The sequence below is a fragment of the Neofelis nebulosa genome, chromosome 5 (genome assembly GCF_028018385.1).
Source record: "Neofelis nebulosa isolate mNeoNeb1 chromosome 5, mNeoNeb1.pri, whole genome shotgun sequence".
NCBI lineage: Eukaryota > Metazoa > Chordata > Mammalia > Carnivora > Felidae > Neofelis > Neofelis nebulosa.
In genome coordinates, this window is record NC_080786.1 from 1,846,377 (window position 1) to 2,130,536 (window position 284,160).

At 45.1% G+C, this 284,160-nt stretch overlaps 4 protein-coding genes across 10 annotated transcripts; 2 read left to right on the forward strand and 2 right to left on the reverse strand.

Annotated features, from left to right (window-relative positions):
• The first annotated feature begins 815 nt into the window (after positions 1-815).
• Positions 816-52,287, forward strand: UBP1 (upstream binding protein 1). 2 transcript variants are annotated; one of them, XM_058729272.1, is made up of 16 exons: positions 816-991; positions 15,810-15,961; positions 25,135-25,211; positions 29,630-29,735; positions 30,185-30,291; positions 32,602-32,754; positions 32,855-32,965; positions 33,397-33,504; positions 38,732-38,835; positions 40,698-40,752; positions 41,005-41,098; positions 44,006-44,096; positions 44,833-44,948; positions 47,318-47,460; positions 48,181-48,232; positions 50,547-52,287. In XM_058729272.1, exons 1-16 carry the CDS (start codon positions 879-881, stop codon positions 50,582-50,584), a joined length of 1,620 nt encoding a protein of 539 aa, XP_058585255.1. In that variant the 5' UTR covers positions 816-878; the 3' UTR covers positions 50,585-52,287. The 2 variants fall into 2 exon arrangements, with proteins under 2 accessions (XP_058585255.1, XP_058585256.1); XM_058729273.1 differs by lacking the exon at positions 33,397-33,504.
• Positions 33,611-159,643, reverse strand: FBXL2 (F-box and leucine rich repeat protein 2). Of its 5 annotated transcripts, XR_009261576.1 has the most exons (17): positions 159,520-159,643; positions 139,414-139,523; positions 125,152-125,213; positions 105,349-105,403; positions 104,911-104,985; positions 99,024-99,118; positions 88,152-88,220; positions 87,956-88,051; positions 87,371-87,497; positions 87,174-87,248; positions 85,523-85,653; positions 83,663-83,759; positions 82,501-82,545; positions 81,861-81,917; positions 55,207-55,419; positions 54,317-54,544; positions 33,611-35,036 (listed from the first exon to the last, which is right to left on the reverse strand). XR_009261576.1 is itself a non-coding variant. In XM_058729274.1 (16 exons), the coding sequence occupies exons 1-16, from the start codon at positions 159,641-159,643 to the stop codon at positions 54,437-54,439; spliced, it is 1,539 nt and encodes a 512-aa protein (XP_058585257.1). In that variant the 3' UTR covers positions 53,606-54,436. The 5 variants fall into 5 exon arrangements, 4 of the variants coding, with proteins under 4 accessions (XP_058585257.1, XP_058585258.1, XP_058585259.1 ...); XM_058729274.1 differs by lacking the exon at positions 33,611-35,036 and having other exon boundaries at positions 53,606-54,544; XM_058729275.1 differs by lacking the exon at positions 33,611-35,036 and having other exon boundaries at positions 53,606-54,544; positions 83,663-83,723; positions 159,520-159,598.
• Positions 159,644-159,720: 77 nt separating this feature from the next.
• Positions 159,721-241,545, forward strand: SUSD5 (sushi domain containing 5). Of its 2 annotated transcripts, XM_058729279.1 has the most exons (6): positions 159,721-159,879; positions 171,345-171,470; positions 199,010-199,187; positions 204,159-204,277; positions 217,986-218,174; positions 237,864-241,545. In XM_058729279.1, exons 2-6 carry the CDS (start codon positions 171,437-171,439, stop codon positions 239,153-239,155), a joined length of 1,812 nt encoding a protein of 603 aa, XP_058585262.1. In that variant the 5' UTR covers positions 159,721-159,879; positions 171,345-171,436; the 3' UTR covers positions 239,156-241,545. The 2 variants fall into 2 exon arrangements, with proteins under 2 accessions (XP_058585262.1, XP_058585261.1); XM_058729278.1 differs by lacking the exons at positions 159,721-159,879; positions 171,345-171,470 and adding an exon at positions 188,789-189,159.
• A 5,205-nt stretch (positions 241,546-246,750) lies between these two features.
• CRTAP (cartilage associated protein) lies at positions 246,751-271,165 on the reverse strand. Its single transcript, XM_058729280.1, has 7 exons — positions 270,531-271,165; positions 266,225-266,374; positions 263,703-263,874; positions 260,121-260,249; positions 257,112-257,257; positions 255,480-255,563; positions 246,751-247,613 (listed from the first exon to the last, which is right to left on the reverse strand). Exons 1-7 carry the CDS (start codon positions 270,999-271,001, stop codon positions 247,560-247,562), a joined length of 1,206 nt encoding a protein of 401 aa, XP_058585263.1. The 5' UTR covers positions 271,002-271,165; the 3' UTR covers positions 246,751-247,559.
• Positions 271,166-284,160: the final 12,995 nt, after the last annotated feature.

Below are 284,160 nucleotides of genomic sequence, written 5' to 3' on the forward strand. Positions count from 1 at the left end.
CGCCCAAGAGGAAGAGCATTTTGATTGGGTGTTTAGCACAGAGACCCACGGGAGCCTCGGCCAAGCGCTTGCCATTATTGTCCAGTTCGCCTGTCAATCAGCCCGCTTTCCTGGATGAGCGGAAACTGGTAGCCCTGCTGGCACCGCCTCTTCCGGGGCCGGGGGCGGGGAGGCGGCTGGCCGCAGGGTCTGCGAAGCTGCCGCGTGGGCGGGGCTGCGCCGCAGGGCCTGAACAGTTTCTCGGTGGTGAAGCGCCGGGGGTGCCCCGGAGCGCCGGGCCGTGCGGGGCGGGCCCCGGCGAGGGGCGAACGCGGGGTTGGGGGCGGGGCCGGGGCGGGGCCGGAGGAGGCGGAAGCGGCGAGAGAGCTCGGGCCGCAGCCATATAGGAGCCAGCGTCCGGGCCGGCAGAGCGGCGTCGGCGGGGTTGGCCGGGGCGGCGGGGCGCTAGAGCCTGGGCGGGCGGGCCGAGGGCCGGGGTCGAGGCCGGGGATCGGGTGACTGGCGGGCTGAGCTCCCGCCCCCGCGCAAGGCCGGGGAGTATGCGGCCGGGGGCTCCGGGGCGGGGCGGGCGGCGGCGGCTGCAGCGCTAGCGGCGCAGGGGGTGGGCGGCGGCGGCATGAGGCGCGGGGCCGGCGCCCGCGGGAGGGAGGCGCTGCCGGCGGCCCGGCCGCTCCCGCTGCAGCTGCTCGCCGGGCTCGCCGTGCCCCGCTTGCGGGGTCCCGGACGCTCTCGTCCCGGCCGCCGCCCGGGCCGCCCGTGGTGACCATCCGCCGCGCCGCCCGAGGCTTCACCCGCGCCCTCCCCCAGGGCGCGCCCGCGGAGCTCCGGCCCCATCGCCTGCTCGCGGAGGCCGCGCCGGGCGGCGGCGAGGCCGGAAGATGGCCTGGGTGCTCAAGATGGACGAGGTGATCGAGTCCGGGCTGGTGCACGACTTCGACGCCAGCCTCTCGGGCATCGGGCAGGAGCTGGGCGCCGGCGCCTACAGCATGAGGTACCGGGCGCCCTGGGCTGGGCGGGCGGAAGCCTCGGTCTCCTTGGGGGAAGGCCTGCGCGACCCTGGGCCTCTACCGGGTGCGGCTGTTCCCGGCGGTCCCCGGGCCTCCCGGTCGCGGGGTCCGGGCCCTGCCGCGTGGTCGTCGGGGCCGGGGAGCCCCGCGGGCCTCTGCCCAGACGGGTGGCAGGGGGGGTGGCGGGGGGTGGGAGCGAGCCTGGCTCCGGGAAAGTGCTCCTGAGGGCTTCATTTTTGCTGGAAAACTGGCTGGCTGTTAGGATGGCTTGGCTTGGTGGGGGAAGGGGCTTCCTTTCCTGGCAAGTGATTTACAAGCCGCTTGGAGCTGGAATACAGTGTACGAAATAGTAGAACTTGTACTGGGAAAATACTCTTTAAGGTTTCGGTTACCCGTTCCTATTCTGTTCTACATTGTAGTCTTTCCTGGTTGCAAATTTTAATCACGGCTGTTACAACAGTAATTATGTCATAAGCGAAAGTGGACACGGTGGGGGGGAGCGCCTTAGTTCTGTATTTTGATTGCTTCAATGTGAAGTTTTTCGTTTTGGGGACCACCCTCTTAGGCTATTTTCTTTTGAAGAAGTCTTTAAGATGCAGTGATTGCACAACAAACAATAGTTTGTTTAGTCTCTGCTGCCTGTACCAGCAGCCATTCATTTTGTTTAATTTTGAAGGTTGCAACAGATCTGAGCTTAGTCTCTGGCCTTTATCCTGAAGAATGCCGTGCTTCTGTTTTTGTTTTCTTAAATAACTTCTGTCAGTTTGGTAGCTCGCTATTTTTATTTTTAGCAGCTTTATTGAAATACAGTTGATGCACTATAAATTCACCCGATTAAAGTGTAAAATCCCGTGGCTTGGCAGCTTTTTATGAAGGCTGATTCAATGAGATTTTCTAAGTAAGTTCTGTAACGTAATGCCCGTGTCTTTGAAGAGCTGTCCAGTCTCCCAGTAGCTTTCATACACCTCCCTGCGGCTCTGGGCGAGGACCGAGGACACAACCGTCCTGAGCAAAGACTTGTGGGTCAGGGCAGGCCGGGGATGGTGGAGACTGCTCCCTGAAGAAATTCAGCTTTTGGGTCTTACACGGGAAACTTTGGGCACTAAAGGACTCTCAGAAAGGAGGAGGTGTTTCTTAGAGCGTGGAAGTGGGTGGGGGAAAGCCTTTCGTCACCAGACTCTGACCCTGATTGGGTGGGTATGTGCTCCTCTCCCTGAACTTGGCACTTCCTCTCGGCACTTGTGCAACTTGAGGGCTCTGGGTGAGGTGGCTTATTTTCGGGAACAACTGTTTCACTTGAAGAAATTGATCTATTGGAAGTCATAGGGTCATCCCGGACAGGCGTCCTGCAGACCGTGATTCCCCACTTGAAAACGTGGGCCTCAAGCGCCACGCAGCTCCTGGAGGCTAGTTAAGGCACCTGAAGGGAATGTAGCGTTTTCGGCTGAAAAGCTGCTTCTCACTTCTCAGTTACAGGAAAAGGAGAGTTTGCTGCCAAGAACTTTGCTTATTGGGGTTATTTTGAGCTTTTACTTTTTTCCTAGAGTTTTGTTTGTTTTAGTGACTCAGCCAACTAACGAACTTTTATCTATGGTTTATTCTGTGGAAAGGAAAGAAAATCATGCTATAAAACATTTCCCTGACCTTGTTCTTAAAATAATGCCTGACATCTTACAATTACTGGTCTCTTACAATACTTGCCACGGGGAAACTTTCCATTGGATGTTTTTGGTTATTGTTTCACGGTGTACCATTTCATCTAAATTTCCAGGTATCTTTGAAGGCAAATGCCAGGTTTTCAAGGAGCTCGTTTAGTTTAGTTTTGTTCTTTCACATTCAGTTGGGTCCTCAAAACTGAGGAACCGATGAGAGTACTTGCTTGCCTCTTGCAAATTCAAGGCCCTTGATTTGAGATTCAAACTTGGGCAGTTCCGAAATGGACTTTCTGTGGATTAAGTCTGAAGAAAGATGTAGGCTGTCGCAAGCCTCCTGTGATTGCACTCGTCCTTCCCTGGCCTAGACCTGCAGCCCTGAGGAGGCTGGATCTCAGGGGGGCCCGGTGTCTTTTTAATGCACGTGTGCGGGCAGGCAGGCTCTTTTCCCCTGCATCGGATGGGAAGTAAGGCCGTTGCTGCCTGGCTTTCCCTTTGATCTGTTCTCCCGTAAGTTCAAGAAGTAAATTTGAGGTGCAAAAATGGACATTATTGGAGAACGGACTTCTTAATAAAATGGAAAGCTGCCTACAAAGTAAACTTTTCTTTCGTGTTCCAGAGTGAAGTGTGCTTACCGTATTTGCTCTTTGGGTGGTTTAAGCCATTTTTAAAGACTTTCTAAGAAACGGGTTTCTGTGGATTTGGGGGAAGACGGCTTGTAAAAAAGACGGTTTCTCTCGATGGTCTGACTTAAAAATCTGTTTGCATTAGGGCCCCTGGCTGGCTCCGTCAGTAAAGCATGCAGCTCTTGATCTCGGGGTCGTGAGTTCAAGCCTCCCGTTAGGCACGGAGCCTGTGTGAAAAATAAAAATAAAAGATAAAAACCCGTGTGCGTTAAACAGCGCAGGCTAACGGTGTTGGGGGACGTTGTGGCAATTTCTCGTATTACCTTTGCTTCTCCTTTCCACTTGACTTTGGTTCGCGTGTTTTCTCTGCTTCTCTTCCTCCCCCGTCCCCCCTCCCCCCTCCCCGTGTCTGCGGCTGTGCCACGTGTGTGCACGAGGTGTGAGCGGCTGCAGACTCTGTTGGAAGCAGCGGGGCGGCTCGTGAGTGTTTCCGAGAGTGTTTGCGCTCGTTACATCCGGAGTCTAGAGACGGATGAAGAGATCCTAGGAACTTCTTAACCAGCCCCTCCCTTGGAAGCGGGTAACCCGGAGCCCACAGACGTTACGGGGGCGGCGCGCGTCAGCTGCCGGTGGCACTGCCGTTCCAGACCGAGGCCGAGGTTCCCCTCGCCGAAGGACGGAAGTCTGAAGCCCCTCGGAACTTGGAGTCTGGGTCATTCTGTTTTGCGAAGTGAGGGGCAGACGACCACGTGGCCTCTAGAAAGTGACTCTTCAAAACTTTCTCGAGGGGGTCTTTGGGGCCACCTGAGTTTGGCTGACGCGAAATGTATAGTTGGAGCAACGTAATTTTCAGGACTTAAGTAACGTGAGCTCTTTAGATGACACGTAACGCATTAAGTCACCACCTCAGCGAGGGGCACTGAGGGGACCTCGGGCCCGAGGCTTTGACCCCGCTCGTCCAGAAGACGGCCCTGGGGGGCCTCAGTCCCGTCAGCACAAAGGATCCAAGGACACACGGCCCCGCGGTGCCAGCAGCGAAGTTCGTGGAGGCGGAAGGACGCCGGCAGGACGCGAGGGGCGGCGAGCCGAGGGGAGAGCGGTGCCCGCCGGCTCTCGGGCTTCGTCGTGTCGTTAACCAGGGGCCGGAATGGCTGCCGCTCGGGGTGGGCGTTTCTCGGAGGCCGAGCCTCGGCTTGCTGCTTTGGTCCCGGGGGTCCCGCCACGGCACCCTGAGCCCCAGGGAGATTCTAGTAGGGTCGGGCAGGGTGACGAGTCCCGCGAACTTGAACCTTGCCCGACTTCGGCAGCCGTCTTGGCCTGTCCGCTTTGAGCCATCGCTCGCGATTCTGTCTTGGGGCGCCGCCGGGACCCTCTGGCTGCCTCCTGGCCGGCCGCGGCTTCCTCTTGGCGGCCTCCGGCCGACTGCCTCCTCGGACACGCTCACGGTTGTTTTCCAGGAAACGACGGCCCGCTTTGTTCGGTTTGGAGGGAATTTGCCGGATACCTAGGTCTGAATAATCGTAGTTTGTTTTTCTTTGTTTTGTTTTGTTTTTTATATTTATTTATTTATTTATTTATTTTGAGAGACGGAGAGGGAGTGGCAGCCTGAGCGGGGGAGGGGGGGGGAGGGAGGGGGGGAGGGAGGGAGAGAGATTCTCAAGCAGGCTCTGTGCTGTCAGCAGGGAGCCCGATGTGGGGCTCCGGCCCCACAACCTTGAGATCGTGACCTGAGGTGAAATCAGGAGCCGGAAGCTTAACCGACTGAGACACCCGGCTGCGCCTGTTAGTTTTTCTTTCACGTAAAACTGATACTTTGTGAGAGAAACTGCCGGGGCGGCCTGCAGATCAAGCGGTGGCATGACAGCTTTCCTTGGGACCACCCCGAGGTGTGCGGCAGAAACGTGTTCTCCCCGCCCAAGAGCCGCTGTAGCCTGAGATTAGTAATTACCGCGCGGCGGCGAGCCCTGCTCTGATCCGGGTCCGGTTTGGTGCCACTGCCCCGGCTCGTGCGAGGGCACCAGCAGTTCTGATCGCCGTCGGCCGAGCGCAGATGTCATCGGAGGGAAAAAGGCAGATCACGCTTTGCTGGGATTCTGAAAATAACCTTGACCTTCCGGACCCCCTGAAAGAGTCTCCGTTTCCTCGGGATTCCGTGGACCACACCTCTGCCCGCCGCTGGTTCGGCGCGTGCCTAGACTGGAGATGCGCAAAACAGGTGTTCTTCTAAAGGAAGAGCAGACCCGGTATCGGGGCTCGGAGAAGTCGAGTAGCCTGCCACCGCGTGGCTCAGCGAGCGGCGCGGCTGACGCTCCGGGGCCGGGCTGGGCTTCCCCTCGTTTCCATTGCACCTTTTGGCCGCCTGCCAGTCAATACGAGTAGTGGGACGCGCTCTTTCTGGATAGAAGGAAAACCTGCCCGGAAGGCTATATACGTGTTTCTTCTCCGTCTTGTTGTGTTTTGCTTCCCCCCCCCCCCCCCCCCCCCCCGCCCCGGACCTCAGTGAATTTACTAGTTCTGATCATTTGTAGGCCCTCAGACTTTCTAGTCAGTTTTTCTAGTTATTTTTCATGATCAAGATAAATATGAATAAACGTTTAAAATATGTATATTTTTTATCTTTATATATTTTTTAAACGTTTATTCGTATTTATTTTGATTTTTTTTTTTTTAGCGTTTACTTATTTTTTTTTTTTTAATTTTTTTTTTTTTTTTCAACGTTTATTTATTTTTGGGACAGAGAGAGACAGAGCATGAACGGGGGAGGGACAGAGAGAGAGGGAGACACAGAATCGGAAACAGGCTCCAGGCTCTGAGCCATCAGCCCAGAGCCTGACGCGGGGCTCGAACTCACGGACCGTGAGATCGTGACCTGGCTGAAGTCGGACGCTTAACCGACTGCGCCACCCAGGCGCCCCTAGCGTTTACTTATTTTTGAGAGACAGACAGACAGACAAAGTGCGAGCTGGGAAGGAGCAGAGAGAGGGAGACACAGAATCCGAAGCAGGCTCCAGGCTCCGAGCCGTCAGCACAGAGCCCGACGCGGGGCTCGAACCCCCAAACTGTGACATCATGACCTGAGCCGAAGTCGGACGCTTAACCGACTGAGCCAGCCACCCAGGCGCCCCAACAGTATTTGTAAATAGTGGTAGATTTGTTTCTTCCTGTATGGTCTTTACATTTCACATTCTTGCCTTGGTGTGTTGGCCGTGGCTTTGCTGTAGTGTTGTTTAGAACCACTAAAAACTTGATTCTTTGATCTTCTTACTGATTTTAGAGAAGGTTTCCAAGGTTTCATAAATAGATGATCTTTGTTCCTAGATGAGATTGGTCCTCAATTTTATTTTCTTGTACTCCTGTTATTTTTTTAAACATCAAGACCTTTTTTTTTTTTTTTAACATCAAGTCTGTATCACTTTCAAGTGAGTTGGATAGCTTTCTCTCTTATGGGCTAAAAGTTGTATCTATGTATTTAGATATGTAGACTGTATGCCCAACGTGGGGCTTGAACTCACGAAGAATCTCACGCTCTACAGACCGAGTCAGCCAGGTACCCCTAGAAATTTTTTATGAGATGAGACTTAACGGTTTCTTCAAGATTTTGTAAAGCTCACCCGGAATGCAGCCTGGATTTGGTGATTTTAATTTTTTTTGCACAAAGCAGATGTTTGGACATGTAATTTATGCAGTGGACATAGGAATATTCAGAATTTATGAACGTTAGCCAGTTGTGGTCATTTTACTCTTCATATAAAATTGCTTGAAGTTTTTAGGTTTTAAAAAAAAGATCTCTGTATTTGTGATTATTCCCTTTTACCTCACAGGAACTCCCCGTCTTTTCCTGCTTTTGTGACCTATTTCAGAGGTTTGTCTGTATCTTTAGTGCCTTGCATGAACCCAAATTTTGGGGAGCACCGTCAGTTGAGCACTTGAGTTTTGATTCGGTTCAGGGTTTGCAGGACTGGTTCTCAGGATCGGGCCCTGCACACAGAGCCCGCTTGGGATTCTCTCTCTCTCTCCCTCGCTCTCTGCCCCTCCCCCACCGTCACGCCTGCACCCACGTGCTTTCTCTCCCTCAAAATAAATAAACATTAAAAAAAAGAAACCAGTTTTGGTTTTGTTTTTCTTTTAGGTTGGGTTTTCTGTTTTATTTTTGTGGTTATTGTCTTCCTCAGGTTCTTGCTTGCTCTGGTTATTTTCCAACTTCTTTGGTTGGGTGCTTTCTCCTCCTGGTGTTTGTCTTCTAATAGATACATTTAAGGGTGTATATGTTTATCTGTAACTGTCTCAAGATTTGAAGGCAGCACCTTTGTCGTCATTTAATTCTATTGTTTTCTTTTTCCTTTTCCTATTGTCGTTCTTCATAGATCCTGGATATAGTCTTTGATTATGCATAAATGTCATTAATACTTCACCTCCATGATTTGTCTTCCCGTTGTCTTTTGGTGGCTTTTGAGCTGACGTTCTTGATTTTGAGATGGTCAAATCGACTAATGTTTTCACTTACAGAGTCTTTCTCTACTGTGAGGGTCAAAGATATTTTTACAGTCTTTTCTAATGATCTGTTACTTTATAGACTATGCCTAGGATTACAGTCTATCTGGAATAAATTTGTTTTTGTTTTTGGTATGGTATGAAGTAGGAGGCCAATTGCACTTTTCCCTACTTGAAAAGACTTTTTACTCGAACCTCTTCACAATGCCATTCTGTTCTAAATCAACTGTCCAGAAGTGTGGTGTTCTGTTTACAGATTCTGCATTCTGTCCTTGTGTTCCGGGGGAATACTCAACTAGACCATGCTTTGTCATAGTACTCTTGGATTTGGTTTGTTCATACTTAATTTGTTTGTTTGTTTGTTTGTATCTATATTTATGGCTGAAATGAGCTTTTCATTTTCTTTTTAGTTCCGTTTGTAGCCAGTTTTGACTCCAAATTACTTTACACTTATAAAATGAGTTAGGAAGTATTCTCTTTCTGTTCTGTTGAAGAGTTTGTGTAAGAACTGCCTTTGAAAGTCTGATAGAACTTGCCTGTAAAACCATCCCGGGGCAGGGATTTTCTTTGGGGGGAAATGTTTTAACCGTGATATCAGTGTCTGTAGGATTTTTTTTTTTTTAACAGCTTTTTATGTCTTGAAGAAAGTTTTTGTTTCTCTTAAGATTTTATTCTCGAACTCACAACCCCAAGATCAAGAGTCACATGCTCCACCAACTGAGCCGGCCAGGTGTCGTTATGTCTTGAAGAAAGTTTTGATGTTATCTTTTTTTTTTTTTTTTTTCTTAAGTTTTTTCTAAAGTTTATTCTTGAGGGAGAGAGACAGAGACACAGAATCTGATGCAGGCTTCAGCTCCAGGCTCTGAGCAGTCAGCACAGAGCCTGACAACGGGGTTTGAACTCCCGAGCCGAAGTCAGATACTCAACGGACTGAGCCACCCGGGCACCCTGTGATAAGTTCTCTTTCTAGGGCACATTCATCTTATCCATGTTTTCCAATATATTGGCACAAAGTTGGTAGTGATATTCTCATCTTTTTAGTTGTTATGTCATTAGTTATAACTTCTTTTTCATTATACTTGTGCCTTTTTGATCTGTCTCTCCTAGACATATGTATAAGTTTTTTAGGGCATATTGGACCAGATCTTTTGTGCCCTTAGTATTTGTTTGTCAGGACTACGAGAAATTCCAGATTTTCAGGTCGCTGCTTTTCTCCTATATTTTGATCGACAGTAAGAGAGAGACAGAGCACAAGTGGGGGAGGGGCAGAGAGAGAATGAGACATAGAATCAGAAGCAGGCTCCAGGCCCTGAGCTGTCAGCACAGACCCTGTCCCCAGGGCTCGAACTCACAAACCGTGAGATCATGACCTGAGCCGAAGTCGGACGTTCAACTGACTGAGCCACCCACGCGACCCTGCCCCCCCCCCCCCCCAATTCTTTACCCATCTCCCGCTTTCTTACCAGTTCCTAACTTCCTTCCATGTTGCCCTCTGGAATTCTCAGTTTGTCATCAGAAAATCCCCTTAGTGGGGCACCTAGGTGGCTTCGGTTCAGGTCATGATCTCACGGTTCGTGGGTTCGAGCCCTGCATCAGGCTCTGTGGTGACAGCTCAGAGCCTGGAGCCTGCTTCGGATTCTGTGTCTCCTCTCTCTGCCCCTCCTCTGCTTGTGCTCTGTCGCTCCCTCAAAAATGAACATTGAAAAAATTAAAAAAAAAAAAATCCTGTAAGTGGTCAATGTTAATTGGTTGAATTGTGCCCCCCCCCCCCCCGAAGGATATATTGGAAGTCCTAGCCCACAGGACCTCAGAATGTGACCTTATTTGGAAATAAGGTCTTCATACAGGTAATCAAGTAAAAATGATGTAATCAGGGCAGGTGTCGGTGTCCTTATAAAAAGGAAACATTTGGGCACGGAGGAAGACTTAAGGCACACTGGTTGCTGCTGACCATGTGACTGGAGTGATGCGTCCACAAGCCAGGGAACACAAAAGATGTCACCAAATCCCAGAAACTGGGAGAGAGGCCCAGAGTAGAGCCCGCTCACAGCCCTCACAGGGCGCCAACCACACTGACACCTTTATTGCGGACTTCTGGCCTCCAGAGCCGAGGGACACACGTTTCTGTCTTAAGCTATCCGGTTCTTGGTGCTTTGTTGTGACGGTCCTGGGAAACTAACGTAGTCAACTCTGTCTCTTAATGATGACTTTTCCTCTGAAGCCCTCTCAGGCGGTGGTGGTCTGTTTCCACAGGCCTAGGGAAGGACCCCCTTCCTTTCATTGCCATCTCAAGCTACGCTTCCTGTCTCCTTCCTGGCAAGACCTCCCAAGTTTGAATTTCATGTTACCAAATATCAACCAGTCACCCAATTATTGCAGTCATCTTAGTGATTTCTGGGTCATTCCTCATTTCGGCGCCCCCACCCCCCGAGAGAGAGAGGGGAGAGTGCGAGTGAGCAAGGGGCAGAGAGAATCCCACGAGAGGGAGAGAGCGTGGAGCCCAAAGTGGGACTCGAACCCGGGAACCATGAGATCGTGACCTGAGCCAAAGTTGGACACTTAACCGGCTGAGCCACCCAGGCACCCTGGGTCGTTCCTCATTTTTAAAATTTTAGGTCCTGGTTCACTGTCACTATCTGACACTATTGCTGTTTTAATTTTTGGTGATTCAGAAGACACTTAAATGGGCCTTCTAGTAGCCTGACATTTCTGTTCCTTGTATCTTTCTTACAGTGGTATTATCTTTAGCTACTCAATCTTATGGTTAGACCTTGACATTTCCAATCGTGCAACCCACATATAATCTCAAATTCAGAGTTAAGCGTTAACTACCACCTTCTACCCTCTCAGCTCATTCCTTTAGGATCCTCCTCTTGCTCTGTCATTTGGCCCATCTATGGTCGTTGATTCGACTCAGTTCGCCTTCTTGAACACCTTTTTTTCCTCAGCCACTTTTAATTTCCATGTGCAATTGTTGTAATTACTTCTTCCTTGTTAATATTCCGTCTCTCTTGGCCCTCTTGCTTTATTCCCCTCCCACCTTTTTTATTGCAGCAAAACTGTAACCCTGATTAAATGTGACACCTAAGACACCTAAGCAGCTGAATGTGGTCTAGAAAAGCAGTGAATGGGTCTTACTTGAAGTTCACAGCCTCGGCATTCAAGTGCATCCTTTTGCCACAGCTGCGACTGTGCTGCTCCCACGGTGGCCTCATCCTCTGCTCCCCACCCCTAGCACTTGATGATTCCAGGACACTCCAGGACCCCTCCTCATCTCTCCCACCTCTTCTCCCCATTCCCGCTTTCCAGTGATTGATTCCCTTTTTCTTTAAACACAATATCTTTATTTTTATTTAATTTTATTTATCTATTTAGACCCAAGTTTGTTAGCATATAGTGGAATAATGATTTCGGGAAGATTCCAGTGATTCATCCCCCATGTATAACACCCAGTGCTCATCCCAACAAGTGTCTTCCTTAGTGCCCCTTACCCATGTAGCCCACCCCCCACCCCAACCCCTCCAGCAACCCTCAGTTTGTTCTCTGTATTTAAGAGTCTCTTCCATTTTGTCCCCCTCGTTTTTATATTTTTGGTTCCCTTCCCCTATGTTCCTCTGTTTTGTGTCTTAAAGTCCTCATATGAGTGAAGTCATATGCTATTTGTCTTTTCTCTAATTTCACTTAGCATAAAACCCTCCAGTTCCATCCACGTAGTTGCAGATGGCAAGATTTCATTCTTTTTGATTGCTGAGTAATACTCCATTGTGTATATATACCACATCTTATCCTGCTTTGGTTATCTGGGCTTCCTGAATCAGTCAATTGGTATATTTCATCAGTTCTGGAATTGCTCAGCCTTTAGGTCAAATACTGTCTCTGTGATATGTTTTCCTCTTCTGGGAATTCAATTCAGTGTAAAATTGTCTCACCTTGTCCTTTGTTTCTTAATGTCTCCTTTGCATTTTCCATAACTTCTTTTTACCTATATATTTCTGTTTGAGCTGCTGTTAAAGCTAAGTTCTTAATTTTATCAATTTTATTTTCCAGTTTTAGAAGTTCTGTTTGTTCCTTTTTATTTTACTGTCCCTTAAAATTTTCTCTTCCTTGCAGATCATTTGGGCTTGTCTTTTATTTACATTTTCTTAAATTTATTTTGAGAGAGAGTGTGTGTGAGTGAGCAGGGGAGGGACACGGAGATGGAGAGAGAGAGAGAGAGAGAGAGAGAGAGAGAATATCTCAAGCAGGTTCGATTTCACAAATGGTGAGATCGTGACCTGAGTGGAAACCAAGAGCCAGTCGCTCAACCAAGTGAGCCACCTAGGTGTCCCTGGGCTTGCCTTTTGTATTCCTTTATACAGAGTAAGCATAATTTTATCATATAGGTCCAATAATTCCAGCATCTGAATTCTTTGGGGGTATCAGTCTGTGTCCAGTTAGGAAAATAGAAACCATTTAGATGTTTCAAGCAGAGAAAGATGTAGTGAAGTAGTTGCAAAGGTGCTGGAACAGTTTGGGGAGGAGGGCTTGTTACCTGGTTGTGCCTGGGGGCATGGCTGCCTTGGCCTAGAAATTTCCTGTAGCCACCCTCTGTGCGCCTGCCCGCCTCTGTCTTTTCCTACTCCCTTTTCACTTCCCACCAGTGCTTCCCTTTGGGATGACTTAGCAAGACTCCAGCTGGCAAGAAGTCTTGTATGTGTAGTTTGAGACCTCGAACCCCTCTGCAACAGAGGCGGAAAAGAGCTGAATACCAACAGACAGATCTGGAACTGGGTATATGCCATCTGTTGTTTTTGCTGTTGGTTCTTGCTCCCAGAGTCTTGTTTGTCTTTGTGTGCCTGGTTATTTTTGGGTACTGGCATTTCAAAATTACTTGTAATAATTTGAAGCCTTGAGACTTTTCATTTGCTTGTCTGATCCCTGGGAGCTCTACCTGTCTGGGATGTGGGATTACAAAAACAGTTGACTCCTGGGACTTTCTTTCCTAAGGTTTGGCTTAGTAGACATGAGGATGTTAAATTACCTAGATACCTGTTTTTTTTCATTTTAATAATGATTGATTATTAGGGCTGCAGTTGGTTCATTGATTCAGCAGGTATTTGAGGCTCTAAATGTTGGGGTGAGTCAGTGAAGTGAAACAAATTTGGGAGATGGTTGTATACTTAGGGGTGGTACAAACTTAAGTCCTGTGTACTGTGGGAAGGTGATAAGCTCTGTGGGAAGATAGAACAGGACAAGGGGAGTTGGGAACACGGATGGGCGGACTGCAGTTGGCAGGCTGTCGCTGTGAAGGTGACATTTAAATGAAGTGAACTAGACGGACATCAGCAGAAGAGTAGCTCCAAACCCAGCACCAGTACAGACGCCTTGAAAGAGGCAGGGTGGGAGGCTGGTGTGGGGGCCAGGGGCAGTGAGGACAAGTAGAAGAGGGAAGAAGAGCAGAGTGGGGCCTTGCCGGGACCCTAGTTCAAATGAATTGGGATTTCAATAGCAAAGGATCTTTTTTTTTTTTTTTAAAGATTTTATTTTTAAGTAATCTCTACACCCAATGTGGGACTCGAACTTACAACCCCGAGATCAAGAGTTGCATGCTGTACTGGCTGAGCCAGCCAGGTGCCCCTTTTTCTCATCCTTAAAATGCTTACGTATATACAACATAAGAATATATATATATATATAGAGAGAGAGTATATATATATATATATATATAGAGAGAGAGAGAGAGAGAGAGAGTATATATATATATGAGTATATATATATGCGTATATATATATATGAGTATATATATATATATATATATATATATACACACATACTGATCTACCATGGAACAATCATGATTGTTTTTCATGAAGACAGTTGCTCTAAGTCTTAAAGCACTGTTTTTCAGCCTCCTGAAAAGTTTTTATATCTGCCGCAAAGTTTTAGATCTGTGCCCCTCGGGTGACCCTCAGGTTGCAGTGTTGAGAAGAACGCTAGAGGATTGAGGACCAGTGCTGACGGTGTGTTTCTCAGTTATACTTAAGTGCTTAGGAGCGTGTTGGCAATTCCCAGGTGCGAAGAGGGCTAGTGGGTAATTAGTCTCTGAATAATCAGTCTGGTGCTTTAATAGAGTGTGTGCAGGGAGGAGCGAACGCAGTGCAGCCTTTCTCTCCCAACTCATTTATTTACACTTTTGGTTTTAAATTGAATTTCATTAAAATGGACTAGCCAAATATCTGAGTATGTTAACAGCTTTGGGGGGGGGGTGGGGAGCAATTCAGACAAGCCCTTGCTAGTGGTGTTGATAAAGTAGTTATTCATTTGGATATTTTGTTATTACTTTACTTTTTTATGGAGGAAGGAACATAGAGACATTATCAAGATACAGGTGTACAGAACAGCGATTTATCTCCAAAGCAAATACCAATAATTCATACATTAATGGTGGGAATGTAAAATGGTGTATGTATCCTCTTTGGAAAGCCCTTTGGTAGTTCCTTAGAAAGTTAAGCAGAGTAACCATATAACCTGGCAATTCTCCTAGGTTTACACTAGCAGCAGCAGCCCTGATGCCCCAGAGTGGATAAACAGACTGATCCATCTGTTAGATCCGTCTAATTGAAGGGAGTATCATTCATCCCTAAATGGGAATGCTATAGCAGCGGGACCTTGAAAACCTCAAGTACAAGAAGCCAGTCTCAAAAGGCCATGGGATTCTCTTTGCATTAAATGTTGAGAATAGGCAAGTGCATGGGCACCTGGCTGGCTCAGTAGGTTCAGTGTCCGACTTCAGGCTCAGGTCGTGATCTCGTTGTGGTTCATGAGTTCGAGCCCCACGTCGGGCTCTGTGCTGACAGCTCAGAGCCTGGAGCCTGCTTCGGATTCTGTGTCTCCCTGTCTCTGCCCCCCTTCCCTGCCCACACTCCATGTGTGTGTGTGTCTATCTCTTTCAAAAATAAATAAACATTAAAAAAAAAAAAAAAGAATAGGCAAGTGCATAGAGACACAGTAGGTCACTGCCAGGACTAGGGTTAGGGTCGGGCAATAGGGCTGGGGAGTGACTGCTAACGGGCATGAGATTTCTTTTTGGGGTGATGAAAATGTTCTGGGATTAGATAGGATAACTGCACAACTCTATTAATATGCCAGAACCCACTGAATGATTAAAAGGGTGAGTTTTTATGGAATGTAAGTTATCTTTCTGCTGTTTTTGTAAAAAAGCAAAGCAAGCACATCCATGTGTTTGGGTTAAAAGAGAAGAATATAGGCAGTGCCCCAGAAGGCCCCCCCCCCCCCCCGCATCCCCCCAGCCGGTGTGCCAAGTTATCCTTGGGGAGATAGCAGCTGCTTCTGCAGCAACTGTCTGCTTCTCAGAAGAAGCCACTGTTTCAGACGAAGCCTGAAGCTTTATGCCCAGCATTTACCAGGCCTAGCGGGGCACTTTTTGTAAAGTACCGTCTTAATCAGACGCTTCTTTGTGATTTTATGGTGCCAGTGTGACCTACCTTTCAAAACAGGTAGCTATGCACTTGCTCTTTTTTTTTCATAGAAATAATATGGAGTTTAAAGTTTTTAAAGAGTTTTTTGAAGTAGCATACATATTATTGTTAGATCTCTTGCTTAATCAGCATGGACTTTATTAACTATTAAATACTTCTTATTTTATCTGCCTAATCATAGCTGCTCTCCCACTCTCCCCCCCCCCCCCCCCCCGCCCCGACCCACGCTGGAGAGATGGGTTATTAATACTATCTTTTGGGGGAGCCAGATTAACATTAATACTTCTCTCATTCTACATGACGTTTCTGGGCTTAAATTTTATGTTATTTATTTTTTTATAAAAGTTTATTTATTTATTTTTTTAAGTAGCGCCTGGACCTCACGCGGGGCTCAGACTCCCAACCCCAAGATCAGAAGTTGCATGTTCCACCAACTGACCCAGTCGGGTGCCCTTGAACTTAAAGTTTTAAAAGAAGCTACCCCTACATGTTTTTATATGCTTTCAAGTATTTTAAACTCAAACTCAGGTCAATGTTGATTCCTTTGCCTTTCAGCGATGTCTTGGCGTTGCCCATTTTTAAGCAGGAAGATTCCAGCCTTCCGTTGGATGGTGAGACTAAACACCCACCCTTTCAGTATGTGATGTGCGCCGCCACCTCGCCAGCCGTCAAACTGCACGACGAGACGCTCACTTACTTGAACCAAGGTTGGTATGGCTGGATCGTGTTTTGCCGGAAGAACTTCGATATATCCACGGTGGCACTACAGCCTAGTCTGCTGGTAACAGCTTGAAATTCGATTATGTTTCTTAAGTTCGACAGCTTCAGTTAACAGAAATTGTAGGAATTTTACTGTGAGCCAACGAGGTAAAAGTTTGTGGAAGCCGATTTGCATCAATAAGGTCTGTGGAACAAGATCTATTACAGGGTTTTTCAGACCAAATCCAGAGGAGGAGCAAGTAGGAAAGGATGTCAGTTATTTTTAGGAACCCTGGTTTCAATATGGAACTTGAGAATGAATCAGAAATCCAGCTAGCAAGGAACCTGGGTCTCAGGCCTGAAGCAGGTTTGTGCTGAAAATAGACAAGCTGCACCAGGATGGAGTCTGTGGCTAAAATAAACCGTGTCAAATTTTGTCCACCCGTATCTTGTCTGCACTTGATGAGAATATTATGTTTTGGTGATCTGAAAATGAGAGCTGGCAGAGTGGAAAACGGATGTGGGTGTAGAATTTACTTTTGGAAATTATAAGGGATTTTTTCTGAGGTACCTTTAGCAGTCTGGGCATGGGCCAATGTGACTGACCAAATTAAACAAAAGTACTTTGTTACACAGCTCTTCATTTGTTGGATATACATAATGAAAGCATGTTGCTCCTTTAGTTTTCTTTTAAATCTAAAGTTTCCTTTTTTTTTTTTTTTTTAAGTTTATTTTTTTGAGAGCGAGAGAGTGAGCAAGGGAGGGCGGGGGGCGGTGGAGGGGAGAGAGAGAGAGAATCAGTCCCAAGCAGGCTCCGCACTGACAGTGCAGTGGGGCCCAGACTCACGAGCCGTGAGATCATGACCTGTGCCGAAATCAAGAGCCACCCAGGCACCCCTGAACTTTTATTCTTGTAAAAACAGTAGTACATACTCTCATTGTAGAAGGATTGGGAAATACCTCAAGAGATAAAGATGAAAATTGACTGTAGCTGCATCCCACCAAGAATACTTTTTAGTATTTTAAATGTTATTTTAGGTGTATTTTCTTGTGTATATTTCAACAAAATTGGAATTAACACCTGTTTGCTTAAGATATATTATGATTATTTTTCCATCATTAAATAGGATCTTTAATTCCTTGAACTGTGAGCTGTAGATTTTAGATTATTATGAAATAATAGTATTCTGAAATATGGAAGAATAACTTATGCTAGCCTTTCATTTGATCTATAAATTTAGGATCCATGAGGTTTTACAACCCAGGTTATTCTACCATAGCACCCATAGCAGTACCCTAACTTTGGTGTTAATATTGTTTGGGTAGGCCTTCTGTTGTTTGAGACTTAAGTGTCCTATTTGCAAGAACCTTAAGTGTATATGGTAACCTGTTTTAGATATAAAAAAATATCAGAAGAAACTATGTAGGGGCGTGGATATCCACTGTAGCTGTATTTCTAATGACAAGGGAGTCACGTGCATTTCTCTTACTTGGGGAATAGTTGAGTAAGTTCTGTTGTGTGCATACCATGGGATGAACGAGTACACCCAGACCCCTGTTTAAAGGAATGTGTTGGATGTGTCTGTCTGTTGGCCTGGGGAAACATCCATAATTTATCACTGTTACTATTAAACTGGGAAAAGATCTCTCATGTTGATAAAAGTTGCCAGCCACCATCTATAGTCATAATGTATTAGACTGACGTTTGCTGAGTGTTTACAATGTGTGAAGCATTGTACTAAGTACTATACGTGTGTTATTTAGTTCCCCAATAACTCCTGAAGTTTTATTAACCCATTTTAGGAGTGCCTGACTGGCTGTCCGTAGAACAGGAGACTCTTGATCTTGGGGTCATGAGTTCAAGCCCCCTGTCGGGCATAGAGCTTACTTAAAAAATGCATTTTACAGATTCGTAAGACAAGGTGAGAACAGTTGATTAAATTGAATTAATGGATATGATGCACTTACAAGCTAGCCAACACATAGGAAGTCCAATATGACCTTTATTGCTGTTCCTGTCACTTACAACTAAGTAGCTTTAATGGTTTCTGATCACACTGGAAACCAACTATTTAGACCTTGGTTGATGTGTTAGTTTCCTGTTGCAGCTGGATGAGCAGTTTTTGCAAATTGCGAGAACCCAACCTAGTACTAGATACCGGTTCCATGACTCAGGAAGTTTGCCAGGTTTATTGGAAAGTGTATTATTACAAGCTTTTAAATAAGCCAGTCAGAGTTTTAAACTGTAGAAATAGCATTTTTGCACTGCTTAGGAACTGTGGTGGGCAGAATAATTGTTCCCCAAAGATGTCCATGCCCTAATCCCCAGAACCTGTGAATATTTTACCTTATATAGCAAAAAGGACTTTGAAAATGTGGTTAAATAAAGAGTGTTAGGGGCGCCTAATGGCACATGTGACACTTGGTCTCAGGGTGGTGAGTTCAAGCCCCACATTAGGGGTAGAGATCACATTAAAAAAGTAGTAATAAAGCGTGTCGGGATGGAGAGATTATCCTGGATTATATATAGGTGGTCCCAGTGAAATCACAAGCGTCCTTACAGAGAGGGAGGTAGGAGAGTCGGAGTCAGATTTGAAGACCGAGGAAGAGGCCGTGAGCCAAGGGATATTAGTGGCATCAAAAACAAAACCAAAAAACCCCAAAAACCACAAGGAAGTGGATTCTACCCTAAGGCCTCCAAAAGGAACACAGTCCTGCTGACTGCTTGATGTTGGCCCAGTAGACCTATGCTGGACTTCTGAATTCCAGAGCTGTGTGATAATAAGTTTGTATAGTTTCAGGCCACTGAGTTTGTCGAAATTTGTTATAGCGGCAGTAGACAACTATGACGTCAGCCGAAGCAAATGTGTACCAGGTGGCTGATCTCCAGGCTGGTGCGGAGTAGGCCACTGCTGTGTGTATCAGAGCTGTTTCCACAAGGTGGGCATCATCTACTCTTAGAGTCTAGATGAAAACACTTGCATCATATGGTACCGCCTCCTTGCTTACCTCTGAAGGCCTTGCCAAAGCTGGGTCTCGAAAGGGCATCTCACCAAGTCTGAGCTCTTGTGCTTGTGCATGTGTGTGCGTGTGTGTGTGTATGTGTGTGTGTGTGCCCTTGTGCATGTATGTATGTTCACATATGTGAACTGTACACACATGTATAATGCATATATGTGAATATAGTGTATTTGTGGAGCACCCGTTAATGACGGAGTAAGAGGTATCCTAGACTGTTGCGATGCTGTCAAACAAGGAAACGAATGTAATGCATTGCGGTTACTTGCAAAGGAGTCATAATGCAATTTAAACAGCTCTAGATTGAATTAGTTCTTAATTTCGGCATAGACCGGTAAGCCATTTAAACTAAGAAGGATTTTGAAATCTTATTACCTGTAATATTGCACAGTGGTGGATAAAGCATTATATTAAATGAACCCTGTGCAAAATGATACAATTGTATAACCAGCCCTTGCAAACCAGGCTGTTTTTCTCTTTGGCATAGCACTTTGGGAGTGTTTATCGTAATACGGTATTTATTCAGCTGCTAAGGAAAAGATGGTTAATTCTTGGCATTTTACTCAGGGCTTTTTGAATATAAAGTTTACTCCCAGGAGAGGGTCCTGAGGGCCTCGTGTTGGAGAGAGTACTGATGGACTGGCTGTTGGCAGCTTCACATACGCAGTGGCTCCCCAACTGTAGCATGCTTTGGGGTTACCCGGAGGGCTTGTCAAAACATGATCGCCGTGCCCCATAGAGCTTCTGTCTCTAGAGGTCTGGAGTAGGGCCGGAGAATTTGCATTTCTGACAAGTTTCCAGGTGATGCCGCTGCTGCTGGTCTGGGGACCCCTGCTTACATATTTTAATCACTTTGAATATTCAGGCAAGTATGCAAGCTTCCTTCACCACTGCCTTATGGATGGGTCTCCTCAGTTGAGTGTTGGCACGTGCTTGTGCCATTCTTTGGCTGTAGCTCGGTCACTGCCGGTAGGTAGCCTACCCTTAAAGTTCATTGCTCACCTTCTGCCTCTTGGGCAGCTATTGCTGAAGAATATTTGCCATTGCATAAAACCATAAAGAAAAGATAAATTCTGTGTAGTCTTAACGTCCTAGGCAGGTGTAAATTGGAACGAGTTTTTCAAGTTGTATTCGATGCCTCGGAGCGTCAGTTTTTGTACTGTTTTGAACAATAGAAGTACAGAGTTTAAAAACTATAATTGTGTCTTCCTGTTTATGCTTGAGCAGCTAACCTCCTCTGCCCTTAGGTGACAAGAATTAGTCTCACTTTGCGAAGTGAAAGACTGTAGTCTAAATGCTGCGGGGCCCCGGAGGGTGGAGTAAAGGCAGCTGGCTCTCCCCTGGGGTGGGGATCTGGCTGCAGTTGGGCCGCCCCTTGTCTTACAGCTGCACCTGAGTCCTCAATGCTTCCCTCCTTATGGGAGGGATGTGACTGCTGAACCCCTTGATTTTCCCAGGTCAGCTTTTTGCTGCTGTCGGATGAGAAATACCTACTCATTGGAAGGCCAACTTCTATTTGGAGAACCCAGGTTTTAGGCCCTAGGAAATAGCGTGTCTGTTGGATTAAAAATACTGTTAATTTTTTTTTTTTTTTCAACGTTTTTTATTTATTTTTGGGACAGAGAGAGACAGAGCATGAACGGGGGAGGGGCAGAGAGAGAGGGAGACACAGAATCGGAAACAGGCTCCAGGCTCCGAGCCATCAGCCCAGAGCCTGACGCGGGGCTCGAACTCACGGACCGCGAGATCGTGACCTGGCTGAAGTCGGACGCTTAACCGACTGCGCCACCCAGGCGCCCCTAAAAATACTGTTAAAAAAAGAGAAGAGAGAGACGAAAACCAATATGTAAGAAATAAAAACTTGGAAAGAAAAAAAAAGAAAAATACTGTTAAATGATAGAAGTTTCAAAAAAGAATATATTTCTTGTTAATTTCATTTTACAGCTGTGCATTTCCCTGAGGTTAGCTGTGGTTCTTGTTATAGATTAAAGTTCTATATTAGGACCTTAGAAATCAATTCTTTGAACTTAGCCATGGGGAGGGGAGGGGTGAGGGACTGTCACAGCTTGGGCTCCATTTGCTCTGGAGTCCATCTGAGGAAGCTAGACTGGGTGGGGATGTGAACTCACAACAATTATAGTTTTCGACTGTCAGTGCTTTTGCATTTGTAAGCCAAAAGAATAAAAAGTCAAAACTTCAGGGGTGCCTGGGTGGCTTAGGTTAAACCTCGGACTCTTGGTTTTGGCTCAGGTCATGATCTCATGGTTCTTGAGATTGAGCCCTGCATTGGGCTCCGTGCTGACAGTGCACTCTGCTTAGGATTCTCTGTCTCCCTCTCTCTGCCCCTCCCCTACTCTTGCGAGCACGTGTGTGTGTGTGTGTGTGCGCGCGCACGCGCGCTTATTCTCTCAATAAAACTTAAAGTCAAAACATTAAAGGTAAGTTCAGAATATAAAGTTGGAAACAGGACTAGTGGGAGCCTGGGTGGTTCCACTGGTTAAGTGTCTGACTCTTGATTTTGGCTCAGGTCATGATCTCACGGTTCGTGGGTTTGAGCCCCACATTGGGCTCTGTGCTGACAGCACGGAGCCTGCTTGGGATTCTCTTGTCTCCCTCTTTGCCCCTCCCCTGCTCTTTCACGCAGGTGCATGCATGCTGTCTCTCAAAAATAAATAAATAGACATTTTTTACAGAGTTTAAAAGAAAATAAGAAAATTAAAATAGGACTAGCAAAGCAGAGTACTGCTGTTGTGTTAACTGTGTACTCCATTGATACTGGAGTCTTCTTTATATTTCACTTAAAACCTAGACATGTTTCTGGAAACTATATTATTAAGAGATTTATGGAAGGGGATCAAAGAGAAGGAGAAATTAAACCAATGAAGGCCTGGTTGTTCACTCAGTGAATATCATCTCTTTTTCAAAGATTTTATTTTTAAGTAATCTACACCCAACGTGGGGTTGGAACTCACAAACCTGAGATCAGAAGTCGCTAGCTCTACCTACTTAGGCAGCCAGGCGCCCATAGGGAAACCATTTAAAGAGGAGCAAGTGTTACAGAGCCTGTTGTAGAAACTTACTTTGGATTTGAGAATAGAAATCGACAGTGCTTTAATACAGGAGCAACGAAGCCTGAGATCTGTTTGTGAAAACATTGAACTTTGTATTGAGCATAGAGGTGTCCTGTTAGGTTGACTAGGAAAAACCATACAAAAGAAGACAGGAACACGGAGACGTCCTTATTTGATTTTTTTTTTTTTTAAGTTTATTTATTTTGAGAGAGACGGAGACAGCGTGAGTGGGGGAGGGGCGGGGGGGGGGAGGGGGTGGGAGGAATCCTAAGCAGGCTCCTCGCTGCCAGTACAGAGCCCGATTCGGGCCGAACTCAGGAAACTCAGATCAAGACCTGAGCCTCAACCAAGAGTCAGAGGCTTAACCGACTGAGTCACTCAGGCACCTGATTTGATTTTTTTTCAGTGCTGAGAATTTTGAGATTTTGAGGATCATAAAATAATCCTCACAGGACAAGTTTTCCCTCCCTCCTGGGCAGGTTATTTCTCCCCTGTCCTCACCTACTTGGTTTTTAATTAAACATTTTTTTATTGATCTGATAATTAACACAAACATTTTGTTAATTTGCCTAAATTTTTGTGAAGTTGAGTGTACTTTTAAATGTATAATAGTATAGTTTTCAAAATACCTATTCATATACTTTATTTTAAAATTTATTTCTTACTGTTTTTCTGAGTTCAGATCCATTGTTAAGTATGCTGCAAATTTAACTTTTTAAGAATGTCTTTTGCCATAGTATTATCTAGTGGTAATCTCAATCTGTTGAAAGACTTAAGGACTTTTTCTTAGTAACATACTATATGTAATGGTTTTCCTTCACCAGCCTTGGAGTGATTTGGTTGTGATTTAATAACCTTTTGTTGTATTTTGACCATATGATCTAGTACCTTCTGTATATATTTTTTTTTTTCAACGTTTTTTATTTATTTTTGGGACAGAGAGAGAGACAGAGCATGAACGGGGGAGGGGCAGAGAGAGAGAGGGAGACACAGAATCGGAAACAGGCTCCAGGCTCCGAGCCATCAGCCCAGAGCCTGACGCGGGGCTCGAACTCACGGACCGCGAGATCGTGACCTGGCTGAAGTCGGACGCTTAACCGACTGCGCCACCCAGGCGCCCCCCTTCTGTATATTTTTATACAAGGTATGCGCCATTGGAGTGTGGACTAGATCATAAATATCCTCAGCTTCATATGCATACCAGACACACACCTTTTTTTTTTGTTTTTCAAGTAGATTTATTTTGAGAGGGAGCATGAGCAAGTAGGGGTGGGCAGAGAGGGGGGGAGAGAGAGGATCCCAAGCAGGCTCCACACTGTCAGCACAGAGCCCGATGTGGGGCTTGATTCCATGAACCATGAGATCGTGGCCTGAGCCAAAATCAAGAGTCGGACACTTAACTCACTGAGCCACCCAGGTGCTCCTGTAAGCACTCTTGATTTTCTCCATATCAGATTATGCTGTCGTCGTTACTACTTAATGATGGGTAATTGAGAAATCATTTTTGTGGTTGCGGAGTACATTCTTGACTGTTGGCAACAGCTTACATTCCTAATGATACAGGTTGGTGTGTCGATGTCTATTTGTGTTTTCTTATGGACATTAAACAATGAGAGAATGTGAGTTGGGTCCATTGGGCACAAGGAAGAAGGTTTTAGATCAAAACGTGGTCTTGGCTCGCACGAAACTCAGTACACAGATGTTCACAGTGTCGCTACTCTTAATGGCCAAGAAGGAGAACCAACCAGATGTCCGTCAGCTAGTGAATGGCCAAACAAAACGGGGTACGTTGTTGCGATGGAATATTTGCGGTAAAAAGGAGTGAAGTGCAGGCACACCTCAGACAGAGGCAGCGCAGGTTCTGTTCCAGACCACAGTAAGTGACCCTTGCAGTAAAATGAGTCAGATGAGTTTTTCGGCTCCTCAGTGCACATGAAAGTTCTCTTTACACCATCCTATAGGCTAGTCAGTGTGTAATAACCATGTATATATTTTAGGTAAAAAAATACTTCATCGCGGGGCGCCTGGGAGGCCCAGGCAGTGAGGAGGCCAGTTGGTTCAGAGTCGGACTCTTGATTTCAGCTCAGTTATGATCTCACAGTTTGTGCGTTTGAGACCCGCATCGGGTTCCACGCTGAGAGCGCAGAGCCTGCTTGGGATTCTTTCTCTCTCTGCCCCTCTCCTCTCTCGCTTTCTTTCTTTCCCTTTCAAAATAAATAAACTTCAAAAAAAATGCTTTATTGCTAAACAGTGGGTTACAATGACAGTTCACCATAACAAACACAATAATGATGAAAAAGTGCAATACTGTGAATTACACAAATTGAAATACTGAGAATGACAAAACGTGACAGGTACAGCGCGAGGACTCTTAGTGACGTGCTGTTGGAAGGGTGGTGCCGATCGACCTGCTTGATGCAGGGGGTCACAAACCTCCCGTTGTAAAAACCGTGGCATCTGCCAAGGGGGATGCAGCAGAGTGCAGTGAAAGGATATCTGCCCGTTGTCCTGCTGGGACACGCGTGAACGCTGAAAGCATGCGTAGTCAAGGAAGCCGGTGAATCACATACCGTGTGACTGATTATGTCCGGTGTGAGCCGGGCAAGTCCCTGGAGACAGAAAATAGAGTGATGAGTGGTTGCCAGGGGCGCAGTGGGTGAGGGTGGGAAGTGCCTGCTGAGGGGTGCAGTTTCCTTTTCGGGGTGATGAGAATGCCCCATGGTTGGTAGTGGTGATTTCACAATTCTGAATATGCTAAGCACCAGTCAGGTCTTAAAAGGATGAATTTTATGGTATGTGAATTGTATCTCAGTAAAGCCGTGGTAAAAAACTGGTCTTGGATTATGCTTGTGTGTATAATAAAATGTTAATGTGAGAGTCTAGCACATGAAAATAAGCCGTCAGAGAATCTCTTCATTCTTCTGTCATAGTGTACGAAGGAAAGGATGATGTGGTTTGTAGGAAAGAAAGATCAACCTGAATGGTTTCTCTAGTTGAGAGGCCATTGAAGTTTTATGTTAAACAGCGATGTTCTTTGTGTGGACTGTCGGTGATACACAGTTTCTTTAAATTCAACAATTTGTTCAAAATAGGTCAGTCTTATGAAATTCGGATGCTGGATAATCGGAAAATGGGAGATATGCCCGAGATTACTGGAAAATTGGTAAAGGTAAGGATGATCCATTTTGATTCCTAACAGGTATTGTTTGCAGTGACTGAAAAAAGTAGCAGGTTTGCTGTAGAAGGTTTAGGTTTTTTTGCACGAGAGTCGTTCTTTTAAAATCATTTAATTTCACTTTAAGAAGTAATGGCTATACTGCAACTCTTGACGTTTTGAACTATATTTTGTGTCCTTGTCTATAAAACAGAAATGATAGCAGTTACTGGGTTAAGTAAATGTGAAAGCCCTTTGGACACTAAGGCACCACAGTTGCAGCCATGGGGGAGAAACCCACCACCACAACAGAGACTTTTAAGTTTTTCCTTTAAAAGTAAAAGAATAATGTGGGGGGAAATGTTAAGTGTTCATATGACACTTTTAAAGCCCTTTTATTTCACCTCTTAAAATCTTTCTGAAGACTGGAAATCTCTGTGCACCCTGTGTCCACACTGAGACGTATCTGAATGAGGGCGGTCATTCCAAGTGTAGGAGGCATAACCATCGGCTGGCTAGTCCATTCCTTTTAGGATAGATCTTCGGGACCGTCCTGCTCCCTCCAGTGTCCTGCAGGGCATCCTCTAGCCTCTGCCTGTCACACAGAATGGTGTACTATAGATTCGGTGGCATTCGGTGGCATTACAGGGCAGGACTTCTGGAAGAAGCTTGAGGGAAGGCAGAGCTTCAGTGTGGCTAAGTGTCAGCGTGAGAGAAGCAGACCTTTGTTCTCTTGACGCTTCCGTCTTCCCAGAGAGGCACCCGGGGGCCTGGGCACTGCTGGACTCTCGGTATGGAGAGGCGTTCCATGGAAAGACTCCCCTCTGTGGGTCTGCCTTTTTAGAGGGTGAGCGCGGGAAAGGCAGCTTGGGCCCATCTGGGAGAGCCGGAGCATCTTTGGGATGTTTTAGTGCTTCCTCCCAGACTTCCGACTCCCAGGGCTCCCATCTTTCCCGGACCAGAGGGAGACAGCTCGTTTCCCATTCTCACATTCACCAGTTTGTGCTTTGAGTCTGTCGGGTCTGTGCTCGGTCCGTGGGTTTGGTCCTTTCCCCGTAGGGTGAGTCAGGTCAGATTAACAGCTCTCATTTTCTAGTGTGTAGGAAGCTTCGAAATGTCAGAGATTCTCTCGGGATGCCCTAGTCCTACCAGGCTGGCTTGTTGTCAGGCCACCGGGTGCCCTGGTTCACCTGCAGGCAAATCTGCCAATTGTATTTGTGAAAATGCCACCAGGAGTATATATTTTAAGGGAAGATGTGGGTGAATTCTTCTGTCACTGTGAAAGTTACATTGGATGACTGTGAGAAGCCGCTTTAAAAAAAATCGATGTAGAAGTGTTGAAAAGTTGTTTAAATTGTAGACTTCTGTACAAAATGAAATAAGGCATTATGTGCCTGGTATTGAGGTCCTTAAAACTGGACGTAAAAATGGTAGACATTAATAAAGAGCTACTTATATGGTAAAATTTAAATATAACCAGAGGTAGAATGGTGCGATGATGCAGCCACATGTGTTTATCACGTGGTTTATGATAAACACACGTGTATCATGGGTGCCTGTGATAAGCTACTCGAGAATACCAGTCAGGTTAGCTTGGAATGGCAGGGTTAATTAAGTTGTTGCTTGATTGCTTTGAGTTCTGCCTCTTGGGTTTAGTTCCAAATTAAAATATGTAAAAACCTCTAATTTACAAGATTCGTGCCAGTTAAGAAATTAAGGCAAAAACAACTCTTCATTATGAGGTAAGTGAACTGTTGACAGTAGAGAAACCGTCTCCCTGTAAGTGCAAAGTGGGTGTTTTGCTGTCATTAAACAAGCATATTCTTCCTCGACAAGAGCACTCATTTTGAAAGCATCAGTTTTCCTAAACAGTTAGCTTACAGAGTGGAAAGGTTAAGTTTTAAAAGGTCTTGGGGCGCCTGGGTGGCTCCGTCGGTTAAGCGTCTGACTTCGGCTCCGGTCAGGATCTCACTGCTCGTGAGTTCGAGCCCCACGTCGGGCTGTGTGCTGACGGCTCAGAGCCTGGAGCCCGCGTCAGGTTCTGTGTCTCCCTCTCTCTCTGCCCCTTCCCGCTCGTCCTCTCCCTCCCTCCCTCCCTCTCTCTCTCTCTCTCTCTCTCTCTCAAAAATAAACATTAAAAAATTTTTTCTAAGGTTTTCAATCAGTTTCATCTTCCACGTGATAAGCCACACGTCTGATATTTGGTGGCTGTGCCAGAATACATCAAGTTAGAGCCCGAGAGCTTGCCTGGGACTCAGAGCAACAGTCTGCTCCTGCCAGAGGACTGCAGGGTGAATTTCTTAAGAATCCCACCCTTTTTTTATCTGCAATATATATCCCGGAAGTACTGTGCAGCAATCTGGTGTCTAATTTCCTGACTCCACGATCTTTGAGTCTGCTATGGTGGGGGCATCTTAGGGAACAAATGCCGGGTCGGCAGAGGTGCTTTGGAACTTGGCTGTGCTCAGTAGCCTTGGTGATGTGCTCACTTTGCTCATTCTTGCTGTTAGGGCCCCTTTCCCCTGCTGGCTCTCTTGGTGTTTGACTTTCTTTTCCCCTTCCAAATTCACGAGTTTTTTTTTAATAGGCTGCCACTTCTTAACTCTGGTTCTCTTTTAATATTCTTTACTGTGCCATTTTAGTCTGGCCTACCAGAATGAGGTTGAGTCAAGCTCTTAAATCCAGTACCGATATTCTCATACTATTTTCATCTGAATGTGTGGATTCGATCTGGTTCTCCCTAAATACGAAAGAATCAAATCATGACATTTCTGTGCTGCACCTTATTCTGAGTTCGGCTTGTTGGGCCACGTGACCCAAGGACCCCGCCAGCCCGTGCACCTTCCCCGTGAGGTCTTCGCTGCCCACGGGCGGCGGTGTCACGTGGGTGCTGGTGGACGGCCTGGGCAGGCCCCGCAGACGTGGGTTCAGGTGGCAAGGCGGGTGGCACAAACCAGAGCTGTGACTGTGCCTTTATAGATTTCCACTTTGGTCCCAGTGACTTTTTTGGCCTCTTTGTAAACTACAGTTGACCCTTGAACAACAAGGGTTCGAACTGTGCGGGTCCACTTAGGAGCAGATTTTTTCAATATACACAGCGTAGTGCTGTGAATGTATTTTCTCTTACGATTTTTTAGTCTAAGTTTGTTTTCTCTAGCCTACTTTATTGTAACAATGCACAAGATGTGCGTTACTCAGCCGTTGATGTTATCGGTAAACTGGTGAACAGTCGGCTAGTAAGTAGTTGTTTTGGGGGAGTCCAAAGTTACACGTGGATTTTCTACTGTGGGAGGGTTCAGCGCCTCCAACCCCCATGCTGTCGAGGGTCAACTGTATTTCACATTAAAATACTGCTGCTCTTTAATAGTTTCCTTCAAAATATTTCTCCATTCTGCCACATTTTGGGCAGCACCCTGGTGGGTAGGGAAGGCAAGGCACTAAAGCAGTATTTATATGTGTTGCTAACAGATTATTTCCTAGTCAGACAAGAGCGTAGACTGGAAACATGATGATCTTACTGCATCATGAGAAAGTTGCTTATAAATGCGTCAGAAACACTAATTAGGGTAAATCTGGTATCTGAAGACATTGCATGACCTGTTTTCTTGTTTCTGGAACCAAACAATCATTGGCACCTGAAACGTGTGGGAAGTGAAGGAGGGATGGGTGGAGAGCAGAGAACTGGCCTCAAGTGTGTGGAGTAAAGTCTTCCCTGGGAACCGGAGTGTTTGGATGAAGTTTGCCTGTGGGCGGAACGTCCCCCCACTGCTTACCTCAGATAACCTCTTGCACGTAAATAGTAGAGAATGACTTTAGCATATATGTTCTTTTCTTGGTGGGTGTGGGCACATTCTCCCACCTGTCCCTTGACTGTCTTTTTAGTTTTTCATTTTATTGAAGTATAATTAACATGCAGTGTTATATTAGTTTCAGTTGTAAGGTACAGCGATTCAGCATTTCTATATATTAGTACTTGTCTTTGACTATCTGTAAAAAAAAAAAAACAAAAACACCTCAGTTATTAACTATTATTTTAAATAGTTTTGCCATTGTGCCCGGGTTTCTGTCTGCTTATACTGCCCTTTCATTTTTGTAATCTGATGTTTTCTTCATAGAAGTCAAATTCTTGCTCTCTGATTTTATGGACGTGTACCTTAATTTTGAGTTGCGATGTCAACTTTTTAAATAAAAATTTTACCTAAGTGATCATTTTATTTGTGCTTTTTATTTCTGGGTTGTAATTCTTTTTGCACTGAATAATTATACCCATAATCCACATATTCCAAGAACAAAGCAGTTCACTTAGAAAATGTTGAAAGCAGAATTTTCCTTGCATGCTCGTCTATTGTAGGTTAATGCATAAGAAGTGAAAGCACTTCTGCATTTTAGCTGGAATAGTTTAAAAGCGCTCATTTTCCCCACTTACTCCATAGAGCATCATAAGAGTTGTATTCCATGACAGACGGCTGCAGTACACGGAGCATCAGCAACTCGAAGGCTGGAAATGGAATCGCCCAGGAGACAGACTTCTCGATTTAGGTACGAGTGGCTGTCAGAAGACTCTGGAGAGACGGCGGTTGGTCAGCCGTGCCTGTCACTGTGTTGGCAGCATGTTTAACTGTGAGGAGAGAGTTTTGGTGTTAGCGGGTCCTGCGTGCCTTGAGTTGTTCTGTACTTAGAAATGAAGTGGGTTTTTTGGTGCTAAAAGAGCCTGAGTCAGGAATTTTGAGTTTGAAACCATTTATTTAGTTCTCGATTGGCACATCCATCGTGCGCTGAATGAAGTGAAATAGAAACCATGGGGGGAGAAAGTCTCGTGCACGTTGGGCGGGCTTGGGTGTTAGTGTGGTTGACCATGGGAACGTTGAAGGAAAAGGTTCAGCGTGGAGGTGTTGAATGATTTCATTTGCACATAATGATATTAAGTTGTAAGCTTTTCAGTGATTTGTAGTAGATGAGTTTCTGTGTAACTTCTTCTTAAAATACAGATATTCCAATGTCTGTGGGAATAATTGACACCAGGACAAATCCAAGCCAGTTAAATGCGGTTGAATTTCTGTGGGACCCTGCAAAGCGCACGTCTGCTTTCATTCAGGTTTGGAGTTTTACCTTATCAGAAGTCCACCAGCCTGGTCATCTGAAGGACCACAGATGAGCTTGAATTCTTCACACACAGTGTTCTCTTCCTTAAATGCTTGTTTGTAAACTATCTTATAATGTCTTCTATATGTGTATGTTTTTCAACCTACGTACACATAACTGTATACGTGTGTGCATAAAGTGAAGTTGGGGTTATCCTACTAAATCCGTCATTTATAGACTAACCTACTACTCAAAGTACTTTTACCATTGGTAATAACACTAATCAAAACTTCTAATTAAAACTTCTTTTTCTCGTAAGATGTATTTCTCTTGAACAAAAGCTCCTGGGTTTTTTTTAATTTATTTTTTAATTTACATCCAAGTTAGCATATAGTACAACAATGATTTCAAGAGTAGATTCCTTAATGCCCTTTACCCATTTGGCCCATCCCCCCTTCCACAACCCCTCCAGCAACCCTCAGTTTGTTGTCTGTATTCAAGAGTCTTATGTTTTGTCTCCCTCCCTGTTTTTATATTATTTTTGCTCCCTTCCCTTATGTTCGTTCATCTGTTTTGTATCTTAAAGTGCTCATATGGGTGAAGTCATAGGATTTTTGTCTTTCTCTGACTAATGTCACTTAGCATAATACCCTCCAGTTCCATCCACATAGTTGCAAATGGCAAGATTTCGTTCTTTTTGATTGCCGAGTAATACTCCATTGTATATATATACCACGTCTTCTTTATCCATTCATCCATCGATGGACATTTGGGCTCTTTCCATACTTTGGCTATTGTTGATACTGCTGCTGTAAACATTGGGATGCATGTGCCCCTTCGAAACAAAAGGTGTTTTGTTTTTTTGTTTTTTTAAGGTTATTTTTATTTATTTTGACACAGAAATAGAGAGCAAGCGAGGGGAGGGGCAGAGAGAGAGGGAGACAGAATCCCAAGCAGGCTCTGCACTGTCAGCACAGAGCCCAACTTGGGACTCAAACTCATAAATCACGACATAATGACCTGAACCAAAACCAGGAATCGGACGCTTAACCAACTGAGCCACCCAGGCACCCCCCAAAAGCTGCTGTTTTTAAAAGGGTAGGATTAGGGCACCTGGCTGGCTCAGCCCATAGAGCATGCGACTCTTGATTTTGGGGTTGTTAAGTTCGAGCCCCACGTTGGGCATAGAGTTTACTTAAAAAAATTAAAAAAAATTAAAGGGTGAGATTGAAGAAAGTGTACAGCTCAAGATTCCTTCTGCCATTATTTAAAGACATTCTAATATTGAAAATGTCAAACCCCCACCAAAGTAAGAGAAGAAGAATGAATCCTCAGTGTATCCACCACCTGGCTTCAACAGTTACTAGTAGTTTCCTTGGTTTTTGTTATTGATGGAGCACTTGAGAGCAACTCCCAGGCATTTCATTTCACCCTAAACACCCATTTGTATCCCTAAGAGATGAGTTTTTTAAAAACATAAATATAATATGTGTAAAATATACTTAGTAGTAATTTTTATACCCTCTCTGTTCAAATTTGTGTATGGTGTTATTAAAACAACTGAGTTAGGTAATCTTCATGTAGAAAGGGAAATTGCTTAATTGCTGATGAGCCTAAGTAGGCTCTCATTTGTGTGAACTGTAAAGAATCTTTACTATTTTTGTGTTTTTGTGGCCTACCAAATAGTATCTCCCATCAGCTAATAATCACTAGGGACATGGTTCATATTAGCTGGCCTTGTACTGGTATTGGAAGAGGAACAGAAGTGGTGGGAAATGAGCATTGTCCTCAGTGCACTTTGAAGGCTGACAGAGGAGTTTAGACCACACAGGCAGGGTGAGTAGTGGGCTCTGGGGAAGGTGGCCACTGCCCAGGTGGTCGGTCTCACAGTTGGCGTATGTAGGCCCGGCAGTAAGGTGATGGGCTGGCTGGACAAGGTGGTGGCGGGAGAGGGCGGACAAACAGAAGCTCTCAACGGTGAGGTGTCCGTTGCCGTGGACCGAGCCGTGTGCAAGGCCGAGGACCCTGGGTCTGAGAGCACCATTCAGTCCAGAGTGGAGGTAGAAGAGTACCCGTGATGGGAACAAGTCCTGCATTAAAGGACAGGAGGCGTTGGACTGGGGAAAGTCCAGAAAGGCCCAGTTGGATTCGTGAGAGGAGAGCCATACAGAGAAATTCATGACAGGCATCTGGCTAATATGCGGGGCTTGGTTTGAAAAGATCTTGAATTTATGGCTGTGGCAGGACGTCCAAGAAGGAGTAAAATAGAAGGGGACTCCGTAGACGGTTCTTTGAGTCCCTTTCAGCTTGAGTTGTCTTCCAGGTGCACTGCATCAGCACAGAATTTACTCCCCGGAAGCACGGAGGCGAGAAGGGAGTGCCTTTCAGGATCCAGGTGGACACCTTTAAGCAGAATGAAAACGGAGAATACACGGATCATCTACACTCCGCTAGCTGCCAAATCAAAGTGTTTAAGGTAAGAGAAAGTAGGCTTTTAGTAATAACTAAGGCCCGGTGTTGCTTGTAAATTTTCCGTCTTCAGCCTGCTGGACGAAACCCTCTGCTTTGTGTTTAAGCCTAAAGGTGCAGACAGGAAACAAAAAACGGACCGAGAGAAGATGGAGAAGAGAACCGCTCACGAGAAGGAAAAGTACCAGCCGTCCTACGATACTACTATCCTCACGGAGGTAACGCCCGCCCAGCAGCGCTCTGGTTTCTGAAGAGAAACACGCAGCAGTCTGCGTAGCAGCACTCTGAGGAGGGGTTTCGCTACAGAGGGTTGGGAAGACTGGGCGGTGGGTTGGCATAACGGGAAGATGTTTCATTTAAATTGGGGGATTTTAATAGATTAGTTTCCCGGGTGGGGTCCGGAATGAAGATGCTGAAATCCCAATCAGGTCTCAGAAACAGACCTTACAAACCTTGAAAGTTGTCAAGAGATTAAGTCGGGGCCTAGAATGTCTGATTTTTGTCACTGCTGGGGTTTTGCATTTTCTTTAACTTGGAATCCTGCTAGTCATACATTTGTTTAATTGGACTGCAGAGACATAAAACAGGGTATTAGATCTTTCTTTGTATAATGAAAAGACATTGATCCCAATCTTTGGTGTTTGTCCAGATGAGGCTTGAGCCTATAATTGAAGATGCAGTTGAACATGAGCAGAAAAAGTCCAGCAAGCGGACTTTGCCAGCAGACTACGGTGATTCTCTGGCAAAGCGAGGCAGTGTAAGGGACTTCTGCTTCTCTTCTCATTGTGCAGGAAACCTTGTGCAGTGTTAGATATAGGATCAACTTCCACCGAAAAGTAAAGCCAAATTTGTTTTTGATGTCCTTGTCTTGATTTAATTTGCTTTTGTTTAGACTTCCTGCTTTCTGTTTGTTCCTCACTGAGGAAAATTTCCTAAATCTAACACTTTAAAACAAAGTTGACCATATTGGGTGGTTTTGGAAGGAAAAACGACACTCAGAAATGTGTTCCCTCCCTTCCTCCTTCCCTTCCTCCCTCCCTCCCTATCTCTCCTTTGCACACACACTTCCTTCAAGAGCATTGAAATTAATTGAAAATACTTTCTTTAGTAAAAGAGTTAACCATTTTTGTGTAATTAAAAAAGGTTTTGCTTTCTCATGTGTATAACTGATAAGAAAATGCAATGGATATCTAGACAAATGGTGGCAGCAAGCTTGACATTAACAGGCAATACTTTGTGTCACATTTCCCTGCATGTAGTATAAGAATGTGTGTCTGTCTGTGCTTTTAAAAGCCTGTTTGGCAGCACTGGTAGAAAAAAGTCTTTGCATCAGTGTTTCCTCTTGGCTCCTGCATTGTGACTTTGTGCTTCGGGCCAGAACAGCGAGTGCATCTTGCTACACTGAGACCTGGTTCTCCCAACATGCAGTCGAGGGTTTTGGCTTTGTCACCTTAAGCACAGCATGTCTTTATCTTACAACACAGCTCTTCATCTAACAGCCCACAAAGCATTCTCCTGTTACTTAAACTTAGATCACCGGGTACCCGCAGTAAATGTAAACACAGAGCATTCGGTAATTTTTAAAAGTAACTGTCATCATCTGTATTCATGGCTACTCTATTCATCATGGCAGTGTTTGTAAAATCAAGGTGCCAGACATGACGTTTTCACTCTTAACACGTGTATATGTAATTCTCTGTAGAATATGAAAGTCACAGGCCTTATCACAGGACCCTCATTTCCAGATTAAAGCATTGAGTGAAAACATTTCAAGTGCTTCTTTGTGCAGTAAAACAGAAAAGTGGATGTCTGGATAGGGAGCGCACATAATGCGTTTTCTTTAACTGGGCTTTTCTGATTTGGATCAAGGCTTGTGTGGACAACTATATGCTCCCTCCCCAGGGTCCCCTGGGCCCCCTTCAGTTTTATATTTTTCAATCTTCTTTGCATTTCCCAGCAGAAGACTCACCAATCGTTCTTAGTAAACTTTTCTGGGGAGATCCTGGTAACTGAAGTCGCTTTTCCTTTCTTGTTAGAAACTATTTAATGAAAAGGAATGTGTTCTGATAACTCGTAAATTGAGGAAATCTATTATAGTCCGGAGCTAATCTGGAGGTGGTAGAATTGTTGGTAAATTATTAATGACTCTTAAGTCTAAAGTATGCAAAACGTCAGCAGTTCACTGGCCTGGGATTTCACATCTTCCTAGCGCGTGTTGCTTGCTGCCCTGGGCTGTATTTAGTTTGGTTAAGATACTCGTAGGGGGTGGCGAGAGCTCCTCTTTGAAACCTGTTGAAGAAAAAGTAAGGTACAGATTAGTCCCTGTAAAAAAGCCCACAGCGTTTCGTATATTCGTGCGAGTACCTACAAAGGCAGGCCAGCATTTCTTACAGTTCTTGGGTAGTTACACTTGGCCTTCGTTAGGAAAGCACGGCAGGCTCACCTATTACCAGGTGCTGTTTGAAATGGTCCCACGCTGAGTAGAGGCCCTACTGTTGGCTCTGGACAGCTGCTGCACGACAACCCCTTTAATGTGTCTGTTGGTCTTTGTTCCTGAGCTGTGTTTTACTGGCTCAGATCAGGCTGCCAATGTCTACAGTCTAAAACGGGCCGGCATTTTCCGGTCTACCTGGGGAGGGACTTTGTTCACGGTGCACTGAAACCGTGCCCACACCAGTCCAAGCCAGGTATTGCTGGAGCCATAATGAATTACAGACTTGCCTCAGGAACGTAGGCACTGCACTGTTGCTTATTTTATTTTATTTTATTTTATTTTATTTTATTTTATTTTATTTATTTAAAAATTTTTTTTAATGTTTATTTTTGAGAGAGGATGGGGGAGGGGCAGAGAGAGAGGGAGACGCAGACTCTGAAGCAACCTCCCGGCTCTGAGCCGTCAGCACAGAGCCCAGTGCGGGGCTAGAACTCTCGAACCGTAAGATCGTGATCTGAGCCGAAGCGGGATGCTGAACCAACTGAGCCACCCAGGTGCCCCGCTTTCTTTTATTTTTTATTTATTTTTTATTTTAAAGATTTTTCTTTTTGAGTAGTCTCTGCCCCCAGCGTGGCGTACTGAGATCAAGAGTCGTACCCTCTCATGACTGAGGCAGCCAGGTGTCCCCCACCCCCCGCTGCTTAAAGACAGGGAAGCACGACAGGGCAGAAGAACCATTGTGAAGATCTTCGTGGGTATGCCCTTCCCCTCTCCAGTCGAGACTGCAAGAGAAACCTATAGAATAGAGAGCGGGCCTTGGTGCTTCATTCGGCCTGGCCTTTTAAGAACTTGGCACCCATCGTTTTCTTAGAAGCCGAGGCCTCCCAACAGGACCGGTTTTCACTGGTTTCCTGGTGTTCAGTGAGTCGAGCCTCGTATTTATTGGGCAGGTTTTAGAAGTAAGCTGTTAGCATCCCTGCTTTTCTACTGGTGAAGGAACCTCGTGTAAAAGTGAAATAGGTGTGTTTATGGAGGTTTCATAAATCTGGTGTCCCTGCCGTATTACTGTGCCGCGTTAACTCGGAGCTTTTGATGGCTTCATTTCCTCAGACAGCTGGCAGTGATGAACGGATTTGGGGAGACTTAGTACTAAACGGTTTACCTTATTTAGATGTGCATGTTACGCGACATGGTCATAGTTTTTATGGTGTGGCAAGGGAACCATCTTCCAGGCAGTGGAGAGGACCGTGAACATGCGACACCTAGAACTTGCTAGATCTGCCAGGTGGGCTCCTCCGACTGCAAGATGAGGCGGTGTTACTTTGAGAGCTGGAAAGAGAAGCGGCCTAGTTGCAGGGGAGTGGGCACTGATGCGTAAAAGGCCACTTAGAGTGAAATTGGTGTGCATGCGGTGAGTTCAGTGGTGCTGTCTGGGCAGATGAGATTTCTTTGTGAAAGTTGGTAGTAGTTGGAACACTCTGGTCAATTTTCCCATTTTTGAGGGGACACGTAATGGGTGGTCGATTTAAGATACAACTATGACATTGCTTTTTGAAGTGTATCCTGCCGAATTTAAATACCGTAGCAATTTAACACCCAACTGTTGTTCATTTAAAAAGTTCATGATGGGGCCACCTGGCTGGCTCAGTCGGTGAAGCGTCCGACTTTGGCTCAGGTCACGATCTCACGGTTCGTGGGTTCGAGCCCCATTTTGGGCTCTGTGCCGACAGCTCAGAGCCGGGAGCCTGCTTGGGATCCTGTGTCTCCCTCTCTCTCTGCCCCTCCCCTGCTCGCTTTCTCTCTCCCTCTCCGTCTCTCTCTCTCAAAAAGAAATAAATGTTAAATAAAAAGTTCATGATGGAGCTCTGTAGTTACGCCTGAAATTTTATCCCATTCTTCCTCCTTGATCTGTTTTCTCTTCCACTTGCCATAAATAATTTCATCTCAATACGACAGACTCTTACGCCTGAAAATCTTTTAACGATCACCCTAATTACTTCTTTATGACAGACTTATTCAAACTGAAATTTAATATTTTCTCTGACCATAAGGCTCTTAAGTCTGTTGAGAAATGTTTTTGAAAGTAAACTCTACACCCAATGTGGGGCTTGAACTCACATCCCAGAGATCAAGAGTTGTGTGCTCTCCTGACTGAGCCAGCCAGCTACTTACTGTTGGTACCAGTTTATCAAAACAACAAAGTATACAATTATTAATAAACAGTTGTTAAATGTAAAAATAGAAATGTTATTGGAAATGCCTGTTGAAGGAGGAGACAGGGCGGAACGCAGTCACATTCTACATTTGTCTTTTTTTTTTTTTTTTTTTTTTTTTTTTTTGTAGAGAAAAGCAACTTTGTTTAGAAACTTTGTTTAGACGTGCTTACTTTTCTTCAAGTGGTGTCATTCAGGTCTTGCAATTCCTTCTAAGTCATTTGCCCCAAATCCCAGTGACCTGTTTTTTATGATCCGGTCGATTACTTGAGTAGGTGTCACCTGACGCTAGGTATTCCTGAAGTGTTGGAAGGCAAGGAGTTGAAAACTACCCGACATAAACAGAAGCATTGTTTTAGAGTCATGTACTTTCTGATTTATCCCGATATCTTTGGTCTTTTGCTTTGTTTGGGGGCGGGTCTTCTGTCCCCTGGCCGTGGTGAGACATGATGGCTTTTTTGTGTAAAACGTGAGAAGGGTGATTGCGAAGGGGGCCTGGCAACCGAGGGCGTCCTCCCACGGACTCATTCTAGGGACCCTGTCAGGGAGTGAGGTGGACTCCTGCTCAGGTTTGAAGCTCCTACTTGGTTGCCCTGACCTGCTCAGCACACTTTTGACTTAGCTTTTCCACTTCTCCTAATTGTAATGGCGCGTGTCTGTGTCTTTGCTCTGTCTGTGGTCAGAATGGTGCCTAGGCTGAAAGCTGTCCTAGTTCACCATGCCCCTTTCAGAAAAGAGAAGCCAGAAGCGTGTGTAGACATGTGTAGACCAGTAGAGAGACGTAGGCAGCACCGTGCACAGTTGATGTGTTTCGATGCTAGGCCTGCCTTGCCTCGCTTGGTTGGGGACTGTTAACCTTAAAGGAACCCGGGAGGCGAGTGGGTACTGGTGAGGGTGCTGCTTGGGCAGGAGAGCAGAGGAGCACTAGGGGGACAGAGCCACCGTCCTGGTCACCATACGTGTCGGATGCTTACGAACCGTCCTTGCCTCTGCAGTTCCTAAACCTTGATAGGTGCCCGCGAGACCCTTGCTACAGAGGAAGGGGAGGGGTCTTGAAAGCCGGCTGTGCATAAGTGTACATTTCGAATGCCTGCATACGTTTTCGCTGCTGTCCTCACTTCAGGCCTTCCCTGTGATGAGTCAGTGCATAGACGCAGGTGGCACGTAAAGGCCACGCGGCAGTAAATTTGATGTTTCTGTGAGGTTCCTTGATGAGTGTCAAGTGTCTTGTGTTTTATGACCTTGCATTTGGCCAGACTAGACAGTGACTTGCAGAAATACTTCTTGCATACACTTCTAAAAGCAGCTCGCTAATTGATTTCTGTTTCTGTCCTTAGTGCTCTCCGTGGCCCGATACCCCCACAGCCTACGTGAATAGCAGCCCTTCCACAGCGCCCGCCTTCACCTCCCCACAGCAGGGCACGTGCAGCGTCCCAGACAGGTACTGCTTCGTGCCGGCGTGCGCCCGGGGCGGCCCGGGCCGTGCCCCCTCGCGTCCCCTCCTTGGTTGACGGCGTCTGCTCGTTGACACGGATCTGAAGTCTTTAGTGGTGGGGTCCAGCCGCCTCGGTTTGAGAGGAAAGTCGTCTCTTCCTTGCCTGCTGGCCTTTCTGTTCTCAGCCCTGGTGCCTCACACGTTCACAACTGTGGAAGTTGTAGGAAAGGGGGCGTTTTCCAGATATATCCTAGGTGAGAGAGAAGGAACATTAGTGGAGTCCTGGATAGAGAAGGACAGTGAGTTACCACGGTGGAACGGGCTTGCAGGTGTTGAGATTGCCTTTCTTAGGACGTACATTGGTCTTGAATCGCACCATATCAGGGCTGTTTTCTGCCCTGTTCCTTTGCCCTCCTGCTACACACACTACCTTTATTGGTGAGTCTTTAAACTTGAAGAGCTTTCCGTTTCTAAAACCTTACTGTGGTTTTAGACCCGGAGACAGTGGACTCGTTCCATGTTCCTCTCGGTTGGGATTGCACCTGAGACCCTGGGGCCTGTGCGTGGGGGTGCCGCAGGCGCCCTCTGCCGAAGAGCTCATGCCGGCGGGTCACATCGGAGGTCCCCTGTTGCTGGAAGCTTCTCGCTGGGAAGGAAAGTTACAGGAGACTGCTGAGGGAGAGGTTCTCTTCCTTCCACCCTGGCTGCCCCGACGCGGTCCGTCGCGGTCCACCCTGGCCACCGTGAAGGGAACACCAGCCCCCGGGGCCTTAGAGACGGTGCAAGCTCGTCTCCCGCAGTCGTGGAGCTGGGAGCGTGGGGTTGGGTGGCTCTGGCGGGGGCCCTCCGCCATGGCGGCCGCCTGTGTCCTCACGCCATGGAGCGGACGCCCGTGGGACCTCGCCTTCCTGGTCCCTGCCCCACAGCCCCGCCTCCTTGTGCGGTCATGCAGGGAGTGGGGCGTGGGGATCAACATCCGCATTTTGAGGGAACACAGGGACCCGGTCTGCGACAGGGTCTGATGAGAAGACAAGCAGAGGAGTAGACTGGTGGGCAGCTCAGCTCGTAGATGTTTGCGCTGTAAGAGGAGGAACGTCGGGGAGACCAGGGACTGGTGTGTCCCCATGTGGGGGCCCTTCTGCTGTCACAGCCCGGTCCCGAGTCCTCTTGGGTGGCGTGACGGTCATGACGTCGGGGGCGGGTTGTGGGCTCCCGCACCTTCCGGGAGCCGTCCCCATCCCAGTGGGTCCAGAAGGACGGTCACCAGTCAGTGTCAGAACTGAAGTGATTGAAGGACAGATGCTAAGGAAGGAGGCAGAGCACAGGACCAGGAAGGCGCCACCCTCTCTGTGGAGTTGCCTTTGCTTTCATTTTCCCTTAGGAACCCGAGGACAGCGGCACCCGTCTGTTCCTTCCGCTGCCTTGACTGTCCCCGTCTTTAATGATGGATAAATGTGTTAATTAAGGGACACTTTCCGTGTTGGCTTAGGGTCATTATACCATTTCTTGTAGCTCCTTAGTAAAGTGTGTGTGTTTTGCAGTTAATTTCAAATTGTTCATCTTGGATTCTCATATTTTTTTCCTTACTAAAATGAATGCGTAGCCTTCATTTTCATGAAGCCCTTGGAGAGAATGTTTCATAAAACTGGAAGTTCTTACTAGAACTGCTGGAGAAGGAGGAGGCGTGAATTAAACAGCCTCCTGGCTTAATTTCATCGTCCTGTTCACTCCCTGACCGGTGGTGCCAACATTGTTAATTTGCAGATTATATGCTCTGTCCCACAGTGTTAGGGTAAATTCACCCTTTAACGTCTTGACTTAAAATATGTGTGTAATAATCCTCCTTTCCTTCCTTCCGTTCTCCCTAGCAATTCTTCTTCCCCAAATCATCAGGGAGATGGAGTTTCACAGCCCTCTAGTGAAGTAAGTATCTTTGTCCTGAAACCGTCAGAGGCTGTAAGGGTCCTGCGTTTTTAAGGCTCTTCCAGGGCCGCGAGTCATTGTTCGGGTCTCTGGGTAGTCAGACCTGTGCTCCTCTTGGGTCTTCTTGGACTTTAAACTTGCAGGGTTTCTGTGTTTTGTTTAAATGTTCTTCACAACATGCCAGGGACTTGGATTATTTTTTACTAAGTTTGAATTGTTTTTTCTGTTTATGTTCGTTTTCTTTGTTAATAGCAACTTCAGCCTTCAGCCACGATCCAGGAAACACAACAATGGCTGCTCAAAAACAGATTCTCTTCTTACACAAGACTGTTTTCCAATTTTTCAGGTATGTTTTGTGCGCGTGTGTGTACATGAGTGTTTTGTACTTGTTTCTGGACTTTCATTAACCTTAATTTTTAAGAAAAAATGTGAAGTAATTCTGGATTCATAGTAAGTTGTCAACACGTACTGGGAAGTCCCGCGTACCTGTCACCTGGCCTTGCCCAGTGGTAACACCCTGCATACCTCTTGTACTGGGAAACTGACTTCGGTACAGTCCATGGCTTCACCAGTCTTACGTGCCTGCCTTTTGGTACAGGTGTATATGGTTCTGTGCATTGCTTTTCATTTTATTAAATCTATTAAATTTATTTTGAAATAATTTTTGCTTTACAGTAAGTTGCAAAGATCGTACAGAGATGTTCTGTGTGCCCTTCACTAGGTTTCTCACATAATTTTAGTACGACGTCAAAACCAGGAAATTGGCGTGGGCGTAATGAGTCTGTATGGTTCTGTGTCATTTTATCACAAGCGTGCGTTCGTATAACCACTACCGAAGTTAGGATACAGAGTTACACCAGCCCCACGAGGATTCCCTTCGTGCTACCGCACCCCTCACCCACCGTGCCTACTCTGGCAATCCTTAATCTGTTTTCTGTCTCTTGGATTTTGTCATTTTGAGAATGTTGTGATGTAGATGGAATCACACTGTATGTGACCTTTGTGATTGGCGTCCCCTCCCCGCCCCTCAGCGTAATGCCCTTGAGTCCCTCCGAGTGGGTGTATCAATAGTTTATTCCTCTTTCTGGCTGTGCAGTAGTATGAGATGTGAATCTACTCGGGTATGGTTTTTGTACACTTAAGTGTCTTCTTGCAGAGCGAGCTACGCAGACGGGCTCTTAGAAGGGGCCAAGCGGGGCTTTCTCCAGGCGGTGCAGCAGGAAGCCTGTTTTAGAGGGACACTGATAGATGCGCCACACGGGGCGGGACCAGCACTTCCCCGGCGTCGGTGGCCCTGGGACCCTGTGCCTAAGTACCATACCCTGGCTAAACGCCCCGGGAATCCCCGGGCCGCGGTACCCTTGTGGTGACTCTGCCTCGCCCGCAGGGCCGTGGGGCCACGGCGTGAGCCTTTGGAGAGGACAGGCCTGTGCGTGCGCCCACCTGGCCCAGGGGAGAGCTTGATTTCACAAAGACGGGTTCTGTTCTGTCAGCCCCTTGCCGCAGTGCTGTGCACGATCAGTCATTCCCGTGTAGCTCCTTGTCTCTTTAAAATGAAACTACCGGATGAAAGTCTTGCTAGCTGGTAGCCACATTTTTGTATGACTGTACCTTTTATCTGTGAGAAATTGGAAATTTAAAAGTGTTAGCGTGTGTGGGGAAGATGCGTCTGGAACCCTCGTGGGAAGACACACGAAGAGCCAAGCACATACCGCAAGCCCTGGCAGTGGGAACCCCGGGAGGGCCTTAGTTTCTGTTTGGAGAGTCTTGAGCTCTTTTCACCGTGAGTGGCGCTCACGCGGCTCGGCCGCCCGCTGTTTCTTGCCCTGGAGCTTCCTGGCAGTAGGCCGGGGAGGAGGGTGAGGCCACCGGCTCTGAGCCCCGGGGCATTCACCTCCGGAAAAGGCTGTGCACGCGAGCGTCCGTCCTGTTCCGTGTGCACGTCCAAGGAGATGCACGCACAGCGTCTCTGGGCACGGCTGTGGGCCCCGGAGAGATCGGGAAGCCGCCAGTCTGTCTTCGCTCCGTCCAGCGACACCACCGGGGCTCGCGCCTCACGGAGCCGGGCTTCTCTGGTCTTTTATAAGCCGGAGAGTTGCCAGGCTTTCGTGTTCAAATAGAAAAGGTAACTCCTTTATCTTGTGTCATACCTAAGTGGATCTTTTTTACAGGGAAGTCATGCCTTAATCCCAGAGGGCATTTCAATTCTACCAATAAACTAAATCTCGAGTGTTAATAGCGGGCGGGTGGGGGGAGCAAGATCATGGACACATTTAGACACACAAGGTAGAGGACGATGAAGCTCCACGTAACCGTCCCAGCCTTCGGTCAGTCTTGCTCTCTACCACTCCCTCTCCCCTTTTGTGTCATATTTTAAAGCAGATCTCGGATACCGTGACACTTACGCTCACCAGTGATTTATGGGGGAGTTCTTAGTTCTTAAGGTATAACATGCAATTCTGTGCCATGCTTCGTGTTAAGACCGGCTGCGGCGACAGGCTGCAGGGGGCCTGACTTTACAGTGCGTGTTGCGATACGAAGAGGCCGAGTCCTTGCTCTGCTACCATCTCGAGTGACTGGGTGGGTCCCCAAAACTTGAGACTTCCATTTCCTCTTGTCAAATAAAACATTATTGTTGTGATCTCAAGGTTAATTATCTGGGGTCAGAATCTTGTTTATCTACACAACTGCCAGATAGCCAAAACAAGGTGGGCAGTGAAGTCATGTACTAGGACCAGACACCCCTGGAAGGCCCCGCTCACCGATCCGATTCACCCGCCTCTGGGCCTCTGGACTCCTTTTTTTCTTTCTTTTTTTTTTTTTTAATGTTTATTTTTGAGAAAGAGAGACCACGTGCGAGCATGAGTGAGGTTGGGGCAGAGAGGGAGACACAGAATCCGAAGCAGGCTCCAGGCTCCGAGCTGTCAGCACAGAGCCTGGCTGGGGCGGGGCTTGAACTCACAGACTGCGAGATCATGACCCGAGCCCAGGTCGGATGCTTAACCGACTGAGCCACCCAGGCATCCCAGCTGGGCTCCTGGAACATGGAAGCGTTTGTTTTAGGCTCTCTGGGACAGGGACTGTGTATGCTCACTCTTGTGTTTGTGTAGTTTGTGTGTGCGGGGATATGGAGGCCACGATGCGATGGTTTTGAGGGGGGGTTCACTGTGTTGAAGCCAGGTGCTCCAAGCGGCCAGTCCTGCTTGTTTTTTCCGCGTCTCTGAGAAGAATCTCTCTTTTTGCTGTTCTCCAGGTGCCGACTTACTAAAATTGACAAAGGAGGATTTAGTACAAATTTGTGGTGCAGCCGATGGCATTCGGCTCTATAATTCACTCAAGTCAAGGTAAAGTACTGTGTTTAAAAGGAACGGTTTGCTTGAAGTCAAGACGTACCCTTCTTTGTGGGGAATTTGGGCAGAACGTGTTCCCGTGGCAGGTTGGCGCGTGCCCGTGTGCTGCGGGGCCTGGGCCCCATCGTGCTCGCAAGAAGACCGTTTTGTGTGCACCCCCAGGGTGGGCCCAGATACGAGGCAGGCACTGGCGGGGGCGGAGTAGACTGTCAGACGGTAGGAATGCACATGGGCGGAACTGAGTTCTTGAAGACCACTGGGTTCGTCTCCAAGAACACAGACTTCTCGTTTAGGTGAGCGGTACAGAATCCGTGGTTTTCCAAGGTCAGGTGACTACTACTGAACACTTGCTAGAATGTAAACTCGTAATTGTGAATGAGAACGATGGAATTGTAAATTATTCTGGCTCTTAAGGCCCATTTACTGTCGTTGCTGTTTCTAGACTTGTGGTACGAGAATTCCATTGAAGTGGAATCTTATGATTTGAAATTGCCGAGTTAATCTTAAAACTTAAATTTACCGGCATCTGACAGACCATGTCGATGGTTTAGAGCCTGGGCCATCAGATTAGACCACCTGTGATAGTTGGTGTGAGGGGTGCGTTTTTACCTTTTTCTTCGTGAATTCTTTCGTGTAACGAAATAACGCTGAAAAGCCTCCTAAGGAGATAGAGCTTACACTCCGGTAGTTATTTGGCTCTGGGCTGACGAGTGGCCTCTTCTGGTTGCAGGTCGGTGAGGCCCCGCTTGACCATCTATGTCTGCCAGGAGCAGCCGAGCGGCTCCCCGCTGCAGGGGCAGCAGCTGGCGGGCGGCGGAGGCGAGGGCAGCGGCGGGACACCCTACGGTGGGTACCGATGGGCACTGGTGGGCACCGAGGGCGTCGTGCCTTCCCGTCCCTCCCTCTCCGACACTGCGGTGGGAGCAGGAGGGCCCCGAGCAGGGCCGTGACCCTGGTCCCGGCGAGACTGCCCAGCCGCTCGGAGTCCCGACCGCAGGGAGAGGCGGCAGTGTGGGGCCCGGCCTGGGTCGGGGGGGGGGGGGGGGGGTGCGGCGGGAGGCCACCAGCCGCCCTTGTCGGCTGTTTCCGCCACACCTCCGTCTCCTCTGTGTGTGGCCCTTGGCGCCAGAAGTACCTAACAAGCGAGACCAGCCCGAGTGCTCTTTGGAGTTTTGCTGGCCTTTATTCCTCCCCGCATCTCACATTTACTGAAATGGCGACTATGACGGCAGCAGCTTGGTGAGAAAACAGGAAGGTTTCTCTTTTGTTTTTTCCCTCTATTTTACTGACTGGCTTGGCGGGGGTTGGGGGGCGGAGCTTAAAATACCCCATGTGCAAAGATTCGTGTGTGTAACAGTACTAAGCACGTGGACTTGTCTCCGACAGGCAGCTGGCCAGCGCTGGGTGCTGAGTGGCTCCCTGTGCTTGTGACACTGTAAACACACTCGATGCCATTATGGGTGGGCTTCTCAGCCTAGAGTTTCCTTACTTGTGTAAGAGATTGCTGTAGAGCAGAGACGAATCTCGGCCCTTCTCTCCTCTTCTGTGTATGGCCCTTAAAAGCAAACGCAGTTCTTTTAAAGGATGTGTTTTCTCATTTGTAAGGCTGGGTGTGTGGTAATACTTCCTCCTTCCCACATTCCAAATCAAGGGCAGCACACCCCAGACTTTCCGGAGAGAACTGTAGTATGGCATCCACAGTGGCAGTCATTTACCCGAATACTGGGTCGCGCTCTGAGAAACACTGTGTTTGAAAAATCCCAAGGAAAGCCTCACTCTTGTGAGCTTTTCCATTTTCCATTTGACTTTAAAGCTGTGAATTTTAAGACTAAAGAAAGAAAGTCTTTGTCTGACAGGATAAAATTCTAAGGAGCTCTCCGTGTACCATCGAGATTTTGTGTATCATTTACATATACAGAGTCAGGCCCGTCATACTTGGGAAAGTGTTTGTGGAGGAATGTGTGGAAACAGCGGCCATCTCAGCCCTTCATCAAGGGTTTTCTAAGTTTCCAGCAAACTTTCATAAGAGGCCAGGTAGTAAAGGTCTCCACTTTGTGGACCATGGGATCTCTTTCCCACCGGCTCTGCCACTGTGGCCCCAAAACCACCACAGACCGTATGTAGCGATGGATGGGGCCACACGGTGGTTTTGAAAAGAGCAAGTGAGGGCAGGGTTTGGCTCACACAGGCTGTAGTTCGGGGGCTCCGCCCTAGATCGGCTCTGTGCTTTCCTTAATTGTAGTTCCACATTCTAGGCTTTTTGTAATGTGTAATTAGCAGAGGTTTCCATTATTGTAAACACAAGAAAACCCCCTTGTTCGGGGAAGCCAAGTTCTAGCACTGCCTGGGGTCTGTGGCCGAGTGGGACCTACAGGGGCCGTGCTCACTGCAGAGGGACTGGGTGTTGTGCACGTGACAGCTGCTGCGGGGTTCCACGTGGCAGGGACACAGGGCCCTGGGTAGCCCGTGGCCGTGACTCGGAAACAGCAGGAGCTTTCACCGTCCACGTCCCTAGCTGTTTGTGTGGGTCTTCTACGCGGTTATTGGTTTTAGGGGGACGGGGGGCAGCTTTTATTCCTTAGGGTATACTCCCAGTAGTAGGATCACTGAGTCCAGAACAGTGACAGGGTTGGTTCTCCTTATATGTTGTTAGAAACACGTGGCGGTTTTGAAAACCGCTCTCTTTGGCTGTAATTTATATACCATAAAATCCTTCCATTGTAAGTAAACCATTTCAGGATATTTTTAGTAAATTTAGAGTTTTGCAGCCATTACCGCTATTGAGTTTGAGTCCCAACATTCCAAAAAGTCCCCTGTTCCCATTTGCAGTTAATTCCTGTAAGAAAAATGAAAACCTCAGATCCTCTCGTACAGTTTACGGTTAATGGTTATTACATTGTTTGTGCGGCATAGTTAATTTTTTAAAATTCTATACCTATTTTTAAGTAATCTCCACCCCCAATGTGGGGCTCAAACTCATGACCCTGAGATCAAGAGCCGTGCACCCTACCAGCTGAGCCAGCTAGGAGCCCCAGCACAGTTCCTACAGTATCAGATTTCAGCAGGTAGTAATGGGGGGGAAAGAAATACTAGTTCCCATTTTTAATTTGTATATGTATCGTTTTTACTACTTTGAAAGGGTGATCTTCCTATGGATGAGGTGGAAAACAGATCAAAGATTACTGCTAAAATGCTGTTCTTATTTTTTATTTCAGTTTATCATGCGATCTACTTGGAAGAAATGGTTGCATCAGAAGTTGCTCGAAAACTTGCATTGGTGTTTAATATTCCTTTCCACCAAATTAACCAGGTCTACAGACAGGGTCCCACCGGTATTCACATTCTTGTTAGCGACCAGGTAACTTGAACTTGCTTTTGCACACTTTCTCTGTCTCGTGGAAGAACTATGGGAAATCCTGCGGTCTCTTGTGCAAGTACTCCTGAGAATCAATTTCGGAGTTGGGATCAAAGCTGTAAGAATTTATAACAAGAGTTTGGGTCTCCTGGTGACATAAGGACTACAGATCCAGGAGACCCGTGGCTCAGGCACCTCCACCCCTCACCCCTTAGACGTTCACCGGGGAACTTTGGGGTTAGCAGGGCTTTGGCCCGTTTTATGCAGGGAGGCGTTTGGATGTATCTTCCTTTTGTCCACTATTTGATGACTAATTTTTAAAAACATTAAGGTTATTGTGTCCCTGGTGTTCAGTGACAAGTAGGTGATAGAAGAGTGCTTACACCAGGACTTTCTCTTAAGAGTCATTATTCACAGGGCCCGGGGTGGGGGTGGGGGAGCTCCCAGGGGGTCAGATGAGCTGTTTCGATGTCTCAGGGGCTCGTCATGGGCAAGCGTCGTCAGCATGGGGTCCTGCCCAGTGCAGCAGGTGTAAACTCTGACTACTTCACACTGCCTTCGTGAAGGCATTTTTTTTTTTTTTTTTTTTTTTTACACCACTGAGTTCTGTGTGCAACAATACATAGATTCTGACATTTTCCTGTAGCTTCTAATTTTACTCTTTTCTAATCAGCTCAGAAAAGACAGTTGGATCTTAATCATTTATCTGCTTTATCTTTCTAGATGGTTCAGAACTTTCAAGATGAGAGTTGTTTTTTATTCTTCACAGTAAAAGGTACTTTGCATGAGTGCATGTGTCTCAAAATGCTGGAATCATGAAAGCGTGTGCCTGTAATCAGTTGTCCTCTTGTGTGGTTACTTTTGAAAATGCTGGCTTTAAGAGTTTTAAGAAGATTTATAAAAACGAATCAAGAGTATTTCCAGTGGTTGTAAGGGAAACTAGCAAATAAGGAAAAGGAGTCAGTCCTAGATTATTAGGGAAAAAAAACTTCAGCCACATTTTACTGAGCACCTTGTATCAGACAGCTTTTGGTGCTAGAAAGGTCTTGACCAAAGCAGACTCATGGAACTCCTAGCGGAAAGCAAACCAGAATTGGCCGACAGATGCACATAATTACGAAATCTGGTAGGTGCCGTGAAGGAGTGGGAAAGTAGGGGTGCTTGTGTTTTGGGAGGAGCTGGGTTGGGGAACATGGAGCGGCTGGGCGAGGGGGTGTCGTGTCCATAATGCTGAGACTGGAGCAGTGAGGGGAGCTGCCCGCCTGGGGAACCCCCCAAGGCGATGTGAGGGTGCGTGCGAACCTGAGAGAAGGCCACGCAGCGTGCGAGGCCCGTGAACCAGGTGGAGTCAGAGTGGGAGGTGTTGGTCAGGTGTGTAGGACCTGGGCACGACAGATTTTGTTTGAAACGTATTGGGAAGTCAGTGCAGTTGTTTAAACAAAGGAGTATTTGTGTAAATGCAGTTTGGTTTTTCTTCCACTCTTGCATCTCTGGAGACATGAGAATGGGGCGAAGCTGGAGGCAGGAGAGGTCACCTGAGTCTGACACATTTATGGGCAGGGCCCTGCTGGGCTCTACACTGGGGGAGGGGCAGTTGTGGCTCCTGTAAGAGCCGCTGGGCAGACGGACTGTGGTCCCAGGAGAGAGCCAGGAGTGACTGCAGGGAAGCGGTTAAGAGTCCCGTTTTAGGTGTGCCGGGAAGGTCAACTTGGCAGTGATTTGTCCCCGTCTGGGGCTGGCGGGAGAGGCTTGGACTTGAGATGTAATTTGGAAGCCTTCGGCACATCAGCAGTGGCTGCAAGCTGTGGAAATGATTGCGGTCATTTAGGGAAAGGATATGGAAGGAGGGCCTGGAGGGGGCTCAGGTGAGTTCCACCTGGGGGGTTAAAGGAGGGGATTTTTGGCTTGTTTGTTTTTTTAATGTTTGTTTATCTTTGAGAGAGACAGACAGAGTGTGAGCAGGGGAGGGGCAGAGAGAGGAGGAGACACAGAATCGGAAGCGGGCTCCAGTCCCCGAGCTGTCAGCACAGAGGCCGACGCGGGGCTCGCACTCACGAGGCATGAGATCATGACCTGAGCTGAAGTCAGATGCTCAACCCGCTGAGCCACCCAGACGCCCAGGAGGGGATTTCTAAATGCAAAATGATAGTATGTGAAGAAGAGACTTTTAAAATAAGTCTGGTGGGTTAAGATCTGAACCCAGCCTTAGCTGTATCCCGGAGAGCCGAGATTTCCTGTGTCCCCCTTTCCTGGAAGTCACTCCTGCAGGGACAGTCCACACCAGCACCGAAGGGATGACTTCGCCTGTGCTGGTGCCTTGCGTTTGCCGTCAGCCACCGCCAGGGTAGCCTGAACCAGGCTGGCTCGCTCCATCGTTCACTGTCCCGGCACCTCGGGCCACTGCTCCCGCGCTCGGCTCTCGCGGGGAAAGCTGTGCGGCGTTTCCCCTGCGGAGCTCAAATCGTCTACGACAGGAAAGCCGTAGTCCAGTTGTATGTTTGGGTCTCACGACGGCCATGGCTGTTGCTCGTGTCAGACGTGACGGGCCGTCTCCTCCAGTCTCACCCTGTTTCTCAGACTTTCGTCCCCACGAGAAAGTTTCTTTCGTTCCTTGATGAATGCCTGTACCGCTTCTTGCTATTTCCTAAGACACACTAGGCCATCAGACAAAAGTAGCAATATTTTCAGAATGTTTCAGACAGGCCTCTGAGGAGCTAAGAAATTACTTCCAGAAAAGATGGGACGGAGGCCCTCGGTCTGTGTGGGTTGTGTGGAGTGGCCGTTCTCCGGCCCGGCACGGTGTCGTCACCTGCTCTGCCGCCAGCCCCCGCCCCCTTGCTTCCGTCACTTTGGCTCCTGGTCTGGATCCCCCAAGCACCCCAGAGCTGCCCGGCAGCATGGGCACAGGGCGCCAACGGGCATATGGGCCGGATGTTAAAAAGCGAAATCAAAGGGAAGGTGTCCGTGTTTTTCTCCAGAAATACTGGGAAGGGAGGGTGTAGCTTTCTAGGAGTTTCGGTTTAATAGTCTGGATCCTCCTAGGCCTGGCGAAAGGAGTTGTGTGTAACGTGCCTTTCCTTTTCCCACAGCAGAGAATGGTGACGGTATCCACATAGTTTTGAAGTGATGTCTTACTTAGTCTGAACTGTATTCAGTACCAAATAAAGTCACGCTTAAAAGTGTGTGAAGACTGAATCCAAGAAGTCTTGGGATTGGATTTTACCGTATGAAATGTTTCATATTGAAAACACAAGATGACCTTTCTAATGAGCTGTATGAGAGGCGAATCTCCTCACTGTCACTGCCATAGCCAAGCATCCTCGTGAGAGTGAGCACGTCGGGACGGCACGCGTGCAGCTCTGGGGGCCACGCGCAGGCCCGGCTGCCTGCGTCTCTGGCAGAGGCCAGTAGGTACAGTTCTAGAAGCAGCCTTTGCTGGCTCTTTACACTGTATGCGGTTTGGCAATGAATGTAAACACGTACCGTGGGCATTTACCTTTCTGTGCCAGTTCGGCTTTTATTGCCTGAACCTTATGCCGACCCGGGGCGGGGGTGGGGGACAGTGCCGTCGTGGAACCAGCACGGAGTCTGTCTGCAGAGGCCACGTGCTGACACCGTGATTGGTGGTCAGGTAAGAGTCTTGGCACCTTCTCGGAAGAAATCACGTAAGGGTGTGTGTGACGGGATCATGCCAGATCGGGGAAAACCCGAGCCGGGAAGGCGGGTGTGAAGCAAACTGCATTATCAAGAGTACCTTGGTGAGAGGATCAGTGTAAATCCTAATAGGTACAAAGACTTTTGTGTTTCTGCTTCGTCACAGATTTCTTGAAAAACCTTTTTGCTTCCGCTTCCATTTTTAGCATTTTGTTTCTGGTTTTTATTTTTGAAGCCCCCATGCCTTTTAAACTCATGTGGCGTTCCTCCCTTTCCCTGTTTCCGACCACCCCGTCCCTCCTCGCTCTGAACCGTCCTGTCCTTGTGTTTTTAAAGCCCTACCCCAGACCGTGGAACCAGGTGCCCCGGGGAGGGGGAAGACTATGGTAGTTTTCTGACTTGCCGCTGAGGGGTCTTTGTTACCAATGAGTTGAAATTATCGCGGCAAAGCAGATGTCATAGATGAAACACTAAATTGTGCCGTAAAAATTGCCCACGCTTCTGAGATATTGAGCTCTGGTACAATCATGGTAAACGTTGTGGTGATTATTTAAGAGGCTTTTTGCCACGCCACACGATGGCCTCTTTTTCTTAAAAAGGGTGCGTCTTCCACAAAACCAAATGCTTGTCTCTCAAAGGGAGTCCACGGCTTCTGCGATTTTCTCCTCGTTCTCGCTTCCCTCCCCACGCGCACCAGCAGGCGGCGCCTGTGAAACCTGTGGTGGGGCGGACCGTGTTTTTAAGCTTCGGCTCCCCTTTAAGCTATAGCGCCTCTGTCCACGTGCCCGGCTGTCTTGGTTCTGAACGTGTTGATTCTTACCTTTGTTCGGGCAGAAATAGGAGTAATTTGGACTCTGAAATCCCTCCCAGAAGACAGACCACTTCAGTGGGTAAAAAGCTTTGACGGTTTGTGTTGTATTCTTCAAGGGGATTAAGACGCACGGTCTCTAAATACTTTCATCTTTAGTTTGAAAATATCTGTAACTCTGTAGACCCTGAAGCGGGGGAACGTTCCTTTCTGTCATCTCCCTTTGCTTTTGTATGAACACATGTTTTCTGTACCAATCACTTGGGAAAGAAGTGAGCATATCTCTTGTTTTTAGAGTCCTGCTTGTCTATTTAGCATTCCTTTTTGAGTCTCAAGATACACGGAACAATAAATGTCATTTAATGCTGTGTGCTATTTCGAATTCCTCATCAGGTGTTAGAAATGGGGTTGAAAACACTTTAAAAGCTCATCGAACTTGCAATTCTACCAAGCAGCATTGAAAATTAGTCTGTCCCAGTGAAGCAGGTTAAATTATGGCACCAGCAAATTTGCTACTTTGGTTTTTTAATAGTAGGATGTATACATTTCAGTAAAATAAATGTTTTCCGATTGTTTTGCACACGCGTGTCTCATTTAAACCCTAGTTCCTGACCGTGTCCCCTCGAGTCCAGAATTGAGGGGTTCCGGGCATGTGCTGAGCACACCGAAGTCCAGATGTTACGAGAGGTGAGGCCCGTCGTGTGGTTTTCTCTTCGGTCTGTTTTCTCAAAGCTGATGCGGCAGATTTTTCCATCGACTGCTCCCCACACGGAGAGGAAGCGGACCCGGCCCGCGCCTCTGGGAAACCTCACCTGGGCTTCTCCTGAATGAGGTCACAGGTCACTGAGGAGGGAGGCCAGTAACCCCAGTGGGCTGTGCCCTGGCTCAAGAGAGCCCATGTATAGAAAGCCCTGGTCATGCGAATTTTTAAAATAGAGACTACAATCACCGAAGCAAGTCTGTGTTCCCTGCTCTTTGTTTACTTAAATAGCTTCCTTCCACAGTCACGCCGCCAAAGTGGTATAAATGTATTTTTAAACAACTGCTGTGGTGTGTGCACACTTCCGGCCAGGGAATGCCAGAGGATGTGTCCTCGGGCGCTGAAGTCATCAGGACTCGAACGCTTATTCCGAGACCTTGTTAAAGTGACTTAAGGGGTCGCGTAGGTACTGCCTTCTCTCCCACTGTACCCTAAATGCTCCTGACCGGTCCCTCTGACCGACTGCTGGTCTGGGGGAGACAAGTGCCCCGGCTTTGCTGTCCCACCGCAGCCTCCCATGAGCTCTGTGCTCTTCGTTGTGGGGAGCGGTCGCTAGGAAGGGTCATCAGCTGCCGTGAACGCTGAAGTTTACAATGTGAGGGTGGTGACGGGTTTCTAGTCTTAATATCACACGTGTGGACAGCCCAGAGTGGAAAGTAGAGCTTATCAGATTTTAAATAATATTAGGAAGGTCTGAGTTGGGAAAGTGGTTTTGCTCAGATTTGTCTGCCATAAGATTATAGCAATAAAACCCTCTGACTTAAGCATTGCTATGGTTTATTCATTTTTATATTATGAGTCTGAAAGGTGCCAACACTTTACTGATCTGAGTTTTAAGTGTGTACAATTTTTGAATAGTTCTGGTGTAACTTGATTTCTAAGATTTTAAAATAAACTTGGAAAAAATCACACCCATTCTACATGCATCCATTCATTATTTTTAATTGATTACATTGTAGATAACTTAAGCCGTCATTCTGTTTCTTTAAGGTCCCCCAGGTCTTGCGAGAGGTGGCGTGATTAGCTCTTCTCCTATAACGAAAACGCGCTCTGTGCCGCGGCACGGGCCACAGCCCCTGTCTGGTCAGGCAGCGACACGACCTCCGAGCCGTGTGTGTTTAGCTCTCGGTTCCCGAAAGTGTGTGTGACAAGCTGACAGAAGGGTGAAGACCCTGCCCCACCCAGTTCAGAGTCCTCATTTCTTTGGTGTCTCGTGGAAACCTGCTAACTTGCCTCCCACCCAAGGCTCTACATACAAAACTAGCAGGCATCGTGGATTTGCAGTACAGTCACTTTGAGAAAGCTGCTATTGAGTCTTCAAGTGGAAAAGTCCTGCTCGTCAAAATGGAATCAGTGTGAATTAAAGTAGGCCGCTGGCTTAAGTATCAGGTAGAAGATCAACAGCTTATTTCTTCTGCTCGATTTGTGCTAACACTGACGGTCGGTCTGAGGAACGCCGACAAAGCCAAGGGCGGGACTTCCTAAGAAGGCCCCCACTTCTCCCGTGTGGCCCAGCTACCCCGAGGCCGCTCTTGCCTCGTGCCACCAGACCCCGGGCTGTGACGGGATTGCCTCGTAGCAGAATAAAGGTGAAAACTCTCACCGGAGTCACTGCGGTCCCTACCGGAGTCTTTTACCTGAACGTGCCTTTCCCAGTGGAGAACCGAGAGATCTGGGCGAAGGTGGGGGCAGGTCGGGAAGACTTGGGTCTTCTCTGGAGGAAGGGACACCTCGCGCCTTGGGCTTGGCCGCTGCCGTCAGAGGATGACACAGCACCTGCACAGTCGCTGTCCGCTTCCTCCCACTGCTGTCGGCGGGGTGACGGGAGCAAAGTAGGCGTGGACTTTGACGTGAGGGAGCTGAGCCTGGAAACAGAAAAGCCCGACCTGGAGTCATCGCTACGCGGGGGTTCTGAGGATTAGAGGCACAGTCCTAGACGAGCCCACGGGTTCTCCACATAGAATCGACCCCCTTCCCCTCGGGCAGATAGTTCAGAGAGAATTCCCGGTGCAGGCAAGAGCTGCTGCTGACACACTGTCCCCCTAAGCCAGCACCTTCCAAAGAGCACAGAATACGTGCCCCGGTGTCGTCACCAGCCCTGGATGCAGACCGAGCACGGGCCTCACAGCTTTGGCACCCGGGTCAGCTCTGGGAGGGAGATGCAAAGCTCAGAGCGCATTCAAGAAAACAAGGTAAACTGCCTGGGGGGAGGGGAAGCCACATTCTCCTGAAGCCCTCTGATCTGGAAAGTAACCAGGACCCCGGTCTCCTTCCTGCCGGTAACGGCCGTAAGGCTCCTTCCTCAGGATTCCGATCAGACTACGAGGAACCCCAGACCAACACCGTTCTGGAAAGTGGAAACTGCCAGGGTGAGGTCTACCATGGAAATTTTGGACAGGGAGACTCCTGTTCAGCCTGCCAGTCTGCAGAATACGGGCTGAGGGTAAAATGTGGGGAGCGGACGTTGATTCTTGGCGCGTTCGCCGTTAGCTTCGAAAGCGCCAGGGGACGCGTGCCCCCCGCTTACCCGCATCCGCTTGATGCCCGCGCGGGTGACCTGCTGGCAGTCGTACAGCTCCAGGCGCTCCAGGCCGCGGCAGTTCTCCAGGTGCTCCAGGGCCACGTCGGTGATGAGGAGACAGTTGTCTAGTTCTAGGACCCGCAGCCTCTCGTGGCCGCAGGTGCTGTTGCTCAGGTGCAGGATCCCATCATCTGTGATGAGCTCACAGTGGGACAGACTCTGGAACAGGGAGGAAAGCGCGGATGTTCGCAAGACCCGAGGCCTAAAGCACGGAAGCTGGCCTGAGCAGGGCCTTGTGGATCAAACACAAAGCCTCGGGGTCCTCCGGCCATGGGTTTGCTGTTCTCTCATCTTTCCAACTGCAGGTGATCCAGTTAAAGATGACGCGAGAGGATCTTGACTCCCCTCCTCCCGTCAGCACCCTGATTCTACGGGTATGTAAAGGACAACCTGCTCTGACAAAAGAGCCCTAAAAGCTAGCTGAGTGACTCACACACTGAAAGAGGGCCCGTGTCACAGCGGGTGGGAGAAGCTGGGACACCGTCTCGCCATTAAGTCCCACCCCCAGTGCAGAGACCCACGGCTGGGAGAGAGCTCAAAACCCGGAGTTTCTCCCCGGGGAGCAAAGGGCTTGCACCCCACGTTGGGCATCCCAACTTTTAAAATCTGTGCCTGAGAGACAGGCCCCTAAAACATCTACTTTGAACACCACCAGGCTCACATCCACCAGGCCCACGAGGCTAGTGATTCCAGAAATGGCTCTTAAAGGGCTCACACACTTGGACTGCCCCGCCCCAGAGCCCAGCTTGGAAGTGGCCCATTGAGGGGCGCCTGGACTCTGTGTGGGAGCACTGGCCTGAGGCCCAGGCATCTGGTCTGAGACACACTCGGGGCCTGCTGGGAAGCTCTAGGCCCAGGGACTGGCGGCCACCGCCTTCGTGCACTCCCTCTGTCTTGCTCCGACTGAAGAAGGCTTAAAAAAAAAAAAAAGACAAGGAATTCTAGGCTTTTTTTCCCCAATTTCTCTTTCTCGGTGGGCATCTTCTCTACAGCCCCCCCTCGGTCACTCAGCCAGTGGGCACCAACTTCTCCCTCTCCCTGTGCTGTGCTTCAGAACACCATTATCTGTCCGGAAGGAACTTCTGTGTGTCCAGTGCCTGGGTTTCCCACCTGGCACCCTGGTGTTCCAGCTGCCAGAGAACAACACCTCTGCGTCTCCTGGCTCTGGGGGCCAGCGGGGCTTCTGCTGGTGGGCCGCACGGGAAGAGATGGTAAATGGCCAACAGCCCCAGGGCACAGCACGAGACAACAGGCCCAGGAGTCCTGTCTACGAAAGAGGCCTCGTGGCTCACCCTCGCAGCGGCAGCCTGAGGGGCAGGCTTCCAACAAACCCATCTCAGGGCTGCCCGCCCTCCTCCCCGGGGACCTCGGGAGGCGCCCTCTTCTCCCCCCGCTGCCACACTCCAGAGCGCCGGGATCTCCTGGAGGGGAGCTTTTACGTGCATCTCGTGTCCTGGTCTTTGGGGCCGGCCACTCAGGAATGCCCCTTGGTCACCTGGCCCTGCTGGCCAGAGGGGCTTACGTTCCTGGGTCCCACAGGACTTCGATCATCAGCTCTTCCCTGGCAGGCTACCGCCCCCAGGACGTTTCCCAGAAAGCAGACCGAAACGCACCCCCGCCCGATGATAAAGAGCTGTACGTGCTTGAGCTGCAGCTTAGTCCTGCAGGGTGGGCTTCGAGTTTGGCATGTGCCCAAGGCCTACCACGTGTTCTCAGGGAACCAGGCAGGTGCACGCCACCTCTGCACGCACGGTCCCCCCGCCTCACTACAGCGTGCCGGTATTTCCCACACAGGTGTTTATACACTTGTGTGGAGTCCTGGTCTTTGCAACTGCCACCGAGAGGACACCTAGATCACCTGGCCCTGGTGGCCAGTGGAGTTCATGCTTGCAGTCCCAAGGAACTGTGTACAATGCATATTTTTTAAGCTGCTGCCCGAGTATCTTCCAGTCAGCCTGAATCTAGGTGCTGAGCTTCTCCCTTTTGGGACACTGACCGATCTTGGCACCTCCTCAACTACTGGGAACCATGAATAATAAAACAGGCTGTACAGACACAAAGGTTTGAGAGCCACCGATAACTGGTTGAACAAGAAGGTCCATCTTCTACATGAGCTCACTCCTTCATGAAGAGGAGAGGCCTTTTTCTCTAGGAACCTCAGGAAAAACACCTTACTAAAAGATAAATGCGGTGCCTGGTTGACTGCCAGCTAAGCATCCGATTCCCGATCTTGGCTCGGGTCATGATCTCAAGGTTTCCTGAGTTTGAGCTCCAGATAGGGCTCTGGGCTGAGAGCATGGAGCCTGCCTGGGGTTCTCTCTCTCTCTGCCCCTCCTCCACTCGTGCCATCTCTATTTCTCTCTCTCAGAATAATAAACATTACAAAATTTAAGAAGAAGGGTAAGTAATGGTCATAAAGATGCTCACCATACCCTGGAGGAAAATGGATCAATACACAACTTCAACAAAATATAAGAAAACACCAAACGGGGTCATGGAGCTGAAGAATATAGTAACAGAAAAAAATCACTAGAGACTTCAAGAGCAGACTAGATAAATCAGAAGAATCAGTGAACCTGAAGACAGAGCGGTTAGACCTCACCCAAACAGAACAACAGAAAGAAACACAGAAATGAAAAAAAGTGGGGAGAGCTTAAGGGATATGTGGGACAACATCAAGTGGATTAACATTCATATCATAGGGCTCTCAGTAGGAGGAGAGAGAGAGAAAGGAGAAAACTTATTTCAAGGAATGGTGGCTAAAAACCTCAACCTAGGGCAAAAAAAACCCCAGACATCCAGATCCAGGAAGTACAGAGTTCTAAAAATATGAACCCCAAGAGATGCACACCAAGACACATAATTAAAATGTCAAAAGTTAAAGAGAACCTTAAAATCAGCAAGATTCAAAACTTGTTATGCACGAAGGAGCCCCCATAAGACTAACAGCAGGTTTTTCAACAGAAACTGCAGGACAGAAGGGAGTGAGTGGCGTGAAATTCAAAGTACTGAAAGAAAAAATACTTCCAACCAAGAATACTCTAACTACCAAAGTTATCATTCAGAGTTGGAGATAAGAGTTTTCCAGACAAGCTAAGGCTAAAGGAGTTAATCATCTTACTAAACCAACTCACAAAAAATATTAAAAGGACTTTGTTAAGCTGAAAAGAAAGGGCACTCATTATTAACATGAGAAAGGCTAAATCTCACTGGTCAAGGTAAATATGGAGTAATGGTGTAGTTAGTTTGAAGGCTAAAAGACAAAAGTAGTAAAAAAAAAAAAATTCTAAAACTACAAACAAGGGATACACAAGATAAAAAGATGTAAAATGTGACACTGAAAACAAAACAGGAAGGAGGGAGAGTAAAAATGTAGAATTTCAGAATGTATTCAAATATGTTATCATAAAATAGTTACAAATACAAGTTGTTGGGGCACCTGGGGTGGCTCAGTCCTCTGAGCGTCCGACTTTGGCTCAGGTCACGATCTCACAGCTCGTGGGTTCGAGCCCCGTGTCGGGCTCTGTGCCGACGGCTGGGAGCCGGGAGCCTGCTTCAGATTCTGTGTCTCCCTCTCGCTCTGCCCCTACCCCACTCATGCTCTGTTTCTCTGTCTCAAAAATAAACAAACATAAAGCAAATATAAGTTGTTATATGTAACAACCTCATGGTGACCACAAAGCAAAAATCTGTGATACACAAAAGATAAAAGGATCTAAGTGTACCACTAAAGAAAGTCATCAAACCACAAAGGAAGAGAACAAAAGAAGAAAGGAACAAGAGGAACTACAAAACAGCTAGAAAACAATTAGCATAATGGCAATAAATACGTAACTATCAATAATTACTTTAAATGGACTAAATTCTTCAATCAAAAGATACAGAGTACCTGAATGAATTAAAAAAAAAAAAAAAAAAGACCCATCTATATGCTGCCTATAAGTGACTCTCTAAGTGTAAGGACACACACAGACTGAAAGTAAAGGGATGGAAAAAGATATCCCATGCAAATGAAAATCAAAAGAAAGCTGGAGGTAGCCATACATACATCAGACAAAATAACACTTTAAAACACCATAATAACAAAGAAGAGCATTACATAGTGATAAAGGGGTCAATCCAACAAGAGCATAAACATGGGTAAATATTTATGCACCTAATATAGGAGCACCTAAATATATAAAGCATATATTAACAGATCTAAAGGAAGAAACAGCAATACGATTAAGAGTAGAGGGCATTTATACCCCAGTTACATCAATAGATAGACCATCCAGACAAAATCAGTAAGGAAATATCAGCCATACACAACATGTTAGAACAGACGGACTTACCAGATCTATACACAACACTCTATCCAAGCAGAACACACGTTCTTCTCAAGTGCACGTGGGACAATTCTCCAGAACAGATCACATGTTAGGACATGTAAGAAATCTTAATAAATCTTAAGAAGATTGAAACCGCATCAAGCATTTTTTCCAACCATGATGGTATGAAAGTAGAAATCGATTATAAGAAGTGGAAAATTTACAAATATATGGATCTGTAACATGTTACTGAACCACCAGTGGGTCAAAGAAGAAATCAAAAGAGAAGTTTTAAAAATGCCTGAGACAAATAAAAATGGAAATGTAATATACCAAAATTTAGGGGATACAGCAAAAGCACTTCCAGGGCAACCGCTTGTTGCAATAAAGGCCTACCTACCTCAAGGAATGAGCAAAGTCAAACCATCTAACTTAACGCCTTAAGGAACTACAGGAAGATGACAAAGCCCAACATTCGTACAAGAAGCGAAATAAAGATCAGAGAAGACATGAAGGAAAGAGACAGAAAAGAGCAATGAAATGAAGGGCTGGTTCTATGAAAAGATATAATTAACAAGCCTTTAGCTAGACTCACCAAGAAAAAAAAGAGAAGGATCAACTACATAAACTCAGGAACAAAAGAGGAGACCTTCTAAATGACACCATAGAAGTACAACAAATCGTAAGACACGAAGAACGATTATATGCCAACAAACTGGACAACTTAGAAGAAACGAGTACATTCACAGAAGCAAAGAACCAACCAAAACTGGGTCATAAAGAAATAGAAAATCTGAACAGACTGATTACTAATAAGGGATTGAATCAGTCATCTAAACTCTGCCAACAAAGAGAAGTCCCAGACCATACTGCTTCATTGGTGAATTCTATCAAATACTTAGAATTAATACCAAACCTTCTCAAACTCTTCCAAAAAAGAAGAGGGAACATTTCCAAACTCATTTTGCAAGGCAAGCATTGCCCTGCTAACCAAAACTAGACAAAGACACAACAACAACAACAACAAAAAAAAAAAAAAAAAAAGAAAGAAAGAAAAAGAAAAGAAAAGAAAATTACAGACCAATATCTCTGATAAACAGATGCAGGGGCGCCTGGGTGGCTCGGTCAGTTAAGTGTCCAACTCTTGATACTGGCTCAGGTCATGATCTCATGGTTCATGGGTTCAAGCCCCACATCAGGCTCCATACTGACAGTGGGGAGCCTGCTTGGGATTCTCTCTTCTCTCTCTGCCCCTCCCCTACACACTCTCTCTCAAAAATAAAACAACTTCTTAAACATAGATGGAGTAACCCTCAACAAAATATTAGCAAACTGAGTTCAACAGTACATTAAATCATACACTACAATCAAGTGGAATTTATTTCAGGGATGCAAGGATGGCTGAACATTCTTAAATCAATCAGTATGATATAGCACATTAGCAAAATGAAGGACAGAAATCCTATGATCTAAATAGACGCAGTAATAGAATTTGACAAAATCCAACATTCATTGATGATTAAGAAAAAAAAAAAACAGTAAAGAAGGGACATACCTCAATATAATAAAGACCATATATGACAGGCTCACAGCTAGCATCATACTCAATGGTGAAAAGCCTGAAAGACTCTCCTCTTAGGAAGAAACAAGGATACCCACTCTTGCCATGTTTATTCAACACAGTAATAGAAATCCTAACCAGAGGAATTAGGTAAGAAAAAGAAATAAAGATACCCAAATTAGAAAGAAAGAAAGAAAACTTTCACTATTTGCAAATGACACAATATTATATACAGAAAACCCTAAAGACTCCACCAAAAAACATTAGAAATAATAAACGGGTGCTTAGGTGGCTCAGTCGGTTGAGCGTCTGGCTTTGGTTCAGGTCATGATCTCACAGTTTGTGGATTGAAGCCCGGGATCGGGCTCTGTGCTAACAGCTCAGAGCCTGGAGCCTGCTTCGGATTCTGTGTCCCCCACCCCTACCCCCCCGCCCAGCCCCTTGCCCCTACCCTGCTTGTGCTCAGTCTCTCTCAAAAGTAAGTAAACATTAAAAAAATTTTTAAAGGAAACAAATTCAGTAAAGTCTCAGGATACAAGATTCACATAAACCTGGCTTCATTGCTGTACAACAATCCCTTTTACAATTGCATCAACAAGAATAAAAAACCTAGAAATAACTTTAACCAAGGAGGTGTAAAAGACCTGTACTGTGAAAACTACAAGACCTTGATGAAAGACATTTAAGACGGCACAAATGGAAAGATACTTTGTGCTCATGGATTGGAAAAAGGCAAACTGTTAAAATGTCCATACTCAAAGCAATCTACAGATTCAAGCAATCTTTATCAAAATTCCAATTGCATTTTTCATAGAAACAGAACAAAGAATCCTAAAATTTGTATGGAACCATAAAAGACCCTGATTAGCCAAAGCAATTTTGAGAAGAAAAAGCTGAAAACCTCACACTCCCTGGTTTCAAGCTACATTACAAAGAATGCTATAGTAATCAAAACAGTACAATGCTGGCATTAAAAACAAACACATAGGGCACCTGGGTGGCTCAGTTGGTTGAGCATCTGACTCTTGATTTCAGCTCAGGTCATGATCCCAGGGTCATGGGATTGAGCCCTGTGTCAGGCTCCATGCTGTGTGTGGAGCCTGTTTAGGATCTTCTCCCTCTCTCTCCCTCTCTCCCCGCTCTGCCCCTCTGCCCTGCTTGTGCTCTCTCTCAAAACAAAATAAAAATAAAAACAGAAACACAGATCAGTGGAACCGAATAGAGTCCAAACAATCAGTTAATTTACAATGAAGAAGCCAAGAATATACAACGGCAAAAGGACACTCTTTCTTTTTTTTTTTCTTTTTCTTTTTTTTCAACGTTTTTTTATTTATTTTTGGGACAGAGAGAGACAGAGCATGAACAGGGGAGGGTCAGAGAGAGAGGGAGACACAGAATCGGAAACAGGCTCCAGGCTCCGAGCCATCAGCCCAGAGCCTGACGCGGGACTCGAACTCACGGACCGCGAGATTGTGACCTGGCTGAAGTCGGACGCTCAACCGACTGCACCACCCAGGCGCCCCAAAAGGACGCTCTTTCAATAAATGCTGCTGGGAAAACTGGAGAGCCACACGCAGAAGAATGAAAGTGGACTCCTATCTTAATATAGCATATGCAAAAATTAACTCAAATTGAAGACTTAATGTAAGAACCGAAACCACAGAACTCCTGGAAGAAAACATCATAGGCAGTAAGCTCCTTGACAATGGTCTTGGTAATGACATTTTTGGAATGAGTGCCAAGAGCAAGGGCAACAAAGGTAAAAATAAACAAGTGGGACACATCAAACTAAAAAATACTGCACAGCAAAGGAAACCACCAACCAAATGAAAAGAATGGAAGAGGATATTTGCAACGCACATATCTGATAAGGGGCTAATATCCAAAATATATAAATAATGCATCCAACTTAGTAGCAAAAAGGGGGGGGGGCTGATTTAAAAAGTGGGTAAAGGGCCTGAATAGACACTTGTCCAGTTAAGACATACAGAGAGCCAAGAGACACATGGAAAGGTGCTCAAAATTGTTAACCATCAGGGAAATGCCAATCAAAACCACAATGAGAGGGGCGCCTGGGTGGCTCAGTCGGTTAAACGTCCGACTTCGGCTCAGGTCATGATCTCGCGGTCCGTGAGTTCGAGCCCCGCGTCGGGCTCTGGGCTGATGGCTCAGAGCCTGGAGCCTGTTTCCGATTCTGTGTCTCCCTCTCTCTCTGCCCCTCCCCCCATTCATGCTATGTCTCTCTCTCTCTCAAAAATAAATAAAACGTTAAAAAAAAAATTTTTTTTAATAAAAAAAAAATTAAAAAAAAAAAAAAACCACAATGAGATACCACCTTACCCCTGGCAGAATGGCTATTATCAAAAAGATAAGAAATGACTAATGTTGTTGCGGATGTGGAGAAAAGGGAACCCCTGTGTGCTGTTGATGGGAATGTAAGTTGGTGCAGCCACCATGGAAAAGAATATGGAGATTCCTCAAAAAATTAAGGGGTACCTGGGTGTCTCAGTCAGTTAAGTGACCGACTCTTGATTTTGGCTCAGGTCATGATATCACAGTTGTGGAATTTAGCCCAGCATCTAGCTCTGTGCTGATGGTGCAGAGCCTATGTGGGATCCTCTCTTTCCCTCTCTCTCTCAAAATAAATACATAAACTTAAACAAAATTAAAAATAGGGGCACCTGGGTGGCTCAGTCGGTTGAGTGTCTGACTCCAGCTTAGGTCATGATCTCACGGTTCATGAGTTCAAGCCCCACTTTGGGCTCGCTGCTGAGCGAGCCTGCCTTGGATCCTCTGTCCCCCTCTTTCTCTGCCCCTCCCCAGCTCGCGTTCTTGCTGTCAAAAATAAAACATTTAAAAATCTTCTAAAAAAATTAAAAATAGAACTGCCATATTTTCCAGCACTTCCACTTCTGGGTATTTATCTGAAGAAAATGAAAACACTAATCCGAAAACGTCTGCACTCCCATGGTTATTGCAGTATTATTTACATTAGCCAAGACATGGAAACAACCTGAGTGTCCACTAATGATGAATGGGTAATGAAAACATCACACACACACACACACACAGTGGAATATTATTCAGCCATAAAAAAGGATGAAATCTTACCATTTGCAACAACACAGATGGACCTTGAAGGCATTATACTAAGTGACATAAATCAGGCAGAGAAAGAAAATACTGTATGATGCCACATACATGGAATTAAAAAAAAATCAAGCTCATAGATACAGAGAATACATCCTGAAACCAATATTATACTATATGTAAACTAACTGGAATTTAAATAAAAATTTGAAACATTAAAAAAAAAAAAGAACACACTGATGATTGTCAGAGGTGGGGTGGGGGTGGGGTGAAAAGGGTGAAGGGGGTCAAAATGGACAAATTTCCAACCATTAAATAAATAAGTTCTAGGGATGTAATGCATAGCATGGTGACTGTAGTTAATGTTATTTGAAAGTTGCTGAGAGAAAATCTTAAAAGATCTCATTCTAAGAAAAAACTTTTTTAAATAGGGTGACAGATGTTAACTAAACTCTATCATGTTGATCATTTTGCAATATATACAAATATCAAATCATTACATTGTACACCTGAAGCTAAAATAATATATCAATTACACCTCCATTATACCTCTGAGTAGCAGTAATTCTGGAAAATTCAAACTTTACTGCCACAAGGCTTGAGAATGGAGTAAATCCTCATAAGTGTTCATCAAGACAGAGTTAATGGTTCTTAACAGAAACCTGAGATCAACCACCTACCTGCACTCAGACTGACCACTTTTCTGTGGGATCCTGGGTGGTCTGCCTAAGCAGGGATCCCCATGCCCTGGGGATGGAGTGGGGGTGCTCTGAGAAGAATCCAGTTCAATAATGAGCAAAAGAATAATAGAGCGTCCTGCTTTCAATTAGAGTCAGGTAGGAGCAGGGTGCTGGAAGAAAAGCAAACTGCTGGGTATTAGATTACGATGTGGACTGAAACCACATACGCCATAGATTCACTAATATTCTGGTGATGGAGGAATGGAATGAAAACCCACTCCTGACACAGCATGGCTATATCATTTTTATTAAATTGCTATTAATTTGTTCACTTATCATTAAAGACCTTTTTTAAAGTTAAAAAAAAAAAAAGATTTCAGGGAAATTTCAGAGTTTACTCCATTTAGTGCAGTTTGATAGCCCAGTTCTCCCCTTGAGGGAGACCAGTGCAGTCAACGAATCTGATGCCCACGTTATTTAGAAAAGTATGCACACAGCCATGACTCGGGAGACATACTGAGCACGTTTGATGGTTATGGTTAAACAGACCTTGAACAGTGTGATCTGACATTCCTGGCTTCTCTTGGGCATAAACAGACATAACAAATTCAGATTAATGTTATATAGCCAGATGGCATTTCTGTAATTGAAATTACAATTGTAATTTAAGTTCTCCATTTCAACAGTTTGAGACCTGACACTTTCTCCAAATGCATACAAAAGCAATATCCATCCCATCATAACCGTTCAGGGGCAAAAGAGGTTACACCAAAGTCCTATTACTCATTTGTTCCTTGGCTCTGTGGCCGGCCCTATGCTGCAACAGTGAGTAAGAACACGCTTTTCTGCACTGGTGGAGCTATGGTTCCAGAAATGAAACAGCGTGGCTTTAGACCCCTTTAGACCCTTGGACACGCCAAGGGTTAGGAGCCATGAGGGATGAGAGCGAGGAGCGTGTTGTGGGTGGTACTGCAGGGAGCAGGGGGAGAACGGCATGTCCTGCACAGGGGAAGGGAGGGAGCATCGAGATGCCGAAGGGCTGGAGGGAACAGGAGCTGTGCAGGCCACAGGAAGGAGTTTCACCTTGGTTCTCGGATCACTGGGAAATGCTAAGAAGAAGGCGGTATTCTACTTGGTTTTCAAAGATGCCATCGTGTACTATTACATACCCGCCAGAATGGCTAAAATGAAAAAGATGGAAAGTAAGTTGCCGGGGAGGACGCCGAGCGACCAGAACTCTCCTCCACCGCGGGGGCTCAGCTGTTGGGACCGAAAGGCACACACGTGTTCATCACAAGACGTTACAATACTGGTCGAATAGCCCCAACCTGGAAACCGCTCATACCGCAAGAATGAACAACGTTCACTTCCATGCCAGAATATGGGGAAATTTCACAAACATAATGGAGAAGAAGCCAGACATAGAGGAGTACACATCATAATTCCATTCCCACAGTTTGGATAATAAAGTACAAAACAAGGGCAAAACTAATCTGGGGTTAGGGTCAGAAGTCACTCCCCTTGATGGTGGTGGGTGGGTGTCTGTTGGTGACCAGAAGGGAACAGCAGAAAAGGGCTGCCTGGAGTCTGCTAATGTTGATTCTTCATCATTCAGCTCATGCGAGTGCGTTGATACATATACTGATGATAAGTGCTCTTTTCTGCATGTATATTTTACTTCAGTAAAAAATTAAAATTGAAAACAAAAACCACCAGGGGAGCCTGGCTGGCTCAGTCAGAAGAGCATGTGACTCTTGAGCTTGGGATCGTGAGTTCGAGCCCTATGTTGGGTGTAGACATTACTTTCAATAAATAAATAAACTTAAAAAAAAAACGGAAAAAAGAAAAGATAAAGCACCCTGTCAGATTATTCAGGATGTAAATGTAGATACAGTTGGGCAATTAGAAGCCTACTATAATCTTTGAGACAAGGAAATGCCTGCTGGTTTGAGCCCAATGAGTTCTGAGGATGGGACAAATAAGTGGATGGATGAGAGGTGTTTCTGCAAAGGGAAAAAAGAATCAAGAAAGACTGATATTGGCAACAAGAAATAGGCAGCTGAGTACAAATTAGGGGGAAGGGAACCTAGAAAGAAAAAGAGAAATTCTGTCAGACGGTGATGCTTGAAAGGTTCCTCTTTGAGGTCTGTTTGAACAAGGGAAATATTTCCTTTCTCATGAATCCAACCACACTACATAATTCTTCATAAAATAGTATTTATGTAATCAGTTACTGATGCTCATTCATTTTTAGCTTTAGAACTGATTTATGAATAAAGCCAGAAAACTTTTCAGGAGGCTGTTTAAATCAAGAAATTGAACTTGAAATTTTTTTAATTAAAAAAAATTTTTAAGTTTATTATTAGAGAGAGAGAGAGAGTACGCGCACAGGGGAGGGACAGAGAGAGAGTGAGAGAGAGAGAATCTCAAGCAGGCTCCACACTGTCAGCGCAGAATCCAGTGTGGAGCCTGATCTCACGAACCATGAAATCACAACCTGAACCGAGATCAAGAGTCAGACGCTTAACCAACTGAGCCATCCAGGAGCACCCCCCAATTTTTTTGTGTGTCTTTGTTGTTTTTTTGAGAGAGAGAGCCAGAGCATGAATGGGGGAGGGGCAGGAGAGAGGGAGACACAGAATCCGAAACAGGGTCCAGGCTCTGAGCTGTTAGCACACAGCCCGACGCGGGGCCTGAACTCATGAACTGTGAGATCATGACCTGAGCCGAACTTGGACGCTTAATGGACTGAGCCACCCAGGCGCCCCCCCCTTTTGAATTTTTTTTTTGAGAGAGCTGAAATTTTGTTAAAAGAAACCATTATTTACCATAAAGAACAACCAGAAACAAAGCGTGTATGTATGTATATTAATTTACATATACATATATCTGTGGATATACACGCATAGGCACCACGCGGATTAGAGGAAGAGGACGATGGAGATAGTGTAAAAGTGTCCGCTTCATTGTTTTAACACAGAGGAACTGAGGAATTAAAACGTTAACAGTTGCCTCTGGGATCAAGCAGATACTCCCATATTAATTGAAAAGCTTCTATACTGGCATGTGCAAGTACTTACATGATTTAAAACTGGTTTAATTTAAGGATAATCAGAGGAACTCTTGACCTGTTCCCTGAGTTCACAGGAAAATCTGCCAACATGGTTCACCCAGAAATAAAGAGCTAAGAGTCAAAGCCTTCTGCTTTAGGCCACGATTTATACATTATCTCATTTATGCTTCAGAGCATCCCTGCAGAATAGGTATTATGATCTCCATTTTACAGATGAAGAAACTGAGGCTCAAAGAAGATGAGACTTGTCCATTATAATCAGCTCAGGCTAGCCTTAAAGCCTCTCCCCAACCCCAGTATTTTCTTCCCCCTCCCCCACCCTGTATTATGCCCCCCACCCCTGGCATCCTACAGATTTATGACTGGTTTTTATTTCCTCATCTGTTCATGATAGGTATGTTAGGAGGAAGGAATATTCCAGAAAACAAGCTTACCACTGCCAGGCATTATCTGGAAGTGAGCAGCTGATACGAGCCTTCCTGAGAAGGTGGAGGTAGGGGAAGGGGAAGGCAGGGGCAAAGGAGCACAGCAGGAAGGACTGCTTTTAAATGCAACACAGTATAAAGTAAGTAAGGGAGGGGGGGGGTGGGAATCATCTCTCCGTCTCACAGAAAATTTCTCTAGAAGGAACAGACAGAGGTAATCCCTGAGGGGGTGGGGGAACGGGGTAATTAGGGGGTTTAAATAAGAGTGGGATTTTTCTCTTGTATTCTTGGCACTGAAAAAATTTTTTAATTTTTTCTTTTGAATTTTATCAAATGTTTTCTCTGCTTTAATTGATGCAATCGATAATTCTTCTTCTGTAGCCTGTTAACATGGTGGTTACATGATTCATTTTCAAATATTAAACTAGACTTGTGTCCCTGGAATAAACTGTGCTTGGTCAGGGTAATAAATATTTTTATATATTGCTGAATTCTATTTGCTAATGTTTTGTTAAGGAAGGGCATTTGCTTGTATATCTATATAAGCAATATATATTGGCAGTTTAAAAATTATAAATTCAATTACTTTAGTACTAACAAGGTTATTCAAATGATCCTTTATAATGAACGAGCTGTGTTGGTCTGTGCTTTTTTTTTTTTTTTAAGTTTATTCAAGAGAGAGAGACAGAGAGAGCAGGGGAGAGGCAGAGAGAGAGAGTCCCAAGTGGCTCTGCACTGTAAGCACAGAGCCCGAGGTGGGGCTCGAACCTACGAATCGCGGGATCATGACCTGAGCCTAAAGCAAGAGTCGGGCACCTAAACCAACTGAGCTGCCGGTGCCCTTTAGTTCGTGCTTTTAAATGTACTAGGTGAAGTGGTCAAAGTGATTTCTGGGAGGTGTTCCTAGCATTCCCTTACCATCCTTAATGTCTTCAGGGCTGGTGGTGATGCCCCGTGTCTCACTCAGTATGTTCGTGGTGTTGTAACAGAATGCTACAGACGAGCTGGCTTACAAACAACAGACCTCTCTCTCACGGTTTGGGGGCTAGAAGTCCCAGGTCATGGTGGAGGCATATCTGATATGGTGGCCGGAGACAGCCCCCTTCCTGGTTCACAGCCAAGGTCTTCTCACTGCGTAGTCCTCAAGTGGTGGATGTGGGAGGGCTCCATCTGGAGGCTGTTTTATAAGAGCATCTAACTCATTCATGAATCACCTCCCATTCAACATATGAATTTTTGGGGGGGCACACACGTTAGCAACAATAGTACCCTCTTTCATTCTTGATATTGGTAATTTGTGTCTTCTCTTGGTCTTGCTAGAGCTCTGTTTCAAAGAATTGGTTTGCTGATTTTCTTCCATTTTTCACATTTCAATTTCACTGGGTTCTCTCATTTTTTCCTTCTTTTCCTTATTTTGATCTTCTTTTTCTGGCTTCATATGGGTGGGAGTTTAAGATGACTGACATTTGTTTCAAAGTTTATTTTATGTATTTTAAGTAATCTCTACACCCAACATGGGGCTCAAACTCAACCCTGAGACCAAGTCATGTGCCCTACCGACTGAGCCAGCCAGGTGCCCCAAGACTTGACTTATTTTAACGTAATCATTTAATGCCATATATTTACCTGTTAGCATTGTTTTGCTATATCCAACACATTTTGATATGTTATATTTTAATTTTCATTTAATTTAACCTTTAAAAAAATTGCTCTTGGGGTGCCTGGCTGGCCCAGTTGGTGAAGTACACGACTCTTGATCTCGGGGTTGTGAGTTTGAGCCCCATGTTGGGTGTAGAGATTAAAGGATAAAAAAAAAAAAAAAAAAGAAATGCTCCTTTCCAAGAGACAGGTGTATTTGCTGGAGTGACATGGCCAAAATTTGTTCTTATGGTTGATACGTTAACTTTTGGGGGAACATAATACAGACTTGCTTTAGAAAAAATGGGTGAGGGGCACATGGCTGCCTCAGCTGGTGAAACACACAATTCTTGACCTCAGGGGCTGTCTAAGTTCGAGCCCTATGCTGGGTGTAGAGAGTACTTAAACATAAAAAAAAAAACTTCCCTTGACTCCTCCTTTTTGACCAATGGATTATTTAGAAGTGTGTTGTTTAATTTCCATATCTTCAGAAATCCTGTTACCTTGTGTTATTGATTTCTAGTTTGATCCTACTGTGGTCAGAGAACACATTCTGGATTATTTCTTTTTAAATTTTAAGTTTTTTTGAGGTGTTTTATGGATATAGATATGGCCTCTTTTTGTATATGTCCCATGGACTCTTGAGAAGAATGTGTTTTGCTGTTGTATTCTTTTTTATTTTTAAAAAATGTTTATTTTGATGTAAGTGAGCACAAGTGGGGGAGGGGCAGAGAAAGAGAGAGAAAGAATCCCAAGCAGGTTCCGTGTTGCCAGTGTGGGGCCCCACTGGGACTCTAACCCCATGAACTGTCAGATCATGACCTGAGCTGAAATCGAGAGTCGGATGCTTAACCCACTGAGCCACCTAGGCACCCCTTGATGTTGTATAATATAAATGTCCATTAGGTCTATATGTCCATATTCTATAAATGTCCATTAGGTCCTTAATGGTGTGGAGTTATTTTTTTTTTTTTTTTTTTTTTTTGCATCTACACTTACGTTTTTTTCCCCCAAGTTTTTACTTAAACTCCAGCTAATTAACATACAGTGCAATATTAATTTCAGGCATAGAATTTAGTGATTCATCACTTACATAACAATACTCAGTGCTCATCACAAGTGCCCTCCCTAATCCTCATCACCTATTTCTACCCATTCTTCTGCCCACCCCTCCTCTGGTAACCATCAATTTGTTCTTTATAGTTAAGAGTCTGTTTCTTGGTTTGCCTCTCTCCACCCTGCTCCTACCCCCTCACCATCATATTCATTTGTTTTGTTTCTTAAACTCCATGTATCAGTGAAATCATATTTTTGTCTTTCTCTGACTTACTTCACTTTAGCATAATACTCTCTAGCTCCATCCATGTCACTGCAAATGGCAAGGTTTCATTTTTTAATGGTTAATATTCCACTGTGTGTGTGTGTGTGTGTACATCTTTATCCATTCATTAGTCAGTGGACATTTGGGCTCTTTCCATAATTTGGCTATTGTTGATGATGCTGCTACAAACACTGGGGTGCATGCATCTCTTCAAATCAGTATTTTTGTACCCTCTGGGTAAATACCTAGCAGTAAAATTGATGGATCATAGTGTAGTTCTATTTTTAACTTTTAAAGGAACTTCCATACTGTTTTCCAGAGTGGCTGCACCAGTTTGCACTCTCATACTGGTGTTGAGTTCTATATCCTTGTTGATTTTCTGGCTGGTTGCACTATCAATTGTTGAGAGAATACTGACGTGTCCAACTGTAATTGTGGATTTTCTAATAGTTTTTCCTTCACATAATTTGCAATTCTGTTGTTTGGTGCATATACATTACGGATTGCATTGTCATCTTGGTGGACTGACCTTCTTATCACTATGTCATGTCTTTCTCCCTGGTAGTTTTCCTTGCTGTGAAGTTTACTGTATCCAACAATAATATAACCATTCCTGTTTTCGTTTGTTTAAAGTTTCTTTTGTAGATCTTTCCCTTTCTTTTACTTTAGCCAACCAATATTGTGACATTTGAAGTGAGTTTCTTACAGCTTATACTTGGATCACGTTATTTTATCCACTCTGACACTCTCTGCCTTTTAATTGGTATATTGAGACCATTTATGTTTAATGATATGCTTGGGCTTATGTTTGGCCCTTTTCCCCTATTCTTTCAGCTCTTCATTTCTCTGCCTTACCATGAGTTTCTGAAACATTTTTTAAAATTCCGTTTTGGTTTACCTACTGTGTTTGAGTGTTCCTCTTTTGTAGACTTCTTAGTGGTTGCTCTAGATATTATATTATGCAACCATAACTTATCACAACCTATTGGCATCAAGATTTTACCAATTTGAGTAAAATATGGAAACTTTACCTCCCTTTTAAAAAGTCCTTTCACCCTTCCTCATTTATAATATGTTGTCTTTTTTTTTTTTTTTGAACTCTAAGCCCAACATGGAGTTCAAATTCACAAATTTGAGATCAAGAGTCGTAGGCTCTAGTGACTGAGCCAGCCAGGTGCCCCTATCATATGTTGTGTTAATTACTTCTTCTATATGCACTGAGAACCACAGCAGACAAGGTTATAATTTTTGCTTCATCACATAAAATTTAGAAAACTCAGAATTTAGAAATTTAGAAAATTTAGAAATTTAGAAAATTTAGAAAAAATCTGTTGTATTTACACATTTTTCCTTGTTCTTTCCACTGTTCTTTCTTCCTTAATGTCCTAAGATCCCTTTTTTCATGATTTCCATTCTTTCCTTAAAATTCTGATTGTGGTAAAAACCACCTAACTTATAACTTACCATCTTTAACATTTTAAAGTGTACAGTTCAATAGTGTTACATATGCCTACATTATTGTGCAATGGATCTTCAGAACTTTTTCATTTTGCAAAACTGAAACTCTACCCATTAAATACTCCTCATCTCCCCTCCTCCAGCCCCTGGCAATCACCATTCTACTTTGTTTCTATGAATTTGACTACTGTAGATACCCTCATGTAAGTGTAATCACACAGTATGTCTTTTTTTCTTTTTAGATTTTACTGTGCTAAAAACACATAAACTTTATCCTAACACATTTTAAGTGTATTGTTGACTTAGGTACAATGTTGTACAGCAGATCTCTAGACCTTATTTATCTTACTCAACTAAAACTTTATGCCTGTTGATAAATAACTTCCCATTTTCCAACCCCCACACACCCTGGTAACCACCATTCCAGTGTTTAATCTTATAAATTAGACTATTTTAGACAGTGCATATAAATGGAATTGTGTGGTACTTGTCTTTCTGTGTCTGGTGTATTTCACCTAGCATAATGTCCTAAAGGTCCATCCACGTTGTCAAATAGTGCAGAATTTCCCTCTTTTTTGAGGGTGAATGGTATTATATTGTATGTATATACCACATTTTATGTATCGATTCATCTACTGATGGACATTTTAGGTTGTTTCCCCATCTTAGCTATTGTGAATAGTGCTACAATGAAAATGAGAGTGCTAATCTCTCTTCAAGGTGCTGATTTAAATTCTTTTGCATATATACCTAGAAGTGGAATTGCAGGATCATATTGTAGTTGGATTTAAATTTTGAGGAATCTCCATCTCGTTTTCCACAGTGGCTGTACCATATTGTATCCCTACCAACAGTGCACAAGGCTTCTGGTTCCTCCACATCCTTGCCAACACTTAAAAAAAATTTTTTTTAATAGCCATCCTGGCAAGTATGATATTTATTTGCATTCTCTTGATGATTAGTGAAGAGCATTTATTCATGTATCTGCTTGCCATTTGTGTATCTTTTTTTGAGAAATATCTATCCAAGTCCTCAGCCTATTTTAATCATGTTCTTAGTTTTTTTGTTACTGAGTTATATAGTTCCTTCTATAACTTGGACATGAATCCCTTAGCAGAGAAATGGCTTGCAATATTTTCTCCTGTTCTACAGGTTGCCATTTCACGCTACTGATTGTTTTCTTTTGCAGAAGCTTTTTAGTTTGATGTAATCCTGTTTGTGTAATTTTGTTTTTGTAGCCTGAACTTTTGGTGTCATATCTGTGAAATCACTGCCAAGACCAATGTCATAAAGCTTTTCCCCTATTTTCCTCTAGGGGTCTATGTATGTATGTATGTATGTATGTATGTATGTATGTAATCTCTATGTCCAAAGTGGGGCTCAAACTCGTGACTCTGAGATCAAGAGCTGCATGCTCTACAGATTAAGCCAGCTGGGCACCCCTCCTCTAGCATTCTTACAATTCAGATCTCATATTTAAGTCTTTGATTCATTTTTGAGTTGTTTTTTTTATGTATGAATAAAGTTCAGGTCCAATTTCATTCTGTTACATGTGGATATCCAGTTTTCCCAACACCGTTTGTTGAAGAGATTATCCTTTTCTCATTGTGTGTTCTTGACATCCTTGTGGAACATCAGTTGACTATATGCACATGGATTCATTTCTGGGCTCTCTATTGGGTTCCACTGATCTACATGTTGGTATTTATACCAGTACCATACTGTTTTGGTTACTGTAGTTTCAATATATAACTTGAAATCAGAAGTGTGATGCCTTCAGCTTTGTTCTTTCCCAGGATTGCTTTGGCTATTCAGGATCTTTGGTGGCTCCATATGAACTACAGCATCACTCTATTTCCGTAAAAAATATTTTTGAAATTTTGATACGCACTGCATTGAATCTGTAGATTGCTTTGGGTAGTATGGGACATTTTAATAATATTAATTCCTCCAACCCGGGAACATGGGATGTCTTTCCATTTGTTTCACTTCTTTCATCAATGTTTTATAGTTTTCAGTATGTAAGTGTTGCACTTCCTTAGTTTACTCTTAAGTATTTTGTTCTTTTTGACGCTACTGGAAATTGAATTATTTTTCCTAATCCCCTTTTCAAATAGCTCTTTGTTAATGTATACAAAATACAACCAAATTTTGTATGTTGATTTTGTATCCTGTAAGTTTACTGAATTTATTTACTAGTTCTTTAAGTTTTTAAAATGAAGTCTTTGGGGGTTTTCTCTATATAATACTAAGTTGTCTGCAAACAGGGATATGTTTACTTCTTCCCTGCCAATGTTGATGTCTTTTATCTTTTTTTTTTTTTTTTTAAATCTAACCTCTCTGGCTAAGACTTTTTAGCCTTAATGAAAAGGTATAGAATTTCAACAAATGTTTTTTCTGCATCTACTGAAGTGATCTTGTGATTTTATCCTTTATTCTACTGATGTCCTGTTGGATTCAGTTTGCTAGTATTTTATTGAGGATGTACCCATCTATATTCAATAGGGATATTGGCTTGTAATTTTCTTTTCTCGTGGTGTGTTTAGCTTTGGTACCAGAATAATGTTTGCCTATAAAATGAGTTCAGAGGCGTTTTTATCTCTTTAAGTTTTTGAAAACTTTTGAGAAGGACTGGCATTAATTCCTCTTTAAGTGTTTGGTAAAATTCACCAGTGAAGTTACTTGGTCCCAGGCTTTTCATTAGGTGGTTTCTGATGACTGATTCAATCTCTATACTGGTTATGATTCTGATTAAAGATTTCTATTTCTCCATGACTTAGTTTTAGTAGGTTATATGTTTCTAGGAATTCATTCATTTGTTCTAGGTTATCCAGTTTGTTGGCAAATAACTGTTCATAGTTATCTCCATGATTCTTTGTATTCACATCTTAAGTTGTAATGTCTCTTCTCGTTTCTGACTTTACTTGCCTTTCTCTTTTTTTCCATAGTCTAGCTGAGAGTTTGCCAATTTTATTTTTTCAAGAAACTCTGTTTCATTTATTTTTTTCTATTTTCTCCTTTTAAATTTATATCCGCGTTAATCTTTGTTATTTTCTTCTTTTGGCTAATCTTGGGCTTGGTTTGCTTCTTCCTTTCCAGCTTCTTTCTAGCTCTAAGTGTAAAGTTAGATTGCTTTAGGTCTAGTCGTGTATCTAGGTCATGGTTTTATTCATTTAGCCACTCTATGTCTTCTGATAGAGGAATTTAATCTGCTTACATTTAGAGTGATTATTGGGGTACCTGGGTGGCTCAGTCAGTTAAGCGTCTCACTTTGGCTCAGGTCATGATCTCATGGCTCGTGAGTTCGAGCCCCGCATCAGGCTCTGTGCTGGCAGCTCGGAGCCTGGAGCCTACTTCGGATTCTGTCTCCCTCTCACTCTGCCCCTCCCCACCCCGTGCTCTGTCTCTCTGTCTCTCAAAAATAAACATTAAAAAAATTTTTTAAACATTTGGAATGATTATTGATAAGGACTTGCTATTTTTAAAGCTAAGGAAGTTCATTTACAGCAGAGATAGGAGGCTGATATGATAGTACTCAGACTTGTTTTTTCTCACCCCCTTTCTTCCACTTCTACTAGGCTGCTAGGGGTCTCCTAGGACTCAGAAGTGTGTGTATGTGCATGTGTGCATGTATGTGTGTGTGTATGTCCCACATCCTGGGCAGTGCTCCCCACCAAAAGCCAGGGACTTAATGGAAATTTATGGAAACATTAAAAAAAAAATTAAAAATCCAAGCCACTTGTCTGTTAAAGTTAGGATAGGCCATGACCTAAGGAGTCCAGACACCTTCCTCTTCCCCAGGGCCCAGAATCTTGCCCTGAAATCTGTTCCAACAAGAACACTGAAACAAGAAATGTCTTTTCCTCCCCCTCACCTCTCTGAGTTTGGTAGTGTGAAACTGAAGGAGCTGGCCAGGCTGCCTTGACAAGGTTGCTTGATACTGTGAGTAAGGGGAACGTAGGGGGTTTAGGATTTCTGATTACAGGAGCTCCTCGACTGCTCCTTCCTCCAAAAAATCAGCTTCTCATAGAAGGTTTCTAGCATGGCCAGGGAGCTGCTGGCAGTCTCCAGAAAAGGGCTGCAATCCTTGGGACCTGAGCACCATAGTTGTAGGGACCACCTTTATCACTCACACAAAAGTTTCTCAGATTTGGGCTGGCTTGTTTGTATCTCACTTTGTTCCAAAAGAGGATTGAAAGTGGTTTCCCCTGGCTAAGCCTTGTGCCAGGTGCTATTGGTAGAGGAGAGAGGGAAGATCCTGTCTCTGTCTCCTGGGAATTTATGTCCAAATCACAATCCTAGACTACTCCTAAATTCCCATTGCTAATAGTGTAACCACTAAAAAAAAAAAAAAAAAAAAAAAAAAATTCAAGGCATAGAGATATGGCTAAAAAGCCAACAGATAAGTCAAAATACAATTAAATATTTAGTTAGCCCAAAAAGAAGGTGGGAAAAGAGGGGCAAAGAATAGAAAACAAAAGGCGAAAACACCCAACCGTATCAATATTACATTAAATATAAAGGACTAAACATTTCCATTAAAAGAGAGTTTCTCAAACTGGATAAAAGCAAGCCAGTCTTTATATATAAAAACATAGATAAGCTGGAAGAAAATGAGATGCCAGGCAAAAAGTAAGCATAAGAAGACACATTAATATTGGTAGACTTCCAGACAATGAGTTTTTTCAGTGATAAAGGACATTTAATAGTGATAAAAATGTCAATTCATCAGGAAGATAAAGCTAGCCATCATAAATTTGTATGCACCCACATCGGAGGATAAGACCTTAGTGAGAATAAACTTAAAGTCTTAGCCATGGGATACTGTGTACTGGGAGTGGAGTTTAGCCCCAGCAGCTGGCACAGGATTTGTGGGTCCCCTGTGGGCTTGGAGTTGCTCTGCTCATAGTTTCAGGAGTGATCCGAGTCTAGTGGAGCTCAGCATTCTAAGCTGAGATAACCAGAAGGCATGAATAAACCAGGGTCCCTAATTTGGAAGCAAAATATGGGCCAGCTGGCTCTGGGGCATGCCACGCAACACCGGGCCTTCGGACTGCGAGCCCTCACCTCCGCTTCTCACCGTCAGCCTGGGAGGTCTCACAGAGACCCTGGAGAGGGACAGGTCTGCCCACTTAGCAGGAGCCGTGAGGCCCTGGTCCTGCCTGCCACTGAGCCTCACGTCCTCTCCTCCCTCCCTCTGAAACCCAGCCATGGCTTCCGTCAGGCTAAGAGTATGTTCTGTTTCCAGCACACAAACGGCTGGTAAGCCCTTATCGACCTTATGCCTGCTCCTGCTTCGAGGCTGGCTCAGCAGGGGCAGCTGGGTGTCTCAGTCGGTCAAGCGTCCGACTCACGGTCTCACGGTTCCACGGGTTCGAGTCCCGCATGGGGCGCTGCGCTGACAGCGTGGGGTCTTCTCGGGATTCTTTCTCCTTCTCTCTCTGCCCCTCCCCCACTCATGCTGTCTCTGTCTCTCAAAACAAATAAGTAAACTTAAAAAAAATTAAAAAAGAACACCTGGGCTCAGCAGCTGAGAGTTAAACAGAACGACAGCTGTGCTAAGTGAAGGTGAATCGAGGATCAAGGGAGTGAGTTAATAAGTGACCAGACGATTTAAGGGAGAGGGAGGGGACATCAAGTGGGGACTGGCAATCCCAAGATGGTGGGTTCAAAGTACCCATTTAGGTTCGATTCGGGTTGCAGGTGGGTGATAGGAGTGGCTGGGAAAGACAGGAGATGCTGGTCAGATTGTGAGCTGCGACACTGAGACATCGACAGCACACAGTCTGCTTCACGCTGTTATCTTCCAAGACGTTAAATGTCTCACTTTAAAATGGACAACGTATTCACCTAAATGGTACCCAGTCCCTACTTTTCCTTTAGAGCAGTTGAGTAGCGTTTCGATAATGAGATTGTCTCATATCCCCAGGAGCGGCCTTCTAGCAGTTGGGTGACTTAAATGCTTGTCATTCTGAAAGCGCAGTGACTGACCAGGCCCCTGATGGCCTGGGCTTCCTACACAACATCCCTGAGCTCTGACCAATCTGGATGAAAGATAAAGCTCTACATCAATGAAGACAGGAATGGGGCTTTTGCTTTTAGGGTATATTCCTTACTCCTTAATATAATAAACTGCCTGGGGCACCTGGGGGGCTCAGTCGGTTAAGCGTCCGACTTCAGCTGAGGTCACGATCTCGTGGCTTGTGAGTTCGAGCCCCACGTCGGGCTCTGTGCTGACGGCTCGGAGCCTGGAGGCTGCCTCCGATTCTGTGTCTCCTCCTCTCTCTGCCCCTCCCCTGCTCATGCTCTGTCTCTCAATAACAAATAAATGTTAAAAAAAATTTTTTTTTAAATGTGTATATAATAAACTGCTAAAATTCTTCTTGGATAGCCTCTGGGACAAATGAGTTGCATAATAAGATTTTTAAAAGTCCCTCTGAACTGGCTCTGGCATTGAAAACGAAAGCAGGAAACAAAGCAAGTTTGAAAATCAACAGAACCTACCAGTGACACGGCCTAAGCCTACAAGTTAAAACTAGGGCGCGTCTAAGGACGGCCTCGGAAACTGAAATGTTGGGAGCTGAGACGTGATGGTCACCTGGCTTTGGACCGGTGGTCACTTCCGTCCTCCTGCTCGCAGATCTTTACAGTAAGACACAAAAGCCGTTTTCCAAAATTCTGAGTCTGTGGAGCCTTCCCCCCAGTAGTAACTGCCTCCTCTGATCTCTGCAGGCTGGGGTCGCGGTCCCCGAGGGGAACCCCAGAGAGGCCCGCCCCCAGCTCTGTCGAGAGACAGCACCATCTGAAGCTCCCTCAATAAGGCGGGCCGCCCGCTGGCCGGCACGGGGCTGCTCTCAGTGGCCGCCTGGCTCAGCATGAGGCCTGCGGGGAAGGGATGGGCAGGAGTCTCTGGGCACACTCACGGCCTGCCGGCCTCTAACCTCCGGGCGCGCTGCGGGCACGGGCGCTGCACGCGGGCGCCGTCCGCACGGGAGACGCGCATTTCTCCCCAGGCCCGCGCTCTCACCTGAGGGCTGCCCCCGTCACAGTGCCTAGCGCTCCCGGAGCACGGTATCCCCAAAACGAGGATCCAGGCCACCTCTCCAGAGTTTCAGAGTGAGCATCGAGTTGGCCTCTCCTGGTGAATTGTTTTTCATTTTTGAAAAAGTTTCCTTATTTCTTTTAAGTTTATTCATTTTGAGAGCGTGCGAGTGGAGGAGGGGCAGAGCGAGGGAGAGAGAGAATGCCAAGCAGGAACTCACAAACCACGAGATCACAACCTGAGCTGAAGTCGAGTCAGACGCTCGGCCGACTGAGCCACCAGGTGCCCCCTGATGACCCGTCTTTTATTCTCCGGGGCCTAGAATAGAGCCTGGCATGTGGTGGCCAACAGGGGTGCGTAGGCTGAATGGGGTGAACGTGTAACGGACGTAATCCAGATCGTTCCTTGTTCTGTCCCGGCGATTACGCATGATCAACGCTAAGCTTAGACTGCAACTGCCACGGTTTCCCTGCTTTTCTGCTAATAATCCTTCTTAGTTTTTATTGGGGGCTCTTGGACTTTTGGCTTTATTATAGCTCATCTTTGATTCTAAGTCCCATTTCTAGAAGGAGCTTGTAGAAGTATAGGGACAAGATGGGGAAGACTTTCAGTCACCAGTGTCCCTGCTGGGAGAACGCCTGACATCTGTCAGACGGACCCACTCCGTCGCCAGCGGGCCCCACACTCCTCGGGAGGCACAGAGCTAGTAGGAGGTTTGCTGTGCCGGGTGGGCCTCCACTTGGGCCCCTCCACCCTGATCTGAGATTTCTGGTGGATGCTGATGAAGGCCTGGGAGCCTGAGTGCAGGGTACCTCAGGGCAGGGCAGCAAGAACCCTGAGCGGCCAAGAGGAGGGGTTGAAGTGGGAAATAAAGCACAGGGCTCCTGAATTTCCCATCTCTGAGAGCCTGGGGGTCAAGGGGGATAGGAATGGAGATGGTCAAGTCAATTATAAAACTGGATCTGAACTAATTTGGGAGTAAAGGCAGCACTACAAAATTATCTGCATTCCATATGCAGACATGTAGGGAGGAAGACAATTTAGAGGGTTTGGATACAATCTGACTCCAGACCCTTCACAAAAAAAGAAAGTACCAGAGCTGTCCACGTCCAGCTGGACTTGTACCTGGAGGGAAAAGTATCCAGAGGAAATGTGACCGTAAGGAAAACTGGTGGGGACGATAACTCAAGGCCAAAGGAGTCTGAATGACGTTATAAAAAGTTCTAGCCCCTGAGGAGAGAGCAAGTTTCAAAGACCACAGTTTCTGTAGCTTAAGAAAAACCTGTGGTGTGCCTCAGGGGGAGGAGAAAGACCAGACTCCGTGGAGGCCAAGAGATCTGGGGCCTCTGAGCAGTCGTGCGACTTCGGGCAAGTTTCTTAGCTGCTCTGAGCCGCAGGGTGCTCACCGCTAAAAAGGGGACGTCCAGAGTGCCTCCACCCAGGGCTGTGGGGGGGGATTAAAGCGAGGCAGTGTGTCCAGGGGCACAGCACAGCTTACACGGGCTCGCCCAGTGAACGCAAGGATGCCTTCCTTGTCCAGGCTCGCTCGCCGTCTAACGGCCGCTCGTGAAATGTGCACGAGAGGTCCGCATGGCCAAGAGTCTCGGTGACACTTTTCACGGCTCATTTAGGATCCTGCGAGGTATTTTCATGCCCGTCCCCCTGTAGATACATGCGAGCAGGTATGGAATGCACGTATGACACAAGGATGGCCTCAATCTCTTGTCTAGATCTATCATCGAAACACGCTAAGTTCACCGTCCCTGAGACGATAACTGTGAACGGAGTGGTAAGGACGCGGGTCTCTAGACTAGGTTTGCATCGTAAAATGAAAGCAGGAACATTTAGATACCCTGCCTCCCAAGTTAGCCCAACTAACAGATCTTTGAAACCAAGAACGATGGCGCCTTTACAGAAAGGAAAACCAAAGAGACTCTCGGTGCCAGGGGAGAGCTCTTTCGTCCCTAAGCGGCGCATAATGTCACGAAAATCCCGAACTCACCAGGGCTTGCAGCTTGGGACAGTGGACGGAGAGCTGGATGAGAGTGCTGTCGGTTATCTGCAGACAAACACGCTGTGTCAGTGTGGCTTCTACGCCAGAACCTAGCACCTGATTTGGGCTTCTCCTGAACACGAGGACCGAAGGTGTAAAATGGAACTGAAAGCTCATCTCCAGCACACCCGGGCTGGGGGCTCCTCTCACTGCAGGCAACCTCAGACCTGCCCACTTGTATGGTCACTAAGCTGCTCTCTGGGCTCTCCTCTTGGGCCCCACGAGGGCCCAGGGACAGGGGACACACAGGAAGTAGGTAAGGAGGGTCCCCCAGGATTCTCCTCTGTAGAGTCACCCCATCACTGGACATGCAAGCTTAAGTCTCCCTTCGGCTCTGGGAAAGACGTATATAATATTTCGATGTCTGCAAACGATGGAGCTGAACGTCTCAGCTGTAGCCGGGATGGCTGAGAGGAGCCCAAAGTCCATGCAGCCCGCTGTCAGGCCCTCGTGGGTTCCCAGGCCCCGAGACGCACACGGCGGCAGGCGGGGTGCACACAACAGCCAGGTGGGGTGTGGGTGAGTGGCTGAGGCCCGCCGTCGGGACTGAGGGGCCAGCGCTAGCAGGGCTTGTCAGGAGTCTACTCACCAGGACGCATTCTTCAAGATCCATCTTCTCCAGATCGTGGCAATTCTGAAAAAGCCAATAAAACCACCCCCACCATGCGGTCAGCGGTCAGGGCAGCACTGGTGGCGTGCGTGCGTGCGTGTATGTGTGTGTGTGCGTGTAGTGGCCCCGCCTCCCTCACGCTCCTCCAGGAAGGGGCGTGCCCTGCTCCTGTGTGAACTGGCCCCGCCTCCCTCACGCTCCTCCAGGAAGGGGCGTGCCCTGCTCCTGTGTGAACTGGCCCCGCCTCCCTCACGCTCCTCCAGGAAGGGGCGTGCCCTGCTCCTGTGTGAACTGGCTCCGCCTCCCTCACGCTCTTCCAGGAAGGGGCGTGCCCTGCCCCTGTGGGAACTGGCCCCGCCTCCCTCACGCTCCTCCAGGAAGGGGCGTGCCCTGCCCCTGTGTGAACCGGCCCCGCCTCCCTTACTCTCCTCCAGGAAGGGGGTGCCCTGTCCCTAAGCTGACCCAGCGAGCCAGCACTTGTGAGCAGTGCCTTCTGAATCACACTCACTTAAACGGGAATGCGGCTGCCCTGGGCTGCACCTCCTTCTCTCACCCCGAAAGGTAGTGGCCTCCACCTTCCTAGCGGCTCATGGATCTCATCCTGTACATTTTAGCCACAGAAGAGGCTCTGGGAAGGCATGGGGCGTGGTGCTTGGGCACAGTGTGGACAGGTGAAGGTTAGGGGAGGAGGAAGGGAGCGTATCACCATCCCCACAAGGTCACGGGTTCCCGGCAGCAGGCCAGAGGGGACCTCCATGATGGTCACGTCTGCCAGGTGAGGCGGAAAAGGGAACAGAGGCGGGGCACAGCCCACCTGGAGGAGGCACCAAGAGGCTGGGTCAGGGTGCCCGGGGGGGAAGGGCACGTACCGCAGGGAGGACGTTCTCGTTGTGGTCCCACCTGACCAGGTGACAGTGAGGTCCAGACTGCTCCAGGACCTCCTGCGGGGCCACCTGAGCTTTCTGGGACAATGGGGAAATGCACCCTGTGCCCGCCATTCTACTTGGTAGAATACCAAGAACACCACTTGGTCAACTCTGACGGGACACGCACTTTGCACACTCCAAAACCACTGCGAGTCCTTTGGAAGTGAGGGCGGTGAATTACAGTTGGGTTTTGTTTTTTGAAAGCTCTGCCTTACCCGAGCTAGAAGTGTAAAGCCTGCATCAGTCAAATGGGAACACCGAGCAGCCTCCAAAATCCTGGGATGCGAAGCGCACGGGAGGAAAAGGTAGTGACTGGTTAACAAGAGAAAACAAACTTTGTGATGCACACTCTTGACTTTCTTCTGCTGACACACCTCCGCTTCTGGAACAGTCCTGAGGACTGCTGTCCCCTGCCCAGATGAGGGGAAGGAGGCTTAAGGAGACACGTGGCCTGCTCTACGGCCCAAAGTTCCAGCCCAAACTTGGGAGTGAACCCAACAATCTTTCCACAAAACCAGGACATTGTTGCTGCTGTTGTTTTTAAGCATTATTCCAATATTTGTTGAATGTTTTGTAAGTAGGCTCGAGCCCAACGCAGGACTCAAACTCACAACCCTGAGATCAAGACCTAAGCCAAGATTAAGAGTCAGACACCTAACCAACTAAGCCCCCCAGGCGCCCCCATCTAATATTTGTGGACTTTTAAACACAATTAAAATCAACTTTTACTGAACAAAATCGTCTTGATATATACTGAATTTAATGAAATTCCCAGTTACCGTAAAGGCAATTTTAAAACTTTGCAGCCAGTGAAAAAACATGAGTTAATTCTCAATGCCCATGCTTAACAGGGACAGAGGGATAAATAACACTCTGAAGTTAAATACTCCCTTTACAGCAGTAATTCTGACCACCTTCTGACAAGTTTTGATCATCCACATTCCTTCCCCTATTCAAAAATATCAAAATTCCCCAGAATCATCCCTAATGAAGAGACAACAGACAGTCCTTAGAAGATGGGAAACTGGCCGAAACAGGGGAAATGGATCAGGTTTACCGACAAGTAAACAAGGAAAGAAGTATCCTTTTTCTGCCTCTTGCACAGGGGTTAAGATGGCCGGTTCTGAGGTCAACGTTTCAAGTTCAAACTCTACTTTTACTTCCTACTCATCGCGTGACTCAGTATATTATGTGATTTTCCTGGAGCCCTGGTTTCTCCTCTGCCAGACAAGTGGGAATAGCAGTGCATGTCTCCTAGAGATGTGGGGAGGATCGAATGCGGTAACGATACGGGAGTTCAACTGACGTTAGCGTTAGCATTTTGCTGCCATTATTAAAGTTTTAAGATTCGGGGCGCCTGGGTGGCTCAGTCGGTTAAGCGTCCGACTTCGGCTCAGGTCATGATCTCGCGGTCAGGGAGTTCGAGCCCCGCGTCGGGCTCTGTGCTGACAGCTCAGAGCCTGGAGCCTGTTTCAGATTCTGTGTCTCCCTCTCTCTCTCTCTGACCCTCCCCCGTTCATGCTCTGTCTCTCTCTGTCTCAAAAATAAATAAACATTAAAAAAAAAATTAAAAAAAAAAAGTTTTAAGATCGACAGTACTTCTGGAGGATCAGAAGACCAATCGTTTTTGTTAAAACAAGACCTCCTTCCGCTAGGGAAGATGACAGATAAAGCGACTGTGATCTCCCCCCACTTCTGTCCATTTAGTGACTGGTTTGGAGGAGAATCTGGTAACGTCTGGATGTGAGGCTATCGTGGTGACACCGTCAGGGCACTCTGACGTCAGCGGCCGTGACAGGATGGGGCAAATCAGGCGGGCACACGGGTGAAGTCCGTCAAGAAGTTGCAGTTCAGACTCCGGGGCGGCGGACGGCTTCGCGCCCTCCGACCGTCCCTAAGCGAACCGGGTCACGCTCCGTCCCGCCCCAACCCGAGTGACGAAAGCCGCCGCCGCCGCCGCGGCCACCACCTCCTCCGTCACCACCCACTCCACCCGCTCGCGAGCCTCTCCCCTCCTGCGGGGGGACCTCCGGCCGCGGGCTCCGAGCTGCGAAGCCAAAGCGCGGCGCACTCACTGGAGTCGCGGGCAGTTGAGAGCCAGGGCCGTGAGGGAGGCGTCCGTGAGGTGGCTGCAGCCGGAGAGGCACAGGGCCTGCAGCCGATGGCAGCCGCGGCATATCTGCACGACTCCTTCATCCGTCACGCGCTGCGGAAAACCAGAACAGGAAGGGGCGTCAGAAGGCACCGGCGATGCCGGAAGGAGAGCAGCAAAACGCGATCTAGCGCTGGCCGGCGGGTCTGGGCTGCCAGTTACTAGCATTTCACCCTAACGATTTAAACGAAACAAGGTGAGGGGCGCCCGGGGAGGGGGGGGCTCAGTCGGTCGGGCGGCCGACTTCGGCTCGGGTCGTGACCTCGCGGTCCGTGCGTTCGAGCCCCGCGGCGGGCTCCGTGCTGACGGCTCGGAGCCCGGAGCCCGTTTCAGGTTCTGTGTCTCCCTCTCTCTCTCTGCCTCTCCCCTGCTCATGCTCTGTCTCTGTCTGTCTCTGTCAAAAATAAATAAACATTAAAAAAACGAAGAACATGCTTAAAAAAAATAAAGAATAAATACATACATACATACATAAAACAAGGTGATGCACAGGGTGGACCTGTGTTTGTCACCTCCGCACAGCTTCAACATACCTGAGTGCTACTAACAGGGAGTGAAACTTTAAAATTCCGTTTTCCTCCCCGGCATTGATTTGATTTTGTTTTTTTCAGGAAAAGTTCATAAACTCGTGTTAAAAATCACATTGGATAAAGAGCTCGTAGGAATTGCCCGGTTAAGTGACAGAACAATTTTTGGTTGAATTTCTACAGATTAATGCTTTAAATATCTACCGTCTAAATCATATATGTATATATTTATACCATGCCCCTAAATGTTTTAGAAAATAGCAAATGGCAGAAGTCACTAAAAGATTGACAAGTTGCTCGCACGTTGACACTGCACGTGAAGTCACCTGTCAGTGCTCTCCTAACACAATTCAGGGTCTGAACACTGAACAGCGCCCGTCAGGTCGTTATTTGTCCGGAAGGCGGTTTCTCTTGCATCTGCCACCATCAAGGATTCCAAAGACTCATATGATTCGTTCACTAAGTAGCGCGCGCAACGAATTTCTCTTACTCTTCTCAAAACTTATGCTCCCCTTGAGACACCCGCAGGACGCAGCACGCGGCCTCTTCAAGGGTCAACAGTGACAATGGCAGTGAGGAAGCAACAGGCGCGTTTCGCACGCTAATGCTATGACGGAAGTGACACCTTGATCTCGCATTTATCCTTTATCTTTCAATGCACCGTCACATCTGTCATTTCATTTCATCCACTGAGATGTGACGACCGTCATCCTCCCCATTTTAGAAGTTAAGAGAACAAAACAAAACACTGAGACCTTACCAGGGATTCCTTCAGGTTCGTGACTGGTTCACGGAATTCCTGGTATCTTACAACAGACCAAGACCCCAGTTGTAGGGGAAACGTCAGCGGCTCTGGATGGGCCATTTCGCTTCGACTGTCATTCTTTCATCTTGTGGCAAAGCGACAGATCGCGCGAGGACACAGACTGGGAAATGAGGGTGTGCTGACCCCCCACCCCCACCCCCCCGCCCCCTGCCTGGGTGCCTAGAGGCGAGGCCCGCAGCGGACCCCGGGGGAGGGCGCTCCCAGGGAAGCGCGTCACTTACCGAGCAGGACTGTAGGTTGAGGCTCACGAGCTCGTGGCAGTAATTCTGAATGTGCTTCAGGGCTTCGTCTTCTAACTGAGCGGACACAGAAAACAGAAGAGGAGGGAACCGGCTGCGGGCGCGGCGGAGAACCAGGAGGGACCAGCAGCAGCTCTCCGGTGAGGGGCCCACGCCGTGTGTCGCCGGCCCCTCGGTACCTGCGTGCAGCCCCTCAGGAGCAGGGCTTTCAGGCCGCGACAACCTCGCACCAGCGCCTCGATGCCGTCCTTCGTGATCTGGTCACACCACGACAGGTTCAGGTATTCCAGGTTTCGGCAGCCCTCACTGGGGGAACGAGAGGCGACGCAACGCGTGGGGAACCCGTCCCACAGAGAGATTACCGAGCGTGAGCTCGGTAAATCACAAGCCACTCAGGGAGAGAAAATGGCTCTGACCCGAGTCTCCTATTTCTTGTTCCAATGGGACCACTAGGTTTCAGACGGGGCGCCCCAGGGGTTCAGTCAGTTCAGCGTCCGACTTTGGCTCAGGTCACGATCTCATGGTCAGTGAGTTCGAGCCCCATGTCGGGCTCTGTGTTGATGGCTGGGGGCCTGGAGCCCGCTTCGGATTCTGTGTCTCCCTCTCTCCCTCTGCCCCTCCCAACTAGCACTGTCTCTCTCTCTCTCTCTCTCAAAAATAAACATTTGAAAAATTAAAAAAAAAAAAAAGATGGATGGAAAGGTTTTAGACACACCAGGATGCTCGTAGGTTAGGGTGTTTCTCCAGAAAGCGGGCACTCTTACCTGATCCCCTTCAAGGAGCTGTTTGTAATAGACACACAGGAAGTCAGATCCAGATGTTTCAGCTTGGAACAGAATCGGCTAAGGCTATAACACGTGCTGGAAAAGAGCAGACACACTAAAGGTATTTTCAACCATGTTTCTCTCCTCTCACTCTCCGCATGGTCAATTAGCCACCGAACTAACTCTCGTTACTTACCTGTCAGTGATTTTGGTGCAACCATTGAGGTTTAAATGTTCAATGTTGCGGCAGTTCTGTGCAAAGGTCCTAAAAAGAGAAAACATTTAAAAACTCCCTGGACAGCCACTAGAGGGCGCGGGTCACCATTCACATTTAGAACAGTGCTCCTCAAGCTAAACATTTTGTTTCATTGTGCAAAGAGCATTTAACATGAGACTTACTCTCCACAAATTTTAAGAGCACAATATATTATGGCTGACTTTAGGTACTGGTGCTCCGCAAACTTTAATGTCCACGTGAAACAGCTGGGGTTCTTCCCACAGTGCAGATTCAACGGTACTGCTAAGCAAACTGCTTAACGGTCTGTGTTTTTTTCTTTTCCTTCCTTCCTTCCTTCCTTCCTTCCTTCCTTCCTTTTCTTTCTCTTCCTTTCCTTTCTTCTTTTCCTTCCCTTCCTCCATCCGTCTCCCTCCCTTTCTTTTCTTTCTTTTCCTTCCTTCCCTTCTTCCTTTTCTTTCTTTCTCTTTTTTATTTCCTTTCCTTCCTTCTTTTCTTTTTCTTTTTTTCCTTCTTTCTTTCCTTTCCTTCCTTCCTCTCCTTTCCTTCCTTCCTTCCCTTCCTTTTCTTTCTCTCTCCCTTCCTCCCTTCCTCCCTCCCTCCCTTCCTCCCTTCCTCCCTCCCTCCCTTTACTTCCTTCTTTTCCTTCCTTCCCTTCTTTCTTCCTTTTCTTCCTTTTCCTTCCTTCCTGTCTGCATTTCTACAAAATTCCCAAGTGATGCCAGTGCTGCTGCTCTGGAACTACACGTTGAGAAGCAAAGCCTAAGACTGACTATGCATCGGTCATAATTCTCCTTCAACCCACACCTTGGTGGGTTGATATCTGAGGGTGGAGGCCTGGCTCCTTGTTACTTCTCTTTGTAGAAAAATCAGTTCGAAGCAAGGGGGTTGAATCGTTCTTGTGTTGTGCCATGCTGTCATTTGGTTATTTAAGAGCCTTCCTGGAGAAACCATCTTTGGCCATTGATAGGGTCAGTGGTTGATCAGTATGAAGAACCATCCAGCTACTGGTGCAAATACTCAGTCACAAAAGGCAACTTCCTCAATAATTTGTGGGTTGGTAGCAAGGTCAGAAGTGGAAAATTAAATATCTCTTCCTCTCCACCTACTCTTTAACATATCAGCTTGGACTGGCTCCGCTCATCTGCATTTTCCTGAGATACAGCTTCAATGTATCTTTAGGGGTGAGTCCCGATTCTTGCATACAGTAGCCAAATGTCTCCCAAACCTGGCCTCAAACCACATGTCACTCTTATCTGCTCCTTCTGCCCTGGTAGGGTGCTATGGAAGTGAGCTAGAGCCTGGTGGAATGCCGAAGTTGAAGATATGGAGCCCAAAGTCTGACCAAGGTGCTTAGAATGATCAGAGAAGAGTATTAGAGCAGAGAGAACTTTAGAGGGTTCCCCTCATGAACTCAGTAGAGTACTAATCAGAGCATATGCGTATGTGGAAACCACCCAAAGCCAGGGAAAGAATCCTTAAAAACCATTAAAGGGAACAACAGCCAGAGCCTACCCGGAGTCAGGAAAGTGCCCATTCCCACAAACCAACAATGCAAATCATCTTAATCTGTGGGACACTGGGTAGAGCACTGAGAACTCATTGCTTCAGGTATACAATTAGCCCTCGACGAAAACACTGCTTCAGTCCAACTTAACAAATTTAAAAAAGAAAAGGGGTTGAAGAGAACTATGTCCAAATAACTCAACTGTGTCCAGAACAAAACTCAAGAACAGTTATAGGAATACAAAATATTCAGCTACCAAAATAAAACTCACGATGTCTGGCATTGAACAAAAAGTTGCCATGCATTCAAAGAAGAAGGAAAACACAACCATAATGAGGACAAATTTTCAATCAAAGCTGACCCAGAACTGACACAAATATTCGAGATAGCAGACAAAGACATTAAAAGTTATTACAACTGTGTTCTGTAGAATGTAGTTCTATGGTGCTACCTGAAGATTAAACAAGTTATGTTTATTAAATATGCCATGTAGAGACATCAGAGATATTTTTAAAGACCCAAATTAAACTTTCAGACAATGGCTGAGATAAAAAATTTCCTGGATGGGATTAACAGCAGATGAGATGTTGTGGAAGAAAATATTGGTGATCTTGAAGACACAGCAATAGAAACTATCTAAAATGAAACATGGAAAGAAAACAAGAAAAAATAAAAAGAACGGAACACGAATGAGTTGTGGGACAACTTCAAGCAACCTAATATACATGTGACTGGGAGTCTCCAAGGAATAGGAGGTTAGGGAGGGCGGGTAGTGGATATCTGAAGAAGTACTGGCCAAAATTTTTCCAAAATTTATGAAAACTATAAACCTACAGATCCAAGAAACTCGAAGAATTTGAAGTACAAGAAATATGAAGAAAAATACATCAGGGCATATCGTAACCAAATTGGTCAAAAGCAGTGATGGAGTAATCTTAAAGCAACCAGAGAAAAAGACACATTATGTACAGAGAAAGAAAAATAAGGGCGACAGAAGATTTCTCACAGGTAACAAAAGAGCCAGAAAACAGAGGAACAGCATCTTTAAAATACTGAAAACAAAAAAAACCCTGTCAACAAAATTCTATGCGGAGCAAAAATATTTTTCAAAAGTGAAGGAAAAATAAGTTTTTTCAGACACAGAAGAGCTGAAAGAGGGGCACCTGGTGGCTCAGTCAGTTAAACCTCTGACTTAGGCTCAGGTCACGATCTCAAAGTCTGTGAGTTCGAGCCCTGCTTCAGGCTCTTTGCTGACAGTGTGGAGCCTGCTTCAGATTCTGTGTCTCCCTTTCTCTCTGCCCCTATTCAACTCGTGCTCTTTCTCTCTTTCAAAACTAGAAGAAGAAGGAAAAAAAAAAAAAAGAGCTGAAAGAATTAATCAGATCTGCGGTACAAAAAATGTTAAAGAACAGTCTTTAGGTAGAAAAAAGAGTGACACTAGATGACAATTTGTATCTGCACAAAGGAATGAAGAATTGGAAACAGTAACTACTTGGGTATATGAAGTCAATTTTTTAGTTATTTAAATCTCTTAAAAAATAATTGACTATTAAAAACTACTAACAATCTAGTGTGGAATTTATATTATATGTAGATTGAAAATGTGTAGCAATAATAGCATAAAGGCTGAGTGAGGAAAACTGGAATTGATATGTAATATAATTTGAGGGTACACTATAAGTCCAAGATGTACGTTATAAACTCCAAAACAACAATTAAATTATAAAATAACACATTACAGCTCTAATCCAAAAAAGGATAAAAATGGAACCATAACAAATTCTTAATCCAGAAAAAGGCAGACAAAGACGAAAGGGAAAGAAAAAAGTGTATGGGACAAATAGAAAACAAATAGCAAGAGAGTAGATATAAAACCAACCATATCATATCAATTATCACATTAAATTTAAATAATCTAAATACACAAATTAAAAAGCAGAGATTGTAATAATGGATCAAAAAAGCAACATCCAACCATACATTGCTTACAAGAAACTAACTTTAAATATAAAGATACAAATCAGTGAAAAGTAAAAGAACAGAAAAACATGCCATGCCAACACTAATCAAAGAAATCTGGAGTGTCTATGTGATATCAGATGACGTAGACCTCACAGCAAAGAATACTACCAGAAATAAAAGAAGGCCATGTGATAGTGATACAATGTCAATCCATCATAAAGGCACAGCACCCTAAATGTGTATATACCTAATAACAGATCTTCAAAATACATGAAGAAATAAAGTGACAGAACTGCAAAGAGAAACAAATACAAAATTATAGGCAGAGATTTCAATGTAACTGTCGATCAAATAAGAAGTCAGCAAATCAGTAAAGATATAAAACACTTGACCATCACTCTCAATCATCTTGATCTAATTGATATTTATAGAACACTCCACCCCACAGCAGTTCAAGTTCATATGAACATTTACCAAGACAGACCATATTCTTGGCTACAAAACAAGTTTTAATAAAATTAAAAGGATTCAAGTCATACAAAGTATATTCACAGATCACAATTGAATTAAATTAGTAATCAATAATATAAAAATCTGGAAATGCCAGATTTCTGGAAACTAATTAATACACTTCTCAATAACCCATGGTCAAAGGAGAAATCAAAAGAGAAACAGAATACAGTTTTAATGGAATGAAAATGCAAACAAAGAATTCAAATTTGTGAAATGCTATTAAATCAGTACTTTGGGAGAAATTTATAGTACTAACTTTCCATTCTAGTAAAGGGAAATAGGTCTCAAGCGAATGACTTAAGCTTTCATGTTAAGAAACCAGAAAAAAGAAGATCAAATGAACCCAAAGTAAACAAAAGAAGAGAATAAAAGATCAGAATGTATATCAATGAGGCAGCAAAAAGGAAAACAATAAAAAAAATTTTTAAACCCAAAGGTGGTTTTTTCAGAATATCATTAAACTTAATAAACCTGTAGCCAGAATGATCAGGGGGGGAAAACACAAAAGGGAAAACATGTATCAGAGAAACCGACGCATCTTCACTTTAAAATACGCTATTAATGTCAATAAAAAAGCCAAAGAATATGTAAATTGAAATAGGCAATGTACAGTCACTGTGACTTTGATTCGACATCGCAACTACTTCCATACAGTAAAAAGAAAAAAAAAATTAACCAACATCAGGAATAAAGAGAGGAGGTATCACTGCAGATTTTACAAATAGTAAAATGATAATCAGAAGGTGGGGGTGCCTGGCTGGCTCAATCAGTAGAGCATGTGACTTTTGATCTCTGTGTTGTGAGTTTCAGCCCTATGTTAGGGGCAGGGTTTACTTAAAAAAATATAAATAAAATGATAATAAGACGGTATTATAAACAACTTTATGACCATAAATTTAACAACTTGGATGAAATAGACAAAATCTTTGAAAGATAAAAATTATACCAAAGGTTGCTCAAGAAGGAATAGAAAACATGAAGAGTTCTACATATACTAAATAAACAGAATTTGTAGTTAAAAACCTGAAAAAGAAACATGCAGGCCCAGATGGCCTCAGTGGTGAATTCTACCATACATTTAAGGAAAAAAAATAATAAAATTCTACATAAATTCTTCCAAAATCCTGAAGAGGAGGGAACACTTCTCAATTCATTCTATGAGGCCAGTATTACTTGATACCCAAATCAGACAAAAAATCCCAAGAAAAGAAAACCAAAGAACCATATCCCTCATGAACATAGATGCAAACAAAATTAACAAAATTTTAGCAAATAGAATACACCAATATGTAAATAATATAATACATGATGACTCACATTGTTGTTTATCAAAGGGATGGAAGGTTGGTTTAACATTAAAAAATCAACCCATGTTTATAGCAGCACTATCAACAACGGCCAAAGTATGAAGAGAGTCCAAATGTCCATCAACAGATGAATGGATAAAGAAACTGTGGTATACACACACACACACACACACACACACACACACACACACACACACACAATGGAGTATTACTCGGCAACCAAAAAGAATGAAATCTTGCCATTTGCAACTATGTGGATGGAACTGGAGGGTATTATGCTAAGTGAAATTAGAGAAAGACAAATATCATATGACTCCACTCATATGATAACTTTAAGAGACAAAACAGATGAACATCAGGGAAGGGAAACAAAAATAACATAAAATCAGGGAGGGGGACAAAACATAAGAGACTCATAAATATGGAGAACAAACAGAGGGTTACTGGAGGGGTTGTGGGAGGGGGGATGGGCTAAATGGGTAAGGGACACTAAGGAATCTACTCCTGAAATCATTGTTTTACTATATGCTAACTAATTTGGATGTAAATTTAAAAAAATTAAAAATAAAATTAAAAATAAATAAATACTAAAAAAAAAAAAATCAGCCAATGTAATTCACCATGGTAACTAAACAGGTAAAACCACACAATAATCTAAAAGACACAGAAAAAGGACTTGACAAAATCTAACATCCACACTCAACTGAAAAGAAAAACCCTCAGCCAACTAGAAATAGAAGAAAATTTCCCCAATTTGATGATCATCAGCAAAAAAATCTAGAACTAACACCATATTTGGATGCCTTCTCCCTAAGGTCATGAACTGGCTAGGATGTCTGTTTTCACTATTTCTATTCAACAGTGTACTAGAGATTCTAGCCAGTGCAATAAGGCAAGAATAAGAAAAGGCACTGATTGGAAACAAAGAAGAAAAACTATCTTTGATGATAGGTGACATGACTCCTGTTTATGCAGAAAATCCAAAGTAACAAACAAAAAGCTACTAAAACAGAGTCTATTAAGGCTGAAGGACAAACAATCAATGTACAAAAATGAATAGTATTTCTGTTTGCTAACAAAGAAGAATCAAAAACTGAAATAAAAAACACTACTTATAATATTTCATAACACAGATAAATATGACAAAGTATGTGTATAATTGTTCTACTGAAAACTGTAAAACATGCTGAAAGAAATTTTAACACACCTAACTATATGGAGAGATATACCACGTTCATGAGTTGGGAGACTCAACATTGTTAAGATGTCAGTTCTCCCCAAATTGATCTATGAATTCAGCATCATCCTAAATCATGATCCCAGCAAGATTTTTTTTGTAGAAATTGACAAGCTGATTCTATAGTTTATATGAAAATGCAATCTAGAACGGCAAAACAATTTTGAAAAGAACAAAGTTGGAGGAAAAACACTATTTGATTTCAAACTTATAAAGCTGCAGTTAATCCAGACAGTGTGGTTTGGTATAAAGACAGACAAATAGATCAATGGAAAATATAGAGAGTATAAAAATAGTCCCACAGTTATTTGGACAACTGATTTTCAACAAAGGTGCCAAGGCAATGAAGTGCAGAAACAGTGGTCATTTCAACATACGGTGTTAGAATAACCAAACATCATATGCAAAAAATGAATTTCAATTTATACCTCACACCATATACAAAAATCAACTCAAAATGGATCATAGATCTAAACTACCAACCTCTAGAAACACAGGAGAAAATCTTTATGACTCTGGGTTAGGCAAAGATCTCATATATCATTGACAAAAATTGATAAGTTGAATTTCATTAAAATGAAAAACTTCTCTTCAAAAAACAGGTAAGAGAATACAAAGATAAACCACAGACTGGAAGAAAACATTTACAAAATACAAATCTGATAAAATTCTCAAAATTCAATGGTAAGACAAAAAACAATCCAATGAACAAAAAGGGCAAAAAACCCACATTCGAACAGATATTTCAGCAAAGAAAATACGTGGATAGGGGCTCCTGGGTGGATCAGTCAATTCAGCATCTGACTCTTGATTTCGGTTCAGGTCATAATCCCAGGGTCATGGGATCGAGCCCCGTGTCTGGCTCCATGCTGAGTGTAGAGCCTGCTTAAGATTATCTCTCTGCCTCTGCCCCTCTCATCCACTCATGCACTCTCACTACCTCTCAAAAAAAGAAAAGAAAGTATGTGGATAGCAAAAGTACATAAAAAAATACTCGGGGTGCCTGGGTGGCTCAGTCGGTTAAGTATCTGACTCTCAATTTTGGCTGAGGTCGTGATCTCACAGTTCGTAAGTTTGAGCCCCATGTCTGGTTCCACGCTGACAGTGTGGAGCCTGCTTGGGACTCTCTCTCTCCTTCTGCCCTTCTCCCACTCTCACATGCGCTTTCTCTCTCCCTCTTTCTCTCTCTCTTTCCCTCCCTCCTTTGTCCCTCCCCTGCTCGTGCTCTCTCTCTGTCAAAATAAAGAAATAAACTTTAAAAAAAGATGCTCAACAACATTAATCATTAGAAATACAAATTAAAACCACCATGAAATACCACTACACATATCTATCTATCAGAAAGGCTAAAATTAAAAAGACTGACCTACCAAATGTTGACAAGGTGGGGGAGGGACTGGAAGTACCACACACTTCTGGTGGGAATACAAAATGGTATAATCCTTTTGGGAAACAGTTTGAAAGGTTTAAAAAGTTAAACACACACCCACCAAATGATCTAGCTAATCCTAGGTATTTACCCAAGAGAAATGAACATATATGACATACGAAGTCTTATACACAAATGTTCATAGCAGCTTTATATGTAATGGCTGCAAACTGGAAAGAACCCAAATGAGAAATTAATAGATGGTATTATATCCATTAAATGGATCACTATTCAGCAATAAAAAAGAATGAATTACTGATACATACAACCACACGGGTGGATCTCAAAACAATGATGTTGAGTGGAAGAGGCCAGGCAAAAAGGAGTACATACTGGATAATTAGTTAAGCTTTTGAAAATTCAAACTAACCTATAGCAACAGAAAGCAGATCGGTGGCTGCCTAGCAGTGGGACAGACACAGGGTAGGAGGGAGGGAGGGATTATAAAGGCACATGAGGAAACGTTCGTGGGACATGCAATGTTCATTATTTTGATTACAGTGTTGGTTTTATGGGTATATACATATGCCTAAAATGATCAAATTGTACCCTTCAAGTACATACAGTTTATTGTATCTCAATTACATCTCAATAAACCTGTTAAAAATCCCCAGGACTTCATATATAATGATGGAGCAAGAGTTACAGACAGCATACATGTAAGATTATTAGTACTGGGGTTTTAATCTATTTTGATTATTACTGTATCTCCATTCCCTAGATCAGTGCCTGGCGTAGTCGGGCTCAATAAACATTTGCAAACGAATAGCCTCCCTCCATCAAAAACAACACTACATATGTGGAACAGAGTAGATGCCAAGGCTAGCTCTAGGTCATTACAAGAAAAAACTGGAGGGGTGCCTGGGTGGCTCAGTCGGTTAAATGTCCGACTTCCACTCAGGTCATGATCTCATGGTTCGTGAGTTTGAGCCCTGCATCGGGCTCTGTGCTGACAGCTCAGAGCCTGAAGCCTGCTTCAGATTCTGTGTCTCCCTCTTTCTCTGCCCCTCCCCTGCTCATACTCTCTCTCTCTCTGTCTTTCAAAAATAAACAAATGTCAAAAAAAATTTTTTTAATGAAAAAAAAAAACCCAGAGACATAACAAAATTCTTTCCGAGTCATAATTCTGGGATTATGCTTGTCAGTTTTTCTCACAGTAATCTGGTCTCACATATTAAAGATGTATGAGATATTAACATAGACTTTTACTATAAAAATTATGGTAAACCAATAATATTCTCAGTCTCACAGGATAGTTTTGCTAGTGTATATGGCTTTATTCTAATTGCCAAGGTAAGAATATATTTCTTTGATATTCCTTATCTATAATCCACATCTTCACATTTGTTTTTTTTGTTTTGTTTTATTATTTTTTTTTAAGTTTATTTATTTTTGAGACAGAGGGAGACAGAGCATGAACGGGGAGGGGCAGAGAGAGAGGGAGACACAGAATCGGAAGCAGGCTCCAGGCTCTGAGCCATCAGCCCAGAGCCCGACGTGGGGCTCGAACTCACGGACCGCAAGATCGTGACCTGAGCCGAAGTCGGACGCTTAACTGACTGAGCCACCCAGGCGCCCCCACATTTGTTTTTTTTAATGGAACCACTATTAAACTTATGTTCTCTACTACCAATTATCTTAGGACCTATTTGGTACATTGAAGCTCCATATTAAAATAGAACTAATCTATTCCATCAGTTTACAAAACTTTCGAAGTAGCAGAAAATTTGGCCTCATGACCTGAATTTCTTGATTAAAAAAAAAACAAAACACTTTGTTCCATAACATTTAAAGGGAGTATTATGATCCTTAAAATATAGTATGAACGGGGGGCACCTGCATGGCTCAGTCAGTTAAGCACCTGACTCCTGACTTTGGCTCAGGTCATGATTTCATCGTTCTTGAGATCAAGCCCCAAGTCGAGCCCTGTGCTGATGGTGTAGAGCCTGCTTGGGAGTCTCTCTCTCCCTTTCTCTCTGCCCCTCCCCCCCCCCCGCTTGTGCTGTCTCTCTCAAAATAAATACATAAACATTTAAAAACATGTTATGAGTCAATTTTCCTAGCAATGGTGCAGCAGATGTTTCAATGACAAATTACGCCACCTGTAATTTTACTGCACGTTCTCACCGGCAGTTGCGACTGACGTACATGGGGGTGATGCTTAGGTCTATGAGAGACAAAGTCCGTCCCAAGGTTCTAGGGGGCAGTGTGTATTCTAATGTAGCCAACCTCAAACAACAGTAGAGGCCACAAGGATAAAAACATAAAGGCTTTAATTATGTCTTGTCTCCAGAAAAGCAGGTGCCCTTAACAGCGGATTGCTAACATTTCCAATAAATAATGGCTACCCAGCAAGAGGTGGGCAAGCATGTGTTTGGGTTAACTATAATAAAAAGACTGTGGTAATCACACCCTTTTAGGAGCATGCAGAATTCCAGGTTATGTGCAGGACGCTTCTGAAAGAATTATTTTGCCAAGTAGGAGAATACACAAAAAGGTGGTCACTTTCATGAAGATGAAGCTAGCAAGGAAGGGGAAGTGAAGAAGGGAACAGAGGCGAACCATCGTATCATCGTGCCCCAGGCCCTTCGTGCGTGCTGTTTCGAGTGATGCCCGTGACAGTGTCACGCAGGAACCACAGCTGCCTTCGCTTTGCAGAAGAGAGAGCAATCCCCAGCGAGGTGAAATAATGCGTCCTCAGGCCACATCCCTAACCCAGGCCGGAGGATTCCAAACTTACGGTTCTTTTATTATTCTACACAAATTACCACAGAAACGACGTCACAGAAGAGCACTTAATATGCTTGGTTTGTTCTTGCTGATGGCAAGTCGGCTACGAGCTGCCACCACAGAGTGAATCACTGTGGATCCAACTTACTTCAAGGAGGAGTCCCCAACACCGATGCAACCCCGCAGGCTGAGCTTCCTCAGGAACCCACCGCATCGCTTGGAGATATTTTCCACTACTCGACCCTTGAATCAAGAAAGTCGGGAAAAACATCTTAAGTTTCATGCTGCTTATGCTGCAATGGCATAATAACCTGAAATTTAGAAACGGAATCGAATTTTCCCGGGCATAAAAGAAGCTATTTCGGAACATTCTTCCAACACCCCACCTTGTTCCTAGCGTATAAAGGAGCTGCAGGCATGGAGAAATAGTTTCAATTAAAGCGTTAAATATTAAAAAAAAAAAACAAAAAAATCCGTGCACTATGTTTTGGAAGTTTTAGCCCCGGAGCTAGGCCTCCCCTTACAGGGCTCACGGCTACTCCACCGATGACCAGGCTTTGTGAGGTCAGCTATGGGAACACTGGGTGCTGAGCAGGGGTCTACAACAACGTTGCTCCAAAAAACACCAAACTTTGTTGTAGCCGAATATTACGGCACTAGAAGTCTGAAGATGTATCATAAAAGCTCCCCCGCATTCTTCTTAGAAATCCCTATGTAAACACGTTTCCTTTGAAAAAGGAACTCGGGCTGGCAGATACGTTAAAGGGGAAAAAAAATGAACATCGATTAACACTTTCACTTTTTCAGGCACGATTTTAACACTTCCTTGTACGTATTACGACTCATCTGATATTCACGACAACCTCACGGGCTACTACTCGACAATGGAGACCATGAAGAATGTGTCTGGAATACAGAAGATCCCTTAGGAATCTCTCTTAGCATTACCATGCCCTGTGATTCAGGCCAGTAAAAGACTACAGGTCAATCTAGGTGGAACGACCAATGACCCATACACTTCAGAAAGTACCATAGTAACGAACCATGACTAGCTGGGGGGCCTGCTGGAGATAAAGGGAGCACAGAACGTGCAGTGAAAGAAGGTAGTTGTAAACACCAAGGACCACCATGCGACCAATTCCAGAAATGAAAACTGCAATTGTCATGAGTGTTTCTCCCTATTTTGTTATGAGAGTGTGTGTGCGTGTGTGCGCGTGTGTGTGTGTAGAGATAATACTTTTTTTTTTAAGAGAGAGAGTGTGAGTGGGGGAGGGGCAGAAGGAGAGGGGGAGAGAGAATCTTGAGCAGGCTCCGTGCCCAGCACGGAGCCTGACGTGGGGCTCAGTCCCCCAACAGTGAGATGGTGACCCGAGCTGAAAGTAAGACATTTAACTGACTGAGCCACCCAGGCGCCCCACGTTTGTTTTCTTTCCCCTCCTATTCCCTTATGTAAAATAAGATGTATTGCCACCAAACCATGGTATTTAACTGTTGTTACTTCTGCATCACGGTATTTAAGGTACAGGGTTCCAGGAAGAGTGAACATCACTCAGGACTTTCTTCCTCTAAGGAAGGAGTTGGTGTGTTTCCGTTGTACGCTGGGTACTTGTATCACATTAGGCGCAATTACGGTCTTTGGAGATTAAGTGCAGGTTGAGGAGACGCGTATGGGCGCCACATTGATAAGGGGTGAACCTGTGCTAATCCATCTTATGTGCCAACTTGACTGGGCCACGGGATGCCCAGATCGCTGGCCAAACAGTATTCTGTGTATCTCTGTGAGGGCACTTCTGGATTAGATTAATATTTGGATCAGTGGAGGGAGTAAAGCAGATTGCCCTTCCTAGTGTGGGTGGACCTCATCCAATCAACTGAAGACCTGAATGGAATCAAAAAGGCTGAGTAAAAGGTAACTCCTCCTCCTGCCTGACTGCTTGAGCTGAGACACTGGTCTTTTCTGGCCTTGGAACTCGGGGGAAACCTCAGCTCTTCTTAGGTCTGGAAGCTGTCAGCTCTCAGACTGGAATTTCCCACATCAGCTCTGCTGGTTCACAGGTCTTAAGACCCAGATTGGAACTACACGTCAGCTCTCCTGGGCCTCCTGCTTCCCAACTGCCGATCTTGGGACTTCTCAGCCTCCATCATCGCCTGACCCGATTCCTTACGCTAAATCTATGTAGCTACATACACACACACACACACACACACACACACACACACACACACTAGTGGCTGTTTCTCTGGAGAATCCTAATGCAGACTGGATCTATTACCTTCATTTTGCAAATAAAGAAAGTAAATGTTTACATCGCCAAGGTTACACTTTAGTGAGTAGTAGAGTTAGGGTTCTAACATGTTTATGTGATTCTAAAGGCCGTGTACCCCGCGTAAGTACTACCTCTATGAGGTAGAAAATACCGAAAAAAGGGCCATTGGGGTTTCTAAAAAAACACTATTATCCTTACTATATAAAATAGCAATCTGGGCCCTGAACTGTAAGCACTAACAATTCACTAGATCTCATCAAACCACAGGATCACAGGAATAGGGCTCACATATGTTGTTACCTGGCTAACTGATGAATAGATAAAGAAGATGTGGTATATGTATATATAGATAGATATATAGATATAGATACATACACAATGGAATACACTCGGTGATGAAAAAGAATGAGATCTTGCCATCTGCAACAATGTAGATGGAACTAAAGTGTATTATCCTAAGCAAAATAAGTCAGGCAAAGAAAAATGAAATATGATTTTGCTCATATGTGGAATTTAAGGAACGCAACAGATGAAATAGGGGGAGGGAAGGAAAAATAAGATAAAAACAGGGAGGGGGAGACTCCTAAGTAGAGGACAAACTGAGGGTTGCTGGAGGGGTGGTGGGTGGGGGATGGGCTAAACGGATGATGGGCATTAATGAGAGCACTTGTTGGGACGAGCGAGCACTGGGTGTTGTACATAAGTGATGAATCACTAAATTCTACTCCTGAAACCAATACTACACTGTATGTTAACTAACTTGAATTTAAACAATAAAAATTTTTTTTTTAAAAGATGGAAATCTAAACTTCGGTATTGCTAGCAGCTTTATTTATGCTTTCTTAAGAGTTAACAAATCTCTGTCTTTAGAGGGAAAAACAGATTATGACTTGGAAGTCCAAGATAAATAAATATTTAAGTACAGAATAAGACAGCAAAAACCCCTCCATACCAATGTCGGCAAATGGAGCACACAACATGTTTTTCTCCATTTAAATTTAGTTACATTTATATGAGCTTTCTATTCTTCCTTTCTTTGGAGGAAAGGCTTTTGTACTGGAATAAAAAAAATTATATTCAGAATTTTCTACTCCGCGGTTTCCAACTAAGAGGAAAAAATGAGCAACTTCTTCCTGAATGCAAAAGTCAAGTCAATGGCTGTATGTTATCCATTTAGATAGTATGTTGTAGGTGTGGGTTTTGGAATGAAGGGATTTAGAGAGAAACAAAGCCTAAATGGAGGGACCTTCGGAGTTGTAATTGTTAGGTGAGCATGCTACTCGGTTATTCCTCACTTTTGGCTGGTAGAATCCAATGGCACAAGAATATCCAACTTTCAAAGGCACGGAAAATGCCTAAACATCAGGGAAACAACACTTATTCAGGAAAGAGTGATGCTGAAGGAAAGGCGCCGAAGCACACGTGCCTTCTGGGCACTCTAGTCTGCCTTTTCTCTAAAACATGACATCACGTAATCCATCGTGTTCAAGGTGACTACTGTCCTCTTACTAAGTGAATGACCTTGGGTAAGTCACTCAAACATTTTGTGCCTCGGCTTCTTCAATGTGGTGTTTCTGAGGAGATTAAATGAACATATGTAAGTTGCTTAAATAGTGCCAGGCACACAGTAAGTACTGTTAACCTATTAATCCGGAACCTTGGTACCTTCTCTGTCTTTCAACATATCCATAAATCGTCATTTTCGTCCCAAATAAATTTGAGATGATTGGCTTATCCATGGAATGCTTCCCAGGGTGAGTATCCAACGGGTCCTATTTAGACAATACCGGGGGCCCCAACACTTGAATCCAATCTGGGTTCAAATTGCTAGCCCGCAAGGGTGACTAAATAGTGTTAGACTAGACTGAAACCCTGGTACCAACTGTTTCAAGTTTTCACAAGTAATGTTTTACATAACTGGTGAGCCGTAAGCTAGTCTCTCTTCAGTGGAAGTACGTACTCTTAAATATTTCTGCAATGTGTTTATAGAACGGCAGTCAGCCATCAGCTAAAATTCTGAAATCAAATAATGCATAAGGTAGTGCCACTCACTTGAAATAGCATTTTTAAAGCTCTGGACGTAAATGTTTTAAGTGTGCTTTCAAAAGGTTGTACAGTTTGGAAAAATCATCAAAGAACACTGAGGGGACAATAAGAACCAAGAGTAAGAATGCATAATTTGCAAATTGTAAAAAAAACAATGACTCTCCCTTGGCCAGCATAAATGACCGCAATTTTTGGAATCTAATGTGCTTCTCAACATCACTAAGTAAACACAATGAACAAAGATCTAGAGATTATCGGTCTGAAGGGGAATCACGTGTCAGCATGTTTGGGTGGGGCACTGTTGCAATCACTGCTATTAAGTCTGGAAAGAGTGTTAAAGAACCCCTAACCCAGGGGCCACAGTCCAAGCCAGCAAAGAGAATTTGTCTTTCCAGGTGGGCGTGAAGCCCTGAGGCCTTCCAAGCTCAGAACAAGAGAGGAACCCACAGTGGGAAGCGCTGTGCTCAGCCAGTCTGCCCCACTGGTCTGACACTGGGTTGGAGACTCTCCAGCTAATCCCCTGGAGAAGGAGGTGAAGGGGCCCCACACTGGCCATTAGCTCCCCGAGGTAACACCGGGTTAAGTAACTGGCAGGAAATTGGGCGCAACTCACCGTCAAGCGTGGTTATTTCCTTATCCGTTAAAAAAGACACAGAACGTACACTTTGGCAAAAACACTTCACGAAAATGCTATATGAGGAACCGAACCAAAATACAATTCCACTGACTATAACTGAGTTGGCTACCCCAGAAGTGAACAAGGTTTTCCTAACATGGGGTAGATAAACTTCAGAATCTCAACACCCTAAAACAGCTCTCTAGACAATTCCTGTGTGCAATGCTCTTTATTACTTCTCTCTTAGTTTTTAGTCATAAATTGGTATTCAATACTAAAGCTGTTTGAAAATAAACTTTTCTCATTTGCTCAGGCTGATCACTCCTAGATGGAGATGTTCCCATATTTCTAGGTAAATACATGAGAATCCTAGACTTAGAAAAGGCTTTAAGGATCATTTGGCTTCTTTACTTTACGGATAATAAAACTGAAGCGCTGAGATAGTCTGTGGCTTAAGTGGCTGAGCGGGAGCGATCGTCCAGGTCTCCAGCCTCACTCCTGGCCCCAGTTCTTCTGCTATTTCTCCATTCTTGGTGCTGAATGAGAATTCTCGGTGGAGCTTTCAGATCAATAAATGTGTGTCAAGAGTCTCCTAAGATTAAAGCACGGAACCAGGTGTTAATGATGCGGGAATGGGGCTTTAAAAAGCTCGGTGATGGGGAACCTGGGTGGCTCAGTCGGTTGAGCGTCCGACTTCGGCAGGTCACGATCTCATGGTCCGTGAGTTTGAGCCCCGCGTCGGGCTCTGTGCCGACAGCTTGGAGCCTGGAGCCTGCTTTGGATTCTGTGTCTCCCTCTCTCTCTGCCCCTCCCCTGCTCATGCTCTGTCTCTCTCTCTGTCTCAAAAATAAATAAAAATATTAAAAAAAAAAAAAAGCTCAGTGATACCACTAAGGTTATAAACATGAACAAGGAGAAAAGTAGTCTATTACTGATACAGAACCCAAAGCAAAATGCAAGTAGAATTTTGGTCCTCATGTATGCAGACACCTTCTTGGGTCTTTATATTAAATCTGACTAAATGCAGCAAAATTAAAAGGCAGGGAAGAGTGACCAGTTTACTCACCTTTTTAAAAAGTCCTATGTCTAAAATAAAGCTAACTTACCTCCACATCTGTCTGAAAGTTAAAAAGGTCTATTCTTTGCCAGTTGCTTCCATCCAGGGCTAAAATGTTCCAGGCCTGGGAGGCGGGAGGAAGAGGAGGAGAGACAGGGGTGAAGGCCACTGTTAGAGGAAGTCTTGACTCAGCCTCTGTATTTTCAAACTTTTATTATCTTTTTTTGAAAGATTTTATTTTTAAGTCCTCTCTACACCCAACGTGGGGCTCGAACTTACAACGCCAAGATCAGGCGTCCCATGATCTACCTACCGAGCCAGGCAGGCGCCCCTAAACTTTTATTCTTGATATACATTAAGTTGACAATCAAATATGGAATTATGTTAAATACGAAAGATGATATTAAAGTTAACTGCTTGCTTGAAAACTCATTCTCATTCTAATAAAACTTGGTATTTATTGATAAACATCTGGTTAATACTCTACCTTGGAAATCTGTGCACATCGGCACAAAGTTACTATATCCAAGAAGGAAAATATTCTAGGAAGAAAGGGGAGAAACAAAAAAATGAGACAGTATTAACGTTTTAGGATATTTACAACTTTAAAGATAAAGTCTAATGTGCCACCTGGATAGATCGTAAGTTTTTTCAAGATTCCTCAATTCACAATAGACAAGCTCACTACAATTCTACGTCACTACTGTGAAATGTTAAATGTCCACACGTTCCAAAGCTGTTTTAAACACACTACACAAATCCCCTTAAAACAGCACCAATTAAAGTCGTATGCCCTTTGTTCCAAGGACACGGACACGGCACACTAGATCGTAACTTGTTCTATCAAAAAGCCAAATCTCTAACCTCCCAGACACTAAGCCCAGGGAGAGCTAAATCCTTCTCATTTCCATGTCCCTAGCACACGTCTCATGTCCCAAACCCCTCTTTTGGTGGCACATGGACCCAACAGGCTCAGATGCCCGAGCCTCAAATAACGCGGTCGAGCAACACTCGGTGCTAAACTCCGTTTGGTTTTGGCACATTTGTTCGCAAGGCGGAAGGGGATGGAGCCCGGTCACCGGGAAGTTGTACGGAGGACCGGTTTTTCCTGAGCAGAAGCCGAGAACCACAGGAGACGAGGAAGGTGGGAAAAAGCAAGGCAGGCGAGGAAACGAAACCCTAGCTGACGCCAGCTGTGCCCTCGGAGGAGGCGGCACCTTCAGCCAGCGTGGCAGGCGTCCCAGCGAGGGCGCCACGCCGGCGGTGGAGGGAGCTGCCGGTGGCGGTCAGCGCTGTGCGGCAGCGGCTGCAAACAGGGAGCGGCTTTCTCGCGAGAAGAAAGGTGGGCGGGGCCGAGGTCGGGGACGGTAACAGGATCTCCGTTCTCATAGTTCTGGAAGGTACCCACGGAAGTCTGCGTCCGTGCGGGGCAAGGGGCAGGAGGGGGCTGGCCCACAGGCGCCTACAGAGCTCTTCGAGGCTCTGCAGAGGTGACAGTCGGTGGCGAGCCGAAAACCCGCGCGCTCAGGGAGGACCCGGAGCCACCGCGGCACGGCAAGCGCCACGGCGCTAGTGGGGCCGCAGGCCCCGCTGTGGACAACGGAGGCGCCGAGCGGCTTCGGGTGAAGAGCAGAGGCTAGAAGCACACGGGCCACGCTGACCTTACAAACCCCGGTGGGGCTCCGTCTACAGGAAAATGCCGGTGGCTGAACGCGCGCACTCACACGACGCCAAAGACGCTTCAGCGTGTCCGCCAACACTCGCACGGCCTGCGTGGAAACACATCGCGCCCCACCCCCGGGCCCTGCCGCCTCAAGGCCCACGTCCTGTGCCACACGACCCTCCTACGACGGGCCACAGCCGATCGCCAGTCCCCCGAGAGAACGAGGGCCCCGCGGAGAAAAGCCCACGGTAGGGCGGAGCGCTCCACGCTGGGGCTGAGCTCTGAAGCGTGAGCCGCGGGGGGAAAGAGGAGCTGGCCCAGCCTCCCTTGAAAGCCTCCAAGACCTCCCGCCTTGGCGACCACGTGCCGTCTCCTCTTGGCGAGAAGAGCTGTACTGATGATCGTAAAACTAGCTGAGTCCGATCGCGTGCCTGCCAGGTGCTGGCCGCAGTTTATGTTAGCCGCTTCACGGTCTCAACGCCGTCATGAGACGCTGTCCTAATGTGTTTCTTCCAGAGAGGTCAGTAACTTGCCCAGGCCGCACAGACTGTAAGAGCAGAGCTAGGACGTAAACCCAGGTAGTCCGGCCTGAGAGCCCAAGCCTGTGGCCACTCTCCACGCAGCCTCAGTTTACCAGGGCTGTTTTTCCTTCAGGGGCGGACCGGATGCCGTCGCTTCAACTGAACAGCAAATGAAGCAATTGTGTTTCCATAGAAAACTACGTATGGAAAACACGGATCTTCGAACGCTAGAATCACACTAACAGAAGCGAAATGCCCACACGTCCAGACACACACGAGAAGCAACAGCCGGAACGCAAGCTTACATCTCATGCTTACCAGCAAATTCCGTGGTGACTCAATGAAAAAGTAGACCGCCTGTAGTATTGACATTATTTCCCCTTTCCCCGTGACCCCACGAAACCATGTAGTTGAATCTGCGCAAGTTAAATAGGCAAGATGGGACTCCCAACTGCCAAAGCGCAGCCTAAGCCAAATTCCTGAATCATGTTTCAGTGAATAAAATAAATGCCCTGAATGGCAGCGCCGGGGACGCTGGCAATAGAAACGGAGCTCGCTAGAGGAGTTAGAGTCATGGGAAGTTGAGCTCTGCACTTTCCAAGGCAATCTTTTTTTTTTTTTTTTTTTTTCCTGGAAATTGCTTCCTACCTCGAATGTTATCATTTCACCCTTCATTAGGAAAGCATTGCGATGGCAACTTGGTCATAAGCGAATATATAGAGGGGTATCCAGGAGTGGATGTGCTTCTGGACTTTGTAAGACTCTTCGAATTATGAAGTTTTCTAAGTCTTGATGTCTGTTAACGTAAGTCCTTCAACTTGGTACTTCATCAAGATTACGTTGGCTATTCTTGGTGCTTAGAATTTCCGTTTCCGCTTACATTTTAGAATTGGCACGTCAATTTTCACAAGAAAACTTTATGAAATTTTTATTGGGATTACATCGCATTTATAGAAACTTTGGGGAGAATGAGATCTTCACAATATTAAGTCTTCCAATTCAGAAACATGATATATTCCCTTATTTATTTAGGACATCTTTAATTTCTCAGAGTAATTTTTGTAGTTTTCCACATAGATTTTCTGTTCATCTTTAGATTCCACCTGCCGCCCCCCAGTTATTTGATGTGTTACTATTAAAATGAAATTTTTTAATGTCATTTTTTTTTTAAGTAGGCTTCATGTCCAGCATGGAGCCCAACGTGGAGCTTAAATCTATGACCCTGAGATCAAGCCCTAAACTGAGACCAAGAGTCCAATGCTTAACCGATTGAGACACCCACATATTTTAAGTAAGCTTTATGCCCAACGTGGGGCTTGAACTCATGAACCTGAGATCAAGAGTCACATGCTCTACCGACTGAGCCAACCAAACGCCTCTTCAATGTCATTTTCTAATCGTTGCAAGTATACATAATCTCCATACATTTACCTTGTATCCACCAACACTTTCAAATTCATTAATATATGCTCTTCTCTAGTGTCAATAATGGTAATGAAAGACATCTTTTTCTCATTGCCATTTCAGAGAAAAAGCTGTCACTTTTTAGTTATTATGACATTTACTATACGGTTTTCCTTCCCCCTTCCTTTTCAACTTTTAAAAGTTACTTTGTTATACCCTGTAAAAGGTTTCAGTTTTGTCCATGCACGACTTAAACATCTCTTTAACATTCACTTATCTCCCCTTTGAAAAATTTATTAAAAGAAAACAGTACATATAGAGTTCCCATATATTACCCTCCACATTGACACACACTTTCTCCTATTATTAACATTTTGTATTCTTGTGGCACATTTCTGACAGTTAACAAATACTGGTACATTATTATTAACTAAAGTCCATAGTTTAGGTTAAGGTTCACTCTTTGCATTGTATAATTAGTTTTATGGGTTTTGACAAATGGATGACATATACCCACCATTACAGTATTATATGTAAGAGTTCACCAGCCTATAAGTCATAAGTCACCTGATTCACAAGTCCCTCCTTCTCACGAAGCCCTGTTAGCCACTGATCTTTTTTTTTTTTTTTTTTGAGAGACGGAGCACAAGTCGGGGAAGCAGGCTCTAGGCTCCAAGCTGTCAGCACAGCTGAACCCATGAACTGTGCAGTGCAGGGCTCGAACCCATGAACTGTGAGGTCATGACCTGAGCTGAAGTTGGATGCTTAACCAACTGGAGCCACCCAGGCGCCCCAGCCACCGTTTTTTTTAATGTCTCCACAGTTTTGCCTTTTTTAGAATGTCATAATTGGAATCATATGTGCCTGTTCAGATTCGTGTCCGTCACGTAGCAATATGCATTTAAGGTGCTTCTCTTTTAGTGGCAAGATAGCTCACTATTTTTTACTGCTGTATAATACTGAACTGATTCATCCAGTTAAAGCCATCTTACGTGCTTTCCGTTTGGGGTAATTACGAATAATTCTGCTATAAACATTTACATGCAGGTTTTTGTGTGGATGTTTCCTATTTGGATAAATGCCCAGGAATAGAACCGCTAGATGATGTAACTTTATGTTTAGCATTGTAAAAACAAAACAAAACAAAAACAGAAACCACCAAACTGTCTTCCAAACTGCCTGTGCCGTTCTGAATCTCCACCAGCAAAGAATGAGAGTTCCTGTTGCTCTGAATCTTGTCAACACTTGGTATGATTTGATTTTTAAACTTTAGCCATTTAAACAGGTGTACAGTGACATCTCATTGTTTTAATTTTCAACTCCTTAATGACATATGCTACTAAGCAACTTTTCATACGTTCCTCGGCATCTGTAGATCTTCTTTGGTGAGATATCTGCCTAAATGTTTGCCCATTTTTTAATCGGTTTGTTTTCTTGCTCGGTTTTAAGAGTTCTTTATGTATTTTGGACATCAGCCCTTTATCATATATGACTTGGGCAAATATTTTCTCCCAATCGGTGGTCTTTTTATTCTCTTAATGTTGTCTTTCTCGGAGAAGAAAGTTTTAACAAAGTCCAACTTGTCAATTTTCTCTTTCATGGATCATGCTTTTGGTACTGTATCTGAAAACTCACTGCCAAACCCAAGGTCACCTACATTTTCTCCCATGCTTCTTCCAGAAGTTTCACAGTCTTGCATTTTCCATACAGGTCTATGATCCATTTGGAGTTGATTTTTGTGAAAGGGGTAAGGTCTGTGTCTACATTCTGCCTTTGCATATAGATGTCCAATTGTCCCAAACCATTTGTGGAAAAAGGTACTCTCTCCATTAAATTGCTTTTGCCCTTTTGTCAAAGACCAGTTGACTCTGTGTGGCTCTATTTCCAGGCTTCTTATTGTGTTTCACTGATCTATTTGTCTACTCTTTCACCAACAACACACTGTCTTGATTACTGTAGCTTTATGGTGAGTCTTTAAGTCAAGTAGTGTCAGTTCTCCAATACTGATCTTCAGTATTATACTGGCTTTTCTGAATCTTATGACTTTCCACTTAAACTTTAGAATGAGCTTGTCAATATCCACAAAATAACTTGGTGGTATTTTTTTTTTAATTTTTTTTTTTTTAACGTTTATTTTATTTTTGAGACAGAGAGAGACAGAGCATGAACGGGGAAGGGGCAGAGAGAGAGGGAGACACAGAATTGGCAGCAGGCTCCAGGCTCTGAGCCATCAGCCCAGAGCCCGATGCAGGGCTCGAACTCACTGACCGTGAGATCGTGACCTGAGCTGAAGTCGGATGCTTAACCGACTGAGCCACCCAGGCGCCCCAAACTTGGTGGTATTTTGACTGGGACTGTGTTGATTCTACAGGTCAACTTGGAAAGAATGAACATTTTAACAACATTGGGTTTTCCTATTCAGGAATGTGTAACATCTCTCCATTTATTTAGATTTCTTTGATTTTTTTCATTGGAATTTTGGAGTTTTCATCATATAGATCCTGTACAAATTATACCAGATTTATACCTAAGTATTTCATTTTTTTATGCTAACGTAAATGGTATTGTTTTTCACTTCAATTTTTAGTTGTCCACTGGTATATAGGAAAGCAATTACATTGTACATATTAACATTGTATCCTACAAACTTGCTATAATTGCTTACTAGCTATAGAAATATTTTGTCACTTCTTTGGGATTTTCTCCATACATAATCATTTCATACACAAACAAGACCAGTTTTATTTCTTCCTTTCCCATGTATCCTTTTCTTTCCTCTTTTTATCTAATTGCATTAGCTAGGACTTCCAGTACTATGAGGAACAGGAGTGGTAAGAGTGGTCATCCTTTTCTTATTCTTGATCTCAGGAAAAAAGCATTGAGTTTCTCACCATTAAGTGTTAGCTGTAGGTTTCTCATAGATATTATTTTGTTTTAATGTTTATTTATTTTTGAGAGAGACAGAGCGCAAGTGGGGGAAGGGCAGAGAGAGAGAAGGGGACAGAGGACCCAAAGCTGGCTCTGTCACGACCCCAAGATCAAGAGTCACGTGCTCTACTGACTGAGCCAGCCAGGTAGCCTGGTTTTTTGTTTGTTTGTTTGTTTTTTTGATGCATACAAAAAAAATCAGGTAATTTATTTTTTTTAAAAGAGAAAACACATAGCTGCTTTTTATTAAAAAACTCAGAGATGAAATAAATCTACTGAGCCCTAAAACATTTCTTTCTTTTTTTTTTAATTAATTTTTTTTTTTTTAATTTACATCCAAATTAGTTAGCATATAGTGCAACAATGATTTCAGGGGTAGATTCCTTAATGCTCCTTAATCATTTAGCCCATCCCCCCTCCCACAACCCCTCCAGCAACCCTCAATTTGTTCTCCATATTTATGAGTCTCTTTTGTTTTGTCCCCCTCCCTGTTTTGGGATTATTTTTGTTTCCCTTCCCTTATGTTCATCTGTTTTGTCTCTGGAAGTCCTCATATGAGTGAAGTCATATGATTTTTGTCTTTCTCTAATTTCACTTAGCATAATACCCTCCAGTTCCATCCATATAGTTGCAAATGGCAAGATTTCATTCTTTTTGATTGGCGAGTAATACTCCATTGTATATATGTATATACCACATCTTCTTTATCCATTCATCCATCGATGGACATTTGTGCTCTTTCCATACTTTGGCTGTTGTTGATAGTGCTGCTATAAATATTAGGGTGCATGTGTCCTTCGAAACAGCCTATCTGTATCCCTTGGATAAATACCTAGTAGTGCAATTGCTGGGTCTTAGGGTAGTTCTATTTTTAGTTTTTTGAGGAACCTCCATAGTGTTTTCCAGAGTGGCTGCACCAGCTTGCATTGCCACCAACAATGCAAAAGAGATCCTCTTTCTCCGCATCCTCGCCAACATCTGTTGTTGTCTGAGTCGCTAATGTTAGCCATTCTGAAAGGTGTAAGATGTTTTTTTTTTAATGTTTATTTATTTTTGACAGAGAGAGACAGAGCATGAGCGGGGGAGGGGCAGAGCGAGAGGGAGACACAGAATCCAAAGCAGGCTCCAGGCTCTGAGATGTCAGCACACAGCCCGACACGGGGCTCGAACTCACGGACTGCGAGGTCGTGACCTGAGCCGAAGTCGGATGCTCAACCGACTGAGTCACCCAGGCACCCCTCATGGTGGTTATGATTTGTATTTCCCTGATGATGAGTGATGAGCATTTTTTCATGTGTCAGTTGGCCATCTGGATGACTTCTTCAGAGAAGTGTCTATTCATGTCTTTTGCCCATTTCTTCACTGGATTATTTGTTTTTTGGGTGTTGAGTTTGATAAGTTCTTTATGGATTTTGGATACTAACCCTTTACCTGATATGTCATTTGCAAATATCTTCTCCCATTCCATCAGTTGCTTTTTAGTTTTATTGATTGTTTCCTTCACTGTGCAGAAGCTTTTTGTTTTGATGAGGTCCCAGTAGTTCATTTTTGCTTTGGTTTCCCTTGTCTCTGGAGACCTGTTGAGTAAGAAGTTGCTGCGGCCAAGATCCAAGAGGTTTTTGCCTGCTTTCTCCTCGAGGATTTTGATGCCTTCCTGTCTTACATTGAGGTCTTTCATCCATTTTGAGTTTATTTTTGTGTCTGGTGTAAGAAAGTGGTCCAGGTTCATTCTTCTGCATGTCGCTGTCCAGTTTCCCAGCACCACTTGCTGAAGAGACTGTCTTTATTCCAATGGATATTCTTTCCTGCTTTGTCAAAGATTAGTTGGCCATACATTTGTGGGTCCATTTCTGGGTTCTCTATTCTGTTCCGCTGATCTGAGTGTCTGTTCTTGTGCCATAGCCTGTTTTTTTTTTTTTTTTTTTTTGTAGTGTTCTTGATCAAGTTGAGGAAGTTCCCCTCTATTCTTGGTTTGATGAGACTCTTGGTCATCATCATCTAATGTCATCTAATGGACATTAGAATTTATCAAATGCTATTTCTGCATTTACTGATGACCTTGTAATTTTTTCTTCTTTAGACAACTGATGTGATGGATTACCTTCATTTTGGAATGAAGCATCCTTGATTGTGGCATATAATTCTTTTTATGCATTGTTCAATTTGGTTTGCTAAGTTTGTTGAACTTTGCATCTATGTTCACAAGATACATTGTTCTGCAGTTTTTCCTTTCTATAATGTCTTTATATGATTTTAGTATTACAGTAATGCTGTCTTCACAGAATGAGTTAAGAAGTCTACTGCTTCTAGGGGCGCCTGGGTGGCTCAGTCAGTTGAGCGTCCGACTTCGGCTCAGGTCATGATCTTGCGGTCCGTTGAGTTTGAGCCCCGCGTCGGGCTCTGTGCTGACAGCTCAGAGCCTGGAGCCTGCTTCAGATTCTGTGTCTCCCTCTCTCTCTGCCCCTCCCCTGTTCATGCTCTGTCTCTCTCTGTCTCAAAAACAAATAAAACATTAAAAAAAAAAAAAAGAAGTCTACTGCTTCTATTTTCTGGATGATGTAAAGAATGGGCATCATTTCTTTCTTGTTTGTAGAATTCACCAAAATAACCATCTGGGTCAGGTGCTTTCTGTTTTGGAAGGTTATCAATAATTGATTCATTGTATTTAATAGATATATGTCCATTCAGTTTATCTATTTCTCCTTGTGTGATCTTTAGTAGTTTTTGTCTTTCAAAAAATTGGTCCATTTCATCTAAGTGATCAAGTTTGTGGACATAGAGGCATTCATAATACTCCTCGATTATTCCTTTAGTGTCCATGAGATCAACAGGGATGATCCCTCTCCCATTTCTGATATTAGTAATTTGTGTCCTCTTTCATTCTTAAACTGACCAGAGGTTTATCAGTTTTATTGATCTTTTCATAGAACCAATTTTGATTTTGTTGATTTCCTCTACTGTTTTCAATTTCATTGATTTCTGCTCAACTTTTTATTAGGTCCTTTCTTTTGCTTGCTTTAGACTTCCATTGATCCTCTCTCTAGTTTCCAAAAATGGAAACTCAAATTATTGTGCTTAATTACAAACAAATCCTGTATCTCTAAAACAAACCCATTGGTTATAATTATTAGGCATTTTATATATTGTTGGACTTGACTTACTAGTTTTGTTTAGGATTTTTACATCTATGCTCATGACAACTATTGGTGTATAATTTTCCTTTCTTATAACATCCTCATTCAGTTTGGTATTAGGGTTATGTTGACCTCATAAAACTGCCTCTATACTTTGAAAGAGTCTAAGACTGGTATCATTTCTTCCTTAAAATTTGGATATTTTCCAAAGGAATTGGAACAGGAGTGGTAAGAAAAGCTTTCAGGGTTTATTTTCTTCAGGAAAATTTTATTCCTAAATTCTATTCAACAGATAACTCCCCATTTCCTTCTTGGCCTTTTGGCTAAGATCAAGTGTAGTAAAATAACTTCAGGTTTTTAATTTCTTCCATTGGTTTTTAAAAGTTGTGTTTTTCAAGGAATTTTCTCCTTTAATCTAGTTTCATATAGTGGTTAAATGTGTTCCATAATTATGTCCATACTACTTTTATTTATTTTTTTTAATCTTTATTTTTGAGAGAGAGAGAGAGAGAGAGAGAGCAAGCGAGCACGTGCTCAAGTGGGGAGCAACGGAGAGAGAGGGAGATGCAGAACCCTAAGCAGGCTCCAGGCTCTGAGCACAGAGCCCGACGCGGAGCCCAACGCAGGGCTTGAACTCATGATCTGCAAGTTCGTGACCTGAGCCGAAGTCAGACGCTCAACCGACTGAGCCACCCAGGCGCCCCATACTACTTTTTAAAAAAATGTTTATTTATTTATTGTTGAGAGAGAGAAAGAGAGAAAGACAGAGAGAGAAAACACAAGTCGGGGAGGAGCAGAGAAAGAGGGAGACACAGAATCTGAAGCAGGCTCCAGGCTCTGAGCTATCAGTGCAGAGCCCAACACAGGGCTCAAACTCATGAACTGTGAGATCATGACCTGAGCCGAAATTGGATGCTTAACCAACTGAGCTACCCAGGTGCCCCTATCCATACTACTTTTAAAAATTGGTTATGTCTCCAGTTTTAGAGTAATTTCTCTTGTTTTTTCCTTTATCAGTCAAGCTAGAGAGTTATCAATTTTAGTAATAAAAATTATCTTTGTTGATTTCTGTTTCCTTAATCTATCCTATTATCTTCATCAATTCCTTCATTATATTTCTTCGAATTTTCTGCATTTTTCCAGTCATTTGAGATGGAACTCTTGATTACTGACTTTCTTCCTTCCTTTTCTAATGCATGCATTTAAAGCATTTCCAAGAACCATCCCACAAATTTTGATATGCCATACTTTCATTCTTGCTTAGTTTGAAATACTTTCTGATTTCCACTGTGATAACTTCTGATTCACGGAGTTAGAAATAGGTAGCTTAATATTTTCTTATTATTGATTTCTAGTTTAGTTCCACTCTGGTCAGAGAAAATACCCTAGATAATTTCAATCCTTTGAAATTTGTTGAGATTTACATTATGGCTCAACATAGAATCTACTTTGATAAATGTTTCATGCGCATTTTAGAAGAATGCGTGCTCTAAAGTTGTTAGATGTAGTGTCCTGTATAGGTCTGGTTGGTTAAGTATGGTTCACGTCTCCTATATTCTACTTTTTTTGTCTGATTATTCTATCAGTTACTATTAGTCTATCAAGGGTATGTTAAAACTCTACATATGATTATGGATTTGTCTGTTTTTCCCTTTAGTTTTGCCTTATATTTTTTCAACTTATTTTATCAGGTTCATCAAAACTTAAGATACCTATTGCTGTCCAATAGATGTTTTCTTGTCAAGAAATGTCTGTTTCTAATATACATCTTGACTTAACGTCTGCTTTGTCAATGTTAACGAAGCCACAACAGCTTTTACTTTCTATCAAACTTCATCTCTTGTCATTTTTAAAACTCCAATTTAAACACTTGCTATTTGTTTTCCATTTTCCCCAACTGCTCTTTGTTCCTTTGCTCTCCTTTTAAGAATTCTTTAAAATAACCAAATAATGAATGACGTCTCTGTATTTCTGGTGGTTGCTCTGAACACAATACATCCCCATTTCAATCCAGCTTAAATTAATATTATACCTCCAGAGCCACAATCACAATATACTCTCATTTCATCTTCTGTGTTAATGTTGTCATCTGTTTTACTTGGCATATATTATAAACCATACAGTGTTATGACTTTTGCTTAAAACAACTATAAATGGGGCGCCTGGGTGGCGCAGTCGGTTAAGCGTCCGACTTCAGCCAGGTCACGATCTCGCGGTCCGTGAGTTCGAGCCCCGCGTCAGGCTCTGGGCTGATGGCTCGGAGCCTGGAGCCTGTTTCCGATTCTGTGTCTCCCTCTCTCTCTGCCCCTCCCCCGTTCATGCTCTGTCTCTCTCTGTCCCAAAAATAAATTAAAAATGTTGAAAAAAAAAAATTAAAAAAAAAAAAAAAAAAGAAAGTTGCTAAGCAAGGAGACATTAAAAGTTCTCATCACGAGAAACAATTTTTGTAACTATGTATGGTGATGGATGTTAACTAGACCTGTTGTGATGTTCATTTCACAATACACACAAGTGTTGAATCATTATACTGTATACCTGAAACTAATGTCATATGTCAAATACATATATAAATTATTTTAAAAGTTAGATTTACTGTGTTATGGCACATAAAATCCAAGTCAAAGACCAGAAGTTACAAAATGCTTAAAGGATCTATAGGCACACTCAAGAGGGAGAGAACATGGCCTAGAACTTGGGGAAAGCCTTAGGTTGAACTAAGTGAAAGAGGGGTAAGTGAAAGACAGACATTTTCAAGAAGCAGAATGAATCCAGGAGAAAACAAATTAGAGAATGACAATTTCAGGGACTGGAACGAATTCAGAGTTCCCAGAGTTTGCAAGGAAGCTGGAAAAGAATGAGAGATGCGACAGAGTAAGAGTTAACAAGTATACATTTCTGGTGAATAACTTAGGTCATAACAATTTAAATGGGCTTTACACTAAAGGTAGTAAGAAAGGTTTGAGGCAGGAAACAGGCAGAATTGTAAGATAAAGAAATAACAAAAAAGAAAATCATAATAATCATAGTGAATAAAGTATTAGTTTAAAAAAAATAAGTTTATTTATTTATTTTTGAGAGAGAGAGCGTTGTGAGTGGGGGAGAGGGGCAGAGGTAGAGAGAGACGGAGAATCCCAAGAAGGCCCCGTACTGTGAGGACAGAGAGCACCATGGGGCTTGAACCCACCAACTGTGAGATGGTGACCTGAGCCCAAACCAAGAGTCAGATGCTTAACCAACTGAGCCACCAGGTGCCCCTAAAATATTAGTTTTGATCATTAAAATCCTAAATTGCCCTCTTGCAAAGATTATTACACTGGGACACTATTTGGCAAATTGGATTAATAAACAAGATACAGAAGATACAGTATTAAAAACAAGAGGGAAGGGGCACCTGGGTGGCTCAGATGGTTAAGCATCCGACTTCGGCTCAGGTCATGATCTCACGGTTTGCGAGTTTGAGCCCCGCGTTGGGCTCTGTGCTGACAGCTCAGAGCCTGGAGCCTGCTTTGGGTTCTGTGTCTCATTCTCTCTCTGCCCCTCACCCACTCTGTCTTCCTCTGTCTCTCAAAAATAAATAAATGTAAAAACAAAAAAATTTTTTTTAAAAGAGAGAAAAAAAACCAATGGCAAATTGCTAAGAGACAACCCAATAGGCAAAAAATATATTTCACAGAAGAGGACATACATGCAACTGATAAACAGATGCTCAGCATTACCAGAATTCAGAAAAATTCACATCAAGAGCACAATGTGATGCTCTCATACCCTTAAGACATGTAGCAACACTAAATGTTAGAGTGACTCAACAGAGGCTCTTAACTGATTGTTTGTATGAAGGGAAATTGGTAAGATCCCTTTGGAAAAACAATATTACTAAAATAGAGTTGATTATTTAGGGGTATAGCCTATGGCCCCCCAGCAACTTCTGAGAGAAACTTCTGTGTATTTGTAGCAGGAGCCATCTATGAGGATATTCATAGCAGCACTGCTTTTACTAACAAAACAATGGAAACCCAAGCATGTACCAAAGAACAATCAATAAGTGAATCTTGGTCCATTCGCACGATAGAATATTATACAGCAGTAAAATGAAAAACAGTGAAACAAAGCAACATGGGTCACTCTAAGTACCATAATTTTGAGTGAAAACCATGTCTCAGAAGGCACACTTTTTTTTTTTTTACAAAGTTAATACACAAGCAAACGTAAACACTATTTACTTTTAGGAATTTGATTGTCTAGTCAAATGTATTTAAGGTAAAAAAATTTTAAAGAAAAGAATCATAAATACAAAGTTCTTGACAATATTAACTTGACGGTGGGGAGGGGGAACAGGCAACACACGGATCAGTGATGAAAAGGACGATTAGCCAAGAATTACGAGTAATCCAATTCTGCAATCCAATTTAACTACAGTTAAAAAAAAAAAAAAAAAAAAGCTGCAGTAATCATTCCTGTATACACACCTGAGTGACACATCCCATAGATGTGTCTTTGCAAATATATTAGTAAATTCCTAGAAATGGAGTTTGTGAATACATATGTTTAGCATTTTGAAGATTTGCCCCCAGTGGCCCCACAGAATGGCTATAGCAGTTCCTATTCCCACCTCTGAAGTATCTTAGAGTGACTTGTCTTCTATGTCCTCACCAAAACCTAGCACTATCGAACTTTTGGGTTTTGCCAGATAAGTAATATCTCATTATTGAGATTTATATTTAAATATGGTCCTGACTGAGAACCAAGCAAACTGGCCATTTGTATTTCTCCCTTCGTTCATAACTCTCTTCAAACTGTTGTAAGAATAATCCACTTTAAGGGGCGCCTGGGTGGCTCAGTCGGTTGAACATCCCACTTCAGCCTAGGTCATGATCTCCTGTTTGTGGGTTCGAGCCCCGCATCGGGCTCTGTGCTGACAGCTCAGAGCCTGGAGCCTGCTTCGGATTCTTCACATTGTCTACCTCTCCCTGCTCGCACTCTCTGTCTCTGTCTGTCAAAAAAATTTAAAAAATTAAAAAAAAATCCACCTTAAAAAAAAAAAGAAGAATCCACCTTATTCCTAATACTTAAGCGTTTCTTATTTGTGCATTGAAGAATATGGCCCCTGCTTGTAACGTGTATTCTCATTATTTCACCCACCAGTGCGCTATGTATCTGCGGTAATGGTATATTTTGCCACATTTCACTACTCACGGGGCCAAGTTTACCAATCTTTTCTGTTGTAACTTCTGAATTCACAGATTTTTAATTAACAGCTCTCTAACATAACTTTCCAGGCATGAAGCTCTGGAAAAGAATGTACCAGTTCTATCACTCTTAGCTGTGGAGATTTGCTGGTGTTTGATGCCACACCAACGTAGGTAAAAATAAATAAATGCATACATACATGTAAAAAATCCAAAGGCAGCACGGACTTTTAGCGCATAAGTATAACCCCAACCTAGAAAGAGGAAAATTTGCTTCTGCCGTGACTCAGACTTAGATGCCAACCCTAAAAGAGTATATGACAGTATTCAGAGGTAATGAAAAGGAAAGGCCTTTAAGTCTCTGCACCTGATTTCAACACACATTAACTCAGTCATGTACCGCCTCATGCTAGGTAAAAAAACAATAAAAATGAACAAAGAAATGAAAACATTCGTTAACAAAAAGGAAAACCCTGCATAGCTGCTTAAACTTGAATTTGCAGCGTGTACCCCCCAAAGAGCATCCTACCTGTTGGGCTGCCTTGGGACACACAACAAGGCATCGCACACAGCAGGAGGCGGACGCCCCAGTCCTTGAAAAACTCCCTGGAGTGCTGAAGCCAGCCCGCGGGCAGGAACACCCACTCGATGATGCCCCGGACAGGAGGGGGCCCTTCGCTGCCCTGCTCCTCAGGGGCCCACAATGACACGTAAGCACTTGATGATTGCAACAAAAGCCACAATTATTTTCACTCGTGGAATTGGTTTACGAATTTTAGAAATGGAAAATTTTTAAATGTTTGCACGGGGCATTTTACAATTTTCCCTAGCTGACCAGTAAAACCACTGAATATATGTGATTGTGTAGCTGACTTCATTTGCCCAGAATTATCAGGCTCGGCTCTCCTGTTCGGGGCAATCAAACCTTCCTCTCACCGAGCCAACGAACACGATTGGTGCTTAATTCTGTCATGTATCCACATAAATTTTAAACGGACACAAAATGATCTAAATAATGGTGATTTAAGTTTTTAAAAATGTGTCTACTATGAGGTTTCCTTCATTATTATTTATTACTAACAAGAGCTTTGCCTTCTCTGAGTGTTTTAAAATATTTCCTGCGTTTAGCACTCCCTACCCCCTGAGGCGGTCTACATGTGTTTTCCTGTCACCATCAACACCTGAGTGCAACCGTAACAGAAGGAAAAACTCAAAGTCAAAAAGTCGATGCTGCCACCCCTAACCTGCGTGAGCCCTGGTAGCCGTCAGTTCAATATCACTTGGTAGCGAGCACTGTCCACTGAGACCGAATTAGCCCAGGGTGATGAAACGGAGCACCGGGTCTCGGTAACTTATCAGTCAGGTTATTTACTGAGATACTGTTAGCAGCAGTAGCATATGCTGAGATCCACAGCAGGGCAGCTTTCTTTTATCAGTTGTCTGCATAAGGATTGAGGACACTGTCAAACAGCATCTAGTAAGCAATTCAGGCGTTGAAAATTGAAATTAATTAACAACAATAGAAGCTAACATCACTTAACATTCGTTAACTGCCAGGCACCCTATGGGCTAGCTACAACCCCGTTCAGTAAGAACTGTTACTACCCCCCTTTTATGGATATAGGAAATTATGGCCCAGAGAGTTAAGTCACTAAATTTGAGGTCATACAAGTAGGAAATGGGGAGAGCTGAAATCCCAACCAAGTCTGGCTCCAAAAGTCATACAGACAATAACAATGAGGACAAAATATAACAACAACCCAACTCACTAATAGATATATGGGTTTCCAAAAACTAAAGATTCCCATTGTTATAATAAGCATTATACAACGGACTCCCCAGGAAGAGTAAAATTACAAGCTGGTCAATTGTATGAGCATAAAGGATAGAGAGGGAGAAGTGGAATACCTTTATTTTGTACGTGAAAACTGGGTACAAAGAGCAAAATTGGAAGAACTTGTTAAGTAACAAACTCAAAACGGGGTGGGAGAAGGAATCTGTGAATCAGTAATATTGGGCAGTCTTAAAACCAGCAAGAAGATGGTCAGATGAAAACCACCTCACAGATTTTTCTGGGTAGATTCAAAGTGACATCAAGAAAGGGAAAAAGCCGCACATAATTCCAGGTTGTGCTTGTTACTGGCTCCGAACGGGAAGTGGGGGCTTCACTTGATGTGACCAGTCATGGAAGTTAGAGAATTTAAGACGGTGGTAACAGATGCAGTAAAAAATGGCAGAGAGAAAACGACCCCGGCTGGAAGTAAACAGGAGGATCATAAAGCCAAAGGAATCACATCTACTGATGAAGTAAGACGGAAGGTAGACAGGAATTCAACAAGGACAGGAAGTCTGCACTGTCACAAAGATATCTGCAATAGAAGTAAAAAAGTGAGCCTGTGACCCACTGAGAGTCTGAAGACATCATCTAACTGAGCAAAATAATCGAGGCTTAAGCTCCAGGAGGCTGGTGACGACGATGGCTACTTTGGTAACTTGGTTCAAACGTTTCTCCAAAGTTCTGCTCAGAAAGCGCAGCTAGGAAAGGGAAGAGCTGCTGTTACTGAGAATACAGAGTCTGCGAATAAAACGGCAGACGCGACTCGAAGGCCAACCAAGACTAAAATACCACGGTTGCCTAGAATTAATTTTGAGACTCACGAGTCAGGGAAGACCTGTACTTTATCATTTAAATTCCCCTTACAGACTCCAAAATAAGAGCAGAAGTGGGAATACAAGCCTACGAATAGACATGTTATGAACACTTGGTCTCAAGTGGCAATTCCTTTTGAAAAACGATCTCTGTTTGAGCCTCGTGGCATGATTCAAACCGGCAACTGCAGAATTTATAATAGCTGAGTCCACCAGGGATCTTTAAAAGAACTAAAATCTCTCAAACAGTTCGGAAATCACACTAACACAGAATCTGATAAAATCCCACCCGCCCCCGCCCCCTTTTTTTTGTCAGGAGATGGAAACTGCTCCCTGGAGAACAGTGTCAAAGCTAACTCCATCCAAGGGGAAAAAGATTAACTTAGCAGCTTTGAGTCACAGATAGAAGCAGTATTCATAACAAGAGTGGAGTTTAATCACACCCCAGTGCTGAATGACTAATAATGGGTCTGCCTCAAGCTGGTTGATTCCCCAGAGTGAGAATCACATGTTCATATTACAGCTTGATGCCTGTGCTAAATAATGTTCGGACCAAGAATGAAACTGCACAGTTCTAGGGGACACCACGCACTCTGCAGTCCGTTGTGGATAGCATCCCGTCCGCTTATTTGTATAGTAACAGCCTGCCTATCCTAACCCAGCCACGTTATTTTTTTTTAAGTTTATTTCTTTATTTTGAGACAGAGAGAGAAAGACAGCAAGCGAGCAAGCACAAGCTGGAGGAGGGACAGAGAGAGAGGGAGAAAGAATCCCAAGGAGGCTCTGCACCATCAGTGCAGGGCCTGACGCGGGACTCAAACCCACACACGGGCTGTGAGATCATGACCGGATCCAAAATCAAGAGTCGGACACAGTGTGCCTGGGTGGCTCAGTCGGTGAAGCGTCTGACTTCGGCTCAGGTCATGATCTCAGGGTTTGTGGATTCGAGCCCCGTGTTGGGCTCTGTGCTGACAGCTCAGAGCCTGGAGCCTGCTTCAGATTCTGTGTCTCCTTCTCTCTCTGCCCCTTCCCTGCTCACGCTCTGTCTCTCTCTCTCAAAAATAACATAAACGTTAAAAAATTTAAAAAAAAAATTGGGGCGTCTGGGTGGCTCAGTCAGTTGAGCGTCCGACTTCTGCTCAGGTCATGATCTCACGGCTTGTGAGTTCGAGCCCCGCGTCAGGCTCTGTGCTGACCGCTCAGAGCCTGGAGCCTGCTTCAGGTTCTGTGTCTCCCCCTTTCTCTGCCCCTCCCATGCTCATGTTCTATCTGTCTCTCCATAATAAATAAATGTTAAAAAAAATTTTTTTTAATTAAAAAAAAAAGTCATACGCTTAACCAACTGAGCCACCCAAGCACCCCCCTGTTCGTTCTGAGAGCTCACGGTGCTTGATCAAGACCTCCCAGGCTTATATGAAAGATATATCATCCCTTTGTTACCACTTTCTTAACTTTAAAAGAGTCTGAAATGCCAGAGAATAGCCTCTCCTATCCAAACAAGTATTTTATTGAAATATTATTGCTGTAGTTTTCATATGATTCTGTCATGACTTAATTTTCTTTTTTATTGAGTGAAATGAGTTTATGACGACAGTGCCGCACGATACCCAGCGACTAACGGAACACCTTCTGAAGCCCCTGGAATGTGATCTTCACCACAAAGAAGCACTGTCTGCACCGTTTCTCCTTCAAGACAAAGTTTAACATCCTGAGGTGAGTAATATGTGATATTTACAGAGTAACTCTGTGGGGAACTCCGAGATGTAAACAAAACTCACACCCATTCCCTAAATGTTAACATGAGATCTAGCACAACCAGGGAACGGAGTCATCTGGTCTATCACTTACTGTATGTCAGCATTTCCCCAAATTTTGTCAATGGAATACGGAATTGATATGGAATATTAAAAGAGTTCCATGGTCAGTCACTTTGAAATGTCAGAACTATCCATCTGGGAGTATCATCATGTGTATTAAGGTTCTGAGAAGTCATGCGTAAAGAAATTGGTTTTGTTAACCTGTATTTCCCATACTTATTTGATCACACAGTTGTGGGGTTTTTTTTGTTTTGTTTTGCGGAACATCAGCGGCATTTGGGAAATGCCACTCAAGGATTACCATGTATACATGTATTAATTACTTGTACACAATTAAAATATAACATCCAAAACTAAAAGAAGATCTCTTTGATGATGGCAGAGCACTAAAGGAAACTGCAGTGCCTCGGGGTCAACAAATGTTGGTCGACAGCTTTATGTGGTCGAGCGAAAACCATTTACTGTATATTGTGATGCCAGAAAAACAGGACAAAAACCATATTTTATAGTACTGCCACTTAGCACATAATTTTCATCAAGTGGATAAAAATATAGCAATATTTGGACTGACAGAATTCTAAGCACTCAAAATTTTGACCATACTTATTTTAAAATTGATTAGAAAACATCCAAATGCCTGTGACTTCAGGAGCTCATAACCTTAATAATCATCTCTCCTCACATAACTGACTACATTGAGAACATCTACTGATACCAAAACAGTGGCACCTACTGAAGGTTATTACAATACTTACCACATTACAAAAAGAATCCAGACCAATGCTATGTACATACTTAGTACATTCTGGATTAGACCAAGTAAAATTTAACAACAAGCTGAACAGCATTCTATAAAACAAAAACAAAAAGTCAGTTAGCCTAATTCTGTCTGTTTTTCTATGCTATGGACTCATAGTGAGAAAGAAGATTGTCTTGGAACTTGATGACTGAATCAAATCTGAATTCTTTAAAGTTTATCTACATTTACCTTAAGAGAAGTTCTTTGGGTAACTTTTTGTTAATAAGGCCTTCATCGTTATTTGAGAAAACCTAAAAGAAAAAGAAAAAAACACAGACATTGTTAAAGTGTTTCTCAACTAAAAAAAAAAACCAAAAAACAGTCCACATGTTTTTTAGATCATAACAGTCCCAATTACTGTCCTACAGATACGATGACACTAATTTCATGAAGTCACCACACTTTAATATTAATGGATATAAAAGAGTTTACACCCTATCACCATTTCATAAAAATGCAAGGCAGCAATTTCTATGCTACATTGTATTAGAAGTTCTAGCCAAGGCTCTTAGGTAAGAAAAATAAATAAAAGACACCCTGATTGGAAAGGAAGAAGTAAATAGCTTCTATTCACAGATGACTTGATCCCGTATATAGAAAAGTCTAAGAAATTCACAAAAAACCATTAGAAACAATCAAGGAGTTTAGCACGGTTACAGAATATACAAATATGTAGTATTTTTATATAAAAATAAATTGTAGGGGCGCCTGGGTGGCACAGTCGGTTAAGTGTCTGACTTCTGCTCAGGTCATGATCTTGGCGGTTCATGAGTTCAAGCCCCGCATCCGGCTCTGTGCTGACAGTTCAGAGACTGGAGCCTACTTCGGATTCTGTTATCTCCCTCTCCCTCTGCCTCTTCCCCGCTTGTTCTCTCTCTCTCTCAAAAAAACAAACAAACAAACAACAACAAAAAAAAAAACCACAAAAAAATGAAAAAAACCCACACATTAAAAAATAAAAATAAATTGTATTAGCAATGAACCTGAAAATGAAATTAAACATTCTTTTAGTTTTATTTTATTTAAAAAAAATTTTTTTTAACGTTTATTTATTTTTGAGACAGAGAGAGACAGAGCATGAACGGGGGAGGGTCAGAGAGAGAGAGAGAGACACAGAATCCGAAACAGGCTCCAGGCTCTGAGCTGTCAGCACAGAGCCCGACGCGGGGCTAGAACTCACAGACCGCGAGATCGTGACCTGAGCCGAAGTCGGCCGCTTAACCGACTGAGCCACCCAGGCGCCCCAGTTTTATTTTATTTTAAAGAGAAAGAGAATGCGAGTGGAAGAGAGGGACAGAGGGGGAGAGAGAGAAAATCTCAAGCAGGCTCCACACTCAGTGCAGAGCCCTACTTGGGGCTTGCTCCCCCCAACCCTGGGATCACGACCTGAACTGAAATCAAGAATCAGATGCTCAACTGAATGAACCACCCAGGTGCCCCCCTGAAAACGAAATTAAAACAATCTCATTTACAGCAGCATCAAAAGAGTAAAATATTTAGGAATAAATTTAACTAAAGAAATGCAAGACATCTATTGAAAATTCACACAAAAACCGCTGTTCAGAGAAATTAAAGACAACAAACAAAACACATTTCACGTTCACAAATTGGAAGATTTGAGAGTGCTAAGTTAGCAACATTTCTCAAATTAATCCACAGATTTAATGAAATCTCTATCAAAATTCCAGCTGTCTTTTTTTTTTTTTAATTAAAGAGTTGATCCTAAGATTCATATGGAAACGCAAGGGTCGCAAAAGAGCCAAAATAATCTTGAAAAGGGAAGCAAAGTTGGAGGACTCACACTTCCTGATTTCAAAACTTATGATAAAGCTATAGGAATTGAAATATCATGGTATTGGCCTAGGATAGAAATATAGATCAATGGAATGGAATTAATAGTCAAGAAAGAAACCCTTATATTTATGGGCAATTGATTTTGGACAGGGCATTAGGATAATTCAATGGGGGATAAACAGTATTTCAACAAATGGTGTCAGGACAACTGGTGTCTACATGCAATAAAAATATAATGTCGACCTCACATTATATTAAAAAATTAACTTGATATAGATCAAAGAGCTAAAAAAATATATAAGAGCTAAAACTATACCCCTTAAAAGAAAACATAAGCATAAATCTTGGTGACCTGTATGCATGTAATGGTTTTGTATGTAATGGTTTTGTAGATATGACACCAAAAGTATATGCAATCAAAGAAAAAATAGATAAATTTGACTTCATCAAAATTAAAAAACCTTTGTGCTTCACAGGGCATCACTGAGAAAGTGAAAAGACAATGCATAAAATAGGAAAAAAAATGTCTGCAAATCACATATCTGATAAGAGAATTACATCTAGAATATACACAGAACTCTCACAATTGAACAAAAAGAAAAATAAACCAGTTAAAAATGGGCATGATGAGGGGCGCCTGGGTGGCGCAGTCGGTTAAGCGTCCGACTTCAGCCAGGTCACGATCTCGCGGTCCGTGAGTTCGAGCCCCGCGTCAGGCTCTGGGCTGATGGCTCGGAGCCTGGAGCCTGTTTCCGATTCTGTGTCTCCCTCTCTCTCTGCCCCTCCCCCGTTCATGCTCTGTCTCTCTCTGTCCCAAAAATAAATAAAAAAACGTTGAAAAAAAAAAAAATTAAAAAAAAAAAAAAAAATGGGCATGATGGGCACCTGGGTGGCTTAGTCAGTTAAGCATCTGACTCTTGAATCTCAGCTCAAGTCATGATCTCATCCTGAGCATAGAGCCTGCTTAAGAGTCTCTCTCTCCCTCTCCTTCTCCCTTCCCCTGCTCACGTGTGCATTCGCACTCTCTCTCTCTCTCAAAAAAAAAAAAAAAAGGGCGTGAGATCTGAATAGACATTTCTGCAAAGAAGATCTGCAAATGCCAATAAGCACATAAAAATAAATTAAGCATAATTAATCACTAGGGAAGGGCAAATGAAAACCACAAGGAGATACTTCACAGCCACAAGGGTGGCTAAAATAAAACAATAATGGCAAGAATGTGGAGAAACTGGAACATAAAATGGTGCAACCACGTTGGAAAACAGTCCAGCAGTTCTTCAAAGGTTAAACATAGAGCTACCATATAAATCAGCAATTCCAATCACAGGTACCTACCTAACAGAAACAAAAACACGTTTCCGCACAAAAACTGGCACGTGAATGTTCACAGCAGCACTGCTCATAATAAGTCAAAAAAAAAGTGAACACAATCCAGATGTTAACAGCTAATAAATGGATAAACAAAATGTGGTATATTCACACAATGGAAAATTATTCAGCAATAAAAGGAACAGAGTACTGACATACTACAACAGGAACGATCCTTGAAAATACTGTGCTACGTGAAAAACGACATACACAAAAGGCCACACATTGTAGATTTCATTTACATTAAACATCCAGAGAAGGCATATCCATGGAGAAAGAACATAGATCAGTGGTCAACTAAGACTAGCGTGACCGTTGATGGGTATGGAGTTTCTTTTTCGAGTCACAAAAACGTTCTTGAATTAGACACTTGTGACAAAGACACAACTTGGTGAATATACTAAAACACATGGGACTGTACGTTTTAAATGGGTGAAATTCACAGCACGTGTATAATATCTCTATTTTTTAAAATGTTTTTTAATGTTTTTATTTATTTTTGAGACCGAGAGAGACAGAGCGTGAGCAGGGGAGGGGCAGAGAGAGAGGGAGCCACAGAATCCGAAGCAGGCTCCGGGCTCTGAGCTGTCAGCACAGAGCCTGATGCAGGGCTCGAACACACAGACTGCGAGATCATGACCTGAGCCAGAGTCGGACGCTCAACCGACTGAGCCACCCAGGCGCCCCTATAATATCTCAATTTAAAATATGGATTTAAAAACCCACTGTCTTTTTTAGAAGCTGTTTATGTGACTTGTCATGCATTTCTGCCCAGAGCCATGATATGCCATCATGGGGGGCTTGGTGGGCTTGGACTCTATATTTTTCTAGGGGTCAGAATTGGCCCCTCTGTTCCTGATGCCACGAGGGATTAATATGCCTCACATTCCTCCTTGAGCCAGACCAAGCTGGCCCCCTGGGATGGATCAGGGAGGGAAGAGGAATATGCAAACGCCCTTAAGATTGCGAGATACTATAAAAGAAACAGAGAAAAAATAGCTCGCTCAGGACTGCACATAAGCAAACATAATAACTAGCCACAAATCACACGCGGATAGTATATCGACTGCCCTGGCAGGAATAGCTAGTTGGAAGTCTCACCTCAGGGGAGGACACTCTTCCCAGGACACGCAATCGGGACCCCAGCCGGGCTGTTCACCATGGGGCTTCCCCAGCCAGAAGGGTGCATACTGTATGTATCCAATTTGATGTAGTAAACAAACTTTCTTTGTTCTTGTCTATACTTCTCTCTATATATATGTTCACTACAGTTGTTTAGTTCTTTATATTCCCTTTCCCTTATAATTAATAAAGTCTTCCTCCATGAAACTCAAAGCGAGGCTATCATGAATTCTCATTGTTTACAACACCCACATGTGTCCTAATCCATCAAGGCAAACTGCAGAAGTAGGAAGTGCTGCAAATAGTATCCTACATTCATTTGCAACGCACTTTGTTTTTTTTTTTTAATTTTTTTTTTTTTCAACGTTTTTTTTTTTTTTTTATTTTTTATTTTTGGGACAGAGAGAGACAGAGCATGAACGGGGGAGGGGCAGAGAGAGAGGGAGACACAGAATCGGAAACAGGCTCCAGGCTCCGAGCCATCAGCCCAGAGCCTGACGCGGGGCTCGAACTCACGGACCGCAAGATCGTGACCTGGCTGAAGTCGGACGCTTAACCGACTGCGCCACCCAGGCGCCCCTGCAACGCACTTTGAACGATCAGTCTGAGCGATGTGTATGTGCGTACAGGAGTGCTGACCACAGACTCCGCCACTGGCCCTCCGTCTTGTTCTCCCCCCGGCACAGAGACGGCGCCGCGTCAGATAACTAGTAGAGATGACTGGTGTGCAGAAGGTAACTCGCACTCACTTTACATAGCTACCCTGTGGCCACACCACCATGCCCCTTGTTCGATAAGGGCTGAGGTCCGAGCTGCGTGGAGAATGGCGGTGCAGCGCCCTGGATCCTCCCTCCACCCGCTGGCCCGATACCCTGTCAATAAGGGACCCTGGACAAAACTCTGTATAAGTGGCATGGAGTGGTTTGCTTTGATTTTCACGTTAAAGTGACTTCTCAATCTGGAGAATCTTCTCAATCTGACCCACCTCCACCTTCTGACAGTGAGATACTAACATTTATTAAGTGCCTGTTGTATTCCAAGCCCCATTAAGCACTGTGTTAACCAGATAATTTACCTTTTACTAGTTCCTTGAAATGGAAAGTTAGGTTATTGATATGAAATCTTTCCTGTTTGTTTTTTTTTTTTTATGTTTATTTGAGAGAGAGAGATACCTTGATCAGGGGTATCTGAGCAGGGGAGGGACAGAGAGAGAGAGGGAGAGAGAACCCCAGCAGGCTACGTGCTGTCAGTTCAGAGTCTGATGCAGGGCTCAATCCCACACAGTGAGATCATGACGTGAGCTGAAATCATGAGTTGGATGCTTAACCAACTGAGCCACCCAGGTGCCCCCTTTCTTTTTAATGTAGGCATTTACAACTCTAAATTTCCCTGTGATCCCTGCTTTAACTGCATCTCATAAGTTTTGATATGTTGTTTTCATTTCCATTCACCTCAAATTATTTTCTAAAATCCTTTCTATTTCTGGGGTGCCTGGGTGGCTCAGTCGGTTGAGCGTCCGACTTCAGCCCGGGTCACGATCTCGCGGTCCGTGAGTTCGAGCCCCGTGTCGGGCTCTGGGCTGATGGCTCAGAGCCTGGAGCCTGCTTCTGATTCTGTGTCTCCCTCTCTCTCTGCCCCTCCCCCGTTCATGCTCTGTCTCTCTCTGTCTCAAAAATAAATAAACGTTAAAAAAAAAAAAATTTAAAATCCTTTCTATTTCTTCACGCATTTGTTGTATAAGAGTGTGCTGTTCAATTCCAACATATTTGAATTTTCCACTTTTCCTTCTTTTTTATTTTTTATCTCTGGCTTCATTCTATTGTGGTCAGAGTTCTCTGATGTCAATCTTTTGAAACTATATTTGTGGCCTAACATAAGATCTACCCTGGAGAACAGGATAGGTTCTAAAGGAATAGGAACAGGTTCCAGGGTGCCTAGGTGGCTCCGTCGGTTAAGTGCCCACCTTCGGCTCAGGTCACGATCTCACGGTTCGTGGGTTTGAGCCCCACATCAGGCTCTGTGCTGACAGCTCGGAGCCTGGAGCCTGCTTCAGATTCTGTGTCTCTTTCTCTGCCCCTCCCCCATTCACACTCTGTCTCTCTCTCAAAAGTAAACAAACATTAAAAAAAAAAAAAAAGGAATAGGTTCCTTGTGCACTTGAGAAGAATACGTATTCTGCTGTTGTTGGGTGGAATGTTCTATATATCTCCAGTAAGTCTATTTGGTTTATAGCGTTGTTCAAATCTTCTATCTACTTACTGATCTGCCATCTAACTGCCCTGTCACTGAAAGTCTGGTATTGACATGTCCAAGTGGTGTTGAGGATGGTGGTGAACGACACCATGACAATCTTCACGTACCTCAATAGCTGATAGAAGGATGGGCTTATTTTCTGTTATTACAAAGACGAGTAAATCAAAGTTACAAGATTTCAACTCGGCATAGGAAAGAACTGTCTAGCAATTAGAATAGCCCATACTAGAATGTTTTACTCTTTCAAGCAGTGATGCTCTATCCACAGTGCTCCCATGGATCACAGAACCAGGAATGCTGAAGGAAAAAATCCCTCTTTCAGTGGGAGGTTTGAATAGAACATCTCTAAGAACCAAGTTTAATTTACAGAATCTATCATCCAGCTTCTGCCACATACTCCTTTGTTACCTTGGGTATGTCATTTTTCTATGCCATGATTTCCTCTTTTTAAAATGGGGAATGGAACCTGCCACCAGGGATGCTGTGAGTTAAATGAATTCATATACATAAAATGGCTAGAACAGTCTAGGCAAATAGAGAGTGCTCAACAAATAATAGTTATGATGATGACTGTGAAATCTCCAACTATCATTGTAGAACTGTCTACTTCTTCCTTTAATTCTGTCAGTTTGCCGCACATACTTTGGGGCTCTGTTGTTTGGTGCATATATGCTTAGAATTATTATAACTTCTTGAGGAATTATCAAAATATAATGATCACTTTTATACTTAATACTTTCACATTTAAAGTGATTACTATTAAAGAAGGACTTAATTTTACCATTTTGCTATTTCTATATTCTGAAGTAAATCATTAGATAAATGTGAATTATGTCAAGATGACTGGTAGTGATGTTCAAATCTTTTATATCCTTACTGAGTTTTCTTGATCCTCAACTTCTATCAATTAGTAAGAGAGAGGTGTTATTTAAAACTATGATGTAGATTTGTTTCTTTCCACCTTGGATTCTGCTGAGTTTTGCTTCATATATTCTGAAGCTTTGTTAGGCTCATATACATTTAAGATTATTATGTATGTTTAATGAATTAACCCTTAAGCATTATGAAATGTCCTTTCTTTCCAGAAATTATCCTTGCCCCAAAATCTACTTTGACTGATATTAATACCGCAACACCAGATTTCTTCTGATTTTTGCATCTTTTTCATCCTTTTATACTTGCAATCTGTGGCTTTGTGTGTGTGTGTGTGTGTGTGTGTGTGTGTGTGTGTGTATTTTCAAACTTAGGGCCCATTTTGTTTTTTATTTTTAAAAACTTTTTTGAGTATAACTAACATACAATGTGACATTAGTTTTAGGTATACAACAAAGTGATTCAACTTCTCTATATGCTATGCTTTGCTCACCACAACTGCAGCTGCCATCTGTCACCATACAATGCCATTACAACATGACATATATTACAAGAATATGACTATATTCCCTATGCTGTGTTGTTGTGGCCATTTTAGTATATAACATTCCTGAATATACAATAAAATCTTCTAGATTATTGCTATAGATTCAAAGTTTTATATTTGTTGTGAAAGACATGTTATATAGATCTTTAAAGCAACCAAACAATATTTCTTAGTGTTCAATTAATCTACTTCTTTAATATTTTTCATGTTTTATTAAAAATTTTTTTAAATTGGGGCGCCTGAGGGGCTCAGTCGGTTAAGTATCCAACTTCAGCTTAGGTCATGATCTCACGTTTCATGAATTCAAGCCCTGTGTCGGGCTCTGTGCTGACAGCTTGGAGCCTAGAGCCTGCTTTGGATTCTGTATCTCCCTCTCTCTCTGCCCCTCCCTTGCTCACACTCTGTCTCTGTCTCTCAAAAATGAATAAGCGTTAAAGAAAATGTTTAATGTTTTTTTTAATTAAGTAAACTCTACACCCAACATGGGGCTCAAACTCACAACCCCAAGATCAAGAGCTACATGCTCTACCAACTGAGCCAGCCAAGTGCCCCTTTTATTATTTTTTAATTAAGATTTTAACTTAAATCCAATATAGTTAACACATGGTGTTGTATTAGTTTCAGGTATACAATATAGTGCTTCAACAGTTCTATATATCATTACTCAGTGCTCATCAAAAGTGTACTTTTAATACCCTTCACCTATTTTACCCATCCCCCTACTCACTTCCCCTCTGATATTAATGAGTACCCGCAGTTAAAGTTATTTTTTTTCAACATGGACATTTCTTACTTGATGCATATATACAATATATATAATTATATATTATATATTATATATTATATATGTATAATATATAATATGTATATTATATATAATATATAATATAATACATATGTATAATTATAGGTATAATATGTATAATACATATTATATATTATATATATCGTATATATGTATATATAAAACATTCCATCCTTAAAAAAAAGAGAGAATACAACACATTTTCAAGTACACACAAAAAAATCACCTGGTTAAATCACATAAAAAGAGACATAACAAATATTACAAATTCAAGAAGACTGAAATCATACCAAGTATATTCTCTTCCACAATGGTTCCTTGATCACTAAATTTTGCAAATGTAATTACCACAGGTCTGGTGTTGGCCTGCTTTTGTTGATTTTGTTGGGAGTCCTCTGGGCCTCTTGGATTTGGCTGTCTGTTTCCTCTCCCAGATCATGGAGGTTTTCTGCTATTATTTCTTGAAATAAATAATCTGCCCCCTTTTCTCTCTCTCTGGAACTCCTATATGTTATTACCTTTGATGGAGTCACTGAGTTCCCTGAGCCTATTCTCATGTTGCATAGCTCTTCTTTCTCTCTTTTGCTCAGCTTCATTATTTTCCATTATTTTGTCTTCTAGGTCACTAATTCGTTTCTCTGCTATTCATTGCATCAAGCCTGTTTCCAATTTCACTTATTGCATTCTTCATGTTTCTTATTTAACTCTTTTACCTCTGAGGAACTGGTCTCATTGACATCTTTTATTCTCTTCTCAAGCCCAGTGAGTATCCTTATGATTGATGCGCTAAATTCTCCATCAGGCATGTTATTCATGTATGTTTCACTTAGTCTCTGGCCATGGCCTTATCTTATTCTTTCATTTGGGATAAATTCCTCCATCCTGGCATTCTGTAGAAATCTCTGCCTTCTTCTCTGTGTTAGAAAGCCAGTTATATCTCCTGTTCCTGAAAGTAATGGTCTTATGAAGAAGAGGTCACATAGTGGCCAGGGCCTGGTGCTTCAGAGAGTGTCTCTGGTATATGCTGCGTGCATTCTGCTGTTGTGTTTTGGCTGCTCTATCCTTAAGGCTACTCACCTACAGAGGCTCTCCTTGCCTGCTGTGGGCAGTGTCGGTCTCTGGCCTGAATGTGGCGAGTTTTAACTAGGTGTGCTCTGGTCTGCTTGTTAAATGAGACCTGATGCTACTTCCACTAGAACTGAGGCCTTGAAGAACTCTCTGGTTGGAAGATATGATTTGTGCTGGTCTTCCGGGAGAGGGGCCCACCACACTGGGACTGAATCAAGCCAGACTAAGAAGGGCAGTCCTACCACAGCGCTGGAGGAGCTGGGGCTTGGTGTAAGCAAGTTAGCCAGCCAGTGTCAGCACTGCACTGCCTCCTACCAGTGGCTCTGTGTTTATGCTCTGTTCGTGAGGGGTGGGGGAGGTAAATGGCACCAGCCGGCTCCCCTGTCCCTGCAGAGGCATCTGTGTGTACGTTCTCTCCCAGAGACACTCTCCGAGACAAGTGAATAATCTCCCCGCTGTGTGACCTAAGTGTTCTTCAGATTGCTCTTTCCACACTGTCTGCCCCCAGATGTTTGCCTGCCTTCTCTCCGGGAGCAGGGCAGTGCCCTCCTGGCTCTATCCCAGCCAAGCACACTGAACTTTAAAACTCCAGACTTTAAGCCCTACTGGTTGCAATAATTCACTTGATTCCACCCCTCTCATTTTCCAAACCAATGGCTTTGGGGAACTGTTCTCCATGTGCTCTCTTCTCTCTCTTGTCCTTCTCCACGACCACTGCTCCTTCTCCTCTAAAGCACTGGTGATCCATTTCACCCTTAAACCACGTCTCTGCCCTTCCTACCTTCTTCAGAGTGGTCTCTTCTCTCCCTTTAGTTGTAGAGTTTGTTCTATCAGTCTTCAGGCCAACTTCTGGCAGTATTTAGGATGATTTTATAATCATCTAGTTGCGTCGTCCATGGGACGAGAAAGCCTAGGGTCCTCCTACTCCACCACCATCTTTGGTCCTCCTCAGTAATATTTTTGTTAAGAGTCACAGTACTCCATTAAAAACAAAAGCTCTCATCTTTTAAACAGATATGAGTTTCAGGTGTAAGACAGTGATTTGAGAATTACATGTATTACAAAAGCTCACCACAATAAGTGTGGTTTATCACTTACTGTAATTACACACACACACACACACACACACATCACATTGTTTTACTTTTTTAATTCCAGCATAGTTTATTGTATTATATTAATTCTATGTGTACAATTTAGTGATTCAACAATTCTATACATTACTCAGTGCTCATCATGTTAAGTGTACTCTTTAATCCCCATTACCTATTTCACCCATCCCCCTATGTTCCCTCTAGTAACTATCAATTTGTTCTCTATAGCTAAGAGTCTGTTTCTTGGTTTGTCTCCTTCTTTTTTCCTTTGTTCATCTGTTTTGTTTCTTAAATTCTACATATGACTGAAATCATATAGTGTTTGTCTTTCTCTGACTTATTTTGCTTAGCATTATACTCTCTAGCTCCAGCCATGTTGTTGCAAATGGCAAGACTTCATTCTTTTTAATGGCTGAATGATATTCCGTTATGTGATATATCTATATTTGTATCTCATACCATTTTTATCCATTAATCCATTGATGAACACTTGGTGTGCCTTTATATTTAAAGTGTTTCTTACAGGCGTGCCTGGGTGGCTCAGTCGGTTGAGCATCCGACTCTTGATTTTGGCTCAGGTCATGATCTCATGGTCATGAGACTGAGCTCCACGTCGGGCTCTGCACTGTCAGCCTGGAGACTTCTTGGGATTCTCTCTGTCCTCCTCTCTGCCCTGCCCCTGTTCATGCTCACTCATTCAAAATTAGTAAACTTAAAAAAATAAAGTGCCTCTTACATGCAGCACATAGTTGAGCCGTGCTATTTTATCCAGTTTGACAACTGCTAACTTTTAACTGGAGTATATGCCTTACTTATATTTAATGTACTTTTTGATTTGATTCATTTTGTCTACCATCTTGATATTTATCTTCCATTTGTCTTGTACTTTGTTCCTGCTTTCATGACTAATTTTTGATAAAACAGTATTATTCAATTTCCTTTAGTGTGTGGATTCAGCTGTGGCTCACAGCTGCGTATCTTTTTTTAATGTTTGCTCTAGTGTTTATAAAGTGCATCTTTAACTTATCACAAACTTAATTTCCTCATATGTTTTGCATTTATAGTTATATATATTACTTCTTACACTAAGTATCCAATACATTACTATTATTTTTGCTTTATGCAGGCATAATCTTTTGATCGTATGTTTTAATCATTTAATCTTACATTTACCTTCCTAGTGTAATTCACTCCTTCCTTCAGATCTAAGCTTCTTTTATTATCACTTCCCTTCATCACTGAAATACTTCTTTTAATGTTTCTTATTATATAGGTCTGCTATAGACAAATTGTCTTTGGTTTTGTCTCCCAGAAAATACGTTTATTTTTATTGCATTTTAAAGACATTTTCCTAAATATAGAATTCCAAGTGAGCATGTGTACCTTAAAAAAAAAAAAAAAAATCACTTTAAAAAGTTACACCATTGTCCTCTGGTCTGCATTTTTTCTGAAAAGATGTCAGCTGTCATTCATATTATTGTTTCCATTTATGTATTATTTCTTTTCTACCTTTATAAAAATCTCTGGTTTTTAACAACTTGACTATGACTTGCCTAAGTTTAGATTTCTTTGTATTTATCTTGCTTGGGGTTTGCTGACTGTGTCTACTATTACGGCCATCAAATGAATACTGTAACTGACACATTTTTCATTTTGGTTCTTTTTATAGTTTTCCATTTTCCTGCTAATATCTTCTGTTCATGTTCATCATCTGGACCTTCACTGACTTTGTTTCTCTTATCTCTTCTCCTGATATTTTGTTTCTTTGCATGTCCACAATGTTATTTCATGTCAGATATTGTACGTAAAAAACAGTAATTTACAAAGTTCAATGAAACTAAGAGCTGTTTCCTTGATTTAAAATATTTTTTAAATGTTTATTTATTTTTGAGAGAGAGAGACAGAATGCAAGCAGGGGAAGGACAGAGAGAGAGGAAGACACAGAATCTGAAGCAGGCTCCAGGCTCTGAGCTGTCAGCACTGAGCCTGACGTGGGGCTCAAACCTACAAACCATGAGATCATGACCTGAGCTGCGTTGGACACTTAACCAACTGAGCCACCCAGGCGCCCCAAGAGCTGTTTCTTTGAAAAGATAAGTTAACCTCTAACCAAGCTCATCATCAGGAAAAAAAAGAGATGCAAATATAATCACAAATGAAAGAGATGTTACAATGGATACCACAGAAATACAAAGAAATATGAGACTATTAACAACTATATGCCAACAAACTGGACAACATAAAACAAATGATAAAATCCTAGAAATATGCAACCTACCAAGACTGAATCACAAAGATACAGAAAATCTGAACAGACTCCCTACTAGTTAGGAGATTAAATCAGACAACTCCCAACAAACAAAAACCCCAGATCATATGGCTTCATTGGTGGATTCTATCAAAATGGAAATAATTAATATCAATCCTTCTCAAGTTCTGCCAAAAAATAGAAAAGAGAACATTTCCAAGCTCATTTTACAAAGCCAGCATTACCCTGATACCAAAACCAGACAAGGATGCCACAAGAAAATTACAAGCCAATATCCCTGATGAACATAAATGCAAAAATCCCCAACAAACTGCATTCACTAATACATTAAAAGGATCATACACCACAATCAAGTAGGATTCCAGGGATGCAACACCCACAAATCAATGTGAGAAGTCACATTAACAAAATGGACGATAATTATCATATGATCATCTAAAAAGGTACAGAAAAAGCACCTGAAAAAACTAACATCCATTTATGATAAAAGCTCTCAAAAGAGTGGGTACAGAAGAAATGTACCTCAACATAATGAAGGCCATGTATGACAAGCCCACAGCCAGTATCACTCTCAACGGGGAAAAACTGAAAGCTTTTCCTCTGAGAAACAAGACAGATGCCCACTCTCACTTTTATTCAACACAGTATTGGAAGTCCTAGCCAGAGTGATTAAGCAAGAAAAAGAAATAAAAAGAATCCAAATTGGAAAGGAAGAAGTAAAACTCACTATTTGCAGATGACATGATATCATATACAGAAAACCCTAAAGACCTGACCAAAAACCTGTTAGAACTAATAAATTCAGTAAAGTTGCAGGATATAAAATCAACATATAGAAATCTGCTGTGTTTCTGTGTACTAATAATAAACAGTTAAGAGAAATTAAGAAAACAATCCCATTTGCGATTTCAAATGCTTGAGAAGATGGCAAAGTAGGAGGAACCCGAGCTGACCTCCTCCCACAACACACCAAGGCAACAACTACATGTAATTTAACTCACTCTGAAAGTGACCTGAATACTGGCAGCACTGATCTTCCACAGCTAAAGACATAAAGAGAAGGCCACAGAGCAGGGTGGGAGGCGCAAGGACACGGTCAGGAATCAAACTTCCAGCATGGGGACCCACAAACAGCAGGGATATCACAGGCAAGGAGGAGCGAGGGGATCAAGCCCCACACTGGGCACTCCCAGCCCTGCGGATCTGCACCAGGAAGATAAGCCCCCACTGTCTGGCTTTGAACATCAGCAGGGCTTACCTCTGGGAGAGTCAGAGGGCTCCCGGAAACCAAGTCTGTGCTCTTCAAGAGCCTGCATGACGTAGCTCTCATTCCAAGACAGAGGAGCGGCAGTTTGAAGGCAGCGGTGCCTGGGTGACACATGAAGGAGATTCACAGACTAATTTTAGGATGTGAAGGAGCCGGGATCTGTAAGGACATTCTATGGGAATGGAAGTGCTGGCGGGTGTCATTTCTCTTGCCCTCTTTCAGTCGAGCTGGCCTAATGCTGTGGGAACCAGTTCTGACACCCTCCATCTCCATTCCTAGTACCACCTGCCCCACCCTGGACTTCCCCTGTGGACCTGCCCTAGCAGATGCCCCTCCAAACCAGCTCCCACCCTACCACACACAGCAGGCGACCCTGGACAGGATCAGCACTCCTCCAGAGTGACTCCCACCTTGGGGAAAAAGAGGGAGCCAGCCTGACCCACCAGCACAACCACAGCAGCTACAGCCGGGCCTCTCAACCAGCCCCGCTGGGGCAAGCCCTGTCCACCATGCCCCTGTAGCGGTCACAGACAGTTATTGCAGACAGCCCTGTCCACCAGCACGCCTGCAGCAGCGGTAGCCTGGCCACAACAGGAGTGTGCAGTCCACACAGAAGACACCCCCGGAGTGCCAGGAGAGACTGTGTTACTAGGCACCACAGGACGCCTTCTACATAAGGCCACCACTTTCAACACCAGGAGACATAGCTGACCTATCTAATACGTAGATACACTGACTCAGACAAAATGAGGAGGCAGAGGAATATGTTCCAAACAAAAGAACAAGATAAAACCCCAGAAAAATTGCCAAATGAATGAAGATACACAATTTACCTGATAAAGAGTTCAAAGTAATGGTCATAAAGCTACTCACTGGATTTGAGAGAAGAGTAGATGAACTCAGTCAGAATTTCAACAAAGAAACAGAAAACATAAAAAGAACCGGTCAGAACTGAAATATACAACAACTGAAATGAAAAATACAAGCAGATTAGAGGATACAGACTAGATCAGCAATCTAAAAGGGTAATGGAAGGCAACCAAGCTGAACAGTAAAAACAAAAAAGAATTTTAAAAAATGAAGACAGTTTAAGCGACCTCTGGGACAAAGTGAGCTTTACTAGCATTCACATTTTAGAGGTCCCATGAGGAGAAAAGAGAGAAAAGAGAACAGAAAATTTATTTGAAGAAACAAGAGCTTAAAACTTTCCTAACCTATGGAAGGAGAAAGTTACCCAGGCTGAGGAACCACAGAGCACCAAAAAGACCAACCTGATAGCCACAATAAGACACATAATAATTAAAACGGCAAAAATTAAAGATAGTCGTCAAAACAGCAAAGGGAAAGTAAACATTTAAGTTCAAGGGAAAGCCCAGAAAGCTATCAGCTGATTTTTCAGCAGAAACTTTGCAGGCCAGGAGTGGCATGATGTATTCAAAGTGCTGAAAGGAAAAAACCTACAACCAAGAATACTCTACCCAGCAAGGTTATCATTCAGAATTGGGAAGAGATAAGAAGTTTTCCAGAAAAACAAAAGTTAAAGTAATTTATCACCACTAATCCGACCTTACAAGAAATGCTAAAGGGGCTTCTTCCATCCAAGTACTAACCAGGCCCGACCCTGCTTAGCTTCCAAGATCAGACGAGATCGGGCGCGTTCAGGGTGGTATGGCCATAGACTAAAGGGGCTTCTTTAAGTGGAAAAGAAAAAGCCATAACCAGAAGGAAGACAATCACGAAAGGAAAAAACTTCTGGTAAAAGCAAGCTTACAGTAAAGGTAGTAGGTCAATCACTTACAACGCTAATATGAAGATTAAAAGACAGAAAGAGCAAAATCAATTATATGTACAAAAATTGGTCAAGGGATATACAAAATAAAAAGGTTAAAGTGTGACATCAACACATAAAACATGGAGGTAGGATGGATATTGTAGTGCTTTCAGAATGTGTTCAAACTTAGCTAAAGACTGCCGTATATATGGGATACTATATATGAACCTCATGGTAACTGCAAACCACGATACACGAAAAATAGAGGAAGGGTTCCAGGCATATGGGGAGTCATGATGGCAGAGAAGTAGGGGAACCAGGATTTTCCTCGTCCCTCAAACACAGCTGTATTGAGGTCAGATCACTTGGAACTCCACCATGGAGCCAGGAAATCCATGTGCACAGTGGCGGAAGGATCTCCACAGGTGGAAGGAGAGAGCTTGGCAGGATGGAGGTGCGTGTATGTGAAATTGGGGTAGATACAACAGCACAGGCATGGAGGGGAGGGGATCCTTTCTGTGGAGAGACAAAAGGAAGAAAAAGAGAGGCGGGGGGGAGGCTGTGAAATTGTGGTATTGAGTTAGCACAAGGGGAAGACCTCTCTCCGGGTCACAGACTGGGGAACAAGAAATACAGAGAGTCAGTTCCTATTTTGCAAACAGCCTTAGGAGCTGAAACTCAGAGGTTTCAAAGTGTAAAGGGTCTCCAGAGTGAAGCCAGAACCATGTGCACTCCTGGGGAGGAGGGAGCCAACGGTGAGCACTGCAACAATCTCAGGGGCGCCCTGGGAGAGAACAGTCCCCTTCCTCAAGTACTTTAGGAAGAGGGTTTATTGCCTCCTCCCCCCCCCCCCAAAGGACAAAAGACCCTGCAGGCGCCAGCCAGAGGCCCTTTGTCAGCAGGGCTGAGTGGTGCTACAGCAGAATGGGGTCTGTGTGGTGCAGGGTCCTTTAAGACATGGGGTTTTGAGACCCAGCAGAGTGCCTAGGAGGCGGGGGAGACCGTGGAGCAGGACGAGCCTGGGGGTCCATGCTACTCTGTGAGGGCTGCCTGAGCAGCAGGGTCTGAGACAACCCACCGGGGAGGGAGAGATCGGGGTGTCGCCATTTTTCTCCTCATCACCAACACCGTGGGGCTTCAGGACGGAGGACAGCGCCTCCCCACCCCACCCCCTCCCGTGGGAGGTGGGACCCGCTTACACCAAGTCCCCCCCCTCCGGGCCGGTAACTGATGTACCGGAGTGCAACGGACCGGACCAGCCAGACGGACGGCCTCTCCTCCAGACCAGCACGACCACGGCCACCAGTCCCAGCACCAACAGACAGCTGTTTTTTGCTTTTGTCTTTTTCTTTTCTTTTCTTCTCTTTTTCTTCTACCCTTTTGTTTTTCTTTTGGAATTAGGCTTATAGTTTCTGACTTATGCACATACATAAATTGTTTGATCAGGCATTTTTACTCTGTTCTTTTTACACCTTTTCTATCTCTTCTTCCTCTTTATTTTCCTTTCCCCTTCTCTGGATTTAGCCTTTTGGTTTTTTTGTTTTGTTTTGTTTGTTTGTTTTTATCTGTCTGGTTCTTCTTTTCTGCCCTTTCATTTTTGTCTTTTTATGGGATCAGGCTTCCCCCCTCCCGTTTTTCCTTTTTTCCAGGGTTACTTCAACAAACAAATCAAAGCACACCTGGTTGAAGGTCCAAACGCTCCACCACTACACGCAAGGAGGAGCTCTGCAGAGCACTGACCAGTGAGACAGAGCAGCCAAAATGCAACAACAGGACGCATACAGGATGCACCAAAAACACTTCCTGAGGTGCCAGGCCCTGGAGTGTACCCCTTTTGATACAGTAGTACACGCAGGTGCAGCTATTAAAACATACAAAAGACAGAAACGGCCAAAATGACAAAAGAGAAGAATTCTCCTCAAAAGAAAATTCAGGAAGGTATCACAGAGAATTGCTCAAAACATATAAACAATATATCTGAACAAGAATTTAGAGTAACAGCCATTAGACTAATAGCTGGGCTTGAAAAAAGCATAGAAGACAGCGGAGAATCTCTTGCTGCAGAGATCAAAGACCTAAGAACTAGTTTTTATTTATCTATTCTTATTTATTGCAATAAATAAGAAATGCTATAAATGGGGGCGTCTGGATGGCTGAGTCGGTTAAGCATCTGACTTCAGCTCAGGTCATGATCTCACAGTGCATGAGTTTGAGACCCACATCAGGCTCTGTGCTGACAGTTGCAGAACCTGCTTGGGATTCTCTCTCTCCCTCTCACTCTGCTCCTCCCCCTTCTCGAAAATAAACAAACATTTAAAGAAATGCTATAAATGAGAACCAAAATAAACTAGATACAGTGACAGCAAGGATGGAAGAAGCAGAGGAGAGAATAGATGGAATAAAAGATAAATTATGGAAAATGATGAAGCTGAAAAAAAGAGGGAAAGGAAATTACTAGATCACAAGGGGAGAATTAGAGAGCTAAGTGATTCCAAGAAACGAAACAAAATAAACAAAAACAGGTCAACGCCACGAAATGGCAAAATATCACAGTGAAATGGCCAAATACAAAGATAAAGAGAGAACTCTGAAAGCAGCTCGGGACAAACGGGCCTTAACCTACAAGGGGAGACACGTAAGGGTAGTAGCAGACCTGTCCGCTGAAACTTGGCGGGCCAGAAGGGAGTGGCAGGAAATAGTCAATGGCTGAATATGCAGCCAAGAATCCTTTATCCAGCAAGGCCGTCATTCAGAATAGAAGGAGAGATAAAGGCTTTTCCAGACAAACAAAAGCTGAAGGAGTTCATCAACACCAAACCAGCCCTGCAGGAGATCCTAAGGGGGACTCTGTGAGTGGAAAGCAGCAAAGACTACAAAGGATCAGAGACATCAGCACAAACATGAAATCTACAGATAACATAATGGCACTAAATCCATATCTTTCAATAGTCACTCTGAATGCAAATGGACTAAATGACCCAACCAAAAGACATACAGTATCAGAATGGATACAAAAACAAGATCCATGGATATGCTGCCCACAAGACACTCATTTTAGACCTGAGGACACATGCAGATTGAAAGTGAGGGGATGGAGAACCATCTATCATGCTAATGGATGTCAAAAGAAAGCCAGAGTAGCCATACTTATATCAAACTAGATTTTAAAACAAAGACTGTGACAAGAGATGAAGAAGGGCATTATATCATAATTAAGGAGTCTATCCATCAAGAAGAGCTAACAATTGTAAATGTTTATTGCCCCCAATGTGAAAGTACCCAAACATAAATGACCTTATTGATAATAATACCGTAATTGTAGGTGACTTTACTACTCCACTTACAACAATGGACAGATCCTCTAGGCAGAAAATCAATAAGGGAACAACAGCTCTGAATGACACATGGGACCAGATGGACTTATCAAGATATATTCCGAACATTTCATACTAAAGCAATAGAATACACATTCTTCTTGAGTGCACATGAAACATTCTCCAAAACAGATCACATACTGGGTCACAAAGCATCCCTCAACAAGTACAAAAAGACTGACATACCACGCATATTTTCAGATCACAGTGCTATGAAACTTGAAATCAACCACAAGAAAAAACTTGGGAAGCCCCCAAATACATGGGAGGTTAAAGAACATCCTACTAAAGAATGAATGGGTCAACCAGAAATTAAAGAAGAAATTTAAAAATACATGGAAGCAAATGAAAATGAAAATATGACAGTACAAACCCTTTGGGATGCAGTAAAGGCAGTCCTAAGAGGAAAATACATTGCAATTCAGGTCTATCTCAAGAAGCAAGAAAGGTCCCAAATACACAACCTAACCTTAGACCTAAAGGAGCTAGAAAAGCAGCAGCAAATAAAGCCCAAAGCCAGAAGAGAAATAATAAAGATTAGAGCAGAAATAAATGATATAGAATCAAAAAACAACAACAACAACAAAAAAAAAAAAACAGAACAATGACTCTAGGAGCTGGGTTTTTTTGAAATAAACAAAATTGATAAACCCCTAGCCAGACTTCTCAAAAAGAGAGAGGATGCAAATCGATAAAATCACAAATGACAGAGGAGAGATGACAACCAACATCACAGAAATACAATTATCAGAGAATACTATCAAAATTACATGCCAACAAACTGGACAATCTGGAAGAAATGGACAAATTCCTAGACACTCACACACTACCAAAACTCAAATGGGAAGCAACAGAAAATTTCAATAGACCCAGAACCAGCAAAGAAATTGAATCGGTTTTCAAAAAATCTCCCAACAAAGAAGAGTCCTGGGCCAGATGGCTTCCCAGGGGAATTCTACCAGACATTTAAAGCAGAGTTAATACCTATTTTTCTCAAACTGTTCCAAAAATTAGAAACAGAAGGAAAGCTTTCAGACTTATTCTTTGAAGTCAGCATTCCCTTGATTCCAAAACCAGACAAAGGTTCCACTAAAAAGGAGAATTACAGGGGTGCGTGGGTGGCTCAGTCGGTTAGGCGTCTGACTTCGGCTTGGGTCAGGATCTCGTGGTTAATGGGTTCACGCCCCATGTTGGGCTCTGTGCTGACAGCTCAGAGCCTAGAGCCTGCTTTGGATTCTGTTTCCCTCTCTCTCTGTCCCTCCCTGGGGGGGAGGCACTCACACCCTGTCTGTCACTCTCTCAAAAATAAACATTAAAAAAATTTTTTAAGGAGAATTACAGGCCAATATCCCTAATGAATGTGGATGCAAAAAATCTCAAGATACTAGCAAATCAAATTCAACAGGACATTAAAATAATTATTCACCATGATCAAGTGGGATTCATTCCTGGGCTGTAGGGCTGGTTCAATATTTGCAAATCAACCAACGTGATACATCACATTAATAGAAGAAAGGATAAGAACCATATGATCCTATCAATAGATGAAGAAAAAACATTTGACAAAACACGGCATCCTTTCTTAATAAAAACCCTCAAGAAAGTCAGGATAGAAGGAACATACCTGAACATCATAAAAGTCATATATGAAAGGCCCAGAGCTAATATCATCCTCAAAGGGGAAAAACAGAGCTTTCCCCGAGATGAGGAACACGGCAGGGATGTCCACTCTTACCACTGCTGTTTAACATTGTATTATAAGTCTTAACCTCAACAATCAGACAACAAAACTAAATAAAAGGCATCCGAATTGGCAAAGAAGTCAAACTGTCACTCTTTGTAGATGATAGTGGAAAACCCGAAAGACTCCACCAAAAAAACTGCTAGAGTTGATATAGGAATTCAGCAAAGTCACAGGATACAAAATCAATGTGCAGAAATCAGTTGCGTTTCTATACACCAATAATGAAGCAACAAAAAGAGATATCAGGGGATTGATCCCATTTACAACTGCACCAAAAACTATAAAATACCTAGGAATAAACCTAACCAAAGAGGTAAAAAAAATCTGTATGCTGAAAACAATAGAAAGCTCAAGAAAGAAATTGAAGAAGACACAAAGACATGGAAAAACATTCCACGCTCACGGATTGGAAGAACATATATTGTGAAAATGTCGACACTACCCAAAGCAATCTACACATTCAATGCAATCCCTATCAAAATAGTACCAACATTCTTCTCAGAGCTAGAACAAACAATCCTAAAATTTGTATGGAACCACAAAAGACCCCAAATAGCCAACGTAATGCTGAAAAAGAAAACCAAAGCTGGAGGCATCACAATCCTCCTACAGACTTCAAGTCATATTACAAAGCTATAATCATCAAGACAGTATTGTACTGGCACAAAAACAGACACATAGATTGATGGAATAGAGAACCCAGAAATGGACCCACAAATATACGGCCAACCTAATCTTCAACAAAGCAGGAAAGAGCATCCAATAGAAAAAACGGAGTCTCTTCGGCAAGTGGTGCTGGGAGAACTGGACAACCATACGCAGAATGAACCTGGACCACTTTCTTACACCATACATAAAAATAAGTTCAAAATGAATGAAAGACCTAAATGTAAGATAGGAAACCATCAAAATCCTACAGGAGAAACCAGGCAGCAACCTCTTGATGCAGCAATTTCTTACTCAACAAGTCTCCAGAGGCAAGAAAAACAAAAACAAAAATGAACTACTGGGACCTTCTAAAAAGCTTCTGCACAGCAAAGGAAAGAATCAATAAAATTAAAAGGTAACCAATGGAATTGGGAGAAGATACTTGCAAATGACATATCTGATAAAGGGTTCATACCTAAAATCTACAAAGAACTTAACAAACTCAACACCCAAAAACAAATAATCCAGTGAAGAAATGGGCAGAAGACATGAAGAGACACTTTTCCAAAGAAGATGTACAGATGGCAAACAGACACATGAAAAGATGCTCAACTCACTCATCATCAGGGAAATACAAATCAAAACCACAATGAGATACCACCCCACAACTGTCGGAATGGCTAAAATTAACAACTCAGGAAACAACAGTTGTTGGTGAGGATGTGGAGAAAGGGGAACCCTACTGCACAGCTGGTGGGAATGCAAACTGGTGCAGCCACCCTGGAAAACAGTGTGGAGGTTCCTCAAAAAATTAAAAATAGGGGCGCCTGGGTGGCTCAGTCAGTTGAGTGTCCAACTTCAGCTCAGGTCATGATCTCACAGTTCATGGTTCGAGACTCGTGTCAGGCTCTGTGCTGACAGCTCGGAGCCTGGAGCGTGCCTCAGATTCTGTGTCTCCCTCTCTCTCTGCTCCTCCCTTGCTCACACTCTGTCTCTCTCCCTCTCTCAAAAATAAATAAACATTAAAAAAAATTTTTTTTAAATGTGAATTGACTAAATGCTCTATTCAAAAGACAGAAGATGACTGAATGGATTAAAAAAAAAACCCATTTATATGCTGCCTACAAAAAACTTGTTACAGATCTAAAGATATATGCAGATTGAAAGTGAAGGGATGGAAAAAGATATCCTGTGCAAATAGAAGTGAAAAAAAAGTTAGGGTAGCAATACTTATAACAGACAAAATAGACTTTAAACAAACTGTAACAAGAGGCAAAAAAGGGTATTATTACATAGTGATAATGGGACCAAGCCAACAAGAGGATACAGCAATTATAAATATCTATGCACCCAGCACAGAGGCACCTAAAATATAAAGCAAATATTAACAGGCATAGAGAAATAGTAATACAGTAATAGTAGGAAGGTTTAACACCTCTCTTGTATTAATAGATAGATCATCCAGACAGAAAATCATTAAGAAAACAATGGCTCTGAATGACACATGAGGCAGATGGACTTAACAAATATTATAGAACATCCCATCAAAAAGCATCAAAACACACCTTCTTTTCAGTTGCACATGGAGCATTTTCCAGGTTGGATCACATGTTAAGCCACAAAACAAATCTCAATAAATTCAGAAAGACTAAAATCATAGCAAGTATCCTTTCCATTCACAGTGAAATAAACCTAAAAAGAAAAAAAAAGTAGAAACCAAAAGATAACTAGATAAAAATGAAAATGGAAATGCAACAGCTCAAAACCCAAGAGATGCAGCAAAAGCAGTTCTAAGAGGGAATTTCATAGTGATACAGGACTACCTGAAGAAAAAACAAAAATCTCTAAAAATAATCTAAACTTACACCTAAAGGAACTAGAAAAAGAACAAAGCCCAAAGTTAACAGAAAGAAGGAAATGATAAAGATCAGAAATTAAATGAAACAGAAATAAATGACATAGAGACCAAAAAATAGAAGAGAAAAAAAAATCAATGAAACTAAGAGCCGGTTCTTTGATCAGAAATAAAAGAAATAGAGACCATAAAACAGAAAAAAAAAAATCAATGAAACTAAGAGTCGGTTCTTTGAAAGGATAAATTTTATAAAACTTTAATCAGACATATAAAAAAATATTGAGAGAGATCAAATAACATCAAAAATGAAACAGAAGAAGTTAAAACCCACACCTTACAAATACAAAGGATTATGAGAGACTACCACAAAAAGTTACATGTCAACAAACTGAACAACCTAGAAAAAAATGGATAAATTACTAGAAACGTACAATCTTCCAAGACTAAATCAGGAATAAAAATTTTGAACAGAGCCATTTCCAGTAATGAAATAGAATCAATAATCAAAAAACTCCCAGGGCGCCTGGGTGGCTCAGTTGGTTGAGCATCCAACTCTTGGTTTCAGCTCAGGTCATGATCCCAGGGTCATGTGATTGAGCCCCATGTCAGCTCTTCACTGAACAGGGAGCCTGCTTAAGAGTCCCTCTCCCTCTCAGGATGCCCGGATGGCTCAGTCAGTTAAGCATCCGACTGCTGACTCCGGCTCAGATCACAATCTCATGGTTTGTCAGTTCAAACCCCACATCAGGCTCTGTGCTGACAGAATGAAGCCTGCTTGGGGTCCATTTTCTTTCTCTCTCTCTCTTCTCCTCCCTAGCTTACTCACTCACTCACTCTCTCGCTCTCTCTCCCTCTCTCTCAAACTTTAAAAAAAAAGAGATTCCCTCTCTCTCTCCCTCTGCCCCTCTTCCCCACTTGCATGCGCTCTAAAATAAAAAATATTTATTATCATAATCAAACTCTCAACAAACTAAAGTCGAGGACCAGATGGCTTCCCAGGTGAATTCTACCACACACATATAGAAGAGTTAATACCTATCTTTCTCAAGCTATTTCAAAAAACAGAAGAGGAAGGAATGCTTCCAAATTCATTCTACAAGGCCAGCATTACACCACTGGGACTGAAAGCAAAGAAAGACAAGACACTACAAAAGAAAGACAGAAAGAAAGGCAGAAAGAAAGACAGAAAGGAAATTAGACCACTGTCTCTGATAAACACAGATGCAACAATCCTCAAATATTTGCAAACTGAATTAAGAAAATACATTATAAGGATCATACACCACAATCAAGTGGGATTTATTCCCAGGAGGCAAGGATAGTTCAACATCTGCAAATCAATTAATGTTATACACCACATTAACAAAGCATAAAAATCATATGATCATCTCAATAGATGCAGAAAAAGCATGTGACAAAATTCAACATCGATTTATGATAAAAACTCTCAACAAAGTGGGTTTGGAGGGAACGTAAACATAGATCATGTAGGACACACCCAGAGCTAACATCATCTTACTCAGTAGTGAAAGCGGAAAGCTTTTCCTCTAAGATCAGAAATCAGACAAGGTGTACTCTCACGACTTTTATTCAAAATAGTCCTGAAAATCCTAGCCACAGGAAGCAGATAAGAAAAAGAAAAAAAAGAAATCCAAATTGGAGAGGAAGAAGTAAAACTGTCACTATTTGCAGATGACATTACACTACATATAGAAAACTGTAAAGACTCCACCAAAACACCGTTAGAATAAATGAATTTGGTAAAGTTTCAGTTCAATAAAGGATACAAAATCAACAAACCAGTTGTGTTTCTACACACTAATAACAAACTAGCAGAAAGAGAAGACAACAATCCCATTTACAACTGCATCAAAAATAAGAAAATACCTAGGAATAAATTTACCAAGGAGGTAAATTCACCCGTATTCTGGAAACTGTAAGACAGTAATGAAAGAAATTGAAGATGACAAAAATAAATGGAAAGATAGACCATGCTTCACAGACTGGAAGAATCACTATTCTTGGAATTTTTTTAATGTTTATTTGTTTTTTTAATTTTTTTTTAACATTGATTATTGAGAGACAGAGAAAGACAGAGCATGAGCAGAAGAGGGGCAGAGAGCAAGGGAGACACAGAATCCGAAGCAGGCTCCAGGCTGTCAGCACAAAGCCCGATGTGGGGCTCAAACCCACAGACCGTGAGATCATGACCTGAGCTGAAGTCAGACGCTCAACAGACTGAGCCACCCAGGCATCCCAGAATTACTATTCTTAAAATGTCCATACCACCCAAAGCAATCTACAGACTCAGTGCAATCCCTATCAAAATACCAATAGTACTTTTCATAGAACTAGAACAAAGAATCCTAAAATGTGTGTGGAACCACAAAAGCCACCAAAGAGCCAAAGTAATCTTGACAAAGAAGAACAAAGCTGTAGGCATTACAATCCCAGATTATATATTTCAATATACAATCATATCGTATAATTCAAACTATACTATAAAGATAATCAAAATAGTATGGTACTGGCATAAAAACAGACACACAGGTCAACAGAACAGACTAGAAAGTCTAGAAATGAACCCATGCATATATGATCAATTAATTTACGACAAAGGAGTAGAGAATGTACAATGGGAGTAGGACAGTCCCTTCAATAAGCGGTGTTGGTAAAACTGGACGGCCACAGGCAAAAGAAAGAAACTGGATGCCTACCTTCCACCACTCACAAAAACTAACTGAAGATGGATTAAAAACTTGAACGTAGGACCTGAAACCACGGCACTCCTACAAGAAAGCTCCTTGACGATGGCTTGGTGACAATTTTTTGGGCTTGACACCAAAAACAAAGGCAACAAAAGCAAAAATAAACAAGCAGGACTGTATCAAACTACACGCACACGAAATGTTGTTGCACAGCAAAGGAAACCATCAACAAGTGAACCTACTGAATAGGAGAAAATATTTGCAAATCATATATCTGATAAGTGGTTAATATCTAAAATATACAAAGAACTCATACAACTCAATGGCAGAAAACCAAAGAATCCAATTAAAAACATTGGCAGAAGATCTAAATATTTTTCCAAAGGCACACAGATAGCCAACACGTACATGAAAAGGGCATCAACATCATTAATCATCAGGGAAATGCGAATTAAAACCACTATGAGGTGTCGCCTCACACCTGCCAGAACGGCTAGCATCAAAAAGACCAGAAAGTACCAGTGTTGCCAAGGATGTGCACAAAAGGGAGCCTTGTACGCTGTTAGTGGAAGTGTAAATTGGTGCGGCTGCTACAGGAACCAGTACGGAGGTTCTTTAAAAAGTTCAGAACAGGAGGCGCCTCGGTGGCTCAGGAGGTTGAGCGTTCGACTTCGGTTCAGGTCATGGTCCACACTTCATGGGTTTGAGCCCCAACATCAGACTCTCTGCTGTTAGTGGAGCCTGCTTTGGATCCTCTGTCTGTCCCCCTCCCCCGCCCTTCCCCTGCGGTGCTCTCTCCCTCAAAAATAAAACAAACATTTAAAAAAAAAAAAAAGTTCAAAATAGAACTGCCCTATGATACAGATTCTCCTTCTGGGTACTTATCTGCAGAAAACGAAAACATAGCTTGAGAAGGTATCTGCACCCCCATGTTCACTGCAGCATTATTTACAATAGCCAAGATCCGGAAAAACCTAAGTGAGCACTGATGGATGAACTGATAAAGAAAAAGAAAATGTGGTGTATATACAATGGAACATGATTCGGCCACAAAAAGAAGGAAATCTTGCCATTTGCGACGACATGGATCTAGGGGGCATTATGCTAAGGGAAATGCGTCACATAGGGAAAAACAAGGATACTATCATCTCATGTATATGTGGAATTAAAAACAAACAAACAAACAAAAAACCCAAGCTCATAGATACAGAGGGCAGATTTGTGGTTGCCAGAGGCCAGGGGTGGGGAGTGCGCAAAATGGGTGAAAGGGCTCAAAAGGTAAAGTACTTGCAGTTGTAAAATAAATACGTCACGGGGATGTAACTAACATACAGCATGGTGACTATATAGTAATCCTGTACTGCATATATTTGAAACTTGCTAAGAGAGTAGATCTTAAAAGTTCTCATCACACACAAAAAATTTTTTTTGCAATCAGTATGGTGATAGATGTTAACTATGCCAACTGTGGTGATCGTGTCTCAATATATACAAATACTGAATCATTATGTTGTACCTTTGAAACTAACAACGTTATATGTCAATAATACTTGGATTAAAACAAACAGTAACTTACCTCCATAAAATGCAGTTCCTTTTTCAATTAGGTGGCTTAGGCTGGGGGTGGGGAGGTAAGGGGAACTGAATCCTTTTAATCTATGGTTGAGCTGGGTCTGAGATTTTAGTATTTATTAGATTCGGTTCAAGATTGGGCTAAAATCATTTTACGGCAAGTTCAGAACCTACCCTTCAGGGGAAGTCGGGATCTGAGCACTGGTGAATCTTTCCAGATCCCTGAGCTGTGCAACTTAGCTGCCTGCTTCCTGAACTCAGGGATTTCTCTAAATTACATTCTTGCTGCCAGCCAGGGAGCTGTCTTTGCTCTCCCAGAGCACCCTCTGCTGTCTGTGCCTTCAGGAGATCTGTCTCTCTCTCTCTCCCCTGTTACTCTGGACTCCACCTCCTGAAAGGCTGTTGCCTTGACCGCAGTGAAAACCTGGATGGCCGCAGGGGAGTATGTGTCAGCTCTCCCACCATGCCCGCAAGCCTGTGACAGCCCCACTGGACACTTGGTAAAAGCCTCCAGTGGCTCAGAGAGAGTTCTAGGAACTGTCCTGCCCCGCCTCTAGCCTTCGGAAGGCTTCATCCACCTCAGGACCATTCTTAGCTCTTTCCCTGACCCCAGGCTCAAGCATACTAACTACTTCCTTGGACTCAGCAAAGGCCCCTTGGAAAGAGGTGGCAGGGGGGTGGGGCCTCCCTCTGTGGCTGGGGCTCTTCAAAAATTCCAAATGGTCACTCCAGCCCATATGCAGTCAATAAAGTTTGGCTGGTTTCTCTTTACCGGTCTATCGCAGATTCTTCTTCCTCCTGCTGTCCAGCCACGGATGGAAGTATCTATGTGTGTCTGGGAAGGCTTTTTTTCTGGGAAGGCTCATTAGGTTCTGGGTTTTAATCATCGAGATTTCTTTGTGTCCTCAGCTCTCTGGTGGGTTTCAAAAGAACTGCCAATTTTCTAGCTTCTCTGCCTTTTCTCCCCGGTAGGGTGGAAACACATCTAACTTTTGCCATTTTCAACATCCTCATAGAAAGTGGGAGTCTTTCTTATTCTTTTTGATGGGAGAAAAACAGGGCGGATAAATGACTTGCACAAGGTTTAGAACTTGCAAAACAAACAAACAGAAAACCTGTAATTTAAACGTGTATTTCCTGACTCCAAGTCCAGCATTCTTCGTACTGCACGACAGGTAGTAAAAGGCTATTTGTACCCGCCATTTAACCTCTCGGTGTTTCTAGTCTGTAAACTGAAAGGACTGTGCTAGAGAAAGTCAACGTCTTCTTCAAACCTAATACTTCAAGATTCAATGAAGTTTGTGTTTCTAAAATCTATAGCATCACACTATTTCTGAAAGCCTGTGTCTTCAGATTTCACATGCCTAATGAGGATCACAAATTTATGAAGTCCAAAACCGACACCTGCTTTCTTTATCCATTCCCTAAACTTACTCTTCCCTTGGTCCTCATCCTTGTACATGATGACTCCTTCCTATCACTCAGACTCAAATCATGGAAACCATCCTGGACTTTCTTTTCTTTTCTATTCCACCATGAATCTATCAACTAATCCTACGGATTACTGCGACAATAATGTCCTATCTGGTGTCCTCTGTTTTTGTCCTTTCTCCCCTCATTCGAACCCCAAACGTATTTTCCACAGCGCAGACAGAACGGTCACACCATGTCAATCGTCTTTTTTTCAACGTTTTTTTTATTTTTTATTTTTTATTTTTTATTTATTTTTGGGACAGAGAGAGACAGAGCATGAACGGGGGAGGGGCAGAGAGAGAGGGAGACACAGAATCGGAAGCAGGCTCCAGGCTCCGAGCCATCGGCCCAGAGCCTGACGCGGGGCTCGAACTCACAGACCGCGAGATCGTGACCTGGCTGAAGTCGGACGCTTAACTGACTGCGCCACCCAGGCGCCCCGTCACCATGTCAATATTCTTACACTCTGCCAAGTGCTTCCCCTTCCCTCAAAGGGGAAGACGAAGCCCTTCAAATGCCTCACGGATCCTGTGTGACTTGGCCTAACTAGCTTGATCTCACCTCCTACCCTGCACGCCGGTCCCGCTACACTCTGGCCACACGGGTGTCCTTGCTGTGCCTCCAGCACACCAGGCATGATCGGACCTTCGCACCTGTGTCCTCCCCTGAAATGGCCTTTCCCGGGGCATCCCTGTGACACACCCTCTGTTCAAACGGCACCTCGTCACCTCGCCAGAGAGGCCTTCCCTGCCACCCACATAAAAAGCAACTCCTCCCTCCTCTCCTCCCGCCCTCTCTCACCCAGCTTTGCTTTGCTCCAAAGAGCTCTCACCACCTCATCTGCACGCTTACGATGTCTTTCTGCCACCACAACATAAGCTCCCTAAGGTCAGGGCCTTGCCTGTTGTGTTGTTGGGTACCCACTGCCTACAAGAGTGACCGGCACACAGTAGCACACAATCAATATCTGCTGGAGAGAAAACCACAGGCCAGAAAATTTAATGGAAAGATAATCCATAGGGGCAACGCTGAAAAGCTGGGTGTGAACCTTGATTCTGACTCCACAAAAACTTCCCCAACCACCACCTGTTGTGCTTTCTTAGACCCCTCTGCTTCCATCCCACCGTCTCATAGCCACCCCAGTGCGGGAAGTCGTAGTAGGAGACCCCACACAGGGTAGAGCTGAGACACAAAATGAGGCCAGGCAGCAGAGTTCGGAGAAGTGTAGCCCAATTCATGGCTGGCCGTATCCGGAGCTTTGGTTGCCTGCACAGTTGGTTTTTTTTTTCCTCTAACGTTTTTATTTATTTTTGAGAGACAGTGGGGGAGGGGCAGAGAGCGAGGGGAACAGAGGATCCCAAGTGGGCTCCATGCTGACAGCAGACAGCCTAACGCGGGACTTGAACTCATAAACCGCGAGGTCATGACCTGACCTGAAGCCGGACCCTTCACCATCTGAACCAGCCAGGTGCCCCTGGTTGTCTGCACTGTTAAGCGGGGAGGAAGGAAGCCAAGTAAATCCTGCAGGATGTCATTAAACAACATCATGATAGAGAGTATGTCATAAAATAAAAAACACGCTTGCTGGCTCAACTGATAAAACACTGACACTCTTAATCTCGGCAAAGTACATTCATGCCAGGCGCTGGGAACAATCTTCAGTTTGGAAAGAAGCCATGGTGTGATGGTTAAGATGCCAGACTTTGGAGACAGACTGGTTGAGTTCAAATCCAGGGCTCTGCCACGATGTGACATTGGACATGTGACCTCATTAAATGTGGGCCTGCTAAATGGGTATAATAATGTCAATCTCATAGGGATGTGGAAGGATTAAATGAGATAAATATGAAGTGATCACCCTAACACTGGACATTCTTAGAAGGGCTCTATGAAAAAGTTATTGTTACAGTTACTAAAAGTTATGCCCCACCCCCACCTCAGTGCAGACCACAGGGAGACCAATATCGTCAACAGAAGGAAAATTTATAAACCTCTTCTTTTCATGATCTGTTAACATGGATCTCATTATATAAGCATATAAGCTCTCTTAATTGTAGCATTTGATGGCAAAGAAACCAAAACTGTCTGTAAACTTGGATATGTTTTATTGTAAAGTTTCCCCCCAACCTTGTGCTTCCCAATAACTCTGAGAAGTCCTAACTACAGACAATACAGAAAGAGGGCCAAAATAGTGGGAAAGTCCAAGTGAATGAATTAAGATTGGGAAAACAGTAGGATACGATGTTATTTTATATTTCCCCCTTAAAAAAATCTGCTTTACACCCTAAAGTATTAGGCAACAGCAAAAAACATGATGACAACAGGTATCCACTGTCTATTTTGATCCATAGGAATCAAATTGCTGTCTTTTTGTAACAATTTTAGAACATACAACTAAAATATATGTAGAAAGTTACTACTAGGGAAAATCTCAGAAAATGTAACTTTATGTTTTAAAACAGATTCATTCTCTAAGTCTAAATGGCTTTATGTAAAACACTAGTCTTTGTGCTTCCCAAAAAGGATGTGCCAATTCCTGAATGCAAACCGAAATGACAGGAGAAACCTTCAAAGCTATTACAGTCATGAGTATGAACCCCAATCCAGTAATCTCTCTTCAGGGGAGGGAAAAGTAAGAAAAGAGAAGGCCTACTTTGTTCTGTAGCATCTAGCTCAGTGCCAGGAACCACAAAGTGCAAGTATTCATAAGTGCTCAAAAATATTAAAGTCCAAGTAAGAAAGCAAATTCTGTAACATACACCTGGCATATAAATTAGGGAACACACACTGATACTCTATACATTCCGGTGTAATCCAGTGTTTACATAAGCAGGTTCTGAGATAATCTGCCTGGTTTTGCAAATCTCGCCTAATTTATCAGCTGGCTGACCTGGGCAAGTTTCTCTACCTCTCTGTGCCTCAATTTCCTCATCCCTAAAATGGGGAAACGGTATATTCCTCATAGGGCTATTGTGAGGGTTAAATAAGACATGTAAGGTGCTCGGTAAAATATCTCACGTAGAATGTACACAATAAATGCCAGGTGTCATTACAGAAGCCACAGAAGCGAGTGGCTTAATTGAAGACATTTTCATTGAGAAACAGTTGAGCAGAGTTCCAAATTCACGTGCAAAGTCACTCATGTCAACAGCGAAAGTTGTATCTTATTTTCAAGCATTTAGTGAAGGGTCATGTTATGATCTCCGATGCAGTTTTGGGGTTCACACAGGCACCCTCATTCCGCCTCCTGTACCAACCATCCCCCCACTCCCCTTGGAGCCCAGGCATCGGCTCCTCACTCCCTTAAATCCTCTCCACGAATGAAACCTTAATGCTTAAAAACAGACAAAAAGCAAAACATCTCTAAGTGTAGGAAAGCAACCACGAGTACACAAGTATAGCAGAATGCTTTTAAAGTAAATAAAACTCTAAAAGGCACAATAGTGAATCAAGGTGGGTGAGGACGGAAGGGGGAAGACAAAGGAGAAGAAAAGAAAAATGGGCAGCGGGAGGAACAGGAGACTTCAGAGGGCTGTGAAAATTTAATTCCTGAACATTCTTACTTTCTCCTGGCTATAACTGTAAGAGCTTTTCTCTCATATACCGTATTAAAGTCACTGCAATATTTGACATTCCGATTTCTGTAAAATTCATTTTCTGAAACTCTTGCCGGCTCCATTAATTTGTCACTTAAAAGCCATTCAGAATGAAAAAGAAGCATACACAAAACAAAGCCCTGTTATTTGCGGGTAATGGTTTTTTCCCCACTATCAAAAGGCCACGCGTCTGGCAGTTGCTTTCTCAGAGTCAATGACAGATACAGACCAGCCAGCCGCCTTCTCCTACCATGCCTCTCCCTACTTACTGAAAAGACAAAGCCTGCCGGGTTCCAAATGGTAGGCTTTCTCTCCAGGCCAACTGGCACTTGGGGAGCCCCCTGCCATCTCGGCTTATCAGCACTTGCACTAACCCTGCAGAGAAAGAGCAAATCTACACGAAATCACTGACGGTTAGAAAACCTGTTTCTGAAAACGAGGCATTTCCTTATTGTCCACCCCAAACCCCCCTCGCAGGCGCTGTACCAAAGCTGTGTCCCCAGCAGAGTTCGTTCAGTTCCTCTGCTCTTACACCCTTTGGTGCCCCCCCCCCACCCCCCACCCCGGGGGGAAACCACACCTTTGGTTAGCAATTCCTTGAACCCTGTCTGGTCAAGCCAACAGGGGGGCCGGGTCTTCAAGTGAGGCTTTAAAAGCGAGCTGACGGGGGCCAGGTGGTACGCCCACTCACAAGTTTAGGGAATCAAAGTGATCACTTAAGACGTTCACACACTGATCACAAATCGAATCTCTGAGGGGGCTGCTCGCAGAAAAAGCCTCCAGCTCAGTGCCCCCATTTTTTCGGAAAAAAATCCAAAATTACACATCCACGTCTCCCAACTGCCAAAAGACCTGTACGAATGATGAACCGGGAAGAAATGCAGGTTGTGTGTCAGGTTATTTGCGTGTAATTGCGCAGGAACGAGACAGGTAGCACACAGACCGCAAAACAGGGTGGGCACACAGCTCCCTCTCTTTAAAAACAAAAAAAACCACACCCTCCCTGGGGGGCCTCCCAGGCTCGCCGCGGCCAAAGGCGTCACCACCGGGCGGGGGTCCCGGCGGAGGCCCAGACCTCGCCCTGCAGACAGCGCCGCGTCGCGGGCGCCACCCTCTCCCCCCCCTCCCCCCCCACCGCCAGACGGGTGCCGGGCGGAGGGGGGAGGGGGGGGTCCCCGGGCTCCCCCTCCCCCCGGGCCCGCCCCGCCCCGCAGCCCCGCAGGCCGCGGCCCGGCCTCCCCGCGACCCCGGCGCCGCCCGCCCGACCCCAGCAGCGGCGGCGCCGGGACCCGGCCCCGGGGCGGGGCCGGGCGGGGCCGGGCGCGGAGGCCCGGCCGGCGCGGGCCCCAGACTCACCATGGCCGAAGAGCCGCGAGCGCGCCCGCAGCCCGGAGTCACACGGCGCCGGCAACGCCCGTTGTCCTGGTGACGCCAGCTGGGCGTCCCGCCCCGTTCCCAAGGTGGGCTCCGAGGCGGCCATTGGCGGCCGGCGAGCACGTGACGCGCAGGGCGGGGCCGCGGGGCCCGCCCCCTGCGCCCCCGCCCCCTGCGCCCCCGCCCGGCCGGCGCCCGGGTCCTCGGCGCGAGGCCTCTTGGCCTTTGACCCTGGGCGTGGGGCCCCGTCGCCCTGGTCACCTGGACGCCCCTCACCTGACCGGCTGCCCCGCTGGAAGAGACTTTGGTGGAGCTGCTTTGTTTCGGAGGCAGATTACACAGGTAACGCGCGGTTGTGAAGGGCTTCTGAAACTAACGAGAGCAAGAATTAAGTAAGAATCAAGCCACGCTGACTCCCCGCGCACATGACCCCTGCTTCTCTCCTCGTTTATCTGCTTCCCGTGAAGTGTGCATTATAATATGCTGTATTCTTAAAAATGCAAGCAAACCAGGGGCGCCTGGGTGGCTGTCGGCTAAGCCTCTGAGTCTCGGTTGCAGCTCAGGGCATGACCTCGTGGTTGGTGGTTTCGAGCCCCGTGTTGGGCTCCGCGCTGGCAGCCTGGAGCCTGCTGGGGATTCTCTCTCTGCCCTTCCCCTGCTCATGCGCTCTCTCTCTCTCTCTCTCTCTCTCTCTCTCTCTCTCTCTCTCTCAAAATAAATAAACTTAAAAAGAAAATAGAAGCGAACCGGACGCACTGTTATAAGCTACTTCTTTTGGATAAAAATCATCTTTGCATGCCGTTGCGTGTGTCTACTCCAGGTTGGTAAATCAATTGGCAATTTGTTGGATGTGCTTAATATGGTTGAAGGGAACTTTCGATATCCTCACATCCAGCCCGTTAAATCTATGGAGATATGTCCAAAAGCCAATCTGGCATCTCCCTTTGAATGTCTAACAGGTATCTCAAACTGAATATAGGCCACATACGACTTTTGATCCAAATGTCATACTCACTCTCCAGTGTTCCTCATCCCGGCAGAAGTTCCCACTTCCCCCTTGGTTCTTCAGGACAAAAACCTAGGAATCATTCTCGATTCTCTCCTTTCCGCACGTTCTGGAATCTATCTTTAAATAAAACCTGAATCTGTCCTTTTGTCACTATCTCCAGCTCACAGTCACCATCATCTCTTGCCTAAGTTAGTCTCTGTGCCACCTGTCTTCTCTCCTACAGCCTACACAAAAGCAGCGTTTTAGTGGCTTCTCACGGCACTTAGGAAAAAGATCCAAACTCTTCCTGGTGGGGGTCTTGCCTCCTGCACTGACTCACTTCATCTCCTACCACTCTTCCCCCTTCCAGTCCACACTAGCCACGCCCTATTTCCCCGGGTTCCTCAATCGTGTCCGACACTTTCCTGCTTAAGATTCAGCAATAGCTGCTTCCCTTATTTGGAATATTCTTCCTCCAGAACTCCGCATTGCCCACTTCTTTGCTTGAAACAGGTGGGTTGTCTCCTCAAATGTCATCTTCAACGAAGCCTTCCCTGACCATTCAATCGGAAATATCTCACCCCAGTTCCTTTCTCACCTCAGCCAACCTCTCTTATAACTGTCTTGTTTTCAAAATACCTAGTACTCCTTGAGATCATCTTTTACAATTTTTGGTATATTAATTACTGCCCGTCTCTTCACCCTGGAATGCAAGATGTCTATCTTGTTCCCTCCCTATGTTCCTACTGTTTCGAACAGTTCCTGACTTATAGTGGATGTTCAATAAATATTGATGATTGATTGATTGAATGAATGAACATCTGTTCTCAGACTGGATGAAGATACAAAAGAGAACATGACCTGTCAAAATGGAGAGTGTGATAGAAGAAGAAAAACTGTAATTACTGATAAGTTTTATCTATTTTAACATAAAATATTCATATAAGTAGTAAAATATAAATGTACACTTTTTCAAAAGTGAACACTTATGTAAATACCACCTAGGTCAAGAAATGGAACATTGCGAAAAGCAACGAAGAACTCATGTGTCCTTTCCCAGTGTTAACCCCCCCTTTTCCAAGCGACCACTATCTTAATATTTATAGAAAACGCTTTCTTGCTATTCTTTATATAATTTTATAATTCATTAATTCTCATTTCTATAATGTATTCCACTGAATGTGTACACAAGAATATATCCATTCCACTGTTGATAGGCATTTAGGTTGTTTGGGTTATTTACTGTTTAGGACTATTTTATTTTATTTCATTTTTTAAGTGTTTATTTATTTTTGAGAGAGAGAGAGACAGAGACAGCATGAGTGGGCGGGGGTGCAAAGAGAGAGGGAGACACAGAATCCGAAGCAGGCTCCAGGCTCTGAGCTGTCAGCACAGAGGCTGACGCGGGGCTCGAACTCACGCGAGATCACGCGAGATCATGACCTGAGCTGAAGTCAGCCACTTAACCAGGTGAGCCACCCAGGTTCCCAGGACTATTTTTATTTATTTATTTATTTATTCATTCATTCATTCATTCATTCATTTATAATTTTTTTTTTTTTTTACTTTCTATGATTTATTTATTTTTTATAATTTACATCCAATTTAGTTAGCACACGGTGCGACAATGATTTCAGGAGTAGATTCCTTAGTGCCCCTCCCCCATTGAGCCCATCCCCCCTCCCACAACCCCTCCAGCAACCCTCTGTTTGTTCTCCATATTTAAGAGTCTCTTACGTTTTGCCCCCCTCCCTGTTTTTATATTCTTTTTGTTTCCCTTCCCTGTGTTCATCTGTTTTGTCTCTTAAAGTCCTCATATGAGTGAAATCATAGGATATTTGTCTTTCTTTGACTGACTCATTTCACTTAGCATAATACCCTCCCATTCCATCCACGTAGTTGCAAATGGCAAGATTTCATTCTTTTTGATTGCCGAGTAATACTCCATTGTGTATATATACCACATCTTCTTTATCCGTTCATCCATTGATAGACATTTGGGCTCTTTCCATACTTTGGCTATTGTCGATAGTGCTGCTATAAACATGGGGGTGCATGTGTCCCTTTGAAAAGCACACCTGGATCCCGTGGATAAATGCCTAGTAGTGCAATTGCTGGGTCGTAGGGTAGTTCTATTTTTAATTTTTTGAGGAACCTCCATACTGTTTTCCAGAGTGGCTGCACCAGTTTCCATTCCCAATTGTTTATTCATTTTTTGAGAGAGAGAGAGGCAGAGAGAGAGGGAGACACAGAATCCGAAGCAGACTCCAGGGTCTGAGCTGTCAGCACAGGGCCTGATGCGGGGCTGGAACTCACGAACCAGGAGGTCATGACCTGAGCCGAAGTCAGCCACTCAACCGACTGAGCCACCAGGTGCTCCACCCCAGGACTATTTTAAAACAATGCAATTTCGAGCATTTCTCCTTGTGCACGGGAGTACTCATTTCTCTGGATGAGGGTTTCTTAACCTTGGCAATTTCTTAACCTTGGCCAGTGGCATGGCCCCAGTTGTTTAAACCAAAAATGTTTCCAAGTGTTTCCATATGTTACTGGAGAAGAACTGCTCCCCGTTGATAATCACTGATCTAGGGTAAGAACAAGCAGAATTCCTGGTTTGTATACCTTTAGATTTACCACATGGTGGCAAAGTGTTTTCCAAAGTACTTTCAAGAGAAGTGACTTGGAATTAGCAGAGTAGAGAGCTCCAAGAATGGGTCCCTTGCAAGAACTGATCTTCCCAGAAAGAATCCAGCTAGCCAAAAACTGACACAGGCGACATTTTTGGAACTCCGGAATCCAATCAAATACATGTGACAAGTCGCGAGCGCCTCATGGGGGGAGAAGCAGCTGAATTTTGGTAGGAGGCACTGTGTAGTTTTTGCTTGCCTGCCTAGCATCCTTTATTCCTGAGCTCATCAGCAGCCTTGTGGACAATGGCCCATGTTCCTGGTACAATGTATCGGTGCCACGGAAAGCAACATGGACATCATTCTCCGAAACTGTGGTCGTGAATTTGACCCGTCTGGTGGTTGCTTAAGGGACCAGTGCAGAGACTGATCATTATTTTGCCTCAGGTTGGAGTAGCTTTCTGTGTGGCATCCGACAGAAGCATTTAAAGACATATGCTACCTGTTGCTGACTGGGGTAAGGAATGAAGGGTGAAGCAAATAGCATGACAGGCCCAAAGGCCTGGGTACCAGAAGTCCGAGGAGGAAGGTTCTTGGGAGACAAGATCAGTAAAGGACTGCCGTGTGCACTGGGGGATCTGGAGGGCAGTGTGCATGCCCAGGGACAGACACATACTCAGAAAAGACCCGAGAGGACTCTAGACTTATAGCTCTGACTGATCTTTGGACTACATTTAAGTAGGAAGTGAAGGCTAAGGCAGAGTTGTCATCAGCTTGGCTTAGCGTCGAAGGTGCATCCTAGCTCAGAGCCAATATGCAAAGACCCAGAAAGGTTTTTTGTTGTTGTTGTTGTTGTTGTTTTCTTTTTTCTTTTTGTCTTTAGGCACTTAAGGAAATACATTCTGTCCCCTGGCTGGCTGCTGAGATAACAGAACAGAGACTTCAGTGAGCATATGTGACAAGTAGTACAATCCTTTGCAAAAACAGTTTGGAAATGGAAAGCTGTGACCTTCCGTGATCCACACCAGAAACCCTGTGGGAAGGGAGAGAATCCGTAGAGATGGCTTGGGGGAGAAGTGGACAGGGTACAGAGATGATTTCTAAACGGTATGAGGTTTCTTTTTGAGGTGAGCAAAATGTTCTAAAACTGTGGTGACAGTGGCACGTATCTGTCAATTGTACGAAAAACCACTGACTTGCACAGTTTAAATTAGTGAAATGCATGGTATGTAAATTATATCTCAATAAAGCTGTTTTTTTTTAAAGCTATGTTGTTGGCTCATACACATGCTTTTTTTATGTTTATTTTGAGAGAGAGTGTGTGTGTGCATGAGTGGAGGAGGGGCAGAGAGAGAGAGAGAGAGAGGGAGAGAGAATCCCAAGCAGGCTCCACACTGTCAGCACAGAGCCACAAACCATGAGATCATGACCTGAGCCGAAATCAAGAGTCAGACACTTACCTGACTGAGCCACCCAGGTGCCTCAGCTCATATACATTCTTACTCTAACATATTCCTGGTAATTTATCTTTGTATCAGTATGAACTATCCCTCTGGGTCCTGAACTTTTCTCTTTGAATCCCATTTACTTTTCCCCCTGCTTTATTGGTGTATAATTGATAATTAAACATAATACATATTTAAGATGTACAACTTCATGATTTGATTTGATATAAGTATACATTGTGAAGTAATCATAACAATCAAGTAAATTAACACAGTCATTGCCTCAGAGTTACCATTTCCTTTCCTTTGTGTGTGTGTATGTGTGTGTGTGCTAAGAACATGTAGGATCTTCCCTCCTAGCAAAGTTTAAGTACACACAATATGTTACCGTTAACTAGAATCACATTATTGCACATTAGCTCTCCAGAACTTACTCATCTTGCATAACTGAAACTTTGTGCCCCTTGACCAACGTCTCTCCATTTGCCTCTACCCCCAGCCCTGGTAACCACCATTCTATTCTCTGCCTTTATGTATCTGACCACTGATAGATGCCACATGTAAGTGAGATCATACAGTATTTGTTTTTCTGCATCCGGTTTCTTTCAATTAGCATTATGCCCTCCAGGTTCATTTATGTGGTCATAAATGGCAGGATTTCCTTCTTTTTAAAGACCAAATAATATTCCATTGTGCAATATACAGATTTCCCTATCCTAAAAGTTTATATGGCTGTATTTATGTATATAATTGGGCTTTTTGTGACTGGCTTCTTTAACTTGGCGCATTTTCAAGATTCGTCCAAGTTGTAGCATATATCAGTACTTCACTATTTTTTATGGCCAGATAATATTCCACTGAATGGACATACCACTTTTTGCTTATACATTTCTTATTGACAGACATTTCAGTTGTTTCCATCTTTTGGCTATTGTGAGCAATGCTCCTATGGACATTCTTGTACAAGTTTTTGTAGGGACACATGTTTTCATCTGACTTAGGTATATGCCTAGGAGTAAAATTGCTAGATCATATGGATCAAACTCTATGGTTAAGCATTTGGGGGAGCATTTGTTTCCCAAAGTGGCTACCGCATTTTAATTTCTACTTGTAGTGAATGAGGATTGTAATTTCTCCACAGCCATGTCAACACTTGTTATTTTTTTCTTTTTTCTTTTTCTTTTTCTTTTCTTTTTTTTTTTTTTTTTTTTTTTTGAGAGAGAGGGAGAGAGAGCATGCATGTGGGGGAGAGGAAGAGGTAAGGAGAGAGAGAGAATGTTAAGCAGTCTCCATGCTGAACGTGCAGGGCTCAATCCTATGACCCTGGGGTCATGACCTGAGCCAAACTCAAGAGGCAGAGACTCAACCAACTGAGCCACCCAGATGCCCCAACACTTGTTATTATCTCACTTTTGATTCTAACCATCCTAGTGGGTGTGAAGTGATATTTCATTGTGGGTTGTTTTTTTTTTAAGTTTTTAAAAAATATTTTAAGTACAATTCACTCCCCAAGATGAGTCTTGAACTCACAACCCCCAAGTTCAAGAGTTGCATGCTCTACCAACTGAGCCAGCCAGGCCCCCTAAACTGTGGTTTTAATTTACATTTTCCTGATGACTAATGATGGCCGAGTATCTTTTCAAGTGCTTACTGGCACTTACTGGTTTTTTATATCTTCCTTGGAGAAATGTCTATTTATACCCTTTGCTCATTTTTTTCTTTTTTTTTTTTTAATGTTTATTTCTTTTTGGGACAGAGAGAGAAAGACAGACAGAGAGAGACGGAGCACAAGCAGGGGAGGGGCACAGAGAGAGGGAGACACAGAATCCAAGGCAGGCTCTAGGTTCTGAGCTGTCAGCACAGAGCCCAATATGTGGCTCAAGCTCACGGACTGCAAGATCATGACCTGAGCCGAAGTCAGACGCTTAATCCACAGGCACCCCTGCTCATTTCTAATCAAGGTAGCTGTCCTGTTTTCTTTTGTTGTAGGTGCTTTTGGTATCATATTTTAAGAATCTTTTGTCAAATCCAAGGTCATGAAGATTTATCTCTATGTTTTCTTCTAAGAGTTTTTAGCTTTTACATTTGGATCTTTGATCTATTTTGAGTTAATTTTTGCACATGACACGAGGTAAGCGTCCAACTTCATTCTTTTTCATCTTGACATCCAGTTATCCCAACATCGTTTCTTGAAAAGACTGTTCTTTTCCCCGTTGAATGGTCTTGGCGCCCTTTTGAATATCAGCAGACCACAGATGTATAGGTTTATTTCTGGACTCTCAATGTTATTCCGTTAACAACAGAGCTTTAAATTACATATCACAAAAATTGACAAACGTGACTGAGATGCACATTTTTTCAAATACACAAAATGTTCTCTTAATCAGGAAAGGCCACCACGGAGAGCTACAAAGCCTCCATACTATGCTACCATAAGGGGCATTAGTCACATAAATTAGGACATAATTGGTACCCCTGGAGTTGTGCAACATGATATCCCTGCCCAAAATTAATCATAGTAGGACATCAAGGATGTTGTCTGAAATTCTTTAAAAAACCCTACTGACTCTATGCACTGACCATGGTACCATAAAACTCGACAAATGACAAAACATAACCATACATGGAACACCTAACACGCAGATTTGAATCAATCATGGTTGAGGGATGAAATAAAAATATTTAGAACTAAACAGAATGAAGCAATATGGATGCATACTTGTGGGTATCAGCCAATGCAGTAGGTAGAGGAAATGTTATCATTGAATCATTAAGTAAAAAACAAAACAACTAAAAGCAGAAGAAACTAGAAAAAGTACACAAACCTAAAGCCCCTTGAAGAGGGGCTCCTGGATGACTCCGTCAAAAGAGCATGTGACTCTTGATCCCGGGGTCACGAGTTTGAGCCCCATGTTGGGTGCAGCAATTAAATAAACAAAACTGAAAGAAAAATTATGTTCAAGAAAAAACTAGTAAAAATGAAGGAAGTTTAAGACAACAAAGGACAAATCACAGGTTAGGAGAATATATGTGCAAAAAAAAACCACATCTGATAAAGAACTTGTAACCAAAATATACAAAGAACTTTTAAAATTCAGTAAGAAAACAATCCAATTTAAAAATGTGCAAAAGATCTGAACAGACACTTCACCAGAGACTCCATGCAGAAGGCAAATAAGCTTATGAAAAGATGCTCAACATCATATGCCGTACAGGAATTGCAAATTAAAACAACAATGAAATACCACTGTATACCTAGTAGAATGGTTAAAGGCTAATGGAGATGCAGAGCAACAGAAACTGTTGGGAACATAAAGTGGTAAAGCCACTTTGAAGACAGGTTAGCAGGGTTTTGTGTGTGTGTGTGTGTGTGTGTGTGTGTGTGTGTGTGTGTTTTAATGTTTATATTTGAGAGACAGAGCATGAGCAGGGGAGGGGCAGAGAGAAAGGGAGACCCAGAATCTGAAGTGGGCTCCAGACCCTGAGCTGTCCGCACCGAGCCCAACGTGGGGCCTGAACTCATGAACCGTGAGATCATGACCTGAGCCGAAGTCGGACGCTTCACCGACTGAGCCTGGCGACCCCAGGTTAGCAGTTTCTTATCAAACTAAACATACTCTTACCATATGACCCAGCAATTCTACTCTTTGGTATTTACCGCCAACGAGTCAAAAGTGTATGGCCACACAAAAACCTGCATAATTATTCATTATTGCCCAAACTTGGAAGCAATGAAGATATACTTCAGTAGATGAATGAATGGTACTGTGTTACATCTCTTCAATGGGTATTATTAGCATAACAACAAATGACCTGTCAAACCATGAGGAGACATCAAAGAATCTTTACTGTCTGTTGGTAAGTGCAAGAAACCAATCTGACAGCTTATGTACTGTAAGACTTCAAGTACATAACATTCTGGGAAACGCAAAAGTATAAAGACAGTTAAAAGATCAATGGTTGTCAGGAGTGCGGGGGAGCACAGGGGATTTTTAGTGCAGTGAAATGATTCCGTACGGTACTGTAATGGTGGACACATGTCATCCATTTGTCAAAGCCTTAGAACTACACAGTACAAAGAGAGACACCTTTATTATGCTAAGTGATGTAAGTCAGACACAGAAGGACAAATACCAAAAGGTCTCACTTATATGTGGAATCTAAACAAAATAAACAAGCCAAAGAGCAGAAACAGACACGTAAATAAAGAGAACAAATAGGTGCTTGCCAGAGGGGAGGGTGGGGGGATGGGCAAGATAAGTGAAAGGGAATGGGAGGTACAGGCTTCCAATTATAGAATGAGTAAGTCATGGCAGGGAAGGTTACAGTATAGGGAATACAGCGTTGTGTGGTGACAGAGGGTAGCCACACTCACAGTGAGCACAGCATAAAGTATAGACTTGCCCAATCACCGTGTCGCACACCTGAAACTAATGTAACTTGTGTGTCAACCATACCCCAATTGGAAAAAAAAAAAGACTAAACCCTAATGTAACCTATAGACTTTAGTTAATCATAATGTATTGGTTCATCGGTGGTAACAAATGTACCACAGTGATGCAAGATGTTCAGAATAGGGGAAATTGTGAGGGAATGGCCTGGGGTGGGGTGGGTTTGGGCAGGAGATAGAAAATATATGTGAATTCTGTGCCGTCTGCTCAATTTTTCTGTAAACAAAAGCGCTCTAAAATATTAGTCTCTTAATTAAAAAAAAAAAAAGTCAGAAATTCATCACAGGGAGAAAAATAGAGTTGAAGAGAACCAGAAAGTGGTTTTTTTTTGAGAAAATTAGTAAAATAGTTAACTCCTGATAATATTGATCAAGTCAAAAAGGGAGGTGGGGATGCCTGGGTGACTCAGTTGGTTGGGCATGCGACTTCGGCTCGGGACATGATCTCACGGTTCGCGGGTTCAAGCCCCACATTGGGCTCTGTGCTGACAGCTCAGAGCCTGGAGCCTGCTTGGGACTCTGTGTCTCCCTCTCTCTCTGCCCCTCACCCACTTGCACTCAGTCTCTCTCTGTCTCTCAAAACTAAATAAACATAAAAAAAAATTTTTTTTTAAGGGAGAAAGCGCACGTAAAAACATTACAGGCATTTTATGAGAAAAACAATAGATAATACCAGGAATAATTTTGCACTAATAAATTTGAAACCTCAGATGAAAATAGTCATTTTTCTCTAAAGTTGTAAATTTCAAAAATAAATTGTAAACTTCAAAAAAAAAAAAGTAAAGGAAATGTAGAAAACATAAAAAGGCAACTAACCACGTGAGAAATGGAAAAATCTAGGAAACTTCCCAAATGTATCAAATGATGTTACAGACAGGTTTTGCAAAAAACTCCAGGGAAGAGAAAAATGCTATCTTATATAAAATATTCCAGAGCCCAGAAACCACGGAACACTAACTTATGTTGTGAGTTTGGAAGAATCTTGTCACGAAAGTTAGACCCACGTAGACAGCAAAACAGTAGCCACTAAGCAGAAGGCAGGCTCACTTACACACACAGGCGTGAAAATCCTCACTATTAGTGTTAGCACATCAATTCTAGCAAAGTGGCAAAGCGCTAAGGGTCATCAAGCTTTCCTCACCGAATGCAAAAGTCATCTGGCCGGCCTGGCTTTCGCTAGCCATTCTCGAAGGCTCGCACTGACCGCCCCTGGGGGTGCACATAGGGAGGAAGCCGTGGGGTGCTGGTCTGGAGGGGGGCGGTATGTGGAGTGGGGGTAGGGTCGGGAGGATACCTACAGCCCAGGTGGGGGGATCCACAAGTGAGTCATCCCCAGCAACGTGTGGGCAGGCTCCCCAGCGGAGTCCGCGAGGCAGCCAGTGGGTTCTGTGCCGTGGAGTGTCCCGCCTGCTGTTCTGCCAGCCTCTTTGTCCCCCACCGACCCGAGCTGTAGAGCAGGCCTCGGGATTCTGGACGGAGCAGGAAAGGAGCGGCCTCTCCACAGCCGCTCACACGCTCTCACTCTCTCCCATGGGAGAAATCACCGGCTGGGAAGTTTTCTCTTGCACTGAGCTGTGCCCCCGTAGGAGACATGTGGGCGACACAGGTGAAGTGAAGCTGTTCCTCTTACCCTCTCCAGCGCATCTAATCCCAAATATGTATTTTTTCCTCCAACGGTGCCGGACTTCTGCACTCTCATCCATGGCTGATGGCCAATGTTTATGTTCTTCGGGAGAAGGAGGTAGAAACTCCTATTCCACCACTCACCGATGTCACTCTCCATTGTCTCTTCGTAGGATTCTATTAGACACACCGTGGGACTTCTGGGTCTGTTCGCCATATGAGGCAATACAAGATTGATCTCCCCCCCCCCCAATATTTTCCATCTTTTATCTCACTGTGCTGTGTCCCAAGAGATACTCTCAGCTTGACCTTCGGTTCTCTAATGATTCTTTGGCCGTGTCCACTCTGTTATTCAACCCATCTATTTGGGTTTTTGCAAATTCCAACAACTATGTGTTGTATTTTCAAAATCTTTTTTAGTTTTTTTTTTTCTCTCACAGCTGACTCTTCACGTTTTATAGTGATTTTACATTTTTTAAAATGATTTTTAGACTTCTGAAGGGTTGCAAAGATAGGACAGAGTTGTTACATCTTTCCCTTTAATGCTGACATCTCACACAACCAGGGGGCAATTATCAAAACTAAGAAATTACCGCTGCTACCTTACTATTAACTGAACTGCAGCTTTATTCAGATTTCACCAGTTTTTCACTGATGTCCTTTTTCTGTTCCAGCATCAAATGCAGGGCCTCACGTTGCATTTCCTTGACCTGCCTCATCGGTGTCCTCCAAATTGTGACAGTTCCTCAGTCACCTCCACTCTTTCATGGCCTTCATACTTTTTGAAGAGTACCGATCAGGTATTTTTGAGAACATTCCTCAATTTGTGTTTGTCTGATACCTTCTCGTGATTCTATTGAAGTCATAGTTTTGGGGAAGAATACAACAAAGCCTGTGGTTCCTCCTCAGTGCATGGCAGAAGAGCGTTCGTGTCAATAAGTCTTATTGGGGTGACGTTAGGGGCACCCAGTCGTTTAAGCATCTGACTTTGGCTTCGGTCACGATCTCGTGGTTCGTGGGTTCGAGCTCCGAGTTGGGATCTGTGCTGACAGCTCAGAGCCTGGAGCCTGCCTTAGATTCTGTGCCTCTCTCTCTCTGCCCCTTCCCTGCTCATGCTCTCTTTAAAAAAATTTTTTTAAACTAAGTCTTACTGAGGTGACGTTAAAGCTGATCATTTGGTGCAGGTGGTGTTGGCCAGGTTTCTCCACTGTATAGTGACATTTCCCTTTGGAGTTAATACATATCTTGTGGAGACATACTTTGAAGATATGCAAATATTGTTTTTCTCCTAAACGTTTGCCAACTAATTATAGTATTTATGGGCAGATATTCTTGCAGCTAGTGTGACTGTGGTGTTCTAACTGTGATGGTGGTTTTTCTCCTCCCTCACTCCTTTTACATTTATTATTGACATTCTTCTGCAAGAACGAGTTGTTCCTTGGGGGCCTGAGTGGTTCAGTCGGTTAAGCGTCCAACTTCGGCTTGGGTCGTGATCTCTCAGTTTGTGAGCTCGAGCCCCGCATCAGGCTCTGTGCTGACTGGTCAGAGCCTGGAGCCTGCTTCGGATTCTGTGTCTCCCTCTCTCTCTGCCCCTCCCCTGCTCGTGCTCTGCCTCTCTCTCTCTCTCTCAAAATAAACATTAAAAAAAGAAAAGAAAGAGTTGTTCCTTCTCCCCAGTTAATTTATTTATTCAATTCAGTTATTTGCTATGTTATTAGCTGTGTGATGCCTTTGAGTAGCCATTACCAAATTTTATGCAAGTTTTTAAACTTTCTTGTGCTTCAGAAAGAGACTAATCTAACTTATTTCACCATTACCAGAAATGAAAACTCCCTTAAACATTTCCTGTTTATGTCCCAGAGATAGAGGTAGATATCATAGCTATAAATACAGATAGATAGGTATGCTATAGATCAATAGGCATAGGTGCTATTGGCATTGAGTATATTTTAATTTATTACATGAGTGATATCATAACTGTACTCAGTAAATGTCTTTGTTTTCTCAACAAGTATGGCACAGGCTTCCATATTAAAACATACAGATCTTCCTCATTCTTTTTTGAATAATACCCACCAAACTCAGAATGATGGACAGGGAGGGTAGTAAAGGTTTGCCTTTTGACATGATTAGTAGTCAAAGGGTACCTCGGATTTTATATAACATTTTCATTATGTTATAAGGTGAATGAATTTGTTTTGAGTTGCATAATTAAACATTTGAAAAATGAGTAGCTATACTGGTGGAAAGGGCATTTTGTAGTCAGAACAGAAAACCTTTAGGTAAGGGAGCGTCACTTTTCCAGACAACTTCTTTGGCATTTGGGGACTATATTTAACATACTGTGTTTATGTTTTTTAAGATTTTATTTATTTTTTTTTAATTTTTTTTTCAACGTTTTTTATTTATTTTTGGGACAGAGAGAGACAGAGCATGAACGGGGGAGGGGCAGAGAGAGAGGGAGACACAGAATCGGAAACAGGCTCCAGGCTCCGAGCCATCGGCCCAGAGCCTGACGCGGGGCTCGAACTCACGGACCGCGAGATCGTGACCTGGCTGAAGTCGGACGCTTAACCGACTGCGCCACCCAGACGCCCCAAGATTTTATTTTTTAAGTAATGTGTGCCCCCAATGTGGGGCTCCACCTTACAGCCCTGAGACCAAGAGCCTCATGCCCCACCCACTGCAACAGCCAAGCGCCCTTAACATACTGTGTTTACAGTAACTTTTTCTCTGTAGCATTTCAAAACATCCTCCTCCTCCTCCTCCATTTTTTCCTCAGTAATTTGGTCAATATCACCAGCTAATCAATCCGTATAATCTGTTCACTGATAACAGAATCTTTTCCTCTGAATACTGAGTCATTCTTTCCATCTGTTTTTCCCTTTTGCTTTGTAAGCGAACATTGTGCATTTTTGCGGGACCTGGAAGCTGAAGTTAAGAATTGTTTTGTTTTTTCATATGAATGAAGATGAAGTTCCTTAAAACCAAGTCCAAACAGCTACAGAACAATTCTTTTATCCGCTCGTTTCTTCACACACGGACTATTTTGCAGGGCCCTCTTAAAAGTCAGTAGACAAGAAAATGTGCTGTCCTAAAATATAATATAATGAAAGACAGTGGGCTTCTGGTTATTCCCCCAAAGGTTTTCCTACCCTTTCTAATAAATTAAAGCAAGCTTGGCCACCTTTTCATGGATGGCATAGAAAGTAAACAGGGCGTGACTAGCGATCTAAGATGTAAATAATGCAAACCTTCTCAGAGCAGGGATGTTTTTCTGCAGGGTTTAGTCTGGCACTAAGTCAATGTCTGGTGGGGCTATGCACCTGTGCGGCGTCTCGCACGCTGTGGCTGTCCCCTCTTTTTTTTTAAAAAAATTTTTTTTCAACGTTTTTTATTTATTTTTGGGACAGAGAGAGACAGAGCATGAACGGGGAAGGGGCAGAGAGAGAGGGAGACACAGAATCGGAAACAGGCTCCAGGCTCTGAGCCATCAGCCCAGAGCCTGACGCGGGGCTCGAACTCACGGACCGCGAGATCGTGACCTGGCTGAAGTCGGACGCTTAACCGACTGCGCCACCCAGGCGCCCCAATGTGGCTGTCCCCTCTTAATCCCACTCCAGCTTCATCCCTAGACTTTGGCAGTCAACCTCCTCCAACTGGAATGTTCCTTCAGACTGCTTCTTGACTTCTTGTTTCCCCATCACTTGTTCATTGGATGAGTGAGTGAGTGAGTGAATGAATAGAAGCTCATTAATTTGCTCGTGGTCATGAGGGGCAGAACCCTTTTGTTTCTCTGTTCGGCACTCTGCTACCCACTGTAGAAAGTAAGAGAGACACAAAATTAATCCCTCTCCTTTTGCTAACTCCCTGTGTGGGTCCAAGTCAATTCTAGTTATGTGCCTGGAAAACCGTCTCGTGTATTTTCCTATAAATGTATCTATACTGTCATTTGTGGATGACTTAGTTATTGTTGATTTGCTAACTCGGCAATGAGTGGCTTTAGCTTCTGTTACATGATATTAAAATGAGACAATATTTGCACACAGCTTGACACACATCTTCAGACTGAAGCCTCAGATGAATAACAAATATTGAAAGAAGATGAGTTGGTATGTTGAACAAAAGGAATATATGGATTGCGATAAAAGCACATGTTTGTTTTTACCTCCCGCTGTTCCTCTGAACATTATTTAATGGAGATAATTGTCCCTGTGCCTCAACTCCCTGTGGGTCCATGATTTGTTTTCCACTTTAAGGTAAAGGTCCCACCACACTTAAGTTTACAACTAGTTTTGTTTCAGAAAGTGGCACTAGACACTTGATCAAATACACAGTCTTGCTTGGGATTGTCTTCTCTCCTCCTGTTTTGGCTCCCATGTCCCTGTGGAGGCCTCGCTCTTTGGGGATCGCTCATAGCTCTTTTCTCAGCTCTTGGACAGCTTACACAAACCTCTGTCCTCTTGTTGAAGTCTCCTCGCCCTTCCAGACAGCCTTGTGTGACAGGACCAAGACAACTCCATGCCAACTCTTTCCAGCAGGGCCAACATTTGGTCCCACAATCTGACAACTTTGGGAGTGTGGGGATAGAGGCTCCAGCCTGGCCAACAGGAGGCACTCCAGACACAAAGAACCACCATGCATGAGGAAAGAGGCCACTGGACCCAGTCATCTCTCCCTTGCTGGGGTTCACTGAACAACAAATGCAGGGCAACGGAATAAATAACCCAGCAAGTTGATGGCAGACTAAGAGGGGAATCCAGCCTTCTGATGGCTAGGCATCTTGGGCCCTTCTGTCACACTATTTTTTGAAGCAAATGTTAAAATATCCATGCCTTTGCTACACTTCGGTAAGATGCAGAATCAACATATGGGCTAAGATGCGAGATGTTTAACATGTCACATCATTAGACCAAGTTTTTCCTGGCTTGTCCCCCTGTTCCATGTATTTGATGACCGTTCTTGTGGAAACAAAGGTTTGGGTGCATAGCTCAAGAAGTACAGGCTTACCAGTGGTTCCAAAAGAGTCTATTGATAACACGCGGACTATCTGGAGGAGGTCTAGGACGAATGGCCCCCAGAATAGCAGTCGTCTTGTTTAATGGCTGGGGGTCACACTGAAAATTTGACCAAGAGATGCCCCGCTTTCCCAGAGCAAGAGGGTGTGGTTCAGCAGTTCCTCTGTGATCTTTAAGGAAGTGAGGCTCTTGATGTCAGACATGACAGGAGATTGGAGTATATTTAGCCTTCCTGCTACCACAAATTTGTCCTTGCTCAAGTCTCCTACCCTTTATTGGGCACTTTCTGTGCCATGTACTGAGCTAGAAGCTGCAGGTGTAAAGGAAGTCACAGCCTTTGCCCTCAAGTAGTTTGCAGAGCAAGGCAATGTGCTAAAGTACCACGTGTTATTAGCAATTATTATGGATAATCATTTTATCTGTAGAAAGTTTTTTGATTTACCAAGTATCCCGATCTAAAAACCCTGTACGTCAGATGGCCTTATCATGTCTATTTTATGGGTAAACAAACTGAGACGGAAGATGTAAAGTGATGTCTCCGGGATGGATATGAAGTTGCAAAACTCAAACTTAAACTCAGTTCCGCCGAATCCTTTCCCGAGTTGTCCCTCTCAGTGGTACGTGCATCTCAATAAGGATCAGTCTTCCGTGAAAGCTGCAGGAGTCAAGCCAGGGACCCCCGGAGATATTTAGGAGACTGGAGCGCTGGAGCCCTCCCAGGGTCCCTGAAAACCCAGCACAGCAGCAACCTGTGGGTAATACTCCCCTGGGAACAAGTCTCACCCTGAGGGGTAGCCCTGCAGCCGCCTCCTCGCCGCCTGGAATGGCCTTCCTGCCAAGTCCAAAGACTGTCTTCCTCTGGGGCCAGGGCTTCTGAATTGCTTTCTGTGGCCTCATTCCTACTTTTCATTAGATTAGGTGCAAACACTCTGAGTAAACAAAATAAAAATTCCCTAGCATCGGCAGCCCAGTGCTAACGGCTACACCCTGGATGATTTTCTTTTAGTTAATAATTCAATTGCCAAAAATGTCGGTGGGGTGGGGGGTGGGGGGGAGGGCTTGGCAGGGACTTGCCTCCAGCTGCAAATCAACTTCAGACCCCAGAGGAACTTGAAAGAACTACCAGTGCCTACAATGGTTCTTCAGTGCAGCCTGTGTTTACTCAGGACCAGCCCACAACCTCCATAGCCCCAAAGGCGGCCTGCATGTAAATGCTACATTGTGCGGTGATTTGGGGGTTATGTGGCTTCAGGCTGGTGGCAGATGATTTGTGAGGCTGCTTCAGATCCATCAGGTTTGAAATTCGACATTGGCTGGTATGTTTTGCTTTTATGCTCATTCATTCCTCCTTCCATTCATCAAAGCTTAATTAAATGCCTACTATGTGCTAGGCACTGTACTAGCCACCAGCTATAGGAAAACATAAAAGGACATGGTCATTGCCCTAAAAAAAAGATGATAAGGAGAGACCTGTGCAATCCCTTGACAAGTTCCCTATTCTACTCAGAGCATTAACGTGACCCTTGTCATGCTCTCTTCTTGGGATCCTCTGATGAGTTAAACTCAACAGGTTGGGGTATATGATTAATTCATCAGACATAGGTACTTCATAGAACCAGGTACTTCCCAAGGCAGCAGAGTTAACAACACAGAAAAACATGGTCTCTGTCCTCGAGGATATTCAGACTAGTGGGAGAGAGGGATCTGCCGGGCAATGGTTGCATTAAAGAGCCATAATTAGTAAGAGACAACCGTTCAGGCTATGGTGTAAGCACAAGGGAGAGAGTCTTGGGTGGAGGGACTGGACCAAGTTACAAAGAGGACTCTACAGACGAGATGATGGCACTGATTCAAGAAAGATGAGCAGGTGTTCATCCAGGTGGGCTGTGGGAAACGCAGTGTCCCCAATACCACGGACAGTATCTCATTCATTCTTTCATCAGACATTTATTGAGTGCCCATTATGTGCCAGGCACTGGAATAGGTACTGTAGGAGACATTAGCAATACACAGAATGGCAAGACCCCTGGAAACTTATTCTCCAGAGGAAGGGATAGACCTATAAATCTAGAACCATAATACAGTGACCTAAGGTGTGCAGTCAGAAGGTGTTCAAGAGGTTACTTATGGTTTCTTTCTCATACCTGGACACAGAGTGTCAACATTAGAGTCTGCCTTTCTAGAACTTAACCCTAATTTAATAGGAAGAAATGTTTACAGGGTATACAAGAGGCAACATGGTACAAAGGTAAGAGTGGGGATTTCGGAATCGTATACAGTTGTGTTCAAATCCCACTTTTGCCAAGCTAGCTGTATGACCTTGGGCAATTTGCATAACCTACGTAGAAAAAAGCTCCATCTGGGGCGCCTGGGTGGCGCAGTCGGTTAAGCATCCGACTTCAGCCAGGTCACGATCTCGTGGTCCGTGAGTTCGAGCCCCGCGTCAGGCTCTGGGCTGATGGCTCGGAGCCTGGAGCCTGTTTCCGATTCTGTGTCTCCCTCTCTCTCTGCCCCTCCCCCGTTCATGCTCTGTCTCTCTCTGTCCCAAAAATAAATAAAAAAATGTTGAAAAAAAAAAATTAAAAAAAAAAAAAAAAGCTCCATCTTCTCATCTGCAACCTGTCTATGGTTGTTGCAAGGATTAGAGATAATCTATATTATTAAAGTGCCTGGTTATCATAGGTGATCAGTAAAAGGCAATTACTTCTTAGTGCACAAATAACACTGAGAAGTGAATTTCCAGTACCGAAGTGAGACGTTAAGGCTGATCATTAGGCCTTAAGGCTGATCATACTTCACTGTTAAGAAAACTATGATCAGTGTTTGACCTTCTGACTCCATATGACCAGGAGAAATCTGGACATAACAAAATATAGATGAGGCCAGGTATGCTAATTCAATTTTTAAACCTTCAGTGGTTATTCCAAGAGATCCTACTTAATGATCCAGGCCATTAGAGTCCTTGGTCAGATTTTAGACAGAAAACCAACTTTCTCTCTCTACAACCGAGAAAACAAGTTGGACAGTATAGACTAGTCTATGGATTTTCTAGGGATTGGAGCGTAGCCAGACATCTTTTTGAATGCGTGAACTCTGAAATACCTTAACCAAAGCAAAATATTTTGAATGTAAACAATGGACTCTCAGGGAGGGTCTAAGCTCATTCCATTTCTCGTGTACAAATTTAAGTAGCATGGAATGTTTACAAGTGCTGTGTTTATATGTGATTATGGGAAACTAGGGGACGAGGAGACCTGAGAAGAGAAGAGGGGGAGAGACGAGCAGAAGGTGGCCACAGAATATTGCACAGTGTTCAGTAGGACTGCTAAAAATAGGGAAATCTAATACTCCATTTTAAGTGGTTCGCATTTATGCAAAAATATCCTCTCTCTTTTCTAAATCCTTTGATTAAAAGGGCTATTTTGTAGGTAAAGCTTTAAGTGAATAGTTTGGGTAAAAATAAAGAAAAAAAGAAAAAGGTACTCCAACGTGAATTCCACATTTGAATGGACACTAGGCTGGAAATAAAGTGACAGCCACTTTCTGTAAAACAGCAGCAGGGGCAGGAATTCAAAACCCAGGTGTCTCAGAAAAGTTCAGAAACTTTTGGGTGGACTTTGGACTTTTCACAGACACTTGTGACTTTGTGAAATTAACATGTGTTAAGTAAAGCCAGAGAGAAGTTTATTACTTGCAGGTCCTGAAGTAAGTACCTGGCCGTGCCTCAGGGGACCACGTGGAAAGGTCAAGGCAGGGTGCAGGCAAAGAGCATTCTGGATGTTATTTTTTCTCCCCGATTCACTATCTCTTTGTCTTTTCACTATCCTCACTGGGAGATTTCTCAACTTTATCTTCAAGGCCATCTACTGAGCTTTCCATTTCTGATCTTACGGTGGTCTCTAAATATTCCTTTTTGGGAGGGGGAGGGTTGTAAAAGCAATCTAGCCAAGTAAATATGTAAAGATCTAACTGACTTTATTAAATGATTCATGAATGATTCAGGAACTAGACCGGCAGCATCCCACCTAGAAGGTTTTTATAGGAAGGAGGGTGGGGCACGAAGTTATGAGCAAAGGAAAAGAAAGGGTCGTTTGAGGCAAGGTCACCTTTCCTTAGGGGAAAGGGCAAGGGTCTTATTAGGTAGATTACCTCATCTTGTTTTGAGTGGGTGGAGAAGGCATCTGTGATAGATTCCTCATAGATGCTGATCAGAAAATTCCTGACTGACCAATTAAGACTACATTTGGGGGAGGTTGAAACTGCAATTAGGTATTAGGTTCAGATTCGGTGACTTGACTTAAGAGATGCCATTTGGGGCTGATGGTTTTCTTTTCAGCAGGGTAGAACACTCTTTCTTTCTTTCTTTCTTTCTTTCTTTCTTTCTTTCTTTCTTTCTTTCTTTCTTTCTATGTTTATTTGTTTTGGAGATAGAGACAGAGCGTGAGTGGGAGAAGGGCAGAGAGAGAGGGAGACACAGAATCGGAAGCAGCCTCCAGACTCTTGAGTCTTATCTCCAAGAGGGCAGTAAGGTTATTGTGTTGAAGTTTCCTTTTCCCTGCATTGTGTCTGTCTTTTCTGGGTTTTTCTTCTTCTCCTTCTCCTTCCCCTCCTCCTCCTCCTCCTTCTCCTTCTTCTTTCTCATTTCCTTAGTTAGGTCTCTATCATATTACAGGTTTTCCTCAGATATCTGGTGGTCCTGCATTGTCTACCTTTCAACACATGAAGCCATCAAGGGATGTGTGCTGTGACAACACTGACACATAAGGAGCCATCTAAGTCATGACACATCTCCATTTTCTGTTTAGATGGTCACGTAACTTACGTGACACCTCCAGGCACCCGTACCCCATGGAGCCATAGACTAAAGGTTTATTCACCGTCAGCAATCCTAGACCACCAAGTACGTCCTTCCAAAAGCATTCCAAGGGCGAGAATTCCCTGCCAGCCATATCATTAGATTGTTTGCTAGGAGGTCTGTCATTAAATGTTTATAAAGGTATCTGACTGGATCACCTTCTTCCTTTCCTGGTGTCTCTCCCAAGTCATGAAGGGAATGAACTACAGACCTGTTGCTCAGCCAGTTACTTCACTGCATTTACAGCACGCTGGACCTCTTATTCCATCAAAGCGAGGACCAAAGGGCATTGATAGTATTATCCCCATTTAACAAACAAGGATGTGAAACTCAGCCCGTAAACAGTTCCCCATGGTCATGGCGTCTGGTAAAAGCAGGAGGCTCTCACATGGCTAGCCTCGAGTTCTCGTCCCCATTGTGATCCCATGGACAAGGTCCCTTAGCCAAACAACCTCCTTACCGTGGGGACCAGGCATAGTGTCTGCTTTTCTCTGAGTAGTGGAGAGTTCCAGTTCCCCACCAGCCTGAGGAAATTATTCAAACAGGACAATCACATCCTCCCAGGAGGATCAGAGAACACCTGACCTTCTTGTTACTTCAAAGCCTATGTCCCTTAGCCCCTACTTGTTCACTTTGTTCCCAAATGACCCTCCATGGCACGCGGGGTCCTTCTCCCCTACGCTGTGAGTGTAAGTGACTATTAAACCACTATTGGGATGCCTGGGTGGCTCAGTCAGTTACGCACCAGACTTTGGCTCAGGTCATGATCTCATGGTTCCTGAGTTCGAGCCCTGCTCCCTCCGGCTCTCTTCTGCCAGCTCGGAGCCTGCCTCAGACCTTCTGTGTCTCTCTCTCTGCCCCTCCCTCGCTCGCTCACGTGCTTGCTCTCTCTCTCAAAAACAGATAAACATTTAAAAAAAAAAAAACCTGCTGTCAATCTTACCTGTCTAGTGTTGGGGATCATGTGTTCAGCCATCCTCATAACTCTAGGGAGAAAAAATAATAAAATAAAAGAATGATCCCAGGAGATTAAAAGTAGGAAATCCGAAAGAAGAGGGGCGACTGGGTGGTTCAGTCGGGTGGTCATCCAACTCTTGATTTTGGCTTAGGTCATGATCCCAGGGTCGCAGGATCCAGCCCCTTGTTGGACTCCACACTGAGTGTGGAGCCTGCTTAGGATTCTCTCTCCTTCTCTCTCTCTCCCCTGCCCCCCACTGCCCCCACCCCGGATCATGTTCACAAGCACGCTCTCTCTCGGTCTCTCTCTCTCTCTCTCAAATTAAAAAAAAAAAAAAAAAAAAAAAAAAGGAAATCCAAAAGAAGAGATTTGACAGAGGGAGGAAACATCGAATAAATGATATAAGTTGGGGGTGGAAAGAAGATTGATGTTGTTTAAGGGCACAAACTTCAACAAGTAGTGACTAAGCCACAGTGATGGAATGCATTGTTTAAAGAATATGGACAACAATACTGTACCATGATTATGGAATGGGATAATATAGAACAAAGGCTATGGTATTACAAGATATAAATGTATCAAAATGACATTTTGTACACCTTAAATGTATACAATGTTATATGTCAAATATACTCAATAATACACAAGTAATCCAAGCAAATTCCCCAGGTCTACAGGATACCACAGCTTGTTTGAAATTATGGATTATATGGGCATCATAATGTATTCAAGAATTCTAGAAACATCCAGAGGTTTCTTAATTTAGCGTGGATATTATTTATTGGTATTTATATAATCACCAGAAAAAAATAAAACAATTTATGATAGCCTTTAAATAATGTCAAATGTTATCTTTTGACAGAATTGAGCTTCCAAAAAATTTATTCTGATTTCATGCATACAGTTGGTGAAAAAAATTGGACCATTATTGGAGTAGACTTATTTTCTATCTAAAGTATCTGGTAACACCATGTGAAACTGGCATCATTTAGGCATTGATGGAATCAACGTATGTGCACAAGAAAACTTGAAATAAAATGAAAGAAATTAATTTAAAAGAAAAGTCATTTGAATAGAAAAGTCATGTTTCATAGAATGATATGTGAATGGATATTGTACCTGTTAAAATGTTGTCTTCAAACTTTTGAAATGATTGCCAATGCTTCCTTAGCAGATTCGTGTGTCTGATTTTCATGTTGTCCGTGATATTTCTCAGGCCCATGATGGCTGGTAAATATTGACAAATATTTTGGGTAACCTACATGTTCATTACTAACTATCTTGAGAAAGGGAAAGACAGTACTTTTCATTAAATATGCATTTCCTTCTTAAAATTCATTGCCACCAAAAGGATTTATTGCAAAATAGTTACCAAAAATAAAATAAATGACTAAGTAGTTGTAGATTTGCACCATACAATAAATGATCATTCTGAGTAGCAAGACTATTTAAGCTACACACGAAGTGCTCCAGGCCTGAATTCCTCAGCCTTCATTTTCTGCACATATTGCACATAAACCTAAACTAGAATGTCCCACTTTCCCCGCTGACCTGCTGACTGGTGGCCTCATGCATCTTAAACTGACTGGTAGCTGGCGGGAGCTTTGAATACTTTTCCCGCCACGACCACAGACCATAAGGAGTAAGCTGTCGCTAGCCACCCGTGTCTGAGCGCACTCGATGATGTAACTGATGGTTCTGCATACTGTCCTTGAAAGGGAGAAGCTGGCGAGATGGCATCAGAAAAAGGCCGGGGAAAGTGAGATGGGCCACTGGTTAGCTTTCACGGTTCATCACTTTTCAAGCCGGAACGGTACATGCATCTCACACACTATTAGATGAGAACATTCACAAACCCAAAGTGCAAGACTGAGGACGATCATTGTGGGTTATGCTGAGTCTACTCTTGATATTTCTTCAGAAATTGAAACACCCGGGTCAAATACGAAATTGGATGGGATACCGGGACAACAGTGACAAGCAAGAGGAAGGAACCGGGACGTTTGGTCATTCGGTGTTTCTTTCCTGTTTGCCGGAGCAGAAGCCAGAAGACTTTGGGAAATGTTAGTGGCTTATCTTCAAAAGAATTAGGTGTTGATACGTGCTCTTCCAGGAATACTGTCCTTACTAGAATACATCAATACAGGCTTGGGCACCTGTTAGGGGGTTATTAACCAAGTAAATGGTTTATTTATTTATTTATTTTTTTAATTTAATTTTTTTTAACATTTATTTATTTTTGAGACAGAGAGAGACAGAGCATGAACGGGGGAGGGGCAGAGAGACAGGGAGACACAGGATCGGAAGCAGGCTCCAGGCTCCGAGCCATCAGCCCAGAGCCTGACGTGGGGCTCGAACTCACGGACCGTGAGATCGTGACCTGAGCTGAAGTCGGACGCTTAACCGACTGAGCCACCCAGGTGCCCCTAAATGGTTTATTTTTAATTCCATCAGCAAACACAATCAGAAGCCATTTGCTTTCACCTAGCAAGGATAGTAGGAGATTTTCATTGTGTTATCTCCGAGCTGTATTTAGGGATAAATCGATGCCAGCATGAATAAAAAGTTACAAAGGTTTTGGGACCAGTTACTGTGTGTAAAGCCATAAGGCTTATAGTTTTGAAAGCAGTTCATAGCAAGAGGGAACTTTGTAGCAACCAGGCTTCAGTACAAACTGCCTTGCCACCTTGGCCTCATGTCACAAAAGGCACAATACTTTGAGATACGGATGCCTTACGATGCTTGGGCACACCAGCTAGCAGAAGGGCAATGGAGACCCCTAGAGTGTCAGAGTTGAATCAACTACTCTCCATTTGATACGCACTTTGTATCCTGCAATCGGGCTCCTTGACCACAGGTACCACGTGAGTGTGAGACCTTAGCTGGTCTTATGAACGAGCTATTGTGAAATGTATAGCAGAATTCCACTCTCAAATGGAAATGGTATATACGTCAGTGGGCCTGGAAGGGACAAGTAAATTGATGAGCCGGTGCCTCAGATTTCCATGGCACTTGGTTTCACTGTTCGGCTTCCTCCACCCCAGCCCACACCTGTGGACTCATGTGGAGTTTCACTTCACAGAGGAGGAAAATCCTTGGGCCTGCTTTACCCTTGAGTGTCCACAGCATGGCACTAACCTTCCCCACTCTGGTCCAGCACTAAAAATCAGTAGTGACACAGGACAGACATTGTACGATTCCATTTACGTGGGGTACCTGGAACAGTCAAATCTAGAGAGACCAAAAGTACAAGAGTGGTTGCCAGGGCTGGGGGTGCTGAGGAAATGGAATTTATTGTTCAATGGGTACGAAGTTTCAGTTAGGGATGCTGAAGATTTTCTGGAGATGGATGGTGGTGAGGGTTGCACAACAACATGAACGTACTTAATATCACAGAGCGCACACTGACGATGATTAAAGTGGTACATTTTGTGTTAAGTATATTTTACCACAATGAAAAAAAAAAAGAAAGCAAAAGAAAATCCTCCCAATGGGTGAAACTTTGGTTTCACCTTTGGCCTTACTCATGAATCCACACTGATTTATGGATAATACCTAAAATAGTTGGTCAAAGACCTGAAAAGTTCAAGACCGAAAGGCCAATAACAAGAATAGCTGTATGGACCTACTGGAATTGGCAGCCTGTGAATATATATGTAGACTAACCGCCCCACCCCCCCACCCAGGGGCATTCAATGGAGAGGGTTTCCTTAATAATCAGGCTGACACCTTGGAGAATTGGACCCGTTCTCTAGTTGTCAGGTGCCTCTTACTCCAGCCACATCTGTTTTTACTATATGCCTCACTACTCAGAAGCGGGTGGCTTCATAGAAACGTGAGGTCACTAGCTGGTGACAACACCTTGAGAGAGGAGCCCTCCTCTCAGATGCCCAGATACAGCATATGTCTTAAACCACCAGCCGATACGTGGGGCCATTTCTGTTACAGACAGAAGACGCCGTCTAAAAACCAAGGAGTGGAAGTGGCAATGACCTCCCATGCATTATATATAATAATCCACCTGCCAAGGTTTTGTATAGCATCCCCACGACATTTAGATTCGTGACTCGGGAGGTTTGGTGGGCAAAGGAGAAATATTTCCACCAGTAAACACTCAGGCATGTGCCAGTAACTTGGAAGCAAAGCTTGCTCTCCAACCGGCAGAGAAGAAGGTCACCCTACTGGCTGGTGATTGGTCCTGACTACCAAGGGGAGGTTGTGTTGCTGCTACAGGATATGGCATGAAAGACTGTCCAGATCCCAGACAGCTCCCATGTCCAATGACAACAGTCCGTGAGAAACCAAGGCCAACGAATAACATAATGAATAAACAAATAAAGATCGTCTAGTACGAATGAAAGTGTGGGTCCCTCTCAGCGGTTAAAAGAAAGCAGTCATGCAGGCCAAGAGGCTCATAGACTCGAACGGGGGAACATTGCAACGATCGTCAAATAAGGGCCCGTGATCAGTGACGGACGTGGGGACTGTAGCAGCCATAGTTTATCATTGTCTGCTTGTCCCACTTGCCTTTTATGTGAAACAGCACTTATGCGAAAATAACCACGGATGGTGGCTAATACCAGTTTAGCTTCGGGTGAGAATATGAATGAATTCACATATAGAAACTGATAGCACTTCCGTTTTATTCTGCCTTTTCTTCATCCCAATGAATGAAAAAACTAGATAGACCTACTGGTTGTTTTCCGACTGTGTCTCCAGCTCCGTTTTCCACCCTCCTCTGGCCAAGTCTGCACCCTGAGACCACGACCTCTAAGGACGCTGGTACCTGTGTTCCTTTCCCCTCCACCTATCAAACGGCTCAGCCAACAGGAGGCATCAGGAGGAATCCGAAGGGCGGAGGACAGAGATGTTGGGGTATTTTCTGCCCCACGCCCTTCCTACCAGACAAGTGGCAGGGATTTTGTTCCGCTACCTATGGCTAACGTCCCCTTCGGGAAGCCTCTTTCGTGGCAACGGCCCTTGCTGGGTTTTGCTAACCCCTCCACCTCCCCTCCTGCCCTTGGGCCTCAAAGTTGTGACGGCTTCCTACTTCTGACTGAACGAAGACCTGTTTGTACGTTATGATTCCATTCAAACAAAGCTCAAGAGGGGCAAAACTGGTCTGTGGTGACAGTAAATACTGTGGCTGCCTTTGACAGGGTAGGAACACAAAGGAGCTTCTGACGAGTGGGAATGTTCCGTATTTGCTATTAAGGTCTGGACAAATACTTCAGCGGGGCGCCTGGGTGACTCAGTCGGTTGAGCGTCTGACTTCGGCTCAGGTCACGATCTCACGGTTTGTGAGTTCGAGCCCCGCGTCGAACGTTTGTGAGTTCGAGCTCTGTGGAAGGCTTCTTTCCCTCAGTCACCACATTATTGAGTGTACCAGTATTTCATTCCTCTGATTGCTAAATAGTACTCCATTGTGTGACCACGATGCGGTCTGGGTTTCTGTTCATCTGTTGATGATGTTTGGGTTGCTTCCAACTTGTAATGGTTGTGGATAAAGCTGCTATGAAATTTGTGTACAAATTTTTTGTGTGTGGACATTATTTCTTTTGGATATACATCTAGAAGCAGAATTCTGTGTTACAGGAGAGGTGGATATTTAACTTTGCATGAAAGGTCCAAATGGTTTTCTAATCAGCTGTACCAAACCTTCAGAGCAGGCCATCTCCCCAGACTGGGACAAGCCAAGATGCATCCAAAAATAGACCAACTTTGAAGTGTCATTAGGATTAGACAGCAATAGCCTATTGACTATTCTAAACACATAAGTGGTGGGGCTCCTGAGAAAGTCAGTCAGTAGCTCCCGCGGGGCCTCCTGGCCCCTCCCCTCCATTCTCAGCAATAATCAGGCTTTAAAAGGTCCCCTACAACCCAGACATGTGAAGTTCCACTCCTTAGGCTACCATATAGCTGTTAGAAGAGAAGTGACTGAGTAAATTAATTTACACTTACATGTGAATGGTTGTCAGGCCTTACTGCATTTAACACCCTAGAGTATTTGTATTTTGAAAGCAAAGTTTTATTCGTAAAGGAATTACTCACTAATAAATAATAGCCTTGTAGTCGACATCCGGGAAGGAACAAGGAGAGGACACATCTTTTCCCTAGACTTCAAAAATTATATGAGCTGAAAAATGATGCATGTAGTAAATCAGGTGTGGGTTCAAATCCCCGTGGATTTTGTTTTGTTTTGTTTTGTTTTTGGTGTTTGTTCACTTGAGAGAGAGCATGTGACCTGGGAAGGAGCAGAAAGAAAGGGAGAGAGCATCCCAAGCACAGAGCCAGCTTGATCTCCCGCACCGGTGAGATCATGACCTGAGCAGAAGTCAAGAGTCAGCCGCTTAACCAACTGAGCACCCAGGGGCCCCCCAGTCCCAGTTGTTACCTTAAAAAGTAGTCTTTCAACGTCTGCGTCCTAGCGCATTGTCCTGGGGCCAAGCATGTGTTCCTTTGAGTACCAACCACTTGTTCGTCCTCCTTACGTGCCTGTGTTACTTCGGTCTGAGCATTTTCAGGACCGATCCTCCCTGCTACCGGGCCCAGCTCGGGGGCAGGCACGCCGTGGGCACGTCTGACCAGGACGCGAAGGCGGAAGGGACTGGTAAACCGTCCGGCGCCGCGGGGCCCGAGTTACAACACGGATCTTTATCACTGCACGCGTCAAGAACGCAAACCCGCCTCCGCTCGCCGCGGGAGGCCGATGCTAGGACACCGGACAGGGGGCGAACCGGGAAGAGGAAGCAACTGAGGGCAGGGACTCCTGCGGCAGAATTCGGCAGGACGCTTCAGCAGGTGAATCCCAGCCCCTAACGGACCGCGAGTCCCAGGCCCTGTCCAGGTGGAGGAGCCCTGGCCTGGGAGGCGCGACGAGGGCGACAACCGCCCCAGCGCCTTGGAGAAATGCTGGGCGCACCTGGGGACGTGAGGGAGGCGGCCGAAGATGCCCCCCCCCCCCCGTCAGGAGGGGTCCCGCGGCTGCGTGCGCCTGGCTCCTTGGGGCGAGCTGGCTGGAGGCCCCTTTTCCCCACCGTGTTCCTCCTCGGGGAGGGGGGGGAGCCGCAAAGTCCGAAGGCAGAGCGCAGACGTGGGCGTTCAGGCTCGGACCGTCCTCCCGGGGTCAGGCCGCCAGGCCGCGTCCCCCTTTGGCCGACGCCCCCCCCCCCAGGCAGGCGGGGGGGAAAAGGGGGGGGTCCCTGCGGCCGGCGCTCGGCTCTCCCCGCCTCCCCGCGCCCTCACCCTCCGCCCCGGCGGCGCCCCGCGAGCTCGGCGTGCGGCGCAGCCTCCGGCGGTGCCGAGACCTCCAGGTGCCCGGCGCGAAGGCGGAGCCGCGCGTCCAGCCGCCTCCCCGGCGCCGCGGACGACACCCCCACCCCCCGGGAGCTGGGGGCCCCCGCGCGGCGGCTCCGGGCGCCCGGCCTCCCCGGGGCTCGGCGCGCTCCTCCCCGGGACGCGCGGGGCGCGCACGGCCGAGCAGAGCGCAGCGCGCACAGCCGAGCGGCGCCCACGCGGGGCAGCCCGCGCTCCAGCCCGCGGCGCCCGGACGCCCGCGACCATGGCCGCCGAGGGACGCGGCCCCCGCGCCCCGCTCGGGGCCGCGGCGCTGCTGCTGCTGCTGCTGGGGCTGCCGCGCGTGTGCGTGCGGGCGGAAGGTGAGTGTGCGCGGGGCCCGGGGGGCGAGGCGGCGCGCGGGGGTGCTCCCCGCGGCCCCCCGCCGACCTCCGGGTCCCCTCTCGCCCCCCCCCCCCCACCCTGGCTCCCGACCCCTCCCCGAGCACCCGAGAAAGCCTGGCCTTCCGAAGGTCGTCATGAAAGGGCTTTGCGGTGAAGTCACGTCTAGGGCGCCCCGGAGCCGCCTCTGCGGAGACCTGCTTTTCCACGTCCGTTCAAGGGGCTCCCGGCGGCGAGGCTGACAAGGCTACCGGCTAGTTTGTCTTGGTCCAAGAACATCGGAAAGATGAGTAGGGATCAGCAGGCAAAGGGGAGAGGAGAGTGCCTTGCCCGGGGGAAGTAGCACGTGCAAAGGCCCTGTGACGGGCAGGGGAGATGGGACAAAAGAGTGGCTGGAGCCGAGAGCGTGCGAGGTGAGGATGTCGTGTGACGCGAGGCCGCAGAAATAGGCAAGAAACAGGTTCTCGCAGGTGGTGAGAATTGGCCCGCTTTTTTGTTTGTTTCTTTGCTTTTTTTTTTTTTTTTTTTTTTAAACCTGAATTCAGCTTTGAGCGCCTCCCTTAAATTGTCAGGATCAGAGCCTTATATCGGCTACATTTTGAGAAGCTAATTCAGCTGTATTTTCATTTTGGGACAAAACCCCATTGACTTGGTGCAGGAGGATCTGGGAGGAAAGAAGACAGCAGTTCTCACGTCCATGAGCGGTTTCTAGAAAGTCCAGGGACAGATTGGATTGATGAAGAAGAAAAACCCTTGGCTGATTTGGGATGCTTTGTATATTTTTGAACGTCGTTGCTTTTTGAGTAAACAATTCCCGGGGAAAGAAGTGAGCTTGCCAGAAAGAGGCGTGGTGGTTAGGGAAAGGGGGAAAGTGAGAAAAAAACCTCCAGATACTATCTTAGAATTTTGGTGCTTTTGTCCTAAGTGCCAGCTTGCAGAACCCTTTGCTCCTAATTAAGGATGAATGTCTTATTTCTTCATATCCTCAGAGTGTTAGAAAAGAAAACATTTTTAACTTCGAAGGTTCCTCCTGAAGACTGTTGGGTTCTTTTTCATTGAGATGTAGTCCGTGTAAAATTTACCATTTAAACATTTATAATCAGTGGAGCTCGTACATTGATTGCATTGTCCCATCATCACCGCTAACTCCTGAACATTTCTATCCGCTGAACCGAAATCCCATACCTATTAGCAGCCAACCCACTGTTAATTTTTTACTATAGTATTTTTTGCCTGATGAATGCAAGTGGAATAAATAGGAGTCAGTATCGACTTTTGAACAATGTATAGTATTGTACCAACTTTAATTCGTTTCAAAGAAGTACTTCTGCAATCCACCAGGCTTTAGAGTTTCACCCTATTATAACTGCTTAAGTGGAATGCTGAGTGGATAGGGATCAGCTTTTTTGTGCCTATCTGGCTTAGTGTGGGTCCTAGAAACTTGAAGGCAGAAATATCATTGGACAAGGAGAGAGAAACAGAAGCACCACAGCTCTTTTTCTTGTTATCCCTTGCCAGAAATGCCTGTTTCTCCCTTCTCCTTTCTTTCCTCTCCCTGCTTCCCTAAGTACATTTACTTTCAAGAAACTCCATTTACTGAGTTCCAACTTTTATAACAGAGCCATTGAAGAATTATAATCTATATTATGAAAGGATTCTTTTCCCTACGACATATATGTTTAACGACCTTCGCTTTCCACATTTCGTTATTTGTGTTCTGCGGTGGTGGAAGGAAGAAGAAACTTTCAGCTAGACTTGATGTGTCACAGACATCTGGAGAGAGACTTGGAGTTATTAAAACCTCCATGGACTCATTAAAAAACGTCAATGGGATAAATTCAAATGAAAAACATTTAGTTTGCGTTTGACTAATGAGATATGCATCTCCTATATTAGAGAGATCTGCCCCTGTATTTTTCCCCCTTTTTTCTACTGTGCTTTTAAAATACTTTTGAAACTGAAAACTTTTCACATTGACTGAATGGAAATTAATTGTGTTTGGGTAATGATTATAGGAAAAGATTCATTAATGCAACAGATAATTGATTGAGCATCTATCATATGCTAGGTACAATCCTTGCTGTTGGGGATAGAATGGTGAGGGGAAATAGGTCCTTGCTATCAGGGAGTTTAACATCCAGTCGGTTAGTCAGTAAGCAAATCATTATGTGAATAAAATGTGAATTTGTGATTTTAATAAGTGATTAAAGGACAGAGGTACTATGGGAGCCTGTACCAGGAGATTCTGGTTTGGTGCATTAGGATCTGAGAGAGGAATAAGAATTGACTAGGCAAAGAGGGGGAAGAACAGGTGTCTGGGTAGAGAATAGCACATACCAAAAAAAAAAAAAAAAAAATTGTGAGCAGGGAAAATGGGCCATGTGATAAGAGACAGAGTGGCTGGAGTTACGAGTCCAAGGTGGAAATGGTTTGAAATGATGCTAGGAAAATTGGAGTGGGTGTAATGAGGTGGGGTGTCATAGACAAAGTTTCTTCTTAATCCAAAAAAGGGAAGGAAGTCATTGGATGATTTCCAGTGGTAGAATGGCTAATAAGATTTGCATTTTGAAAAGATTGCCCTGATGGTGATGTAGGAAGAATGGATGGGACCAGGGCAAGACTGGATATAGAGAGAGACCATATAGGATGCCATTTTAGTTGTGCAGGCGAGAGAGGGTGGAGGTGTGTAGAGGTGGCTGGGGTTAGTGGGAAGGGTCTGGACTAAAGAGAAAAATGTGAGTCATCTGTGTAAGGTATGAAGCCATGTGTGTGGATAGAATCCTAGAGAAACATTTCGTAGTGAAAAGAGATGACTTAGAACTGAGCCTGGAGTAAGAAACAGTTTACGGTTACTGACTCTACATTCATGAGATATATTGGCCTGTAATTTTCATTTCTTGTAATATTCTTGTCAAGTGTTGACATCAGTATTATGGTGATTTCTAAAATAAGTGGGGAAGTTGTTCCCTCCACTGTTGTCTAAAAAGGTGGCTGCAAGGTGAGCTGTTGTTTTGTTTTGTTTTGTTTAGTGTTTGGTAGTGAGGTCGTATGTGTTTGAAGTTTTTCTCATGGGAAGATTTTTAAATGATGAGTTTAATTTATTTTTTTTAAGTTTATTTATTTATAATCTCCCCACCCAGTATGGGGCTCAAACTCAAGACCCTGAGATCGAGTCACATGCTCCACCATTGAGCCAGCCAGGTGCCCCTTAATTTCTTCAGTAGTTAAAGACATATTCAGATTTCTTATTCATTTTGGGTCAGTTTTGCTAAGTTTGTTTTATGAAATTTGTCCATTTCATCTAAATTGTCAAATGTACTGGCATATATAACATAATAATCGCTTACTATCTTTTCAGTGTCCATGGGATCTGTAGTAATGTCCCCTTTCATTCTTGATATTGGTAATTTGCATTTTCTCTCTTTTTGTCTTGATCAGTTTTGCTAAGGATTTATCAATTTTTTCATTCTTTAGAAAGAAACAATTTTTGGCTTTATTTCCTCTATTGTACATCTGCTTTCCATTTCATTGATTTCTGTTCTATCTTATTTCCCTGCTTCTACTTCTTTAGAAGCTTTAAATTTATGTTCTTTGTTTTTAAGATAAGAAATTAAATCATTGGTTATCAACAACTCTTCTTTTGTAATATGATCATTTGAGGCTACAAATGCCCCTTAAATACTACTTTAGTTTCCCCACAAGTTTTTCTCACTTTCATAAAAATGTTTTGTTTGAATTGTGGTTTTCTTTGAACCCATCGTTTATTTAGAAGTGTATTTTGTAATTTCCATCCACAAGGGGATTTTCCTAGTTATTACTTTGCTATTGAGAGGCAGTATATATAATACAGTGGTTAGGAACTTTAAGATACAGCCAAAATGCCTGGTTTTGTATCCCAGCTGTGTGATCTTGGACAAATAATTCATACCAAATATTAACTATAAATAAGGATAATAATAACACCTGCATCACAGAGTTGTTATAAGGATTAATTTAATATTTATAAAGCAATTTATAAAGCAATATTTATAAAGCAATTTATAAAGTGTTTACCCATGGTAAACACTGTATAAGTGTTTGATAAATAAGACAAGTCATTTTATTTTTTTATTTATTTTTTTTTTTTTTAATTTTTTTTTTTTTCCAACGTTTTTTATTTATTTTTGGGACAGAGAAAGACAGAGCATGAATGGGGGAGGGGCAGAGAGAGAGGGAGACACAGAATCGGAAACAGGCTCCAGGCTCCGAGCCATCGGCCCAGAGCCCGATGCGGGGCTCGAACTCACGGACCGCGAGATCGTGACCTGGCTGAAGTCGGACGCTTAACCGACTGCGCCACCCAGGCGCCCCAAGACAAGTCATTTTAGGTTGTTTGTATTGTCGTTTAAAAATGTGCTTTGTATAGGGGCACCTGGGTGGCTCAGTAGGTTGAACGTCCAGCTTCGGCTCAGGTCATGATCTCACAGTTTGTGAGTTTGAGCCCTACGTTGGGCTGTGTGCAGACAGCTCAGAGCCTGGAGCCTGCTTCCGATTCTGTGTCTCCCTCTCTCTCTGCCCCTCCCCTGCTCATGCTCTGTCTCTCTCCTTCAAAAATAAATAAAAACATTTAAAAAAATTTTTTTAAATATGCTTTGTATGATTTGAGTCTTGAAATGTTTTTTGATTTGTCTTGAAGCTCAGTATTTGATCGGTTTTATAAATGTCCTTTGTGTGTCTATACTGAATGTGCATTCTATACTTTGCCATATTGTGCATCAGTCCTTACATCAAGTGTGTTAATTTTGTTGCTTAAATCTTATATGGTCTTTCCAGTTTTTTTCCTGTTTTATCAATTCCTGAGGAGGCCAGTGGTTAAAATTTTCATAAGCACTGTGGATTTTTTCCAATTCTCCCTGTAGTTTTATTAATATTGCCTTTTTCTAGTCTAGAGTTGTTATTTATTTGTTCAAAATTATTTTACATTACTCATGAAATAACTGTCATAACAGAACCTGTTCTTCTCTAGCAATGGCTTTTTTAATAACAGCTTTATTGAAATATGATTCATATACTGTACAATTTGCCCTTTTAAAGCGTGTGATTCACTGGTCTTTAGCAGGCTCACCAAGTTATGAATCACTGTGCACAATTTTAGAACATTTTTTTTGCCCCCAGATAAACCCTGTTCCCATTGGCATTTATTTCCTTGTTTCTCCTCAACCCCCCAACCCCTAGGCAACTACTTCCTGTGTCTGTGAATTTGCCTGTTTTGGACATTTCATGTAAATGGACTCATACGATGTGTGAACTTCTGTGACTGGCTGCTTTCCCTTCGCATAATGTTCGTATCCATTTGTAGCATGTGTCAATACTTCATTTCATTTCACTGCCAAATAATATTCTTTCGTGTGGCTATTCAGACCATACTTTGTTGATCCAGCTATCAGTTGATGGTCATTGGGTGGACTCTACTTTTTGGCTATTATACACACAGTTTTATAATTGTGGACTTAATTTATTTTTTATTATAAATAACGCTGCTAGGAACATTCATACGGAAGTTTCTTTTTTTTTTTATTATTCACTTATTTAAATTCAGGTTAGTTAATGTACAGCGTGGTGTTGGTTTCTAGAGGAGAACCCAATGATTCGTCACTTACATATAACACCCAGTGCATATACAGAAGCTTTTATATAAACATGTGTTTTCGGTTCTCTTGGGTATTCACCTAAGAGTATGACTGCTGGGTCACGTGGTAACTCTAGGAGAAACTGCTATCAACTTTTGAGATGCTAGACGGTTTTCCAAGCAGCTGCTTCCTTCTCTGTTCCCACCAGCAGCGTCTGAGGGTTCCACTTTACCCACTTCCTCGCCATCACTTATGTCAAAAAATGTCTTTTTGATGATAGCCATCCTACCGGATAGGAAGTAACATCTCATTGTGGTTTTGATTTGCATTTTGCTGTCGACCCATAATGTTGAGCCTCTTTTCGTGTGCTTATTGGCCGTTTCTTTAAAGATGTCTATTCAGATCCTTTGCCCATTTTAGCCATTTTTAAGTGTGCAATTCTGTGGCATTTGAGCACATTCACATGGGGGTACAACTGTCACCGCCATCCGTTTCCAGGGCTTTTTCATCTTTCCTACCTGAAACTCCATTCCCATTAAGCATTAATTCTCTGCCGTCCCCACCCCAGCCCCTGGCAACCCCCATTCTATTTTTTATCGCTATGAATTGGACTAACTTACTTCACTTAATATAATGTCTTCAAGATTTAGCCATGTTGTAGCATCTGTCAAGTTTTCCTTCTTTTTAAGGATAGTTAATATTCCTTTGTATTTTATACCACATTTTGTTTACCCGTTCATCTGTCGATGGACACTTTGGTCGCTTCCACAAATGGTTGTTGTGAATCATACTTCACAATCCCACCAGCAATGCATACACGTTCGGTATTTTTTCCCTACCTATCTGCCAGCCCTGTTATTTTCTGTCGTTTCTTTTTTATTAGTAGCCATCTTAGTGAGCATGAAGTGGTATTTAATTGTAGTTGGATTTCATTTCCCTGACGGTTAGCAACGTCAGCAATGTCCTCTTGGCCATTTGTATGGCTTCTTTGGAGAAAGATCTTTTCAAGTCCTTGGCCCATTTGTACTCAGGTTGCTTGGTCTCTTTAATTGTTGTTGGGTTGTGGGAGTTCCTTACCCACTCGTATATACGAGTTTCTTACTAGATGTGTATTTGCAGAAATGTTCTTTCACGCTGTGGGCTGTCTTTTCGCTCTATTGATTTTGTTCTCTGAAGCAAAACGTTTTTAATTTGATGAAGTTCAGTTTGTATCTTTTCTTCCTGGTTGTTTGTGCTCTTGGTGTTGTATCTAGGAAACCATGGCATCATCCAAGATCACAAAGATTTCCTATGTTTTCTCTTCAGTGTTACGGTGTTAGCTCTTCCATTTAGGCCTTTGATTCACTTTGAGTGAATTATTGTGTAAAGGGTGAGGCGGGAGTCCAGCTTCACTCTTTTGCATGTGCCTGTTGAGTTGTTCCAGCACTGTTTCTTGAAAAGACTCTTCTTTTCCCATTGGGTGGTCTCGATCACCCTTGTTGAAAATCAGTTGACTGTCAATGTGGAGATTTATTTCTGGAATCTCATTCTTTCCTTTGTGTCTTTTTATTAACTTACTATTTTTCATCTTTTTTGTCTCTCTACTACCTTTTGTTTTTTTGTTTTTTTGTTTTTTTTAATTTTTTTCAACGTTTTTTATTTATTTTTGGGACAGAGAGAGACAGAGCATGAACGGGGAAGGGGCAGAGAGAGAGGGAGACACAGAATCGGAAACAGGCTCCAGGCTCCGAGCCATCAGCCCAGAGCCTGACGCGGGGCTCGAACTCACGGACCGCGAGATCGTGACCTGGCTGAAGTCGGAGGCTTAACCGACTGCGCCACCCAGGCGCCCCTCTCTACTACCTTTTGAATGATTTCTTCTGACTTCTGTTTCAAGGATAAGTTCTTTTTTAAAATTTTTTTAATGTTTTTATTTTATTTTTGAGAGAGAGATAGAGTGTGAGCGGGGGAGGGGCAGAGAGAGGGAGATACAGAATCCGAGCTGTCAGCAGAGAGCCCGACGTGGGGCTCGAACTCATGACCTGTGAGATCATGACCTGAGTCGAAGTCAAACACCGAGCCACCCGGGCACCCCAAGGATAAGTTCTTTGTTCGATTGTGTCTGACATGCAGCCAAAAGCATCCACTGCATTTTTAATTTATCATTGTGACTTTATTTCTAGAAGTCCTACCTGGTTCTTTTGCAGTTCAGCTAAGCCCCTTTTTGTAGTTTTCTCTTCTTTGCGGATGTCTTCAGACTTGTCTTTTCTTCCTTTAGATGTGGTAATTATCATTGTTTTATGATCTGTGCCTATTAATAACACTATCAGATGTACCTTTGGGTCAGTTTCTGCTGGACACTGTGTATGTTGTTTCTCACTCGTGGTGCCTCATCCCCTGAACACTTAGCCGTGTTTTAGTGTTGTGGTCATTGCCTTTGAAAGAATATTTGCATGGGATTTCCCGAAGCCTACAATGAAGATATTTTTTTCCCTCCAGACAAGATTTCCCTTTGTTCCTGCCAGGTGTCGATAAATGTCGGCCTCAAGCCACTTTAAGCTAAATTCACGGCTTAAAGTATCTTAGACGTCAGTTTTTGTCAGGGTGACATTTCCCACTGAGTATTAGCGCTTGGGTATCTGGCACTCAGACAACTCTTCCCACAGTCCCTTGAGAATGAGGGGAGGGAGTACTGTTTATCCTCGGTCACTCTTATCCTGAGAGCTAAAGCCCTCAGGGTCCCAGCTTTGTGTATTTACGTTTGGGTGTGATGGTGGTGGAGAGGAGAGGAGAGGCCTGTCGCCTTCTCTACCTCATGTGCGCCCTGGGCTTTCCCTGTTGTCCCCCTTGTTCAAGGGCTTGACTATCAGCGCATCAGTTAAATTTCCTAATATTTTTTCCCACTGAGGCAAATGCCATTGACACAAAAGTGTCTTGGGGCACATGCTTCTCCAGGCAGGGCCATCAAGTACAGTTGTTCAGACTGTGTACTGCACACTGGCACCAAGTCTAAGGGAGGACGAGTCCCCTACAGATACGTTTAGTGTGAAACATTTTTTAATTTTCCTCACGGCTTTGATCCCAAAGCTGAGGGCTTATCGTATTTATTATAATTATCTCAGAACTGATAACAGCTGAAGTGTCTCATTCCAATAAAATCAACACAGTGTGATAATTTTGCCAAAAGAGGGAAGCGGAGGGTCTCATTCTAACCGGGATTTTTCCTCCCCCCTACCTTAAACTTGATAGGGTTTTCCCAGGCACTGCTTCACCTCTGCAGGAGGCTCCCAGAGACCACAGTGCTCCCTCCCTCCTCCGCCATGAGTTTCTTGCCGAAAGCTCTCTTGCTTTCAGACTCAGCTTCCTCCTCTGCCTGCTTTCCTGTTCCCATGGTACTCACCTGTCCCACGTTTTTGAGGCTCGCTGCACGCCCGTTTACCGAGGTGCTACGGGAATCCGCGGTGCCCCGGACGTGGCCTCTGCTGTCTCGTCCGGCCTGGGACAAGTTGCAGCCCGCACAAGTGGACTCACCGCGGGACGGGCCCGATGATGTTCTGAGACAAAGAGAGGGGAAGCAGCCTGCCGTGTACGGGGTCACCCCGGGGCCAGGGCAGGCAGAAGAAGGCAGACCCGAGTCCGACGTCCGTCCCCTGGACACCGACTGCCCAGCTGCCCGGGACAACTAGGACCCTGGGCCTTAAGACACGGTGTTTGTAAAATAGCTTTGAAAAAGGAAGGTTTCAAGGGTGTATCCAGAGAAGCATGCAAAGCAGATGGTTAATTTTGTTTTAAAGAAGACAGGAGCAGGGCACCTGGGTGGCCCCGTCAGTTAAGCCTCCGGCCCCCGGTTTCAGCTCAGGTCATGATCTCGTGGTCCGTGAGTTTGAGCCCCGGATCAAGGCTCTGTTCTAGCAGCGCAGAACCTGCTTGGGACTCTCTCCCTCTCTCTCTCTCTCTCTCTGCCCCTCCCCTCCTTCGCTGTCTCTGTCTCTCTCTAAGAAAATAAACTTAAAACAAAAAAGAAGTCATTGAAGGCGACAGGAGCGTAAAACCGGTAAAAGCACCAAGGTAACTGTCGTCACCTCGTCCCGGGATGAGTACCGTGGGGTGGTCGCTGCTCGCTGGGGACTTCCGGCCAGCAGGAAACTACAGCTGCGACCCGTGTCTGCCAGAGACTGAGTGTGCTGAGGTTCAATCCCGTGGATCCTGGGGTAAGCCCGTGTTCGTGCTTGTCCCCACACAGGAAAGCTGTTTGTGCTGGAATCCCAGAACGGCTCGCGCGGCCTGGAACTGGAGGTGGCCCGGCTTTCCTGCAGGAGCAGGGGTGCGCACCTGGTATCTGCGGACGAGCTGCGGAGGGTGGTCCAGGATTGTGCCTTTGCGGTGTGCACCACGGGCTGGTTGGCGGATGGCACCCTGGGGTGAGTCAGGCATGCAGGGGAGAGCTCTCCTTCCCTCGCACCCCCGCTCCCCCGCCAAGGCTCCTGTGGGGGCTCGGTCGCCGTTTTGAGGTGCCAGGATGGGCCAAGGCCAGCGGGCAGTGGCCTCGGGCACATTCTTGTTTTCAGTCCTCAAATAAAAACACGTTTCTGGAGTTCTGTCACGGTATTCCCTCCTGACTTTGTTGTTCCGAGTTTCTTTCTAAGTCACAAAACTAATACATGCTTGTGAAGAGTTCAAGTAATACAGACATGTGTGAAGTTCAACGTGAGTTTCTCTCTTCTTCCCCACCTCAGAGGTAATGGCTGTTAACTGTTCGGTGTATATCCTTGATCTCTTCTTTCCCTGTGGGGGTTCGTCTACATACCTGTGAATAGGAGGATGGGAACGAGTTCTCTCGTGTTACTCCCATGGAGAGCTGGGTCTGTGTCCTCTCCCTTTAAATCAGGCACAGCATAGAATGGCCTGGACCAATAGAATACAGCAAGAGTGGTACCATGTGACTCCTGAGGTTAGGTCGGAAAAATCCATGCCCAGATTCCTGGGACACTCACTTTTGACGTGTCATGTAAGACGTCTGCCTATCCCGAGAGGGCCAGGCTGTGAGGAAGTCCAGGCCACAGGGAGATGCCCCACAGAGGTGCCCTCACCGATAGCCCCAACCGGGGTCGCGGTCCATAGCCAGCATCGACCGCCAGAGGTGCCAGTGAAGGTGTCTCTCCGTGATTCTTGTCCCCCAGCTGTTGAGTTCTTGCCGGCTTCTGGGTCTTCCCAGCTCAGGCCCTAGACATTACAGATCGGAGGCAAGCCATTCCCCTCGGGCCCTCAGTTCCTGACCAAAGGAATCCTTGTGGAGAAACGATTCTTGCGGCCAGCCGGGAGAAGACTTCCCATTAGTTCTGGTCACTGCTTCTTTAGTCATACTCAGAAAAGGCAGGGGCCATTCCTGTCTCCTTCGTGCCACAGGAATGTGAACGAGCGGAGCGGGCTCCAACAATGCTTTGGTTGATAATAACCTTGAGGACGGGCTGGCAGATGGCCATAGACAACACACACAACCGGGCTGACTTACATTTCCAATTGGGCCACACGTGAAGCAGCAGTTGGACAAAGAAGACCGCTAAGGCTACCCCCAAAGCTTTTCAGTGAATCTGGAACCGTGGCTCTCTCTGCCTTACATTTTACATCCGGGTTCTGGACAGACAAAGTAGGTCCTGTGCATGCATATTTCCACAATGTAGTTAAGTGTGGATATTTTTCATAACGTTGTTGCTGTCGTTACATCAGATAACCAGGGTGTTTAGGAATTCCGAAGAGCCAGTTTGAAGCCAGGCTTGGGTCTCCCAGGCTTTACAGATCAGGAGTGGGTCTTTGGAAAGGTCTGTCCTCTCTGGGTTTGCGGTATGGCGTTAGGACATATTAGTAGATCTCTACATTGCTTAGATGATATTTCTTTGTAGCAAACATACTTCCTTGATAGATTTACAACACGACGTATTAAAAATAAAACTATTTTGATGTTTCTGGAACCAAGAAGTATCTGATCATCAATACATGCATTTCAGCCATCCCCCCCCCCACCCTGAAGGCCAATTATTAAATGTATGGCGCATCTTACAATTGATGGCATAGTGAACGTACAGTTCGTGTGATCTGTGTCTCCATGGATTTCAGTTGACTATACACATAAACCCAGAGGGGGATGGAGCCCTAAAGTGGTGAATCCAAAATTGGGGGCCACTCGCCTCCTGGAAGCCTTTGCGCATTCCATAAAGGATGACTGAACAAAACCGAGTGGCAATTTACATAGCTTCATAGGACTAGGACAGAGATTGGAATTCAGGTTTTGTGTAGGCGGGTCCTGTGGAGTCGTTTGCTTTGGGCTGGGACATTCCAGGGCTGTACCCCAGGAGTAAGAGTAAACTGGAAGAAGTATGCAGGCCCTCACGGGAACTACAGCGTGGCTTCAAATCTTCTGGAGCCATGAGGGTGGCTTGAGATGATACTGGAGCTCCAGTGTTCCATATAGCTAGTGGAACTGATTTTAAACATCCTCTCTAGAAGGATGACATTATCCTAGGCAATGTATTTCCACAAACAATTTTAGGAAAAATAGGATTTGCCACACAATATAACATTAAAAAAATTTTTTTAATGTTTACTTATTTTTGAGACAGAGACACAGCTGTGAGTGGAGGAGGGGCAGAGAGAGAGGGAGACACAGAATCCGAAGCAGGCTCCAGGCTCCGAGCTGTCAGCCCAGAGCCCGACGCGGGGCTCGAACTCATAAACCGTGAGATGGTGATCTGAGCCGAAGTCAGACACTTAACTGACTAAGCCCCCCGGGCACCCTGCCACATAATATAACATAACCAGTTACATAAGGAGACAAGGCAACCAGAAAAAAGATAGTGAATAGAAGCTCTAGATATTAGCATTGGTAGATGCAGACTTTAAAATAACTTTTCAAATGTTCAAAGATACAGAAGACACAAGGAGAATTTTGACAAAAGACTAAAACTATGACAGTAACCAAGTGGAAGCTCCAGTAGTGAAACATACAGTAACTAAAATTAAGAGCATAGTGGATGGATCTAATAGCTGATTAAAAAAAAAAAACAAAAACCCAAAGATAAAATTAGTGAACCAGAAGATATTTCAGGAAGTATCCAGTTTAAAAAAAAAAAAAAAAAAAAAAAAAACAGAAGAAAAAAGGATGAAAAATACAGAAGAAAGGGTAAGAGGCAAAGAAATATGTAATTGGAATTTTGAAAGAAGGAACAAAAGCAATTATCTAAAACTTAAGAAAAGACTTATCTACAACTGAGGAAAAACATCCAGGCACAGATTCAAGAAACCCTTCAAAACATGAGTGGGACAAATAAATTCACAACTTGACACATCATGGTGAAACTGATAAGAATCTAATAATATGAAGGAAAAATATTAAAAGTAGTAATAAGAAGGGGTACCTTCCAAGGAGCGACAATAAATGGACAATGAAAGCCCCAAAACAGTTGAATGATACTTTCAGAGTGCTGAAAGAAAATTGTTGCCAACCTAGAATTTTATACCCAGTGAACATATCTTCCAGGAATAAAAGTAAAATAAAGACATTTTCAGACAGACAAAAAGTGAAAAAATTCACTATGTCAGACCTGCACTAAAAGAAACCCTAGAGGCTAATATTCAGGCAAGAGGACAGTAGTTACAGGTGGAAGCCTGGAGATTCAAAAAAGGAATAGAAAGAGTAAACATAGGGGTAAATTGAAATTGTGTAATTATATAGAGCAAGAATAATAGTATTAAACACTAAGTGGCATATAAGTCAGGAAGTGTTTTAAGTATGTTAATATATAGTATTTTAATTTTTTATGTTTATTTTTTTTTATTTTATTTTTTTTTTTTGGGACAGAGAGAGACAGAGCATGAACGGGGGAGGGGCAGAGAGAGAGGGAGACACAGAATCAGAAACAGGCTCCAGGCTCCGAGCCATCAGCCCAGAGCCCGACGCGGGGCTCGAACTCACAGACCGCGAGATCGTGACCTGGCTGAAGTCGGACGCTTAACCGACTGCGCCACCCAGGCGCCCCTTATGTTTATTTTTAAGAGAGAGAGAGAGAAACAACATGAGCAGGGGAGGGGCAGAGAGAGAGGGAGGCACAGAATCCGAAGCAGGCTCCAGGCTCTGAGCTGTCGGCACAGAGGTGGACGTGGGGCTCAAATTCATGAACTGCGAGATCACGACCCGAGCCAACGTCAGACGTTTAACTAACTGAACCACCCAGGTGCCCCAATACATAGTATTTTAAGTATTTTTAAGTTGTATTGTTGGAGAAGAGCGTGAAAGTAATATTAAAAAGTCAAGGAAGAATACATAATCTCCAGTGTAACCACTAAGAGGATAGTAAAAGGACATATAACTTACAGACCCATACAGAAAAAGGGAGTGCCAAAAAAAAAAAAAAAAAAAAAAAAAAAAAGAATTCAAACAATCAAAATAAGAGAAAGAAAAGAGAGGAAGAAAGAATGAACAGAACATAGAAAGATGGCAGGTTTCAATTCACAGAGATCTGTGATTAAATTAGATTAAAATAGGGGCGCCTGGATGGCGCAGTCGGTTAAGCGTCCGACTTCAGCCAGGTCACGATCTCGCAGTCCGTGAGTTCGAGCCCCGCGTCAGGCTCTGGGCTGATGGCTCGGAGCCTGGAGCCTGTTTCCAATGCTGTGTCTCCCTCTCTCTCTGCCCCTCCCCCGTTCATGCTCTGTCTCTCTCTGTCCCAAAAATAAATTAAAAACGTTGAAAAAAAAAAAAATTTAAAAAAATAAATTAGATTAAAATAGATGGGACGCTTCATTTAGAAAACAAAGATTAAAAAAAAAAATCTACTACTTGCTGTTTACCAAAGATACCCCTAAATATATCATGGGGCAAAGATAAATTATTGTTTGTTAAGTAGCATGTATGTAGAACTGAATGATATTAAAACGATAACATTCTCAAACTTGTAAGCTGCTACTAAGTACCCAGAGGAACACGTAAAGCATTTAAATGTTTGTGTTAGAGAAGAGGAAAGGCTAAAGGTTTATAAACTAAGTTACGACCCGTCTTAAGAAATCTGAAAAGGAACAGAAAAACCCCCTCCCAAAGAAAGGAACTAATAAAAAAAGCAGCATTTTGTGAAATAAACAAAACAAAACAAAACCATACACTAGAAAAGATCAATGAGGTCCTTCCTCTGAAACTTGAATTGGTACATTCGGCCTCACTGAAGCATCACCTGTGTCTTCCTAACCGTAGACATGTGTTTGGGGAGAGTATTTCCCTACGGATGCTTTCAGCCAAAGATCCTAAATCAGAAAAATGTCTGCTGATTCCGAACCGACAGCAGAAAAGAATTGTTCTTTCCCGTTCTTAGTCCCCCTGACACAGTCTTCTTTGTGTGTTTCAGGACAACCGTGTGCAGCAAGGGGAGGGGTGAGCAGCAAATCGTGAGAGCCGTGGACGTGAGAATTGAAAGCAACCCGGTTCCTGGTGGCAGGTCCAATGCCCTCTGTATGAAGGACGAAGGTCAGTGCCAGAACCCTTGTAAAGGTTCTGGAGGGTGTGCATGGTGGTTGCCATCCGAGGCTGCATTCTCCGGAAGCAGACCTTGCGACGAGAAAGGCTTCCAAAGAAAAGCCAGTAGGGCGGTGGGGCAGTGGGCAGAGAAAGCAGGGGTGCCATACTCAGCAAAGTCCACAGTGGCGGTGAGGTGATGGGTAACTTTGGCTCGGTCCTACGGGAGATCTCAGGAGACAGTGAAGGTCACCAGTTTCCCGGATCAGGGGTGAAAAGGCAGGGGTATCCACACCACTGCACCTGTCAGTCATTGGATAAGGGCTGCTTCAGGGAGATGTCACTCCCCAGGCTCTTCTGGTTTAAGATGTGTGCTGGCAGAGGGTTCCAGTAGCCTGAGTGCCACCCTCCGGCAAAGATGCAAAAGTGCCCACCAGGAACCACCATGGAAACGATCAAGGCGTCTAGGGGATGCGGGGCAGACCCCTGCAACATCTGCTACAGTTGCTGATACAACTTGTCCTTCGGTCTGTCTTCGCTGTGGACAGCACACTAAAAAGAAAAAAAAAAAATCATTGTTTCCCCAAAAGGAAATGTACAGGATTTAGGAAGCTGCTCCAAGGATGGATAATTCTGCTTCCCTCTGGTAAATCGGCTGAGCAGTGAGAAAACCACAGTGGAGTCTCCAGGATAGCATCTCATTGCACTGAAATCACTACACCTTCATTATCAGAAACACGTGCTGTTGAGAGGGGGGTGTACGTGCAAACGGGGCAAAAGACAGCTGCTTACTCGTCAGTGCTGGAAATCAGCATACGTGCTGCTTGGCTGCACATTGGCCTCATCTGGGAGGTTTTAAGAGGTACTGATTCCTGGGTACCAGCCCTGGACATTCAGATATAAATGTTCTGGGCATTCGGGTTCTTTAAAGCTCTTCAGTGATTTTAACACATCGTCCAGCTTGAGAGCTGCTTTCCTTTTTTTTTTTTTTTTTTTATTTTTTTTTTAATCTTTATTTTATTTATTTTTTTTTTCAACATTTTTTACTTATTTTTGGGACAGAGAGAGACAGAGCATGAACGGGGGAAGGGCAGAGAGAGAGGGAGACACAGAATCGGAAACAGGCTCCAGGCTCCGAGCCAGCAGCCCGGAGCCTGACGCGGGGCTCGAACTCACGGACCGCGAGATCGTGACCTGGCTGAAGTCGGACGCTTAACCGACTGCGCCACCCAGGCGCCCCTAATCTTTATTTTTGAGAGAGAGAGAGAGAGTGAGAGCAGGGGAGGAACAGAGAGAGAGGGAGATGCAGAATCCCAAGCAGGTTCCGGGCTGAGCTGTCAGAACAGAGCCTGATGTGGGGCTCGAACCCACAAACCGTGAGAACCTGAGCCAAAGTCGGACGCTTAACCGACTGAGCCACCCAGGCACTCCGAGAGCTGCTTTCCTAATGCAGAGTGTCCCAAACCGCTCTGATGATGAGAAATACCAAATGGACCTGTTAGAAATACAAACCCTCAGGCTGCATTCTAGAGGCACCAATCCTAATCTCGGAGGAAGGGGTCAGAGGAGTTGGGAAGTCAGAGAGCCAGGGGAACCCCAAGGCCCTGGCTGGTGCCCGTTAGATGCTTATCAGTGACAGGTTTCTCTGCTCCTCCGGGCTCTTCCTCCAGAAGGGTTTCTTCATTTGCTAACTGCTATGGAAGGGTGTGTTGGGAGAGTCTCCTAGTATCTGCCCAGTCGAGCTAGTGAATGATGTGGCCTTGCTCTGCAGGGCTTGGGGAGAACAATACCCATGGTTTGTTTTTCAAAATCACCTAAGTAAATTAGAATGATCCTTTAAATCCCAAACACAGGCAAAAGCTCAGATCCCTGAGAGAGACAGAACAGAGCCAGAAGAAAGAGAGCATGACTTTCTTCCTTCAGTGAATATGTGGGGCTTCTGATTCTTTTCTTTCCCTGATAACAAGGGGTGTCAGTTAGCTTTCACTACGTAACATAATACCCCACAATGTGGTGGCGTTAAACAACTATTTATTGAGTTCACCGCCTTTTTTGGACCAGCGGTTTGTGTTTTGCTGCTGGGCTCAGCTGGGCTCATTCAGGAGTCTACAGTCAGTGGCTGGTTAGGTGGCCTTGCTTCTGGGAGTTGGTGGCTGTTGGCTAGGGCACCAGGGGCCACTGAACCATTGTTCATCATCATCCAACAGGGTAGCCTGGGCTTCCCGCCTCACAGGCCTTCAGACAGGTTGCATCTATGCAAGTGTAGTGCGTGAAGCCAGGGTTTGGAAACATCAGTTCACATCCCATAGGGCACCAAGCTCAAAGCCGTGATAGCAACTCCAGAATTACTGAGTTTTTGCCAAACCAACGCAATGTGCCTTCTGATATAGCGCACTCAGAGGAACACAACTTCAATTCAGGGCTATTCCTGCCAAAAAGGCATAGCTTGACTCTAATCATGAAGAAACATTAGCCAAACTCAAACTGAGAAACAGTCTACAAAATGCCTTTAAAAATGTCTCAGAGGAGCAAGGCAAAGCAACTGTTCTAGATTAAAATAGGCTAAAAAGATGACGACAAAATGCAAAATATAATTTGTGAGCCTGGGCCGTATCCTGGACCAGAAGGAAATAGCTATAATTGATAACATCTGAATATGGATTAGGAATTAGATAATCGTTTAGTAACTGTACTGCAATTGTGTAAGAGAATATCCCTGTTCTGGAAATGTGTACCAAGGTTTTAGGGATGAAGAGACATCATATCTACAGTATACTCTCAAGTGGTTCAGGAAAGAATTACAGATACAGATATACATACATATATAGATATATATACACAAACATACATATGTTTGTCTCTGTATAAATAGATATCTATATTTATCATATATCTATTTATCTATTTAGAGAGGGGGAAATGATAAAGCAAATGGGTGAAATGAAAACACCTTGGTAAATCCAGATAAATGGGTTTTTCGGGTTTTGTTTTTTTAAATGTTTATTTCGAGAGACAGCAAGGGAGAGCAGGGGAGGGACAGAGACAGAGAGAGGAAGAGAGAATCCCAAGCAGGCTCTGTGCTTTCAGCACCGAGCACAACGCGGGTCTCGATCTCACCAGCCGTAAGATCATGACCTGAGCCCAAGTGAAGAGTCGCACGTGGATGCTTAACCGACTGAGCCATCCGTGCCGTGCCCCCCTGGATAAACAGCTTTGTGGAAATCCTGATTCTTAAAATTTTTCTGGAACGTTAAACTATGTAAAAATAAAAAATTTCCAACAACAAAAAAATGGTCTACGAAGTTCTCCAAAAACAACAACAACAACAACAACAGGAAAAACAAAAAACAGTCTGAATCATGGGAACCGACACGGGAAGCCAATTCGTGATGGCTGTCAGCCTATGTGAAGGGTGATGTCATTTTAGTAGAGGGAGCACTGTGTGTGGCTCATTAGTGCTCCAGAGTCTTGCCTCCTAGAACACTTTGCCTGAGCCTGGCCTGGCCTCCCCTCACCTCCAGGTCGAGAGGGATAGCCTCATGTGGGGAAGACTGGAGTCTTGGTCCTACAGGCCTGATTTATGAGGAGGCTTCAGGTGGGCCATGAAGGGGACTGAGGAATGCATGCTGAGGGGGTGTTAGGGATGGAGGGCTGCTCTCTCTTGAATATTCTAGAAAAGGAGGATGGATTCTGCCAGAGTCACTCAGAGAGAGCGCCGTCCCTGTTCAGAGCCTCCTTTCATCCTTTTGAGCCTTGAAACCGCTCCCGTGCAGCCCTCGCCCTACTCAGTGGAGCCGTTACTTTTCCTCAGTGGAGCCTTTGTTGACAGCGCAGTCAACAAGGGAAACCTGTGTGCTGAAGGTGTAACGCCTTAGCGGAAGCCGAGGGGAACGGGCGTCCTTGCGGCTCCTGTGGTGGTGGAGGTGAGGTGTGGTTCAGCATAGGCACCAGGGCAGTATCCCCTCCTGAGGTTGCCTTTTCCCTGACGATGCTTCACGGCACTTAACTCTGTGCTCCCACTTCTCTTTGGCAAGATGGGAACAACGAAGCGTGTTCACTCCGAAAATGGCAGACGTGGGCCTCATAAAGAGCTCAGAAGGAAAACAGAGCCTGTGGAATATCCTGGCAGCTTCCTTCCTGGGTTTCTTTTTTGAAATAAAGCTCATCATGAATGTAGACTTTTCTTATTTTCCTTCCAGTATTTTTGTTTCACTGACAGTGAGTTTCCAGCCCTCTGGTGATCTCACTTAAACTAATAAGTGAAGTTATTTTTAACCAGCTGGATGCCGATGGCATACGCGGCCTCCGCGTGGGTTCTCTGGCTTTGCTTCTCTTGGCGGCTCGTCTGTGGGGTCGAGGGCCTGACGTCTGCAGGCGTCACGTCTCTTCTCGCCCCCTCCCTGGTGCACCCCCAAGGCTCCCTGAAAGGTATGCCTCTGTCTCCCCCCCTGGCCGGGCTGCTCCTTCCTACCAGCCGCCTTACCTGCTCAGCACTGCACACTGCTTCCTCTGCATCCTGGACAATTGCCTGTGTTTCCCCTGAAAACAGAGAAGGGGTTCTTCCCTTCCTTTATGTCATCGAGGTGGGAGCTGGATGCTCACCTCTTTAAGAGCAGTAAGGACTTTTTGAGAGTAGACGGTTCTCTCTTTTTGTTAACATGATTTATTGTCAAATTGGCTTCCATACAACACCCGGTGCTCATCCCAACGGGTGCCCTCCTCAGTGCCCATCACCCACTTTCCCCTCTCTCCCCACCCCCTGCAACCATCAGATTGTTCTCCGTATTCAAGAGTCTCTTGTGGTTTGCCTCCCTCCCTGTCTGTAACTATTTTTCCCCCTTCCCCTCCCCCATGGTCTTCTGTTAAGTTTCTCAAGATCCACATATGAGTGCAGACATATGATATCTGTCCTTCTCTGACTGACTTCACTCAGCATAATACCCTCCAGTTCCACCCACGTTGCTGCAAATGGCCAGATTTCATTCTTTCTCTTTGCCAAGTAGTATTCTATTGTACATATAAACCACATCGTCTTTATCCATTCGTCAACTGATGGACATTTAGGCTCTTTCCATAATTTGGCTATTGTTGAAAGTGCTGCTATGAACATTGGGGTGCAAGTGCCCCTATGCATCAGCACTCCTGTACCCCTTGGGTAAATTCCTAGCAGTGCTATTGCTGGGTCCTAGGGTAGTTTGTGGGTTCGAGCCCCACATCGGGCTCTGTGCTGACAGCTCAGAGCCTAGATCCTGCTTCGAGTTCTGTGTCTCCCTCTCTCTCTGCCGCTCTCCTGCTCACACTCTGTCTCTGTCTCAAAAATAAACTTTGAAAAAATTAAAAAAAGAAAATGAAAATCATTCACGACAAGTCTGCCTTGAGAGAAGTACTTCATCGTCAGACAAATCTTTTTACCCTGCATTTTTATTTAGTTCACCAATTTGGGATTCTATGGACCATATATAGGTCTGCATTCTGTCTTTTTCACTCCGTAATGTACATCTTCCCATGACAGTGAATATGCTCCAAAGGATGATTTTTTTTTTAATGGCTATTACAACAGCCTATTATGAATGTACCCTAAATTAGACGTCCTCCTGTTCTCAGACATTTCGGTAGTTGTGTGGTTTTTGTTGTAATAAATAATACCATGATTGAGCATCCTCCTACATATATCCCTCTGCCTGTCTTTAATTATTTCAGGCTCCTTTTATAACCACGATTTCTCGGGAACTGTGTCAGAAATTGCACTAAGACCTTGTCTACTGCGTGCTGCGTTAGACAGGGTCAGCCTCCTGGCAGAGACAATCCCCACCGCCCCCACCCCCAACCAAGAGCCTGTTGTTAGTATTTACCAGCACACCACTGGTCAGCTGGAATCAGCAAGCAAACAGAGAGGAATTATGGTACAAGTGAAAGGTGTTGACATTTCAAAAGAGAGGGCATTACTTTGAGGAGTCAGAGGAAATGAAACTGTTTAGAAAATAATTCATACACTCATTGAACGGCTATCTTTAGCTGCCATCCTCCCTCTCTCCTCCGCTTCATGGCCCTAAAATTCCTCTATATTCACCGTCTCTATGATCTCACCTCCCATCGTTTCTTCATCCCTCCGTCCACTGCTTCCTGGCTTCTGTCCTATCACGTGAGTGCAAGTGCTCTCACCGAGGCTACTGGAGGCTTCCCTGTGGACGACTGGGGTGCATTTTGCTTGCTATTTCCGCAGCCTTAAGTACTTGGTCATGCCTTCATCCTTGAAACACGTTTTCCTTTGACTTCCTTTCGGTTTCCTGTGTATCTGCCTGGCTGCAGCGGTGTGACCCGTATGAACTCTTCATTCTCTGCTCACCTCCTGGGACTCTCACCTGGGCCCTCATCTCCCCTAACTCCGCAGTGGCTTCAATTTTCATCCAGATACTCATTTGGGGTCTCCCTAAGCCTAGGGGTCTCCACTAAGCCTCAGATTCCACACACGCGGCTACTTACAGATGCTTCTTTTAGCACCTCGAACGCCACCAGTCCTGCACTGTGCTCATGTCCTTTAACCTCCTTACCCTCTCCCTTGCCCCAGCCTCTCCTTTACTCCCACAACTTCTCTGTTATAAGTTCCCCAAAACCTCCCTTCTCAGTATCTCCCGGATTCACCTGGCTCTTGCCATCTGCACGTCACATCAGCCCCTGTCCTGCTCCCCTGGACGTCTCAAATGGCCTCCTCACTGCTCCTTCAGTTTTCAGATTGCTTCCTCAATCCGTTCTCTACCCTGCAACTGTGCTCCTTCTAAAGTGCCACGGGGATTGTGTTCTCTCCCGCTCTAAACTCTTTAACTGTCCCCCTTTCCCCACTGGACAAATTCCAGACTTCCTACCCGGCTTGCAACGGCCTGCCCTAAACTCACACCTGCCTCCGTTGTATTTTAGCCTTCCGTCTCACTCACATATTTCCATTCCTCAAATAATGAGAAGGGCTCAGATATCAAAATACATTTTAAAGCTATAGTAAGCAAAATCCTTTGGCACTGTAGAGGGCACAGGAGATAAATCCTCGAAAGCAGAAGGCTGGAAGTACCCAGACAGACCCAATGTGCTTAAGTGTTAGTATATAGTGGGAGTATATCAGTACATAGTGGATGGTGAGACTTCAGATCAGTGGGAGAAGAATGGGTGGAGCATTTGATAGTTAGTGCTAAGTGATTGGTTAAGAATTTGGGAAGGTGAGACAATGCATTGTTGTACTGATGCAACCTTATAGGTTGATAAGGTAAAGACCGAAATACAGAAATACTTTTAAGAAATACAGTTGGTCAATAAATATTCAACTCTTTTTACCAATTTAAACATATGCATGTTTGTATAAGAAATCACTTTTTTGGTTCATGAAATTGTCCAAGTTTATGAAAATGATAGTCCCCAGGGTGCTGAGGACAAACAGGCAAGATTATACACCACTGAGGGGTGTAGATTCTTAAAACACTCATATTCAACTTGGCATAACCTGTCAGAAGCTTTAAAAATATGTATGCCCTTTCAAAAAATTCATATACCATTTCATCCATCAATTCTGCTTTGAACATTTTATTCTAAGGAATGAGCTTGGATAGGTACAAAAGTATGTTACAAAGATATTAATTACTTAGTAGGGAAAATTGGAAACAAAGTTAATGTTTAACAGTAGGGGAGTCCACTCTGATAAATCCATTACAAATGGATTAATATATAGTGATTTACAAGTAAATTCCAATGATTCAATTATCTGTTGATAGGGAAAATACCACAATATAATGTTAAATTAATAAGCTACAGAACAAAACAGTTATATCATAGTGTGGCAAGATACTGTGTGTGTGCAAAACTGAAAACAAAACCCATGTTAACAATGGTTATCATTGGTGAAATTCAAAGAGAATTTTAATTTTTCCTGTGGCATTTTTTCCCTGTGATTTTTTTCAGGTTTTCTGGCTTGTATAAGAAATACCCATATGGATAATTTTTAAATTTTTTATCATGAAAACTTTCAAACAAACAAAACCAGGAAGAATAGTATCACCAATCCCCATGTGCCCATCACCCAGCTTCAGTAGGCAATATTTTGCCAACTTGATTTCATCTATTTTCTCCAGTGTTTTTTTCCCATCGAGATATTTTAATTTTTTTTAATGTTTTTATTTATCTTTGAGACAGAGAGAGACAGAGCGTGAGCAGGGGAGGGGCAGAGAGAGAGGGAGACACAGAATCCAAAGCAGGCTCCAGGCTCTGAGCTGTCAGCACAGAGCCCGACGCGGGGCTCGAACTCACAGACTGTGACATCATGACCTGAGCCGAAGTCAGACACTCAACCGACTGAGCCACCCAGGCGCCCCCCATTGAGATATTTTAAAACAAATGCCAGACATGATATCATTTCATTCTAGAACTTTTGAAAATTATTTTTAGGAGGGGAAACTCCGGAACTGGTATCTTGTAGATTCCATGTGACAGTAATTGATTTAAATTTATTGATTGACACAGGATTTAACTGCGTATGAGCTTTCCCACACCTTGCAAATACTGCAATACTTCCAGGGTAGAAAGTCTGCAAATTGGAAACCACTCCCCTAAAAGGCACAGATCCTTGTCAAATGCAGTTTCCCTTGGGAGAGGTTGTGAGTAATTTTCACCCATTTATACCTCATGCTGAATAAATTACAGACTTTCTGGACGGGAGGTATTTTTTAAATTGACTTATTTCATGGAGGTATGATTTATATCAGCAAAATGCACAGATCTTAAGTTTGATGAGTTTTGACAAATGTGTAAATTTGATGAGTTTATACACCTGTGTAACCAACACCCAGTTGTGATACAGAACATTTCCTTTACCCCAGAAAGTTCCCTGGAGCCCTTTTCCAAAACTCCTCTGCCTGTCCTCATCCCAGCAGAGCCAAGGCAATCTCTGTTCTGATTCCCATCGCCATATATTAGTTTAGCCCGTTTTGGGGGGTAGGTTTTTATCTAGAGCAGTAATTCTCCAAGAACGGTCCCTGGACCAAATAGTACTAACATCACCTGGGAACCTGTTACAAATGCAAATTCTTGGGCCCTAACCATGACCTTCTGCCGAGTTAGAAACTCAGAGTGGTGTGTGTGTATGTGTGCATGAGAGAGAGAGAGAGAGAGAGAGAGAGAGAGAGAGAGAGAGAGTGTGTGTGTGTGTGTGTGTGTGTGTGTGTGTGTGTGTAGTGTGTGCACTACCAGCCTTCATGTGATTCTGGTCATGTTCAAGTTTGAAGAGCTTGGGGACTAAGAACAAAATTGGACAGAATGGGGAGGGCAGCGCTGGTTGTGTATGGGGTGAGTAGGGTGGGACGGAACGGGGTAGGCTAGCCCAGAAGACAGCTGCCTCACATAGCTTAGAAACACCGAAAGGAAGGAGGAAAGGCTGAGCATTTGTATCAGAATTTCTACATTTTGGTTTTGCAAAGTAATAATGAGGGTCTGTAGGCTTCAAGTTTCGCAAAAGAGAAGCATCAAGTTTTATATGAGTTCTAAACCTGTGGAAACTGGTTTTCACAAGCTGTGATTGGCAAATGAGTTGTTTATTTTATAATACGATTTTATAGACAAGATCTTCTATAAAATCTCTTTTCTTGGAAGGGAAACTAATAGAAATTGCTCTTTATGTTGCAATTGCTGAAATCCAGCTTGAGGGTCTGAGAAATTCACCAACCGCAGTCCCTACCTGCGGAATAATGGAGAAGTAGAAATAAAGGCTGCCCAAATGGAAGTTTCCCTGAAGAGAATAGGACCCAGGTATATAGCCAGCTGCTTCCCCAAGCTCCCTCGGGAGGTTCAAGATGGGAAGGTTAATGAAAAGAAATGATTCAAGTTGTGCCTGGACGTGGGTGGTGCTTTTGACATGTGCTTGGTTGTGTTAGCACACAGAACTGTTGTCCTGGAGTTTCTGAAATTACACCACCAAGAAGCCGTGCGTTTCCTGTCTTGAGCGTTTGCGGGAAATTCAGAAATACATGGTGTGTGTATGCAGACCCTCAGCAGCACGATTGCGGTTTTCCCGAGCCAGATTCCAGCCTGTGCCATTCTGCAAATTAACTCCGAGGGAGAAGATCCCATGAATCTGGCAGGCTGCGAATTTGGCCTGAAGCACCCCTTTGTCGACTCTCGGAACAGTGACTCTGCCCCTGGATTTTCCTTCCAAGGAGTTGGTGTCGTGTCCCACAGATAGCACCGTGTGAGACCGATGGGATTTACAGGTCCTTTGATAGTGAGTGTTGGACCAAGAGCCTCCGGTTTCCAGGACTAGATCCTGGGAAGAGGAGAGAAAGTTCGCACGTCCAGCACGAGTCCTGGCCAGCCGAGGAGGGTGGAGAGAGCGAGGGAGGCTATAGCCCCTGAGGTGCTAGCTGGAATCCGGGCCAGCCTGCTTGACTGAGGCTTGGTCCGTTCTTCCCAGGATGCCCTGCTCAGGCCGAGTGAACCCAGTGAACTCAGACTGAGTGGACGCTTCTCTGCTCGGCTGGGGGGACCCCTGGATTTGTGGCAAGTTTCAGATGGCCGCCTGTTGTACCTGCCCCACCCGTGAAGCAAACACTTGAGCTCCTGGGCTTCACAGTCAAGGCAATTGGGGTTAAAATGCAGTACTCTGTGCCAGCTTCCCAAAGTACAACCACACCATTTTTCATTCAAAACCTCCTGTGTGAAAGAACATGCATGGCAACGACTCTCTTTGAGAAACCGCTACCAGAATTACAAGCTGACAGGCTAATCAGGGTGGCTTCAGGCACAAGTCCTATTTTCTGTTTTCATCTTTTTTTTCTTTTTTTTTAGCATGTCTTCTTTTAAGCAATATGCCTCTTAGGTAATTTGACGGAAAGGCTTTCCTTTCCAACATAAAACTAGAAGAGGAAATTCAAATTAAAAATTATTTCCTTTCTTTGAAAACGAAAAACAAGCATCACCACATCCCTTTGACGCAGCAATTCCGCTTCTAGAAGTTTATCCTAATAAAATATGTGCCGAAATGAGCTGGTCATTCTGTAGCATTGTTTTTGAAAACTTGAGGGGTGCCTGGGTGGCTCAGTAGGTTAAGCGTCCAACTCTTGGTTTCGGCTCAGGTCATGATCTCATGGTTTGTGGGTCTGAGCCCCAGGTTGGGCTCCACACTGACAGTGCAGAACCTGCTTGGGATTCTCTTCATCTCTCTCTTTCCCTGCCTTGCTTCTCTCTCTCTAAATAAATAAATAAATAAATAAATAAATAAACTTAAAATTTTTTTGAAAACACTGAAAAGTTGGAATCAAAATGTCTGTAATGATTAAATAATTTGCTATGGTATAGCCTTTCAGAAGATTGGGGTAATTTAAAGTGCTAATGTGGAAGGAGCTCTAAAACGTTAGGGAAAAAATAGGCTTCTAGTTTACAGCCCTGCACGTAAGGAAAGAAGTTGAACCAATAATTAATAACCTCACCAAACAGAGAGCACCAGACCCAGATGAGTTTGCAGAAGATTCTACCAAACATTTAAGGAAGAAATAATACCAATTACTAAGACAACCTCTTCCAGAAGTTAGATTCTATGAGATCAGCATAACCCTAATACCAAAATGAGACAGAGTCATGACAAGAAGGTAAATCCACAGACCAATAGCTAATGAACATAAATGCAAAAATCCTCCACAAAACATAGGCAATTTGAATCTAACAACGTATAAGAAAGAATTATACACCATAACCAAGTGGGATTTATTCCAGGTACGCAAGACTGGTGCAACATTCAAAAATCAATTAATATAACCCATGACATCAACGAGCTAAAGAAGAAAACGCACATGATCGTATTGATAGATGCAGAAAAGCATTTGACAAAATCAATACCCTTTCGAGATAGGATTTAGCAAACTAGGAACAGAGGAGAACTTCTTCAACTGTATAAAGAACATCTATGAAAACCCTACAGATAACCTCGTACTTAATGGTGGGAAATTTGAAGCCGGAAATCTTAGTGGGAACACGAAGTTATTTTGTGTACTTTGAAGGGAATTTATTGTGTCTGCCCCTACGTGAGAGGACCGGGTAGGTGAGGGGCTTCGGATCGCACCAGGAGTGGCCCTGCCCACCTCGAGGGTGGAGTCTGACCCGTGTCTCAAGCCCCAGCTCTGTAACCATTAACCTCTTCCTTCAGCTAAGAGTGTCATTCCACGCAGTCAGACTCCGTGTTGGGATCTGTCCCACAGACCTCTGAACCCAAGGGTCTCACATGAGCCGGACCCCAGGGCTCCCACTGATGCGGAGGCAGGAAAGCTCGGATCCTCTTCTTCTCACCTTCAGGGCTCCGTCGCTGGCTGACGTCTTGGGTTTTTCATAAGCAATTTGCAAGTTTTAATACAAACCAGCCTACATTCATGGCTAACAGGCTCATGTCCAGTAAAAAAAAAAAAAAAAAAATATATATATATATATATATATATATATATATATACACACCAGTAAAAACATTCTCAGAGGACATTTAGAACAAGGGTTTAAAAGGAAACCTGGGCCTCATTCCCCAAAAGTGACTCTCGGGACCAGCCTGAGGGCAAAGCCCTGGAAGAGGTTCCAGGGAATGGGGGAGGGGGGGCTCTTCTTCATCTTTAGAGCCAAGCGTGGGGCTCCCCCACAGAGGGACCCGAATGTAAACTGTGGACTTCCAGTGAAAGTGGCATGACAGTGTGGGTTCAGAGTTTGTAACAAATGTGCCCCCCGTGGTGTCGGACGTGGATAATAGGGGACACTGTGCCTGTACGGGCTCGGGGGACACATAGGAACCCTCTGTACTTTCCACTGTACTTTGCTGTAAACCTAAAACTGCTCCAAAAAACAGCTATCGGTAATACATATGATAGAAACTTAGGTTAAAACCACACACAAAACTATACCTAGCTCTGTCTACAGACACGTGTACATATATTGGTATATCTGTGCTTTTTGCATACACCAAGCTGGTGACGGTGTCGCCATCAGAGGCTGGGGGAAGGGAGGGGCACCTTCTGCTGTACCGTCTGGTCCGTAGCCTTCTAGCTTTTCGACCAAGAGTATCTATCTGTAGCCTTTTAGCTTTTCGACCAAGAGTATCTATCTGTTGGCTTTCGTTAGTAAGACGGAAAGGAGCTTTGCTGCTAGACCTTCGCCTCTGGGTCTTCCTTGGGAGGAGACATTCGTGGGTAATGTTGCCTGGCAATTTCAAGATACAAAGTTGTAGCACTTTGTAGCACATTTATTCACTCAACAAGTTTTTTTAAGTTTATTTAATTTTGAGAGAGAGAGCGCGCGCGCATGTGAGAGAGAGTGAGCGCACATGCGAACGCAAGCGTGGGGGGAGCCGGAGAGGGGCAGAGAGAGAGAGAGAGGGAGAGAGAGAACCCCAGGCTGGCTCCACACTGTCCGCACAGGGCCCCACATGGGGCTCGAACCCCTGAACTGTGAGCTCGTGACCTGAGCTGAAGCCACGAGCCAGACGCTTACCCGACCGAGCCACCCAGGCGCCCCCAAGCAGGTGTTTTGTCGTTAGTGCCCCATTGGTGCCAGGCATCCGGCCAGGCTCTGGGGGCGCCAGGGTGAAGGCGAAGTGGGCCCTGTGACCCCAGTTCAGGGTGCAGGCAGCACCCGGGAGGGGGAGAGCTGTTTGTTCGTTCAGGTTTGTTTTCTCCCGGTAGTTGGGAAAGGCTGACTGCTGCCTCCTTTTCTTCAGACAAGCCGTGTGGAGACCCGCCCTCGTTCCCACACACCATCCTGCAGGGCCGCACGGGCTTGGAGACCGGGGATGAGCTGCTGTACGTGTGCGCCCCGGGCCCCGCCACCGGCCGCCGCGGATCGGCCTTCACCTTGCTGTGTAACAGCTGCGGGGAGTGGTACGGCCTGGTGCAGGCCTGCGGGAAAGGTAAGCCCCCCCCCCGCCCCCACCCCCACCCCCGGGTTGGGCCCCCTCCGGGCGCCCACACACCGTGAGCGGGGCCTCGCCCCTTCTGCCGGCAGCTTGGGGTGGCCTCTTCTCCACAAAGGTACCTTTGAAAGAGGCTTTCAGACCTCCCCACCCCCCCCGCCGAGTTCTGGACCTGCCCACGTCTGCACTTGACCTTAGGTTAACTTTCTAACTTATTTCCCTGGAAATCTGATCAACATGCCGAACCAAGTAACAGTGCTTGTGGTAAAGAGGAACCCTGATTGTAACCCGGGCCGGGGGTCGGGCATGAACGCAGGATGCAAGCTGGGCTTCCCCGAGTGTGGGGGGGTCTCGCGACTGGGCTTAACCTTTGTGGGGACCTTGAGGGCTTCGCTAAGGGTTGTGACAGGAGCCCGGGGCTCATCCACCGGGGCGGGTCCACAGCCTCACATGCAAGCCCTGCTTCTTTGCCCCTGAGTCGTCCTGGGGCTGTCTTGGGGGTGGAGGGTGACGCCGGGAGGATATTCCAAGACAGCTGTGTGGTCTGGCCCCACCGACGACAGCTGCCCGCCGCTGTCCTGCCACCTCGTTCTGTTCCCGGGGCTGCAGCCTGAGGCAGATATTTAGTTGAGACTAACGATTCCGGGTGGACATCAGACACCAGAAACCTGATCTGATTCCCCCAGGTGTCCCCACTCCATTATCGTCATAAACCTGAGGGTCTCAGGCTTCTGCACCCACCCCCCACCATCCTGGGGGATTCTCCCTGTAGCAGAAATCACTGTCCCCAGCCACAGCCTGGCCTCCCTCCTCATGACCTGGGCTTATGGCTTCTTGCCGGACTCTGAATTGTTCCCTGACCTCAGGAGGCTCCTCTCACCCCAAGGCTCCTTTGGGGGCCACTTCCTGACCACCCCTCCCCGCCCCCCCCGCGACATCTGGGTACCAAGCAGAGGTTGGCTCCACAGAGGGGAATGAGTCCAGAAGCACAATAGTAACGCATTTATTGGGCAGTCTGTCCCTAGAACGTCCCACAGATCCCACGGGGGAACCACAAGGAGACTAGGGTGATGTCCTGTCTATGAGATGCATCCGTGCTGTGGCCCGAGCTGTGGTTAGTTGTCTGTGCTGCTGCCTGCGAAGGGTGAACACAGCAGCACTGTCCCTGCGGTCTGCCGGCGGACCTTTGGCTTGTCATTTGCAAGCTGCACCACCACGATTGTTCTCATCCGGGTCGTCTGGGTCACATGCGAGCGTCTCCCTGCTGGTTCCTAGGAGTGGAATTGCCTTCCGGGGGTTAGCGTGTGTTCGGTGTCGGTGGATGCTGCTGCAGAATTTTCTAGAGTATTCTGAGCAGTTCACTCTCTGGACTAGCTATGTCTAAGAGCCCTCATCGTCCAGCCTCCTCACCAACCCTCAGGACTGTGACATTTTTACCTTTGCCAACCTAGGGACTGCTCTGCGGTCACTTGCTTGTAGTATTTATTTCCCTGGCTGAGCAATTACCACATGTTCATCAGGCACTAGCATTTCCTCTGTAAAATGCCTGTCGGAGCCTTTCTGCCCATTTTTCTAATTGATTCAAATTATTGACCTCATGTAGGATTTCTCTCTTACATAAAACTGTCTTGTAAGTTTGTTCTTAATGTTTATTTATTCTTGAGAGAGAGAGTGTGAGTGGGGAAGGGTCAGAGAGAGAGGGAGACACAGAATCGGAAGCAGGCTCCAGGCCCCGAGCTGTCAGCACGGAGCCCGACGCGGGGCTCGAACCCACGAATGGCGGGATCGTGACCCGAGCTGGAGTCGGCACTCAACTGACGGACTGAGCCACCCAGGTGCCCCACATAAAGCTTTCTTAAGTGTGTTGCAAACATTTTCTCTCATTCCGTGGCTTATCTTTTTCCTCTTGGAGTATCTTGTAACGAATGGGATTGTTTAAAATTCCCTATTTCACTACTTCTCAAACTCTCTGTGCACCATTGAAAATTCTTTTCTAGTATTGGCAGACTGATGCTTTAGCACAAAGTATAGTGAAAGCCAAGTAATATACAGCTAACCTAAAGCCCCAAATACAATACTGGTGGTTTTTTTTTTTTATATAAATAGACATAAAATCCCCCTGCCAAATTGTTATGACAGCTTCTAAAAACGTGCTCTCCAGGTATCTACTCGCCTTGTTGCAGACTAGTAACAAGAAATTGCAGACTAGTAACAAAAAGCCCTGTGGGGTGATCTTTCAGCCCTTGACTCATCCTGGCGACTTCGCTGTTGTTTGGTGGCAGGTGGGAGCCTCCCTGCCGGTTCTGATCATTCACCTGCTGGAGGAAACCAGGCCTGAGGCCCCGGCTTCCTGTTTGTAGACTGCGGCACCCCAGAGTAGAGCCCACCGCCCCCCCACCCCCGCCCCCAGACTGTTCCCAGAGCGGAGCGGGCTTCATTTCTGGTGAGGCTCCGGCCTTGGAGCCTGACCCGCTCGGGAGCCACGCCCACCCGCCCCCGGGCTGGGCTGTTTACCGGGCTCCAGTGGAGTGAGAACTAAATGCAGGTTTTGTGTGTGTGCTGCCGTGTTTATTTTCGCACAGCAAGGCAGACTTGTTAGAGCTTTCAGCTGTGGGGCGGGAATTCTGGTTTCTATCCCTGGCTGAGTATACAGACTCTTACAGTATTCGTTGCCCTGTAGATTTAACGTTCAAACTAGCCGTGTCATTATAAGGGGCGTGTGTGTGTGTGTGTGTGTGTGTGTGTGTGTGTGTGTGTGTGTGTGGCGAGAATATCCTCACCAGGGATTCCACTCCCTTTGGCACATGGAGGTTTATAGTGAACGTCCATCTTTTGGCAAGAGAACTGCTTCCGGTTGGGGAAAAGTCATCTTGGGAGAGGGGCCGCTCGGGGGCTGGACCCCGCTGGGTTTGGAAAACGGCTCTGCCTGCTGTGGGCTGAGGGGCCACTTCACATCCCTTCGCTTGGCCCCGCCCAGGTGCTCTGTGTGTGCACTTGAGCCAGCCTGTCCCAGCACTAAAGGGAACTCTACGAACCAGGTGCCTCAAGAGAGTCCCAAGCAGCAGATGATGAGGTGGGAGGGGAAGCTGGAAACCAGGTGAAATTTTGGAGGCCGTGTGTGTTTCCAGACGGCGATGCGAGAGGCTGCAGAGAGCAAGTAAATGAAAGCTGAAGCGGGTGCCTTAGCTTCGCAGCACAAGGAGGCTCGGCCGCCCTCGTGGTCTCGGTGTGAACGTGGGGAGCGCGACGCTCCTGGGCCATGTTGCCGCGAGCACAGGAGTGAGGCGGGGTGAGGAAGAGGTGAGGGCAGACGAGTCATCCTAAAAGCTCTCCTGCTGCCTGCTCGCCACCAGAACGAGGCAGGGACACAGGGCAGGGCCGGGGGAGGATCGGGGGACCAGAGAGACTGTGAGGGTTTATTTCGTTTGCGTGCTCACTTTGTCATTTTAAGGCGGGAGAAACTTCAGTCTGTGTAAATGAGGCTGGAAAAGCTCGGAAGAGAAGGGGAGACTGAACTGTTTTCCTGACTTCCCCGAGTCTTAATTCGCTCATAGGAAAACACGGGCACCCGCATGGGGTTCCTGCCGCTGCACCACTTAGAGCAGGACCTGCGAGATGAATGGAATCTCACGGAATGTTCTTTCCCCTTCACCTTCATGCTGATCCAAGAGAGCAGTCAGGCCCCCTCACTTACGGGATCTGAGGGGCTTTGCGCCTGACTCTGGCTCCCTGCCCGCTTCCTTGTATGTTATTGACTCTAGCCCCTATTCCACCGAGTAACCAGAGGCATCCTGGGACTTACAACCGTCTGTTCCTTGTGAGAAGCTAGTCTTTGCCAGCAGGTGTCTCGGGTTCTGGAGAGCGGAGGTCGCACTTAAAACAGCCTGGGGCTCTGACGAGTTTGCTGTCTGACATTCTGGAGGCTCAGGAGGTCAAGGCTAGTGGGAAGGCTATTCCATTCAAAGCTGGCCTTGTATAGACACCTGAAAACTGGCGGGATGTCTTGGGTCACATTGTCTACACATAGAGCCTGTGCAGATGCGTGTGATTTATCAGCGGAGGAAAGTGGGCAGGGAGGCAGGAGAGGTGAGGGGCAGATCGATGTGACCCCAGCAGCCCTCTCCCTTTGCCTGACCTCACGAACTGTGCCACAGGGTCGGTCCCACTGGAAGCGAGGAGGCCGGCTCCGAGTTCCTCTGTATCCATCCGGCATTGGCTGCTGGGCTGGGTGACGTGCTGTGTGTGGGGCACCGAGGCCGGTTCTCGTTCCACCGAGGGCAGTTGTCCAGAGAAGGGCCTGTCTGTGAACCATTAGCTGCCAGCGCTCACAGCAGCCGGGGGATGGGTGCATCCCAGGGGATGCCTGGGAAAGGGGACGTGGTTGGGGACATCAGCAGCCCCCACGACTGCAGTGGAGAACGTAGCTGTTTATTAAGCCATCAGTTCTGGAGAGCAGCAGTGGTTTTGGTTTTGCTTGAAATCCGTTAACAGGGTGGGGACTGGCTGGAAAAGCTTGTGTCACGATGAGAAAGGATGAACCCACAGGGGCGTTTACACCCGGGCGGGGGTGCAGGACGTGCCTCACTCGCCTGCTGCCCGGGTTGTGCGTTCACTGCAGGTAAGATGGAGCCTCAGTGGCGGCAGTGAGGTCTCTCGCTTACGCACCGTGACTTTGTCCTTGACCGTGAACTTACATGGGCGAGGGCTGACTTAACTGCCGCCTTTCCTTCTGTGAGCCGGTGTCTCTCTAGCTTCGGTTCCTAGAGGCCAGGTCTGGATCTGGCTTCCCATTCTCCTGTCCAAAGCCACACATCTTCTTGGTTCCTGTTCCCAGCTGGGCAGCAGGAAATACCTGTCATACCTCTCTGATGTCCTCAGTGTCTAACCGGCCGTGGCCCTAATTACCGAGAAATCCTGAGGCTTTGGCCCCTGAGTGTGTATGCAGCAGGCTTCCACGCTGGGGTTGCTTTTCCTTGGGCATCTTCTGATGCCAAGTCCACAGTCACCTTCAAGGCTGTGTTTTGTCTCTGGTCTTCTGTATTCTGAAAACCGTCGGGCCTCCCAGCCCCCCAAGAGGCCACCCCCGGCCACATGAGCCCAGTGATGGTGCCCACACAGTCTCACTTGTGTCTTTCCCTTGGCATGCTGCTCCTCCCCTACTCGCTGTCCTGGCCTCACATTGCCTTCAACACCTCCGTTCTCTCCTGACTTTAGCACGCAGGGGTCCTGTGGCCTCCACCCTGGGCTCTAGGCCAGGCCGTTTATCCCATCTTTGTGGTCGGGGTGGGAGAGGACAGCTACTGCAAAGTAGCATAGGGCAGATGACCCGGAAGTGAAAGACTCGGAGACTCTCCCTCTGTCAGTTGCCCCTTGTTGGCCCTTTGAAACTTGCCCGGACAAAAGGCATCACCAAGTGTTAAGACAGGCTCAGAAAATCCTTCAAGACTTTCCACTCTTAGGGGCGCCTGGGTGGCTCAGTCCCCAGGTGGTTGAGCGTCTGATGTCGGCTCAGGTCATGATCTCACGGCTTGTGGGTTCGAGCCCCATGTCAGGCTCTGCGCTGACAGCTCAGAGCCTGGAGCCTGCTTCGGATTCTGTGTCTCCCTCTCTCTCTGCTCCTTCCCTGTTCACGCTCTGTCTCTCCCTCTCTCTCAAAAATAAATAAACATTAAAAAAAAAAAAAAAAAAAAAAAAAAGACTTTCCACCCCAAGCTCCTTGGGATATGTTTACACTTTGTGGTCTGGAATATCAGGAAAGTGAGTGACACCCATTTTGACCTCACCCCACCCGCCCCACCTCCTGAGTCCAACAACAAATAGCTTCTCTCCTTCCCTTCCCTGGCCGGCCACAGCTGTGGAAACAAGACATTCCCCACGTAGCACTCATAAAACCCAACGCTCGCTCTCGCCGTCTCTGTCTTTTTTGTCTTTTTTGTTTTTGCTCCTTTTTTCCCAGCAACTCGGTTGAGGTCCAACTGGCATCCAATAAACTGTGCCCACCCGAGCTACGAAAGCCTCTGACTTGTCACAGGTTTCCACACCCATGGCACCACGACCACCCACGACAGCGAACGTTTCTGTGAGAGGAGTCTTACACATCTTATGTCACTGAGTCCGCAGAAATCTGAGGGTAGAAGTGGTTAGCGCCAATTAACAGATGGGAAAACTGAGGCACGCAAAAGGTCAGCGACTCTTCTGTGTCACGCAGCCAGAAAGCAGCAGAGCCGGGATGTGAAAGCAGGCAGGTCTCCTTCCAACACCTGTCTGGTCTTTGGGCTTCCTCCACAGGCCTCTGAAGCTCAGGGAGCGAGAGACACAGGGTGGCACCGGGCCCTGCGCACTGGCTCTTCTCCCGCCATGTTCCTTGGCTCTTTTATCGCCTTTCGAAAGCCTTCCTTTTGTTTTCTTAGACTAACTCCAGTTTCTGTTTGTCTCCATTTTTTGGATTTCACTTCCTTCCTAGAATAAAGCAGGAGTCTGCAACTGAATTTAGAATTTCCTTGTCAATATTGCCATATTTGTTCAGAAGTTCATTGAACCAGTGGTTATTTCTGGCTTGTCTGGTTGTCTTTTTCGGGATTACTATTTTTAACGACCGTGTAGCCAAGACGAGAGAAAAAAAGAAGGAATGTGTGGGCTTCTGGAAATGCAACGACTTGAAAAGAGGTGGAGAGCAGCACGCCCGGGGGGAGCCTCCAGGTTCTGGGCCGTGACCCCGTGCACTTCAGGGTAGATGCAGGCAGGACACAAGCAAGCCTTCTCCTTCTACTCCTGGGTTCTCTGGATCTTCCAGTTTCCTAAAGCAGCAGTGAAATGTAAACACCCGGGGAATGATCTGGCTTTTTCCGGTGAAGTTTACATTTTCTGGACTTTCTGGTCCACTCAGGGGACCCCAGGTTGTATCAGCACAGGTTTGAGGGGGAGCGTGGGAGAGGGGAGAGGGCAAGGAGGATGGCTGCATCCTTGATGATTGAGGAGAGTGTAGACACAGGAAAGCAGAGGGGACGTGAGCGAACGAGCCGCTCAACAGGCACGGCACTGGACTTTCCCAGCTTAAAGGCAGAACCTAATTTTTGGTTGAAATGCAATGAATAACAAACTTTACTCTTACTCATGAGGAGAAAAGCAGGCTTGGGATGCTTTCCCAGGGGTAGCCTCTTGGTAAACGGTCAGTGCCCTTGTCTTCACTTGAGGTTCGGGAGAACTGTGACGTGGTGAAAACCTGTTTCTGAGCCGGGACCTTGACCTGAGAACCTAGGGAGACAGGGAGCACTTGGTTCAAGGCCCCAGGCTGCTGCCCAGGGATGCTCTAGGCTCAGGGGCTCTGGAAGTGGACGCCTCACACACACACACTGCTCACACTGACCATAAGGGCCCAGGCCGGGGGAGGCCCGCTCATGGCCAAAGTGGACTGGCCTTTCCCAAACCCTCAGCTCTACCATTATACATTAGGCCACTGTTGCCTGCAGGACGAGGGGTGGGGGAAGAAAACACGACTCATGTACTGCCCACACTCCGGGTGCCTTTTGACTTCATGGCATTATTTAAGCTCGTGGGGTGGGTTATACGGGAGAGGGAATTTAGCAGCCGTCGATCATGCCCAGTACTGGAACTAAGAGGTCCTTTACTATTCTTTGCTGCCATCACGAATCAGATAATGCCATTCGATGGACTTCTGGGCTGGATCGAGCTTCATCAAAAGGGTTTCTACCACTCACGAATTCACCTCTTAACCCACTCATTTGTTTATTCAACAAATGTTTATGGAGTGCAAGCACCACGCTGTGTGCAGGGTACGCAAAGGCAAAGTTCCTTGTTCTCAGAGGCCCCAGGCCGGGAGGGGCCGGCCGGACCTACTGTGCAGTGAGACCAGGGAGGTGTGCCCAGCGCACAGATCGAGACTGCTCGCATAGTTTCCATGGGTAACCGTGATTCCCAAATGAGACCGTTTGGGGTTTAAGTCTCAAGCACCAGCAAGGTATGCATTGGAGCTACCCAGCGTCCATAAGGATGAGAAGTGTCTCCAAGATATCCTTAGCCAATCCCCATTCATAAATACCTCTCACTTTGCCAACGAGAGCCCATTTCTAATACGTATCGTGGTCGTTACGAGGCCACTAATTTTACCAGTGGCCATTTCAGATATTCAGGACACTAATTAGCATTGCCGTGGCTTCGGGCAAGGCACAGATAATAGACGTACTTGTAGTAGGCACACATCTAGAGGGCGAGTGTCCCGATGAGAATGCTAATTGTCCGCCCCTGGACTGTGAATTCTTTTTCTTTTTTCTTTTTATTTTTTTTAATGTTCCTATTTATTTTTGAGACAGAGAGAGACAGAGCATGAGCAGGGGAGGGGCGGAGAGAGGGGGAGACACAGAATCCGAAGCAGGCTCCAGGCTCTGAGCTGTCAGCACAGAGCCCGACGCGGGGCTCGAACTCACGGAGTGTGAGATCGTGACCTGAGCTGAAGTCGGACACTCAACTGACTGAGCCACCCAGGTGGCCCTGGACTGTGAATTCTTAATTGGAATGTCAGCAGCAGCTGGTTTACAGCTTAATGTAAGTGACATATGCATAAGGTCACTCAATATTTTCTTGAAATCTTTTCAAAGTACAAACATCCTAAGAAGAATGAATGCCTACTGTAGTTGTACATTAACGATGTGTAACATTGTTGAATTGCTCCCAACGTCACCTTCCAGTCATTGCCTTCCTAAGACTTCCATGACCAGGAACTATGTTTTCCCTGTTTAAACTTTATTTCTGTGGAAGCATAAAGGATGCCCTCTTGTGTATGGCTTCTTTTGTCCAACATGTGTCTGGGAGGCACATCTGTGTTGTTCGATGAAGCTACAGTTCGTTCTTTTTCTTTGTTGTGGAATATTCCATTCTACTGTCAATGAACATTTTTGTTGTCTCAAGTGTGAGAACTCCGGGAGCCCCAGATCCTCACCAATAGTTGGTATTGTCCGTCTTCTTAATTGTTAGCATTCCGATGTGTAGGTCGTACTGTCACTTAATTTTAATTCCCCCTGTTATTAATGGTGTTGAGCGCCTTATCATATGTTTATTGGCCATTTGAATATCTCATTTCTGAAGTGCCTATCCATTTCTGTCACTCATTTTTCTACTGGATTGTCCATTTATTTCATATTGATGTGTAGGAGTTCTCTATAGGATTCTAGATACCCGAACTTTCGAGGTATATTATATATGTTGCAAATGTCTTCTACTAGGTAAGTTGCCTTTTCACTTTCTTCATAGTATCTTTGATGAATAGAATTTTAATGTAGGGTATATTATTAATCCTTTCCTTTAAAAAAAAAAACTGTGGTGGAGGGACGCCTGGGTGGCTCAGTTAGTTAAGTGTCTGACTTCGGCTCAGGTTATGATCTCACAGTTTATGAGTTCAAGCCCCATGTCAGGCTCCATGCTGACACCTCAGAACCTGGAGGCTGCTTCGGATTCTGTGTCTCCCTCTCTCTCTGCCCCGGCCCTGCTTGTGCTCTCTCTGTCTCTCAAAAATAAATAAATAAACATTTTTTAAAATAATAGAAAATAGAAAAATTATGGTGGGAAACACAGAACACAAAACTCACCATCTTAGCCATAAATATATTCACATCGTTGTCAAACAGATCTCCAGAACATTTTTCTCTTGCAAAACCAAAATTCTATACCCACTGAATAACAACTACCTTCTCCCACCTCCCCCCAGCCCCTGGCAGTCACCATTTTACTTTCCGTTTCTGTGAATTTGACCACTCTAGGTACCTCATGTAGGTGGAATTGGATAGTATTTGTCTTTTTGTGACAGGCTTATTTCACTTAGCACAATGTCCTCAAAGTTCATCTGTGTTTTAGCATGCGATGGTAATCTTTTCCTTTTTTCCTCAGTTTTTATATATTTTAAAAATCGGGTTAAGGAAGTTTCCTTACATTCCTAAATCCTAGGGGTTTTTATCCTATTGACTTCCGTCAGTTGCTTTTCTGAAACTCCTTTTTTCAAATAAACCAATCATGAATTCCTGGGATTAAACGTAACGTGGCGTGATGTGCTGTCCTTTTAATATAACGCCTCCAGGTTTCCATGTGTCAACATTGTGTTTATGATTTTTGCATCTCTGTTTAGTGAGAATGGTCTGCAATACTACTTCCTCGTCATGTCCTTGCCAGGTTTTGTTCCCAAGGTTACACCAGATGTATAAAATCAGTCGGGAAGTATTTCCTCTTTTTCTGTCCTCTGGAAGAGTTTGTGTAAGATTGGAATTAGCCTCCTTTATAAATATTTGATAGAATTCATTGACAAAGCCGGCTGTGCCAAGTTTTCTGTGTAGTGAGATTCAATTGCATTAATAGTTAATGGCGTATAAAATTTTTCTCCCTCTTCTCGTGGCACTTTTGGTGAGCTTCTTCCAGGATTTTGTCTATTTCATCAGGATTTTTTGTTTTGGGAGAGACTGGTTGGCTCAGTTGGAGGAACATGCAACTCTTGATCTTGGAGTCATGAGTTAGAGCCCCATGTTAGGTGTAGATTACAAGAAAGAGGGACGCCTGGGTGGCTTGGTCGGTTAAGCGTCCGACTTCGGCTCAGGTCATGATCTCACGGTCCATGAGTTTGAGCCCCGCGTCGGGCTCTGTGCTGACAGCTCAGAGCCTGGAGACTGTTTCAGATTCTGTGTCTCCCTCGCTCTCTGCCCCTCCCCTGTTCATGCTGTCTCTCTCTGTCTCAAAAATAAGCATTTAAAAAAAAGAGAGAGATTACAAGAAAGAAGGAGAGAAAGAAAGAAGGAAAGAAAAAAAGAGGGAGGGAGGAAGGAAGGAAGGAAAAACTTTTTAAAAAGTTAAAATTTTTTTAAAAATATTTTTTTTTATTTTGGGGGGCATAAATTTATCATAATCTTGTTACTGTCTTTTCTAATATCTGAAAGATCTATGGTGATGCTTTTTTTTATTCCTGATATTAAAAAAAAATTTTTTTTAATGTTTACTTATTTTTGAGAGAGAAAGAGAACGGGACTGGGCGAGGGAGACACAGAATCCGAAGCAGGCTCCAGGCTCTGAGCTGTCAGCACAGAGCCTGACATGGGGCTCAAACCCATGAACCGAAAGATCATGACCTGAGCCAAAATCAGACGCTCAACTGACTGAGCCACTCAGGTGCCCCTATTCCTGATGCTTTAATTTGTGTTCTTTCTAAGAGTTTCTTAAGTACTCTTGCTAGGGACTTCGATGTTTTGAGCTATTAATCAGTAGTTTTTTTCCAAGAACTAACTTTTGGCTACATTGACCCTTTATTGTATGTTTGGTTTTTATTTTATTAATTTCTGCTTTTTAAAAAATCTCCTTCCTTTATTTTCTTCGTGTTTAACTTACTCTTCCTTTCCTAGTCTTCTGAGATCAATGTGATTTTCAGCCTTTCTTCTTTTCTAAAATAGGTATTTAAAGCTATCACTTCTCCAGTTAGCCCAGTGTTTGCTGCTTCCTACAAGATTTGACATGTCATTTTTCATTATTCAGTTAGAATATTTTCTAATATCTATTGTAATTTATCCTTTAACCCATGATTTATTTGGAAATATTTTGCTTAATTTCCATACATATGGGAATTTCCTAGTAATCTTTTGTCTAATTTCACTATGGCTAGAGAACATATATATGATTTAATCCTTTCAAGTCAGTTGACATTTCATTTATGATCAATTTTGTAAAAGTATTCTATGTGTATCTGAAAAGAATGTGTATTCTACAGTTTTTAGATATGATCTGTATATGTCAAATAGGCCAAATTTATTAGACAAGCATGTTTTTCAGATATGTATTCTTAGCTTTTTGTCTGCTTACTCTAATTGTTACTGATAGAGATATTTAAAACCTCTCTCTATGATCATGGATTACGGATTTCTTTTTTTAGTTCACATATTTTGAAGTGCATTTATTTATTTTGAGAGAGAGAGTACTCGAGCAGGAGAGGGGCAGAGAGAGAGAGAGAGAGAGAATCCCAAGTGAGCTCTGCACTGTCAGTACGGAGCCTGACACAGGGCTGGAACTTACGAACCGTGAGAACTGGCCCTGAGCCAAAATCAAGAGTCGGATGCTTAACCGACTAACCCGCCCAAGCTCACCTTGTTCACTTATTTTAGATTCATATACTTTGAGTTTCCGTTAAGTACGCACAGATTTAAAAATTAATGTCTTCCTGGTACATTGAAACATCTGTCTTTATGAAATGAGCCTCCTTCTCTCTAGTATTGTTTTTTGGCTTAAAGTCTTCTTTGCTGGTTAGTCTTTCTATGTGTAATTTTTTTTCATTCTTTTTTTTTTTTACTTTCAACTTTCCTGTACAGTTATATTTATTTTTAAAATTTTTTCCCGTGAAGCTATATTTAAAGTATGTCTCTTATAAGCATCAGACAACCAATTGGAGCATTAATCCGTTTACATTTAATCATCAATGATTTGGGTTTAAAATTACTGTCTCTATTTGTTTTCTCTGTGTTCTAGCTGTTTTTTTGTTCTTTATCCTCTGCTTTCCTGTGTTCTTTTGGAGGGATTAAGCATTTTAAAAATTATTATATTCACTCCATCTATTACATTCTAACACATTCTCTTTTTTTTTTTTTTTTAATTTAATTTTTTAAGTAATCTCTACCCCCGGCATGGGGCTTGAACTCACAACCCTGAGGTCAGAGTTGCATGCTCTACAGAGTGAGCCAGCCAGGCGCTCCTCTAACACATTTACTCTTTTTTTGGTGGTTACTCACAAATTCTTGACTTATCAAAGGGTGATACCATTTCCTGAACAATTTAAATACCTTCAAATATTTTGACTCCAATTACCTCCTCCCAATTTCTATGCGGTTGCCACACGTTTCAAATAATAATTGTGTGTGTGTGTGTGTGTGTGTGTGTGTGTGTGTGTGTGTGTACTCGTTTTATGCAGTCAGTATTCACTTAGATTCGTCCCCCACCTCATATTCACCTGCTTCAGGGTTCTTTCCTGCCTACATCATGGGGCTTTCAGTGCAGAGGCTTTCCGCGAGGATATTTTCACAAAGTAAGAAGTCCAGGTTAGCAGTTCTAACTTTCTTCTGACACTTTAAAGGTATCGCAGGGTCGGGGCACCTGGGTGGCTCAGTCGGTTAAGCGTGCGACTCTTGGTTTCCGCTCAGGTCGTGATCTCATGCTCCATGAGTTTGACCCCCGCGTTGGGCTCTGCGCTGGCAGCAAGGGCCTGCTTGGATTCTCTCTGTCTCCACCTCTCTCTCTGCCCCTCCCCTGCACATGCTTTCTCTCTCAAAATAAATAAATAAACTTTTTTTGAGGTATCACAGTGTCTTCTGGCTTTCACTTTTTTTTTTTTTTTTGGAAAAGTCGCTCTCAGTCATATGGTTGCTCTTTTGAAGGTTATGTGTCTCCTTTCACTTGTTGCTGTTAAATTATTTTCGCCTCGGTTTTTAGCAGTTTTAATTGGTGTGCTTGCCTGTAATGGTCTATGCGTTTTTTCTGCCTGTGGTTTGCATTGACTCTTGAGTACGTGTCTTCCTGTTATTTTTCTCAGCTTTGTAAAATTCTCAGGGTATTCTGTTCCTTGAAGTTTCTGTTTTTTCGTTCTGTGTTACATTGGTTCTCAATTTGATTCCTGAAGTTTAAAATCACTCTTTTCATATAACATCCTGTTATCACCTCCCCTTGGAACTTTCGTTTAATTGCACCCACTTTCTTCTTCCTTTTTTTTTTTTTTTTTTTTTGAGCTTATTTATTTATTTTTGAGAGAGACAGAGACAGTGTGAGCAGGGGAGGGGCAGAGAGAGAGGGAGAGAGAAAGAATCCCAATCAGGCTCCGTGCTGTCTGCACAGAGCCTGACTCGGGGCTCGAACTCACAAAACCGCTCCGATCATGACCGGAGCCAAAACCAAGAGCTTGACCTACGGAGCCACCCAGGTGCTCCCGTGCCCACTTTCTTCTTAAGTTCTGTAGTCTGAGGCTGTTGCTAGGAATTTGTTCTATTCTGTGAATTCTTTCTTCTAAGTTAGGTTTTTTGCCTTTTACGTGCATCTTCCTTTCATCTGAAGAGGGAATGGTAGCTAGAAGGGGGTGTAATTTTACTTTATCTGTTTGCTTTAAAGTATCTGGGCTCTGCTTTCTTTCCAGAAAGGTTACGTGTCCCATGTGAAGCTCTGCTTCACCTGCACAAGGCAGGTGCTGGCGTTTTGGATTCCAGAACCACCCGCCCTGCAGGTTACTGGTCTGTTTCCACCCACTTTGCTTCTGTCTGGGATTTGTTGACTCCTCGGTACGGTTGTGAAGGGTGAGGGTGGCTTGGGAGTGGAATCATGCTCCCTTCTTGACTCTTCTCCAGAATTTTCCGTTTCTCCTCTGGTAACTGGTTTTTGAAGTTTGCTGCAGAATATAATGTCCCTTTCTGTGCATGGTAGTTGTTTGTAAGAACTTTTTCCTGGTGTTTCGTGTTTTTTCCTCATTAAAAAAAAAATTCATATTCAGCAAGCCTAGTTTGTGTGTGTGTGTGTGTGTGTGTGTGTGTGTACTCATGTTGAAGGTGTAGGGTAGAGAAAATGCGTGATGTGGGTTCAGCTGGACCACTTGGATGTTGTAAAGTGTGGCATGTAATCCACTCTAAGGATAAGGAAATGTTTGCTTATGCCCCGGCGACATATTTAGCCGTCTGGAGTGTGAGGGTGAGGTAGAAGGAAGAGAAGGTTGAACAGAGGGAGAGCCGTCAGAAGGGGCGAGGACAAAGAAGCACCCCAGACTGCAGCTGAGGGCGATGGAATCGGGGTTGGGGGAGAAAAGAAGGGAGGAAGCCAGAGCAGAGGTTACGGGGACTTGTCAAGGCCACAGATACTCTGAAGTTCTGGAAGGTTCTGAGTCTCCCTCACTCACACTTCTTTTTAGCTGTCGCCTATTTGGGCCGAGTTCAGTTTGCCCGAGGCCACATGAGTCTGGGCGTCCTCTGGGTTGTAGGGCGATGGCCGTCTGGACCACGAGAGAGACCCCTGTGCTGCTGCCCGCCCTCACGCCGGCCCCCGGCCAGCTTCCACTGTGACACCGCTCTGCAAATGTGGGTCCCGTTGGCCAACTTGCACCCAACGGTCAGTGAGCTCTGGTCGATGAGCTGAGAGAAAACACAGGGTCAGAATTTAACCAGCAACGACGGGAGTTCCACGGAAGGAAACAGGACCACGTGTGGGCTCTCTGCGGGTTGGCATCTCGGGGCTGCAGTAAGGCAACAAAGAAACACTCCTTGGTAAAATAACGTGTGGTGAGAGGCCTTCCACTTAAGATTGCGCGTGAGGTAATAGTCTGCGATTTCAAGTGGGGCAAAGCTTCTGGAGGAAAAATGGTCTTGGAGAGACCTGCTTCCTGCCTTTCCCCATCGTGAAAGGGGGCTGTGTTCTGAGAACACAGCCATATTTATCCTCAACGGCAGCACCTCTGGGAGACAACTGGCATATGGGTATTGTTTTGCAAACATGCTAATTCTGTCTGCAATGCCATAAAATGCATCCTATTTTTTTTTTAATAAAAAACAAGTTGGATGCAGCCAAGTTGAGGCAGAAATGACCTGTCGGATGTGTGAAATGCCAAGTTTCTTTGCGCGAGGACTAAATTTTGTGGAGAGGGGTTACCTCCCTGTGTCAACGTGAGTCTACCGGCAGCGGGGAGGGAGTTCTGTTAGGGTCCCCTTTTACATTATAGGGCAGGGGCACCAAGGAAAGGCTGGGAAGAGAAGAGATGTTCTCATGGGCCTGGCTGTGGGCTGATTTGCTCACCTGCGTGTAAAAGGGGTGTGTGTGTGTGTGTGTGTGTGTGTGTGTGTGTGTGTGTTGCCCTCCCATGTGGATGTCAGTGTATTCAAGTAGTGCTCCAATGATGGCACCTTTCAGAGCTGATAGAAGAAACCATCGTTATGTGTAATGCATTCCTCATAAATCGGAAATGAGCCCACAGTCCCCTTGGGTTTCAGCACTGTGTTCTTGGAACTAGATCTCCGCTCTGAGCAGTGACGAGACAAAGATCAGGAGGATCTTGGGATCCGAGTAGATTTTCCTTCCTGTTTCTCCCAGTGCCATGTTTCTCCCAGTCCACTCGTTCAAGAATACCCATAAGAATACCTCTAATGGGCGGGGCGCTGTTCTGCTCTGCTGACACAGTGCCTGGGACCCTGCCCTCGAGCAGCTCGTGGCCAGTGTGTCAGTTTTTTCTGCATAACGAACCACCCCCCAAAACGTAATGGCTTAGTCAACACTCATTTACCTGGTGGCGATTTCCTGTGTAAACAGTTTGGGCTGGGCTTAGCTGGCTCGTTCTTCTGGTCTTGGCTGGGCTCACTCGGGGGGATGTGGCCAGCCCCCGGGTTGACTGGTGTAGGATGGCCTCAGCTGGTGCCGGTCATCTCTCCCCCACATGGCCTCTCATCCCTCAGTAGGCTCCCTGGGCTTGTTCACATGGCAGCTGACAAGCTTCAGAGAAAGACGGGGCGGGGGGGGGGTGGGGGTGGGAAGAGAGTGAGCATGCAAGGCTTTCACTGTTTTCTGTGGGTTAAAGCAAGTGACAGGCCAGTCCCAATTCGAGAGCTGGAAAGAGAGTCACTGCTTCTGGAAGGAGGAGCTCCACAATCACATTGCAAAAGGACTCGGGGCAGGAAAGAGCAGTGTGGCCATTTTCGTGATCTCCCTCCCTCAGCCAGTCGGTGCACACACGTTCACGCGATATAACTGCATTATCTTAAGGTCAAAGATTTAAGTCATGGGCGTCTTAAATGTCCAGCTGGTTTGGGTAGATTTTAGAGAAACGTTTTGTCACAGTAGCTTTTTTTCGTTTTGTTCTGTTTTTAAGGCAAAAATGGTACTTCAGTGCAAAACCTAGTGTTTATTTGGCAGGACGGATGAGAATTTGCGCGTACAAAAGGTTTGCAACTCAACCCGGCAGGTCTCAAGACCATGGAATTCTGACACCAGCTGGGTGTCATACAATTTAATTCAGTGCTGACATAAGCTACTCGGTAGTGAAGGGCTCAGTCCCGCAAGGCTGCCTCCACTTGAGACGCCAAGCCTAAGTCCTGGGCCTCTTGTACTTCTGACCAACCGGCTGTAAATTGGGGATTCTCACAACTGTCTCCTCAAGCTCAGTAACTTGCTAGAAAGGCTCACAGAACTCAGGGAAGCACTTTACTTACATTTACCGATTTATTATAAGAGGATATTATAAAGAATACAGATGAACAACCAGATGTAGAGGTATACAGGGCAAGGTCTGGGAGGATCCCAGGCACAGGAGCTCCTGTCCCCGTGAAGTCAGGGGGAGCTACCCTCCCAGCACATTGGATGCAGTCACCAACCTAGAAGCTCTTTGAACCCGGTAGCTCAGGGGTTTTATGGAGGGTTCATTACCTAGGCATGATTGATTCAATCATGGCCGTTAGTGATTAACTCCATCTTTTAGTCCCCTTCCCCCTCCTCAGAGGTCAGAGGCCGGGGCCGAGAGTGCCAACCCTCTAATCACTTGGTTGGTTCCTCTGGCAACCAGCCGCATCTGGAAGCCATCTAGGGGTCACCTCATTAGCATAAATTCAGGTATGGCCAAGAGGACTGTGTTATGAATAACAAAAAATGTTCCTCTCACTCCTATTGCTTGGAAATCCCAAGGCTTTTAGGAGCTCATGCTAGGAACTAAACATCTATGTCTTACTACATCCCAACGTCATAGGGAGCCTTTCTGTTGTAATAATGAAGTATGACTTCCAGTAGGACTTGACTTTCAAAAACCATTGTGAATGGGGAAAGCCCCATGGGCTGCCCTCTTCTGAGGACACGGCTTCTTGAGCCTTCTTGACCTGCTGTCCCTACATTCTGCTCTCCTAACTGTGGGGCCCTTTGTTCATTCTTACTCAGCTCATTTAGAGTATTTCACAGCATAATCTCAAGAAGTCTTACAAAGAGCAAGTCCGCGTTTTAAAAGATACATTTTTATGTAAACATAACATACATACAAATCCTAAGGGAACAGATCAATTAATTTTCAGAAAATAAAGAAACTAGCTATCACACAGGTCAAGAAGTGGGTTGCCCGTATCCGCAAAGCCCTGCTTGTCCCCAGACTCAGTAATTACTGCTTCGATCTACCAACCTGACTTTTTTTTTTTTTTAATTTTTTTTTCAACGTTTTTTATTTATTTTTGGGACAGAGAGAGACAGAGCATGAACGGGGGAGGGGCAGAGAGAGAGGGAGACACAGAATCGGAAACAGGCTCCAGGCTCCGAGCCGTCAGCCCAGAGCCTGACACGGGGCTCGAACTCACGGACCGCGAGATCGTGACCTGGCTGAAGTCGGACGCTTAACCGACTGCGCCACCCAGGCGCCCCCCAACCTGACTTTTAACACCATAGATTAGCTTTGCTTATTTTTGACCTTTATGCAAGTAGGATCACACAGAGTGTATTCTTTTGTGTCTGGCTTCTTTTGCGCAACATGCTGGCTGTGAGATTCATCTGTGTCCTTGTCAGAAGCAACGGCTTGTTCATTTCATTGATGTACAGATTTTCCTGGTACAGATATGCAGTGATTTACATCGGTTCTGCCGTGAATGGACATTTGGATTATTTCCAGGTTTTGGTTATTATGAGCATTCATGTGCATGTCTGTTGGGGCCCAAACACTAGATATCATCAGTTAACACTAGATACTGTCCGTCTGCTTAATTTTAGCCATTCTGGTGCTATGTAATGGCATATTTTTATGGCTGTAATTAGCATTTCTCTGTTACTAATGAGGTTGACCATCTTTACACATGCTTAATGACTACTTAGACAGATGTCTTTTTTGTGATATACCAACTCAAGTATCTTGCCAACTTCTCTATGGTTTGTCTGCCTACTTAGTATTGATTTGTAGGCGTTCTTTATCAATTCTGGACGTGAATCTTTTGGAGATGATATGTGTTGCAAATATCTTCAAGTCTGTGGCTTACATTTTAACTGTCTTCATGGTAGCTTTTGATAAACAGAAGTCCCTAAAGTTAATATAACCCAATTATCTATCCTTGTGCCAATACCAGAGTCTTACAAAGTATTTCAGTTTAATAGTAAATCTTGAAATTTTGCACATTTCAAGGAATCTTCTTGGTTCTCTGCATTTCCAGAAATTTCAGCATCAGCTTGTCCGAGTCTGAGATTTTCATTAGGGTTGTATCAAATCTATGTCACTCAATTTGGACAGAGTTGACAGCTTATCAGTCTTGAGCCTTCTGTTGCATGATCATGGTATATCCGTTTATTCAGGTCTTCTTTAATGTTGCTCAGCGGTATTTTGTACCATTCCTTGTACAGACCTCGCACATCTTTTGTTAGCCTTATTCCTAGGTGTTGGATTCTTTTTAGTGCTATGGCAAATGGTGTCTTTTAAAATGTTTGTTTCTGTACATTGCTGGTATATAGAAATACAATTGATATTTTCCACTGACTATGGACCCTGTGTCCTTGATAACCCGTATATTAATTGTAACAGTTTGCATGTAGATTCTTTGGGTTCGTCATCTGGGAAGGCTTAGCGTCTGTGGAGGACAGTGTTATTCCATCTGTCCCAGTCCTTATACTCTCTAGTCCTTGGGTTCTACACCACCGGCTCCAGGACCTGATGGAGTTTTTCCTTCTCCTTTCCAGATGATGCTGAGGCACATATTGACTATGAAGATAATTTCCCTGATGACAGATCTGTGTCACTCAGAGAGCTCATGGAGGACTCCCGGACGGAGGCAGAGGAGGACAGAGGTCCAGGAGAGGCCTCTGAGGAGGCTCCACGGCAGGACCGTCTGGTCTCCGTTTCTGTGGGGAAAGACAACATAGCCCAGGATGCGGCCTCTGTGCCAACTACAGGCTTGTCCGTCGTTGGGAGCAGCGTCCCCACAGACCTGCCGGGATCCCGACTGAGCCGCAAGTACTTGTTCTGGCTTCCCGCGGAGCCCTTCCACCAGCCTGAGGGGGAAAAGGGGACGGATGATGACACCAAAAAGCAGTTTCTGGCTAGGGACAACCACGGTAGCACCACACCGGCTCCAGGCGAACCTGACGCCAAGACGGCCGATAGCAGCACGGATGGGCACTCAGGGACGTTTGTGGGCAGGACTGACGGCAAGACAGGGGACCCGATGGTGAGCAGCAGTGATGAGTCCTGGTTAGATGGCTACCCTGTGACCGACGGGGCTTGGAGGAAGACGGGGGCGGAAGAGGGGGGCGGGGACAAGGGAGGAGGGTCAGTAGGGCCGGAAGAGAGGGTTCTAGTTGTTCCCAGCCAGCCCACTCCTGTCGACGTTAAGAAGCCTGGAGGTACCACACTCACACCGAGTGAGGACGTGACCCGCGGTTCAGTTCTTCTGTCTCCAACGCTAGATGTGGAAGCTTTGGCTCTCGGACCGATAAGCGTGTCTGAAACGGAGAGTCCCAGCGAGGGAGATGGTGACTTGCCCAGGTACCACTCAACTGGTCCTCGGGAGTTTGCCACGGAGAAGTCTCCCGTGGCCACCCTCTCCTGTGAACTCGCCAGCTCTGCCCCGGAGACGGCAACAACTGCTGCCCAGCAAATGCCGGATCCCAGTCCCTCGACTGTCATGGCGGCCACCCAGACTCCGGTGGAAACCATCGCTCCTGAGGTCCGGGATAGCTTCCCCTACCTGCTGTCCGAGGACTTCTTGGGACAGGAAAGCCCCGGCCCACGTGCAAGTGACGAGCTTCTCCCAACCGTGGAACCGTGTGTAGGGGATGGGTGTCCCGGCCTCGGCAGGGGCCCTGTCATTGCCACCATCGTCACCGTCCTGTGTCTGCTGCTGCTCCTGGCGGGCGTGGGGGCGGTGTGGGGCCACCGTAAGTGCCAGCACAAGAGCTCTGTGTACAAGCTGAACGTGGGCCAGCGGCAGGCTCAGCATTACCGCCAGCAGATTGAGATGGAGAAGGTCTAGCCTCCTTCAGTGCGGGCTCCCCCGAAGCCACTGGGGAGGAAAATGAACCGTGCCACGTCTCGCCGGTAAACACGGATCATCCACTAGACCACAAAACAGGTGGCGCCGGGCACGTCCTTCTTGTGCTCAGGTCTTTGTTCTACAGGCCAAGAAGTGTCTCTGGGGGCACCTGGTAGGACAAGAAGGCCCGGGTGGCATCATCACACACATCAACATCTCCCTAACCAACTGCCCCGGAATGTGCTGCGCTAATCCTAGACCTGTGCTCGGGCCCTGATTCCTATGTGAGGTCAAAAGTCATCTCCCACTCCATCATGCTATTGCCTTCTTTCCCTTTTTTACAAAAAAAAAAAAAAAAAAAAAAGAAAAAAAGACTCCACAACCTGAAATGTTTAGGAAAAGTGTGATAACCTGACATTTGAGAACAGTGTTATTTAGGAGATAGATATTTAATTGTTGGGGGTGGGATATAGAAAAAGAATAGGCTACTTCCTTTTAACGTTGTGACATTGTGGGGGCAAATGAGCCAGGAACCGGGGCGTAGTCTAGAAGCTTTGAGGTTTCTTTTTAGCTGTTTGTTGAATTTGGAGAGAATTCAGGACTGATGTTTCGTTGGGGGTGAGGGGAGTTGAAAAGTAATGAATGAGACACGCCATCCACTTCTGTCCCCTCCGTTCTGTAGGACAGACCATTGTTTTTTTTTTGAAAACAAGGTCATCTTTGTACCGGTAAGCACGATTTCCTCTCGGATGCAGTGGCCTAGTTGTTCTTGACCAGTCTGTGCCCAAGAATACCATAGAGTTTTTTGTTGAACTAACAAAGCTCAGTTCTTGGTTTCCTCTCTTAGAATTCGCCATTTTTCCGAACTCCAGCAAGAGGGAATGACACGGGAGGAAAGTAATCTTTTAAGAGGGCCGAGGGCTTAGGATATCAAAGTAGAGGGATGCGGAGGAATTAAAAAGGAATATGAAATTCACCGTGCTGACGTCTTCTGTACTCTGTTGTGGCAGTTGGGAGCTCCATGGAAACAGCATGAGTCCGGGATGGACTCGTCCTGGCTATGGAGCACCCCATCTCATGGTGTCTAGATCACCTTACGACGGTTCGGCAGGTACCGTGTCCAACAGAGGCTCTCAGAGCGTGGTCCTCAGACAGGCAGTATCAGCTCCCAAGCAGAAACCCTGGGGGCGGGGCTCAGCTTGCTGTGTGTTAAGGAGCCCCCCAGGCGATCCTAAAGCGCAGTCACGTTGGAGAACCATTGCTTTAGACTATAAATTGCGAGCTTGAGCCAGCTGAAGGCCCAGAGGCCCAGAAGATGAGTAGCGCCCGTGGCTTGCCTGGCGCGGAAGCCGGGCATCACCACGCGCACCTGTGACAGCATTTGAAGCCGCTGCTACGCCGTCGCCAATGGTCTCCGATATGTTGGCCCAGAGACGAAACACATTATGCTTTTATAGTATGAGTCACCTTCTTAGGAATAGTTTACAGTGGTAAAAAAAAAAAAAAAAAAAAAAAAAAAAAAAAAAAGTGACGAAGGCCTTACGTTGATTTTAAGACGCTAATTGAGGGGTTTTACGTGCAATGAAATCCTGATCTCCTTTACAATGGAAGAATTGGTGGTGGTGTTTTGCACACGCACGTGTGGAAAATTCGCACACCATGTTTTCCACCCCGCCACCTGTTTGCTTTGGAAAAATGCACCTGGGTGCATGCTTTGGAAAAATAAGTATCTATAGAGGCAGTGTGGCAAAGTCAAAGACCCTAGTCACCATCACTGGGTAAAATGAAGGCCTGAAGGTACCGAATGGAATACCTACACGTCAGATAGAATCTAGAATAAGACCGAAATACTTTCTGCATGTGTAGCCAAAGCAAAACACCACAGAATAAAAGCCAGAGACTGTATGTATTTATAAATTAGATTCTCTTCTAATCTATTACAAGATAACCTTTCTATTTTTAACTATGTAAAATAACCTCCATCTCAGTGGGGTGGGATCGTGTTATTCAACTATCATTATGTCATAACCCAAGAACACTGACTGAATATCAACCCAGAAATGGGGAATGTTAATATGAATGTATTAATAAATTTATTACAGATACATTAATACATGTCAATGTATTATTCTGTAGACATGAACTACATGAAAACAAACCCAACGCATGAGTTTTTACGTTTTCAGTGACTTACTGTCATCTAAATTAATGTCATAGGATCTAAAAATGCAGGTAGAAAGGGAACGATTAAAACATTGTGTACCTAAATTTTATGTCATGATTCGTGTTTGGGACTGGTAAACATTTAATGTTCATGAAAACTGAGGTTGGGTGGTTTATTAACACAAAGTTTCCGGGATCTTTAAAATAAATACTTTCCCCAAACAGTTGCTAAATGTATTTTATATCTGAGTTACATCATGATGGTTTAAAAAAAAAAACACACAAAAGATTCTCTAGGGGCCTCTGGGTTCAGGAACCGACTCTTGATTTCAGCTCAGGTCATGATCTCACAGTTGGTGAGATTGAGCCCCATGTTGGGCTCTGTGTAGACAGTGTGGAACCTGCTTGGGATTCCAGAGGAATCCTAGAATTCTCTCTCTTTCTCTCTCTCTCTCTTGCTCTCCTCTCAAAAGAAATACACTTTTTTTTAAAGAAAAAGATTTAAAAAAAATTTTTAATAAAAAAAAAAACTGGGGGGGCGCCTGGGGGGCTCAGTCAGGTAAGCATCTGACTCTTGATTTTCGTTCAAGTCATGATCTCACAGTCCATGGGTTCGAGCCCCGCATCAATCTAATAGCGCAGAGCCTGCTTCGATCCACTGTCTCCTTCTCTCTGCCCCTCCCCTGCACTCGCTCTCTCGCTCTCTCAAAAAAACCAAACATTAAAAAAAAAAAATCTTTGTTTTCAATGACTTTCCAAGTTCTTTTTTTTTTTTAATTTTTTTTAACGTTTATTTATTTTTGAGACAGAGAGAGATAGAGCATGAACAGGGGAGGGTCAGAGAGAGAGGGAGACACAGAATCTGAAACAGGCTCCAGGCTCTGAGCCGTCAGCACAGAGCCCGACGCGGGGCACGAACCCACGAACTGCGAGATCGTGACCTGAGCTGAGGTCGGACGCTTAGCCGACTGAGCCACCCAGGCGCCCCCCAAGTTCTAATTTCCTGTAAGTACGAGTGAGATGGTACACACCCCCCTGGCCGAGGGAGGGGAGGGGAGAAACAGTATTTCTCGTTTGGCCTGCTGAGTGCCCCCTTAAAGGAAGGTTGAAACTGATCTTATTTGTATTTGTTGGCCAAATTGCTTGCTTGCTTCCTTCTTATCCTTGTCTTATAAAATGGGGCATCAGTATCTTACCCTGTCAGCTCAAGAGAGTCGCGAGCCAACTCATTCATTCAACAAGCCACCAAAGCCAGATATCTGGGGGGGAGGGGGAGGCATCTGGGGGCAGCCGGAGGGGCTGGGGGAGCCTGCCCCAGGGGAGAGGCGCCCTACTGTGGCACAAACCACAGCCAGTCCTGACTCAGGAGCCAGTCGGTCAAGGCGATGCTGAACTCTCACGGTGTCGTCCCTCTCGGGGAGCCGCTAAGAGGAGGAGGACGGGGATGGGGTGGGGAACCGCCTTGCCCCTGACTGCGGGCACAGGAAGTCCTCTGCACAAAACCTTTGGCTGAGGCTTATTTGAGGCTCCTTTCCCTTTCTCCCCCACCCTTGTATACAGCCTAAAGTCTCCACACTAGGTCATTCAAGCCTGGAGTCACCAGAAAAAAGAAGTCGCTGTTCGGGGCGATGGCAGATGATCAAGAGTGCAGACAGCTGTGATGAAGGATTAGTTGTGGGTTTTCCTCGGGGCCTCGCTACAAACTGCGTCGCAGTCCCATGTGCAAACACTATTAAATGAGAATGTTTTCTATGGCACCAACCCACCTTTCCCCCCCAGTTTCAGTATTGAATTAAAAAAAAAAAAAAAAAAGACCCAAAACACCCAAACTAAAGTAGCTTAGTGTTTACAGCTCACATTTAAAACTTAAAAACATTATTTCCATAAATGTTGGCAGAAACCGGCCGCCGTTGACTCCACCGGCAGTCGTAATAAAAAAACCCTTTCCCACTGACAACCTAACAGATCATTTTCTGTTTGCCACGGAGTTGGGCTCAATAAAATGCTTGTGCTCTTAAAACTCCCTTGGTGAGAACTCCGAAAAGCAACATTTCCTGAGGCGGCCTTCGTGGCCAACTACCTGATCCCAGGGGTGAGCCCAGCAGGCCTGTGGCAGCCGTTGGAAAGGCTCAAAACTCAGAGGCACCAACAACTTGGCATGTTGGTGTGTGAGGGGCTGCAATCAGGCGCCTTTAAACCCGAGTCCGCACAAGGCTCCCCTCGGCCCTCCGCTGCTCGTGTGGAGTCTGAACGTTCACGGGGGCCTGGGTGGGTGGCCTCTAGACCCTTCCCGGCGGGGGCCCCCTCCCGGGGTGGACCGGCCAGAGGAGACTCCCCAGAACGACCGCTGGGCCCCGTGCAGGTGGGTCAGAGGACAAGCAAGGCCGGGCCCGGAAACTCCCACAAAGCTTCCAGATGTGTTTGTTGTTTCACAAGACAGGCCCAGGCCAAGTCACGCTGAACCCGTCAGGTCTCAATCCAGGAGTCTTCTAGGCTCTTGCAAGAAACGCTGTCAGGGAGGTGCTGGGTTGAGGTCGCTGAGTAGAGCCTGCCTACTGGGTTTCACGGTAGGTGTGGAGGAATCAGCCCGCCTCCTCCTGGTTTTTTGTCTGTTTGCTTTAACATTGGTTTGGTTTCCTTTGAAATGAAAACGTGAAATGAAAACGTCAGCCCCACCGCCTGCGATCCATCGGTCGGTGGATGGAGCAACGTGCGGTGTGGACCGGACAGTGTGGACCAACTGCTCCCGGGGCTTCTTCCTCAGGGGGCTTGCGAGGACAGGGGAGCACGGGGGCTTTTCGGTCCCCCGGAAAGAGGGGCCAAGTTCAGGGAGCGAACGCGGAGCCCTCCCACCGCCACCGCTCAACCCTGTGCGCAACACCACCCTGCACCAAGAGCTCGCCAGGCTCAGAGGGGCAGGACCAGATGGAAGCTGTGCAGGGCGCGCAGAGGTGAGGCGGATCCCACCGCCGGGCCCGGCCTGTCCTGCGCCGCTGTCCTTGGCTGCTCTCGCCCGCTGGGAGGGACGGCTGCGGCCAGGCTCGCTGGGGAGTTCGACGGCCACCAGGTGTGCCCTCTCCGCCGGCCCAGGCCTCCTGGGGCGGGGCGTCCACTGCCTGGATCCCTCGCGGGAGTCCTGCCCTAGGACCGGCCTCTCCACCGGCTTCCACGGGAAGGAAGTCTGTCCGGTTGGGGTGGGGGGCGGCGAGGCGAGGCGAGGCGGAGGACCCGCGGAGGACCGGCCTCGTGGCTGGGGGCCCTGGTGGGGGCTGCTGGGGACCCGCGTGCCGCCAATCACCCCGACTCCTTGGGCCCACGGTCCCCGGGAGCGCAGGCTCTGTAGGCCAAGTCCGGCCAGAGAGAGACCGCTCACGGTCTCAAGTGCCCTGGGAGGGGACCTCACGGGAGGACTCTGGTGCAGGTAAGAGCACAAGTGCCCCCTTTTCCCCGCAGTTTCACCGTTGAATTAAAGCAAAAAAACAAAAAACCCGAAGTAGCTTAGGTTTGCAGCTCACGTTTCAAACGTGAAAACACTATTTCCATAAATGTGGTGCTTCCCAGGGAGGAAGCAGACTAGCTCAGGAGGAACACGAGCGCCCATCTGTGTTCCCGGAGCTTCGGATAGTGAGATGGGGGGGCGGGGGGGGGAGGTGGATAGTGAGATGGGGGGCGGGGGGGGTGGATAGAGAGATGGGGGGGCGGGGGGGGTGGATAGTGAGATGGGGGGCGGGGGGGGGTGGATAGAGACATGGGGGGGCGGGGGGGTGGATAGAGAGATGGGGGCGGGGGGGGTGGATAGTGAGATGGGGGGGCGGGGGGGTGGATAGAGAGATGGGGGGCGGGGGGGGGTGGATAGTGAGATGGGGGGGCGGGGGGGGTGGATAGAGAGATGGGGGGGCGGGGGGGTGGATAGTGAGATGGGGGGCGGGGGGGGGTGGATAGAGAGATGGGGGGGGCGGGGGGGTGGATAGTGAGATGGGGGGGGCGGGGGGGTGGATAGAGAGATGGGGGGGTGGATAGAGAGATGGGGGGCGGGGGGGGTGGATAGAGAGATGGGGGGTAAGGGGAGGGGACTGGAAAGCCAAAAATACCTGCGTTTTCCACCTCCCACTGTTCCCCATTACGCTAAAGACCCCCAACCCTCTCTCCCTTCTTCCCTTCCCATGCCACTGTGAGAAAATTCCCGTCTCCCCAAGGCCACACCAGTCTCATCCACCCTGCATCCCCAGAGGGTCCCAACTAGACTAAGCGGCTCACTGACAGAGGGGATGAGCTTGAATGAGGGAGACTGAGAACACCACTCTCCAGCCTCAAAGGTGGCTTCTTCTCAGTCTCTTTGGTGGGGTTCTCGTTTCGCAGAGAGCCCCAGGGCTCCTCCTTGGCCCTTCTCTCTGGCTTCTCAACACACACGTTCAGTCTAGGTGACCCCCTCCGGCCTCACACTTGCCCATGATTCAGCAGGGGGCGTGGCGCTCCTCCCAGTGCCCCTTCACGAGAGTCAGGACCCGCACCCCTGCCCCCCTGCCCCCTCGCTGTGCCTCTCCACAGCGGTCCTGCCAGGGGTCCGCAGGCCTTTTTCCAGAGAGCTGCCCTTGGCTGACCCAGCCACTTGCCTGCGAAGGTCCACTCCACCCCACTAAGGGGCAGTCAATGACTCAGTGATGGAGACCTCACAGGTGCCTGCTGAACGTACCCCCACCATTAACCACAGGCATTTGGGTCCCTGCTTCAGGCTCTGCTGAAGACCCGATCTGAGAAGCTTCTCAAGTTTTGGTCGCAGCCGGAGGCTCCCATCCCAGCCTCAGCTGCTCTGCACCAAACTCCTTACGGAGCCCACGCCCCGAACTTCCCCATATTCGGCCAATGGAAACGCCATCCTTCCCGGTGCTCTGGCCAAAAGCCTGGAGGCCACCGTTAGCCCCTCTTTCCCATGCTCCACACCCAATGGGTCACTTCTTACGTCCCCATCGCGACCGCCCGGGTCCGAGCCAGCACTCCCTTCCGCCCGGCTCACGCTCAGGTTTTTCACAACGTGGCAGCTGGAGGGATCCAGTCAGTCAGGGCCCTCTACCAGCGGCTCCCACCTCAGCAGGAGTAGAAGCCTCACGCTGGCCTAAGCCGTCGGTGCTCGTCCCACCTCATGTACTAACACCTGCCAGACTTATCTCCTTCCGTTCTCCCCCTGCCCACTCCTCTCCTTGGCCTCCGTAGCCACAGGGAGCATGTTCTCCATGTAAAGCATTGCACATGCTGTTCCCTCTGCCTGGCATGCTTTTCCCTGAGACCCGCTTCCCCAAAGTCTGGCCATGATGTCGCCTTCTCAGCGAGGCCTTCCCTGCCCATCCGATTTAAGACTCCAGGCCTCATCTCCAGGCCCCCTTGCCCGCGCTCCTGCTTAATTTTTTTCCCATAGCAATTAACACTCTCGATAGTTTATATACATTTGTTCTTATTTATTTGTTGTCTGTCTCCCTTAGAGGACGTAGGCTCCGGAGGGCAGGGATTTTTTCCCCGTCATTCTGCACAGCGTTTCTAGTGCCCACGTCAACGTCTAGCATGTAGTGGGTGCTCAATAAATATTTATTGAAAAAATGAATGAGACCAGACCCCCTCTGCTTTCTTCCATTTCCAACTCTGAGACTTGCAACTGACTATGGTGCCTAGGGATCGACCGACCATTGTTAAGACCTTGGAGATGCAGAAGTGTGGGGCAAAAGCCACATTTCTGGAGTCTGCACTATCTACCCAGCTTCTCTTTCAGTGGGTGCCAGAAATGGTGCGGGTCAGACCACTTGTACGCTGTCACGGGGTCGGGGGGATGTGTGGAGAAGTTTGGCCTGTGTCTTCCACTGTCTTCCTGAATCAGGGCATGGGGATAATGGAGTCTAAAACCTGAAAGAGCAGAAAGCCCAAAATAGGTTTTCACAATTATCTAATTTGAGGAGTATTTTTCTTATTAAAAAAAAAAAATTGTGGTTTTCTGGGGGGAAAAAAATGGAGGACTGTGCTTCCAACCAAAATAGTGAGAAAGGCCCGTGTGAAGGTGGGAGGCGCGTGGGGAGGCAGGTGTGGTCACGGGGAAGGCAGGCTCGCCCCTTATTGTACGTAGTGAGAGATGAGGCTTCCCTTTCACTTCGCAGAGTGAAGAGAAGGCTTTGAGGTATCAGTGACGTGGGCTACTGGGGAAAGGCAGACAGAATCTGTGTCCCCTGGACATCCAGGGGCTTCTCTTTGCTGTGGACTAGCCGGTCTCCTCCAGCTCCAAGAGGTCATCCACATATTCCAGAACCTCTCCCTGTAAGAGACGACACGACACATCTGTTAAGTGGGTTACCTGGCTTTAGAAGTGCTGGTGAGCCAAGACTGTTTCTAAGAGGCTGCTGCCAGCTGCCTGTGTGGGCTGGAGCAGCCCCTCCCCCTTGCCCTTGGGCCCAGAGGACCTGCCTTCTACCTGGGAGGGGACCTGGCTTCCACTCCTTGGGAACTTGGAGTCAAGGGCTCTGCAACCCCCACAGATGGCCTGTGTGAGGGAGGGGGGCAGTCCAGCCACCCTCTGAAAGAGCCGTTTACAGCCCCCCTTTCTGGGCATCCCCCTTCTTGGTAGTTAGTCCACAGGAGCACTCTCTGTCTGCTCCCTTTCTACACTGACCAGCAGATCATGAGCTTTTCAAGGACTAGGACCAGGACCCTGGTGACTTTCCTTCCCTAGAGCCTGGAATGGACATAGTCGGAAACCTGCTACAGGAAGAGGGTATGTGTGCGTATCCCTGGTGTGGCCGAAGCAGTCACTCCGTTCACAGGACGGTCTCTTGGGTGTCGTGGGACCCACCTGCCCACGGTTAGTACCAGGAGCACGCCCGCTCCCCCCTTCTGCAATCAGCCTTAAGCCTCAATCTGATAGCCCAGCACACTTTCTCGTTTCCTCCCTGCATTGAATTCTCTCCCACGACACACCTGGGCCACCAGCTGAGGACACCCATTTTCTTCCGTGCCAAGAATGAGCGAATCAGCAAGCAGGCCGCGTCTTGCTCCCATGAGGGCCAGCCCGCCCCCCCGTGAGGGCCGGCTTGGCCTCCCTCGCAGAGGTCACCATCACAGGCCAAGAGCCTCTTTGCTCCTTTTGACAGTTTACCACACTTCCTGTTATAGCCTCTCAGCATCAGAGAATAGTTGGGAAATCTCCCGAGCGCGACAGACACAAAAGGGGGTCTTACTATTTTCATCAAATACTTCTACCGTATCATGCCTGAGATTAGAAACTAAAGTGACGGAAGTGGAAGACGACTGATGGAACAAACGATGTTTGCTTCCGTTGCCTTCTGGATCCCAAAAGGAAAACACAGTAGAGGGATTCTATGTATGGCCATGACAGCTGTTCCCAGAGTTACTGTTTCTCACGGCGTGGCTGCTGTGACATAGGGGTGTGGTATTATTTGCTCTCAGCTCACTAATAAGTACCCAAGGCAATACAGACGAAAGAAACACTACCCCCTCTGTGGCCTGTTATAGCGGAGGCCTTGCTCAGATCTTTCGGGTGCACCCGTCCCCCAGCTGCTGGGAGTGTTACTTGCTGATGGCTTACAGCTGCCCCTTCTCTGGACAATTGGCCTTGGCCAAAGGGAGCAGCCCCACCGAGGAGTTTGCACCCCAAGCCCTCCAGGCTGCCAACCAGGGAGAGGATGATAAGGTGCGTACAAAATGCAGGAAGAGCTCTGTGGTACAGTTCGTGCCCCGGAGCTCCCACGGGATCAGGCTGAGCTTGACTCTGGCGGAGACCTCATATTTTCATGGCTCCTTCCCCTGCCCCTCACTTCTTTCCCTCCTGAGAGCACTCCCTCTCAGTAAATCACTCCTGCAAACTGTAATCTATTTCTTTTAGACCTTCCCGAAACAAATAACCATCAGATCCTGAAACTTGATGCATCCATTTCAGCCTGCTTTATAAGGTTTCTGAAACTATAATAAGCGTCTGCAAAATTCTTAACGAGTGTGCAAAACTTTCAGGAGCTCTTACAACACATTTCAGGATAATAAAGGAGAAATCCCCTAATATCAGTAGCTGAATCGTACTGACGTTTTGTCTCAATGTAGTATTTTGGCCTTTGGAATCTTAAAGATTAAATTAATAATTTTATTGTATTGATTATACTTATTTCTTTGATACATAGAAATAACCCAATATGATTTGAAAATAAGCTGAAATATAATTTGATATATAGAAAAGAAAGTCGCTTGCTCACGGTTCTAAAGCTTTGATTAAGAAGCTAAATGCTTTTAGGACCTTCGACAGACTTCTTTCTTTATCATGGCAGTGTCAGGTCCAAGAATTCTAGGAATTTTGAAGCCTAGAATAATTCTGGTGAGCAATGGATGATTACTAACCAGCTGTGTGACTTTGAGCAAGTTACTCAACCTTTCCGAATTTATTTCCTCATCTGTGATGTGAGAGCTTGAGTGAATATCGTAAAAGTTCTCCTGTTGTTCTAACACCTATGATTTTTCTAAATATATTGTTTCCGTACATCAAAAGCCCTCATTCATAGCCTTAGACCCAGGAATCCCACCCATGGGAATTTATCCTAAGGAAATGACCAGGAAAAAGGCAACCAATGTAGTCACAGCTGTGTTATTTGTGAAAGCAAAAAAGTTGGAAGCAACCTAAAATGCTTATAAAAACAAAAAGCTCAACTTTAAAAAATCCATACCACGGACTGTTAGTCACTAAAAAGTCATGTTTAAAATAAACATTAGGGGCGCCTGGGTGGCGCAGTCGGTTCAGCGTCCGACTTCAGCCAGGTCACGATCTCGCGGTCTGTGAGTTCGAGCCCCGCGTCAGGCTCTGGGCTGATGGCTCGGAGCCTGGAGCCTGTTTCCGATTCTGTGTCTCCCTCTCTCTCTGCCCCTCCCCCGTTCATGCTCTGTCTCTCTCTGTCCCAAAAATAAATTAAAAACGTTGAAAAAAAAATTAAAAAAATAAAATAAAATAAAATAAACATTAACTAACAAGGTTAACGAAAACCACACGATCATCTCAATGGATACAGAAGAAAGCAACCGACAAAATTCAACACCACTTCATGATAAAAACATTTGACAAACTAGGAGTAGAAGGGGGAACTTTCTCAACCTGATGAAGGGCACCTACCAAAAAAACCCACAGTTAACAGCATTCTTAATGCTAACACCAAATGTTTTCCTTCTAAAATTGGGAACAAAACAAGGATGTCCAATCTCTCTCTTTCTATTTGACATTTTACTGGAGGTTTTAGTCAGGGCTATTACCAAAGAAAAATAAATAAAAGTGATCCAGATTGGAAGAAAAGAAATAAAACCACTTCTATTCATAGATAACATGATCTTGTATATAGAAACTCTTAAGCAAAACCACACATACACACAACTATTACAATAAACAACTTCAACAAATTTGCAGAATTATAATATCAATATTCAAAATCAACTGTACTTCTATCTACTAACAATGAACAACTGAAAACAAAAATAAGAAAAAATTCCATTAGCAAAATTTCATTTCTTAATGAAATGTAAGAAAGCATTATTGAAGGAAATTAAAGGGGACCTAAAGAAGTAGAAAGACATCCCATGTTAATGGATCAGAAAACTTAATACTGTCAAGATGTCAATACTATCCACAATCCCTATCAAAATAACCAGCACTCTTACAGAGCTAAAACAAACAATCCTAAAATTTGTATGGAACCAGAAAAGACCCTGAATAGCCAAAGAAACCTGAAAAAGAAAACCAAAGCTGGAAGCATCACGATTCTGGACTTCAAGATGTATTACAAAGCTGTAATCATCAAGACAGGATGGTACTGGCACAAAAATAGACACTCAGATCAATGGAACAGAAAAGAGAACCCAGAATTGGACCAATGTATGGCCAACTAATCTTTGACAAAGCAGGAAAGAATATCCAATGGAATAAAGACAGTCTCTTCAAGTGGTGGTGGGAAAACTGGACAGCGACATGCAGAAGAATGAACCTGGACCACTTTGTTACAGCATACACAAAAATAAACTCAAAATGGATGAAAGACCTCAATGTAAGACAGGAAGCCATCAAAATCCTAGAGGAGAAAACAGGCAACAACCTCTTTGATCTCAGCCGCAGCAACTTCTTACTTGCCATATCTCAGGAGGCAAGGGAAACAAAAGCAAAAGTGAACTATTAGGACCTCATCAAGATAAAAAGCTTCTGCACAGTGAAGGAAACACTCAGCAAAAATAAAAGGCAACCGACAGAATGGGAGAAGATATTTGCAAATGACATATCAGATAAAGGGTTAGTATCCAAAATCCATAAAGAAGTTATCAAGCTCAACACCCAAAAAACAAATAATCCAGTGAAGAAATGGGCAAAAGACATGAATAGACACTTCTCTGAAGAAGACATCCAGATGGCCAACCAACACATGAAAAAATGCTCAACATCACTCATCATCAGGGAAATACAAATCAAAACCACAATGAAATATCACCTCACACCTGTCAGAATGGCTAACATGAACAACTCAGGCAACAACAGATGTTGACAAGGATATGGAAAAAGAGGATGTCTTTTGCACGGCTGGTGGGAATGCAAATTGGTGCAGCCACTCTGGAAAACAGTATGGAGGTTCCTCAAAAAATTAAACATAGAGCTATCCTACAACCCAGCAATTGCACTACTAGGTATTTATCCAAGGGATACAGGTATGCTGTTTTGAAGGGGCACATGCACTCCCATGTTTATAGCAACGCTATCGACAGTAGCCAAAGTATGGAAAGAGCCCAAATGTCCATCGACGGATGAATGGATAAAGAAGATGTGGTATATACATTTTCAATGGAATATTACTTGGCAATCAAAAAGAATGAAATCTTGCCATTTGCAACAACGTGGATGGAACTAGGGGGTATTATGCTAAGCAAAATAAGTCAGAGAAAGACACATATCATATGACTTCACTCATATGTGGAATTTAAGATATAAACAGATTAACTTAAGGGAGGGGAAGCAAAAATAATATAAAAACAGGGAGAGAGATAAACCATAAAAGATTCTTAAATACAGAGAACAAATTTAGGGTTGCTGGAGGGGTTTTGGGTGAGGGATGGGCTAAATGGGTGATGGGTATTAAAGAGGGCACTTGTTGGGATGGAGCACTGGGTGTTCTATGTAGAGGATGAATCACTAAATTCTACTCCTGAAATCAGTATTACACGATATGTAACCAACTTGGATTTAAATTTTAAAATAATAATAATTTTTTTAAAAAGATGTCAATACTATCCAAAGGATCTTCAGATTTAGCCCAATTCCTATAAAAAATCCCAGCTGCCCTTTAGAGAAATTGGCAAGCTGATCCTATAATTCATATGGAAATGCAAGGGACCTAAGAGTAGCCAAAACAATCTAGAAGAATGAGATCAGAAGACTCACATTTTCAGTTTCACGATGTACTACAAAGCTACAGTATTCAAGACAGTGTGGTACTGGCATAAGGACAGAAATCTGGATCAATGGATTAGAATTGAGAGCCCAGATTTAAACCCTCAGATTTATGGTCAGTTGATTTCCAACAAGGGTACCAAGACAAGTCAATGGGAAAGAAAGTCTTTTCAACAAATGGTGCTGGGACAACTGGTTATCCGTATGTAAAAGAATGGAATTGTACCCCTACCTCACATCATATGTAAAATTAACTCAAAATAGATTGTAGACCTAAAGTCTTAAAATTATAGAAATCTTAAAAAAAATAGGAGTAAAATTTCATGATCTTGGATAAGTGATAGTTTCTTAGAGATTGATACCAAAAACACAAGCAAAAAAGAAAAAACAGATACATGGGATCCCACCAAAATTTAAAACTTTTATGCCTTAAGATACCATTAAGAACACGAAAAGAAAACCCACAGAGTATATTGCAAGAGAATATTTGCAATTCATGTGTCTGACAGAGGACTTATAACCAGAATAGATAAAGAATTCTTATAATGCAACAATAAAAAGAAAAGTAACCCAATTAAAAAAATGGGCAAAGAGTGCGAATAGACTGCACATCTCCCCAGAGAAGATATACAAATAGCCAGTAAGCATATGAAAGAATGCTCAACATCATTAGTCATTAGGGAAATGAACATCAAAACCTCAATGAGATGCTATTTCTTACCTGCTAGGATGGCTAATATAGAAAAGACAAACAGGAGAAGGGCTGACAAATATGTAGCCAGTTGGAAATTTTATACATTGCTGCTGGGAATGTAAAACGGTGCAGCCCCTTTGGAAAACAGCCTGGGAGTTTCTCAACAAGGTGACCATAGAGTTACCATATTACCCAGCAATTCCCCTTCCACATATGTACTTTTGGTACGTAAGAGAATTAACAACCTTTGTCCAAACGCAAATATGCCCACAAATGCTCATGGTGTCATTATTCAAAATAGCCCCAAAGTGGAAACAACCCAGTATAAATGTCCATCAACAGAGGAACAGGTAACCAAACAGTGGTATATCCACACAGTGGAATACTAGTCAGCAATAAAAATGGAAATTCACATGTAACATAATACATATTACAACATGGTTGAACCTTGAAAACATTATGCTCAGTGAGAGAAGCTGGTCACAACAGACTACATACCCTATGATTCCATTTATATGAACATCCAGAACAGGCATATCCATAGACACAGAAAGTAGATTAGTGGTTGCCAGAGGCTGGGGGCAGAGATGGGGGGGCAGCGGGCAGAGGAGAAAGAATGGGGAATGAGACCACTAACAGGTTTGGGATTTCTTTTGGGGGTGATGAAAATGCTCTAAAATCTGATAGCAGTGATGGATGCACAACTTTGTGAGTATACAAAAACACACTGTATTTGTACTTTAAAAAGGATAATTTATGGTGTGCGAATAATATTTCAATAAAGCTGTTCCAGAAAAACATAACAAGGGAAGCTTCTCATATTACAGCGTTAAATGGAAAAGCCATGATATCTATTACAATTGGGTTTGTAATAAATATGTATTGGAAAATGGGTAGAAAAAAATGGAGGTATACATCTCAAAATGTCAGTAGTGGCTTGCTCCGGATAATTAGGAACTCAACTCTCCCTTTTTTTCAATATGGTTTTCTCCACGTTCCAAACAACAGCAGCCAACCCTGTTTGTATCAAGCCAGCACCCCTGCCTTCGCAGCATCCTTGTGACCTTATCTCGGGCTCTGCTTCTCAGACACATGCCACAACGATCACCTCCTGGTCTATAAATCACTTCCACACACAGCATGGTATTTCATTTTCCCAGCCGTGTGAGGTCCCCATTATTCGTCCCATTTTATAAATGAAACAATGAAGCTCTGGGAAATCCAATGAGTACCAGTGACAGGTCCACCCCGTGCAAATTTGTGCACCGAAAACAAATCCCATGGTATCTTACTTAGAGGTGCTCCACCAAAAACCAGGGCAGTGGAAACAGAAGATCTGGAGGGCCCGGGCCCCTGGGTGTAGCCTAGCAGCTCAGAGGTGAGGGGTCAGGCCAGGATACGCTCCAACAGCCGGCAAGCCCCTAGGCTTAGGCCTTAGGAAGCATGTTCTGGTTTGTTTCAAATGCATCTCTCTAAATACCGCCCCTAAGGACTTTTCTGTGACTAGGCTGCCCCACCCCAAAATGCTCCGAGAGCAGCGAGAGCGGCAGAGTCTTTCTCAAAAAAGGAGTCAGCTGAAATCAGGAATTTCAAGCAGTCTCCGAGAACGATAAAATGCCGCTCAGCAAGGACCTAATTAACAAAAAGAGAAAGAAAAAAAAGGGATAATAATAATATCACAGAGAAATCGGGATGAGGGTTTCCAAGGGTGTTGGGAGCACTGAGTAATTGAGAATCCACTGTGTTTTTATAAAGTTAAAACATGATGTCTGGATGACGTCTAGGATGGGTCCCTCCACACTCACCGTCAGGCCATGTGGGGCTGCAGCCTGGGTTTCCTAGAAAGCCGTCTTTCCCCTCCCCAGAGCTCTGACTTCCACTAAAACGCCCACAGAGACTGTATTCCTCCGGGTCCCCTTCTGTTTCAGGGACGACTAGGCTTCTAGTGACTTCCGTGAAGATGTGAGTCATATTTTCTCTGAGCCAGACGTGTGCTAACCGTGCAAACTTACCTCATCATCATCCATTATATTTTCCTTAGCAAAGTCATACAGCTCTTTCTGGAGCGTAGTTACGTTGAAGAACTGAACTGCTTCCTGTTCAACACAAACACAGAACAGTTTTTACGACCAACCTTTCCATGTCAGAACCGGGAGGAGGGAGAAACAGGTATGGACTTCTTTCGGGGGCGATAAAAATGTTTAAAACTGGACAGTGGTCATGGTCGTGCCACTCCGTGAATGTGCTGGAAACCACTCAACTGTACATTTTAAAAGCATGAATTTTATTGCATATGAATCATATCTCAATTAAGAAAGAGTGGCCAGGGGCGCCTGGGTGGCTCAGTCGGTTGAGCGTCCGACTGCGGCTCAGGTCACGATCTCGCGTGAGTTCGAGCCCCGCGTCGGGCTCTGGGCTGATGGCTCAGAGCCTGGAGCCTGCTTCCGAGTCTGTGTCTCCCTCTCTCTCTGCCCCTCCCCCGTTCATGCTCTGTCTCTCTCTCAAAAATAAAGATTAGGGGCGCCTGGGTGGCTCAGTCGGTTAAGCGTCCGACCTCGGCTCAGGTCACGATCTCGCGGTCCTTGAGTTCGAGCCCCGCGTCGGGCTCTGGGCTGATGGCTCGGAGCCTGGAGCCTGCTTCCGATTCTGTGTCTCCCTCTCTCTCTGCCCCTTCCCCGTTCATGCTCTGTCTCTCTCTGTCTCAAAAATAAATAAATGTTAAAAAAAAAAAAAAAGAAAAAAAAAAAAGAGTGGCCAGCCCCAAGTGAGTAAGAGAGGGGGAGAGAGAAAGAGAGAGAAAGCGTGCGGGTGTGTTGGCTGGGGAGCGAGGTACGAAGGAAAACGCATGGATGGCAGACAGGAGAGCACATAAAAATCCCAATGAAAATACAAGTTAAGGGCAGAGGCCAATTTAAGAAGCTTTTTTACAAGTAATACAGGAGCACCTGGGTGACTCAGTCGGTTAGGCGTCTGACTTCGGCTCAGGTTGTGATCTCACAGTTGGTGAGTTTGAGCCACCCAGTCAGTGCCGGGCCTGCTTTGGATGCTCTGTCCTCCTCTCTCTCTGCCCCTCCCCGGCTCGCACACACGCACTCTCGCTCCCTCTTTCTCTCTCTCTCAAAAAAAAAGAGTAGGATACAATCCTGGAGTTCCTGGCAACAGACGCCAAGCTGGGCCTGTCCATCAGGGGAATTAAATGATGCCTTGGAGGTGCAAAAAAATAAGCAGGCGTAGGAATGTGACACGGAAAACGTTCACGAGAAAGACGAAACAACGTGCACAAGAGCAGGTAACGTGTGACCCTGTTTCCATAAAATCGAAGACACACGCGCTGTGCACATGAGACGTATGTAGCGGTAAGGCAGGGCATAGGGAAAAGGCACGGGACTTTGAAGGAACTTCACTTCCCAAGTAAAACATTTCCATAATGTTTGAAACTGGTGGTTGTTACTGATTTAGGAATCAGAATAGAGCGGTAAAATGTTCAAGGACAAAACAACAACGACAACTAGAAAAACAACAGAAGAAAAGGAGTTCCCCTTCGTTTCTGCAATAACTCTTCGTCTCAAGATGCGGAACAGTATCCTGAAAGTGAGAATGAAGAGGCGGCCCGGAAACGTGATGCCTGGCGGCCCGATACCTACTGGTCTGGGCTGGAAATGCTCGTCCGAGAGGCCCCACTTGTCCCTGTGGTACTGGTAATACACCAGGTTCTGCTGCATGACCTTGTCACTGTGGTCAAAGAGCAGGTAGCTGACCGCACAGGGGGCCGCGTTCTTCAGGTCGTTCACTGAGGCCGGGGAGAAAAGAGGAACAGGAGATCAGCAAACCCTGCCCTGAAATTGCCCTCACCAGCACAGCCGCCTAAAGGAAACGGCCATGAGCCAGCCCCTCCTTGGGAAAGCCTGTGACGGACCAGAATCACCGCTGGGCGGGCAGGTCACAGACCAGGTCTCCAGAGCAGCCTGGGGAGTGGTTTTCAAACACGGAGGTTCCTCGTGAGGCAGACGCCTCTGCAGAAATGTCCATTAGACTGCACTTCGGGATCCACTGACCTGGGCTGGGAAGGCTGGGTTCCCAAGGCCTGGACTGTCCTCCCGGGCTGAGGGAGGTAGGGAGCACGTGCCCGGGTCCCCTCCGGATGGCACCACCATCACCAGATCCAGGCAGCCCTCCTACAGCTAAACCAAAGCTAGGAAACCCAAAGGGCGGTGGGCCCTCTGGGCCGGAAAAGATGTGAAGTCACCTGGTATTGACATGTCCTGGACACTGGGGTTCCCACCTCTAGCGTCCCTCATTAGAGTTGCCCCACCTCCGAGGGCACCTTCAGCATAGAGGATCTGCAGGGGCTGGGGTTTGTTTTGGGGGTGGGGGTGGGGGCAAAGGGAAAGAGGTGATAAGCTACAAGCCCCCGGGCATTTATCCTGACACATTGCACTCCAATTTACAACCCAGAACACTACCCTTGCTAAAAGCTCAGCTTGGCCAGAGTAACCAAAACTCGGGTATGAACAAATTGTGCCACCTAGTGGCTGTTTCCTGTGACAACAACCTTAAAACCTGTACTTAAGGGCACAGGCCATTCACCAGGTCTAGAAGGCTGGGAAAGGCACTTAGGTCAAGGCCTTTTAGGGCCGGGGTTCAAGTATAAATGACACCTGCCCTCAAAAAATTTAGTGTGGCAGATTGTGTAGAAAGAGTTCACAACAGGGCCGACTTTCAAGAAGCCAATTTCAAGAAGTAAACGTTAACTCATACTCTTTACCTATAAACCCAGAAAGCAAAGATTTTCTTTCGAAGCAGCAAGCAGATGTAAAGGTTTTGGTCTGCCAGTGTTCATAAGTCATTGCCACAGTTTCCGAGATGCGGGGTGATTTCCTGAGCACGTGGGAATTTCGAGGACCCGTGAGCTGCCAGAGCCTGGATGTATCCAGAACACTCCTAAACTCCTAGTGTTCTGGCCCTGTGCACACAGCACCAAGCCGGGCTCAGAGGGCTCGGAGACCTGATCGATCCTTCCCTGGGTTTCAAAGTCCAACAGGGAGGTACCAACAGAGATTTTTGTGAAAATGAAATAAATACTAGCTTATTAAAACAACAACAACATCGGGGCGCCTGGGGGGCTCAGTCGGTTAAGCCTCTGACTTCGGCTCAGGTCACGATCTCACAGTCCGTGAGTTCAAGCCCCGCGTCGGGCTCTGGGCTGACAACTCAGAGCGTGGAGCCTGCTTCAGATTCTGTGTCTCCCTCTGTCTCTGCCCCTCCGCAGCTTATACTCTGTCTTTCTCTCTGTCTCAAAAATAAATAAACATTAAAAATAAATAAATAAATGGGGTGCCCGGGTGGCTCAGTCGGTTGAGTGTCCGACTTCAGCTCAGGTCATGATCTCACAGTTCATGGGTTCAAGCCCCGCGTCGGGCTCTGTGCTGACAGCTCGGAGCCTGGAGCCTGCTTCAGATTCTGTGTCTCCCTCTCTCTGCCCCTCCCACTCTCACGCTCTGTCTCTCTGTCTCTCAATAATAAATAAACATTAAAAAAAAATTTTTTTTAAAGTTGAAGCTGGGTGATGGGCATACTACCACTCTCTCTAATGTATGTTTTTAAGTTTCCAGGGTGTTTAAAAAAATGTACATGACAGGGACACCTGGGTGGCTCAGTCAGCTGAGCATCTGACTTCAACTCAGGTCATGATCTCACAGTTTGTGAGTTCGAGCCCCGCATCAGGCTCTGTGCTGACCTCTCAGAGCCCGGAGCCTGCTTTGGGTTCTGTGTCCCCCTCTCTCTGCCCCTCCCATTCTCACGCTCTGTCTCTCTCTTGAAAATAAATAAACATTAAAAAAATTTTTTTAAACACAAAACTTCATCCCTGCCCTCTGTGCAAGGGGAAGGACACCTGATGAAGCCACACCTCACCCTCCTCTTGACCTGAGATGTCCCAAGCAAGGGACATTTCAGGACACTTCACTGCATCCTTAGGTGAGGTTCAGGCCGTCGTAATGGCAGGTTCACTGCCGGAAGGGGCCATTTCCCTTCCTCACAGAGCTCTGGAGTAAATGACTGCTACACAGCCTTCCCAGGGACAATCCTGATTACCAAAATTAAAAATGTAAATATATATATGTATACACTCACATATGCACACATAGAAGAAAAATCTTTTTTTTTTTTTTTTTTTTTTTTGGTCCCTTTTTTAACCTTCAGCAGGCAAATCTTTCAGAGTACCCTCAAGAGGACAGGAGGTGGGGTAAAATGGCAGGTGGCCGTGGCAGGACAGCCACTCAACAAAGCACGTTGATAGAGGTTTGTCACACGCCCGTGTACGAATACCCCAAGCATTCCACACCTGTCAACCCACTGGCCCCTCATGGCAACCTCAGGAGGTTAATACAATTATCTCTGATTTACAGATGAGGACCCGAGGCACAGAGAAATTAGTAAGTGATGCAGCTGACATGCGCCCTGAATCACCAGGCCTTGCCACCTTTTCGTGCGAGGCCCAGCAACTGGGGCTGTCGACGTGACCTTGACAACTCCTCTCAACAGCCACAGGTAAGGTAGGTTTAAAATATCTTAACCCTATTTTTTACAGATGGGGAAGCTGAGTCTTAGGACTGAGCACCTTGCCCAAGCTCTCATGGAAGATAATTACTTACATTTATAATAAGCAAACTGCAAATAATGATACATGGTGGCCACAAACTTCTCCACGGGATAGCCTCCTACGACAGGGGTGAGGTTCTTTTCACACTGCATTTTGCATTCCAGGACTTCTACATAATGATCTGAAAGAATACACACAGATTTTCAGAGCAGTATGTTCATTCGTTCCTTTTTCTTTTCTTTTTTTCAGGTTTTTAGTTTTTAAGTAATCTCTATACCCAGCGTGGGACTCGAACTCACCACCCTGAGATCAAGAGTCACATGCTCCACCAACAGAGCCAACCAGGCACCCCTGCACTCATTAGTTTGTTAAAACTACTTCTGCTCCCCTCTCCTCAAGATCCCGGTAAAAGGTAAAGATAATCAAGGTAAAATAGTTCAACAACAGTTATGATAAATGGGCTGAAATCCTTAATATACAAAGTTCCTCAAAGTCAGTAAGAAAAAGACAAACACCCAATATAAAAATGGCCAAAGGAGGTTCACAGAAAAGAAATTGTAAAAATGGCTAATAAACATTGTGAAAATATGTTATACTTCATTTGTAATTAAGAAACACAATCCAGGGGCGCCTGGGTGGCTCAGTCGGTTGAGCGTCGGACTTCGGCTCAGGTCACGACCTCGCGATCCGTGAGTTCGAGCCCCACGTCGGGCTCTGGGCTGATGGCTCGGAGCCTGGAGCCTGCTTCCGCTTCTGTGTCTCCCTCTCTCTCTGCCCCTCCCCCGTTCATGCTCTGTCTCTCTCTGTCTCAAAAATAAATAAACGTTAAAAAAAATTTTTTTAAAAAAGAAACACAATCCAGGGGCGCCTGAGTGGCTCAGTCGGTTAAGCTTCTGACTCTTGATTTTTGGCTTGGGCAATGATCTCACGGTCGGTAGGACTGAGCCCTGAGTCAGGCTCTGTGCTGAGCAGGGAGCCTGCTCGGGATTCTCTCTCCCTCCCTCTCTCTCTGCCCCTTCCCCACCCACACCCAATCCCACCTAAAATATCTTAAAGCGTTAAACTGGCAAATAAAAATTTGCTTAACTGAAGTATGGTGGACACACATATTACATCAGTTTCAGGTGTACCACATGGTCATTGGACACGTCCGCAAGTTAAATTGGCAACATTTTTAAAATTTGATAACACTCAGCATTAGAGGGAAAATGGTGAAACTTACAGTCTCATATTCCCTTGATAGAAGCAAAACAGAAACACACTTTTTGGAGACAAATTCGGCAAAACGTATCAAAGTTAAAATACACGAATTCTCGGACCCACCAGTCTACCTCTAGGAAATTTTCCTTAGACGCAGGCACACCCAGGCACTGTTTGTAACAGCAAACAGACTTGGAAATAACCTAAATGCCAATCAACAGGCTAGTGACCACTCAACTCTGATACATACAAACAATGGAATGTACACAGCCTTTAAAAGAGAAGAGGTAGACCTAAATATAACAGAGCGAGATGTCAAAGACTACATTTCCCAGCCTCCCTTGCAGTTAGGGTGGGGCCCTATGGGTAATTGGGCCAATGAACCGTGGATAGCAACAACTAATGCGTGCCACTTCTGGGACTGGTGCCTAGAGTCTTCCACATGATCCTTGGTCCTCTCCCCTTTCTCCCTTCACACAGTTAGAAGCAGAAGACTCCAGGATGACGGTACATGTTTTGTTGGCCGAGACGGTGGAGGACAGGCACTCTCCTACATTTTTGGTAGGAATACAAAAATGGTACCTTAACGTACTAAATAATTTACAGAGACATTTACTCTTTGAACTATCTATCCCACTTGTGTTGGCTTTGAAAACATACCCCTACACTTAGCAAAAAAACCAAACAAAGCCTAAAGTTCCCCCTTAGCAAAAGATTGGGCCAAACCAAATGTCCATCAGGTAACTGAATAAACTGGGGCATATTATTCCCACCACCCCTCGATGGAGTACTCAGCAACAATAAAAAGAAGGACTATCTCCACGTGCTAGGTAAGGTATATTGCTGAGTACAAAAAACCAAGAACAGAACAGTGTGTAAAGTATGGTACCTATTCGGTATGAGAGAAGTAAACATAAAAATACAGAAAAAAATATATATGTGTGTGTCTATTTTCCTTTATAGAGAAAAAAGAATCAGGCAAGAGTCTTCAATACATGCTAAATCAGGGGCGCCTGGGTGGCTCAGTCGGTTGGGCGGCCGACTTCGGCTCAGGTCATGATCTCGCGATCCGTGGGTTCGAGCCCCGCGTAGGGCTCTGGGCTGACGGCTCAGAGCCTGGAGCCTGTTTCGGATTCTGTGTCTCCCTCTCTCTGACCCTCCCCCGTTCATGCTCTGTCTCTCTCTGTCTCAAAAATAAATAAACGTTAAAAAAGAAAATTAAAAAAAAAATACATGCTAAATCAGTATACATGTGATAGTGGGGGAGGGGTGGAGACAGAGTTTAACGGACAACAAATTGTCTGAGTCTTGAAGTCTCTCTTCGCAAATTACTTATTAGTATCAAAAGGAAAAACAGTATCGTAGAGAGACTGGAAACTGGAAAGTACCTTAACCAGTGCTTCAAAATTAACGTCACCAGTAAGGGGCAAAAAGATACCAAGTACATTTGGATGTGATACCCTGAGAAGCATACTTCCATAACGTTCCAGCCCAAAATGTGTAACCTGAATGTAATTGTGAGGACACACAACAGAAACTCAAACTGAGGAATAGTCTATAAAGTGAGTGGCTTATAGTCCTAAAAAATATCAATAGCATAGGGGCGCCTGGGTGGCTCAGTGGGTTAAGCTTCCGACTTCGGCTCAGGTCATGATCTTGTGGTTTGTGGGTTCTAGCCCCGCGTCAGGCTCTGTGCTGACAGCTCAGAGCCTGAAGCCTGTTTCAGATTCTGCGTCTCCCTCTCTCTCTGGCCCTCTCCATTCACGCTCTGTCTCTTTCTCCTTCTCTCTCAAAAATAAATAAATAAGCGTTAAATAAATAAACCTAAAAGATGACCAATTTGTTACAATATTTTTGGAACTTGAGTATGTTATGCTAAGTAAAAGAAGCCAGTCCCAAAAGGACAAATACTAATTCTACTCATCCGAGGTACCTAGAGTAGCCAAATTCATGGAGACGGAAAGTAGAACGTTGGTTGCCAGGGGCCGTGGTGGGAAGAGGGCGGAGCTGGGTTCACTGGGTCCAGAATTTCCGTTTGAGATGATGAAACGGTGGGAGGTGGCGGTGGCTGTACGACAAGGGACTGCACGCTCACAGGTGCAAACATGGCAATGTTCTATATCACATGGGTCGTGAGTTGCTCTCGGGCCCGGTTTTATTTTTCCGAAAGCCTGTGGGGAATCTGTGACTGGGCAGGGCTGATCTGGCCGACCCCCTTTCCAGGCCTGTGCTTGGACACCGTACTCAGTTATTTTTCCAGAAGCCCCTGGAAAGTCAAAGGCGGGTCTGCGTGGGTTACATATTACCTCCCCAGCTACCCAGTCAGAGGGACGCTCAAACGTCCCCCAGAGGTCACTGCAGGCACCAGGAAGGCACGCAGATGCCACACGAGGCTGTCCCGTTGGTCCCTGGTCCAAACCAAAACGCCACCAACCTGCTATGGAAAGATAGAAGTCCTTGAAGTCCTTGATCTCCCTGGAGCCCTCGCAGGCCGCCAGACACTCGTAAAAGGCTTTGAAGAAATCGGGAAGGGCCAGCTCCATGTCTGTGACGGACGTCCTCCAGTTCTCGCCATTGTAGGCCCGCACGGCTCGGACGAACAGGCTCTGGAAGGCACGGTGGAGGGGGCGGGGAGCTTGCAGGCCTGAAGGAGGCAGACCAGCACGGAGTTCTGCTCTCCTCAGTGCCCAGAAAACCACGCCGACCCTTAATCACACATAAGCCAACCGGGAACTGACTTCTATCTGGCTTTTTCTGTCCTGTGTACAATGGTACCTTCTCATCTAATTCAAAAAGTAGGAGGGGCTGGATAATACAACCAAATTCAGATCAAGAAGAAAGGAAAAACTTACAGTGACAGAAATCGGAGCAGTGCCACCCCCGGCTCCCCCCCCCCCGCCCCCCCACGATCAGGGGTTGGGACAAAGGCTTGACTGGAAAGGGGCCTGAGGGAGCATTTTAGAGGAGATGAAACTATTCTATAGTGTGATTATGGTGGTGCTTACACAATTGCACAGCTTCCCCCCAAATCATTGAATTATACACTTAAAATTGGTGAATACATTTCAAGCAAGCTATCCCTCAGTAAAGCTGATTTTTACTTATTATTATTATTTTTTTAACGTTTATTTATTTTTGAGAGAGAGAGAGACAGACAGAGTGTGAGCAGGGGAGGGGCAGAGAGAGAGGGAGACACAGAATCCGAAACAGGCTCCAGGCTCTGAGCTGTCAGCACAGAGCCCGACGCGGGGCTCAAACTCACGGACGGTGAGATCATGACCTGAGCCGAAGTCAGACGCTTAACCGACCGAGCCACCCAGGCGCCCCAGTAAAGCTGATTTTTAAAACTGAACCAAAGAAAACACATAAGCTCGACAGCAGGTGGCAGGCCCCCTCCCCCAACGGCTACGTATAAAATAGGAAAGCCACTACGCTGGCTGCTGGGGACGGTGGCCACCTGCCTGGCGGCGGAAAAGTCAAGGGACTTCTGCTCATCGTCGACTGGACCAGACAGAGAGAAGTAACGGGGGCTGAGGAAGCTGCCTGGTCTCAGAAGAAATGAGCAGAGATCTGGGATGCATACACGACCCTGCTAGTCTGGATGGTGCAGGGCGGGCCGGGACGTAAGCAGGGAATGCTCCCCTCGGGGTCCTCTTCCAGCTGCTCCAGAACGGGGGTCCCCTCAGACCTGAGCTTCTCGCCAAGCTTCGGGTGTCAGCTCGCACGGCGGCAAGACCTCCCTAAACCCCCCGGGCAGGCAGCATCCCCTGCAAATGAGGCCGGCAGAGAACTGAAGGCGCCTTGCCCGGGGACGCGAGCAGCAACCCCAGGCAGCCGGCTCTGCAGGGGCAGCAGGGCGGGGGCGACAAGAAGAAAGCCACACGTGGAGAGGGGCCCCTGGGCACACAGGAGGGCAGCCCCACCACAGCCAGGCTTTTGAACGGGGTTTTTGGAGCCCTAGGTTTCCTCTCACGCCCACCTACGTGCCCAAGAGATCCCACCTCCCAAAGCTGCTCCTTACCAGAGACCGGTGATTCCTTTTCTAGAGACCCCATCCATAAAGGCTGGAGGGTCAGGGACCAGGCATAGGAGGGCGGGGGTGCAGGCATGGGGCGGAGAGCCAGGAAGCGGGTGAGGTCTCGGACCCAGCCGCGGCGACCCCATCCCTCTCCCCAGACCGGCCCTCGGACACCAGCGGACGAGCATGAGCCGCCACCAGTCCTGCAAAAGGCTGGAGGATTCTTCCCTGGAAAACTGAAGGGCCCCCAGAATAGAGACTTGGAGGGTCCCCACCAGTGAAAAAGTGAGCTTGCAGTCTGGTCACACTACAGGAAACCCTGGGCCTTGGTTGCAATCTACCAGCTGCCCATGGACACCTTCAACACATCCCTCTGTTTTCAACCCGGCCCTGCCCTCCCTTAGGACCCATGCCCCCCCCCCCCCCCGCGCCCACGCTCGACAGGTCCAGACAACAGCAAGTGCTCACAGGGGTTAGGTTCTTCCCCATTCCCTCTCATCAGACTCCCCCCTGCAGAGGCAGAGATTCCAGTAGTCTCTAATCTGTCAAGTCAGTCCTCCACGCTCCCCGATTCCCTCTCTACCTCAGTACATATGGTGTGTGTGTGTGTGTGTGTGTGTGTGTGAAAAGATATGTCTTCTAGTCTCATCAGAAACTGTGTGTTTATTCCTCTATCTTAAAAACCAAATGATCAAATGACCTTATTTCTAAAATACAGCATTTAAAGGAAAGATGGCTTCAGGTGCATCACAGAACGTAAAACCTCACTCTTAAGTGGGTCACCGTTATGCGAAACAGTCCATCGTTCTTGTTGCCCTAATATTCATCAGTGTCATCAAAAATCCTAGAGGCCCTTAGACGTCAACAGCTGTTCATCCAGACCTCCTCCTTCATCCACTCACGCTGCCACTGTCGGCTGTGTGAAAACCCACTTATACCTCATATGACTTGGTTTCCAAGTCCTTAATGTAGTCCTCGGCATCAGGCAAGCTCTTGTAATACGCCATGTTTCTCTTCATCATTTCGTCATCGGGATGCTTCAGTAGAAAGGTGTGAGCGGCGGCAATGGCCTTTGGGAGATTATTTGCCTACGTACAACGAAGAGATGTGACATCTACTCAATGGAAGATGAACAGTGATTTTTGCAAAACAAGAACGTTCAGTCCTGCAAGTAACTCTGTGTTTCAACACAGGGCTTCCAGCCGGGGGTTCATTGACTTCCATGGCCCATGAAACCTGCACTCTCTTGCTCTCCTGCTTCCAATGGGGGTCACCAGTGAGGAGCCCCAGTGGGAGCCCGAAGGAAGGGAAAAGGGTGAGGTTGGATTATTTAGTCTCTTGGCTCCCTCCCTTCCGTCACCTTGGGCTGCTAGTGCCCCTTAACTGAAGGCCACAGCTCCTCTCAAGGAGGCCTTCTCCAGACAGTCTCCCTCCTTCCTGCGTCCTGAACTGTCCACACCCTCGCCCTTTTTGGCCAAGGGGTGCTCACACTTACCATCACTAGCCTTTGTAAATAACCACCCTCAAACGTTCCTCCAACTACCCAGTATGACTACGCCATGCCTTCTGGAAAAATACATTAGTATTTTCCAAGATACGTATATGTTCCTAAATACATTAATATTTTCCCACATGTCTTACAGAACCTCCTGCTCACCATTCTCGATGACCCCCATCACCGTTCCCTTATCCATTCACTCGGCAAACATTCGCTGAGAGCCTCCTGCCTGCCAGCCGCTGCTCTAGGAAGTGGGTCTGTAACAACGAGCAAAACAGGAAAAGAAAACCCCTGCCGCCATGTACCCGTACCCTCAAGTATGCTTCCCGATCTCCTGGCAACATCCATTAAGGTGTGTGGCCTGGGAGCTTCAGGCAGGGCACCCTCGTGGACAGTGACCAGGAAGGCAGAAGTCCTCGGGGAGGAAGCGTGTGTTGGGGTGTGGGCTCCAGCAGGCGGGAGGGCAAGGATGTGGACGCCCCCCTGGGCGGACACGCGACCCGCAAGCAGAGGGCCCCCACGCTGACGTGTCGTCCCTGGCCGTCCCCGGGAATCATGGCACAACCTCGCTGTGGGGAAGCGGAGGCACCCATACATGTGCACGGAGCCTCCTTCAGCCAATCCAGAGGGCCGCTCAGAGGTGGGAGTGAGGTTTGCAGACAGAAAACAAAGGGACACTTGGCACATCCTGGAATTCTGCGCATCAAAGGGTAGTGTATATCCGTACGAAAGTGCCCCAGGATTGGCACCAAGTCATTTGGAGACGAGGCGGCAGCTAGGCCGGAGAAGTAACGAGGGCAGACTCCTGGATGTCAGCACTGGCATTTCGGAAATGCCCGTGAGTGGCCCGTGTGGGAATGCCCTTGCAAGAGCTCTACAGAAGGCCTTACGCTCCGGGCCGGAAACAGGCAGGCCCGCAGGAAGGGAGGAGGTATGAATGCAGCCCTTTACAGCATTTGCCAATGAAATGAGACTCTCGAATTCTCAGAAGGGCACTTAGAAAAAAGGGCACAGAATGGGATCTTCAAGGCCGCTAACTTAGGATCTGAGTTTTATGGAAGCCCTTCCTGGAGAGGAAAGGGTGGTGTATTCACTTCAGGTCGGGCTCTGCCGGCTGAAACGTGGAGCCACATCTTGGCAGCTGAACCTCGCACAGAAACCCAGGCAGGTTCTGGAGAAGGGGGAAGGAGCACTACCCTCCCGTGAGCTCCTGAGAAACAGCCAGCTGCACGGGAGGACCCCAGCTACCTCCCTACGAGCCACTCCTCAACGTGGTGACAGGGGGTGGGGCGTGGGGAGAGAGGCCTGGTCCTGGCAAAGGGTGGGCTAGGAGTGCCTGGGACGGGGCCCACTCTACCTGCTCAGACCTCAACGGTCATTCGGGATTTGATCGAGGGCGGGGGCCCACTTTTTGCTCAGCCTGTGGGGACGGTGAGCATTTCGTGGAAATGCGGCCATGGAGAGAACCCACGGCTGGGGACGTGGACCTAAGATAGGCCGATGACCTAAAACCTGGTGGGCTTGCGGGCCATACCAGGAGCCCCTTCCTACAAAAGCACACACCCATGCCTCTTTGCCTCGCTCTGACAGGCCAGCCCCACAATCCCCATCTGTGAGTTCAACTCAGGCGTTTGTCCTTAATCACCGAAACAGAGGCCTGCAAATCAGAGTGGCACAATAACACCTGCTCAAGTCCTCCCACAGCAGGCGGCACTCAGAACCAGCCTCCGGTTTCAGGTGCCAGGCCGGATGTATGGGCCGGGCACACCATCATTTGGTCCCCACCCATTTGGTCTGAAAATAGAAACATCGCTAAGGAAAAAAATAAAGCATACAGTAACACCACCTAAAATCACTTCTTCAGTGATTTTCAGTCGAAGCAACTAAGTGAAGATTCTGGCTTACTCACAAAACTCTGAACCTTTTCCTGTCCCATAAGAGATCTCAAAATATCAACACAGATGCTATTTTACTGACTTTTAAGTAAAGGGTTTTGAAGAGTAGCTGTGACCATCCCGACCTTTGAAGATGCCATGCCAAAGGAGAAAACCTTTGCCTTCTGGTCACATTGAGGAAAAGCCTTTCCCTCCTCCCTGTGTATACCTTTTGTTTCAAATTCCTCTGTATAGAAAAGAAATCAGCTTCTACTGTTCTCCAGTTTTAAAAATAAAACATTTCCCCCTTGATTATATGACTCAAATTCGGTTCAGACAGTAATCTGGCAAAAGCTATACAAAAAAGAGAAAATTAAATGAGTCACTTTTAGCTTAAAAATAGGGATGGTGTGAGCCAGCCATCATTTTTCTACGTCCTGGAACGTTATCCCCTGGTTTTATTTTAAAGCTTATTTTTTTTTATTGCCAGAACAAACATTCACAAAATCGAGACCTCGTACAAAAATGTAAGCATAGAAATAACTCAGGTGTTCACCTATTTAGGGTCTCACGCTATTTTATTACTCTTACGAGCGCAGCATAACACGGATTTGTTTCAGAAATACGAAAAACAGACCCTGCAGTGCAAAGACTCAAAGCAAAGACAAAAGCAAACAACTTCTACCTCCAGAGTCTGGAAAATGCCATGAATCTAGTTTTGTAGTCGTTAAAACAAATGCATAAACGCAATATATTCCTTTGGAAAGCGTTTCCAATTAGGTAAAGCAGAAGCTGGGCTTTAGGAGGGCTTCCTTGGCAAAATCTGGTAAAGACCTGCCAAGTTAAAGTCACTTTGTCCAGTAACAGGCAATTGAGCCCATCCTTAGAACTTGTGGGTCCCCTGAGAAAGGCCTCCGAGGGTCAAGAATCGCAATTTGTGGCTATTTTTAGTCAGCAATCACAGGATTTAAGCAGCCGCAAAGGAGGAAGTCAACCGCGTTAAATTCTAGACGGAAAAGAGCGGAGAGGACCAACCCGGATGAGCCACAGTGCCCCGTTCTGCTCCTCCAGGCAGGCGTGCGTGCTCCCAAGGAGACTCTGCCCCGGCCTGGCCTCAGTTTCCTTCTCTTTAAGAGAGACTAGGCGGCAGCTCAGGTCCTCTTCCCCTCAATTACTGAAAGCCGCCACTGGAGACAAAAAGGGGTTTTCACGGTACACACAGAAAAGGAGAGTCTGTCAAATACCCGGTAACATTCATCAGGCACTGTTGCGTGGCAGACACTGCGCTAGACGCTCTGTGTACGAATTCCCTGCCTCAGAACAACGCTTCCAGAAAAGCATTTGCACCTCTATTTAAGACGAAGAAGGGGAACAGAAGTTGGAGGCTTCCTTTCGCAGGGCTGGGTGGGAGCAGGCGGGGTCAAGGAAAGGCGGGGCCGCCCAGACGGAGGGTCAGGGCCTGGGGATGGGGCGGGGCCCGGGCCTGGGGGCGGGGCCCAGACCTGGAGAAGGGGCGGGGCCCGGGCCCGGGGATGGGGCGGGACCTGGGCCCGGGGATGGGGCGGGACCTGGGCCCGGGGATGGGGCGGGGCCCGGACCCGGGGATGGGGCGGGGCCCGGGCCCGGGGATGGGGCGGGGCCCGGGCCTGGGGACGGGGCCCGGACCCGGGGATGGGGCGGGGCCCGGGCCTGGGGACGGGACACGGACCTGGGGATGGGGCGGGGCCCGGGACCGGGGATGGGGCGGGGCCCAGACCTGGAGATGGGGCGGGGCCCGGGCCCGGGGATGGGGCGGAGCCCGGGCCTGGGGGCGGGGCCCGGACCCGGGGATGGGGCGGGGCCCGGGTCCGTGAGGCGGGCGGGCCGACTTGCCTTGAAGTAGGCGAACTGCAGGAACTTGTACGGCTCCCGGCGCTGGAAGTCGGCCAGCACTTCGCGGCTGGGCTGCGACTGGCGGAAGGCTGGCAGGCCCTGCTTGCAGCGCTTGAGGCAGTGCGCGCGGCGCAGCAGGCCCCCGAAGAGGCGCAGCTCGGGGTAGCGGGCGAGGCCGGCGGCCGGCTCGGGCTGGGGCACGGCGCTGCAGTTGCGGTGGCAGAAGGCCTCGCTGTCGCGCAGCAGGCGGTGCAGCCGCAGGCTGATCTCCAGGTAGCCCACGCTCTCCGCCCAGTGCTCGCCGCTGTACTGGTCCAGCGCGTGCCGGTAGGCCGACTCGAGCGGCATCAGCTCGTCCCGCGGGAAGCTGCGGAAGCTGTAGCGCTCGTACTGGGCGCGCCCGCAGCGCAGCGCACAGACTGCGCACAGCAGCGCCAGCAGCGCCGCGGCCGCCCCGCGTCCCGGCTCCATCGCGCCCGGCGGAAGGAAGGAAGAAAGGAAGGAAGGAAGGGGACGAGAAGGCAAGGAAGGCGGAGGACTGCGCAACGCGGCGAGCCCAAGGCTTGGGAGGCGGGGACACCAGCCTCCGGCCCGCCCCGTCCTGCGCCCTCCCCCACCCAACCACCCGGCCGGGGGGTCCGGGAGAAGCTGCCCGCGCCGGGGAGGGTGCCCTGGGGATGGCGCGCTGCCCTCCGGTTCTGCACCGGGCTCTGGGGGCTGGCTCCTTTGTTCATTTGTTTGGAGCTGGCGGTCTGCAAGCCGGACGCGGCCCTAGCGGATCGCAGCGCCGCTTAAAACCTTTTGATCGCTTAGAGCGCTTGTGAAAACGCAGATTCCTAGGCGGTGCCCCAGAGTTTCCGACTCAGAAGGTCTGGGGTGAGGGTCTGGGCATTTGCATTTCTAGCCAGCATCCTGGTGAGGCTGATGCCGCGGGTCCAAGGCCTATACACCTTGGTGGCACTGCCAACGACCTTACCTCTCAGTGAGAGGAAGACGATGTTGATAAACAGAATTAATGCGGATGTCAGTGACCCTTCCTAAACTATTCAGCTGATCAAGTTGAAGATGCACACACCTTCAGTCTGCGATTCCACTCTTCACGAATATGCTGGAGAAACTTGTATGTATCCAGAGATAGGGGTGGGATGTTAAAGGCAGACCTGTTATTTTTCTAATGCTTTAAACTTTTTATTTTTAAATAATTTGCAGAACAGTTGCACGGATAGTACAAACAACTCCTATGTATCCATGATCCACATTCATAAATTGCTAATATTACACCACATTTCCTCTATTTTATCTATAGGGTTTTTTTTTTCCCTGAATCATTTGAGAGTACATACATCAAGAGAGTCGCATACATCAAGCCCACTTGGCCCTTAATCTGTCAGTTTGTAGGTTCTAAAAGCAAATCTACAGACAACGATCCAGTCCAGGAAATTTCACATTGATACATTATTCCAGTTTTGTCAACTGTTCTAATAATGTCTTCCCTGCACATTTTTTCCCTGGAGACAGGCTGCAGTCCAGAATCCATTTTGTCTCCTCTATTTAGTGGTCTCTAATCTTTTAGCTTTTCTTTTCTTCAGCTTTTCTCATTATGCCGTTGACATTATTCAAGACTCTAGGCCAAAACGACAATACGAGCCACTACACAACTACTGGAATGGCCAAAACCCAAAATACTGACAACACCAAATGCTGATAAGGATGCAGAGCAGCAGGAACTCTTCATTCGTTGCTGGTGGGAACGCAAAATGGTAATGCGACTTTGGAAGACAGTCTGGAGGCTTCTTTCCAAACTAAATGCACTCTTGTCACACCATCCAGCAATTGATCACACTTGTTAGTATTTACCCAAATGAGGGGAAAATTAATGCCCACACAAAAACCTGCACACGAGGGCACCTGGGTGGTTCAGTGGGTTAAGCATCTGGCTGTTGGTTTAGGCTCAGGTCATTATCGTGGGGTTCATGAGTTCGAGCCCCATGTCGGGCTCCACCCTGAGAACTCAGAACCTGCTTGGGATTCTGTCTCCCCTCTCTGCCCCTTCCCTAGTCAAGCTCATGCTCGCTTGCTCTCAAAATAAATAAATAAGGTTAAAAATTGTTATATAAAAAAACCTGCACACAAATGTTTACAGAAGCTTTATTCATAACTGTCAAGACTGGGAAGCAGACAAGATGTCCTTTAATAGGCGAAGGGATGAAGAAGCTGTATAATTTATCCAGACAATGGAACATTATTCAGCATTAACAAGAAGTGAGCTATCATGCCGCGAACAGACATGGAGGAAACATAAATTCACTTTACTAAGTGAAAGAAGCCAATCTGAAAAGGCTACATACTGTGTTTCCAACTCTATGACCTTCTGGAAAAGGCAAAACTATGAAGGCAGAAAAGGATGAGAGGTTGCCAGGCACTTGGGGGGGTGGACAGGGATGAGTGGGCACAGATGATTTCTAGGACAGTGAAACCATAATGGTGGATAGGTGTCATCATACTTTTGTCAAAACCCATGGAATGTACGAGACCAAGAGTGAACCCTAATGTAAGCTGCGGACTTTGGGTCATGATGTGTTAATGTAGCTTCACTGATTGTAACAGATGTACCACTCTGATGCAGATTTTGGATAGTGGGGAAGGCTGTGCACATGTGGTGGCAGGGGTGTTGGGGGAGGGCATCCAAAAGACGTGACTGCTATCAACTTGTGAGTTGGACCCAGGAGGCTCCTCATCCGCTTCCCTGTCTTGGAACGTGGGTCCCATTTGCCTTTTCTGCTCCCAGAAGCCGCTCCAACGATACCCCCTCGAGATAGCAATGTGGTGTTGAGAACACCTGCATAGTGCACTTGACTAAATCCAGGTGAGGCCTCTTTGTATGTGGTGGGCGTGGACAGGGATCCACTCATCTTGCTGCCTTGTATTAATCCCTTTGCCGATTAAAACTGCCACCTACCAGCCTGGAGTGGCCTGCCTCTTTCCTTCTCTCTCCTTGCCATCTGCAGTCAGAGGCTGGTTTCATATTTCACCTGGGAAGCTCCCCAGAGGGTTGTGAACCGAGGAGGGGGGGGGGGGCAGTCCTGTATATGGAAAATCTCTGTACCTTCCATTCAATCTTGCTGCGAATCTAAAATGGCTCTAAAAAATAAAGTCTATTTTTAAAAAGAATACAGGCCAGTTATTTTATAAAAGGTCTTTCACTTCCCTGATGTTTTCCACGATTAGATACATATTAAGTGCTTGACTAGAACACCACAGAAGCGATACTGCATTCTTCTCAAGTGTCACATGGGCAGAACACAACGTCTCTGCCCTTAGCAACAATGTTAATTTGGATTACTTGGTTAAAGTCATGTCCATTTTATCCACTTCATTTTTTTTTTTTTTTTTTAGTAATAAGTGTTTTTGGTAAGATACAGCAACACTGTTATAAATAGCGGAAAGCGGAAGTAACCTGCCCTATAAGCAGAAGAGTGGATTTTTTTTTTAAGTATGTGTGCGTAGAAGAATATTTTATAGCAGGGGAAAATGAAAGAATCCCCGCTACACATAACAACTTCTCAATCTAAACAATCTCAAACAAACATGGAGCGATTCCATTCGTCTAGAGTTTAAAAATATACTGAAGTACACAAAATATCCTTTAGGATTACAAACAGTACAGTCTGGCTCATATGAAACACAGAGTGAAACCATAATGAAAAAAAAAACCATAGGAGCACCTGAGTGGCTCAGTCGGTTGTGCCCAACTTCGGCTCAGGTCATGACCTCACAGTTCGTGAGTTCGAGCCCCATGCCGGTCGGGCTCTGTGCTGACAGCTCAGGGCCTGGAGCCTGCTTCGGATTCTGTGTCTCCCTCTCTCCCTGCCCCTCCCCTGCTCATGCTCTGTCTCTGTCTCTGTCTCTCTCTCTCAAAATTAAATAAACATTAAAAAAAACCCTGTAAATCAAAACCTTGGAAAGTGGTTTCCTGTAAGGTGGAAGGAAGGAGCCAGAATTGGGAGAGGGTGGCATGGGGGTGAGGGGATAGGAGGATGAGGATACCCACCACATCATTCTTTATGCCATAGATATATAAACATAAAAATTATATATCTATCTATCTATATATATAATTATATATATATTTTTAAGAAATTAAAAAATTTATATATATTTTTTAAGAAATTATTTATAGTTACTTGTTTTTTGAAAAAAAAATGTTTTTAACTGTCCCTTCCTAATGGAGGGAAGGAGGCTCTGGAGAGAGCAGAGCTAGGGAGGGCAGTTTGCCTGGTCCCCCGGGTCCTGCCACTCCCACTAAGTCCAACGGACACTGTGGCCTCTGCCGACACGTCGTGTGGTCCGGGTTGGTCACCACTGAGGAGTCACCCCCATCACCCTTGGCCCAGCCCCTCCGGGTCCGTCAGCTGTAGGCCATTTCCAGGCCACTCTGCTTTGGCAGTGAAATCTTTGCAAGCTCCTTGGATCCCAGCCTACCTTCGCATATTGCAAGCCATCCCGCCAGCCCCACAGAAGATAACTCTAAGGAGGAGACGGGAAAAGTGTGAGGGACTGAACCGAGGCCTCCTCGAGGGCTTGACTATGAAGAGGGGGGGAAGGGAGAGGGGAACAGCCACGGTTCTGTGCATTGCCTTTGAGGAGCGAGGAGGTGGGTGGGCAGGCGGAAGTCAGGGGAACGGTGCTTTCCATTGCAATTCAACACAATTTGTAGAAGGAAGTGAAACCAGCCCCTGCCTAGTGTGGCTGACCCCTCCTTCTGGGGCTCTTCAGCTGCAACAGAGCTATGTCTAACAGTGGCTCCCCCCCCCCCCCCCGAGGAGCCAGTGTTCTCCCATGTGACATTAATGGCAAATTCTCTTTTCTATCATGAATTTATTCATGCTTTTGATACACTGCTCAGCATCTACCTTATAGCAAATCCTGCCTTGGAATGCTAAGGTGAATCAGACATACATCCTTGACCAAGAGGAACTTCAAGTTGAACAGAGGTAAGACATCTATTGCTTTTTACTTTTACATAAACCTATAGTGTATTGCTGGGTGCCAGGTACCTATCAGAGAAACGACATCAAACTTTTCCTCAGGGAGCTCACAGCCTGGAGAAGACGGATAAGTAAATCTTCAATGACCCTACCATTAGAGCTGGAATGGAGACACGGGCAGAGTACTCTGTGGGCCCCAAAGAGGGTTGGGTAACTGTCTTAGACTGCGCAGGCTGCTGTAAAAAAATGCCACGGGACGGGTGGCTAAACACGGAAATTTATTTCTCACAGTTCTGGGGGCTGAGGAGTCCAAGATTAAGTTGCTAGCAGATTCAGTTGTGGCGAGAGCCCACTTTCTGGTTTCATGGATAGCTGTCTTCTCACTGTGTCTTCACATGGTACGAGGGGCCAGGGAGATCTCTGGTCTCCCCTCCTCCTCCTCCTCCTCTTCCTCCTCCTCCTCCCCCTTCTTCTTAAGTTATTTATTTATTTATTTAGAGACAGAGAGAGTGCAAGCAGGGGAGGGGCAGAGAGAGAAAGAGAATCTCAAGCGGGCCCTGCTGTTGGCACAGAGCCTGACTCAGGGCTTGAACCCACAAACTGTGACATCATGACCTGAGCTCAAGTCAAGAGTTGGAAGCTTAACCAACTGAGCCACCCAGGTGCCCGTCTGGAGTCTCTTCTATAAGGGCACTGATCCCATTCATGAGAGCTCTGTCCTCATGACCCAATCACGTAAAAGACCCCACAGACCCCACCTTCAAACACCATCACATGAGGAATTAGGCTCCAACACATGGCTTTGGGGGGTGGGGACAGAAACTGTCAGTTTATAGCAGTAATCTAGTCTAAAGCAGCAGCCTAGGGCTCAGAAGACAGGTGGCTAGTGAATCTGTGGTGTCGCATAGATCTGTTTGGTGTGGCAATTCCACAGATTGTGGTCACATTACTACTGATCCTCTCTGATCTAGGAGTTACAAAGTGAACTATCTCATAGAGCCTGCAAGGTATGTCAACAGTGAAGTGGACCAGATGGATGGAGACTGTTGCCTACGAGAGGGGCCAGCCGTGCCTAAAATATGTCCCGATGCATATCTCCCATCTACTGTTACCCCCCAAGGGCCCGAGGGCCTGGTGTCATGAGATCTTCGGGTCTTTGGAGAGAAACTGGAAACCCAGATTATGTAAATTCCTCTCATCAGATGGCGACAGCTCCAGCAATTGGATAAAATGTCGGACCCCAATGGACCAACGTGGTTGTCAGAATGCATAGCCCTTCTGGCCACAGCTAGTTGCAACCTTCTATCGAGCTGGCAAACAACCGTGATCTTTCAGGGAAGTGAGCCCCAGCTGCGGAGGTGGCTGTAAAGACAGAGAGGGTGGGCTACCTCTCAGGGCCCTGGTGAAGAAGAAACCACAGGCCGAGACCAAAGACATGAGAGGGAAGGGAGCTGAGACCTCCTGGAGAAGGAAATGCTCTTAACAGTCAGGTGACAGAAAGAACGGAGGAGAAAAGGAGTGTTTAAAGCAAAGTCATCAATTCTTTTTCCCGAAGTCACGTCTCACTTGGGGCATTTTTACGTGTCTAGACATCTCAAACTCCTGAAAGGAAGTTCGAGGACACGGGGACAAGGACATCCTCACACTCATGACTGCCACATGGTGCGATCCAACTCCTGATGCACAGCGCTGACTTTTATTGGGACTTTGGATGAACTGCTGGCCAATTATTTCACAATTTTATCTTTTTATTGTTTCCTAACCATACCCATCAGTTGCTTGCACAACTTAACCCCGGGACGCAAGCCTCAGGACTTTCTGGGTCAGAAAACGTAAAGACGTGTGAGAAAGATAAGGAATTGCTACAGAGCAGAACTGTCTACCTCTGTAGGCTGGAGGATGTATTGCTTTATTTTTAAATAGCTTTTTATTTTGACAGAAGAATTCCTGGATGGCCTTATACCTAATTCATCAATAGTTAACATTTTGCCTTATTTGCGCCATAATTGCTGCCTCATCGTATACATGTAATATAAATATAGATATTATATAGTTATTCTTACCATTTGAGGTAAGTTATACCCCGTTGCCCCTCAATATTTCAGTGTATTTCCAAAGAACATAGCCACGGGGTCATCATCAAAATTAGGAATTTTAATATTGATAGAATATTATTTTTTAATGCATAGTCTATATTCAACTTTCGTTAATTGCCCCAATAATGTTTTTTGTAGCTATTTCCCCCCCTGGTTCAAGATCCAATCTGAGATCATGCATTGCACGTAGGTGTCATTCATACCTTTTTTTTTTTCTTTTTAAAACATTGTTTTAATCAAGCAATGCAGTTGTTTAAAACAGGAAATTTTAAGACCATTGGATAGATCAAAGTGAAGGATTGGGGCACCTGGGTGGCTCAGTCGGTTGAGCGTCTGACTTCGACTCAGGTCATGATCTCACAGCTTGTGAGTTTGAGCCCCATGTCAGGCTCTGTGCTGACAGCTCAGAGCCTGGAGCCTGTTTCAGATTCTTTGTCTCCCTTCCCTTGTTCATGCTCTGTCTCTCCCTGTCTCAAAAAAAAAAAAAAAAAAAAAAACGTTAAAAAAATTTTCAAAGTGAAGGATTAATTTATTAAGATAACCTCTACGGATAAAGTTTTAATATGTAGATTTGAATTCCACTGGAAGTTTGGCACTGGTCTAAACTTTTAGTTTAAGAGACACTGGTCTAAGCCAAAATTGTCTCTTTAGTGTTTAGAAGCCCCACACAGGTTTTGGGGGCGCCCGGGTGGCTCAGTCAGTTGAGCATCTGACTTTGGCTCAGGTCACAATCTCACAGTGTGTGAGATGGAACCCTGTGTCGGGCTCTGCGCTGACCGCATGGAGCCTGCTTGGGATTCTCTCTCTCCCAAAAATAAATGAACATTTTAAAAAAAAAAAAAAAAAGGAAAAAAAGAAGCCCCAAACAGGTTTTCCTTCAGGTTAAGAGAAGGGCGGGGGGAAGCTGTATAACAAGGTATCATGTCTTTTTAGTGGAGGCTTTGTTTTTTTCCTTGCTTTTAACATACATCGTTTAATACTTCTAAAACCTATTATAAATTACAATTAATAGAATTTTCTAAATATTAGAAAAGTAAAGTTAGTTCAATGTTTATGCTGAAATACAGATCCGAACTGCCATTAAAACTTGAAATTTGCTGAATAAGAAATCTTTGTTAGGACTGTAAGGGAAACCAGATTGGCCAAAGGGGTTGAGATTGAGTCTTGTGTGCAAAAAAGCCCCATGGGGATAGAAAAACAGGGTTTTCATCTGTGTTACTGGGCCACACCTCTCTCTCTCCTTCATTGTTCTTAGCACATGAGGCCCCTGTGCTTCTTAAAACTTCATCTTTGGTGAAGGATCAGTTTTGTTTCTGTGGTTATCAGTGCTTCTCCCCATGGTTCAAGGGCTGATCCTGCTGTAAGATAAGATAAGATAAGATAAAATAACTAGTAGAAGGAAATAAAAATAGACACAGAAAATTCACGTCTTCTGTTTTCATTATTTGATTCACCTGACAAACTTTCTCAAACTTTCTCGCCACAGGTTTCTAAAGACCCACACTCAATTCCGGAACATATTTCATGCCTCTGGTACTCAGACCACACTCTGAGTAGCACTGGTCTACATGAGAGCATGCACTGTGTTTGTGCAGGTAAACGTCTCACCGGAGATGAGTCCCGACAGGGCAACCGCCTGCTCCTGGTCATTTCATGTCCCCCACAACCTGGAGCAGCAAACTCTACACACGCACTTGGGCAGGAAGTAAAAAATAAAGTATCGATAGAAGCACAGCCTTGGAAAAATAACTCCTGCTAAATTCAGGCAATAGGACTTCAGAGCCTTCATTACCACCCAGCCCTGCGGTGAGTCAATTAACTCCTCTATGCCTCAGGTTTCTCATCTGTGAAATGCGGACAATAATAGCAATTTGGATTATGAGGCAGACGTGACGCATTGCTGGTAAAGCATCGGCTCAAGTACAATACAAAGTCAAGTACTAAAATCTGGGAAACAAACTGCGATCTACACTCCCTGGGCAAGCTTTCACTGTAAAGCGCCAGATAAAAAACATTTCAGGCCTCGTGGGCCTTAAGGTCGCTGTTGCAATAGAGCAGTTACACATACAATGTCGAGGATGGGGGAGTGGCTGTGTTCTAATACAACTTCATTTGTGGACACGGAGATCGGAATCGCATATCGTTTTCAAATGTCACAAAATGTTATTCTTCTTTTGACTGTTTCCCAACCACTTAAAAATATAGACATAATTCTTAACAGACGGGCCATACAAACACAGGCAGCAGGCCAGAGTTAGGCTGCTGGCCTTTGTCAACCCCTGTGCCTCGATTCAGTTACGAATGCCTGCTGTATGTTATCACCGTGGGTCTTTATTACAAACTGGGAAAGAAGGTGGGAAAAGTTGAATCTGCCACGTGCTAAGGATTAGAAGATTTTTTTAAAGTTTCATTTTGCAAAAACTCAGATTTGGAAAAAAGTTAAAAAAAAAACGGTACATGGGGCACCTTGGCACCTCAGTCGGGTAAGCATCTGACTCTTGATTTTGGTTCAGGTCATGATCTCATGATTTGTGAGTTCAAGCTCCATGTTGGGCTCTGTGCTGACAGTGTGGAGCCTGCGTGGGATTCTCTCTCTCTCTCTCTCTCTCTGCTCCTCCCCAACTCATGCTCTCTAAATTAATTAATTATTTAATTAATTAATTAACAAACTTAAAAAAAGAAAAAGAAGAGGGGCACCTGGGTGGCTCAGATGGTTAAGCATCTGACCTCTGCTGAGGTCATGATCTCACAGCTTGTGAGTTCAAGCCCTGTGTCGGGCTCTGTGCTGATGGCTGAGAGCCTAGAGCCTGCTTCGGATTCTGTGTCTCCCTCTCTCTCTCTGCCCCTCCCGGCTTGTGTTCTCTCTCTTCCGAAAATAAATAAACTTTAAAAAGAAAGAAAAAGAAAAAGCAGTACAAAGAATTCTTGGTTGATTCCTAAAATGTCAACATTTTACCATATTTGCTTTATTGTTCTGCATGTGCGTATATACACATTTTTTTTCCTGAACTGTTTAAGACTTGCAAAGGTGATGCCCTTTTATTACCTAAAACCAAAGACATTCTTTTATATAACCACGGTGCAACTATCAAAATCAATAAATTAATTCAAAACTATTGTTTAATCTTTAGACTTTGTACTATCAAACTCAGGAAATTAACCTACAGGCCTGATTCTGACATCATCAGCTGTCCTACTGACATTCTGTATGTGCTAATGTCTTGTATCCATCACCTCCGCTAACTTCCCCAACTACCCAGTGAGTTTGATATTATTATCATCCCTGTGTTACCAGTGAAGGGGCTGAAGCTCAGAGAAGTTAAGTAACTTGCCCACAGTCACCCAGAAGGCACAGCTGGGACTTTCACTCAAGTGTACCAACTTCCAAAGCCCTTGCTGTTCGCTATTGGACCAGGATCGCAGAGTTTGGAAAGGACTTCCCAGTACAAGGAGAAGAAGCTGGTGTTCCAGGGATGAGAAGGATCCGAGCAGGGAAAGCCATGACTGGTTCTCTGTTTCTCAAGGAAATGTCCAGTGGGGAAAGAGAAAGGAGGCAACAAACGGAATTTTAGTTATTCTTACATAATAAGAAAAGGTTTTTTGGAAACACTTTCTAAAAGTAAAATATAACTTTTTAACTTATTTTAAAAACAGATACAGAACCTGACACAAAACAAATAAGTTAATGAATTCTTTAATGGAGAAAACCCTTGTAACCACCACCCTCCAGCTCAAGAAACAAAACCCTCCCAAACCCCAAAAGCCACTGCATGGGTGGGGTCCCAATCTCAGCTCCCCACCCCCATAAGTAACCACTATTCTTGACTTGTAGAGTTATTTCTCCCAGCGTTTAAAAACCAAATTAATGTCTGGGGGTGCCTGGGGGGCTCAGTCGGTTAAGCGTCCAACTTCTGATTTCGGCTCAGGTCGTGATCTCACGGTTCGTGAGAGCGTCGGTCTCTGTGCTGACAGTGCAGAGCCTGCTTGGGATTCTCTCTCTCCCTCTCTCTCTGTCCCTTCTCTGCTCGCATGTGTGTGTACTCTCTCTCTCTCTCTCCCTCAAAAACAAATAAACATTTTTAAAAAACTAAATTCAGATTTTTAAATGATCCACAAGTTGTACAAAATAATGTTAAAGAAAAAATTATTCTGATACTTGTTAAAAGGATAAGGAAGACTTCCTTCAAGATGTTGCAGTAAGGGGCGCCTGGGTGGCACAGTCGGTTAAGCGTCCGACTTCAGCCAGGTCACGATCTCGCGGTCCGTGAGTTCGAGCCCCGCGTCAGGCTCTGGGCTGATGGCTCGGAGCCTGGAGCCTGTTTCCGATTCTGTGTCTCCCTCTCTCTCTGACCCTCCCCCGTTCATGCTCTGTCTCTCTCTGTCCCAAAAATTAAAAAAAAAAAAAAAAAAAAAGTTGAAAAAAAAAAAGATGTTGCAGTAAGGGAGAGAGAGAAGTTTGAAGTCAAAGTAGAGCAAAGACAGCTGGGGATTTATAGCTGACTGGCAGAGTGAGGGGGCTGGGGGTGGAAAATTACAAGAGGGGATATCAAGACATTCCTGCTAAGGGCAGTCAAAGGTAGGGGATGAGGAACTTGATCGAGTGTCAAGAGTGGGGGGATTTTTCCTAAACTGACTTGGTCAGATTCTTTGCTAAACTAGGCAATGCAGGCCAGGCAAAGAAGGAGGAGCCTAACTAAAGTCTAGTCCGGGAGAGAAACAGAATCTATTAACAGAAAGAGCTTAATTTAACCTTACCTTTTATTTTCCAAAATAAGGAGTTAGCAAAATAAAATATTTAAAACAAATGAATTTTGTGCTATGTCAACTATAACTAATAAAGCTGGAAATTTTAAAAGTATGTATGTATGTATTTAAAAGCAATATTTGTTTATTTATTTATTTTTCGAGAGAGAGAGCATGAGTGGTGGAGGCACAGAAAGAGAGGGAGAGAGATTCCAAGCAGGCTCCACTCTTTCAGAGCAGAGCCCAACGTGGGGCTCAAACCCATGAACCTTGAGATCAGGACCTGAGCTGAACTCCAGAGTCGGACACTCATCAAACTGAGCCACCCAGGTGCCCCCAAAGCAACATATATTTAAAAGCAAAATAGAACTACCTTATGATCCAGCAATTGCAATGCCCTATGGGATATTTACCCAAGAACACAAGAACATTAATTCAAAGAGTTACTTGCACCCCTATGTTTATGGCAGCATTGTTTATAATAACCAAGATATAGCCCAGGTGTCCACTGATTGTTGAATTGATAAAGAAGATGTGGTTGGGGCCTCTGGGTGGCTCAGTTGGCTAAGATTTCAGCTCAGGTCATGATCTCACGGTTCATGGTTTTGAGCCCCACATTGGGCTCTGCACTGGCAGTGTGGAGCCTGCTTGGGATTCTCTCTCTCTCTCTCTCTCTCTCTCTCTCTCTCTCTGTCTCTCCCCTGATATATCTCTCAAAATAAATAAATGAATGTAAAACAATTTAAAAATCTCTTTTAAAAAAACATGTGGCATATATATACAATGGAATATTATTCAGCCACAGAGAGAAATGAAATCTTGCCATTTGCAATGACATGGATAGAGCTAGAGAATATAATGCTAACTAAGCAAAATCAGTCAGAAAAAGACAAATACCATATGGTTTCACTCATATGTGGAATTTAAGAAGCAAAACAGACAAGCAAAGGGGAAAAAATAAGAGAGAGAGAAAGCGTGCTCTTAATTCTGGAGAACTGGTGGTTACCAGAGGGAGGTGAACTAGGCGACCGGGATTAAGGAGTGCACTTGTCTTAATGAGCATAGGGTGAGGTCTGGGAGTGCTGAATTACTAAACTCTACACCTGAAACTAATATAACATTCGTTAACTGGAATTAAGATTAAAACGCTAAATAAACAAACAAATACGCTGAGAAACAATAAAAGTGATTTCCCTCTGAAACTTAGTTTCCATTAAAGCTAAGACTTTCCAAGTGACAGTGAAGAGGACGTGGGGTTTTCCGTGCTCAGGGGGAACCGGCCAGGACAGGATTTTAACTGAGGCTACAGGGACTGTTCTCTTCTAAGAGTCAAAGATACAGTATCATTTCACATCCAACTGTCAGATTCCCTGCGGTGCAAGGCTGTTGAGGGACTCAAGTGCCAAACTGAAAGGCGGGGGTGCTGCTGCTTCTCCTATCTCTCAAAACCCAACCGTGCAGAAGTAGAAATGCCGCAAACCCGGGTGCTTTGGAGGGTTGGCATTTGGAACTGATTTTGTCGCAGTTGAACCATAATCTCTAAAACTCTGGGGCGCCTGGGTGGCGCAGTCGGTTAAGCGTCCGACTTCAGCCAGGTCACGATCTCGCGGTCCGTGAGTTCGAGCCCCACGTCGGGCTCTGGGCTGATGGCTCGGAGCCTGGAGCCTGTTTCCGATTCTGTGTCTCCCTCTCTCTCTGCCCCTCCCCCGTTCATGCTCTGTCTCTCTCTGTCCCAAAAATAAATAAAAAACGTTGAAAAAAAATTAAAAAAAAATAAATAAAACTATCAGCGACCTAGCACGG

Excerpts from the sequence above, each read along its gene's own strand:
- UBP1 (XM_058729272.1), top strand. The coding sequence starts at position 879 with ATGGCCTGGGTGCTCAAGATGGACGAGGTGATCGAGTCCGGGCTGGTG. Across the intron at positions 992-15,809 it reads GCCGGCGCCTACAGCATGAG|CGATGTCTTGGCGTTGCCCA; the intron begins GTACCGGGCGCC and ends TTTGCCTTTCAG. Across the intron at positions 41,099-44,005 it reads ACTGTTTTCCAATTTTTCAG|GTGCCGACTTACTAAAATTG; the intron begins GTATGTTTTGTG and ends GCTGTTCTCCAG.
- SUSD5 (XM_058729278.1), top strand. The coding sequence starts at position 189,063 with ATGGCCGCCGAGGGACGCGGCCCCCGCGCCCCGCTCGGGGCCGCGGCG. Across the intron at positions 199,188-204,158 it reads TTGGCGGATGGCACCCTGGG|GACAACCGTGTGCAGCAAGG; the intron begins GTGAGTCAGGCA and ends TGTGTGTTTCAG. Across the intron at positions 204,278-217,985 it reads CCTCTGTATGAAGGACGAAG|ACAAGCCGTGTGGAGACCCG; the intron begins GTCAGTGCCAGA and ends CCTTTTCTTCAG.
- CRTAP (XM_058729280.1), bottom strand. The coding sequence starts at position 271,001 with ATGGAGCCGGGACGCGGGGCGGCCGCGGCGCTGCTGGCGCTGCTGTGC. Across the intron at positions 266,375-270,530 it reads TGCAGTTCGCCTACTTCAAG|GCAAATAATCTCCCAAAGGC; the intron begins GCAAGTCGGCCC and ends CGTTGTACGTAG. Across the intron at positions 255,564-257,111 it reads AGCATTTCCAGCCCAGACCA|GAAGCAGTTCAGTTCTTCAA; the intron begins GTAGGTATCGGG and ends TGTGTTGAACAG.
- FBXL2 (XM_058729274.1), bottom strand. The coding sequence starts at position 159,643 with ATGGCCGCCTCGGAGCCCACCTTGGGAACGGGGCGGGACGCCCAGCTG. Across the intron at positions 104,986-105,348 it reads GATGTGCACAGATTTCCAAG|GCCTGGAACATTTTAGCCCT; the intron begins GTAGAGTATTAA and ends CCCGCCTCCCAG. Across the intron at positions 85,654-87,173 it reads TCAACCTACAGTCCTGCTCG|CGCGTGACGGATGAAGGAGT; the intron begins GTAAGTGACGCG and ends GGTTTTCCGCAG.